The following is a 220,094-nucleotide window of genomic DNA, read 5'->3' as shown; positions in this document are numbered from 1 at the left end:
GCATGTGAGAAAGTAATGTGCATTTGCTTTTGACTGATAGGATATGTTTGAATGTCTATTCTAAAATAGTATGTTGAAAATACAGACTACTTTCTGAAGATATCTGAATAATTTTCCTATTTAATATTAATGCCTTTTTGCTTTTCACTTCATAAAATGATAAAAATAATTTTATGAACGGAAATATGAGGCATGTCCAGAAAGTATCCAGCCATTGTGAACATAATGAGAATGGTTACATGGCTGGATACTTTCCGGACAGCTCTCATATAGTGGATTAGGACATGGATTTTGAGTGAGACAGAGCTGGGATCTGATTCTGGTTCCACTCTCTACCAGGTTTGTGTCCTTGGGCCAGGACAAGTTATTTACCTCTTCTAGGTCTGTTTCTTCAAATGGGAAATGGGAATAATATTAGTGTTTACCTCATCAGGTGTTTGATTAAGAGGATTAAATAACCTAGCACATGTAAATGCTTAGCACTGAGCTCCCCATAACAAAGATGTTCAGAGAGTTACCTGTTACTATGTTGGAACATTCCATCTTTGGAGTTCTTTCAGCATAAAACAAAGGTATTGTCATTATTGTTCTTTTTGTCCATCATGTTATAAACATTAAGTTTAACTCTTCCTTAATCAATCCCATAAAATCTTCCAAAAGACCCTCCCACATGTGGCAGGGAGAGAAGTTTCTTTCCGATTCTGTGCTTTTCTGTTTCTTTCTATCTTTAATGGCCATTCCACAGTTTGACCCAGATTTTGAAGCAGTTGCATTCCTGGATACACAGAATCCAGGAAACCAGCTCAGGCTTTCTGGTGTAGCTGCTATTTTCCATCTCCTCCCAACTCTATGGGCTATATTCTCTGATTTTTTTCAAACACCACTAGATAAATTACACAAGAGCAGAGACCTTACAAGTCTTATATATCCCCTAAATATGCAAGACATCCCCAATACTTAGAACTGTGTCTAGCATGCAGTTGATACACACAGTAATAACTATTTGTTGAATTAATTAGTTAATACATTAGACTTTCCAGCTATGTATTTGGGGCCTGGTGGAGCTGCACGAGCATAGATCCATGTGCACCCACCATTGCCAGTGTGTATTAACGCTAATTTGTTTTCTTGATTCAGGGGAAGGGGTCTGGAGTGAAAAAAGACTCATTTGTGTTAGTGTTTGGTTTGAGCTATTTTGACTTTTTCCCTTTACTTTTTATCTCAAGGTTATAGCAACATGGTATGTCAATATACTGTGGGTCAGATCACTCTCTCCTGTTTGCATGTTTGGAAAATAAAGACTGTTGAAATAGTCATGTTAAACAGTACAGAGATGGCAAACAAAGAGAATTTTTTTTGTTTTTACTGGGGCGGAAGGGGGCGATTTTAAGTGCTTGTAACACTCAGCCTAACCCCAACGCTGTCATTGTGACTTGTAAACCTATAGAAGAGTTGTTGCCACTTAATGTAACAAAGAAAAGGGACAGAGGTAGAACTAGAGCTTTCTCTCTGTGTTTTCCCGGAGGAAAACACTAATTTCATCAAAGCAAGGACACTGTCAATGAGAGCAGTTAGCAGGAAAGAAGAGAAAACGTAACTCTGCTCCTGTCCTGGGCCTGATTTCGAATCAGCCGTGTACTCAGGGTCCCAGTAGCCAGCGAGGCTGCAGGGCCGGTGCTCCCCCATGCACTCCTGCCTGGCCCTGACTTACTGGAGGCAGGTCTGTAAGTTCTCCTTGGGGGTGGTGGAGTCCAGGTCTTTGCAGGCTGCTTTGTAGACCCCACCTTCTTCCCAACCGGGGGATCCCAAGATCTCTGCTCAGGGAAGAGGGGGAAGGCTCCACCAAATGCTTCAATTCAGCTTTGCCACTAGACACAAAACACACAAAAAGCCCAAATTAACAAATTTTATTTCACACCCCTCGCCCCTCCCACAAAAAAATTGTCAAGCAAGCAAACTCACTGGGACCCCCAAAGAAGTGGAAGAATGTCAGTGATGCTGAAAAGGGAACCTGACCTAGACAATCTCTACCTCTTTAAAACACATTCCTTCACATGTGAACCCTAAACATCACAGTTCTGAGGCTGCTATAGTCTTGGGTTGTGTTTTTTAAGCTTTTTAATTTTTTTTCCGCGCCCTCCTACTGCCCCCACTGCTTTTTAAATTTTTAATTAAAAATTTTTTTTACCGCCATCAGAAGAAGAGAATGTCTTGGGGTTTATAAAGTAGGTTTCAAAGCTACAAAAAGGGTTCATTTTTGCCAAGACAAAATAAAATGGAGCTCCAAATGAGAGATGAGATTAAAATATTTTCTTTTCCTAGCAGCTTCAGAGGACTAACTTCATTTGTTTAAATATTAGAAAGGAAAAAAAATATTAGCAAGGTAGCTCAAGTATTGAAAGGAGCATGAACTTTGGTGTAGGAGAGATCCAGGTTTCATACCAAAGATTCCATCTGAAATATACAAAAGAAGTGAAAAAATTAGAAAAATTAACACTCTGTTGATACCAGTGCAGTAATTGATTCAGGCAAGGATCATCAATGGTTGTTAAAACCACTGGAAGAAAGGAGAGAAAAAAATTATAATGGAAAAGGGCACCTCTACAATGTAGAAATATGGCAATTACCACCTTAACCGAGTGATCAAAGTTTTCATCACCGATAACGGGACAAACTGACATCATTGTCTCCAGATATGATACAATGCAAATACACACCATCACCTGTGTAGTATTTTTGGCAAAAATATTTGGCCTGAATCTAATCATAAAGACATAATTAGGTAAATTCAGATTACAGGGATACTCTACAAAGCACTGGCCTGGACTCTTCAAAATTGTCCAAATCGTAAAACAATAAAAATGTTAGTGGCACAATTGAGGAAATTTAAGTATAGTATATCACTGGGTAAGTATCTTGGGAGTACAAATGGCATTATATTTGCAGGAGAGAATGTCTTATTGGTGAAGCTAGGTGATATCAGCGTTCTTCACACTTTCTTCCAGCTTTTCTGTAAGTTCGGAAATTTTAAGTTAAAAGTTGAGAGAAGAAAAAGAAAAATTTAGATTTATTAACTGCATAAAATGAAAGGCCTAAGTTTTACTCAGGCCTAAGACCATGCTGCCTTAATAAACCTGATGATATTGATGAATGTGGGTCATCATGCAGGGAATGCAAGGCGAAAGCTGCCCGGCCCTCCTTCAACACCAAGACAGAACCTGTCTTCTAGAATAGCAACGATGGAACAGGTGTGTCAGGTCATACTGTGAACGTGTACCACCCATGCAGACATGACGATGAATATTTTTTAATATACTTTTGTGTCTTTCCAAATAGTCCGGTTTCTTAACTGGATTTAAAATCTTTCCCGTGTTCATCCATAATGCACATTTCCCTCTGCTTTTTTTACTAGCTGTCCGACTTCAACTTTGAGTGAACTCTCTCCTTTTGTAATGGCTTGGGGTTTAAAGAGAGCAAAGTTCAATTTTTATCATCCCTAACTGGGAATTGTCAAATTTAAAGCCTTCCAATCTGCAAGATGTTTGGACCTAAATAGAGATTTGTGCATCAGCTTATACTTACCTAATTCAGATTTTATCTGCCTTTTGTATATCTGACCCTCAAATGTGTTTTGAAATCATCTGGAATTTATCAGAATTTTCCCATGTTTTCTTGAAGCAAAACACTTAACTGTGTCACCGGCAAACTTTCGCAGCTAACTGTCGTTTTGCTCTCCCAGGCCTTGCAGCTGCAAGGAAAAGCTCCTATTGGCCGACGTGCCTGCACCAGGCAGCCTCCCACAGGCTACCGTGGAGATTGTCTGTCTTTTGGAAAGGCTGCTTCTATCTTGTTTTATCATGGAGCCAGAGGAGCCAGAGATAGAACTGCGATTGTGACAGTGGCTGTGATGGATTGGTGCTTCGGCCACCAAGGAGGGAGGAAGAAACTAAGAAAACAGGAAGAGAGAAACAGTGGGGGTGTCTGGGGAGAGAGGTGGAGAAAAGATGGAGAGGAAAGAAGGACAACAAGAGAGGAGTCGGAACATAGAGGAAAACATTCCTGAAGCCAAAAACAGCATCTTGCGTCACTCACAGATCCAAAGCCTGGGTCTGGACAGAGTTGATTTGGGGACAGAGGAACGATGGAAGCCTTGGGCCGTTCATGTGCATTTTACAAAAGATGTTTGTAGGGAGGACAGAAGGGGAATAAATAGAGGAAAAGGACAAAAAGGCAGAAGGAAAAAGAAGCAGCTCTCAGTATCCTGAAACATCCTCATATTATGCTTGTTTTAAAAATTGCTTTTAGGGAGAAACATTTAAGTTCTTTTAAACAGGAAATGTATATTCATTTAGTTTCTTCTCTTGGCATTTTTGAAAAAGGACAAGAAACTAAGCACACTTTGGATCCAGTTATACTCATGTAAAAGGCAGAAAGGAAGGAGGAATGGGGAGGACGCATTGCTGAAGCCTTCCACAGTTCTCATGATTATTCCCATTTTACAGCTGATGAACGTAGGTTCTGAGATGTCACCTAAGGAAAGTGACACAGTTAATAAGTGTCAAATCCCAGTTTTGAACCTAGAAATGCTTTGACTCTGAATTTTATAATTTTTATTTTTCTCCATTAGATCAGCATTTGGATCTGTGGTTTAAAATATGTATACATATACCTGAAAATTTACCATGGAGCATACCAAAGCATGTAGGGCTGAGCTCCAACCAAGGACATACTAGGAATGGGGGTGATGCTGCAATACACAATGTAGACATTATCAGAACTGTTGGTTCTACTCCCAGTTATATATTTAAAAAAGAACTGAGTAAAGAGATTCCTTGCTATTTCTTTTTTAAAAACTGGACCAAAAGAGAGAGCTAAAATCAAAGTTTTGTTTCTGTGCATTGATATAAAAATCCCAGAATATCTGTCTAAAGCATTGCTCTGAATAGTTTTCTATTTTTCAGTGCTTCGTGCGTGGGCTCTTGCCCTCGATGTGGAATGGACTAAAACGGTTGTCATATGCAAAGTTCCTGACTAAGATGAGGAGCAGCCTGGTACAACAGAAAGAAACTAGGGCTGTAATGACCTCGAGTAAATTTAAACCTCTCATAATCTTGGTGGTGTTCTCAGCAAAATGTGGAGGTTGGACTGGATTTTCTAAGACTCCTTCTGTCTCTAAGATTTCATGACTTAAAATAAATTCCAAGGAGCAAAAATACCTGTGTGGCCAGATTGCCTGTCCCTAAGATGATTTTATCCATTAGAATATGGTCAGGTCTACTAGTGTGGCCCTCTATCTGGTACAAGCAATGGGCACATCACAAGCCCTGCACGCTGTGATGTGGCCAGCTAGATTTTTGTTGGAGAGATTTCACTCAGTGTTCCTCCAAGGAGGCCTCATTTTGCACCTAGCAGAACACAAAAAGGCGGTAACTGGGAGCCAGCATCTACCAGCTAATTAGTTAGCAGCCTGTAGTAACAAATTGGTGATCTCAGCCCAGCTCCCGTTGTGTGTGTCATAAAATAATTAAAACTTGTCAACAAACACAGCAGACGCCAAAATGGCCCAGGAATAAAGGAACACAAAACCGAATCCCTCTTCTTTCTCAGCTTCTTGAAAAGGGATGCAAAGCTGGGAAGGAACTGGTAACATCTGTAGGTGTGGAGCTCATGGTGTCGATGGAGAGGAGAGATGAGAATTCAATGAGGACCTGGTGTGGCAGGGAGCTCAAAGCCAAATCCCCACCCGCCGGCCGGCGAGGCAGGGGGAACCTCTCTAAACCAGTTTCTGATTGCTCAGGAAACAAAGTCCTTTTTATGTGTTTTCCAAGTAATGTTAAAAATATCAGAAGCCTCAATTTTCTGTATATTTTGATACATATAGGAAAGCAAAGTGAACTAAGGGTGGTACAAATAATTTGGTTCATTCCCTCAGCTTCGCCCAGTCTCTGCTCAAAGGGCCCCTCCTCACAGACCTTCCCTCATCAATCTCTCCCTCTCCATCCCTTTCTCCAGCTTCACTGTTCCTTATGACCTTATTACCACTTGACTGTATTCTGCATACTCTTGGCTTATTTGTTTACTATGTGTCTTCCCAATTAGAATAACAGCTTCATGAAGGCAAAGGCTTTGCTTTGTTCACTGCTGCATCCCAGAGCCAAGAAGAAATCCTGGCTTGTAGAAGATGCTTAGGAAGCATTGCTGAATGAATAAACGAATTAATTAATTAATTAATTAATTAATTAATTCATGAGGCCGCTGCTTATCCCAGTCGCTAGTTTATACACATCATTTTGCTGTAAAACCTAGCTCCTCAGGCCTTCCCTTGGAAATTTGTGATAGTTTGGTATCTTAAACTTCTCCAGACCTCCCCTCCAGGAAAATTCATACCAAAACAATCACACTTGGATGATCTTCCAGGTTAGCTCACCCAGCTATTAAACTGTACTGTAAATATATATGCATTATATGTAGATACGTGGGAGAAATGTGCTGAAATGACCTGTAGCTGGGATTATTTTGGCCTTGCTATGTCAGCACATGACACACTGCCACATGCCTCCGTGTTAAATAGAGGAAGACACAAGGTCACAGACTAACCGCCCGGGAGTCTGGCAAGAACTTCCGCCTCTGAGAGAAAGCTCTGATGGGCACCTTTTTAATCCACTGGGGATGCCCACTTTTAAAGTAGTTCATGCTCACAATGATCGATCTAATGTAATAGATCTTTCACTTGGCCTGTGGTTTTATGTATATCTACATAATCAAAGGTTTTATCTTCTTCATCTGATCTTTCCCCCTAGATAATATTTTCCCTTAATTCTGCAGAAAAGTCAAATACAGATATTAACATTTTTGCTTGGGGAAATTTGGCTATGCAAACTCACGCTCCCATTGTATTTCCATACAGATGATATTGTAATCTTTTCTGAAATAGGAAAATTGATAAACTAAGTGCATCCTTATCAGGAGCTTGGTAATGTACTATAAACATCACCTACTAATGGCAGGTTGATGGCATCATTTTTATATACAAAGGCCCACACTTTCTTTTCTCATCGACAACCCAGATATCCTGTCCTTGTTTTTATTTTTATTTTTTTAAAGAGGCACAATAGGATGTTTGTGGGACTTTTGCGTTACATTGTCCCAGTACATAAGCCCTTCCATTTCTTCCTCTCAATCCACATAAAGTAAATTGACATAAAAGATAAAAGCTAGTCTTGAGTATGGCACCTTTATCTAATAGACAAATGCACTAAAAAGAATGTGGGGCAACAGCAGTGAACAGCCCATAACAATAACCCAACTGGAAAATCACATAGCCAGAAAGGACCTTAGAGATCAGCCAGTCCAAGCGTGTCATTTCACAGAAAAAGAGTCATCCAATTGCAACATTAACCTAAAATTTAATAAGGCTGTTATGACCGATTATCTTTCTGCTATATCTGCGTTTAGCACTAGGTGTTGCTATACTGCTATTTATAGACTAGCTTTTCTTTGATATGCAAGAAGACCTTAACCTCCTAATTTGAGTTCTATTCTGCAAATGCTGAGTTTCTTAAATCATACTCTGCTAGTATATTGTAAGTTATATGGAACTAGCTTCATTTAAAAGGGACAGGTATGACCTATTTAATCCACTGAGACAGCCACCCAGCAAAGAAGTGATCAATACATGCATGCTAGGGAAAGGCTACTCCAAAGTTAAATTTTTTGAATTGTCCTAATTCAAATATTTACTTAAACTCTGTTTTTGTATTATGTGCAATACAAGGGGAATGACATTGTTAGCTGTGTGTTTCCTGGAACTGGCTGTCTGCTACAAGGCCACAGATAAAGTTTGTTTATAGAAAAACAAAATATGGAAAAAAAAGTTTAGCACTATTTTATTTGGGGTTTAATACTCCCACACACACTGAGTGGGAGAAAGGACAGCCTTCCAGAACCTTTCTTTTCCCATGGTAACAGAGGACGGAAATGCTTTAACCCCATCTAGTGACGGATGAGTCATTGCTTAGATTAGTTCAGTTGTTCAAAGTTTGAGTGATAATACCAAAGGGAGAAACAGGTCATGCCTCAAGAAATTTATAGTTTAGGAAGAGGGCCAATTTTAAATTCACTGTTAAGTTTTAAAGAGTAAAAAGTGTGATTCCTCACTGTCACTATTTGGTTCTTTAAATCTGGTATAAGCTCAGCATAAATATTCAAATTCTACAAGTGTTATAATTACCTAATGCTGAATCTAAAATCTGCTGGATATATGTAACAAAACAATGTCTACTGTATTGTTGCTAAACATGTTTTTCAGTTTTGATTATTTAACTGTAGCTATTTATAATAACAATAATCAGGTAATGATGCTAATAACAGTTTTAGGTTTTTAGCAGAAAGAAAAATGGAAGACTGAAGCCCAGAGTGGCAGCCTCTTCATCACCTTGTGGAGCTTAGAGTAATGTTTGAGCAGAGTTAGCAGCTAGAATCCGTAATAGAAACACTTCATTCCAGTTCTAAAGACAGTATAGCTTTGACCTCAGGCTGAAAGAACAAAGTACATGCCTGAAATTTGACTTTCTTACAAAATGTTCTCAGCTTTCTTCCTAGCACAAACACAACCCTTCTTTTCTAAAGATTCAAGTTCCTTTATATCCTTTGAGGATAAAACTATGCTTTGTGGGTTTTATACCATATTCACTTAGGATATACATATTTTTTAATTTTTTAATTTTTTTAGAGACAGAGTCTCACTCCGTCGCCCAAGCTAGAGTGCAGTGGCACCATCACAGCTCACTATAACCACAAATTCCTGAGCTCAGGTGATCCTCCTGCCTCAGCCTCCTGAGTACACACCACCACATTCAGCTAATTAAAAAAAAATTTTTTTTTTTAAAGATGGCTCATTATGTTGCCCAGGCTGGTCTTGGCCTCAAGGGATTCTCTGGCCTCAGCATCCCAAAGTGCTAGGGTTACAGGTGTGAACCACCACACCTGGCCCCACTTAGGAGATTTAAAAACAAGGTAAACTGTACATTTTCTCCCACTTTTTTCTTCACAGAAGATTCTCCTTTTTCTGCTCCTCAGAACCTCAATGATAATATAAAGTACTATCCACTATTATTTTTGCATTTCTTATATTACACTTTATATCAAAGCTGGGCAACTTTTCAAAAGTGATAGCTCAAAATCCTGATCCATGTTCTTATAAACCTGAGGTAGGTGTTATGGGTCAAGTGAATTGTCTATTTCCTCTAGAAGGAAGAAGGGAAGAATTTTTGTAAGAATTCATTTTGGAAATAAGTGTTTAGTAAAAGGTAGGCAAGAGAGAAACAATGTGGTCAACACTGAAGAAGTTTCTGCCGTTTTCAGTCAAACCCACTTCTACGTAGACCATTTATGGTACATCTATGGGCAGGTGTGCAAGAACTAAGAAATAGGAAGAGCTATGGAAATAGACTTATCATTTACACATGCACAGACCTGCATTCATAAACTGCCAAATACCCTTTGTTTTGCGTAATACTCAACTGACCAAAATTATAAAATATACTTTCTAACGTCACGTACTAATCTTTTCCATTCCTTTCTACCCTCCAAGCTGGATTCATTTCCATAATTCCAAAGAGGTGAATATGGGTCCTACTCTTGTTTAAAAACTACTTCCAGCATAGTTTAACAACTCTTATTTTTCAAGTTTATTCCAAGATTGAGACAAAAGCTCTCTACCATAAACAAAATAAAAACCAAATTCCTACACTTTTGCCTCATTTCATGTTTTATTATTCTATGTTTCCTAATAGTACATTTTGTAAACATTGAAATGGGAACATGTTCTGTGTAACAGAGATAAGGCTCTGCACATTTGACACAAGTTGGGATCCCCAGAAGATATCCATTTCAGGCCACATACAATTCACCTTTTTTCCTCTTCCTTGATGTAAAAAAAAAAAAACCAAAAAACTGAAAAACATTACAAAACCCTACTATATGCATTTTAGGGTCAATGACAAATTAAGGGCTTTTAATACCCACAGCAGGGTCAGAGCTGGCCTGGCTGAAGGCTGAGGATTGCTTGCTGACATACAGATGTGATATCCACAAGTCAGAGAATATAGCGTGAGAGCAGACCATGTTATTACAAGGTACTACTAAAAAGTATATGAAAGTCTAGCATTATCAAAGTGCTAAAAATTTTTGCTTATGACCAGCTAAGCCCACACACACTGTGAAGAATTCGTTTTATGTGTTTATATTAATAATAACAACAAAACGTTCTCCAAAAATCTGCTTAAGTTTTCCTTGTTAATTGCAGGCTAGAGAAGACAATAGTTTTGTGTGTGTGTGTGTATGTGTGTGTGTGTGTAAGACATTTCAAAGAGTATATACAGGTCTGTCAAAGAAGTATTTACAACATAGATTTAGTTACATTTTTTTGAAAAACATAATTATTTCAGATAGGTAAATCTTGTGCTCTATTTTCTTAGAACAATTTGCAAAATTTTTTTGGTGTACTTGTGATGAGCAAAAGCCTTCCTTTTTAATATCCACATTAGAGTAACTTTGGAAGGAAAACTCGGTAGGTTCTCTCTAATGTAAACATAGTGTGTGTAAACAGTAGGCACTCCTAAAGCAGAGGGGGGGTGTTACTTTTATCAGCATTTCCTCATGAGGGATCATATAGGAATATGTTCTTTGAAGTACATACACCAGTTTTCTGATTTTTTTTGAAAGAGTTCAAAACACATGAAAACTCTGGTTCTCTAAGTCACATCATTTTCTCCGACTTTATTCTGTAACTTTATTCTGCCTGCAGGATTGCAGGACTCTGTCCCAGCTCAGAAGTTCCAGGAGAATGTCCGGGTGTCCCTCGGGAGCCTGCTCTTCCGGTAGTGCAGGCTCCCACACTCATTTCCTCCAGCTGTCTCTAGGTGGCCCTGTGCCCTGCGCCTTCCAGCTGTCGAGGTGATTCCTCGCTGTCGCCCGTGGCAGATGGTCACAGTGTGGTCCAGCCCATTATCTTGACTCTCCTTCCTTGGGAGGATTTTTCGCCTCTGGAGACTCAGGAGACTCCAGACAAATACAGCTGGTCTGGAATCCCCTTAGGCTTGTCTGAATTTGTAACAGTTTAGGCCTTATATAAAGATTAGGGCTATCATTATTAATCAGTCACCAACTACATTGTGCTTAGCACTATTTGACACCATAGAAAGATAGGCAGGAAAGAGGGTGGGAAGGAAGGAATCTAGGAGGAAAGAAAGGAAGAAAGAAATAGAGAAGAAAGAAAAGAACTAGAAATGAAAATCCTAAAAGGTACATATTTCCTGCCTATAAGGAGCTTATTAACTACTTGATTATATTAGGTCATTAAGTATGAAAAGTCCAATTTTGAATCAAAAGTGTAGTTTATTATATCTCAAACAAGAAGCATTATACTTAATCAAAGTATGCATCGAAACTATTCACACAGTTTTGCCAACTTAATGGTAGCTTGTTTATGTTAGCAGTGAAAAGCCTGGAGAGCAAGTGGCAATGAAATTGCAAATTGTTTTCCATTGAATATTTTTCTTGCAAGAAATGGTGCAAGGCCTGGAAGAAGTGGTAGTCAGTTGGTGCAAGGTCTGGTGAATAAGGTAGATGACAGAGAGTTTCCAAGTCCAGCCTGTGTAGTTTGAGCAGCATTGTTTGTGTGACCTGTGGTTGAGCGTCGTCTTGCAAGAGGATTGGCCTGTCTCTGTTGACTAATCTCGGCTTCTTAATCACCAGCATCCTCATCATTTCTTCCAACTGGTTGCAGTAGACATCTGCTGTAATCTATTGACCCAGGTTTCATAAAGCTATAGTGGGTAATACCAGTGCTGGACCACCAAACAGACACCATTAGCTTTTTTTGATGAATATTTGATTTTGGACTGTGTTTCAGCACATTGTCTTTATCCAATGATTGTGAAAAATGCTTGTGATTGTCCAAAAGAATCAATTTTTCATCACACGTAACAATACGGTGTAGAAATTGTTCACCTTTATGTCGTGACAGCGAAGAAAGGCATGCTTTGAGATGATTTCTCTTCTTTGTCTTCTTTTTTGTTTTTTATGAAGGGAGGCAGTGAGGAGGTCACCCTGGGTAGAGTGCAGTGGCATCATTATAGCTCACTGCAACCTCAAATTCCTGGGCTCAAGCAATCCTCCTGCCTCAGCCTCCTGAGTAGCTGGGACTACAGGCACCTGCCACGATGCCCAGCTAATTTTTCTATTTTCAGTAGAGACTGGGTCTCACTCTTGCTCAGGCTGGTCTCAAATTCCTAAACTCAAGAAATCCTCCAGCTTCAACTTCCCAGAGTGCTAGGATTATAGGCATGAGCCACCATGCCTGGCCAAGACGATGTCTCTTCTGACGCTACTTTAATTCATGCAGATATTCAACTATCCAGCTTCTTTACCTTGCCCATTTGTTTAAATGTTCCAATATTGTTCAGATAGTAACATCAAACCTTGCTGCTAATTCACACATAGGTTGAGATGGACTTGCTTCCACTACAGCTTTTAGCTCATCATTGTCCATCTTGGTCCCAGGTCACCTACATGGTTCATTTTCAAGATTAAAATCACCAGAACAGAACTTCTCAAACCATCAAAGTACTGTGTGTTCATTAGCCACATCCTTCCCAAACACTTTGTGGATATTTCGAGCTGTCTGTGCTGCATTGGTTCCATGATGTAACTGATATATGAAAATAACACGAGTTTTTGACTTATCCATGGTTTCACAAAAATTGCTATAAAAATATTTGAAAGATAATCGCAAGCTAAATGGGCATTTGAAAGACTGAAGATGTACCTTCACAATAAAAATCAAACAAGAAGTGTCAAAGTGACACGTCAGAGATACCAGTTGTCAAACTTAGTACTTAAGGAAATCAGACATTTCATACTTAATAACCTAACAATAACTCATAGTTAAATACTTTGCAAATTTCATAATGAGATGACTAAACCAGCGAGCATATCTAGAGGTCATCTTAAAAACTTCTGGCAAGCAGTCAATCAATAGTAATCAATCCAGCCAGCAAACTCCTTACAGATGTCATCGCAAGAAATGCTTTCTCCTTCCAGGACCAAATCCAAGTTCATGGTTTAGCAAATGAAAGTAGAAAACCTCTTCTATACATCAGTCTCAAATTTAATTGTGGCCGAGACTTCAGAAAAAAGCTTAGCTCTAACAATTTTTTAAAGTCCTTACAAGATATTTTTTCAAAATACCCTCACAAAGGAGGAAGTTACAAGTTAGGGAAATTGCACAAAGCATCTACTTTTTAGTGGATCTAAGTATCGGGTCCGGAGAAGTATATGGAGTCCAAAAACACCATCAGCCATAGCACTGCTCCATTGACACTGAGGAATGTCTGCAAAACTCTCTGGAATGAGGCACCTCTCCTCCCCCAGCTTCCCCACCCTACACACCCAATGCAATTGGCCCAATAAAGGCACATACATGCAGGTTATAAATCTTGTCATTTAGTCAGAGCTTGGGGGAATATTACTTACATTGTTCCAGGTGTGACAGTCTTATTAATACTGTCTATCATCACAGCAGCATTGTTGTGTGCAGGTCCTGAGCTTGCAGCCAGCTAAAGTTCTCAGGTCTTTCATTGTATTAAGTCATGTTAAACCAGTTATCTCCTGTCCCATGTCTGCGGAGTTGACGCATGGAGTCCCAAGGCAATTCACTAAAGGCGTTACTCCAGGTTGATATTCACACATCAGAATCACTTTTTGGATATATTTATTCAATTGATTTATGTTCCACATAATAAAAGAAGCAGAAATACCATGTATGTGTATTCTCTTGATTTACCAGTCTAGCAGGTCTATCCGAATATCATACCAACTTTGTTTATGATAACTAGTTACTAGGGAACTCTTGCTGGCTCGTTGCAATTCTTCATCTTAGAAAAATAATAGCATTCATGAATAGTTTCCTGTTTACAAAAGTAATGTGTCTCTGTAGACAAGTTTTTAAAACAAATGCTTAAAGAAGAAAACTAAAGCCAAGTGGACTCTCATCTCCTGTCACTGTGAACATTTGGTTCATTTCTTTGCAGCTTATTTCCCATCTTCAATCCTCCCTGCTCCACAGCCACCCGACTCCTCCCACACACACCCTACGGGATCCCCTCAACGGGTCACTCCATGCTTTCCCCTCCCCCAGCTCAAACACGGACAGAATATGGGTACAACAAAACCAGAAATACAGTGAGAGAATTTTGAGCTTTAAGGTCAAAACTGTAAGACTGATTTTATTTTATTTTATTTTTAATTTTTATTTTATTTATTTATTTTGAGATAGCGTCTCACTCTGTTGCCCTGAGTAGAGTGTTGTGGCACCAGCCTAGCTCACAGCAACCTCAAACTCCTGGGCTTAAGTGATCCTCCTGCCTCAGCCTCCCAAGTAGCTGGGACTATAGGTACGTGCCATGATGCTGGCTAATTTTTCTATTTTTAGTAGAGAGGGGGTCTCACTCTTGCTCAGGCTGGTCTTGAACTCCTGACCCCAAGGCATCCTCCCACCTCGGCCTCCCAGAGTGCTAGGGTTACAGGTGTGAGCCACCGCACCTGGCCTAGTAAGACTGATTTTAAAATGGAAAAGCTTGCATATGTACTCGTAGAGTGACTATTCTTGAAATCAGGTTGGAGGTTAAGGAAGTGGGAGGAACAGACTTTGAGTTATCACACCCAGGAGCAGACCAAGATCAGGAGAACATAGCCTCAGCCAGTCGAAGTACCATCCATCATTGCTACCAGGAAGCCACGTGGTGCCAAGTCAGTGCCCAGGTGCCTCAGTGATGTCCAGTGGAAGTCACCAGCCAATATTAGACAGTAAATTGTCTTGTATTTTACTCTTCTGTGGCCAAGGCTTTGCCGCACTTGACACAGCCCTCTCTTCAATATCCCCAAGTAACTATCATAGGAGGAGATGTCAACTTTAGTTCGAAGCTCTACCTGCACTGAATGAATTTGAGGCCCAAGTAAAATCACTGCCATCTCCCCTCCAAGGTGGGTATAGTGAGGAGTCCCTATGTCTTTGCCAATCTGAGGCTCTGGCGATGTAGCTGCCTTTTCTTTGCCAAAGTGAGATGCTGCCACCACCCCCAGAGGTGGAAACCTACCGAAGCCCTTCTCACCCATCCTGCCAAGTCTCCACCCCCAAAGATCAAACTCTCCCACTGTTCTGTCCTGATGCTTTCAGACCTGCCAGTGCCTGGCAGCTCAACGTCTGCTCAGTCAGCATCTAGTTAGATTGCTCTTTCAACTCCTATACAGCTTTTCCTCCTCAGGCACACACAAGATCCACCACAGTGTCTTTCTTAAATTAGACACACGGGATCCTGAAGGCACTTAGTGGTGTGCCAGAGGGACTCAATGCCCCAGCATCCGGGACACCCACACTGCATCTTTTGGAGCATCAGTTTCATGTAAAGATAGGAGAGGAGGAACATTAGCTTTATATTAAAAGAATTAAGGATGTACTGCAAATTAGAATGCAAAATGTGACTTAAAAACAGAGATGAAAGCTTAAAAGCAATTAGATTGCACTGCATTCCCAAACCACACCCCTACCTTTAACACCCATTGGGGCATGTGCTTGCTGTCCTTGATCCTCCAAAGCACTTGGGATGAAAAGTCTTTCTCCTGCTGCATCCAGAACTGTTGCGAAGTTCAGGTCCACTTACCTGTCTCCTCCTTACTTTGGGACATCTTCTCACTCAAGGGTCCCAGAGTCCTTCCCGGGGAGCCCCTCCTGTCCCATCCATCTTGTCCCCTGTGAGTCTGCTGAACATGTCAGTCATACCTAAACCCCAAATGTGGGTGTGGTGCAAATATTTTTCCTCAATGGCTATTTTTGTCCATTTAATTCAGTGGACACAGAGATTATTAGGAAGAAAGGTTCTGCTTAATTTTACACAATTCTCAGCACTAGGACAATCAGGTTTTGTATCCTGATTTGTATTTATTTATTTATTTTTGAGACAGGGTCTCCCTCTGTCACCCAGGCTGGAGTGCAGTGGCCTCATCATACTTCACTGCAGCCTCCAACTCCTGGGCTCAAGTGATCCTCCTGCCTCAGCCACCCCAGTAGCTGTGCACCACAGCATGTGGCTAATTTTTAAAATTATTTTTGTGGAGATAATGTCTTGCTATGTTGCCCAGGCTAGTCTCAAACTCCTGGCCTCAAGCAATCCTCCCACCTCAGCCACCCAAAGTGCTTGGATTACAGGTGTGAGACACTGCACCTAGCCTGCATCCTGATTTTTTTTTTTCTTTTTCATCCAAGTCTTGGATGTACCCTGGTTTTTAAATTCAAGTTTAAATTTTGATTATTTTTTCACATTAGTAACTATCATTCAAAAACATTATTTTAATAATTTCACAGTATTTTATCATTTAGTTACACCATAATTTACATAAACATGATTATAAGATTTCTATTTTTGTAATTATAAATAATACTGTAATTAATTTTTTATTCTTAATTTTTTTTTATAAATTACAATTGTTACCTTTGGATAAAAATCCTACAGTTAGGATTTCTAGGTCACAGGATAAGAAAACATTTGAATATATGGATGTGTACTGCCAAGTTGTCCTGAGAAAAATTTAAACCCTTCTCGACAGTAAATGTGCCTGTCTGAATTCACCCACTCCATGCTCACTGATATAGATATTATCACTAAAAGTGAAAAAAAGTCTTTAGGTTTAATACATAAAAAAAGATTTTATTATGCTTCATTTTATGTGTTTTTAAACTGCCAGTGAGATATTTATTTATTTGTTTGCCATTTTATTTTTTTCTTTTGCAAGCTGGCTGTTTGTGTAGCTCGTTTTTCAGTTTGTTTTCTTTTATTAATATGTGACTCCAAATTACAAGCAAATCTTTTTTCCAATAGTTGAGAAATAATCTCTTAAGAGGTCATATTTCTCAAAGTCGTTGAAAAGCCTTACTAATTCTTCCATGAAATTGAAAAAATATACATATTTTATATAAAAATATATACATATAGGACTAACTCATGTCTTAACTGCCAATGGAATTCCTATTGTAGGAACTTTTCCACCAAAATTATGAAATCCTAATAAACCCTGGGGCTCTATGTGGCTCAGTTTACACAATCATGGTCAAAAAATTACAGTCCAACAACCACCAATGGTCATTTAAAAAGATTTTTTGATATTTATATATCACAACCACCATAAAACAGGATCCAATTCATACCCCCAGCAACACAGCTCAAGCCCTTTTGTGCCGCCACGTTTGATTTTCTTGGCCCCACATTGTAACACTGTCCCTCCGTCTCACTTTTCCTACAGAAATTTTTCTTCCTCTCTCTTTCTCACTCTCTACTAGAACTGTATACTGTAGATGAGCTTAGCTTCTGAGTCCTCTTGTTCTTTATATTAATATTTGCCTCTCCTGCCCAGTTCCTTCCTTTCAGTTCTCCTGACTTTGGATTAAAAAACACAAACAAAAACAAAGAACACAAGAGTAAGCAAGTTGATTAGGCACATTCACACCTTGATCAATGTTGTTCTTGCAACATTTGGAACGTTTGACAAAGCGCACCACAGCCTTCTAGCACCCGCAGGCCTCTGACACGGCCAGGAACCATAGTGCATCCTGCATGGAAATAACTCCACACAGCTCCAGAGAGATATGAACACTTCAAGCCAATTAACTCGCACCTTGCCGCTCATCCTTGCTATCCTCAGCCAGCTCCCCAAATGCAGGTGCGTCAGTCATCCATCCTCTCCTGTGCTTTGTGTTTTGTCCCCTCTGATGCATCAGCTCCCAATGCTAACTTACCTCTGGAGGCTTCTCGCTGAGTTCTTTTGCCCTCCAAACAAACTTCTCATCCTGAACCTCTTGCAGAACAATACCATGCGTCTTGCATGCCTGCAGTGCTACTCTATTCCCTGCAGCTTGCCGGAAGGATGCCACTGTGGGATGCAGCAGTGCTGGGAACAATCTTCAGATCACCAAAGCTTACCCCTCTTTTGGCCAACAACACTTTGAAACGATTTCATCTTCAGTTTCAAAATGCTGGGGTCTTTCTGTTTATGAGTTTGTGTTACGTCCAAAAGTTATAAAGTAAAAAAAAAAAAAAAAAAAAGGCAGCACTTAATAAATATTTGTTAAATTAATGGAAACATTATTTCTGTGGGCCAGTTGTAGATATTCACATAATACATAAAAGAAGCTCACTTCTGTCAAGTGTCTATGAGGACAGTGAAGGGCAGTCTGTAAAAATGTTAAGAATAAATTGGCTTGGGTGGGACCCAGATCCCTAATGCCAAGCACAATCAGCATGCCAAGGCAGGGCCTAGAGTATGAGGAAAGTGGGCTGGGAGGTTCCTTTGGTGGCTGAAGAGGAAAAGACCCTCTACCTCCAGAATGGCGAGGTGGCTGAAGAGGAAAAGACCCTCTACCTCCAGAATGGCGAAGGATCAGACCACAGGCACTTCAGGCAGGGCTTCTGGCTTCATATGTCACTCACCCAACAGAGGGATTAAGAACCTTGTGCGAGCCACCTCAAGCACCCCAAGCTTCCACCTTGGAGTCCATGCATTTTCCTGCTGTCTGCTCATCTCTTGGGACACGTAGGAAAACTGTCGTAAGTTATTCTTTCTTTCTTGAGGGTTCCTTAAGACCCACTACACAAAGTGAACTACTTGTCCCTCCCCAACTCCTTCTTTCTCTTCTTAGGGTAAATAGAGGTAGGGCTCTGCTTTTAGTTTTTAAGGAGCTTTGGTAAGGAAACTGGTTGATAAAGAGGAAGCAATAAGTAAATTTTATTAGAAATTTAAGTTTCAGGCTTAAGACACCCACTCATTCTTCCATTCCTCACTGTATGTCTGTTCTGGTGCATTATCCCTTATTTCAAACTGTGGCCCAATACCTGAATTCTGCCTCTCCTTTTATCCCCTTAAATGGGCTCCCTGTCTTGATTGTTTCCTTGTCTTTTGCTTTTGCTTCTGCCCTTGGTGCTATCTCAGAGATCAAACTGGGCTTCCAGCTCTGCAGTACTTGGAATAGTCCCACCCCAGCCCTTGGGTGGGTGAGTTCCCTGAGCCCCCATTGTGAGCTCCTGCTTCATCAGGAGAGTGCTGGAATAATACCATGTAGTCTGGAGGCAGTGTGGGAAGACTTCTAAGTTCACACTGTGTTTCCCAGGGACTACCTACCCTTCTATCCTTATGTAAAACTCCTGCTCCCTTGAGGTTTCTGCCACCCCAGCACATCACAATCTTTTGCCCATTCTCATTTTTAATTCTTGACCTCCAGGTTAATATTCCAGTTTGAGTATGGGCTTTAGAGCAGGGCTTACAATCTGACTCACAATGCCAACTCTCATCATTATCTTTAGTGCTTTCAGCACCCATGTGGATGACCCATCAAATGCCCCAGCCTCATAGTTTTTTGACTTCTGCAGCTCCAACCAGTTTAAAGCCCCCTTTGACTCTAGCCCCTACTCTCATGGCCCACATTTATCTGTGACCAGCTGGACTGGCCAGTTGCACTGTGAAGCAGTGCCGCAGAGCATAAAGAAAGGAGCCGGGGGTCACAGTCTGATAAACAGCAAAACCTCAAGTCTAGAGGATTAAGTATAAGGGCAAGAATACAGACAGCAAGTAAACTATGAAATAAGTTATGATCATATTTTATAGATCCAGGGTAATGAGCTCCAGGACAATGGGATAGATGCATTCACACATACACACGCAACCTCAGGGAGTTTACAGACCCAGATTAAAGACAGCTATCTTGAGGGCAAATGTCCATATTCAGTAGCAAGTATACGAGGCCCTTTGGTTACAGCTCTGCTCAACCTCTCCCCCACCTCGTCCCCAGCCCCCACCCCTCATATCCTTCACAAATGTTATTTTGATTCAATTGAAGTTCCCTGAACGCACTATACTACTTCTTGATCTTTTTCTTCTGCTTTCTCCCCATCTTTCATACTTAGCATTTCCTTCCATCAGTAGGCTGTCCCTCTCTGCACTCCACTGCACCTATTTCCTGTCTCCAGTAGCACTGACCTCTAACACAGCATGGTAGTTGTTCATGTTAAAATCAGAGTCCTCCACTGGAATGTAAGCCCCTTGTGGAGTATGGGTCATATTTTCTTATCATTGTATCACCAAAACCATGCCCAGCATTTGGTATATGTTAGGTGTTCAATAAATTGTGGCTGAATAAACTTAATTGGTACATATTATCTACAGTTACATTTTCCTTCTTTTTGAAAACTTGAACATCAGATTTTAATTTCCAGTCTTCTGGTGACTTTCATCTTCTCTATGACGCCTCGAATATTACCAAGCACAGGTTCTGCAACTGCAGCGACAATGTATTTACTGTCCTAGAATTCTCCATGTCAAACATCTTGTTTAGGACCAGAACTTACTCAGAGAAGCTGAGTTCTCTTCCTATCTGATTCTTCACTTATCTTAAACCTTGTGGCTGTTTTCAATTTTTTAGCTTAAACATTATTCCCTTGATAAAGACAAGGCTAAAATGACAATTAAGTACTTCTGCTTTCCCTCTGCCCTATCTGACCCAGCAATGGTTCCATCTCTTCTTCCTCTTATTTCTTGCTCCAGCTATAGCTTTGTAAAATAGTACTTTAAATTTGAACTTAGTCCTTGTCGTAAGTCTTCTCTTATCCCAAGCTTCCATCTTTCTAATAAAATTCTTATTCTTTTGAATGTATCCTTGCTTTTGAGTCCTTCTTTCCATCTTTTCTATTTGTGCTTTAAAAGACCAGGAAACTCCAAGAGCCTTCCTTGAAAAGTCTCTTGCTATGCAAGCCTGTCAAATTTCTTTAAATGTTTTTGGAAATGTCCTTTTCTAATGTTCAGAGTTTGTATGTGAGTAGGTTCAGGGTTCCCCTTTTTGGCTGTTGTAAATGCTAAGATAAAAATAGACACTTTCTGCCAAGATTCTTCTCATTCCTATCTTAACAACCAGTTCTTCCTTGTGGATCAGAATTAAATCCAGAATTGCAGATATCTCCATTGCAAGGAAGTTATGAGCAAGACAAATCAAAAATTTGTTGTACACGTTTCTTTCACCAGAATGAGACTAGCAGGGCATGTTGTCACTCTGTCCTGCTTGTGGGCCATGGTTTGAACATTATCCAGAGTTTCTAGCTAGCCAGGTAATTTATAATTTACTTCTAAAGCAATAGTTTCCTCTTTATCTTTCTCTCCCTTTACCCTCATCCACTCCCTGTACTCCCTACAAGTATATGGCTTATTAATAGTGAGTTCAAGATTTAGCCTTTCCAGTCTCTTTCTTCCTTTGAACAGATTTAACTCATTCATTGTTGTCTTCAGTATTTATATCCAAAATTTTGGTGATACATATGCAATTTGTATGCAACTACAATTAACATTGCTTGTTATCTACATGCTGTAATTGGTGTACAGTTGAATCACATGGAGACAAGCACAAAGGCAAAAATAAAAGAAAATAAATAAGCATATTCCTCATTTACATCTAGTAAGCCTGCAACATTCATTGAAAAAGTCCATGTCTTTTAAATGCTATCTAATTTTTTTAAGTTCTAGATTTTTTGACAAATTTATGAAAAGATATTTTTTGGTTTCTATATATTATATACCAAATCAACCTATTTTCACTGGGTTTAAGCCTATAGAAATTATTTTATAGTAGCCAAAATACTAGATTTAATGTAAGATGTTCTTTGATTAGAATTTATTTCTGTTTGTTACCTGTAAAATCAGAATTTCTAGGAGCAAATATTAAACTGTACAACTCAAATTAAAAAGCTGGTCTCACAATTCCCCACAGAGTAGAGAAAAAATATTAAATTTTTACTTATTTTTATTTTTAAAAATAAGAAAGAAATTAAGTTAATGAAACATTTTGATGAACACAGGCGCCCTCCTTTAAGCTTTTCTTGCTGAAGTAAAAATAATTAAAATGTACGAAAAACAATAAGATAACCAAACATCAGCAAATAATTTTGGAAGACGCACAAATCACGTTGTAGAAGAATTTGTAATAAGAAACAAATATCAGAACAAACTACTCAATGTAGGACACTTACTATACTGCTGGAGGAAAGAATGGATGTTTCTGTAATGTCTGGGCTTACGGTGATTCTGCCTTAATTAAATACTAGAAGTAATTTCTATGTCTCACTTAAGCAGTGACAGTCAGCAGAGGCTGCACTGCGCCCTTGGAACATATTGGAAATGGGGGCATTTTTGGTCAGCACAGTGACTGGGGGATACTTATTGGCATTTAGTGGGTAGAGGTCAGGGATGCTAGAGTCTGGGTAAGCATGGCGTGGTTTTGCACAATGAAGAATTGTCCCTCATCCTGCGCAGCTTCCAAAGGTCTTACCAAACATTCACGTAAGTAAAAACTCTTCTAATTTTCTGAGCTTAGAACCTAACTCCATTTTACATATAAACCTGAAATATTCTTTGCACACTTTTCATATACTACATTTGGGGGCAAGGAAAAATTGTACTTTGTCTGTAACTTTGCTAAGAGTTGCTTACCACAAACTCTTGATCACTCAGCAATCATGAACTGATTGTTCATAACTTGCCTGGCAGCAAAACTAGACCTCAATTGATTTGAGAGTATTTGGAAAATCGTGTCACAGACAGCAACATTTTTATCAGTCTATAGTTGTAACTGCCACATTTAAATGTTAATGTGAAGAAATGGTGTTGACTCTTCCTATTCAAAATGTGGTCCATGGACCAGAGCATTGGAATCAGTTTCGAGCTCACTAGAAATGTCCTACTCTAGACCTATGAAATCAGAATCCACATTTTAACAAGATCCACAGTGACTTGTATGCACATCAAACTTTGAGAAGCAATGGTATAGATAATAATTAGGAGAAAATTGTTATACTTCTTAAAAATATATTCATCATAGATAATACAAACACCTGACCCCTATATTATGTCTTCTAGTGTGGTTTGTTTGAGAATTTTACATATTGAGAAATATTCTATTTAATTATAGTTTACTTTCTCTTATTTCTCCTTTATTATTAGTAGTACATTTTAGAAATTTTTTGAAATTATGAATTAATTTTATTTCAAGATAATAAAGGAGATATTATAACAATAAAAAGGGTGTATTTCTCTGACAGGGTTGAGAGCTACTGAATAAAGGAAAGATATATTGAATGGAGAAAATTATGTTCCCATTTCATACCATTTATATAATAAAAACAATGTTTTATGGAAAAACTATGTAAGTGCTGATATAACAGCTGCCTTAGCTGGAATAAAACCTGAATTCTGGGATAAGAATACAAGGATAACTCCAAAAATAAATTTATTCACAGCTTTTATTAAAACCAAAAAGCTCTTGCAGCAAAGATATTGAAGCTAAAGTTGCAAAAATTGTTACAAGATTTCATGGATATAGTTGATGATTAATTTTAAGTGTCAACTTGAATGGGGTAAGGGATGCCTGGATAGCTGGCAAAACATTATTTCTGGGTATGTTTGTAAGGGTGTTTCTGGAAGAGGAGCATCTGAATCTATAGACTGAGTAAAGAAGATCACCCTTACCAATTTGGTTGGGTCCAAAAAGAACAAAAAGGCAGAGGAAGTGTGAATTGCTCTCTCTGTTTAAGCTGAGACATCCATCTTCTGCCCCCAGACATCTAACTAGGCAAGCCCTGGAACTTGGACTTGGACTTATTTCATTGGCTCCCCTGGTTCTTCAGCCTTCAGGCTTGGACTAGAACGACACCCCCAGCTTTCCTGGATCTCTGGCTTTCAGACAGCAGATCATGGGACTTCTCAGTCACCATGACTGTGCAAGCCAATTCCTCATAGTAAGTTCCTATTTTATGTATCTATATACATGCTTTTGGTTCTGTTTCTCTGTAGAAACCTAACTAATATACATAGATAATATTATAAAATTCAGGCCTTTAAAGTGTAGTAGACTGTTCACTGTTCTTTGTAGAGATGATGAATGATCACGAAAACATTTTATATCATGGACAAGATCACCAGTTACATCATTGCAGAGTACGTTTCAAAGTTGTCAAATTTAAAAGAACTACAAATTCTTATTTTATAAAAGTACTAGTGTTCCACATTCTTTCTTTTCTATGGTAACAAGTGCCTTTCAATTTTATGGTAGTAAAGCAGAATTTTAAAAAAAATCAACACTGTCCCTTCAAAATAAAAGTGTCACTTTAATGATAAGCACGATAGTTTCTGCTTTTGAAGGCAACTTAAGTCGTGGTGAGAGCATTCTGAAAGCAGGGCTTTGGAAGTGCTTCCTTCTTAACTGACTTCTGAAAATACATATCATCTATAAAAACTCTCATATCTGCTCCTTTTAAAATGTTTAGAAATAGACATTTCTAATTTGGTTAAAAAGTCTTCCCCAAAATGACTCTCAAATGGGTTTTAAATCTACTTGTTAAATACAATTGTTAAAAATATAAAAATGCAACACCTCTCATTAGTTGGCAAAAAATATCAATTTCTAAGATATTGGGTGAATTGGTTGTGGTGGAAAAGTCTTTTTAAAGTGTTCTTGGCTTGTGTGCAGAGTCTATTCAACTTTGTTTTAATTCAAGTCCATGATCTCCTATCATAATTCTAAAATACAAAATCTCTGAAAACCAAATTTTGTTCATGACTCACTTGGCAGCAAAACGTGATCTGAATTGATTTGAAGCTATCTGCAGACTTGGTTTTTCCCATGCAATGTGCCTATTCACATCTTTTTTGCTGCAGAAATATGAGAGTGTTTAATTGGGAGGTTCTGCCTCAGACTTTGTCAGGGGTATTACAGAACATATGCTATATGAATTGTATAAAGTTCCCAAATCCATAAAATTTTGAATATCATATATTTATCTGATCCTAAGTTTTGGAGCTATGGACCTGTGCAAATTTCTAGCAGTGAATATAAGATGAAGAAAGAATTGCAGTGTTCTTGAAGACATGCAAGGGTCTTTTTCACTGTATTTTAATATTAAGGATCTATAATTCTGAAATTTGTTCCCTGATTTTTTGTTATGATGAGGATAGAAGAGTCACATTTTTGGGCAGAGGATCTGTAATTCAGGGTCAGCCTATATAAGTCAAACAGATTATCTCACTAAGAAAACCCAAAAAGTGTATACACACACACACACACACACACACACACACACACACACACACACACACACATTTCTTTTTCTCCATTTTATTCTGACAAGAGAGTTCTGACTCTTGGGAACACTGTGAGCTCAACTGAAACTGAGAGATTTCTGAGACGTATTTTTGCTTTACCTACGGTGTGGGGAAAGGGTGCCTTGACTGGCGTTACAAAGTAGCCTAAGGCATAAATTCGAAAGTGCACCTTTAATGCAACAGAGTGTACAAGTGTGAAAAACTGATACCAGCAACAGGTTAGTGTGAGTGTTCATGGGATGACTTTTCTACTGGAAAATGAAAAATGATGCAGGGAGATGAAAATGTTTTCCAAACCCCTAGGCTATTAGCAAATGTTTGAAAAAAAAAAAAAACCTTCCGTAATTCTCTGGAGGTTCTAAACCATTGGAAAGCACACAGGCAAGGATCCAAGTGGCTCTCACCCTGGGAAGTTTTACCATTTGTATTATCATTTTAAAAAGACCTTTATAGCAAGTCTTTCTATTTCTATCCTTTTATTTTAAATAAAAACATTTGCTGATATAACCAACACAACTTTCTAAATTTAAACTGGGAGAGTGGCAAACCAAATAAATATTTGTGCAAACATTTTATTTGGAAAATGTAGAGAGGGCTAATAGATAAATAGGCTAAGAAATAGAGTCTGAAGCTAGATGATTTCGGACTAAAGGTATAATATTGGATTTCAACCAGCATTGCACTTATGAACTAGAAAGCTCAATTAGTTGTATATTTATTTAGGTGAAGGCCGAGGCACAACTTGATGGGAAAGAAAATTTGTCTTTAATTTTGGAATGGGAATATGCATAGTACAGGAATTGGTCTAATGGAAGTAGAATTGAGTCCTACAGGGCAAAACTGCAATAGCTCAAACTTACATTTCATAAACAAATAGAACAGTTGTTTAGCTGAAGTTTAAAAATGCAACAGTAATGTAACCAATTGGGTCCCACAGATGCCTTCACTAATCCATCTCCCCATGAGTTTTATGTCATCAAGGAATAACTAATGCCCTTGCCAAATAAGGATCATGTTGGGTATTTAGTTTTCCTTCATAGATACCAAAATACATCCAGAATATTAGCACTTTCAGAACCTCCATGATGATCACTCTAGTCCATCCTTGCTTGGACCATTGCTTTATTTTCATGCTTCATCCTCACTCACATACAATCAATTCTCCATACAGTAGTCCTGAAACAAAAGTCAGATTATGTCACTCTTCTTCCCAAAGCTTTTCATATCAGTTAATCTAAAATTCAACTCCTTGCCCTTAGAAACTTTCTCCCACCACCCCTCTGACTCCATATTCTATCATTGTTCCCCTGGTGCACAGCGCTCTATTCACCCTTGCCTCCTCGCTGGTATGTGAACATACCACACATGCCTACCTCATGGCCCCTGTACATCTGAGTTCCTCTGCCTGGATGCTCTTTCCCCAGACATCTGCGAGGCTTGCTCCTTTTATTCTGCTCCAATGTCACCTTCTCTGTCAATCTCCCATCCCCATCCTGGAAGCCCTGTTTTTTACATTATTCTGCTTTATATTTCTTCATAAGACTCATCACCTCCTGACATATTTTACATCTCTTCCACTTCAGAAAAGCAGGGGCTTCATCTGTTTTGTACACACAGCATCCTCAGCTACTAAAATAATACCAGCAATGTGGGGGCTTTCATGAATGTATGAATGAATGAATGCTTACACTTTAAAGTTGATAATACATTAATATAGTTGGATAAAATACTTCAGCTTTGAAAAATATGTTCAGTTTTTCTTTATTTTGGGCTCCTAGAGCCATTACTTTCTTGAGATCATTTTTTGTTGTGAAGTTTATGGATTGTTTTGGAAACTGAATTCAGTTGCTTTTGTAGTTATTTTAATAGAATTGTAGCAACCAACTGGCATATGATTGTATTATTTGGAACAAATATTCATTTTTAAATGTCTTTTTGCATGTTTGCTTGTTTAGTCATTATGCTAGTTTATACAAATGTGCAAATCCATGAAAATGAATACAATTCTAAAAGGTATGTAAATATTGAAAATACAGAGATATTTTAAATGTCATTTGATAGGAGCAGTTGAGTCTCCTTGGGCTTGTTGGATATGAAAAAGCTTCACAGAGACTGGCCAGGGGTAACTGAGAAGACTCATCTCTGTTGCAGTTGGGCTGTAGGCATCAGTGTGGGTTCTTTTTAGTCACATGGTGGACAGCCCACAAGATGACCGTTGCTGGGAGAAATGATGAAACATTTGAATGGTCCACAGGAAGCCAAAATGAAGATACAGAGACACAATACTTCTGAATGCTTTGCAATATCCACTCTCTTTCTCATTCTTTCTGGTCTTAGCCACTGTCCCTTTTGTTTGTTTGTTTGTTTGTTTGTTTAATTTCGAGCCTCACTAACTACACTGCTCTCATCTTTCACTCTGCCACCGTCATGGTGGCTGAAGTGACTTACGTCAGCAGGTGATTGAGGATAAAATATCTGGCTCTATACTTCCTGTCTCCAGAGAAACACGCGTGCAGTGGCTAATTAATTAACAATAATTAGATGTTTGTGAATGAATGAATGAAAAGAATGGCTGCTCATCAGGGGACTGTCAGGTGGACTGAAGGACACAGGAGTCACGCCCACTATGTCAGTGAGGGTTATTGGGGACAAACAATGAGTGCAGACTCTTGCTTTCTGAAGGAAAAGGGCGCCAGGGCCTCACAGAATCAAGGCAAGGCAGGTGAACAGCAGGAACCATGTAAGTGCCAAAAGAATTTCTAAAAAACCAGGAAGCAGGAAACAGTCTCTGGGTGGTCATCCTGGTCAGGGCAAAGCTGTGCTGGGACTGCCTGTCTCTGCTCAGTGAGCCCAACCCCAAACATCACCAGCTCCCTCGCTCCTGCAGATTCAGTCCACCTGGCCCATGGGGTGAGTGGGATGGTAGTGGGAAGATAGGGGAAGGATCTGCCCTTTGTATTAGAAGTTGCTGCCCAAAATTGCCTCTTGCCAGGACTGTACCCATTTGGGGAGAGATAATTTTCTATAAGAAAATAGAACTGTCAAAAAAGATGATATATGCTGGTATCCCAAAATAACCTAGGTGACCTGGATGGCAGCGTACATATAAAATGCACCATAAGGGAAATCTGGTGGAGCACCATTGGTATGTAAATTTTATAGAATAGTGCTATTTCTGTTGAAAGCATTATTGCAAATTAACAAAAAGAGTAATAATTTGCCATAAGAAAAAAAGGGCAATGGACATAAATAGATCATTCTCAGTAAATGGTATAAATAGTCAATGAAAAAATAATACTCAGCTTTACCAATTATCAAAGAAATGCTGAATAATATATGATTTTGATCCTTGACATTTTCAAGTTATAAAAAATACAACATTTAATACTGGAAGGTATTTTTGCAGCATCACACAGAGCCTTAAAAATGTTTATAAATGTTGATCCAGCATTTCTACTTTTAGGAATCTATCCTAAGAATTTAGAGATCTCAACAAAGATGACATATCCACAGTGTTCATTCCAGCATAATATGTAAACTGCAAAAATAGTCTGGAAATATCCTAAAAGCCATCAATAGATAAATGATTGTAATATTCTTCAACCATTAAAATTTATATTTTAAAGGAAATTTAATGATAGTAAAAAATACTCAATTTATAAATATTCAGTGAGATAAGCAGGATTTTAAACTATCTGTATAGCGTAGTGTTAATTTTGTAACAACCCTTGATACATAGAAAAAAACAAAAACGAAATATGTGGGAATCAGGTGATTTTACTTAGATTTTTTGTGTGTGTCCTCTAAAGCTTTGTATTTTTGTAAAATGTAAATTTAAAAACCATTAAAAGAACATATATTAGTTTATATTCAGAAGAAAAGATAAAACTTAAAAGGATTTAGAATACCACTTTGATAAAAAAAGTCAAATGAATATTGAGATGAATATATAGCAGAACCTCTTAGTTATTTTTTCTTGACATCTCTGAAGGTATGAAAAATTTGGAAAAAACAATAACAAAATCTCTCAGGAAAGTAGAAATATTATATACAAAGTTATCCTACTTCTAAAACTTACGTTTGGCAGTCCATACCTTAAATTTACCTCTAAACACCATATGGCATTTTTCTATCTTATTTCTCTGTCTCAGGTAAGCAGATATTCAGTTATTGTGAGGGCACTTGAATAATTTTATTTCTAACTATAGTTAATAGAAAGATCTATTGTTTTGGGCTAGTGCCAAATGTTTTAATAATGACACTCAAGAATTAGGGATGCAATTTTATAGCTTGCTGCTTCTCAACCAAAAGCGTTATGATTTCTAAAGGCAAGCTTGGAAGAGTGCAGTTACTTCTGCGCATAATACTTATCAAATCATCTGTGACTAATAAAACTTGAGAAAGAGGGGAGGAAAAAGGGTATTCAGCCTTTCAGTAACATGCTTGTCTTAAACTTGCCAAACTCCTCTTAGGCAATACTCTGTTTGCTCAGAGGGCCATGTGTTTAATTGTAAAAATCTGTCAGTATGATAGGATTCAAAAGACATCAATCATTTCTGTCAACAAGGAAAGAGTGATGGCTGTGTGACTCTTCTACCATTAGGAAAAGATGTGCTCAAGAGAGAAAAATGCAGTCTAGGGAGGGCTGAGCAACTATAGGTTACAGGAAAACTGAGTTCCAGACTATAATTTCACCCCCTCCCCTATTTTGGGCTGGAATATTATATTTTTCATTTCATGTAATGCCATGTGTGCCGTAAGACATTATGTAACACGGTCAGTCTCGGCTGTGTAATATCCACTAAATGCTTTAAAGAGGCTGACGTTATTGGCAGTTTGGTGTATGGGGAGGCCATTGCTTCCTTTGGCTTCGGCAGGATGCAATACTGTGTAATGAGGTTGAAATTGGCCTATATTCAAAATTATATTCCAAAAAGGCTGCTACTCAAGCCACATGACAACTAGTTCTCTTTTTCTTAAGATTTTATTCTAAGTGGACTAAAAAGGGCAAAATTGCTGTTTGGACAGTTCCATGGGTGGAATGGGAATTTTCCATGTTTTACTCCCAATTTATCCTTTTATATTAGATTTCTGACTTATACTTAATTTTAGAGACATCAAGACACAAATTCCCGTCTCCTTCGATTTAAGCTGTGTGACCTTAGGCTGGGTACCTCACTATTCCGAGCCTCCGTTTCCTTACCTGTAAATTGGTAATAAAACTACCTTAGGGAGGTGCAAGAAGGCTTATAGATGACGTCAACAATGCTTCTATTTTTTTAATTATGTCACCTCAGGCAAGTTATTTCACCTTTTGATTTGCTGTTTCCCTCCTTGTAAATTGGCCCAGTCGCGGCCCCTACCTGCAGTAGCCGAGAATTAGATACCACCGGCAAAGTTCCTAGAAGGGTGCCTGGGCACTTGGCGGCTCCAGAGTACTGCATAACGATAATGCCAGCGAACATTCCCCGGGGTGGCGCGGTTGAGTGTAAGAGAGAGTAAGAAACCCGGGCCGGGAGAGGCCCGCCGCAGGGTGCTGCACGGCGGGGGCGCCCAGCTGCGCCGCGACGCCCCGGGACCGGCACCGCCTCGCCCCACCCCTGCCAAGCCAGGGCGAATCCGGGCGGCGAGTTCCGGGCAGCCGCGCGGCGCGGAGTCCCCCTCCGGCTCTCCCTCCCTTCCTCCTCCGAGCCTCCAGCTGTGCCAGCTGCTCCCGAGCCCCGAGAGCCGCCGCGATCGCCCAGGTGCGAGCGCCCCCCTTGCCCTGCAGGTAGGAGCCGCGCGGAGCCGGGCTCGCCGAGCTGCCGCGGGGGCCGGGTTTCCGCGGCTCTCGCCCTCGGTCCCTCCTCCCGCCAGCCCCGGGCAGCTGGCCGCTCCCCGCCCAGTTTGGACGGGACTTTAGCAGCTGCGTCGGCGGCCGCTTCCCTGGCGATCCCCGGGGGCTCCCTGTGCTCGCCTCCGCGCCGGCTCCTGCGGTCAGCGCAAACAACTTGGGCGCGCACTCTCGCCGAGGCGGCTACCGGAGCGCAGAGCGCGCCGGCGCTAGGCGGAGGTTGGGGGCGTCCTCGGCTGGGTGCACCCTCGCACCCCGCCGCTGCGGGCCCCCAGTGCAGTGTGTCTAGTGCCCCCGGGTCACCTCGCGCGCCCTCAGTTCACGTCCGCTGTAGATGACTGGGGTGGCGGGCGCGATGGGACCGGCATCCCGCACCAATCAGGAAGTGCTGTGTTCCAGGGCTTAGAGCCCAGCCGGCCGCAGCACCGTCCTGGGCGTGTGGCCACACAGCTGCCAGCCCAGGCCCCCGCGAGGTGATGGGATGACGCCGAGGTGGGGAGAGAGGGCCCGGGGGCTAGGAGCGGGGCGTGTGTTGAGGCACTTGTTCTTCTCACTCCGGTCCAAGGTATTTGGGACCTAGGTCTCAACTCCAGGAGTGCGGTCCTCTAAGCCTTCCGCAAGACTTTGTGATGCCCTTCAGAACCGCCCTTTTAGACTCAGTGCTGAGCTACTGCCACGCCTACGTTTGCTCTTCCTAATCTGGGATTATTGCCTTCTCTACTTCCTCTATGTAGCACTAAATGCAAGTAGATTCCTAAGGACCACAACACTTTCTGCCTTTGATCATCCCTAGGTCTCTACTCAGAATGGGGAATTCTGTTAAATTTATCAGCCAGGCCCGCCAGTTTCATTTAAGATAACCATTTGTGGACCTCCAAGGGCCTCTGGGAGACTAGGTACCCAGAGACCTTTGAGGTATGTTAAATGGGTTAATTAATGGTAGTGCAAAGAAAACTTGAATGAAAAGAATCCGCAGTTTGAACTGTTAACAAACACCACATTTACACACTGCCTATTTGAGTTAGAATCTCTTTCAGTATTAAATCTTTTGTGACACAGGTACAAGTGAATTTGTACACAGCCTTTAAGTGCTGTTTGTGGACCTTTTAACTAATTGTGTAAGCTCTCATCTGTTTTTTCAAGAACCAGTACAATTAATAATCCATATAAAAAGTGCGAGTACTAAGGCTTTGAGGAAGAAGTATCTTTACCACGTTTGTCTCTGATGTTGGAATATGTACGTACCATGGTAAGTGCTGTACAACGCTTATTTAGGTTTGTTGCTTCATTTATAGCTAGGTAGTGGAGAACCCTGCTTCTTGGAAGTTGTCTGATTACTTAGTGTGTGTTTCTTAATTAAAAATTATAGTCATAAAATTCATTTACCTTTAACTCTTACAAGATTTTATAAAAAGTTTATTTCACTTTTATTGTGATAAAATACACACAACATAAAATTTACCATCTTAGCCATTTTTCAATGTATCTGTAGCAGCATTAAATACATTCACATCATTGTCCTACCATCACCACCGTCCAGCCACAAAATTCTTTCCATCTTTCTTACAGGGTTTTAATAACATTTTAAAGATAATGATTGTGTGGTAGGCTTTAGTTTTCTCACTAAGCAAGGTGTGAGTTCCTTTTCCAGAGCTTTAGAGAAATGCACTTTTAAAGAGGAGAGGTAAAAAGCCATAGCCAGACAGTTCTGTAAATCTTATCTCCATGAAGAAAGGTCTAATATAGTACTATTTGAGGATGAGCTTGTGAGCTTAAATTTGTATGTAAGGGTATTGTGAGGTTTACCTATCAAGAGGAAGGAACAGGTAAGGGAGTTATTGCTGTTTATCATTTCCTTCCCTGAATATCCAACAGAAAAATACAATATTTTGTCTCCTTTAGCATACAGTAGTACCTATTTATTATAAATTATGCTTGTGCTCAGGTTGTGGTGGTGCCTTTTTAGCAATTAAAAGCAGTTTTGATCAAGCTAGCTGCTGGTTGTAGCAATTTCTTGTCCATCCCAAGTGTTTCCTAGAGACTGATGCCAGAGGACCCCGCGCTTAAGATATGGCTCTTTAAACTTGCAGATAGGCTGAGTCATTGTGTTCACAAGAAAAGCTGTAGCTGTGCAAGGCCTGGTTTTTACGTTTATGATCCTTTAAGTCTTCGCACCACAAAATAAAATTTATTTGCTAGGGTGTGGTTAGAAGTTGTTGCAGGGTTAAAATGAGGAACGTGTAAACCTAAATTTCCCATAAGCCTGTGTCATTTCTGATTACAAAGGGAATCATACAAATCGAATCTTATGCTTCAGTGGGAACACATTCCAATGTGTTAGTTTCCCTAAATTCACAGTGTGTGTGAAATCTGGATCCCAGATGTTTTAGTGCTGGGTTATTAAACAACAGTGTGTGTTATGTAAGTGTTTCATACTGTCACAGTTTTTTTTTTCTTTCTGTTTTGAAACTTTCTTAATTTTTAAATTTATTGAACAAACGTTACAGTGACAGAATAAAATGACTTATTGCTTTAATAAACACTTACATGGTGCTTACTTTGTGCCAGGCACTAGTCTAAGCATTTTATAAACATGAACTCATTTTATCCTTAAAACATATAAAGTAGGTAATCTTATTATGCCCATTGTATAGATGAGATGAGGCAAGTTGAAGCACAGTGAGATCACACAACTAGTCCGTGGCAGAACTGGGTTTCCACCCCAGGCAGCCTGCACCAGGAGTTTTGGCATTGCTGTCTATCCAGAAAAACATAACCTTCAATTCCATCCCCCAAACAGATGAACTTTTCCCAGGTTTTTTTGTAACCATTTTGTTCTTATTCTTAGGGATAAGTAATTTGACATAATTGCAAGCAGAGTGCAACTCAGTAAGTTCAACTCTATCAGTTCAATTCCTTTATTTCCCAGAAGTTAAGGTGGAGCGTGGTTATGTCCAGTGGTGGGAGAGCTGGGCCAGCGTCCTGGAGACCCTCTGCTGGGCCAGGCCTTAACTCTTGATTGGAGGAGGTTGGGCCAGGGATCCTGGGAGGCTCTGGGGAGGCCTGGGCTGTATCAGGGAGGAGGCGGGCAGTATTTGCCAGTCAGGAGGGAAGCACTTCAATATTTTAATAATTGTTATGACCACACTGCAGCAATTCTGCTAAATAAGAGCCCAGGTTCTGGGCGACTCTGGGCCACAGGATGTCTTGCTTCCTAGAGCTCCAGAATCCTGGATTCCTTCCCCAGTTACTGCTAATGCCTGTGACCCTGGGCACCCCTTTGGATGAGGGGAATATTTATCCTGTACTCAATCATTGTTTGACCTTTTGGATCTAGAGTTGGGAACCTTTTGAAAGCCACTGACGCACAAAAGAAAATCAGCCAAAAGCTACATGAAAATAAAAATAACTTTGTTTAATCAATTCTTTTGTTGAGAGAGAGAGAGAGGGAAGGAGGAGGAGTGAGGAGAGGGGGAGGAGGAAGGAAGAGAGACTTCTCAGGGCATAAATTTATGAACTATATATTAAGAACAGGAAAATAAGTGTTCGGAATTTAACAGTGATTGTTTTCAAAGTAGCTTTTACAGAAAATACATTTGGATGAAGGAGAATAGGAATAAACATGGGAAAAGGAAAGTGGTGAGAAACAAATGCAGAGCGCAGGCATTGGCAGAGGGCCACGGGTGTGGAAGACAAGGTGCGAAAACCTTTGTCAGTCCTTTGTAATAAGCCTTAGTGTCAGTGTGTCTCTGGACAATGCCTTCAAAATGTCAAAAGCAGTTGGAAAGGGCCTTTCCTTTGGTTTATCTTGAAGTGATCTTAATGTTGTTTAAACCGTGGCTAATTAACAAGGCAAATAAGATACAAGGGAGCTCTTACCCCCTGCTTGGGATCTTCATAACAATCCAGTCTGGTTTGGTTTATGCCACTTTTTTGTGGGTGTGCTTTATATATAGTATGATATGAGATCACTGGATTTGCAATTGTTTTGTTTATTATCTGTCTTCCCTGGGAGAGGACAAGATCCTTGAGGTCACAGACTGTGTTTTGTCATTGTTGTGTCTCTAGTGTCCAGTGTAGTACACAATGGATGTGAGCTGAATGAAAGGGTGCATTGCATGGATGAAGGGGGTTGCTGTGATTCATTTTACTCAAATATATAGGTATTTCCTGAAAAGAATTTTTAATGGTCAGTGTTTTACTTATTTTTTGTTATGCTGTGCCATTTAACTATTCTTAAAAATAAATTCATAGATGTGGTATGGACAGTCTGTGGCATTTTGGATTGGCAGCTGTACACATTGACCTTTTTCTACAGTGTTTCCCACCCAAGTTCTGATGAAGGAGTCCTTTAAAATAAAGAGATTGAGGAGGTAGCGATGGGTTGGGATTGGGGTTCTATGGCTTGGAGCAGAAAAGCAATTCCAGATGTGTGAGGCAGTGGCAGTGGTGGTATGAGAAGTGGAAAATTTAATCAAAGGGGCTAAGAATAGAAAAAAATAAATTAAAGATGATATTTTAGATATTGCTTTTAAAGTTTCACCATTATTCCTGCTTTGGAAGAAAAATAGGTAAGCTAAGGTAAGGTAAGAGTACAGGATTTGGGGAAGAAGTATATTTTTGGTACTAACATCACTGTGATGTCAAAAATATTTTTTAAAAGGCAGGAGGAGTGTGTTGGAAATACAGCCAGAATCCTACTATCCCAAGGGAAAAAAACTACCTGTCAGGATATCGTAGATGGTAATCATTTTAAGGCTAGGAACATGGAGCAAAGGCTCTCAGCCTAACCTCCTCTCCAACCGCAGTTCCACCCCCAAAACTGCTACTGCCTTGGCTTGAAATGCAGAGTAGTGGGCCAGGGACTGAGCAAGCCAAGTCTGTGAGGCTTGTAAAGGGTCAGCTGGGCTCCTCGCAAGGTCCTCACTGGGAAGAATAATGACCACGGCCTCTGCCTAACAACCAGGGAGCTTGCGTTCAGGTCCCGAGGGCTCTAGCACTGCATGGCAAGGAACATAATCCTTCTATGGCTTCATTTCCCCACCTGCAAAATGGAGATGAAATAGTAGTACCTATCTCACAGGATTGTTGTAAAGACTGAAGAAAGTAATGCCTGTAAAGTGTCTGGCATAGAGCCTGGAACATGGAAATGACACAACAAATGTTAGGGTCCCTTCTTTCACTCCCCTCTCTTCTCCACCCCAAATCCAGCAGGAGTGACATCCACAAAAATCAAGCAAACTGGATCTAGTGCTAGAGTAGGTATCAAGATGTAGCTCTATGGGAATACGGAGAAAGGGGAAATTAATTTTGTGTGGGAGAAATTCTTGAGTGCGAATGGAATTCCATGAGACCCTGGTGAAGGGGAGCAGTGGGAAGACTTCTGGAGACAGAGCTGGTTACAGCCAGAGACAGTGAGCCGTATGCCTGTAATAGTTACACTTGCAGGATATGTGTTTTGATGTTAGCCAGAAAATTTGATTTTTCTTAATTCGTAAGTACGCCATAGCGTTTAATAGGAGAATCATGATCATCACTCTTTATCAATGGTGTTTATATAGAGGTACATTTAAAAGATGCATTTAGACTTAAGAAGCACTAAGGTGTACTCTCAAGGTAAGAGTGAACTAGCTCATGCTATGTTGGAAAAAACACTCCTCCTGCTGCATTCTTTAGCCTCACATTAAATAAGAGGAGGGTATCCTGGCACTGTTAGCTTTATAGGGATGTGGGTAATGTATATGTGCATGAATTGCGGATAGGAGTGTATACTGCTAATACCTTAGACCACCAGTTTCCACTTTTATTAAACAAAATTGTGGTTACTGTTGCCCTTTCCTACCCCTAAGAGCCGTTTTTTCTGAATGAGCTCTTCTGTGAAATTCCAGTTTGTTCTTGACCATTCCTAGATCAGCACAGCAAGCAGCTGCTTCAGTCATCGCCCCTCCCTGCCCACCTGCTGGCAGCAGTTGGCCTCAGCTGAGACCCTGGGATCCTAGGAGCGGATGTGAATGCCCTGCTGTACCTTTAGTACAGGGAACAGACGACTAAGACCCAGAAAGGGGAAAGGAAAGGAAAGACAGCAAACTGTTTTTTTAAAACTTTTGCCAGCGGTGTGCTAAAACTGGCTTATGTTGAGAGCTGATTTTTGCATTTTGAGAATATTGTGAACTGGTCATTGAACACACTGTTATTAAAAATTAAATTATCTAAAGTTTAGATTTTAAACTTACATTAAATAAATTATATTAGAAACAAAGTTAATAAATGCCCAAATCTATCACTTACTATTTTACCAAATTTACTGCTATCTAGGATCTTTTTGTTATTTTTGTCTATTGTTTCTGTATGGGGAAAATACTAAAACTACTACACATCTCTTCCCAAACTGGATCTTCTAGAAATGTCCTGTTGGTAGCTTGGAATTGGCCATGGTGGGAATATTTACACCATGGAAATTGGCAAACACTACAGTTAGGGCTTCTCCTCCACTCCTAGCTTGTTGTTAAGCGTTTATCAGCACACCCTGGCTTTGCCCACGTGGGACATTGGAGCTTCTCCACCCTCTCCTTCTTTCCCATTGTGACGAATGAGATGTTTCCAATGCTTTTCTTTAAAGTGTCACAATGGTTCTGAATTTGGGGATGTGGTTGGGGGGAAAGGAATATACTTAGCTATGCAATGTTCTTATCTCTCTTTTCCTATTAGGTGGTACAGTTATGATTGGGACCAAAAGTTTTAGATCTCACCTGCACTCAGTTTAATCCTTGATTTTATTCTTTGTGTAGAGATAGGAGTCTTCCTCCCCCCACCCCCACCCCAAAGAGTTTGCCCACCCTCCTTCCCCAACACAGTAGTTCTAAGGTCTGGCTAAATAAAACCACCTGGGAACTTATTAAAATACAGATTCCCAGGTTCCACCACATACCTATTAAATGAGGATTCTTGGGGGGTGAAACTCAAAGTAGTGTTTTGTAAGCTGTCTTGGGATTTTGATGATCACTCTGTGTTCCAGCTTGGCCCCTCCCATGGGCTCTTGCAGCCCAGCCCTGTCACCTGTGTATCTTGCTCAGCATCAGGTTAGCTGGGCTACTGGAACCTGGTCACATTGCATAGTAGCCTTGATGTTTATGTTCGGACTCAAATTCTGACCCTGTGAAATTTAGTATTCAGAGGCTTCTCTTTGCTCCATTAGCCTGTCATTCATCCCAGGGCCTGATTTCCCTGTGCTCAGTTCTTTTGGAGCCTAGATTCCTACCTATGTAGACTAGCGGGAGAGCCAGGTGTGTTAGGTTTTATTTCCATTTTAGCATCTGCATGACTTTGAAAAAACTTGGTTCTCATCTTTCTGAACTACAGTTGCCCATCTCCTGGGATTGTCAGGACAGTTCTGTTTCTGGAACACACCAAGCTCGGTCCATCTTAGGGCCTTTGCATCGTACTGCTACCTTTACCTGGAGTACCCTTCTCTTAAGTTTTTGCATGGCTTGCCTTTTTTTTTTTTTTTTTTTTTTTGGTCATTTGGATCAATGACAAAATGCTCAAGTGTTACCTCTTTGGAAAGGTTTTCCCTGACCATTGAAATATGCCTCCCCTCACAGTCCACATTACTCTGCCTGCTGCCTCATCCTGTCCCAGCCTGTCACCTAGGGGTATTTTCATGCCAGCACTTACTACAGTGATCTGTAGTTCTTCTTCCTGTCTTATTTTCTCTATCGGGTTTTCTACACAAGAATACAAGCTTCGTAAGAGTGAGAACTTGCCTGATACCTTGCAGGTGCTCACTAACTACTTGTTAAATGACTACAAATCACTACATAAGTATATGATATTAGCGTGAACCCTGGGTTCTCAAGCGATTCATCTGTTTTTCTAATTGTTCTTTTCTGACCTCACAGATGTGTGTTTATGACAGTGATTCATTGCTGAGATATTACTGTACTTTGGAACGAGTATTGCTGTCAACTGACAAGAAATAAAATCTGTAGATTCCTATGTGAATGCCACCTTTTATTTTGAGGGAGTTAATGAGGACTTGTTTTAGTTGCACCTATTTGTTATGTGAGTGAATAATCTGGGATGGAATGGATTGATCAAATATAAAAGTAATATAAAATAAACATCATTGATTTTGGGAAACTCCTGCTTCCTTTCTTTTTTGAGTTCTACCAAAGGTGGTTTTTGGCGGGGTATTGGGGGCTCTAGGAGAGTGAATCACTTTGTAAGGCATCAGGAGGTCAGAAATGCATGTTGGAGACATTTGTCCTGTCTGATCTCACTAGAAGACATGGGGTAGATTTGACTAATGGTAAAGTAATTTTTGTAGATCTCTTGCCAACAAGGTCAGTAAGGTTGGCAGTGAGAGGCTTCATCATGTATTTGTGCAATATATTGTCACTGCTCATGCTGGTGTTGCAGAATTGGATTGAGCACAGAGGTTTTTGGTGCCATCAGGGTGCTCAGCATGTGCTAGTGAGTCTAAGATGTGGTTCCAGCTACTTACAATCTAGTGCAGTCATCCAAAGGCAGGACTGAACTGTACAGCAGAATCCCGCTCGGCCACCTGAAATGGGCTGGTATTTTGTAATGAAAGTATGCTCTATTAAGAGTTTTCCTTGGTAGTGATTTTCAAACTGCTCTGTTTCAGGGGCAGTGCTATGGTCTGAATGTTTATGTCCCTCCCGAATTCATATGTTGAAATTCTCACTCCCAACGTGATGGTATTAGGAGGTGAGGCCTTTGGGAGGTGATTGGGCCATGCTGGCTCTACCCTCATGGATGGAATTAGTGCCCTTAGATTAATAAAACAGGCTGGACAGAGACTCCTGGCTCTTTCCACCATGTGAGGTTACAACGAAAAGACAGCCATGTAGGAAGTGGGTTCTTACCAGACACCAAATCCGTTGGCACGTTAATGCAGGATTTCCCAGACTCTAGAACTATGATAAATGAATGTCTGTTGTTTATAAACCACTCAGTCTATGGGATTTTAGCCTGAATGGATTAAGATAGGTGGGCTAGGATTGGATTAGGGATTGGGGCCAGGGATGTAGAGAGTGGAATTCTGGAGCATCTCCAAACTCCACATTGAATCAGAACATCTCATTAAAAAAATACTATTATATATTTGCATTTTAAAAATTATCTGCTTTAATTTTATAGAAAAGTTGGCAAGATAGTACAGAGAGTTCCCAAGGGGTACACGGTTTCCTCTATTAACATCTTACATTGCTATATGGTACATTTGTTACAATTAATAAACAAATATTGATGCACTGTTAATTAAAATCCATACTGTATTCAGATTTCCTTAGTTTTCCTCAAATGTCCGTGTCCTATTACAGTATCCCATCCAGGATACCACACTGCGTTTAGTAGTCACGTCTTCTCCGGCTTCTCTTGTTATCGTGGTTTCTCAGCCATTCCTTGTTTTTGATGACCATGACAGTTTTGAGTAGTAGTGGCTAGGTATTTTGTAGAATGTCCCTCAACTGGGATTTTTATAATGTTTTCCTCATAACTAGATTGGGATTATAGGTTTGGGAAGGAAGTTCACAGAGATAAAATACTGTTTTCACATCATATCAAGGGTACATACATATTGTCAACATGACTTATCACTGATAATGTTGACCTTGATCGCCTGACTGAGGTAGTTTATTATTTTTTTCTGTTGTGAAGTTACTTCCTGGTGCACCCTGGCCTCTCAACACTGTATTGTTTGGAAGGAAGTCACTATGCACAGCCCACACTTTTGAAATGGGTAGTTATACTCCACCTCCCAGAGAGAAGAGTAGTTACACAAATTATTTGGAATTCTTCTGCATGAGAGATTTATCTATTCATTAATGTATTAATTCCATTACTTATTTATATCAGTGTGGATTCATGGATATTTATCTTATACTTTAGGTTGTAATACAGTATCATTTTATTCATTTATATTTGGCTTTTTAAGGATTTTTATTTGAACAAAAAATTTTGCTGTTTAAAAATGTTAGAAAACTATTGTTCTATGTATTTATCTTTTGCTACTTTTTTCCCCTTTTTACTTTAAATATCCTATTTATTTATTCATTGGGGGCAATAAAAAGAAAATTACCATTTAGATTTTACATTTTTCTTTTCTTTATTTTTTGCAGGTGTCAAGTTAAAATGTAGGTATTTGTTTTTTGAAGCAGAAATGTAAAGGCATTTTTTCCTCTATTGCATTCTAAGTTTGCATTCAGTACTTTAAATTATTTCTGGGATCACCTATAGAGAGATTTATAGTTATTCGTCTTCTCAAAACCTCTTAGGAAGTTTACTAACATACAGGGCTTAGAAATAATTTTTGGCCTTTTCTTCAGATTTTCTTTAAATATGCAGAAACTTTGAAAATGCTACTCAATGTGTTCTACTTTTTCTTACTGCTGAAAGAATGATAGATTTGCTATAGGAACCCCCAAATCAGCATTCCATGCTTTCAGTTTTGTAAAACAAATTTGTTTTGTGGAATTTTTTTCTACTAAAGAATACAATTAAATAAATTTTATGCAAACTTATGTTTCACCTCTTTTTAAAGCATCTAAAAGTATAACATATAGTAGTACATCCTTAAATGCTTATTGACCTGGCTTAAAATATAAGGAAAATGTCATAAAAGATTTTATTCTTTACTTCTCTTAATATTATAGATTTTCTTTTGTATTTCATTAATTTTGTTCAAAAAACCAAAACGGACAAACACAGAAAGACTTCAGAAAGCGTAGTTGCAGGCAAGTCCCTTTTTTTAAAAAAGGAAATTTGTGGGCAGACAGTTTTACCCAGAGAACAGATAATATGGCCAAAGAGGCCAGAAGGATGCTCACAAATCAGGTGTTGGTCAGTGGCTTGGTGTGTGGTGGGCGGTATGCAGCCTTTGTGCTCCAATGCCTCACTGAAGACTCAGTCAGTCCTCCTAATAAAGAGTGTGAGGCCCATCCCAGCATGGCCAAGTTCACCTGGGCCTGGGTGTGGGTCAGTTCTCTGGAGAGTCAGGTAACATGCCCAGAGCTTGGCCTTGGGTCCTAGTTGGACAGACCTGAAGAGTTTTCTGTTGTAATCAAATAAAGGATAACAGTGTTAATTTAGAACATGTTGAGAGTCATTGTTGTAATTCGTGGTAATTAAGCACAAGTTAAACATAAAGGATAAGCACTTCATATAATTGACTGTAATTAGAATTATTTTAACACAACCAAAGCAAAAATCACTTCTTGTTCTTTCTCTCTTTCCTGTGTCAAACCAAATGCCTATATTGAAAGTGTCTCCTGATTCCATCTAGAATTTATTTCTCAGGTTATTTGTTTATTCACTAAGTCATAGGCCCTTAATATTATGACTTCTATACAGCAAAGGTTTACTTATAGCCTGATTTACTAGGGCCAAGGACTCAAGAGTCTGTGAAATTTGTCTATAATTTAAAATTGACCATGTGTTCAATGAGTAGGAATGACTAGAAACTATGAATATAGTTTAACTTGGTACACGACCAAGCTGGGCCTGGGCCTAGGAGAGAGAGAACATTGCTGCAGATAAGGCCTGGCCTTCATTTGGCTTTGTGGTCCTCCTGCCTACAGCCCAGAGCTGATGTGGAGCAAGTGAGTTGTCACAGCCCCACGGTAGAAAGGTCTCTAGATCCATTGCTCAAGGCTGTAAAAATGGGTTTAGAATTACTTTAGTAGAGAATGGTGATTGTAATTCACTGAGCACTCCTCCCTCATCATTTAGCTCTGTATTGCATCCCACAGCATTTTAATCAGTCTTCTTTGATCCTGTCCAACCCACTTTCCTAGCATTGCTGATTGTACTTTAGCACAATCTTTCTTAAGTATGAGTGAGTGTCACCTGGATTCAGTGGCCTAAGAACTTTTTCCTTCCCTTTAATGCTTCTTTAGAGTTCACATTTCAAGGGTCAATGATACTAATCCTTATCTATCGTTTTACAATGAGTCACAGGAAAATGAGTTTGGAAATTATTGTCACATGACAGCCATCATGAAACTTATAAGGGAAAATGGTATTTAGCAAGTAATAAGCCTCTTACAAATTCTAAAGATTGAAGGAAAAAGAAAAAAACTCTCAAAGAATTTAGCCAACTTTAGTTAGTTTTAAATAGGAAGCCCAAAATAAATAAGTGATAAATTTAAAAATCTTATTCACATCGGTACATGTCAGCTTTTTTCACATTATTAATATATTTGCGTATACTTTGGTCAAAAGCTGCTACTTAACAAATATGCATTCAAAAGAAAGATGTCCATAATATGGTATAGTATATTTTTAAAAAGATGACCTTCTAAGTTTGCCTCTGAAACCATCCTGGGAGCATAATTTACTGTTTTATTGAATCCTGTGAGAAGTTTGAACACAAATTCAGTGGCTAATCAATCTTTAGTTCCTCTAGGGTCTCTCCTTTTAGACAAAAAGGACATCTCTTAGTAAGCCTTTCAGCCAGCTCAACCAATTCGTCCTTTTGAAGTCATGGGTTGAAAATGACCTGATTTGTTAATTGTATAATCTGCCACTATAAGGTAATTTAAATGCATTTTCTATTCCAGATAGCTGTTTATGCATACATTCAAATAGTTTGAATTCACTATTAGAAACTGTGGACATGCTGAAAAGAACCGTAGTCTGGTCGTCCGGGTAACCCGAGTTCCGGTTTGGCTCTGCAACTAACTTAGCGTGACCCTGGGCAATTTATTTCAGGAAATTCCACTAGTGCTCTTGTCTGTTTCAGGGCCTGCCTCTGGAGCTGGAGATGAATTAACTTTAATACTGGTCACTGCTCTCCAGAGATTTACAGTCTAGTGCAGTGGTTCTCACACTCCACTGTGCACCAGGAACGCCTGGAGGGCTCCTCAGTACAGAGTGCTGGGCCTCACCCTGGAGCTTCTAATTCAGTAGGTTGGGGCTGGGCAGAGGATTCGCATTTCTAACTGGCTCCCAGATAATGCTGATGCTGCTGGTTTGGGGACTACAATTTGAGAACCACTGATCTGATGGCTTAGCTGACACATGAGTAAACACAATTCAAAGATTAAATGCTGTGAAATAAGTGCAAGTATCATGCAGTGGGAAACAGGGTGTGGAGAAGTGGGGCAAAAGATGAATGAACAACTGGAGATCGGAGAAGGCCTGATGGAAGAGGGAGAGGTTAAGTGGGATCTTGAGGAGTGGATAAAGCCTTGACAGGTGGGGCATTTGGGGGATGCAGTCTCCTGCTGGGAGGGAGTGTGCAGAAGGCCTGTGGGAGTGGGGGTGTAGTCTAGCATGGGGAGTGTAGGGTTGGAGGGGAATAAGGAAAAATCAGGAACAGATTTGAGCAAGAGAGAGCTGGAAAGTTAAACTAACATGTTATTGGGTTTTGGACTTGGCAGCAAGGGAAGAACGATCAGAGCCATGCTTAAAGAAGGGCAGCCCTGGCTTTATGGTGAATGGTGTGGGAAGGGAACAAGTGATTTCAGAAGAACCACTTAGGAATTACTGGGGCAGCTCAACCCAGAAGCAGGGGTGGGCTGAAGAAGAGCATGGAGGTGGGAAGGTACACTTGTATGATGCATCTGCAGCAGAAGCCACAGATTTGGTAGTTGATTGGTTCCTGGGGGTGAGGGAGAAGGAAGAGTAAAGGAGGATTGAGGATTTAGGATCTGAATTGTTGGGGAAGAGTGGTGGTGGTGGCCGGATCCCTTGGGGGAAATGGGTTGGATAAGAAAACAAACCTCCTGGGGTCTTGGTTTCTTTAGAAGGAAACTGGACACTAGATGCTCTTAAAGGTTTCTGTTTGTGTGATTGTAATCAATGGTTTGAGGGTTGTTGGTTATCTGAAATATTACATAGTTATAAAAAAGTCAATGGCTTATATATAACAGGCACTCATAAATCTGTTGATTGGTTGATCCATGTTAATCATTAGCTCTGAAATATTTACATCTGCAAATAGCTTTCTTTTTGAGCTCTTCATTTTGCTTATGGTTTTCTTAGTGTATTGACTTACTCTTCCTCCCATTTTATGTACTAAGAATATCAACATTTTTTGGATATGTGTTCTAAGTATATATTTTAAATAAGTATAGCAGATATTTTAAACACTTCTTTGGCTGTTTCTTACATCATAATAATCATACCATGTTATGGAGATATTTGTACACAACCCTATCTTTCCCACTGGATTATAAACTCCTTTGGGGCAAGGAACATGTCCTACTCATTTTTGTCTTTCTCATTGTACTCATCATAAATACTTGTAAAAAGTGGCCAGCTAATATTTGAGGGATTGGATTGAATCATTGAGTAAAAGCAAATTACTATCTGTTCTTTAGAGAGACAAAATGTCTCTGACAATAAAGAGTAATAATTTGAAGGGAAATGAAAGTACATGTATCCTGGGAGGTAGAAAGAGGAATCACGTTTAATTCAGTAGACTCTCAGGACTAGAATAGAGATAATCATGGACACTTTGGGGACCAGAATCAGAATCCCATAAAAAGTAAGATAGTGTTCAGCTCTTTCCTAATTTAGCCATTGAAAACCTTGGGCCAGGCCTTTCTACTCCGGTCCTCAGGTTCCTCCTTTGTGAGATTGAAGTTGTAGTAAAGTACAGATTTTTAGAACTCTCTGAATACACTTTTGGGAAGAATTCCAAGCAGAGGGAACAGTATGAGCAAAGTATCAGAGGTGGTTAGGAGGATATGTGTTCTTTGTGACCAAGTGTACAAGCTAAGAAATTAAGCAGGAGAGGCCTTGTTTCAGAGGGCTGTGTAAGCTAAGGAACTTGGATCCTATCTTACAGTGATAGGGAGTGTCTTGTGCAGAGACTTGTGCCAGGTGGTGTAACTGGGAATACCATCCAGGGAGCCGGGGTGAAAGACTAGGGAGAGTTAAAGAGGGAAGAAGGCAAAGCAAGAAGGCATCGTTGGGGTGGCCATTGCTGTAGACAACCGATTGCTTGATTCCAAGGGTTGTCTGAGAAGTTTTATGAAATCCTTCTCAGCATAGGTCACCTAGAGAAAAAAGAGAGAAGCTTTTATCAATGTTTCTCATCTCCCATTGATTAAAGGTGGCCCCACTTCTGGGTTGCATGTGTCTGACTGCCAGGTGGGTTACCATGGGTGACACATGAAGCAGCAACAGAGGAGTCTAAGGGAGAGAGGCCCTGTCAGGTTGCACTTGTGTGAAGCTGACTGGATTATTTGTGGAACTGGCTGCTGTAGCAATGCAGAAATAAGAGGTGAGCTGGAGAGGGTTTGAAGCTTTGCATAAAAGAAGGCCAATACAGGGAGCTATTGAGAGATTTTAAACAAAAAAACACCTAATCCGTTAAATAATGATGCGCTGGTAAGTGTTTAACAACCAGAAAAGTGTGTGTGTGTGTGTACATGTATACATATATCTATTATAAATTTTACTGATATAAAAATGTGTAGCACACAATTTACAAATAATAATGAAATATACAATACTCTTTATCATAAAGTCCACATAGCTAATTGATTCGGACAGGTTTCTGTTAGTTTTTGCTGAACTCTTACATCCATAGCCAACCTATGGTTGCCATTGATGAAAGAGGGTATTGATGTTTTCCTTTTACATTATTGTCTAAGATGAAAGTGAAGCAAAAAAGGTGTACCCCAGAATTTTACTTGTTCATTAAACATCTTCTTTATGAATTGGATAGCTATTTTAATACTAGAAGAATGTCTCAATTTTTTTGTTTTGTTTTGTTCAGTGTAACTACTGCAAGTACCATACATTTTATTAACATTTTATCCATCACTTTCTTAAGCCTAGACAATCAATGAAACAGATATCAACCTGTGATTTATAGTGTTTCTCAATTTCAGTGTGAAAATACTCCCATGATGGACAATTTCAAGTTTTGGGAAATTGGGAAGAGGTGTGCAGTAGCATAACATTATATAGTATTTCCACATACAGTAATCCTTTCTTATCCAAGGGGGATACATTCCAGGACCCCCAGGAGCTGCCTGAAACCTCAATAGTACTGAACCCTATATGCGCATGTTTTTTCATTTACATACAAACTGTGATAAATTTTATCAATTAGTTACAAGAAGAGATTAACAATAATAATAAAATAGAGCAATTATAACAATATACCATAATAAAAGTTATGTGAATGTGTTCTCTCTCAATCTCAAAATATCTTTTTGTACTGTATTCATCCTTCTTCTTCTTGTGATGATAAAATGTCTGTGTGATGTCATGAAGTGAGGTGAACGACCTAGGCATTGTGATATAAATGGGAAATTCCAGAAATAAGCAATTCAGGAGTTTTAAATTGTGTTACTGTTTTGAGTAGCATGATGAAATCTTGCTCTGTCTTGTTCTGTCCCGCCTGGTGGTCCTTAGTCACTCAGTAGCCGCCTTGGTTATCAGATCGACTGTCGTGATATCACAGTGCTTGTGTTCAAGTAAACCTTATTTTATTTAATAATGTCCCCAAAGTGTAAGAATAGTGATGTAATATTTTCAGACCACAGTTGACTACAAGAAACTGAAACCTCGGAAAATGATATCTCAGATATTGCTGGACTACTCTAAAGATAAAATAGACATAAGTAACCTCAAGAACATAGATATTAGTAAAACGTAGTAAAGCAATAAATAAGCAATACATTTTGAGTATATACTACCTTTGAATTGAGTATAATTTATTTCATTGAGCTTATATGATTTAATTTTTAATAATTTCTACATTTAACAACTGACTCACAAAATTCCTGAAAATGTACCAGTCAGCTCTGAAGAGCCTGTATCAGCCAGCCCAGGACACTACTGGAGTTATATTTTTAGAAGGTCCCTTTGGTATCTATCTGTAGAAATATTTTGAAGTGGGGAAAGAATACTTGAGCCAGAGCTATAGTAGGAGCGAAAATAGGAGACAGACGTAAGTAATGTCTTCAGACTCTGCCAGCGTGAGAGTGCAAATGAAGTCAGGTTAACCGAGATCCTGCAACTTTCACTGGTTTGTGTTCCCACCTGGATATGTAGGACCTTTAATAAAAGTCTTCTCCAGGTATCCTTAGTGATATCTTGGGGACGTCTCACATGTGTTTTCAGAGCCCAACTCCCTTGGCTGTCTTTTGCTTTGGCTTCCTTGTTGATGACTGTGGACCAAAAGGCTTTGTGGGTGAGGCCCCAGCCCAGCCATAGCTAGTGTCCTCCTGGAGAATGGGATTTGTGCCGAGGAAGTCACGTGCCAGGCCTTGTTTTCCCAAGGTTGTGAATCTGGATGCTGGGACTTGCTGTGTGCCCTGCAGAAATGTCTCTGGCTTTCTTTGTCACCAGGAGCCTGAAGTTGCTGAGTCTGTTTTTCCATGACTCACGGAGGCAAGGGGAGAGACAGCCCTCTCCACTTTTTCCTGCAGCTACTGGCTGCAGTGGCCTCAGCCATTCTGGGGCTGGGCAGGGAAACGGCCCCTCTTCCCTCTCCTAGCTTGCGCCCTGGAAGCTCAGAAAGACTTTTCTGTCTGAAAGCCCCCGGTGCCCTTGCTTAGCGGGTGCAGTTGAATGCCTGAAGGCAGGAGCCCCCTCATCCATCTGCACTCCCAGAGTGTAAGAATCTCATTTTGGAGCCATCCAGCCTCCACTGCTGTTAGTAGATGAAATAAAGTGGAGTGGATGAAATGATGGGAGTGGCCTGGGTGCATGGCGGAGCCAGTAACGGAAGTACAGAATATGGGGGTTGGGGCATATGTGGCTATGGGACATGGACAGAGGATGGAATTGGGAGGTGGGGTAAAGAAGCTTGATCATGTTCCGATTTGCACTTGATAAAATAGTGTTCAGTGGTCCTGGGCATTTGGGAGAAAGAGAAGAAAGGAACGGTGGCATTGGGAGTAGTGGAGTCAAGTAATAGATACGAGACTCCCCTCCCCAGGAGGATGAAGAATGAGAAGAGACTTAGTTGACAGGTAGACTAGGTAGAGTTCAGAACCCCAAGGAACACCAGGGTTCTAGGGATGGTGCTGGGAAAAGGAGCCCAGAACCAGAGAGGAATGTTCAGGAAACTCTGAAAGGAAGGAAATGGCACAAACAAAGGGGCTGAGGCACAAGGACTGATTGCAGTGCAGCTCCTACTGTGACCAGTTTGACCCATTGTGTTTATGCTCACAGTTTCCCAAGTTTATCTATTCAGGGTTATGATTATGTTAACCTCACCTCCCTTCCTCCCTCTAAAACAAGGAGTTAAAACACTTAGCAGTATCATGAATGACCCAGGGTCAGAAAGACATCCGACACTTTTGTACCATGTCAATACCTGGATTCAGCCTTTTATAGTCAGTGTGAGGAGAAAACAAATTGACTTGAGACTGAAGGTATGGGAAATGTCAGCTCTTTCCTGTTTGATATTTCTCGCTGTGTTTTCCATATGAATCACTTCATTTTCCCCTTGGTCACGGGCCTGATATTTGTTCCCCCCACACTTGTCAGCTGCCCAGTGTGTCAGGCAGCTTTTCACTGTGACACAGAGACACAATAGAGCTCAAGCTGGCAAGGTTGCTGCCAAAAGCGTGTGTCACTCTTGGTGGTTATGTTCACAAGCATCCAGAAAGCCCAGCGCTGCTGAACTGAATTATGGGCTATAAAATGACCGTGAGTTTGCATTCAGCAAAAAATATACCCCAGACATGTTCAAGGCTTGTTGGTTTGGGTAAAATTAGATGACTCCAACATGAAAAGACAGAGCCTATCTAAAGAGATAGTGAGGTTTTTTTTTTTTTTCAGCACAAATCTGTCGAATAAGTGGATTTGGATGTAACCACAGGCTTGCCATACAAAATTCTATTCCGTGGGAATTAAAGTTCATGGCTTTGTGAAGGCATTTATTGCAGGCTGTGAAAACTTTTCTCATATCCTTCTGCCAAAGCACAGAAGCATGGAGAAATAAGGATGGGCTTTGACTGTGGTTGTTTGTCTCCTCTAATACTTTTAAACACTTAATGTGTCCCCACGCACAAAGCAGTGAAATTAGATATAGCTATTCCTGATAATGTAACAACTTAGATGTAGAAGGCTACTACTGCTAAGGGAATAGGAAAATAGAATCATTCTTATGTCAGTTAGGAATTCTGTTTTGCTATTGATACAAGTATGAGAGACCCCCAGAGAGTGGCTTTATTTCTCATGTAAAAACAGTCCGGAAGTCAGCTGAGAGCTGGCATTGTGGCCCCAGGAATCATTTGCCTCTCTAGGGCTCTGCAGTCTGCCATCTCCAGGGTGTGGCCCTCGCCTGAGATGGCTGCTACAGCTCCCAATGTCATGTTTACATTACAGGCGGAGAACGGAGGAAGAGGGGAAGAAGGCTGTGCCACCTCTCTTTGTGGGACCTGCCTCATAATTCCAACACTCCCACTCACATCTCATTGGCCAGAGCTTAGTCACCTAGCCACACCTCACTGCAGGTGTATTTACTTCATTCCACATCTCTAAATTATAATAAATCTCATTTTTTGAAAAAATTAACTCACAATCTTCCCTTTTCTTGGCCATTATTGCAAGAGATTGGGAGAGAGCTAGTGCTAGAGTGAGATTCTTTGGTGTCTTTCTGGATGATTCCAGGCTAGGAGGTCTTCCTCTGTGTCCTCCCAACAGTACTAACTGTAACATCATGAACCAGTCAGGGTTACGAGAAAGGCAGAATTAGTAGGTTATGTGTATTAAGGGATTTATTACCAGGAATTGGCTTACTCAGTTGCAGGGCTGGCTAAGAGCCTGGAATCCACAGGGCAAGCAGTCAGGCCGGAAAACCACGAGCACACTGGAACCCCAAGAGTAGGAGCTGAAGCGTGGAGTGTCTGAATTCAGAGAGGGCATAAGCTCTCTTTTAAAGCACTTTCAGCTGATTTCAACAGTCCTACTCAGGGTAATCTCCCTTTTGACTAATTAAAGCCAGCCGATTAGATACCTTACATCTGCAGAAGCCTTTCACAGCAGCACTAGATTAGTATTTCATGGAATAACTAGGTCAGGTGTGTGTGTGCTGCCTCCCTTCTTCACTCCAGCTCTCAGGAGAACATAGCCCTTGTAGCTGACCCAACTGGAAACACACAACAAAGGGAATTCTGGGCAATGTAGTTCAGCCCAGCCTAGTCGACTCACCACACACTGTTGTTTAGTTGTCATGTAGAGAGAGACATGGGTAGAAACAAGTCAGTATTTCTTCATTCTGATATCTGGTAGAAGTGGATGATGCTATCATTATTGGCTAAAATGAGGATCTGGTATTAGCTGTGCATCTTACTTATTTTTCTGCTTTGTTCTCCGTTTATCATAGATAGTTAAGATTTTACTTTTGGTGTTTTCATTATGTAAGTGAAGAGTTTTGAGGATCAACAGCCATTATGAACTCATCACAATTAACAGTACTTAAAATCTGCTTCTAAAACTAATGGAAAGATGTCCAAGTTTTTAATAGCACAAATTTTTTTTCTCATTTGTACCTTTGTTGTCTTCTGGATAGAGAAATACTAATGGACCTTTTCTTTCTTTATTAAATCAATAATAACTTCTATAATTAAAGCAAAAACCAGTAGCATTGCAAATCTGGTTTTACTGATGAGACTCAAATGCTCATTAATCTTTTATTGAAAGAGCTCTCTGTAGTCTGTTTTAAAAAAATTATAACTTTATTGAGATATAATTCACATACCATAAACGTTGCTGTTTTAGAGTATACAATTCAGTGGTTTTTAGTATATTCACAAAATTGATCACCACTACCTAATTGTAGGACTTCTACATTCTTTCATATTAAATGTACATGTGGGTGTTTTAAGACAAGTGAAGAATTTGAAAAACTCAATCCTGTTGTCTCAGATTTAAATTCACTTGAAAACAGAAATTGGTGACTTTTGGTAAGGGTAGAGTTGCAAACATTTGACCTTAATTTTGTGAGAATACATACAGGGCCTTTGTTACAGGATTTTATATCATGTTTAAGTATATTCTTCCTTCAGATGTAATTCACAATCAGGGCTTTTCTTCGTTTGTTCAGCAAGTATTTATTGGACCTTTATTTTGTGCCAGGCACTGGCAGTCCAAGTCAAGCGAGACTTTCTCAGAAACCTTGCGATCAGGTGGGTGGAGAGATTGGTAAAGCCACTGGCCTTTCTAATGCCACGTTGACTGTATACTCGGGAGGCACGAAGCCACCAGGAGTTAGCACACACTGTGCCAGGATCCCGTATCTGTGGATTTTCAGGAGGGAAATGACTGCATCGGTAAAAGAGATGCTGAGAACACATTTGAACATTCCATGAGAGACCCAGGTTTTCTTGGGGGTTGCTTTTATAGCAGATAATGGGAGACATTGCAAAGCTCTGGAAGTGGACGTGGATCCTACAAAGTGCAGTGACTGTCACTGCAATATAGTGAAACTTGAACTGAAGGGTTCCAACTGCCGCGCAGTTTGCAGCTTCATGTCTCCGCTTCAGTGTCACCGTCTTTGACCACGTATCTGAAATGGAATCCTGTCCTGCTGCATCATTGTGCTCTACTTTCTGTGTTTTCTGAGCTCTGATATATATATTTGCACATTTTGTTATTGCAGCTCCCGGTCTCCCACCAACCCCGTTAAAGTGAAGGTCCCGCCAGAGCAGACGTTTTGTTTTGTTTGCTGCACTCTCTCAACTACAATGTCTAGTGCAGTGTCTGGCACGTTGTCCCGTGCATGAATGAGGGTGCTAGAAAAGGTGAAAATTACAGAATTCTGTTTATATGGTCCCCTTATGCAAGCAGTAATTAATTTTCACAATAAGTACTCCAGATCTTTAGGTGTGTATTTATTTGTGGAGGATATTGGGTGAGTCTGGTTTCTCATTGCAAAACAACAGACTGAAATTTGAGTCCATCTTACCTTTTCTGTTCTTAAACCTCAGTATGAAGCTGAAAATAGCAGGGAATGTGCTCATTGGCCCGATTTAAAATGGATGGTTTCCAGCCTCAATTAGACTGTAAGCTTCATGGGAGCAAAGGAATTGTCTGTTCACTTTTGCGTTTGCAGAGTCTAGAACATTACCTGGCACACAGAGGGCAGCAAATAAACTTCCACACACCTCACTCTCTCTTTCTCTTTCTCTCTCCCTCTCCTCTTATTCCCTCTCTCTCAACCTTTCTTCTTTCTTCTCAAAGAAAACAAGCCACAGGACTGAACTCCCTCAGCATCCCCTCAGCCTCCAAACATTTCCATCTGCCCTTTGTCTTCTCTGTCTTAGACCTCTTGAAAGTTCTTCTATATGTGTTTTTCTTTCTTTTATGGGACTTCCTGTGGAACCCTCCCACTTTTAGACATGAAGCCATTTAATCACTTTTAAATAGTTCCCTTCGGCTTACAGAATGCCCCAGTCTCTCCCAATGCCCAGACCTCCGCTGGCTTTCCTTCCTTTTTTGGTCAGCCTGTTTGAAAGAGATTCCAGGGCCTGTGGTCTCCTGGTGTATGTCAAAGCTCTCTTCCTCCCTCCTCTAGCCCCCTTGAAACTGCCCCAGGCAGATCCCCATGGGCTCTGAAGTAGCCACCCCCGTGGTCTTACCTGAGTGTCCAGCTACTCCACTGCCCATCCCCATGCTCTCAAGGTTGGTGCCATGACACACACCCCATTTGGCTTTCCACACATCTGGCCAACACCTCCTTGCTTAAGACATGTGGTCTTTGACCTTCCTGCCTCCCTGCCCCACCCTGCCCCCACACCGCTGCTCGGCTGGTTACTAAATCTTTCGCGGTGCCTCCTTCCCAATGCTGCTGTTGCCACTGCTCAGGTGGGCGCTCACCTCGGCAGCACTGCTGCTTCTGTACCTCCAGCTTTGCTGAGTGATCTTTCTGAAACACAGGTTAGGTTATATTATTCTACAGCTTAAATCCTCCTACGTTCCCCATCACCTAAGACTGGATCTAAGACTACCTAGGATGGCATTCAAACCCCTTCTCAAGGTGGCTGACTTGCAATTTTCAACCTTATTTTCAGCCTCCCAATATACATAATCACATCCTCCCCCTATCTCTATCTCTATCTCTATCTCTATCTCTATCTCTATCTCTATCTCTATCTCTGTCTCTCTGCAGGGTTTTCAGTGCCAAAACATGCCATGTGCTCTCTTGCTTGGGGGTCTTTGAATAGGATGCCCTTCCCTCCCTGTCTGCTTATGGATAGAAACATCCCATACCTTGGTGGAGTCTGCCCTGGCCACCGTTTTCCCTGTGTGCTGAATCATCTCTGTTCCCCTCCACGTTTGCACAGCTCTGTTTGTGCACAGTGTACTTCTGTTGCTCGGGCCATGCAGACTGCCTTCTCCATGGGTTTGCCAGCCTTTTGAGGACAGCGTCTGTCTTATTCATTCTTGAATCCTCAGTGCCTAGCAGAGTGCATTGTATATGGTAGGTATTCAGTAGATGTTGGAGTAAAAGAATCAAATTCAAATAAACAGTTTCATTAGCACCTTCAAACTAACCTGTCTAATGACAGCAGAGAATTTAAGCTCAAACAAGTCATCAGAGTTGGCAGTCAAAGTGCTATATATAGATAGAACTTAATAAACGCTCTTCTTTGTCTTCTTAAGCCATCCATGACGGTGGTGTGTTTTTATAAATGTGGAGAACCACAGGCAGATGGGTCAGAATGCTTTTGTCCAGGAATAAACTGAGTTTCATCATCATCTTGATAGTACTTTCCTGGGTCAATTTTTAGAACAATTCAACAAATGTATAACAAAAGTTTGTTATTTTGTGTGGTTTTTTGTTTGTTTGTTTGTTGTTGTTGTTGTATTGCCTGTTGGTTTTGGGTTTTGTTTGGGAAGCTAATAGAGAGACAGGCTGTTAGCAAGCCGAGGCAAACTGCTTGGTTTATTGAAATACTAACTGAGTGGATTCAGTTATATGAGTTACATGAGTAACTCATGAGTTATTCAGTTACATGAAGAATCCCGTGTATTAAGGAAAAATTCATCCCTCCCACCTGTGTGATGTTATTTCCCTCTGAACCTGGCCTGGTTTTCTCAGCAGTTGGTAAACTGATAATCCTGTGTCTCACTGTATCACCCATCTCAGCAGTGCACAGGCCCGCAAATCCTCCTTTCAGTCCTTCCAAAAAGAAAATGCAGATGCACTAACAAACACAAAGTTTCATTTTGTTCTTGAGGCTGACAATCATAATAGTTTTTTAAAAATGTTTTTCTTCCTTTTTTTTTTTTTAAAAAAAAAAGTCAGTTCTAGTATTATCTAAATTTCATTAAATTATCAGGAAAAAAATATTTTCTTTTCCCAAATGAGAATCCAGGGATAGCACACTTGCTGCTCCATAGGAAGTATCTGACGTTTAGCTCGTATCAATCTTCCTTGTTTCTACCTTCCTCCTGCCAAAACACACATATACACACCACACATGAACATTAACAAGGGAGAAGTGGCCTTAATTTTATTTTCTGGGGATGGAGACATCTAAATGAGTTAAAACATATGCAAATATATTGTAGCTTCCTTTCCCAGTGGTGGATAAATCCATAACATTTTCTCTTAGGTTAATAATATGGTCATTGGGTTTTTCTTGGGTTCTGCATTTTGTACAACCTGTACCACCAGCTCTTGCAGTGTAAGAGAAGCATCAGCCACTTGGGGGCACCCAGGTATTTATTTGATGAAAAAAATAAAAAAGAAATTGCCAAGGGAAAGGAATTTGATCTCAAAAAGAAGGGAGAAAATACTCAGGGCAGATAGTCTAGTCCAGCATAACTGATCCTGAAAGCAGGCCTGTGTCAAAAAGAGATGACCATGTCTTACGGACGTGAGCGAAACCCTGGCCATGTCCCTGTGAGTGGGTACTTCTCACAGGCATGCAGCCTCCGAGACCTCAGAGGAGGCCAGAGGTGGAAAAGCAGAATAGGCAGTAGTAATTGGCAAGAGAGGTCAGCTATAAGCTTCCCCAGGGCAGTGACCATGTCTGTTTTACTCTCTGTTGTATGCTGGGTGCCTAGCAATCTGCTGAAGAGACATGCACTCAATAATATTGTTTAATGAATGGCCAAGTGGATAAATTGCGTGAATGTATGCGGCATCCAACAAGGAATGAGTGGACAGACACTGGAAGGTTTAAAGAGATGGTAACCTATCAATGAAGGGAGTTAGTTAGCATGAGGCATAGCTACAAGGCATTGCATGTATTGAAAGGTATATTTGATTGGATAGTGTTTGCATGAGAGATAAAAATTGTAGGGGAATTCCCATGTTACCTATTCAAGTTGAAATTTTGTCAGATTGAGATACTTTATTATATCTATTATTTATGGTATGTGTGAAGACTTGTTGATTTGTAATTTGAGTGAGTAATCAGACAACACCAAGCTCAAACAACATGGAAGCTCAAATTACAAATTTTATGGTACCATCTTGTACACATTTAGGATTATAATGTTGCTTGAGGCCTAAGAAATTCTGAAATGCTGTTTGAATCCTCAAATAATAATTCAATTATGTTAAAAATATTATTAGTGTTGCTAATTCTTTATCCTATTTTGTAATGCCTTAGATTAGAATAATTCTAATCCAATTAACTAATTTTCATTTTAATACTTTGGATATGCAAGTAACTGCTTAGGCAGCTGAGTTGCTGCGTTTACTCCCAATGCTGAGTAGACAGGATTCTGTAATGCAGAATTGGTCTGACCAGCTGTTTCCAGATGGACTCAGGGTGGGCTGCTCCTGAGTTCAGAAAGACAAGCTTACTGGGTCTTTTCTTCAGCTTTGTAGACTCAGAAATTTACTTTTCTTAATTCAGCCAGGGATGAATGAACCCTATACATTTGCTTAAAATCAAATTCATTGGGGATTGTTAATGACCAGTATAACATTTTATTTGTCCTCAGAAATTATAATTTCCAAGTAGTCTGGGATTGTTTATTGGTGGTAAAATATTCTTTTACCAGGAAAATCTGCCATAAAACTACATTAAGGTCACAAGATGGCTTGGAGAGAACAGAGCAGAATAAAGGGAGGCTAGTGGTCTTAATCCTAAAGTACCATTTCCAACTTGGAAATTCAATCCCAGAAGCATTTATTGAGTGCCTGCTGCATGTAAAGGAAAAGAAGCTGGCAGTTATTGACCCCTTTCTATGTGTTGAACACTGTGCCTAGTGCTTTGACACTCTTGTTTTTTTATATGCTTGTTGCATTTAATTTCATTTAATGGATAAATTACCATTGAGAGTGTAGGGCTGAAAGAAGCAGCCTCTGCCCTAAAAGACATTCTAGACCTGTGCTGTCCACTAGCCACAGGAGGCTATTGGGCAATTGAAATGTGCTCTGAGTGTAAAATACACACTGGATTTCTAAGACTTGGTACAAAAGAAATGTAAAATATCTCACTAATAGTCTTTGTATAGGTCACATGTTGAAATTACATAGTATTTTGGATAGATTAGGTTAAAATATCACTAAAACTATTTTCACCTGTTTCATTTTACTTGTTAATATGGCTACTAGAAAATTTAAAATTACATATGTGGCTCACATTTGTAACTCAGGCTGAATTCTGTTGGACAGTACTGCTATAGAGGTGAGATATAAACATGAATTGCTAGGATCTATGTTCTCTTCCAACCTTAGGATGAGTATTTAAATTGGGGTAATAAATGTTTTGAAGGATAATTTGTGGAGGTTCTTAGTATTAGACACAAAACTGAGGTTAATATAGGTGCACCTAACATGGCATTTAATTTTTCCTTATGATTCCCTCTAGAATATGTCCTTGTATTGTCAATAGCTGTTTGCTGACTGTAATATGCCAGGCACTATGTGAGGCAGCCAGTACAAAGATAAATCATATGGAGTTTCAGATTCAAATATTAGATGATTATCTCTAGGGGAGGACATTGTATAGGCATCTAGTAGGTATGATGCCAGATGCAAAGTTATAGATGGCTTACGTGTCACAGGTAAAGAGGTTTGGTGGTTCTGGAGGAGTGTAGCCACTGGCTTGGCATGTGTGTCTGAGCTGGAGCCTGAAGGAAAATAGAATGTCCGTGGACAGAGACTGTGCCGTGGGATGGGGGCTGGGGAGAGACTACCTGGGGGAGGGAGCTGCAAGAACAAAAGCCCCGAGGTGAGACAAGTGGGTCTTTAGGAGGAAAAAGGGGTAATTCATTTGGGATAAGATGCGTGTGGTGGCAAATAGTTAGGGATTGGACTTTAATAGTGGAAGACGTGCGAGGGAATCTGGACTTTTTCCTGAGTACTTAAATGCCATTGAAAGTGTGGTACCTTAAAATGATTTCTTGACTTCTCAATTAGGACTCCTTCTAAAATTCTGGATGCCTGAAAGAATGCTGGTGTCTTTTTTTCTTTCTGACAGTGAGGTGTCTTAGTGCTTAACTGTTTTTTTAAAAAAATAAATTCTCCTGAAATAGTACTTTGAGTCTAGTTTTTCTCGGATCTTCCAAATGTGATTATTTATTTTGTTCCAAGTAGCAACATGTTCTCTTTAGGAGTGAGACATATAAGATACAAAGAGATGTACTGAGACAAGAGGATAAATTTTTCTCTTGTAGCCAATTTGTGAAGATATGTGAAAAATCACACTAGCTCTTTATGTCTTATATTTACCAGTCCATGAAAAAAAATCGCTTCTATAGAAATTATTTTTAAGAACATGAAGGCAGATAATGCCCTTGGGTCTTGAAAAGGCCAAATTGTACATGAATTGTCCAGAGAGAATTATAGAGGCTGGAAGTCCTGAAAATGCGGGCTAGCATCACAGTTAAGAGGGTGGACTTAGAGGTCAGACATCTGGGTTCAAATCCCATCTCTATCATCCACTAATTGTTCTCTTCCTTCTTCTAATAACCCCACATCAACAATTTTGCCCCCAATCCTTTGACTCTGCCATCTTTTTACTTCCCATCAATGCCCCGAGGAGTCTGACTTTCCCCTTTACTCACCTTATATTCGTGGTCCCTTGTGATCACTGTTTGCCTCTCTCCTCTCTCTGTCCTACTCTCCTGCGAACCCCACTCCTGGTTAAATCAGGCTTATACAGGTGTAACTCTGCACTTTCCCCCAAATTGCTAAGCATGCCTGGAACACACACACACACACACACACGCACACAATTCTGATGACATTAAATTGATGATCACTCTACCTCCCCCACCTCCACTGACACTAGCACTCTTTGGCAACCCTACCACATTCCATAGTAAACTCAGTCTCTCGCTCTCCTAGGTGACTATTTCACACCGTTGCCTCTTTCTTCAAACCTCTAGCATCCCCTCCCAGACTCTCAGCTACAGATATTGCTGCTTATTTCACTGGGAAACTAGAAGCAGTCGAGAAAACTGCCTCATCTCCCCTCTAGTAAGTCCTCCCACATCCACTCATCATTCTATTCCCATCTCCTGCTCTTTACCGTGGACAAACTGTGTGTTCCCTTGGTTGAGTCCATCCCACCCCAGTGCACCCCATCTGCTGCTCTTGCCTGTTTAGAGCTCTGCTTCCTCAGTTTCCATCCACTAGCTTTATTAAAGTTCCTCTTTTTACTGGATCCTTCTCATTTTTCAGACATTTTATATCTTCCCTCTTTAAAAATACCCCCACCCCTTAATCTTTTATCTCCTCCTAGATTTGCCTCATATCTCCGTTCCTTCTTAAAACAAAAACTCTTTGAACAAGTTGTCTGTTCTCACTGTCTCCAATTCCTTTCTGCACACTCTCCCCCAACAGCATCTAGTTAGGAACATTTCAAACATGCAGGAAAGTTGAAAGAGTTTCAAAGTGAACACCCACAGACCCCCACCTGGATTCTACAATTATGTTTTGCTTTATTGCTTGGACACATTTCTTGTCATTCTTTCACCCCTCCATCCTTTCATCAACCCATCTTATGTTTTAGATTCATTTGAAAGTAAGTTGCAGGCATTAGCACACTCCTAAACATTTCAGTGTACAGTTATTAATTTGGTTCAATATTTGTTTATAGTTCTCTTTTGAAGTAAAATTTATACACATTGGAAAGCACAAATCTTAAATGTATCATTGAATTCTGCCCAGTGCATGTACCACTTCTGCCATCCAAACCCTGGTCAAGGTACAGAACATGACCATTGCTATAGAAAGTTCCTTCTTGCCCCTTCCCAATCAATCTCCAGCCTACTCTCCCATGCCCTGCCATAGGCAATCACTGTTTTGACTTTTTCCCACTATATATTATTTTTGCCTTTCTAGAAGTTTATCAAAATTGAATCATAAGTATGTACTCTTTTGTGTAGGCTTCTTTCACTCAGCATAATGTTTTTGAGATTCATTCATATCATGTGTATCAACAATTCATTCCTTTCAATTGCTGAGTATTATTCCACTATTGACTATACATCATTTTTCTATTGATGAATACCTGGGTTGTTTCCAGGTTTTGGCTATTAAGAATAAACTTTCCATGAACAAGCACAAAAGTCTTTTTGTGGATATGTTTTCTTTTGGGTAAATACTTAAGGGATGAAATTACTGGGTTGTAGGGTAGGTGTGTGTTTAGTTTTGTAAGAAACTGTTAGAGCTTTTTAAAAAATGGTTGTAGTTTTACACTCTCACCAACAGTGTGTGAGAATTGAGCTTGTTCTGCGTCCTTGCCAGAATTTGGGTTTGACAGTCTTTTGAATGCTTACCCATTCTGGTGGGGATGTAGAAGTATCTCATTTTGTTTTTTATTTTAATTTCCCTCATGAATAGTAACACTGAGCACTTTTTCATGTACTCATTGATCACTAGTTTATCATCCTTTGTGAACTTTCCAGTCAGATCTTTTGCTTACTTTTTACTGAATTGTAGGCATTCATGATATATCCTAGATATCAGTCCTTTGTCAGGTATAAAATTTGCATATATTTTCTCCCAGGCTGTGGCTTACGTATTCATTTTTTTAATGGTGTCTTTTGGTGAACAGAATTTTTTTTTTTTTTTGAGACAGGGTCTTGCTGTGCCTCGAGTGCAGTGCGTCATCATATCTGACTTCAACTTCAAACTTCTAAGCTCAACGGTCCTCTTGCCCCACCCTTCCAAGTAGCTGGGACTTGTCATGTGCCACCATGCCTGGCTAATTTTTCTATTTTTTTGTAGAGATGGGATCTCGCTCTTGCCCAGGCTGGTCTCAAACTCTGGCCTTAAGTGATCATCCCACCTTAGCCTCCCCATGTGCTAGGATTACAGGTGTGAGCCACCGTACCCAGCTGAGTAGAAATTTTTAACTTTGATTAAGTCTAATTTTCCTTTATTGCTTTCTATACCATATCTAAAAGCTTTATAGTTTTAGCTTTTACATTTATGTGTATGATTTATCTCAATTAATTTTGTTTATGATATGAGGTCAGGGTTGAGATTTATTTATTTTTACCATATAGATATTTAGCTGTTTCAGCAACACTTGTTGAAAAGCCTTTTCTTTCTCTATCGGGTTTCTGTGTCACCTTTGTGAAAATCAAATAAATGTGTAAGTGTAGGTCTATTTCTGAGCTCTATTCTGTCGCATTGATCTATTTGTTGATCCTATACTGGTACCACCCTGTTTTGATTACTGTAGACTTACCATGAAGTCTTGAACTCAGGGACTATAAGTCCTTCAACTTTGGTTTTATTTTTTACAGTTGCTTTGGCTATTCTAAGTTCTTTGTATTTCTACACACATTTTAGAATGAGCTTGTCAATATCTATGAAAACGCTTAGTGAGATAATAATTGGGATTGTGTTGAATATTAGAGAAATTTGTGGAGAACAATTTAACAATAGTCTTTTAATCCATGAACATGTTATATCCACTTATTTAGGTCTTTAATTTCTTTCAGCAATGCCTTCTAGTCACATTCTCATTTGAACCCACTTTTTTTAGGCTTTTGTGTCTACAATTCCCCTGAACCCACTCCTTAGGTCACCAGTGACCTCCATGTTTCTGTATCCAGTGGTCAGTTCTCAGTCTTCCTCTTTCTGTATCTCTCAGCTCCTTTGACATAACTGATCACTGTCTCCTTGAAGCACTTTGTTCAACTGGCTTCTGTGTCACCATGTTCTCCTGGCTTTCCTCCCACCTCATTGGCAGCTCCTTTTTGGCCTCCTTTGCTGGATCCTTCTCTTCTTCTCTATATGTAAATATTGGAGAGCCCTGAGCCTCAGTCCTCAGACATCTCTCCTTTACCCACCATCAGTCAGTCTTGTGGTGAAAATGTGTTATTTAAACCCAACTACCATGTTTAAAGCCATCTGACTCCCAATTTTGTATCCCAGTCCTAAAACCCAGACTTATGTACCCAAAACCCAGACTGAAATATCCAACTTCCTACTGCTCTTCATTTGGTTATCTCAAAGTTCTCTCAAACTTAACTCACCCAAAATGTGCTCTTGATTTGCCCCTAACACTTACTGCTTCTCCTCACTCCCCACCACCCACCATGTTCCTCAGCTCAGTAATTGGACTTTTCTCCCTGATGCTCACACACCAATCTTAGCATCTTCCTTGACACCTCTCTTTCTTTTACGCTCAGCATCACAACCCCCATCAGAAAATCTTGTTGGCTCTATCTTCATGGTCTATCTGAGATCTGACTACTTCTCACCATCATCATCTCCCCCCTGGACTACCATGATGTTCTCCTAAGCAGTCTGCTTCCTCTCTGTCTATTCTTTACCTACCCAACTGAGTAATCTTATAAAATGTCATGCTGTTTCACTTCCCTGCTTAAAACCTTCCAGGGCCTTCCCATGATATTTAGGAGAAAAAAGGGGGCAATGGTTTACAAAGCCTTACAAGATCAGACCTCCCTGTCCTCTCTTACTACATCCTCTACTGTTGCCCTTTCTTTTACAACACTCTGATTACCCTGGCCTTTTTGTTGTTCTTGAACATGTCAAGTTTGTTTAGGCCTCTGGGCCTTTGCAGTTTCTGTTTCTTCTGCCTGGAACCTTTTCCTCAGATAATTACATGGCTTGCTACCTTACTTCATTCAGTTCTCTGCTGAAGTGTCATCTGCCCAGAAAGGCCTCTCTGACCACCCTGTCTAAGGAGTGTGCCACCTCCCCCTCCCATCACTCTCCAGTCCCTTGCTCTGCTTGGGGTTTCTTCACAGAACTTAGCATTATCTGGTTTTATATTTATTTGTTTTAATTTTTGATAGTTCATCCTCTAATAGAATATAAGCTCCCTGAAGATAGGGACTTTCTGCTTTGCATCATTAATACTGATAGCCATGCCTGTCACATAGTAGATGCTCGATAAATAAATATTGACTGAATGACCTTGGGCAATTTAAACTTTCTGGCTACATTTTTATCATTTGAGAAATGGGGAAAATAATGTTACTTACCTCATAGAGCAGATATGAATGTCACCTAAGATGTTGGGTGTAATAAGATATTATGGCAATAGTGTTGTTGTTATAATTATCATTAAGTAATATAAATGATTTAAATCTCTTATAATCAATCAACAAATATGTATATATATATATATACACACACACATACATATTAATGCTATGTAAGGTGGAATCTGTCTGTTTTATGCTTTTTACAATGGTTGATTTAGAGGCATAATTAGTGACCCATAGTTATTGATAACTAGGTCGGAAGAAGTAGATATAAGTACATGAAAAGTTAAATTCCATAACCAATCCAGACAAAATAGAAAAAAAGTCACAAGGCATAATTAGTTGTCTGATGAATTAGCTGCTGCTGATTATGATTGCTGTAGGTGTTCAGTGATTTCTTTTAAGTTGTGGGGATTTGAACCCTGTGCTGTCAGGGGGTCAGGGGGAAGGGCACCACTGGGGATTAGGGCACAAACCCAAAGAGGAGGACGAGCCAGGCAGTTAGAAGAATGAATGAACCAGTTTGGCTGGAAGGAGAGGTCTTGTGAGAAGGCAGTTTGAGAGCAATGCAAAGAAAACAAGGTAGGAACTAAAGCAAGTGGCTTCAGGCTAACCAAGCCAGGGCAACAGGAAGCCCTTCCTTACACAGATTGGGTAAGCAAGGAAGGAAGTGCTTCTGGGCAATTAGGAAAGAAGGTGAATTATCAAAGTCTTGCTGCTGCGGTTGAGTCCCCTCTTCCCCGACAGTGCAGGTGGCCTGGTGTGCAGTGGTTGGATGTGCTCTATCCAGAGACGGGTAGCAGCAGGAGGGCCGGCCCTTCTGTTGCTGGAGCCCACAAACCAATTTTGAACTCTCTTTTTACCCACAAGAATTCTCACTCTACTTTTTAGATGACTGACTAGAAGGCGAATGACAACGTATACTATGGCTTCCTATTGAAAAAAAGAAAGAAAGAAAAGAATAGGGAAACTTGGAAAGTAAAGATCCATCAAGGAACATAATAACTTACATTTTAACATGGATATTAAGAAATAGCTTGTTTTTCAACAAAATATCCTGTATTGTGTCAGAGTAGTCATATAAAGCCACGTTCTCATTATTGTATAAAAGGAAGCTTGCATTCTGTGGGTGAGGCCAAAGTAGTCTGTGAACTGATAAGGTTATTAAAAAAGATTGTTGTCTAGTCAACCTTGAGATAAAATTTGCTTGAAATTATACAGTTTTGTGTAAAATTACAGTAACCTAAAAGGGTGCCAGCGCAAGTACCTTAGGTTTTTTTATTATTGAGTTACAAAATGTTGTGACATTTTAGAGGATTAGAATAGATTTCAAAGCAATTTGTAGTAATTAAGAAAATGACCCTGTAAAAGTAAGAAAAGCAAAATAAAACAAAATAAAGCGAAATCTAGACAGGAGCCATGACAGATGTCCCAGAATAGGGAATAGATGTGAAGACAATGAGTGCGTTGTCATTACTGCAGCCCTGGCAACACGCGTCACAGATTAAATAATGAATGCCAGTTGGTGGCACAGAGAGGAGAGGACAGAGAGCCCATTGTTTCGGCTCATCCATCTAATTTCAAACTAATTGTTTAAGTAAAGGTTTCTGTTTTGGTTATAGCCAATGGAAAATTAAACAGCTGAAATACTGTAAGTCTTATAATTCACCCTGGATCACCAATCAGAACTAAATAAAAGAGCTTTGAGCAAAGAAACAAATTAAATTGTTAGCTTTGCCCGGAAATGGAAGCCTCAAGAGAAACACGACTCAGTCGTTTGCTTCTGCACCCACTGTGCCTTCCTCTCCCGGTCGGGTTCTAGCTGGGGTGGTGTGAGGGAGAGGCTCTTCATCGCACTCTTCTGTGCCCATGACCACAGCTCCATAGAGTGGGTGACAGATGCCACCATCCACCCCGAGGCTGGCACAGTGCTGGGGCCCAGGAACTGCTGTCTTCTTAGATGGTAGCTTCTGCTGAGTTCAAGGCAGGTTTGGTTTGCCTGCGTTTTCCTACTCAGGGTTAACTGTGATGAGCCAATGAGCTAATGAGCAGGAAAGCACTTTACTTACACAAATGAGAGATTACTACTTTTATTATTTTAGGGTGTGGATCATGTGTTGGAAAAAACACAAAATCAGAAGTCCTGGGTTTGCATCCTGGATCTGAATGCTGGCTTCATCTCATACTAGGGTCCCCCTTTTTGAAATGCCATTTTTAAGGGTCTACCTATGGCTTGTATTTCTCCCTTTTACGTCAGATGTTCCTTACTTTTTTTGTGTGCCATGGGGACCTCTTTGACATTCTAATGAAGCTAAAGAATCATTCTACAGAATAATGTTTACCACATAAAATTAAATGCATAAAATTAAAATGCATAGGATTATAAAGGAAACCAATTATACTGACATAAAGTTGTCAACATACTAAGTAAATATGTAATATCGTAATACATGCCCTTTATTAAAATGCATTACTTACCTATACCTAGTGGTGGGTCTAATAATTTCAAAGTCTGTAATTTCAAAGTAGTGATGAGTGAATTGACACTTTGCAATAACTATAATGTGATATGAAAATATATTTTACTTTTCTATTAAGGAGAAGTCACAGGAAGGGCTAATTTTACTGTGGATTTTTGGCCTACATTTCTAATAGAAAGAAATGATAAACTTCAGTGGGAGGTTAGTAGAAATAAAAATGAATTTTTTTTCTACCCACATCCTGAATTCTGTCTGATATTTTCAGAACCTCTTGCCTTAAAACTTCATCCTTGGCTCGTATGCCGTGCCTCCCCCAGGGGCAAGCTCTGCACCCCACTGGCCCCCAGCTGCACCTGCCCTTTCTGTGCCGGTGACTCTGAGACGTGCACCTCCCCTCTCGGAGGACCGGAGCACCAGGCCTGCATCTCCTGGGGCTTCTGGACATGCACCCTGGATGGCCCACAGGACCTCAAACCCAGGCTCCCAAAGCAAACTCCTTGGCTTGGCCATCCCACCCCACCCTCTCCTACCAGCCTGCTCTTCCTCCTTGTTCTCTAGCTCTGTGAATGGCACCAACAACCACCACTCAGCTCAGCCCCAGGGAGCGAGTGGGCATGCTGCTGCCAGGGCTACGATACCAGTCTCCTTGTTAAAGCTTGTGAAATTGTGAACTTGTACATTTTAAAGCACTGGTCTGTCCTTCCCTTTACCTGCAAGGTCTTCTAATTGTTTTCTTACTCAACAAGGCCTAGTTCCTCCCACTTACCTTTTCAATCTACACATCTGGTCATTTTCTGGTTAAAAATCCCTTGACTGTGATTCTTTGTCTCCATCATGTGACATCAGAGGACTCCTTTCTTCACAGCATTTTTTTCCTGCCAGTCCTTCAGTCTCACCAAGCTCCCTAGAAGCAGTCCCTCCCAGTCCCCTCCTCAACTCCCCCTTGGGGGCTGAGCAAGTGCCTGGGGACCCCCTCCCTCCCATATCACCCTCAGGTCTCAGTTCTGTGGCCGCTTCTCTGGAAGGCCTTCCTGAGGACTGTTCCCAGTGCAGTCCTTGTCCATTTACCCACCTCCCTTGCATTTGTCCAGGGTCTGGCAGGGTTTCACAAGCAGTACGCACTCAGGAAGACAATTATTAAAATATATAGTTAGGAGCACTGACTTGGGTTCTAATCTCAGTTCCACCTCTAACTGTGAGATCTTGGCAAGGTACTTACCCTTTGGATACCTCCATTTGTTCGTCTGTAAAACTGATATAATAATAGGATGGTGAGGTTTAAATGAGTTAATACTTATAAAGCATTTTAGAACCAAGCTTGGCACAAAGTAAGAGCTTAAATAATAGCTATCCTTATTTGTTTTAGTTTTAGTGTGGTTGGGCTCATTCAAACCTCAATCCTACTATACTTTTATTTTTGCTGGGATTTTATTAAAGAGGTGGTCACTTTATTAAAGACTGTAGTGTAATTTGGGGCCCAGTATTTAACTGTTCTTCATCTTCATTGAGGTTAATATCAGATACTGGTATTAGCAGAATTGATTTATATGAGACTAAAGGAAATAATTTTTGACAGAAAGAGTAGAGAAATCCTGGGGATACAGATTTTTAACAGAATGATGGAGACATAGTCCCATAGCAGTTTATCTAGCTGAGTTAGGGATTTATCTATATTTCTTCCATTTAAAAGATTGTGTTGATTTCACAGGAATATTTCTTGCAGCTCTTTGAGCAGAGGAGAGATCAGTATTATTTATCAGAGGATTTCCCTGGGCATATATGTTTGTAAACCAGATCCTCATAAAAGAGAGGGTTTTGAATATAATTACATTTTTTGCATGAGCATTTTCTTATCTTCTAAAAATATTACACTCTGTAGGGGAAAAAAATTTTAATGATCCTGAATCACACATGACTTTTGATCCTTCTCTCTCTCTCTCTCTTTTCTTCCAACATCAAAGTACTATTTCCTCCTGAGGCTTGTTCTAGTCTCCCGACCTTCTCTTGGTCTCGCCAGCAGGTGGAGTACTAGCTCCTTTTTAAGTCATCAGCTCTGCACCTCAGGGCCAACTTTCTCTCCGAGGGGATTGTCTTACCCGCCCCCCCCCCCGCCCCCAACCGCCTCCGCCTTGTTCTAAAGGGCCCCCAGGAGATGCTGTTGAGCCCTGACCTCAGAGTTGGGGGGGGTGTAAGGTGACTGTCACATCTGAAATAGTCTCTAGGGTGTACGTGGCTGACCTTCTTGAAACAATCAATGGCTTATGTTTCATAGGTTTTGAGTAACTTGAATTTTACCAGAAATACACGTAAATCTGTTTGGCAACAAGTGAATCAAGTTTTTCTTGCCGTATTTGGTCTAGTCTTATGGTTTAGAAGAAACAATAATTGAAGTTAGGAAACCTTGACTATTATGTTAAAATAGGTTTTATTTATAGTAGAAATCAAGGAATCAAATCACTAGAATTGAAACTGTTGCTGGAGTTGAAAACTAGGGGAAAATTATGTTTACTGTAAACACACTGTGTTAGAAAGCTGAGCATAGATTCTTCTTCTTTCTTAAGCTGGAACATTATTGACTGTGTTTTTAAGATTTAACTGCCTTAAGAAAATTTTCAATTACATTTTTCTAGAATGAAAAGTAAATTTAAATTTCTTACTTTGAAATCATAGTGAGTGATATCAAGTTCTATTTTATTTATTTTATTTTGCTTTTAGACATTTATTTTATTGTGTATTGAGGAAAAGGAATAGGAGGCAAATGCCTGCTACATGGCAAGAACATACATTTAGCTATGCTTTGCAACTTTTTATCTTCTAGGCTAGCAGTAATGACATTTAAAACAATAATTTTTGGTATGTCATGCTCCACAATGCACATGTATGTTATGGCCATCAAACATGTAAACATCAAGATATTTGGAGGAGTCTGATTATTTAAGTTCCATTTTAAAAGGCAACAAAAAGATCCATTTTTCAAAGATACATCTTAGGTTATAAATGTATTCTAAATGTGGGTGCTGAAACTGAATTATAAGAATGCTTTTAAGATTTACAGACACCAGATCAGAATCAGAAGTTAGAAGATTCTTTGACAAAGTTTCCTTTTGAACATGTATTAATTTCTGGACTTCAGTGATTGTTGAGGTTTTAAGCTTATTTAATGCTATTAAAAAATCTGAGAATAGTGATAGTATGTAAGTTTGATTCTCAGAAACAACAACTTTATATGTCCCTCTTATGCAATGTGAAATTACAGTGCTATATGTTCCATAACTACCGCCCAGCTTGGAGGATATAAAAGTCATTTCATGGCCCTAATGGACAGCAGACTGTATTCCCCTTGTTTAAGAATAAATCAGTCTCTTTAACACAGTATCTGAGGAAAAAGAAGGTAATGAGAGTTCTCTTTGTCTGAGTTTCTGCTACAGTTTTCGGGTTTTCCTGGGCAGCAAAAATGAAGCCTGAAGCCTTAGCTCATTCTGTACGTGGGTTTCAGTTCTCACAGCAGCCTAGTGTCTATTTAACATATGGGGAGTGGTTTCAAGTTCATTACTGAAGCTTATAGGCTAAAGTGCTTTGTGGGCTCGGCTACGACTTAAGTTGCCTTTAGGGAGTTGCCAAAACCGGGCTTGGGAACAGGACGGCTTTCCCTGTTTATGTGGGTTCTTAGGGTAGTCAGTTTTTTCCCCCTCTCAGCTATCAGCTGCTTTGGAGGTTAGTTCATAGTAAAGATTCCTTCTTTAAAATAATATGGAGCAACTACTTACATGGGGACACCAGGTTAGTAAATAACATTTTGAACTTTCTGCTGCATGTGTCAGGTTTTCTTTCTGTGTTCATGGGAGATGATTTGACAGGCAGGATAGCAGTTTTGCTGCTGCTGCATTCTTTTAGAAAATAATGTGAGTTTGTTGATCCCACGAAGGTTTGGGGCTTTATGTTTCTCCTTATAATATATGCATTGTTTGATAGTATTAAATGCAAATGGAAGCCAAGAAGAAATGACATATATGTGTTGGATTTGCAGTCTAGAACTTTGTACTCATTTGTAAGCATTTCAGTTCCTTTTTTTGTAATTATTTTGTGTCCTTCCATTAAATCTTCTAGGTGTAACTGTGATTTTATACTCAGTTGGTTTTATGTTTTTGAACATTAAGCAGCAGTGTGTCACGCTCCAGCTAGCGATGTCGTTCCTCACCACACTTGTCTGGTGCACGGTTTTCCCTTGGGCCTACTCCATGGAATTACAATGAAGCAGAATATCATTTTAATTTTCTCTTTGAAAAGTCTGGCACTTTTCTAGAATGCCTCAATTGATTTGGGCAGAGTGTGCAGGTAGAGTAAGTCCAGTTGAAATCCTTTGTCAATTGTCACTGTTTTTATTCTTAAATGACTCTTCGGAATGTGAGATTATCCTAGGAGTAAATAACTGTAAAAATGGGGTGTGACTTGTAAAACATAGAAGTATTGTTAATAGTAATTAAGAAATTAAGTCAATAAAATTAAGTACCAGGAAAATATCTTCCTTAATCTCATTAATTTAAAGATCTAGAAAGCAATTTTACCTTTGTTAATCTGCACAAAAGCAGTCTGGCGTGAAATTGTTCCGTAAGAGTAGTTCACTTTCATGATGTCTTAAAGTTTGCAACCCTTTATGAATGACAGCTTCTTTTGTTTTTGTGTTATTTTAAGTATGCTTTGGTTCAGGGTAATGTGCTAATGTTTTAAAATATGCTAATATGCTTCTCTTATTGCCATTTTATTCCCCTCTTTTATCATCCCTCTGGGAAATTTAATGTATCAGAAAGGGTCTGTTCTTTCATGTTCTCTGTTTTAAAAAAATTAAGGGAGAAGGGAGATAGAAATAGGTATTTAAAAAAATCTTGAGGTGATATGCTAAAGTTTAAGGATCCCATTTGCCACCTATGCTGAGGTTGAAGTTGTAAAGTTATGTCTGCATGGCATTTCAGGGTTACAAACTGACTGTCTTTTATATCCCTATGACACAATTGCACAGCTATATTATTGCCCCTGCCTCCTCCGCAGATATTTTCTTTAACAGCAAATCCATTAGGTCATTTTAGCTTTCCAAAAAGTACAAAGATTACTATGACTTTACTATGCTTTATATATATGTTATATGTATATACACACACACAATTGCACATACAAACTATTATGCAATTATTAATTATTAAATGCTATTAATTTAAATTTTAAGGAGAAACTTTTGTCAACCTGTTTGAAGCTGCCTGATGATTTTAAAGAGAAGTGTTAAGACATTTTACTCATTGATTACTTGTTTGTGCTTAATGGGTATGGGTTAAAGTCTTTAAAAAGCTTACACAAAACTAATTTGTATCTTATAGATCTCAGTTTCTGTGTTCCCAAGTGCTTCATAGCCTTTTCTTCTAGAGATGATAACAAAGCAAAATACTACTGATTAGAAACAGAAATAAACAATGTGACAAAGGACAGGATAAGAGGGAAACTCCCTAAAATCCAGATTTTGGGGTCTTCCCAGAGCATATACACATTAAAATAAGTTTTCTCCAAAAGTGAGGAGAAAAAAATCAAGGATTGTAAGGTGTTCAAAATCTTTAAACTTGGAATAAAGTCTCTAAGCAAATCTTAGGTTATTCGTGATTTCAGGTATGGAACACACATTGCAGTTCTTGTTCTCGTCTTGCTGGACTGGTTTGGTTTTGTTACATCTCTGCCTTTTGGCTAAAATCAAGTAGAGACAGGCATATTTCCTATTCCTTGCCACCTAAGTTGATCTTTGTGCTGACTAATTTTTATTCAACATGCTTTCTTGTTGATATCCAAAGTGCTCTAGATGTCTTAAGCATCTCAGACAGTTTATGAACCTAGCCCGTGACCCAATAGCATGTGATACCAATTAATCTCACTAATTTAAAGATCTAGAGAGCAATTTTACCTTTGTTAATCTGCCACTGAAGCAGTCCGGCATGAAATTGTCCCGTAAGAGTAGTTCAATTTCATGATGTCTTAAAGTTTGCAACGCTTTATGAGTGGTAACTTCTTCTGCTTTTATGTTATTTTAAGTATGCTTTAGTTTTTAAAATGAATCTGAGTTTCAAAGTTGGAGACAAAGCCTTGGGTAAACTTTTTCCACTCGAATTGGCTCACTCCCGAAATATTGGAAAAATTGAATGGCATTAGCAGATCAAGACTCTGAGGAAAGAAGTGAATAACTAAAAGTATTAATAGTTGCAATATTAGAGATGGGTTTTCTGACTGCTGAGCCTTGATAGATTTTCACCTGATCCTCAAGTTCCATTCACAGCCCAGATCACTCCCTATTCCCACTCATTGTCTTCACCTTTGCAGCACATGGTTTGGGAGGTGTAGGCTCTTGCTCTGCAGTTCATGGCCTTGTCAGACTCATGCAGTGACTACAGTGAACAGTGCCACACCTGCCTGTTCCATGCCTCCTGGTTCTTGCCCTTCATCCTGCCCGCTCATGGTGCAGGTGTGTGTGGGCCTTGTGCTTCTGTATGAGAAAGTGCAGGAGATTCTGATGCTACCCACCCTCAAAATTCACTATTTTAATAATGACAGTAAATACTAACTTCCCAGAGGGATTACAGAAGCTGAGGACAGATTATACTCCTGGAGTTTATTTGACCTCCCCAGTTCTGTTTCATTCTGAGGAACCCAATTTAAGTTTGACCTGCAATTTCTTGGAGGACGGGGTGGTAGTAGGAGTCATAGTAGGAGTAGTAGAGTAGTGGTAAAAGTTATAATAAAAAATACTCAAAAGGCATTTCTGAAGTGCAATTGCTGTTCTAAGTCTCCTGTTTAATCCTTACAGCAACCCTAAGAAGTCAACTGTCTTTATTATCCTCATTTTACAGTTGAGGAAACCGTCCCAGAAAGGTTAAGTAAGTTGACCCAAGTTAGAGAAACTAGTAAGTAGCAGTGACAGTATTGTGCCTCAGGGGCTGTGGTGGGGAACAACTGGTAAATTAATATTTTCAGATAATATAGTACAATATTTATTATCAAGAAGCAACTATATAACTCCTGACATCCATGCTACTCTTCATATCAAAGATGCTCTGTTAACCTATTGCCAACCAGCAAGGCAAGCCATTTGTGTCCTTTTGCTATTGGGAGGGGGTGGAAGGCTTGTTCTCTGCTTTCTTACCTGTCCTGCTGGTGACCGATGGCAAGAACCTGGTGACTACTGGCAAGTACTAAAGGTTGCCCCTGGTTGGTAAATGAGACCAGTGGTGACCAGTCTACATGGAGAATAAGCCCACTGCTTAAGCTCATCTTGGAACTCTTGAACTTTTTAAGGCTAAAATAATAAAGCCACTAAAGCTAAGAATTTGGACATTCTGATTGTTTAGTTTTAGTTTGGCCTGTATGAGTGGCCTCTTTATTCCTGTTCAGAATGACTTCCTGCTGATAATCAAAGCTCTGGTTATTTTGTCAGTCTTGTAGGCTTTCTGAAACTTAGTGGAAAGCCAACATTATGAGACATGTATTTCCTTTAAAAACATAAATGTACATTTCAAAAATGTTGGGCCAATAACTTACACTAGATTTGGCTAAAATTTAAACGTGACAAATAAGCTTGGAATCTTTAAAAATATATAACAATGTAGCCTAGATAGATTAAGGAGCTAAGCTATAACAAAAAAAAAGGAAAGAAGAAACCAAACAATAAAAATTCTCATCTTTGGATGGGGAAGAACTTTCTCTTCCCCAAATCAATACAGAAAATCACAAAAGGAAAAGGTCAATAGATTTTAATTTTCTAGGTAGAGGTGTAAAAGCTTTTAATACAAAAATGTTCATTGAAGCATTATTTATTACCTTGAAAAGTTGGAAATAATGAAAACATACAGTAGAAGAAGAAAACTGCATGATGGGCCATTATAATTTTATTTATGAATAAATTATAATAGGAGGAAATGGTGATGATGCATCTTTTTTTTTTTTTTTTCCCCCCCAGAGACTGAGTCTCACTCTATTGCCTAGGCTGGAGTGTAGTGCTGTGATCATAGCTCACTGCAGCTTTGAACTCCTGGCCTCAAGCAATCCTCCTGCCTTGGCCTCCCAAAGTGCTGGGATTATAGGTGTGAGCCATCATGCCCAACCTATGATGATAGATCTTTAAGTTAAAATACTGGATATTAAACAATTTGTACATCACATACCTGAATGTGCTTAAAATATATCTATCCATGTATGTGTTATACTTAGGGAGACGACAGAAAGCATGATCCCCTTAATTTAACAGAGGTCTAGGGGTTATTTTGAAGGTGGGATTTCTGATGGTTTATATTTTCTTATTATACTTTTCTACATATTGGTATTTTTAAACATGATCATTTTTAGAAAAAATAAAAGAAAATATTCATGGAGAAAAAAATGAGAACAAGATAGACCAAAATTTAATAGTAGACTTACATTATTCATAATCTATTTAAGGTAGTGGCTCTAAGAATGGTTTTAATTTCCAAAAATTTTTTGTAAGTTTAAGGTTTCCTTTAATAAGAATTCATTATTTTATAACAAAGATTAGAATAGATTAGGAGTGACAGGTTAGAGTTGAGGCAAGATCAATTTTTATAAAGGACAGGATAATTTTACTTTGGAGAACGATTATTTTGCTGCACTTATACATTATGTTAGGAAACTGGCCTTTTTATTTGTCTGCATCAGGCTTAAAATTTTAGTTAGATGTTATAGCTAATCAAATTATAAGGTATATAATTTATTTAACAAGGGATATGGGAGGAAGCTCACTTAAATACTTGAAACGTCAGTACAGGAAAGATACTTTGAGGGATTTTCAATGTATCCAGATGTCTGGATAACACTTTTTTGGTCAAAAAGCAGTTGACGATATGTAAAAAGGGACAAGTCAACATACTAAGACAATCATTAGAAGAGATGATTTGACTGGAATAGTGAAGATGAAAGAAAACCTTGGAGTAGCTGATTTCCATCTTCCTCCTCCTCATTTTATAGATGAAGTCACTGAAGCCCAGAGTAATTGAGTCCCCAAGGCCACAAGGTTCTGGTAGACTTGATTGGAGCCTTTTGGGGTCTTTTGATTCCCCCACCGATGCTCTTTATAATATCCTATTCTGCCCATTTTAACACATTTTAGTGAGGATGAATGAAATTATATTTCCATTTATCTTAGGTTGGTAAAAATTAAAAGCTAATACCATTCAGCACTTGCCTAATGATGTTTGAGAAAGAGGCAGAAGGCTGATTCCTGCTTCCAAGGAAAACCTCCCAACTTCCCATGCATGGCCATTGTTCTCACCACTGTTGTCTGAACACTCTGTCCTTGGGTACAGGTTTACTTAACACACATCTGGTTTCCATGTTTGTTCTGCAAGGCAGAAGCCACATGGAGCGACTAGAGAACACTTGATACTGAGCCCCGGAGATCATTTTTTAGCAGCTTTATTGATATTATATAATTTACAGATCATAAAGTTAACCTTTTTAAAGTGTACAATTCAATATTTTTAGTCATGTGACCATCACTATAATCCATTTTTTGAATGTTTTCATCTTTCCAAAAAGAAACTTTATACCCACTCTCCCTTCCCACTTCTTTTCCTTCCCCCAGCCCTAAGCAGCCCTTGTTTTACTTTCCACCTCTCTAGATTCACCCATTCTGAACATCACATATGAGTGGAAATAGAATCATACAATAAGCGAGAATCCTGGAAATTTTAATTTGACGCTCAAAGACCACTTAGGCAAACATGACCTGGTTCCTGTGTAGCCCCCTCTTCCCAACAGCTTCCTGAAGTGTAAGATTAAGACCAAACAAACTCAGTCAGTGTTGCCACCTATTTTATTAGATTAAATGATTTGTTTTTGTCTTCTGGAGTCCCTAATTTTTTAACTATTTAATGTTAAAAAAAAAGGAATGTATGGCCATTAAGACTGCTATAGGCTATATTGAAAAATTGTTGGGTTAGACCACTGATTATTAGTTGCGACTTTGAGCAAATTACTTGACTTCTGTAAGACTCAATTTCCTTATCTGTAAAATGGAGATGATAATAGTACTTACGTTAGAGGGTTCTTGTAAAAATTAAATGAAATAATGTATATAAAAGGCCTACCACAGTGCCTGATGCATTATGTGTTGAATGAATGTTAGCTATTGTTGTTATGTGTCATTGAAGATAACCATAGAATGTTATTTTATTTAATTTTTTATGAGTTTATTTATGCTCTGCTAAAGATTTGAATTGGCTTTTAAGAATATTTGCATACCACTAAACATATACACATACCTACACACACAGAGGAATAAAATATTAAAACCCGGGATCAGGAATGATAGCGTTAGTAGAAATATAATATTAGTGGAAATCATAACAGTAGTAATACTGGCCAATATTTACATGGCAGGTTTTTAATAAACATTTCTTTTAGTGTCTATCCTTGTGAGTTGAGGCCATAGTGACAAATCAGAAATGGGTGGAGACCACAAATGAGAGCCCCAGGCTGAGAGGAACCTTTGATTGTCTTTAGTCCACCCTCACACCTGTGCATAAGACTTTGCCACAGATGACAACCGGGTGTGATGTGGCATTGGAACTCAGAGTGAAGGGTGAGTTCACCATCTCACAATATGTACAGGTACCATTTGTACATATTGTAAGCACTTAGTATTAGCTAAGTTAGAATTAGAACCCAAACTAACTCCAAAACTGTATAATTAGGATGTGAAATTGCCTACTCTAGGCAACCAGTTTCCTTGTTAACAGTTCTGTTTTATAGAATGTCCTTACACATGTTAAACTGAAATGTACACTTTTGAAGGCCCCCAAACCCCCACCCCAACAATCACAGTAGCTTCTACGTAGAGAACCAAACACCTAATTAGACAGTCCTTCAGATATCTGAAAACAGTTATCATGGCCCTCACTTTCTTGCTCAAACATCCAGTGTCACATTTATTGTTCTTTAGATACTCCAACCCACTGTACCTCTTCATTTTTCCTGGAATAGGCTTTCCATTCAGGTGTTCTCAGTGAACTTTTAAGTGGTCTTCAAGATTTCTTTTCAATGTGCCCCACCAGCGACAAACTTCCCCCAATTCCCAGATTGAGCAGCTACTCCTCTGGGTTCCTGCTACTCTTCAGTTCATACTCTGAGAATTTGCTGTGTCCTCCCCTGGACTGTGAGCCCCTGAGGATGTGCTCTGTTTACCTCTGTGCTCCTAAACCCCATCCCAGCACCTGACACATGGTAACCGCTCAAAAAAGTGGAAGAGAGAATGTTGATCTTACTTTTTGTAGATACCTAACTATGTCTGATTTTAGAGAGGCAGAAACTATAAGAAGTGTTTTTGGATACCAACTGTGTAGGCAAACCTTGATTAACTGAGAGCTGAAGCAGATAAAAAGCCTATGGCTTCTCCGAGACCAAAAGTAAACATCATCTGGGGGGAATAAGATTGTGAAGATCTTTCATTTGGTTTTTGCATCATTTATTTTGGCTTGTAATTGAAAAAGTGCCCACTAATATCCTGATGTAAGTAAAGTGCTTGTCTGTTGGGCATGGTTGATACCTGCCACCTTTGCTAAATTTAGATTAAATGATTGTAACATTTGACAATGTGGTTGAATGACAAAGTTCACAGTAAACTTATTACCATTGTTCAAATAAATGCTGATAAGAAGATACAGTCCGAAGTTATGCTTCTGTTTTAATCTGAGACCTTAGCAGTTTTTCATGGAGTATGTATAGAGATTTTTCTTTTAAAGCATGGACAGACGGTTAATTTAAGAAAAAGTATATTAACTGGGACAACAAAGGAGCCAACCTACATCTGAAGGAAAGAATGTGGATCTCACCAAGGATTTGCTGTAATTCAGAAAAACTGGTCCACATCTTGAATGGATTTATTAGGGGCCCAACTGGAACATTCTACATGGAATGAGCCCAGGTACTGGTGGTGTTATCTGGGAGGCTCAGGACTCACCACGTGCCTACTCTGAGAGCTGGACTAAATACCTCCCCACTCTGTGGATATTAAGAAACACTGCTTCTTGACCCCGGAGTTTGAATTTGCCAGTCTTCTCCATCCATCACGAGTCTTTGCCTCCCATCTTCATTGTTACAACACCAGAAACCTCAGTAAAGCCATCTTCTTCGCCTTCCTTTTCACTGCTCTGTTTTTGCTCTGGCAGAGGCCTGGGGAGCACTTCTGCTCTGAGTAGTCCCCAGAGGTCTGGCTGAGATCTGATAGAGGAAGAGCCAGGTGTGGAATTTTGCAGTTGCAGGGTGTGTATTCTGAGACCAAGAAGGAGGCTGTTCTGGAGAGTGTTGTTGGGGGTGACCCAGGGGCTGATGGAGCACTTCTTGTTTTAGGAAGCTCTGCATTTCCAAAGACCTTTTTTTATTTCAGCATATTATGGGGGTCCTGGATAGAGCTGGAACCCATTGTACTAAGTGAAGTATCTCAAGAATGGAAAAATAAGTGTCACATGTACTCTCCAAAGATGTTTTTTACTGTTGGATGACCCAGTGTGTTAGAAAGTTCTCCTTTATGCTGAAGTGACGTGGGCCTCTCTAGAATATCCAATCCTGTGTTCCAGCTCTATCCTTTGGAGCTATGGAGGAAGTATCTCCTTACACCCATAGGTCTTGGTATGTTTGAAAGGCCTCTCGGTTTTGTTGGGCCTAGAAGCTCCAGATTTATTCAGCCATTTCTCAGAGTATCCTGATTTTCAGACTCTTCTTCAACCCAGTCCCTATTCTCTGACCATCTGTGGTTTGCGCTTGTTGTTGTTCTGTGGTCTTCAGACTGAACACAGTGCTCCAAACGTAGACTCAACAGTAGGCTGCGGTTATTAGCTACTGTCCTGAGATACCACTTTTCTGATAATGTAGCCTGAGAATTTATCAGATATTAATACTAATATTAACATGTGCCCTTTTTTTTTTAACAGTTTTCAAGGCAATGTATCAAAGTGCCTTATATATGTTATGCCATTTCATTTTCACAACAGTGCTATGGTTGGCACTACTAATGTATTTCCTTGATTCTAGGACACTATTAATGATAAGATACACCATTAACTAAAGTTGAACTTTTTAGGGAAAAATAGAGCAAGGAAAATTCCATCACATTAAATGTAGATGTAAAATGCAATAGTCATGCCAATTTCAGAAAAGTTAAAATATGTGTGTGCTGGGCAAAGGGGGACAGAAAGCACTTCTTATAATCAAAGAAATATGCTATCTCCATTTCCTAGATGAGAAAACCAAGACTTAAGGAATTTGTGTGATTGCCACAGTATAGGATTCAGAGCCAGCTCTAACTGTAGCACATGCTCCAGCCACTCGCTGTGCTCCCTCCCAAGTAGCCCTGATGTGATGTTGGCTGACCCCAAATTCCCAGGGCTTTCGCATAAGAAGAGCTGCCAGTCTAGGTAACCACCAGCCTTTGCTTGTGTGTGTGTTTAAGTGTAGATGTACACATTTATCCTGTAAATTTTGTCTTTTTTGTTTAGCAGTGAACAACTTTGTGTATGTTTCTATCTCCATATTTTTAAAGTGTGACACCAGTTCAAAAGTATAAATGTTTTTGTGGCTCTGCAAACCTACTACTAAATTTTGCATGAGAATGGTGTATCCATGAACAATGCCATCAGAAATGAGGTTGGTTTAGCATAATTGTTACTAGTTTTTAATACGATCCGTTACTGGTCTCATGTGGACTGGGAATTTGAGTCTGTTGTGGGAAGCTCATGCATGTGACTCTCTCCTGGGATTCCTCAGGCCCCTGCAAGTCCCCATCCTAGGCTGACTCAGCCCTGTGGCTTCCCAGCCAGTACTCCTTTGGTAGTTAATATGTGACTCCAGGTTATAGTGGCCTCTGGCCTTTGCTTTGAGTCAGACCCCTTGGGCCTGAAATGCCTTAAACTTTGCCCTGCTTCCCACTTCTGGCTTTGAGCACACTCACTTCCTTCATTTTCCTTTATTGTAAACCCCTGGGTCACTTGCTGCAGTTTGTAGAAAATCTCTGAAACCAGAGGATGATTCATGACAGCTACAGAATAAGAGTGTTGAGAATTAAAAACAATTCTTTTCATAGTTTGTTCCATGGTTGTTGAAGGAGGGATGTCTTGCAAACTTTTTAGCAGATACCTGGGTGATTAATTAGCAAGAAATCTATTCTAATTGTTCTAGTTCTCCCTCGATGAAGACTCGGAGAGTGACAGTAGAAAGTGCTAAGAATGTGTCATTCAAGGCTTTAAGGAAAAGAAACTGCCTAGTAGATTTCAAATGACAAAAAGTATAAAACTCAAAGAAGACAAAGAATTTTAAACTGTATGCTGTGTCATTCTCTTAGTTCTGGGAAATTTAGGGTTGGAAATAGGAAACAAATGTAATATATTTTTCATTTTTAAAATGGGAATAAAGAAAAAAGTCAAATATACATCTTACCTTCTACTAAGGCTGCTTTGGGTTATGCATGGCTTTTACAGGTAGAGTTATCAGGGTTTTATAACTCTATTCAAACAGGTAAGAAATATTGAGCAAAATGAACTCCGTCAGATGCTTCCTTAGATTCTAATAGTCCAACATAACTCATATCTCTTGTGAGAGGGATGGCTACTGTCCTGCACTTCTCAGCCAAACATGTAGGCCACTTTCTGTCTGAAAAATGTGTGCCACTTAAACGAAAACCATAAACTTTACTGAAAAAACTCAAGTTTAAGTTCAAGTTTAAGTTAACTTTAGTGTTGTATGTGCTCGAAAAATGTGTAAATATGTAAAAGAATAAAGCAACCTTGAAAAGAAGTAATTCCTGAATTCTGAAGGAAGATGGTGATATCATACAGATGTTGAGTTTTATCAATCCATAGGGCAGCTCTCCTCTGATGATTCAGGGCCAAAGACTTAATATATTTTTATTTGCTACATGATAAAGACATGGGTTTGGAAATTTTAGAAGGGGGTGGAACCATCGGCACACTCCCTATAGATTCAGTTATTGCCTCTCTCATCAGTTATCTGGGGATCTTAACAGGTGCTTTATAAATATTCTTATGTCCACTATCCAGGAGATGGAAAGTCCTGATACAGCCATAGAAAGCTGGCTTTGTCCTCTCTGAGTAGGACCCTTCTGTCATATTTTCTTTCTCAGATTTTCTTTCCTGTCATAAAGGAAATGCATCATTTTGGAGGTAGTAAACCAGTATCTTTCAAGCTGATGTGCATGTGAGTCACCTGGATAGCTGGGTTTCTGGAGTGTGGTCAAGAGTCTGCATTTCCAGTGAGCGCCTGGATGATACCTGTGCTGCTGGTCCATGGGCCACCCTTGGAGTAGCAGGGCTCTCTAAGTTTCTACTGTTAACGCATCTGTCAGGCAGACAGGTGGTGGAAAAAGGTGAGCAATAAATAAAACAAACATGAAATGGAGGAGCCTCGAATGCTCATTGATCCCTGTGATTACTTTGGCCAGTTTCCAGTCAAGTTCAGATAGGCAGCAGTGCACATTGATTAAGAACTTGGGCCCTGCAGTCCTCTTCCTGCCACCCAGCTGCTGAGTCACATGGGCACGCTACTCACCTCTCTGAACCTCAGGTTCCGAATTTGTGACGCGCTAGTAACATGAAAACCTGCTTGACAGGTTATTGTCATGATTAAATGATATAATGAATATAAAATGCTTAGTGCTTGCTAAATATTAGCTATCATTAGTAATAATCTAGGAAGCATTTATTGAACACCTGCTGCATGCCTAGCGTATTAAGGTAGGTATGTAAATATTAAAAGCCATCGGCCGGGCGCAGTGGCTCACGCCTGTAATCCTAGCACTCTGGGAGGCCGAGGCGGGTGGATTGCTCAAGGTCAGGAGCTTGAGACCAGCCTGAGCAAGAGCGAGACCCCGTCTCTATTAAAAATAGAAAGAAATTATCTGGCCACCTAAAAATATATAGAGAAAAAATTAGCCGGGCATGGTGGCGCATGCCTGTAGTCCCAGCTACTGGGGAGGCTGAGGCAGTAGGATCGCTTAAGCCCAGGAGTCTGAGGTTGCTGTGAGCTAGGCTGACGCCACGGCACTCACTCTAGCCTGGGCAACAAAGCGAGACTCTGTCTCAAAAAAAAAAAAAAAGATTAAAAGCCATCTCTTTAATTTCAGTGCATATTTAACTGGTTTATTTGGGAGTCCTCAGAGTCGAGATAAGGTCTAAAACTATTGACTCCAAGGCCAGAGGCCTTTCTGCCTAGTTCTGTTTACATGCTTATTGGCTATTTCTTACGCCAAGTAGACACATTAAAGCAAACCTGGTTTTGGCTTTAAGTGAAACCCATGCACTGAGTCATAGTAGGTTTAACATGTTTTAACTTTTAAAACTGAGTGACTTATATTTGGTTCCTTCTGTTCCAGTGGGTTATCTCTGCGAATGGAAATTAAAGGGCAAGTTTTCATTTTGCTTTGTTTCTTTATCAGCTGAACTGTTTTGCTTGAGCATCTGGAACTGAGCGATATCAAACAGGCACAATCCATTTCTACTCTGGCAGATGAAATTCTTAGCATATACTTGCCTTCTTCTTTTGGTATCTATCTTTTAAAGTGATTTTAAAATGATTCTGTCTTTGCACAAACTAACTTGTTTTTCTAATAAGAGACTGAAATATGTGCACCTTGCCTCTTTCCAACCATCAGCCAGCACAAAGGCATGTGTGCCTTCAAAAAGCTGGATATTCCTGCTTTGTAATCCACCTTAGGTGCCTTTCTTTGGAACCTTGTCTTGAAAAAGAAATGATCACTGATCCAGAATTTCTCTTTTATTTATCTAATTGTTTTTTCTAGTTATTGAGACTCACATGCTTTTTCTGAACTTAACAATAGTTCTTTGTGATACATACTTTTGTAATGTTTTAAAAAGACACTAGTCTGGGAGAAACTCTCCCAGTGTGACTTTTGTAATTAACTCCCTGAGCAAGGTCTTCAGAAAGTGGAAACAGTGGAATTAAAGTAATATTCAATGTAGACATTGACAGATTGCTTTCTTTAAGTGTTTCGACAATGTCTTTTTCCTTGTTCTTTTTTATTATAAGTAGCAATTTGTCCATTTTTGTTGCAAGAAATGTAAAAATGATTTTTGCTTCTGGTTATTCCTTTGTAGGATCAAGGAAAATTACCTGCTCTTCCTTTAAATATTAATATATGTTGATTTATTTTTATAAATCTGCTATTCTTCCTATGCCTTTGTTGATATTTTTTCTTTTCGTTTCTTTTCTTTTCTTTTTTTTTTTTGTGACAGGGTCTCACTTTGTTGCCTGGGGTAGAGTGCAGTGGTGTCATCACAGCTCACTGCAACTTCTAACTACTGGCCTCAAGCGATCCTCCTGCCTCAGCCCCCCGAGTAGTTGGGATTATAGACATGGGCCACCCTACTAAGCTAATTTTTGCATTTTTTGTAGAGACAGGGTCTCACTATGTTGACCAGGCTGGTCTCATGAATTCCTGGCCTCAAGTGATCCTCCGGCCTTGGCCTCCTAAAGTGCTGGGATTACAGGCATGAGCCACTGTTCCCTGCCTGCTTTTGCTGATTTTTTAAAGACAACTCTATTAGGATAAAATTCACCCATTTAAAGTGAACAATTCACTGGTTTTTGGTATATTGACAGAGTTGTCCTTGCAGATTTTTGCTAGCATGTTTTTCTCTTCTCTTTCTACTGTGTATGCCTAAGTCCCTCCATATTACCATTGCTTTAATGAATTTTGCTACTACTTATAGTTTTGGGCACATATAGGTAACATAACAATTGATTTTTAAAAACTACTAATTTAAGGCACTTCCTGATTACGTCGTGGCTTTTTATTAACTTTATATCAATGCCAGTTGAACAATGAATGAATAATCTATAAATGATGCCCATGTGTTATGAAGCCTGGCGTGTTCTTCATCACTTCTCCTATCTTTTCTTCCCCCAAAACTTCAACCTCCACACACATCCAGGTTAGCTTGTTTACCTTAAATATTGAGTTGTTTCTCAAATGTGACAGAACTGAACTCTGATGGTTCCGTTAAGGCATTACTTCACTCAGCTGAAACTCATCTGGAAATCATCATTCACTGTAGCAACTGTATAAGGAGAGAAGAACTGGTTTTCTATTTAGCCGAGTATCTTTATATTTGTGAGAGAACACTATTCTTTAGCTGTACAAGCAAATGAAAGTGATGTTATTTATCCTACAAAATCCTATTTTGGGCAGCCCAAACTTATTTTAACTAAAAACTTTAGCTCTAGTATCAGAGAATCAAGACCACTCTGGGGGGAGGTAAAGTCTAAATGTCTTAACATCACTTGTCTTGTGCTCTATGTTAGGTACATTGCACCTTTTTTTTTTTTTGTTTGTTTGTTTTCTCAAACGTGTCTTGGTTATGGAGATGAAATATAGTGGTCAGATGGACAAGACATTTAGAATTTGGCAGAATTTATTAATTGATTGGATAAAGGGAATTAAGGAAAGAGAATTACTAAAGATGAGTTCCAGGATTCTGATTTATGCAGCTGGGTAGATGATATTTCCAATTTATTCAGGAAGGAATCATAGGAAGAGGAAATGTTTTGTGGTTAGAAGATGATGAATTCTGCTTTGAGCATATTAAGTTGAGATTATTTATGGGGTCACCCGATGGGGACGTTCATAGGCAGTTAGATTTATAGGTCTGAAGCTCAGGAAAAAGAACACAGTTGGAAACAGTCCCTGAGAGCCCAGTAGACACTAGTGGCCGGCAATACAGAGATGGCCTCTGTCCGTAGGGGGCTCCCAGTCTTCCAAGGGAGACAGAGGCCAAGTGGAAAGGAATGTACTCAATGGTAGTGTCATGTGGGAGCCATAGAAGCACCAAGGAAAGCAAACATCAGCATGTATTAATATTTTAACCATTAGAGTGGATGAGATCTCCCTGAGAAGTGTGTAGAAAAAGGCTAATTCTAGGACCCTGATTATTAGCACATATATGTTGAGCACAAGGAGAACAGCATCAAAGAAGACTCCATCTCAATCAGCAGAGAGGGAGGAGGAAAACTAGAAGAGTATAGGAACGTGGAAGCCAAGGGAAGAGGCGCTTAAGAAGGACAGAGTCAAGAATTGTGCCACAGAAAGAGTAAGTGAGGTAAAAATGGGAAGGTGTCCTTCAGATTTTGAAATGTGCAGGTGGATATGAACTTTGATGAGGGCTGTTTGGTGGAGTGTGGAGGTGGAGGCCAGTGACAGCAGGCTGAAGAGCGAGGGAGGAGTGATGAAATAGGAACAGTAGACGACTTTCTTAGGAAGCTGGCCTTGGAAGGGGGGAGAGAGACATTGCAGGAAAGTCCTGTAAATGCCAGTCTGTGCAGTCAAGTGCTTTTCTCCAGCCATGTTTAGCAGCCTTGGGGTAGACACCAAGAAGGCAGATAGTTGGATTGGCTCATGATTGAATTTTTCCAGATGACTACAACAGAAGGACCATGGGACATATAAATGGAGATTTTGGGCAAGAGAAGAGAGTGTTGGACCATGCACTCAGCCAGATGGGCAGGGGCATGAGGTGTAGAAGGGGCTGACAGAGACTTAACAGCTTGTTGGAGATACAGTGGTTGCTGGGTATCAAGGGCGTTCTTGGATGAAAGTTGCCTACACAGCTGTCCGCCAGATAGCATGGTGACTTCTTAGTTTTAATAACGAGTGAGTTACAGGGCAGATCTCTGACCATTTTGTCATACCCCTACATTTGAGATGTTTTGCAGGCTTGCGGGCACTATGTAACACCACTAATATTCATGTTCATTCATCACACCAGAGGGGAATGGAAGAGATATCTCTATCATTCTGGCTGTATTATCTCCTTTTCTAGCTTTATTTCTTTTGTTAAAATTAACCAGAATTGACTTATGTTCATTCTAATAAGTAGTTTAGTTAGGCACAAGATTAGGCAAGAGGACTGGTTTCCAAATACCAGGTTTTGATGAGGACAGTTTACAGAGAATTGTATACCTCTGAATACAAAGGCAGTGGAGAAACCAGGGAACATGAAGCTCAGGGGTCAGGATTTGAGTCTCAGACCTACCATGTACACATTATGACCTTAATCATTTTGAGTCATTGCTTCTTCAGATGAAAAGAGGGTTAAAAATAATACTGTTTGCTCTATAGGATTAGTAGGAAAATTCAATGAGATGTATACATAAAAAATGCTTGGTAATCAGAAAGCATTATGCACACGTTGTTTTCTGTTCTGCCCAAATTGTGAGCCATTCTAATTCTTATTCATGTTCCTGCATTCCTCATTTGGTCCACACACAATGACTGAGGGCCCAGTAGACCAGAGTGACTGAGGATGTAGAGATGGCCTCTCCCTGAGAAGTGAACTCAGAGAACTCAGAGTCTTCCAGAGGAGACAGAGGCCAAGTGGAAACGAATACACTCAATGGACTTGCTTGGATGTCACAGAAGCGCTGAGAAAAGGCATATGAACCAGGCTGGGGTGTCAGGGGAGGAGGCTCCCTGGAGGTGGTGTCACCTGAGAAGAGTCTGAATAGACCATAAGAGTCAATCAGTGAAAGAAGAGGGTTGGAGGAAGGTGAAGCTGCAGACGTAGCAAGCAGCCTTCGAAAGGCCGAGTGGTTGGAGGGTGTGGAGCATGTCTGGTTCAGTCCAGCTGAGCAGGGAAACATAATACCTTCAAAAGCTTGACTATGAGTCACAGTGAGAGAGAAGTGACAGGTAGAAGGGAACATACGTGTAATCGAGATGCTTGAGAATGTTTTAAGTGGTGAAGGGGGAAAGCCACAGGAGCAGGAAAAGTCGAGGGAGTTGATTGAAAGGGTAATGAGAGGAGGGTCAGAAACAAGCACAGGAGGGAGACAGGAGGGGCAGAGGAGGGGCCTCTCCCAAGGTCTTGGTGGGGAAGGAGCCAAATACACAAATAAGGTGAGGGATATTGAAAGAGTTTCACTTTTAACCTTCTTATTCAGGGTGAAGTGAAATGCATAAGGTCATTTTATATCCCCAGTGCCTAGCATGGTGCTTAGCACCTAGTGGGTGCACAGTAAAATCGGTTGAGTGAGTTACCATCATCCTGAGAGGCTCTTGAGAAGCCCGGCAAAGCAGAGCTACTGGAAAGCAAGATGGCTTGTTGGTGGGCTGGTGCACACTGACTCCTTCCAGTTCCTCAAAGCCTGCCTTTCAACTTGCCATTTCTTGTTAACATTGATGCAACCCGTGTGCTTCTGACCTTCGGGAATGTCACAGGAGGCAGGTCTCTTGAAAATAGCTCTGTTCTTTAACACCATGCATGGAAAAGGCGGTTTCTTGAGCAAGAACCAAACTGAGTTCTTTCCAAGCAAGGCTGGCAGCCTGTCCACACCCACTAAGTCTAAGCTGTCTGGGTGCAGCTTAGACAAGAGCAGTTTATCCTGCCTGTCTGGTTGTCTTTGTTACACATTTTGAGCAGGGTTCAAAGCTGCATTATATGGAAAGAATTCAGCCCTGAAACAAACTTGTATAGGCAGGCAGAGGGCAAATGAGTAGCGGGTTCTAGTGTTGCCTCTGCTTTGTCTGTGTGGCTCTGGGCCTCTGTCTTGTGAGTGCATTGAAGGGTTTTGGTTGGACCACATGAATGCCTAGATCATTATGTGTACTCGGCGTTAGTGACAGGGCTTTGTATCCATTGGTTTCCTCAGTCTTACCCCGTGTTTGCCACTAAATACATGAGCCATATAGGTTTATTGAATTAAATTGCATTAATTTCTATTCCTTCTAACACACACACCCACATACCCACACAGATGCACATAAAGTAAAATAATGCTCACTGATTATGTAATTCTATTCTTTAATTTATTTTTTCTCAACAAATACTAAAGATATGAGATAGAACAGACTAGATTTCTTTAAGAGACTGGGAGAATCTTAAAGCTTCTGAAGTGTAGGGTAGGAAGAGTTAGGAGACCTGTGCAGGCTCAGAGAAAGTAGGCTGGGATCACATAGCAATGTTTGTTATGGGGATGGAACTGGGACATCTGGACACAGGTTCGATTTATTGTTATTCTGGGTTCTCAAGGAGCTCACAACTAGCTCAGTAGGAGGGAAAGAGCTGTAAACAGACACATGTCAGATTTGTATGAGGGAGACCAAAGGAATGACAAACCATCAAGTCCTCTTTGTACTCCTTGCTAATCATTTGCTAATTGCATTCTCTGCCCACCCTCCCTCCACAGAGGTTACCACTCTTCTGAAGTTGTTGTATACCCTTTCATTAATTGCTTTTTATGTAATACTTCTATATCTGTTTATCCATAGACAACATGCAGGATTGCTCTTTGTTTTTTAATCTTAAACAAAAACTTCAAGCTGGCTTTTTTTTTTTTTTTGCCAAACTTTGTGTTGAGACTTATTCATGTTGATACATGTAGTTCTGATGGATTTGTTTTCTCTGCTGTATAGAATTTCATTAAGAAAATATCAGTCATTTGTCCATTCTCTGATAGATGGATATTTTCAGTTGTCCAGCTTCCTTTATGGTGAACAGTGCTTTAGTGCCCATTTGAGTATGTCTTTTTATACCCCCATGGGGAAGGTGTTTTGTGAATATACTTAGATGAAGAATTGCTGGGTGGTGGGTTCTGCCATTTTCAAGTTCATGAGATGTCACGAAATTGCCTTCTCAGTGGTTTATTTCCATTCATACTCCTCCTAGCAGTGCATGAGAGTTCCATTTCCTCACCAAAATATTGTCACTTCAGACTTGCAAAAACTTTACCAATCCAATGGATATAAAATGGCATGTCATTGTTGTTTCAGTATGACTTCCCTGATTACTGGAAATGGTGAGCATGTTGAAAGTGTTATTGGCAATTTAGAATTGATCTTCTGTGAGCTGTCTATTATACCCCTGGCCTATTTTCTATTGTATTTTTGGATCTTTTTCTTATATTTACAAAAGTTCTTTATATATTCTACTTATGTCTTCTCCCAATCTGTGCTTCTTTACATTTTTTCTTGTTTAATTTTGCCATTTGTCGAATAGAAGTTTTAAACTTCAGTGTAGTTGAATTTATCAGCTTTTCCTTTATGGTTTGTAGTTTTTATGTCATGTTAATATTCCTTCCTGACTCTCAGGTCTTAAGGACATTCTTCATGTTTTATTTCAAATGTTTAAAATTTTGTTATTCACATTTAGGTCTTTAATACTAAAAAAAATTTGTTCACATTTAGGACTGTAATATGGAAACTATTCTTATGGGAACTGTAAGGTGGAGAGCTACTTTTATTTTATATTTCTTTATGAATTTCCAGTAATCTCAATATCATTTATTAAAGAGTCCCTTCTTCCCCACTAATTTTTTCATGCCACTCTGTCATATACCAAGAACCCAATATTTGCATGGGTTTGTTTGGGGGGGGGTCTCTGTTTGGTTCTGTTTGTCTGTCTATTTCTGTCCCAATACTGTACAATTTTAATTTCTCCAGGTATATAATAATTCTGGATCTATCTGAAATGGCAAGTCTTATTTGCTTATTCTTATAATTTTTCTGTTGTGAATTTTAAGATCATTGTCAAGTTCTATGAGAAATTCTTTGCAATTTGAATTAGTAGATTAGTTTGGGGAAAAGCAACATTTATTTGTTCATTCAATACCACATTTACTGAGCTTTTAGGATGCTGTTTTACTGTTGTGTGGCCTCCATTTATTACTAATGAGAAAATTAGTGGTCACTAGTACAGTTCTCCTAAATGCAGTAAGTTATTTTTCTCTGGCTGTTTTTTTTTTTCCTTTATATGTCAGCAGCTTGACTTTGATGTACCTAGGTGTGATTTTCTTTTGTATTTATTCCTACTTGGGATTCATCGAACTCCTTCAATCTCTAAATTTATTTCTTTCACCAAATTTGATGAATTTTTTGGCCATTATCTCATCAAACATTTTTTTTTCTGCCCCATTTTCTCTCTACCTTGTCCTTCTGGGATTCAAATTATATGTATGTTAGGTTTCTAAAAATATATTATTACATAGGCCACTAAGGCTCTGTTCATTTTTTAAAAATCTCTTCCCCTTCTGTTTGTTCTTCAGATTGGATAATTTCTATTGGTCTATCTTCAAGCTCACTGACTCTTTCTTCTGTCATTGCCATTCTGCCCATCTAGCAATTTTTTTCCTTTTTCTGGTGGGATTTTCTATTTATTTATTCATCAAAAACATATTGTCCTTTAGATTCTTAAGCATTATTATAATAGTTGTTTTAAAATCCTTGTCAGCTAATTTCAAAATGTTAGGGTCAGTTTCCATTTCAGAATGGATTATATTTTTTTTGTTTCTTCTATGTCTAATCATTTTAGGTAGCATTGTGACTGATATGTTGCAGAGACTCTGTATTCAGTTATGTTTCTTTCAAGAGTTTTTTTTTTTTCTTAAAGCAGGTATTTAACTTACCTGGATTCAAACTCTAAACTCTGTCTCTCTCATGGTGGGCAGCAGCCAAAATATCTGTTAAAGTCATTTTAGTACTAGCTGAGTTGCTTTGTAATGTACCCCTATGCCTACGTAATTCAAGGTTCAGCCAATGCAGAATTTGGAGCTCCCCCTCTACAGCTTACTCCCTTCCAGGACTTCTGACCTCACTTTTCAGCTGCTATGATTGCTGTGAAGTTTGTTCTTTGGTTCTTCAAGCTAGTAAGACTATGTATGGATTTTTTTATCTGAGTTTTAGTCACCCAAGTTGGCATGGTCTGGGGCCAGTCCTTAGACAAAAACTATGTCATTTATGTCTCCAAATGTAGATTGCCCTCTAGTTTCTGCTTGATTTTGTTTGTTCTTCAAGCAGTTATTTTTTATATTTTGTCCATAATCTACAGTTGTTATCTGTGAGATGGCTGATCTAATAGGAGCTTCTCCTCTATTACTGAAAGCCAGAAGTTATGATTGTGGATAACTTTTATATAAAGTTTTTCACTTTTGATGTTACCACAATTCCATGTAGTTTCTTCCCACGGCTGCTGGGTATGGTTCTTTTACCTTCCTTTAAATAGTGTAAGGCCGGGCATGGTGGCTCAAGCCTGTAATCCTACCACTTTGTGAGGCCAAGGCAGGAGGATCCCTTGAGGCCAGGAGTTTGAGACCAGCCTGAGCAAAAGTGAAACCCCTCCATCTCTACAAAAAAAAAAAAAGACAAATTAGCTGGGAGTGGGTGTGGTGGCATGTGCCTGTAGACCCAGCTGCTTGGAAGGTTAAGGCAGGAGAATAACTGGAGCCCAGAAATTTGAAGTTATTGTGAGCTAGGATGACACCACTTCACTCTAGCCCAGGCAACAGAGAGAGAGATCCTGTCTCAAAACAGAAAAAAAAAAATTAAATAAATAAATAGTGTAGCTCTTTGAGGCTCTAGGTTTTGGGTAGAAGTTTCACTTCGGGGTCCTGCCTTCCATAGTCCTAGGGTTATATCTCCTAACAGTCATGTTGGGGAACAGAACTGTAATCACAGACCTTTAAGATCAAAACCCTTTGGGCCCGTGCAGCTTCAATTCCAGTGTACTCATCAGACTTTAATTTGTTTCTTCATTCTTGGATACTGCGGGTTTTCCATCATATTGTTTTTATTGCTGCTGCCACTGCTGTTATTCTTGAGTAAATATTTTCTAAAAACGACTACAATTCATTCAGCAATTCTATGTTATTTTCAGTTAAAAGGGAGTATATATATTAGCCTAATCTATTTTGTTTCCAGAAGTCTGCGGCTGTGTTTTCTATAGTGGACAACATCAGACCATCCCCAGGATCTAACTCTTGCTGCTAGTTCCTGTGCTTAGAAGGGAAGTGATTCTGGTATATGAACTTTGGACAGAGGTCTTATTTATGACTTTTTAAATAGCTGGAGGCATAGGAGCAACTAACATTATTTTAGTATCTAGTATAGCCCAAGCGCCAAGCCACTCAATATTACTTTCATTTTAGGCATTAGGAGACTGAGACTCAGAGAGTTGTAAATAACTTGTTTTAGCATAAGGAGAATCAGATTTCAAGTTATTTCACTCAAAATCACATATCTACCATGGTAGTATACTGCTTCAACAAACATTTTTTGTAATTATAAAGATGGGAAAAAAATTGACATTGTGCTATGTCTACCAGCAGTTGTGTCAACATTTGAGAGCTAACTAGCACTGGACCAAGTTTAGAGGAGATCACACATGTGTGTTTGCCAGATTCATTCTTCGCATAGGTGAAATACATGGGTTATCGCTGAAAACACTCCCTGTACTGCCAAAACTCACACTAACAGAGGCTGTTTGCCCGTTGCTTTGGAGGCAAGGAAAAGAAAGGAATGCATGAATATTCTATTCTCGGACATAAAGAAATTTAGTATTTATTTAACATCGAACATGTTTAGAAGTCTGACCACAGTTTTTAGCAATATTAACCACCTTTCTTTTTATAAAGAAGAATTTTCCCTTTAAGAGCCTTCTTAATTTAATCCAGTGATTGTTCAAAGTATCTCACTCACACCTAATAAACTTATTAACAGGCTTTGAAATTAGGAATGGCTGTTTCATGTTTTCTCTGCAAATACAGATGTTTATAATGTGCATTGTCATTAATAGAGGAAGGAATAAATCTACTTAGATGTTGGCTCAGATAGACACCTAAATGCCCTTGGCAATTGGGCTGGGTTTTTATCTTCTGGGTGGGGTCGCTTAGACTGTGCTGTTTTTTCCCAACATTTAGTGATGCTGAGAGAGGAGTTTTTCTTATAATATTGCAAAGTGCTAATTAAGATATTTTTATTTTCAGTTTTTAGATGAGGAAGCTGAACACTAACTACAGTGATTTTGCCCAGGTTAGTCAAGGCAAAAATAGGAGCAAATTAGATAGTTGACTCCCATCAGATGGTTGTGAGATTGAGCAAGTCATTTAACCTGCCTGTGCCTTCAGTTTCCTTGCCTATAAAAAGGGGGTAATAATACCAGCTACTTCATAGGTCTGTTGTAAGGACGGATTGAGTTAATGCATGCAAAGCACCTGGGTCACTGTCTGGCACATAGTAAGAAAGATGCAAATTTACTTTATGTTGTTACTATTAACTTCAACACAAAATGGATTTCTGCAGGAGGCAGGATGATTCAGTAAAAAAACAAACTAACAAAAAAACTGTGAGCTTTGGAATCCTGTTCCAACTCCATCCTAGCCCAAGTTTCCTGCATAGAGCCTGAGCGAAGGTTGCATGGTAGCTTTACCGGGAGCAGCAAAAGTGAGAGGTGAAGAGAAGAGAGGCAGGAAGAACGCAAGGCGGTGGGTTGCCTGGCTGGCCACAGCTTCACAAGAAAAGCAGCCTGTTGCTCCGTCCCGTAGGGCATCTTCCAGATAGGCTGTGTGTGGTACCAGTGTGCTCAGCACAGTCAGGGCGAGGAAGAGAGGGGAGAGGCATGCATCTGCCAGCAACTTAGCTAGCCCCAGTCTCACAGGTCGTGTGACTTGGTTCCCTGTGCTCTCCCTACAACTCCCCACACCCCCAACACACACGGCTCCTGAGGGAGCGAGATCACAGGCTCCCAGCGCAGCAGGCAGGATGAGCCAGTGCCTTTGAGGGTCTGGGCGGAGGTGAGTGCAGTCAGCCTGCCTTGAAGGCTGCCCTGAGGCCCTGCCCTCATCCCGGAGGAGGCTGAGAGGCTGAGATGGCTGGTGATGACAGAAGAGATGAGAGTGACGGTGACAGGGATCTCCTTGAGCAGAAGCCAGGGAGGCAGGTGGGACGAAGTGCACCTGGGGGGTCCACACACTGGGACCTGTCCTACCAGTCACAACTATGCAGCCTCCATCAGCTCCTGTGGCCCCATAGCCTCGATTCTAAAAAGAGATTGTTGGGAGGACTAGAAGTAAAACATGTTATGTGCTTTTCAGTGTAGGCACTCAATAAATGACAGATAATATTTTCCTAACCACCAATACTTGAAATAGATGTCAATTTCCCCTAATACTTGTATTTGCTTCTAGAAACAAAGTTTGAATTCAAAGATATGACTAATATAGACTAAAAGAAGCTGGTACCACTGCAAAGAGTATAATATTTAAATTTAGGACGTATCAAAGGACATGACTAAGAAAACTCATGCCAGAGAACAGATGCCTTGGATGTTTTTAAGAGGCCATACCAGGAGGTCAAAGGATTTAGGGAAAATCAAGAGAATCAGGAAATGATTTTCATGCTAAAAAGATGTGACTTATATCCTAATTCAGCATTGGGTAACGAAACAGCTGTCTGCAAGGTGATCTTCTCTGGAAACAATGACATCTTGTGGAATTTATTTGTTGCTCCATGTCAGAAAGCAGCCCTGGTTTTCTTGGGTTAATATGAAAAGTGGCTGTGAGGGATCATTAGCAGAAGTATCCTAATAGCATACTAATACTATACCAGTTGACAAGATTAGCTAATGGCAGAGATTACGGAAATTTTAGGAACCATGTAAACATTTTGCTTTATGTCACTGTAGATTTGGTTTTTAGCTTTCAACTCCTGTTCTGCGGGCACAGTGAGTCCAGATTTTTAGCAGCAATCTGGATACCTCAAAGAGAAAAGCAGCTTTAATGTTAGGCCACATGGAGGGTTTGATAAGAAAGCAGGAGAGAAGGATAAGTAAGTAGAAGACTGCTGGGCTCTGAGGGTCTCGAGATCAGACCGGTGAGGCGCTCAGAGGGAAGACAGTGTTTGGGAAGAAAACTTCTGTGTCTTAGAACCACAGACATAATGGCAGGCTGGACTCACAGGCTATGGACAGTAAGAGGGGCTGTGTGATTGCACATCATGGTAGTTCCTTCTCTTGGCACAGGTGCAGGTGGAAGACAGAGGCAGAACAGGTGTGTGGCTCTAGGGTCTGCCAGAGCTGGGCTGAGAGCTGGCTTGCTGACTTTCTGACTGTCGCCTGGCACAGACTGTCTCATTATCTGTAAGGTGGGAGCAATGGTAGTGCCTCCTCATGAAGTTGTTGTGAGGATTACTTGATAGGGTGCATGAAAAGCTCTCACCCAAAGCCTGGTACACAGGAAGAGTCGGTAGCAGCTTGCTGAGAGCTGTGATTACATCAGCAGCCTGTTTCTTACGTGTTGCAAACCTCTCACGGGGTTCCCTCAACCAGAAGCTTTTACACTTGAGAGTATCTGTGGTGTATGAGGGAAATAGTACTTCTGTGTGGCATTCACCGGATAACCTGGAGCTGGCAGGTTTCTCTGTGGACAGCTCACTGATTAAGTCACTTCGTCAACAAATATTTGTCGAGCAGGTGCTCAGCTAGGTGCTCAGCACACCAGCACTTATTGGAGCTCAGTGGACATGGCTTCTTAACCTAAGGGTCTTGAGGGGACATCCATAAACCTATGAAAATGTATTCAAAATGCCATTTGTGAGCTCATGTTCATTTTTTTCTGGGGTTGTGGGTTCATAGGTTTCATCAAAGTCACAAAGGGGGCTGGACCCCAAAGCGAGCAGGAGCCACTGTAGTGGAAACAAGTGGACAATATTATGAAGGTGCAAAGTAAGAATTGCACAGCTAGTTGGGGAGAGCAGGTGGGCTGAGGCCAGGGAGACTTGCAAGGAAAAGGAAGAGCATTAACTGGACCTGACTGGTTAATGCCTTCTGTGATTCTTTTTGCAGGGGAAGGCTTACTGGTTTCTACAATTAGTAGTATAATCCAGAAATATCAGGATTGGTTGAATGGGAGAGACCCATTCTTAGAGTAGCCTCACCAGAAAGTCAGCTTCTAGATGGTATGTTAATCTTGATGAAAGGCAGGATACTTCCTAGTCTGTCAGCCCTGAAAAATACTGAAATAAAAGAAATTCTGAGATTATTTTTCAGGGGTTACCTTTTAACAGAATTAAAGGTGATACTAGCAACCAAAATTATCTTTGCCTGTAGATATATATTGATTACATTTGCTTCTCACAACATCCTGAGGGAGGAAACATGGCACTATTTCCATTTTGCACCTGGCTGGCACTTGCCCAGGATACACTGAGGATAGAATGGTCGTGGGTCATCTGACCTTTCCCTTACACCACTGACATTTAATTTTCTGTCCAAGGTACATAATAGGCCCTCCATTGATAATTGTGGAAATGATGTTCTTTTTTAAAAAATTCAAAGATCAAAGTAAACATCAAGAGGATTTTTTTTAATATATTTTCCCAAAATGTATAGTCTGGAATGCAAAATATGGTAATACACATTTACTTCATTCAAAGTCAGCTAAACTCAAAAAATATTTATCTAAGGCTCACTATATCATTAAGGGATTGAGTTTAGTACTTGAATACACATTTATGATTTTTGTGTTTCAGGGAGCAAGTCAGTTCCAGATAAATAATTGGCATATGATGTGTCTTGAAGGGTTATAGATTATGGATCCTCTAATTGCATCATAATGAAAAATGAGAAAAGATCTCTCAATGACTCAGTTTGGTTTTAAACAATGTAATCATAATTCATTTCACATCCATATATTATGATACGATTTTTGGCTCAGGAATCCATGGCATTTATTTCTCTTGGTAAGTACAAATAGCATATAGAAAAAAATGAAGGAACTTTGCATATTATGTTAGAAAGGAAGCAGGAAGTAAATCACAATTGTTTTCACAGAATGAATGTTGGTTTTTGTTGTTGCTGTTGTTCCTTTTTAAATTGTTTTACTTTAAGAATACATAAAGTAAGGAGTAAAAGTCTCCCAGTGACCATCCCTCCTCCCACACCATCCCACCTCTGGTTTGTTAAATAGCTGGACTTTGAAGTCAGACCAACGAAAGTTGATCACCAGCTCCATCTCTTCCCGGCCGTGTAGTCCTGAGCAAGTTTCCTACCTTCTCTAAGCTATTCATCTTAAAAATGTGGGTTACAATGGGACTCGGCTCCTAAGGTTATTATGAAGATTAAATGAGAACATGAAATTAACCTCTTTATACAGTGCCTGGCATATAACATATATTTAGCAAATATTAGCTAATGTTAATATTTAATAACAATAATTATAGCTGATAATATTATGTATTTTGGATAAGGCACTGTTTATGTATTTGCTATCTAAAAAGGAAAATATCTGCTTCTCTTTGATGTTCTACTTCCCAATCTTGTCGAAAATGGAGATCAGAAGAAAACTCTAGATGTCTCTGATTTCATCACTGAATAACTAGAGGTCATTAAATGTTCCCTGCAAAGATTTTTAATTCTAGTATTCAAAATCAGAAAAAAAAACTCTTATTTTCTTCCCAGATACAGATGCAAACTGAAATAAAACACAGCTGCTCTTATCTCTCCATGGCACCATCTCTTCATGGTACCGAGAGAGATAATGATCTTGCAGTGTAATTTCATAAGGAGGTAACAAAAATCAATTACATTATCTCAAGCGTAAACACTGCAGGCCTTATCCCAGCCCTCGGTAAGATACGCTGTAACTGTGGCAGCTGCTCACTCCCATTATAGATTATTTTAGATGAAAGAAAACATTGACTTAAAAATGAAGATCTGACAATGTAGTTGGTCTTACAGCTTGATACTCGAGAATGAAACCAGCAATACAATTGTTGGATGAAAAGTCGGCACAAAACAGCCAGGGATGCAAGTGAAGGTAGAGATGGACAAATCACTTGATTTCGTTTTCTATAATTAAATGGTAAAGTCTTCACAAAAATATGAACAAATCTGCAAACCCTTTGGGTCTATGAAGTTTCATGTGATCTTATACAATTTTATGAACCATAAAAAAAGGCTAAGAAGAAATTCAGGACCCTATTGAGATATGTTGTTTTCATAATTGTAATAACTATGTGATTAATAGGATCCCTTCCAAGGTATGCTGATTAGATAATTAAGGTGATTAAATCTTTTGTTATTACAGAACCTAAACTTTATATAAAAGATTAATTTAAATCTATAGGCATACAAGCCTATCAAATAAAATTAATAATTATGAACCTCTATAACCAAGTCCATAAGATTTTAGAGCCAGACAAAAATCTGCTTTATAAACTCCACACTGATGCAAGTTGAGTGACCCTGGATAAGTTACTTAGCTAAATCTCTCAGAATAATCAAACCTACCAGATAGGGTCATGGTGAGCACTAAATAACATAACGGTACTAAAATTGTATTTAGCACATAACGAACACTTGATAATAAATGATAAGAATATGTCTTTGTTTCTTTTCTCACTCTTCCTTAAGTTTAACACAAGTTAACGTAGTTCTTTTCTCTCTCTCTGAAATAAGATATTTATTTAAGCTTGATCCACTGGCTCTGTGCTATTTATCCCAATTTGTCTTACAATGTTTAGGTTGGTCTCTGTATATCTTAAAATTAACACACGTTTTTAACATTAGCACTTTGTCCAAAAGGAAGGTCATTTCAAGTAACCCTTGTTTTTCTTCACTAACCTGAGAAGGTTGGCAAGGTTAACCATAAGTCTATTTAATCAATAAAAAAATACCTAAAGTCTTTAAAAATTAACAAGCAGCAATGATATAATTTCTTACTTGTTTTTCCTTGTCTCATTTCCTCTAAATTTTTCATTACCTTATATTTTAAATAAAGCAAAATCTGACTCATGGTTGGCATCTAGTAAGTGTTTGTTGAATAAGAGGAAAAGAAATAAATATTTCAATTGTGACCAGTCAATGGCTCCTCCATGGAGTCTGAAAAGAGACCTTAATTAAATTACCCAGGTTAGAAAAACATTCTGCTACCTGCTTTTCTTACTCAAATTTAAAATTATTTGGATTAATTTCTTGGGATACGGGAAGAGTTAAAGAAACTAAATTATAAGGGTAGGCTGAAAAATTTTATGGCATCTTTTATCTACAGTTAAGATTTTAGTGTTAAAGGGACCTTAAAGATGAAATGGCGCAAACTCCTTAATTTACAGATGAGGAAACCAAGACCTTGGGAGTTTACATGGCTTCACCCTGTGGTGTCTGAGCTGCAGGACTCCATTTCTTTGCATTAGAGTTAGCTCCTGACGGGTCTTGCCCCAGGGTACTTGTTAATCTTAACACTTCTGTCTATTCCAGGGTACTTATGTATCTACAAAAAATAGGCAGCAAGATAAAGCCTATGGTTGAGAACAATGGCCTTTGGGTCAGAGAAACCTAAATTCAAATCCTTTCTCCACCACTTACTAACTGTATGACCTTGTACAGCTGCGGTCCCCAACCTCCAGGCCACAGATGGGTATCAATCCATGGCCTGTTAGGACGTGGGCCACACAGCAGGAGGTGAGGAGTGAAGGTGAGCAGCGAGGTAAGCTTCATCTGTATTTACAGCTGCTCCCGATTGCTGGCATCACCGCCTGAGCTCCGCCTCCTGTCACATCACTGGTGGCATTAGATTCTCTTAGGAGCACAAACCCCACTGTGCATGGGAGGGATCTAGGTTGCGCATTCCATGTAAGAATATAAAGCCTGATGATCTGAGGTAGAGCCGAGGCAGTGATCCTCGCACTGGGGAGTAGCTGCAAATACAGATTATCATTAGCAGAGAGGTTGACTGCACAGAGACCATAATAAATTGCTTGCAGACTCATATCAAAACTCTATCAGTGAGTGGCAAGTGACAAGCCGCATCTGGTGGCAGGCTTTATAGTGGCAAGTCAGCTGATGTACTGCAGTTGTACAGCTGCATCTGGTGGCAGGCTTTAAGTCAGAATCCGACACTTATTTTAGTCCATGCATGGCCCGCCCATTATTTTATTGACGACTTCCACCCACGCCTCTTTCCTGCACTGTGCACTTGTCTCAGTCACAGTTTTGGTAAGCCCACAAGCTAACCTTAAAAAAATGAGTAAAAAACAAACGTCGCTTGAGAGCTTCTTTGAAAAGGGGGAAAGACCCAATGATGAGACAGCAGAAGACTCTAAGACTGCCAACAAAATGAAAGCTACATTTAAAAGAAAATATCAAGAGTCATACTTAAATTACAGGTTCATTCCAACAGGTGATTCACATTCTCTAAGCCCGCTTTTTATAATATGTGATGGCCAACCGTCCAATGAAGCCATGAAACCTTTAAAACTGCTTTGCCACGTGGAAACCAAGAACCCTGCATTAAAATACAAGTCTTTCAAGTTTTTCAAAAGGAAGAAGGTGAACACAAAGAACAGAAGCAATTATTGAAGGTCACGACTTCATCAACTGTGCCTGCACTGAGACGTTATGCGTAGTGGCTAAGTGCATTGCTGAAGCTAAGAAGCCTTTTCCTGCTGGTGAAGAGTAGGTCCTGCCTGCTGCTAAGGACATTTGCCGTGAACTTTTAGGACAGGCTGCAGTTCAAAAGGTGGCACATGTTCCCCTTTCCACTAGTACCATGACTAGACGAATTGATGAAATAGAGGATATTGAGGCACAATTGTTACAGAGGATTAATGAGTCACTGTGGTACACAATCCAGGTTGACGAGTCTACCAGTGTTGACAACAAGGCAACAATGCTTGCTTTTGTGCAATATACGTATATCTGGCCAGCCAGGACTGGCCTCCTTCACTTCTATCTTTGAATTTTCAAACGAGATCTTTTCCTGCCAGATATAGGACAGGTTTTAGAGACCTGTTGAGTTATAGTAAGGGCTGTCCGCGTTTGCCTAAGCCTCTTTCTTAGTTAGCATTTCCCTCCTAGCCACCTAGCTTTTCCATAGCACCTGTGGGAGAGAACCCAGCTAAGTGTTACCCCTCAGCATATTCCCTTCTCAGGAAGCTCAAGACCTGGGAAGAGGCCAGGGATGAACTTGGGGTTCCCTCACCCACATCCGGTGCTCCTTAATCACAGGGTCCCACCCGCCTCACTTGTCTTCACATTTTCGTCCATTGCATCTCACACATGGTGGACGCTCAGTAAATATTTGTGTTTGTAGTCATAAATGAACATGTGCCGAAGAGTTACTGGTCTGAAAGTCCTTTTGTTTTACAGCCTTGTTGTAACAGAGAGATTATTTCTACATCAGGCAATACAGACTTTTCATCCAACTCTGATGACAGTGTGCAAAGCTTAAATCTCAGTATTTTACATGAAAAATAAAATCTATATGAATTCTTCTGCCCTGGGTACTGATGTGCAACGACTTGTGTTATTAAATGTCAGTATGAAATAGAACCAGTTTTCTTTAAAAAAGGTGAGAAGTATAATTCTAGCACCTCAGGTATCTTTCAGAACAGGTATATTAATCATTTTCCTTTTAAGACATGTACGTCAGGATACTTCATGTAAAGTCGTGGCCGAAATCTCATATCTCAAAGAGGTAATATAATATACAGTTTGCTTGGAATATTATCTACAGAGAAAATGTAGAAAGGTTATGCTGTCATAAAAATATTTCTAAATCTGCATGTTGAGATACGTGAAATATCCTAATTTTCTTTAGGAAATATTTAGAGTTGCTTATTTTACATGATATTTTGTCTTTATCTCTATTTATTACAGGTAAGAATCAATTTCTTTCTCTGAATAAGCATTCCCAAACTAATCTCCCTTGAATCTCTCCTCAGTTATCCAAGTTAAAAAAATTGGATGAGAGAAATGTTGACATTTATTCACTATGGTGTTTCTTTTCCTTTCTTGTTTGTTCAATTAAGTGCTTTATTTCATTTTAATTTACAAGCTAGGAATCCTTTAAATGTTGAACAGGAACATCAATTAAAAGATTGTTTGGGCTGGGCATGGTGGCTCATGCCTGTAATCCTGGCACTTTGGGAGGCTGAGGCAGGAGGATTGCTTGAGGCCGGGAGTTCAAAATCAGCTTGAGCAAGAGTGAGACGCTGTCTCTATGAAAAATAGAAAAATTACCCAGGCAGGTGTCACACGCTTGTAGTCCAAGCTACTTGGGAGGCGGAGGCAGGAGGATGGCTTGAGCCCAGGAGTTTGAGGTTGCAGTGAACTATTATGATGCCACTGCACTCTAGCCTGGGTGACAGAGCAAGACCATGTCTTAAAAAAAAGAAAAAAAAAAGATTATTTGGGATAACTGAGGCTCATCCAGAGCTAGTTGACTTGCTTCCATCTGCTGTACCTAAGCCTAGATTCAAATTGGGTAGCAGGGTTTTATTTGACCAAAATAAAAAGCCTTTGTAACCCTTTTCTTCTTTCCTAGTCCCTCTGCTTTTACTCTATCAAAAGCTAACATGTCGCTGAAAAACGAGCCAAGGGTAAATACCTCTACACTGCAGAAAATCGCTGCTGACATGAGTAATCTGATAGAAAATCTGGACACGCGGGAACTCCACTTTGAGGGACAGGAGGTGGAATACGATGTGTCTCCTGGTGATCCCAAGACACAGGAAGGTAAAAATTGATGATCTGAGGAGGAAGAAAACAGTTCATTGGGGTTGGTTGGCAGAGCACAAATTTGAAATAACCAGCAAATGATTGGTATTCCTTGTAGGTATCATATCATAACATTGGGGTGAGAGAGTTTTATAAGAGGCTTACTTGTTTTAACACATTATGATTCTTAAAAGAATGCCTCTAAAAGGCAAGTTATGCTAATATTATATATTGCGATAACTTTATTTACTTATTTTTTAGTGTATATCCCTTTCTCTGCTATTTATAACACTCAAGGATTTAAGGAGCCTAACATACAGACGTATCTCTCTGGCTGTCCAATAAAAGCACAAGTTCTGGAAGTGGAACGCTTCACATCTACAACAAGGGTCAGCGTTTATGGACTCCCTTTTCATTTGTCAGTATATGTGGATTAGCACATTGCCTCCATTTTCCTTCTTCCTAGCTATGACCATATTTTTAGGTTTCTGTTTGTTTTTCTATCACTTCTAAGTCCTTATCACCTCCCGAGTTTTGCTTCCTTCCCATTTTATCTTTATTCTCATACTCCTCTTCTTCCATTCTGGACAATACTCTTCCTTTTTAAAAGACATTTAAGGCAACTTATCAGTTTAATAAGTTGCAAAGTGCCTCTCCTAATCCTCTTCTCTCCCCAATTTTCTGTTTCATTGGGATTCTTGAGGCATGTTCATTCCACCTAGAATGACAGGTATAAATCAAAGTTTAGCATTGCTAATGCTTGTTTAGCAAGAAAATATTAGTGCTACCTGACTCTTAAAAGAAAAAAAAAAAAGTCAAGATGCTGGATTGGCCAGTGCTGTTACCCAAAAGTACTGCTGAGAGAATTCTGCTGGCATACTCTGCCTCTGTGACTTGTTCCTAGAACGCCAGCCTTTAGTCCTCATTCAAACGTTTTTTTCATCGGACACTGAAAAGGCATTAGAGTAGAATGTCTTCAACAGGCACAGCTATGCCCTTTGAAATGGCCTGGAGTCGGAGAAGCTATTGGGTAGTTATGTTTGCTCAGTTCCTGCCTGGATTTTGTACTTGTCAAGTCTGGAGGAGGGAATGTTGCTGCAGGGTGGTGGCCTTTGTCCTTTCAGGTTAAGCTCTAACCCTGGTTGAGTAAGGCCACTATTGGCTGCTGCCTCAGCCAGTAATAATAATAACCTCCTGTCAGGGGCAGGCTTTGCCTTCCCTTCCTCCTTGCCATCTGGAGGGTGGCTCGTGCTGCCCTGTTTTCTTGACAGTTTTGCCGGATACTCTGTCCTGACCTACCTGTACGTGCACTGACTCCCAGTTACTCCCACGGCGGTGTCCAGCCTTTGCCTTAGGCTTTTCTTATGAGTTGTGTCATGTCTCCCTGATACACCACTGAGCACAACCCAGCCTGAAAGTTCTCTCAGATCGCCTTTGTCTTCTTACTCTGCCTACCAACTTTTAGACTGAGAGGCAGTAACATGTGGGGTTAAATGCACAGACTCTAGAGCCAGACTGCATGGTTTAATTCCTGTCTTTGCTTTGTGATCTTGAGGAAGTTATTCAATCTCTCTGTTTCTCAGTTTCCTCATCCGAATAATGGGTATAGTAGTGCTTATCTTATAGGTTTGTTATGAGGATTTAATAATAATATATAGTATTATATTATACAAGTATGCCATGTATACTCATTACTACGGCACATTTCTCCACCTACCCTTCCTGAACACAGTGGTGCCTCGGGGTAGCGGGGCAAGACTGGACCTTGAAGTGTGTTTCAGAAGTGGAAGGGGAGGAGGCATGTCATGCCATTTTTGAAGGACAAAAGGGCCAATATAGTGTTCCCAGCATCCATTACCTCCTGCCTCTCTGTCACCCCCACCAATTGCCTGTCCACTCCTTGTATTTGTGAACTAGACCCCTGAAGGCTAGTTAGGGTCTTCACTCATTGTCTCTTTTACCTGGCTTCTGGTTTCAGGTGTGTGTGTGTGTGTGTGTGTGTGTGTGTGTGTGTGTGTATTAGAGGGATAGGATTTGTAGTAGTTTGTCTATGATGTGATTCAAAGTTTGTCTTATGTAATTTATCAGGTGAACATTTAAGAGAATATTATTTATGTAATCAGTTGTTTTTGAAAAAAAATTGCTTAAGTACTTACATGAAATAAGTAAGCTAGACTTAAGTATACTTCCATGTTACTTATTAATTAACTGTTGTTCATTGAGAGCTTTGGAATTTTTGTTGTTATCTAAAATACCAATGATTTTTATTTATCACTGTAGGTACCGAGTGTCAATCTTTATACTATTGAATTAACACATGGGGAATTTAAATGGCAAGTTAAGAGGAAATTCAAGCACTTTGAAGAATTTCACAGAGAGCTACTTAAGTACAAAGCCTTTATCCGAATCCCCATTCCCACCAGAAGGTAACCGTTTCAGAATTAATTATAAAGTTATCCTGGTATACAAGTTGGATGGAAAGTGTATTTCATTCATATTATAGTCTAACTAGTCCATTGTTGGTAGATATTTTTAATTAAATAAGGTCTTTTAAAAATAAGCCATATCATGAAAGATATTACAAGAATCACAGTCCAAGAATAATCTAATAAATGTTTGCTTTGTGTGTGTGTTTTAGACACACATTTAGAAGACAAAATGTTAAAGGGGAGGAGCCCCGAGAGATGCCCAGTTTGCCCCGTTCATCTGAAAACCAGATTAGAGAAGAACAATTCTTTGGTAGAAGGGTAAGTCCTTTCACTGTTCTGTTGTTTTCAACATAATTTTGCAGCACTGTATGCAGCGCTGTAGAAACACATCATCCACCGAGGGGTGGAGTCGGTCTGGCTGCAACTTCTTTCACTCGCTGGTCAATCACCCAGCCTGGTTTAGTTTTTCTGGAACTACTCAGACATCCCCTTCCTCCCTAAGCCATGGAGAGGCTGCATTTGTCCAGAAGAGGAAGAGTGTTCTTAGAGCTTAGGTTATGAAGAAGCTGCCCGCCTTGCAGGAACCTCCCCAGGCTGGTTGTGAGTCAAAGATTGAACTCATCGTTGTGAGTTTTGAGATCTACCTTTTAAAATCATATGTTTCCATACATTTTGTAGTAACTCGTTGTAAATATATGTAAAAGCTCATTCCTAAACTGTGGGTGGGGCAGTTTGGGTCTGAGAAGGGCGGGATGGAGTACGGACCTACGCAGCACCAGGACGGAAGGCACAGGGGGAGGGACACTCTGCCCTCTCTGCTTCAGTGACTGGCCCTGCCCAGGGTGGAGGATTTTCTTTTTTTCACTAGAAAATTAACAAGTAATCTGTTAATTTCTGTCAGCTCTGTTTTGTAATCTGAAACTTCTATATTTCAGACAGGATGTTGGATTTTTCCTTTGTGATTGTCATATTGTTTAAAATCTTTTCAGGAGTCTGGACCAAATATTTTCCAAGGTACTCAGACATACAAAATGATAGAGTTTTGGGTTACTGTGTGCACGTGTGTGAATTCAACTGAAAATAACTATGGCTGTTAACACTTAGAGATTCGACAAAAAGATGCTGGATTTTGTATCATGGTCAATATGATTGACATATGTTGCTCTACAGGCCCAAGCCTCATTTCTCCCCTCCGAATACACACACACACACACACACACACACACACACACACACACACATTTTTACATATTTAAAATTCAGTACATTTTACTAGAAAATTTTTTTCTTTTAACCTCTCCCCTTTTTTCCTGAAAAGCTGTTTAAAGTGTATCCTTCAGTAAATTTAATGTTAGAGTAGAAAAAAATAAAAATTTTTGGTAAAATCAACAAATGCTTTAAAACTACCTACTTTGGGCAAGTCTTGTTCTAATAGCTATGGAGGATTAAAAGAATATGTAGCTCAGGGCTGGTCAGCAGTTCATAGAAGACCTAAGCATGTAGAAAGTTAAATAGCAAGAAGAGATTTAAATAATAGTTCAAGAGAACTTTGGAAATCACACCTTAAGGTATTCAGGATTCCTTTTCCAGTGATTATATTAATCAATAATTGAATAACTTACAGAAGTTAAGATGAAATGATGATCTCATTATTGTCACTGCTGTTTTGTTTTTTAATGAATATGACCCTGTTAACCATGACCTAAAATATTTGCATTACAGAAACAGCTGGAAGATTACTTGACAAAGATACTAAAAATGCCCATGTACAGAAACTATCATGCCACAGTAAGTACTAGTGAGTGACTTAACTTTGAAGTAATTTGTAATGTAGTAAATTGACAGCTAAATTTTAGATCTTTTTTTTAACACAAGTGCTTGTATCCACATCTACATTATTCCTTGAATTAAAATAAATTAAATGAATACAAGATTGATTTGACAGCAAGGATTCAGTCTACGGTGATATGATGCTATTTTAAAAATTTTGAATAGAACTTAATATGTCTATAACGGTAGATTTAAATCAGCTTGAAATGCTACCATACGCTAGATTATCTAGAAATCAACGCTCTTCTCTCCTCAGGCTTCTAGAATAATCCCAAAAAGCATTTCTAGCTCCAAAGAACAAATGTTGAGCAGTAAGTGATGAAAACAGTTGGGCAGAGTTGAATGCCCAGAGATTATATGGCACAGGACGGTTGCCATCTGATTGGCCTGTGATGCCTTGTCTTTTTTTTCTTTTCTTTTTTTTTTTTTTTGAGACAGGGTCTTGCTCTGTTGCCTGGGGCTGGAGTGCCGAGGCATCATCACAGCTCACTGCAACCTCAAATTCCTGGGCTCCAGCCATCCTCCTAAGGCCTGTCTTTTCATGTGAAAGTGAGAAGCATGGGAAAAGCTGGGGAAATGAAAAACTTTTGAGAAATCTGAGAAGAGAGAAAAGAGGTGGTGGGGCTTAGAAGAGCCACAGAGATTAAGCTTGGGAGGCACACAGCGGGCAAGCAGGCGGGAGTGGATTTTGCAGTGTCAGCAAACAATGAGCTCTGCCCTCTTAGAGGCCCTTGAACGGTGGCGGGGCACATTTTTAAAGGATTAGTCTTCAATTATCCAGAGGTCTGTATAACTGAGAATACACTAGATTATTATATTTAAGTCTGCATATATATAACCTGTGTTGCCGTGGGGTTGTATGTATGCATACAATGTATGTGCAGAACTCAAGAGCTGCTGCAGTTGTGATTTGACCTCTAACGTAGAGAATGGCACCACATGAACACATAAACAGAAAGAGGGAAGACCTCAGTGTACCTTGGAGAGAAAGGGAGGGTGTCCTGGCTCTGCAGCTGCCCTCCTGCTGCCCTCCTGCTGTGTATTATTTGGAGGCTGGTTCCCTTCACACACAGCTGACCTGGGTCCAGCCACCGCCTGCCTTCCGCAGCAGCTTGGCTGGAATGTTAGGTGGACTTGGACGAGCTTCTGTGGCTTTGTGATCCTAGAAAAGAGTTTTCTCAGAAAAATAGGAATCTGAGTTCAACCAGAGGATCTCAAGAGAAGGATGATAGGAGGGGTTTCTACCCTTCTATTAATGGGACACGGGAACTCACAGGGAACTCGTATCATATCATTGAAATACTATAATGAATAAGGATTTTACTGCTATTGTTTCTAAAACTGCTGCCTCCTGTTGTGTTCTCTGAAATCCGGTATGCTGTTTTCTTTAATAGGGAATTATTTAAATGTGTTCTAGTACCCATATGCAATAATTTTCCTTTTCTTTTACTTTTCTGCCTTCCTGTGCCTTTACTTTTACTATTTCTTTTGGCTTTACTTGGTGAGTTCACTCTTCTGTTTCCATGTATGTTACTACATTTTGGATTCTAATGTTGACTAAAGAATGTTTACATTGCTAAAATGTTCATTTTAATTACTTTTCCAGTCATAAAAATCTTTTCAAAGTGAAGCCATATTGTATTTAGAAATCCCTGAGTCCCTCATAGACATTTCCTTTGGACAGGAAAGCCTCACTGGCAACTGGCTGAATAGATTTTCCTCCTCATTTTCGATGCCTACCGAGATTATTCTCTCCAGCGCTGAATTCTCCAAATAAGTCAAGCATAGGGTACAATTTGACATATACTATTTCTCTAACATTATTTTCCTTTCACACTAAATGTAACCTGACCTCATATTTGTGAAATTAGATTGGCATCTATGTATTTTCTTTAATAATTGTGAGAACTATTAAAAATCCCATCTGCAAAAAGCACATTAAAAGGCTATTTTTACATATACACATATAATACCTTTATACTTTATAAGTATAAAACGAACCTATTTTAAATTCATTCTGGTCCTTAAACAGATAGAATCATTGATCACAGGTCAAGGGCCTGGACAGATATGTCCTTAATTTCTATGGGACCATCCAGATCTGTACTTGGAATATGTACTTTTACCAAATGGCTCAGGTGATTCTTATCATCAGGAGAGTTCGAGAATTAAACTAAAATGTTATGGTCAGCTTAGAAATGTCTTGGTAAAGTTGGACCACTTTAAGAAGTAGAGATAGATTTATTATTACAATATTTGTATAATAGGATTTTCTCAAAAGGAATTGGGTTTAGACTTCAAAGCATTGACTATTTTTTTTAAATGGCTTTTAAAAGGCATTGTTCCTCTCACTTTTATATAGTCATTGGTTTGTACCCAGACAACTACCTTTTCTTCCAGGATTATGAGGACTTCCGTTTTTAATTCCTTTTATTCCTTCTTGTGAGAGTATCCAGGTGTTTTAGTGTATTGAGCATCAGTTTCCTCAGCGATTATTGGTAATTCATTCAGTTTTCTTTGCTCATTTGTAAAATTGGGACAAATGTATTTCACCTTTTCTCTAAGCATAAATATATAAAAAACATATAGCAATATCTGAGTTGTACTACAACATAAAAAAAATCTCAAACAGGAATTCCTTTTGTGTTCTGAAATTGTATTAGTGGTGGCTGCAGTGAAGAGCCCACTAGCTAGGCATTTTAATTAGTAACTGGAAAATGTTTATCTTCCAGGGAATTAAAAGAAAGAGGAATAAGGAATAGAAAATATACTTTTTTCTTACTTAAGATTAAAATCTAGAAATGGAACAAAATGCACAATTTCCAAGAGAAGGGCCCTAAACTGATGGGATCATATCCCTAACTTGAAGTAAATAATTTAACTCCCTCCTATGACTCAGATTCCTTATTTCCAAAATGGTGATTAGCTTGAAATCTTAATACAAATCCCACAGATCAATAATACTGGATTAACCTCACTCTTGTTTTGTAGGATGAGTAACTTTAACAGAGGAAAGAGTAGGTAGAAAGAATAAAGATCCACACAGTGTTTCCATTCCAGCAGAGAAAAGCTGTAGGGAGTGACCTTGGACCTTTGTCCAGCCTCCCAGTTTCCTCCATAGATTAGATACCTTCTTGGTTCCCTGCCTTTCCTGGAATACCAGAGTCCACCTTCCACCTTCACTACAACGGAATTGCCCAACCCAATACTATTGTCTTCCTCATTGGAAGATAATTTGGATAATTTCCAACTTGGCCACTCACTTGAATTTTAGCTACCTGAGAAGTAAAAGGAGCCTTTGAAAGTCACTGTCCCTTTATAATACAAAGATGAGTGGAAGGGCAGTGTGTATAGGATTGCCAAGTAATTGCTAGGGTTTGGTGTTATGGCCAGAGTTTGTTGCTTGTCTCTTGGTATGGCAACTTTTTTGCTTCTCTATTTCTCTTAACTTTTTTAACATCCAATTTGTAAGTCACATTATAATTTTTTACTTGAGACCACTTTCCACCTAGTGCCAAGAACATTATTGAATTGCATTTTTCACAAATTCCTTTGCCGAAAAACAAAGACGAAAAGGTATTTGATTAGCACAGTACTCAAGACATAATGGAATAAGCCTTATGAAATACTCTTAAATTGATCTTTAAATTCTTATTCCTGAGAATCACCTCCCCAAATGGAGAATGGAACTCTTATCACTGAGAAGTTTGGACAACACGATCTTTGTTAAATTTCAGACTTTTAAATTGGTTTTTCCTCTCAGTTATCTTTGACACATTTACTTTCAATTTGATGAATTTGTTTTAGAACAATGTTTATTGCCAGAGATTTTTGTTTTCTATAATAGGGCTAGTTCCTTCTTGAAATCTCTCTTTAGTCAAACTTTACTAAGACATTAGGATAAGTTAAATTTCATATTAATGTACAATTTTTAATTTTCTATATTACTAGTGCATGATTTTTTATATAGATGAAATTCTCTACACTTAGCAATTTTGTTATGATATTCTAAAGTTACAATTTCTGAATGATTTCAGAGACTATTTCTGTTGTCAACTATTTGATGATAAGAGCTATGTGAATAAGAAAATACCCAGATATTAGATAAGTGGTTTCCTTGATTTTTGCTTTCATTTCCTATTCTTCCCCAATTGTTCTGTGACTTTGCATAAATTATTTACACCTCTGTAGTAGTTTCTTCAAATGTTAACTAGGATTGACATTATCTGTCTGCTCCCTAGAGATAAAATGAGAAGCTATGGTTTAGCGTTTTAAAACATTTTGGATTCTATAGCTGACAGTCTGAGCATCATTTCTAATAACTCATGGGTTACTACATTTTCCGATTAGAAAGGATTTTAGCAAATCAGATAAAAAATGCATGGTACTGAATGAATCATCATGTTTTATATAAGAAATGAAATTTAAAGACCCTGACTTTTAAAATCCTTATTTTAAAAAATGCCTTGTGAAAATATGTTTGATTTAGGAATTTTAAATATATTTAAGTCCTTTTGAATTTTAAAAACTTACTTTCTGCAAGTAACCCTAAGAAAAGAAAGAAATGCAAGCATTTAATTGAATCTCCCAAGGACTGACAGCTCTGAGATATTTGTAATGTTTTTACAAGTTTAATATAATATTAGATGTAGCCAATCAAATATAAAACTTTGAAGGAAAACATTCCCATTTACAAGCCTGGATCAAATGTCCTTTCCTCTGTGATGTCATGTCAGCTAGGAAATGGTCACTGTCCCACTACTCTATAACTCTAGAACTACTTTCACATGTACCTGGTGTGGTTCTTCCCACATACCTTTGTTGAGGCGGAGTGTTTTCCATGTTCAGTCTCCCCTCTGTCTGCTTCCTGAGGCTGGGAGAATATCCTTTTTGTCTTTGTTTTTCTGTCAAGGCTGTTACTGACATAGTGTAGGAACCATTGGAAGATCCGAACTTATTGAGGGCTGCTCTAAAAAAAAATCCGTATATTGGGAACAATATAGTGTTTAGCTGTTTCAAAGATTGTTGAGGTAAATCCCCTGCATATGCTAAGCATTACATAATGTTGATTTTTTTTTTTTTTACCTCTATGCCCTCACTAGTTAGAATATTCAAGGAATTTAATTTGAGTAAGATAAATGTTAAATATCTTTTCAGTTTTACAGCTTACCTTTGAGGTACTGACTTTGGTCTAACTTCAGACTGAATCTATCCCTTGTTAGTTATATCATCTTGGATAATTTACTTAACTTCTCTAAACCAGGGATTGGCAAATTAGGGCCCATGGACCAGAGCTAGCCCATTGCCTGTTTTTGTGTGCTCTGTAAGCTAAGAACAGTTTTTATATTTTTAAGTGGTTGAAAAATCAAAGTAAGAATAATATTTTCTGATACATGAAAATTAGGATATATTCATATTTTCTATCTATAAATACGGTTTTGTTGGAGCTTAGCCACACTCATGGCTGCTTTCATGCTATAATGGCAGGGTTGAGTAGTTGCAACAGAGACTGTATGGCCTACAAAGCCCAAAATATTTACAGTCTAACCCTTTGCAGAAAAAAACTTGCCTACTCCTGCTCTAAACCTCAGTTTCCTCTTCTGTACAATAAGTAAAATAGCACGTGCTTCAAAGGGGTTTGTGATAATGCATGAAAAATGCTTAACACAGTGCCAATACCTAATAAGCGCTCAGTAAATATAGCCATAGCTGTTGTTATTATAAGATTTATAGTTTTTTATCTTCTAGTAATTTATACAGTGAAGGTGGACCTAATATTCTCTTCATTTTCAACTCATTAAAAAGAATTCTTCTGGTTACACTTGTTCAAAGGTCTCCCCAGTCTCTTTTCAGCCTGCATGGCTGCTTAGTTTTCCATTACTCTTGTTCATATTATTCACTGTAGCCCAACTGTACATCCTATTGCCTTCTTAGACCTTCTGTTCTATTCCTCCTTTCATCTCCATTTCCACATGCCCAAGTTCAGTCCATCTTCCAGAACCTGCACCGATGTCACTCCCTCCTTGAATTCTTTTACTATTTGTGTGTACACTATGCCACACAACCCCCTCCCCTCAGAACAAAAACAGACACAAAAGAATATTGGGAATAAACTCTCTCTATCCACAACATTCTTAGGGCACACATCACTTTCTTTGATATCTTAATTATTTATATACTTCTAATATGCACTCTTTCAGGGCAATACCGTTATTATTGGTAAGTGTAGACTGTAGAGTATGCCAAATAATGTTAACATGTAACAGTACCTAATAGACTATTTTATGCATATATTTTATTTTTTTGCTTTCTCAAGTTGGATTTTTTTCCTCTTTTCAGACAGAATTCCTTGATATCAGCCAGCTGTCTTTTATCCGTGATTTGGGACCAAAGGGCATGTAAGTTCCAAGAAACCTTTAAAGAGAAATGTGAAAAGCTGATCAGCATTAGCATGTGATTTGGCGGCATGCCATGGTGATGGGTCCTCCCTGGCTTTACTGCCGGCTTCTTTTCTCCCCAGTAGAGTTAGAGCAACTGAGCAGATCTGTTCATACAAAATAGAGCATCTTCTGCAATAAACAATGGTAGCAACTACTTCACCGTCTTTCTTGTGGGCTTACAGCACAGATTCCTTCTAACTCAATACCCATAGCAAGTGTGGTACGTGGGAGAATGCATTAACAATTGAATATATAAAATCTCTCTTCTAATCACTTACGAAAATTGTTTGTCACTCATTTTGATGACCATTTAAAAATAATACTATGTAAAATATATGTTGAGTAACCAGATGGAAATATACTTAATAATTATTTTCCTTCACAGTATTAGAGCTTGATAATATAAAGAGCTCAACTTTTACAATTTTGTTCTTTTTGTTCTTTAAGAGCATTGTTAGTAGTTATTTCAAAAAAAAATTTCTTTTGTTTAGCCATTGTTATTGCTTTTCCTTGTCACATCTTTCGAAATCAAGATTTTACGACCTTCAAGGCCAGTAGCTTTGTTCCACTTCCTCTGGCGTGGCTCAGTTGCTAGAACTCTATGTGAAGGGATGCAGCAATGCCCCGCCATGGACTCAACAGCAGCTGAACCATGCCCATGCAGACATTTGGAAGGGCATGGGGTCTTTTTCAGGTTGCCATAGTGACTGGAGGGAACACAGCATTTAGAGCCATGAGCCAGGATGCTTAAGGTCCTGCATTGTTCACAACAGAATTATGCTGCCCCAAATGCCAAAAAAGCTATTTCTGACCAAGATATTTTAAGACTAATTGCTAGAGTACCCAGACTAATAGATATGACACTAAGTTAGCTGAGGGTGAAGGAGGAGATTGTGGGGAGAAAAGTCATGCGAGAATGAGACGGTTTATTTAGTCACAAATTGTGAGGCTGTACAAGCAAAGTGAGAGTTGGAAATTTGAAGATGATAGGTTAATTTGATGTCTCTTTCAGAGAAGGTATGATAATGAAAAGATCCGGGGGACACAGAATACCAGGTTTGAATTGCTGTGGCCAGGGAAGAGCCTGCTACAGGTGGTCAAAAAGGTAGGACTTAATGAGTTTGTGTGTTTGTTTGTTTTGATAAACTGGGTATTTGGGAGAGTTTTACATACCAGTTCTAAGTTATAAATCCTCTGAAATCCATGGTGAGCAAATTTTTAATTATATTTTAAAATCTAAGTCCCATTATTCGTTTAAATATTCTGTCTAAGACTGGACTTGTAGGCAGAGAGTACAGATTATTTACATAAAACCCAGTGGACATAGAACTCAAAAATTGATCAGCCAAAAAAGATGTACAAATGGCCAATAAGCATATAAAAAGATACTCAACATCACTAGTCATTAGGAAAATGTAAATCAAATCCACAGTAAGATAGAATTTTACACCTATTAGGATGGCTATAATAAAAAAGATGGACAATAACAAACGTTGGACATTGGAACCTCAGATATTGCTGGGGAAATATAAAATGGTGTAGCCACTTTGGAAAACTGTCTGGCAGTTCTTTCAAATGTTAAACATGAAGTTACCATATGTCCCAGCAATTCTACTCCTAGGTACTCATCCAGGAGAATTGAAAAAAATATGTCCACACCAAAATTGTCCGTAGCAGCATTATTCATAATAGCCCCCCCGCAAAAGGAAACAACTAAACAGCTAAAATGTTCATCAATTGATGAATGGATAAACAAAATGTGTTACTTCCATACTGTGGAATATTATTCATCCATAAAAAGGAATGAAGACTACTGATGGGTGGGGCTTCTTTTTGGAGTGATGAAAGTGTTCTGAAATTAGACGGTAGTGATGGTTGTACATCTCTGTGAATATGCTAAAAACCATTGGATTGTATACTTGTAAAAGTAAGTTTTATGGTATGTGAATTATATCTGAATAAAAATTTAAAATTTAAATTAAAAAGGGAATGAAGTACTGTTATGTGCTACAACATGGATAACCTTTGAAAACATTATGATAAGCCAGAAAAAAGTCAGGTACAAAAAGCCATATATTATATGATTCCATTTATATTAAATGTCCATAATAGACAAATCTGTAGAACACAGGTAGATAAGGGGTTTCCAGGGGCTAAGAGGAGGTTTCTTTTTGTTAATTTAATTCTGCTAATGGGCATGGGATTTCTTTTTGGGGTGATGAAAATATTCTGGAATTAGATAGTGGTAATGGTTATACAACTTTATGAATATACTAAAAACCAGTGAACACACTTAAAAAAACTAAAAAACAACTAAAATTGGACAGACTTCAGGGATAATTTTAGAGTTACATTTGTGAAAAATGTATATCATGGTAAGTGTGATATAGACAGGAAACTTTATTTTATAACTTATGTCTTAACCAACTGAAGCTTCCTTAAGGAGTAGTATTCTCATCTGATCCTTATGTATGTCCTCCAAGTCTTGTACACAATAGACGATAACTATTTGTTACAATAATAATGTACTGGGATTTGGAAAAACTATTAAAACACTATTAACAAATAAGATATAAATACTTTATATCTATATATAATATTTTGCACAACTTTAAGATAAGTGAGTTTATGTGTAAAAATGGAATTGACCTATGTATATATTAAAAATATATAAAATTAATAGTGGGATCTACCATTAAACATACTGATGTAAAATATGCTACCATTCCATGTCTCAAGAGCTTGAAAAGAAATATGCTACCAACAAAAATACCATTAAGTTGGGCTTTTACTGTGTGGACTTTGAAAGGATAGAAGAAATTACAAGGAAAAGATCAGAAGATTAAGCTCAAGGAAATGAAAATTTTTATTACAAAAAACAATTTTACTAAAATAAAAAGGAAAATGACATAGTAGAAGAAGTATTTGCTTTCAAATAAACTTCTCTAACTTTTATAAACTCTGGGTATAAGGAACATCACAGGAAATCCAGAGAGTCCCACTTGAGACATCTTCTCACCACAAATTGTACAGAGCCAGAGAATACCCAGACCAAATGCCAAGCAGGGAGAGGATGGAATACAAGCCAACCTGCTCCTGCCACTGGTTCTTGCCACACGGTGCCTCTCTTGAGGCTGGTCGTCCCAGCCCACTGGGGCCCTGGCGCAGATTCCTTCTGACCACCGCTCCCCAGTCATTAACTGCCCAAGGTAGCTGCAATGTGCCAACCACAGCGTTTCAGACTTTAAGCACCTGTGGTTCTTTGACCAAAGACTCTCTGGGCTGCCAAAGCCCTCCTGCATGTGTACAGAGCAGCCTTGAAGTGTCAACAACCCCAGGACAGCAGCCCTCAGCCAAGAGCTGACAGGAGCTCAGCTCCCTCAGTTGAGACGATTCTGCAGCATGTTCGGCACTATCTCCCAGAGCTCCCCAGCTGGCTTATAGCCCAGTTGCCTATAATAAAATGCGTGAAAAAACTCCATTTGTGGATCCCTTCCTTGCTTTTTATTCCTGTCTTTCTTCTGATCCCTACTGGTGCTTCTTGGCACCATGTCCCTATTAAGATTCTTTATAAACTACCTTATACACATACTTCCTTATCTGAGAGTTTATTCTGGGACAACCCAACCTAAGGCATCTACTCAAGGAATGGAAGCCTTGGTCTGGTTCATTCAGACATTTATTGTCTAATGTATGCCAGGTTGCATTCCAGGTACTGTAAAGACAGTCCTTGCCCTCATGGAATACTATTAGAGGGGAAAGGCAGGCACTAAGCAGACAAGCAATGTAAGTTATTAAATTCAGGTAGCAATAAAAGCTTTGAAGAAAAAAATGGAATCATAAGGGATATGGGATTGGAGAGGGTGACTTGGCTCCAGAGGTCAAGGAAAGGCCTCTCTGAAGGAACTGACTTTAGAGTCTAACCTCTATAAGCAGGAGCAGTCAGGAAAGATGGGGGGAAAACTTTGTTACATAAAAGAAATATGCCTCCTCTTTTTTTAACTTTGGATTAAATCATGGTTCAACAGGATAATCTAAAAAGATATGATCCTCCCTGGAATGAAATGTGTCAGCATTTTAAATTGTGTAAATCTTTCTGTGAAGATTAAAGCCTTGGTTGGTTCTATATGACAAGTATTTTCTGAATCACATTTGTGGGATTTAAAGTATCAGAAATCACATATAGATGATAACATATAGCTGACAAAATTAGTATAGGAAGTTTCTCACCATAGACAACTATTGTATTAATGTCTAAATGGGAGTTACTTTTAAAGGTGAAGCCTGTTCATAACTCCATTTTTCTTCTTTTGTTCCCATAAAAAACATTCTGGTCATTTTTTAATTTATTCTATTTTGACAAATTGAGATAAGGGAAACAGGGTGATTAAATTTTCAATCAAGTCTCATGATGACCTTATCTCAGAGATGAGTAAAAAGAAGGAAAAAGAAAATCAGACACACAGAGGAAACATTTCTTCCTAAATGTAAAACATCTGCTGAAACAGCACATTTATTGATAAAATTCTCTGTACCTGGTAGTGGGCTAGATGTTAAGTTTCTCATCTCAAATAATGTCTTAAAAGAAAAAGGTGTATAGATGTTAAGAAATAAATCTAACATTTACTTTACTGAACTATGAGCTATACGAAAAATTAAAATTTTTAGATAGTGGCAGTGTCTAAATGGTTTCATTTACCCTCTGAGACTGATTGGTGCAACCACTATTTGGGTGGCATGGTGGCTTTGCCTGAAGACTTGCTCTGGGCTGCTAGATTATTCTAGGTACTGGGCAGATAGTGGTGGACATGACAGCCACATTTCCTGTTCCCATGGATCTTACCCTCTAATGCAGGAGACAGACAATAAACAAGCAGACAAATAAATACTTCCAGATGTGCTACAAAGAAGCTAAAGCGGACAACATGATGGAGTAAAGTTGGGGTGGGGAACGGTCGAGGATCTGGAAGAAAGAGTTTCTAAGTAGAAGACCAACAAATGTAGAGCCCCAAAGAACAAGCTTGGCAAATCTGAAGAACAGTCAGACCAACATGGTGGGAGAGAACAGCAGAAGATGAGTCTAGGAAGGGGAGGGCTGGTTCAAGTGGGCCCATCTGCATTTTAATGCCATGGCAAGTAGTAGCACAAGCAGGAAGCATCTTGTTAGAACAGACCATAATCTCACATGGTTTATAAAAAGGGTAGTCATAATAGTTCACATTTATCGGGGCCAGGCACTGTGCTAGGCAATGTATGTGAATCATCTCAGTTAATCCTTTACAATCCTTTACATATCAATGGGACATTGCTGTCATGTTCTCATGTTATATGTCCCGTATTATTCTCATGGTATAGATTTAGACATCAGGCTCAATTTCCCAAATACGCACAAGCATGAGAGTGCCAGAGCTGGAATTGGAGCCCAGGGAGGCTGACTTGACAGGGGGATGCTTGATCCCTGTGCAGCTGATGCTGACTCTCAGAACACTGGTTGACAGATTCCTTTCTTGATACATATCTTCCTGTTAAAGAAAAAAAAAAACTATTGACAAAAGAGAGAAAGGGAAGAAATCAGAGGAATTTTCATGAATGGCATAATTAAGAAGAGCTTTAAGTAAAGGCCAGGGGTCAATTTACCCCTATAGCTAATGACTATTAAAAGGACAACTCCAAAACACTAATGAAATAAATTGAAGAGAACACAAACAAGTGGAAAGACATCATATGCTTATGGATTGGAAGAATTTATGTTGTTAAAATGACCATACCATCCAAAGCAATCTGCAATTCAATGCAATCCCTGTCAAAATACCAATGACATTTTTCATAGAAATAGAAAAACACCCCTAAAATTTGTGTGGAACCACAAAAGACCCTCAATAGCCAAAGCTATCCTGAGAAAAAATACCAAAGCTGGAGGCATCACACTGCCTGATTTCAAAATATGCTACTAATCTGTAGTAAACAAAATAGCATAGTATTGGCATAAAAACAAAAACATAGACCAATGGAACAAAACATAGAACCCAGAATTAAATCCATGCATTTACAGCCAACTCATATTTGACAAAGGAGCCAAGAACATACATTGGGGAAAAGACATTCTTTTCAATATCTAGCTAGGAAAACTAGATATCCATTTGCAGAAGAATAAAACTAGACCCCTGTCTGTCAACATATACATAAATCTACTCAAAATAGATTACAGACTTAATAATAAAACCCAAAGCTATAAAACTGCTAGAAGAAACATAGAGTAGATGCTTCAGGACATTGGTCTAGGCAGGAATTTTATGGCTAAGGCTTCAAAAGTACAGGCAACAAAAACAAAAATAGAAAAATGGGACTATCTTAAACTAAAAAGTTTTTGAACAGCAAAGGAAACAATCAACAAAGTGAAGAGACAACCTGTAGAACAGAAGAAAATATTTGCAAATTATTCATCCAACAAGAGACTGATATCCAAAATATGCAGGGAACTCAAACAACAGCAAAAAACAAATAATCCCATTAAAAAGTGGGCAAAGGATCTGAATAGAGATTTTTGAAAAGGACATACAAATGGCCAACAGGTATATAAAAAAATGCTCAACATCACCAATCATCAGGGAAATTCAAATCAAAACCACAATGAGATATCATCTCACCCCAGTTAGAATGGCTATTATCAAAAAGATAATAAATAACAAATGCTGGTTAGGATGCAGAGAAAAGGGAGGTCTTGTACACTGTTGATGGGAGTGTAAACTAGTTCAGCCATTATAGAAAATGGTATGGAAGTTTCTCAGAGAAGTAAAACTGGAACTATTATCATATCATCCAGCAATCCCACCACTGGGTATTTATTAAAAGGAAAGGAAGTTGGTATATCAAAGTGATAGCTGCACCCCCCTGTTTACTGCAGCACTATTCACAATAACCAAGAGATGGAATCAACCTAAGTGTCTATCAATGGATGAATGTATAAAGAAAATATAGTGTATATACACAATGGAATATTATTCAGCCATAAAAAGAATGAGATCCTGACATTTGCAGCAACATGTGTGGGACCGGAGATCATTATGTTAAGTGAAAAGCCAAGCACAGAAAGACAAATATCACATGATCTCATTCATTTGTAGATTTATCATAGATTTATTTTAAATACTGAGTTCCCATGCTATATTTACAATATTACTTAATTTATATTCAAGTGTTCCAACCTTACTATTCCATAATATGGAAACACGTAGAGTGCTTTACTTTGGCGTGTGCTATTATGCCCATTATTACTTTATTTAGTTATCGATTGACTCATTTGATCGCTATACAATTGCAGGTAAATATGAATACATGGTGTTATGTGCAGCATGATAAAGTTACCATTTGCATTCACTTTAAATGGATCCTATCTCTGTTCTCTTGCTCTTGTCATTGTCAGCGTCATGCCTGTCATCTATAATACATCCTTACTAATCAAAGTGTGGCCCTTGCATAGCCATCACCTATGAGCTTGTTAGAAATGCAGTCTCAGGCCCACCCTACTGAATCAGAATCTACATTTTGACAAGATCCCCAGGTGATGTATGTGCACATTAAAGTGTGAGCATAGCTATCGTGTATCATTGCGGCAAATTGTTAACCTACCACACTCTGTCCCTCTTTCTTGTGGTACCTTTTTTTCTAAAACATAGTTCCAATACCATTTTTGTCCTATTGCCTATCCAGGTGTTTTAACGAAAACACCTTGGTGTTTTCGTTAAAAGCACAGATTATCAGACCGTTTCAAAGGATCTAGGGTGGGGCTTGGGAATCTGTTATTTTTAAGAAGCATCTCAAGAGTTTCTGACTATTAGGCAAGCTTAGGAAACACTGGTTCCATGATATGAAATCAGCCTCCTTTGCATGGCTTTCAGACCCTCTCAGCATGGCCTTTGCCCATTTCCCCCTCTCTCTTACTCCCTGAGCCCTTAGCCACACCAAACTGTTCTCTCAACACATGCAGCATTTCCACACCTTAGTTCCTGTGCCAACTCTTCCCTCCATGTGGGATAGACACCTTGTCCCTCCTCTGCTTTGGGCTCTAATTGTTGGGCTCCTTCAGACACCACCTCTTCAGGAGAATGCCACCAGTTCATCCTTTCAGGAGTAAAGACTCCCTCTTCCTTGCACCCACCACTTTTTGCTTTTCTCTTTTAGTATTTGTCCTCTTCAGCATAGAATTACTGTTTAGTGTCCTCACTAGCCTTATAAGCTCCTTTGAAAACGTAATTCCATGTCTAATTTGTCTTTGTGCTATTCCCAAGTTTACCCTAACTCTCAGCTTATCACTGTACATTTCCATTATGAAGCTCTTAAGTATGTATTAAATTGAATGGAAAATGCTTTTAAGAGATGTTCATGTCCAGTTAAAGGTCCTTAAATCCACAAAAATTTTGAAATGAACAGCAGGACATGTGGAATATTGGATGCTAACTGGATTTTTAAAAAATTTTTTATTGATACATAATAATTGTACATAAGGGTGGTGGGAAGGGGTAATGAAGAGGTGTTGGTGAAGGAGTAATTCTGCTAACTGGATTTTTTAAAGGGAGATTTTACTTACCAGTAGACTTATTTGCCTCTTGCATAATAGTTTATGTTAGCAAACATCAGCCCATTCCATTGTTCCAACAGCCGAGGGGCTCCTTTTATACATCCTGCGAGCACTACTTGCCGGTACCAGAGACATTCTTCTAGGTGTTGCCATTAGTGTTTAAAGAGCTACTGAATTATTTTGAATTGTTTGGTGCCAGTATGTCTTAGAAACACATAAAAGAAAAGTTTTGGTTTGTTTTTTTCATAGTGATTTTTAAAAAATAAATCCCCTATGTAAAAAGTGAATTTATGTCTACGATCTGCTAGAGTGATTACTTAAGACTTGTCATTATAATTAGGTCATTTGTTTCAGTTATTCAATACAATTTTAAAAGTACTTCTTGCTTTCTTACAGATGGTTAATAGTGAAAGATTCCTTTTTACTGTATATGAAACCAGACAGCGGTGCTATTGCCTTCGTCCTACTGGTAGATAAAGAATTCAGAATTAAGGTGGGGAGGAAGGACACAGAAATAAAATATGGACTCCGAATTGATAACCTTTCAAGGTAGATATTTCAAATATTCAAAAAGGATGTCTACAAAAATCTCTTAAAAACAAAGTTTTTCTCTAAACCTTAAGTAAAGAGGTAAAATAATTGAAATGCTAGAAAATTGTAATTTAGAACTCACCCTCAATCAAAAGTGATGAAACTACTTTTTTCCTCTATAAATTTTTAAGAATAGAAGAGCCTATGTGCAACAGAGTCGGAATAAACAATCCCATGTGTAGATGGATGCCTACCTTAACGAAATTACTACTCGATTTGCTGAGTTACCAAACAGATAAATTAGAGTGGCAGTTTGCATTTAAAAAAAATAAAATACAATTTTATCTTATAAATCAGTACCCTTTAATTGACAAAACACTTAAAAAGTGATTTGATTTACAAAAATTCTTTTTACATACACATTGAAGAAAGATATCTTAAAAGAATACTCATGTACATTTTTTATAGATATTTTTAATCTATAATTTTTTTAGTGAGTAATGTGTGTGTTTTGACATATATGTTTCTCTCTGGAAGATTGTATGTGTGTGTGTGTATCTCTCTCTCTCTCTCTCTCTCTCTCTCTATATATATATATATATATATGCATTTGCCTCTACATAGTTCACCCTTATGTACATGAACAAATATACATTTCTCTTTTTACATAGTTACATATATATATTCCTACTAATGTGTGTGTGTGTGTGTGTTGTAAAAAGATGCTGAACTTCCTAACATTCTCTGAGAGTAGAACGTTCAGGATTGTTATTGGAAATGCAATGGCACTGCCATTAAACCCTCCTCCTGGTACTGCATTCCTATTTTCCAGCAAGCCACACAAGTCAGGCCACACTTCACGTTGGTCTCTGTCACAGTTCCTTCATTGGCCACCTTCTCTGCATTTCCCACCCTCACTCACTTGTGCGCCATTGCCAAATGAATCCATTCAAATCCACGTTTCACCAGCATCCTTCCTGACATAAGTGCTCCCTGTCATTTTATCAAATAAGCCCACATTTCTCCATTTGTAATTTAAGGGCATTTATTTCTTTACCTTTATTTTCAAACCCTCCCTAATGCAGCCTTACTCGTTCCATAGAGGCAGCTCTCTCTACCATCTCTTTATGTATTTTTTTTTTCTTGCCTCTTCCCCTTTACTCTTCCTATCTTCATGTTTGGAATGTTCTTTTTTTTCTCTTTGACTCTGATTCATATCCTGTGGTAGAGCCTCTGCTTGTCATTATCTCCTCCACAGAGTCTTCTTCTCAAAACTGATTTTCAGAGGCGTTTCCACTCAGTCGAAGTAGTGTTTGCAAGATGGTTCAAGCCCAGGCCCCTTCCGTGCCCTCTTGCCTCAGCCCCAGAAATTCGTGCATCCTTCACCATACCAGATGGGGGACACACTTCCCCTCTGAGCTCCAACATGTCTCATCTCCCCTGTGCAGCATCAGCTTTGCACAAAGGCCAGCATCCATCTCTGACATATAGAGGAAAACAGTTTGGACATCCCTAATCTTTATAAATGATTATTTTAGAATCTGGGGACACAGCCCCTTCCCTGCTTTCTCAACAGGATCATTGTAAGTGTCTTCGAAAAAGCAAACTCTCCTCACCCGCAGTCCTCTTCTTATCTTGGTGTGGAGTAGATTTCTGCACACATGGCAGGGATACAGCTGGCTCCGACACCCCATTTTGCTTTGAACTTCAACTGTGGATAACTTATTTTCCCCTGTTGGTGGTAGTCACCAATTCTGATGTTGAGCATCAAGAAAACTTTCTGTAATCTACTAATCTACTGAGTTTTTTTTTTCAGGATTTGTAAATCTGTAACAGTTTAGGATAGTTTAGTCATCAGTGACAGAAAAATCCAGTGCAAACTGGCTTATACCAAAGAGAGTGAATCAGCCACGTTGGGCATGGCTGATTCTGATGCTCAAGCTATGTCATTGAGACATGTTCCCTGCCATTCTCAGCCCTGTCCTCTGTGGATCTGCTCTGTCCTCAGACTCGTCCCTCGTGGCAGCAAGATGGCTGCCTCCCACACTCACACCAAATTCAGTGGAAGGGAGAGTTTCTTCCTGGTATTTCTGAACAAGTCCTTGGATTCACTCTCACTCATTGGGGGGAATTGGCTTACGCACTCATGCCCGAACCACTTTCTGGCATGGGGGATGGAATATGCCATTTTGCTTAGCTTTGGTGGACTCAGAGAAGGGAAGGGATGACTCTATTAAAGCACAATCAGGATGATATTTCTGGAAGCCAAGGGAATGCACACTAGACAGCACAAGGGGAAATGTCCTCTGGAGGAGCAAACAACTCTCTAACACTTAGAAGTAGGACCTTGCCATACACCTCTGCCATTGTCTTCCTTGTGCCTGGCACAGCTCTAGGGCTGTAATAAGTACCTTTATGCATGTTTGCATGAGTGAGTGAGTGAATAGGTAATTTGAACATTTATTTTTGTTATATTGAATATTTTTAGAAATCCTGCCAAAACTTTTTAGAAGCCTGCTCTTTTGATATTCTTTGCCTAAATTTTTCAATTTGTGTTTGCTACACTACAAAATAAAATAGGGAGCATTTAATCCTTAAATTTGTTTTGGGAGATAGGACACAGAGTGACCATTCTTTTCCACATTTTGCTTTTCTTTAAAGGACACTTATTTTAAAATGCAACAGCTATAGGCATGCTCGGTGGTGGGCAGGGGCTATAGAAGAATTCATCCAGAAACACGGCACCAACTTTCTCAAAGATCATCGATTTGGGTCGTATGCTGCTATCCAAGAGAACATTTTAGCTAAATGGTAAGATATTTTTGCTCTAAACCTGTTAAGGTAGTCATAGCATCTAATATTATAGTGGTCTAAATTCACCTGGAATCAATTTTCAAAACTGTGAAAAGATACTATGCATTATACTTAACAAGAACCTTTATTATTGAGGCAGTTATGGTACTACCTGATCATAGATTAGTTTTCCAAGTTTATTTTTATTTCCACAGTGAGCCTAACTAGCTTTGCATTTTGAAGTTTGATTTTTAAAGCTAACTTCATACGTTTTCTTAATGATGCAAATGGAAGGTTTATTTAAGTTATTAGCCATAATTTTAGGAAAAAGCATTTACTTACTAGATATTTCTTTTAAATATAATCATGCTTGGCAAGTTTTTCTACCCATGGATTGGAAACTGGTCTGTTTTCATTCTCAGAAGAAAAACTGTGTGTGAGTTCAACAGGATAGGAGAATTCATCAGGCCCCTGTGACGATAGGTTCAACTAATTTCTTGTTCTCTAAGCATAGAAGAATCAGTACATCTGTCTAGTTACTGCCTTTCCTAGGTAGCAGAGAGAAGGTGTTATTTTCAATCCTTGTTTACCAGTTACATAAAGTAACTGGTTTTTTACAGACTCTAGGCAGTGGCTTCCACGTTCTGCTTTACCATAGGATATGTTTCTTTTCTTTTTCTTTGTGAAAAAAAATGCAACAACAAATTTGTCTTTCAGGTATGTTAATGCCAAAGGATATTTTGAAGATGTGGCAAATGCGATGGAGGAGGCAGAAGAGGAGATTTTTATCACAGATTGGTGGTTAGTATTTGCCCATGGGAATTCTGTCTGGAGTCTGTATGTTTACAAACGTACAATCATGTAGTGTTGTTCAAGAATCATGCAGTATTAAAACCAGCAGTACCTATGGGTGGTTTAGCCAAAATCTCAACCAATTAACTAATAGCCTTCAATGAAAAGCCCTTTCAAAAAACTTGACCTCCAAATATATTCTTAAAATATTTAGCTTGGGCCGGGTGTGGTGGCTCACGCCTGTTATCCTAGCACTCTGGGAGGCCGAGGCAGGTGGATCGCTTGAGGTCAGGAGTTCGAGACCAGCCTGAGCAAGAGTGAGACCCCCGTCTCTACTAAAAATAGAAAGAAATAATTTGGACCGCTAAAAATATATATAGAAAAAATTAACCGGGCATGGTGGCACATGCCTGTAGTCCCAGCTACTCGGGAGGCTGAGGCAGTAGGATCGCTTAAACCCAGGAGTTTGAGGTTGCTATGAGCTAGGCTGATACCACGGCACTCACTCTAGTCCGGGCAACACAGCGAGACTCTGTCTCCAAAAAAAAAAAAAAAAAAAATTTAGCTTGAACAGTTTTTTTTTTTTGCCCTTGAATTTGGAAGCAGACATCTAAATATTCATTTTAGTAAAGGTTATGCTGCAATGCAAATATAGTTGTACAGGTAACGGAAAATAATCTTCCTTGGGTATCTTTTTCTCATTTAGATATGTCCGTCACCTAGTGAATATACTTCTTCTGAATTGTCCCTTTGATCTTGAAATAGTCCCATTTGCCTTTTACTATTAAAATGCCCTCTGTAAAGAGTAGGCCTGGTCAACTCTTCTAGAGATACATCAGGTTTCAATTTCTGACCCCCTTAAAAAACATCCATGAGAGTTATGATGCTTATTAAAGTTACTGGAAGTCTTGTACCTAAAATTAATTTAGCTCTCGGGAAATTTTAATCCTGGAGTTGGTGTAGGCTTTGTAGTCTTACTTCAGTTCCAATTACCCATCTGCTTGGACAGTTAAAACCCACTGCAGATGCTAACATTGGCTACAATGGAAATGAAAATCTCTAAAATGTGCTTTCCTTCTAGGAATGCAGTTGCCTGAAATGCCCCTACTTTTTCCTGTCCTGTTTCCTTCCACAGTTTATATACCATATATATAAACTGTGAATAGATCATCATAATTCTCTTTTAATTCTAGATTTTGGAGGCAGGGGATAGTAATAGGAATATGAACCTATCTTCTTCCACTGTTTTGTTTCACTGATATGGAAATCTGTAATTCTAGGACATGCTTACTTGATCTTGGCAAAATGGACATTTTTAGCCAGATAATTATTTGTTGGGGGCAGGGGGGAGGCTTCCTGTGCATTGTATAGGATGTTTAGCAGCATCTCTGGCCTTTACCCATTAGATGCCAGTAACAAGCTCCCAATGTGACAACCAAAATGTCTTCAGACATTGCCAGATGTCCCCTGGTTGGAGCTGGGGTTGGGGACCAAATCTCTCTTGGTTGAGAATCACTGATCTGGAGTCAATAGATAAAGTACGTGGTTGTCAGCATGCTCCTATTTGTGGAGGAGCTTAATCCTGGTCTTTATACTCTTGACAAATTTTATCATTTCAGTCAGTTACCAGGAAGAAAAAAGTTTCGTACTTAGGAGCTATTTCTGTGGGTACATATTTTGTAAACACTTATGAGAATAAATTCGGGCTTAATGTAGTATTATATTCTTTTAAAATTATTTCTGAAAGTTTGGTGAAGACATGAGAGAAGCTAAAAATAGTTTTTCCATTGAGCCCATATTTTCATGCTTTATGCAAGAAAATAATACCTCTTTTCAAGGTTCTGAACACTAAAATAGGGACTGTCATTTAAAGAGCTGCAGAGATGGAACTCTGAATGTTTTCTCTCCTACTTTCAGCAAGAGAATTAATCAGGCAGGGGGTTATTTCTTTTCCATGACTGAGCTAGGATAACATCTTATTACAACACACCCTTTGAAATAAAGCCTTCAGAGTAAGTTCCCTCATAACAAGTGAAGAAAATTCTTGTCATGCAGAGACAAAAGTGCAAAAGGGAGTATTCAGAAACTTAACCAAACCCTGTTAAGATCTGACAGTGTGAGGCTGTCTACCACAGCTTCTGTACTGAGTCTGTATGTTAAATGTGTCCGAAATAAACAGGATTAATAAAACAGAAGAATAAAGAAGAAAAACAATGAGCAGAGGTATTTAAAAGAGGGAGTTTGTAAAGGGAAGAAAAACAGAAGAGACAAAGGTTGGTTTGGAGACAAAAATTATAAAGAAAAAAATCATCATTGTATTATTGACTGGCTCACAAGCACACAATTCTAGGTGAAAGCATACATCTTGTAAATGTATTTAAGTTGGTTTTAAATGCAACTTTAAGTTGATTTTAATGTTATTAGTGTTTTTCAAATGGGGGGCGTTGAGCCTCTTTAGTAATTATTTATTACAATAATTTTGTGGGTTTTGGCCAGCATTTATTTTTAAGACTGACATAGGATAGAAAAGAGAAGGGAAGGGAAGAGAAAGGAAGGGTGCAATGTAAGCATGAGTAAGGGTTACTAGCTTTCAAAACCTTTATTTCAGTGATAGATAGATAGATAGGCAGGGCGTTGGTTTGGGTGTATAATGTATTTCTTTCTGTGTGTCATGGCCCAAAAAGTTTGAAAGCCACTGACTTTCAAAAATTTGAAAAAATTTTTTTGTAACAGACCAGAGAGTAAATATTTTAAACTTTTCAAGTCATGAATTGTCTCCTAGAAACATTCTTTGTTTTGTTGCAACCCTTTAAAAATATAAAAACCAGTCTTAGCTAACAGATTCTACTAAACAGTCTATGGGCAAAATTTCGCTTGTGAACTATAGTTTGCTGGCACTTAACTTAGAATGTAGATTTAATTTACTGCATTTTATCAATGCTAAGAGATAAATGTGTGTGTGACTTTTTAAGAAACTGCCAATGGGTTTTCCAAAGTTGTTGTACCATTTTACATTCCCACCAGCAATGTATGAGAGTTATAATTCTTCCACATAATTGCTAGCACTTGGTATTGTGAGTCTTCATTCCAGAGGGTATACAGCAGTATATTTCATTATGATTTTAATTTGTATCAGCAGCATCTTTCCATATTGAGTATATTTTCATACGGCATTTGGACATTTGTCTAACTTTTTTGGACATATATGCTCAAATCTTTTCCCTCTTTTCTTCATTGGATTGTTTGTCCTCTTACTCAGTTGTGAGAGATCTTTTTACATTCTAGTTAAAGTATTTGTTCCATTTCATTTGGGTCCCCATGATTTCTATCAAGAAATTCTCTGTCACTTGAATGACTGTTCCCCTATAAGTAATGTGTTATTTTCTTCTGAGTGCTTTCCGTATTATTCCTCTGTCTTGTCAGTTATGATGTTTGGGTTTATCCTGTTTGGATCTCTAAGCTTCCTGAGTTCATAGTTTTATATCTTTTGCCAAATTTGAGAAATTCTCAGCCATTATTTCTTCAGACATGTTTTCCTGAACTTTCCTCTTTCTCTTTTCCTTCTGAGTCTCCAATAACACAAATAGTGTCTTTTAGTATTGTCTCCCAGTCTCGGAGGCTCTGTTTCTTTTTTTCCAACCTTTTTTCTCTTTGTGTTCAGATTGGATAATTTCTATTTATCTTCCTTCAAATTCATTGACTCTTTCCTTTGTCATTTCCATCCTGGTATTGAACCTATCCAGTGAGATTTGTTTGTTTTTCTTTTCAGTTTTTTTTTTTTTTTTTTTGGTATTTGTGTGTTTTTACTTTGAAAATTTCAGTTTGGTTCTTCTTTATATCTTTTACTTCTTTCATGGTACTTTCTGTCTTTCCATTTATTTCAAGAGTGTGCACCCTTATTTTGGGGGGGCATTTTAATAATATCTAATAATTATTTGAAGTAGATAATTCTAAATATTCATGTCATCTTGCATTGTCATCTGTCGGTTCTCTTTTCCATGCGAGATGAGATTTTTCTGGTTCTTTGTGTACCAAGTACTTTTGAATTATATTCTAGGAAATTTTAATATTATGTTATAAGAGTCTGAGTCTTGTTTAAATCCTATGGAAAATATTGAAATTTTTGTTTCAAAAATAGCAGGCAGTTTACCCGTTTAAGGTCAGGCAGAAAGTTCCAACCAGCCTTCTGTGGGTAGTGTTTTAATGTCAGTTTCAGTTTTTTTTAAAGCCTTCACAGTGCTATTCAGATCTGTCTCATAGCTGTGCCACCTAGTGGCCAATCTGGGACATAAGTGGTGTTCTATTTCTTAGTTCAGTTCTCAACCTGTTTAATGTGATGTTTAGGATCAAATCCAGCTTCGAAATGAGCCAGCAGATCATAAATAACTTTATGAGATTGCTTTCCCGAGCTCCTCCCTCTCCTTTCTAGTTTCCTGTGGTTTCCTTCTTTAGTCTTCTAGCTGGAACAGTGAGTTTTATTTATTCCGCTCTGCCACATGCTTTCTGTGTGGGCAACCATGTCCACAGCCAAGCCATGGGTATTTACATCACTCTCTTGGGAATCACAGCACTTCCAACTGGAGAGGAAAGCTCCTCTCAATTGTTCTTGGCAATGTTTTGTACTTTTTTGTGTATAGGTCTTACACATATTTTGTTAATTTATCACTGAATACCTTATATTTTTTGTTATTATTGTAAATGACATTTTTAAAATTCATTTTCCAGTTGTATATTGCAATTATACAGAACTAGCAATGCAATTGATTTTTGTGTATTGATTCTATATCTTGTGACCTTGCTAACTTCACTTATGAGTGCTAATAGCTTTTTGTGGATTCCTTAGGATCCCTATAGATGATCACGCAATCTAGGAATAAAGACAGTTTTACTTCTCCCTTTCTAATATGTATTCCTTATATTTTATTTTCTTTCCTTATTGCATTAGCTAGTATCACCAGTAAAATGTTAAACGGAAGTGATGAGAATGGACATTCATGCCTTATTTTCAATCTTAGAAGGCAAGCATTCAGTTTTTTCCATTATGTATGATGTTAGAGGTAGGTTTTTTACAGATGCCCTTTAATACACTTTGGGAATTTGTTTCTATTTATAATTTGTTGAGAGTTTTTTTATTGTGAATGGGTATTGAATTTTATCAATTTTTTTCTGCATTTAGTGAAATGATCATTCTTCTCCTTTTTAGTTAATGTGGTGAATTACACTGATTGATTTTCTACTTTTAAACCAACCTTATTTTCCTAGGATAACCCCACTTGATTATGATCTAGTATCCTTTTTATAAGCTACTGAGTTTTTGGTAAAGATTTTTTACTTCTATGATCATAAAGGATATTGTTCTGTAGCTTTCTTTTTTTGCATTGTCTTTGTTCGGTTTTGGTATCACAATAATGCTGGCCTCATTTAATGATAAAGTAAGTGTTCCCTCTTCTTTTGTTTCCTGAAAGAATTTTGATAGGATTGACATTATTTCTTCCTTAAATATTTGATAAAATTCACCTTATTAAATTGTCAGAGTCTGTAGTTTTCCCTGTGGCAAAGTTTTAACTTATGAATTCAATTTTTTAGTAGATATAGGGTCAGACAGACCCTATATGTAATAATTTCTTTTTATTTTCATTTTGGAAACATTTTATTCAAGACATTTGTTCATTTCATCTAAAGTATCATAAATATTGTCCTAAAGTTATTTAAAATATTCCTTATTATCCATTTAATATCATTTTAGTGTCTATAGGCCCTACAGTAATTTCCTGTCTTTTACTAATATTTTCATTGTTCTTTTTGTTTTTCTTAGTCTTACTAGAAGTTTACCAATTTTATTGATATTTCAAAGAGCTAACTTCTGGTTTCATTGAATTTTTCTGTTGTTTTTCTGTTTTATATTTCATTGATTTCCACTCTTGTCTTTATTATTCCCTTTCTTTTTACTTTGGGTTTAATTTGTTCTTCTTTTTCTATCTTTTTAAGATGGAAGCTCTGGTCATTAATTTTAAATATTTTTATCTTTTTCTTATGAGCACTTAAAGTCATAAAATCTTCTAAGTAGTACATTTATTTAGATGTACATTTTAACATCTCTGAAATCAAGATGCATCTTATGCTTAATAACATCTTACAGTTCTAATTCCCATAATTTTTTCTTTCTTGGTTGTATATGCAAAAATGATGCCTCTTATAATCATTGGTGTCCTAGACTCAGTGAAATGTTCTTTTGCACTTTATCTAATAATTGCTTAGTAAAAATCCTGACATAATCATGCTTGGTAAGTTATAGTTGCTTTCTCCTTGCCATGTGGCCATTGTTTATGCTTTGTTTATAGCATGAATATCAGTTTTGTTTATCAGTCATTATCCTCAAAATTGAGGGCTCCTTGAGAATTATCTTAAAATTCTACAAAATATCTAGTAGAATGCTCTGCATACATTGTACACAAGGCTTGTAGATTAAACACAATAAATGATGAAAAAGACTTAATTGCACAATATTGTATCAACAGTACCCCCAAAACTGAGGCTCTCTGAGTTTATGATTGATGTGCATATCAAAAAATTTTAAGTGTGTATATGTTGTTGGATATCTCCCACCTTGAGTGAATTAGCAGTGCACAATGATACACTTTTCTACTTAAAACAGACCTCTTTTTAATTGTTCTTTGAACTTTTCCTATCAATTGCTGTGTTTTATTTGTTTGTTTAGACATAGATTATCTTTGAGTTTGTTTCCTACTCTAAATTAAATAAGCAAGTATCTACACTGTACACACTCCTCCATTTGTCTGTTTCCTTATTTATGTTACCCAATATGTGTTTCCGTTAGAAACCTAATCTCTGCGTTTTTATTTTTTTAAACTGAATTAAATAGAGCATAAAAATGATTTCTTTTAATCTCTTTAGCTCCTTAAAACCCTGTTGTTTTCACATGCTAGAGGACTTCCTGGCAAGGTGGTGTTCCAGTCTAGAATCCTATAAGGCTTTAATCCTTACACAGTCTACTTCTCCTCCCCCAGGTATAGCAGATCAGCAGAGGAAGGTTTTTTTTACTGTTCATTTTTCTTCATTAAAGGGAAATTACGTCACAGATAGATTTAACTCAGACACTGACTTTAGAAGCCAATCCTAGGGGGAAAAGTGACTTCACTGTACTCTTAGCTGCCTTATGGAACTACTAAAAGTAGAAGAGCCCAGGAGTTCATTCTTGCACTGGAAAAATTTTATATGTCAGCATACCTTCCTTCTTCCCTGCTCAGAAAGCCCCAAGTTCCCATGGACATGGCTCCTTGGTATAGGAAGTCAGCATGTATGTGTATCAGTTAGAATGCTTTCAGTTTGGAGTAACAGAATGCTCAACTGAGAGGGCTTAAACACGGAGGATTTGTTTGTCTCATTTAATGAAAAATACAAAGTTAGGCAATCCTAAGGTTGGTGGAGTGATCTAGTGATTCTGGGCTATGGTTTTCTCCTTAGAATTTCAATATTGCTGCACCTCTCTAAGCATCATGCTCTCATATATCGTCCATCCTAAAGCTGGAAGTATGGCAGGGCTTTCTCCTTGGGAGTGTGTGTGTGTGTGTGTGTGTGTGTGTGTGTGTTTCATCAAGGAGGAATAGCTTTCCCATTAATCTCATGTGTACCTCCTCATGTATATCATTGTCCAGAATTGTGTCACATCACACTCTATTTGCACAGGAGAAAGCAAATATGTAGAATATTCAGACTCTGTAGTGGGAGGTGGGCTCTGACAGCAAGGACGAGAAGATGGAGAAGGGCTATTGAGTGGGCACTCAGCAGAATCTGCATGTGTGTATATGAGTGCGTGTGTGGGTGGGGGAAAGAGAGACAGACAGAGAAAGAGAGGAGAAACCGAGATTGACTTTTTGTATGGATATACACTGTTTCCCATATGAAGTTGTACTTGGATCTGTAGCAAAACTTTGAATGACCCACCACAGTGAAGAGTAGAGGATGGGAACAGCATTTGGGAAAAAAATGCCTTTGCTTCCTATGACACAATCAGAACTTTATATGCTGTTTTAGTTACTTGAAATCTTGGTTTTGTGATTTCAGGCTGAGTCCAGAAATCTTCCTGAAACGCCCAGTGGTTGAAGGAAATCGTTGGAGGTTGGACTGCATTCTTAAACGAAAAGCAGTATGTACTTTCCCAACAAATGCTAATATAATTTTTAAAATATTCATTGCCTCTGAAATACCTTTTCTTCTTGAAGCCATTTTGAAAAGAAACTTTTTATCTTAGAGTTAGACAAAAAGTAGGATGAGTAATGTTTTCCAGTTCATTTGGTTCTATTTTTTTCTATTACTTTTGAATGATAAATATTTTAGCTTAATTCACAGCATGGATTATGTTAGCATCTCTAATTTTTGTTTCTTAATCAGTTATGGGCAGTTAACTTTATAGGCAAAAAAGTTGTAATAAAATTTCATCAGTGAATAATAAAGGATAAAATTAAACGTAGCATTTCATTTTATTCATTATTTTGTCATTTAAGCAAAAGACAAAGTCATCTGGAGAATGGTTTCAGTCATATGGGGCCAAGCTGGTACAGAAGAATATCAAAGAGGGGTGGATAGTAACAATTGGTGGTGTTTGGGTTCCAGTTTTCAGAAAGTTCATGGTAATAATGTGGAACTGTTTCCTGTGCAGTTGACCCTGTACATTCTGGGTGAGCATTGAGTGTGCTTTTTTAATTATAAAAAGTAAATAACTGAGCAATATAGGCTCACCAGTGACTACATTCATATTTCTAGTGATTTTTCCTAATGTAATGGACCCTCAAACAAATTAAATTAGGTTAAATTAGAAATAGATCTAGATTTATTATTTAGCAGGTCCAAATTAGGCAGTGCTAAACTTTTTACTATTAGTATTATTTGAAACTATCTTAACCTTTTTTTAATTCTATCATTAAACATGCTAGCAGAACTTGTAGATCCTGAATAATTGGGAATAGTAGCATTTTTCTATTTCTCACATCTTCACTCATTTCTTCTTTCCTATCCTCTATATTCTACTACACTTTTCCCCACTCACTTTCCCATTCTTTTTCAATGTTTTTGTCCCATGCCTTTACTTTAGGATTTCTAGGGGTGGCCATAGACATACTCAGACCCCCCTGCTAATATTGAGGGCAAAAGAAGTTGATAACCTTTATCATTTTGAACAGCATCACTTTGACAGATAGTATAATATGTTGTATCAATAGAATTCCAGTTATAAAATTGGAAATTCTGATTTTGAAAACATTATTTATATATTCATTAGATAATTCAGTACATGGTGATTAATACTATCTCTTATGGGCCAAGTACTACATTAATCCCTAAGGATGCCGCAGTGAATAGGATTCCAGCTCAGCCCACGGAGAGCCTGCTGAAAGACTCATGTCCTGGGCTCAGTCCTAACCTTGCCAAACTTCTTTCTACCTATTGAATGGGCTATAACTTTCTCCATGTTTCTCTCTGTGAAATGGTACCTTTTCCATTTTCCCTCAAGATTCCATTTTAGTAAGTTTTTCCAGCCTTGCCTAGCAATCTTCACTCATACTAGTAAACTCTCTCCTTACAGTACTTAGTCAATACTTCACTGTTTTAGGTTTCAGTCAAAATGTGCTTATTGAATGTCTACTATGTGCAGGGCATTTGCCTAATCATATGAGGATGTATGTAAATAAAAGCCATGATTCTTAAGTGGAAGGAGCTTAAAAGTCGACACAAGTATCAACTGGGTACAGTGGCAGTGCCACAACTCAAAGGCAGGAGAGCACTGGGAAGGTCTGGTCGGGGAGCCCCTCACAACATGAGGGGCGTAGGACATTTAGGATGGGCAAACATTTTTAAAAGGGAAGGAAGAAATTTCTAGGTGTGGTAAATGTTATGAGGAAACAGGAAGATGACAAGGTTGATCACACCTGCGTGTGAGCATAGGCAGGACTGGGGATCAAGTTGGAGCAGCTGGTTGCAGCTAGGATGTGGGGGCTTTATGAGTCAAGCCAGTGGTTTGATCTTTAGGGCAGACAGTGGGGAAATACCGTGGCAGGGGGGGTCTGGTGAAGGAGGGATGACCTGATCAAAATGGTGCATTGGGAAGTTGAATCTGATAGTGAGAACGGGTGGAAGAACTCAGATTTGCAAAGCTAAATTTTGGATCACTTGAGTGTGAGTTGTCTACAGGTCATATAAGTAAACTTGAGAATGCTAGTAAACGCATAAGCAGGGCTCAGTAGGTATAGGAAGATCCTGCAGGATATCCCACCTCTTGTTAGCTGTGTTTGTCTCCTGCTGGCGTATCTATCTGGTGTGCCTTTTCTATCACTAGTGTGGCTTCTCTTTGCCTTTATGGTCCATGATCCCTGGTGAGGTCCCTGATGAACACCGTGGCCAAGTAGACATTACTGCCTGGTGACAGTGCTTCGTTTCCATTTCATCCACTTCCTGAAGCTTGTCATTTTTAAGTTGTGGGTAATGATTTTTAAAATTTCCTGAAGAAATAGTAATACTATTAAAGATTAATTTATTGGTGGTACATTTAGCGGAATTGCTATTCCTTAATCTCACTACACCATATTATTACTTTGGTCATAAATTTCTTAACACTCAGACCATTCCAAATTGACATTTCATATGCACATAAACACTGCATCACATAAATAATTTAGTTTCTGAAAGCCATGCACTAGCTTCGCAAAGTATGAGATTGAAACATAGATTGATTAAAATGAATGGTTTCTTTTCCCTTCTGATTGTGCAGATTTTTTGAGAGGAGTTTAGGAAGCATCTCTGCCTCATTGCCAACATAGAGGCATACATAATGGCTGTTTCTTAAGAAAAAATACAATATTTTGTTACTCTGGTAATAACTATGTTGATATTTTCCTGTTTCTTTGACCTTCTGATATGTGATGTCACTATTTAAAATAATAAGCCAGTTTTGAGAGGCAGATTGTTTGCAATTCAAAGAAGTCAGCATCCCAGGGTTTTCCACAGTTCTGCGCTTATTACACTAGGAGGTGAGGTTAGTTGCATCATAGTTATGATAACCGTATCCTTGCACCCTAATTGTGTATATTTCAACCCTGGAAATATGTGATATTTCTTATGAGATTTACACTGAAAGAATCTTCAAATGCAGTAATCTGGAGACTAACAGAAAAAGGTTTAGGTCCTCAGGGGGATTTGCCTTAATGTTGATTTCTTTCCATCCTGGACCACAAGCCATACGCTAGAGTTGCAGTTGATGACCAGTAAGAGGGAAAGATATCCAGGTTTGAGAAACAAGAAAAATAATCACATCTCTACACATAAAATCAAACAGAATCTTATCAAAATGGTGGGCTAGAATGGCTTTCAGGGAAGAGGAGAAAGTATCTTCAACCTTTCAGGAATGTGCTTTAAACAAAATTAGTATTAAAAAAAAGGCAGATGAGCTTTTTTTTTTTTTTTCTTGACAGGGTGTTGCTCTGTCTCCCCGGCTAGAGTGCAATGGCATCATCATAGCTCACTGCAACCTTAAACTCCTGGGCTTGAGTGATTCTCCTGCCTCAGTCTCCTAAGTAGCTAGTACAGGCGTGTGCCAGGCACAATGGGCTAACTTTTCTATTATTTGTAGAGACAGAGTCTCACTCTTGCTCAGGGTGGTCTCAAACTCCCAGCCCCAAGCGATCCTCGGCCTCCCATAGTGCGAGGATTGTAGGAATGAGCTACCACACCCTGTGCACAAGAGCTTTAGTGCTCTTATTTTAGTGCCTGATTTTAAATGGTAAGGATACTATTTCTTTTTATCTTTTACTTTTAATTTTCCTAATTTATTACACCCTCTGGGGAAGCCCTTGGCAAGTGATAAAATTAGTGATTACACTCGGGGGCGGAAGGTGAGGGGTGAGCTATCCTCAGGCAGTGGACAGACTTGGCTGCATTTAGAAAATATTTTGACCACGCTACTTGAAACAATCAGAGAAAAACCTGGCTAAGAAACAAAGTCTCCTTGATTTCCACTGCAAAAAAAATTTATTTTCCATTATCTTCTGATGTATTTTGTATGTCTAAGGCAACCAAAAATTCCTACCATTGATAGTGTTAGGTCTGCTCTACTTGATGGGAAACTAATTAGAAAAGAGGACAGAACTTCATCTTTTGAAACTCATGTTTCATGAAGCTTACTGTCTGGAACCTTTGGGTCAGTTGAGTTGAACAGAGATAAGAATCATGGCATTGCACAGTCAACTCCAGGCTATCTGTTTTCCTACTTCTCCTACTGATATTTTACTTCCCTTTCTCTAAGAAAAAAGTAATTTTCCCAGAGACACTAGAAGGCATTAGTAAAACATGGAATGTTTCAAAAGTATATTTTTAAAATTACAGAATTAACATTGGTCCTTCTTTTTTTTAATTTGGCTTTCATTTTGCAGAAATATTTCCCACATTTTATATAAAACTGGGCTATTGCAACCTGGCAAATGCCCTCATTCCTAAGGAATGATTTTCCTTTGCTCTTTATAGTTAGAGTTTACAATAGGGTTATAATACCTTGACCGAAAGAAGAGAAATTTATTGTTTCATTATCACAGAAATCTTGTCATTAATTATTTATTGTGGTATAAGTAAATACCTGTAAACCACATAAAAATGAACTTTTTATATTTAATTACTTCCTTATTAATCATTTGTATTTAAACTAAAAAGACTTAAAAGTCTCTACCCTATTTCCTATAAAGTTAATTTATTTCAATGAGAAAAGACATAGCATAGAGGAATATGTCCGGTATTAATAAGTGGAGAGTAATAATATAATCCATTAGTGTTAACATCGCTATTATTTCAAAAATCCATTAGTTATGCAAGTGAATGAAAAACTGTAGGATTCAGGCCAAGTTCCTAATTTGCAACTACTAGCCTTTGTGAGTAACAATGTCTTAAGCCTAAGAAGCAGAATTTCATCCATTTAAAACAAATGAATCATGATAAAAGATGTCAGGTGTAATGTTCTATAATTTAGGTTGAAATTTTAGGATTTACATTTTGTATCCTATCTTTTAATGGGAGGCTGTTTTTTTGTAACTATTATACAGTGCTGAATCCTAAAATATTCAGATAACAAAATAGATCTGAACCATAGAGGCAAAAAATAAAAGAATCTTCTATAATAGTTTTCCTTTAGAGCTCTCCATCAGTGGTTCATTTTAGAGTACTCACTGGCCAGACCATTAAAATTAATCTTTTCACTCCTCGCTTACACTTTCTTATTTCTTTACTCAAAGCTGTACTTACATACTTGATTGCAATAGTAGTGGCATAATCATAAAAAGTAATACAGTTCAAAGGCCAGCTGTTAACCAGAGAAGTAGAATGACATATAAATTCTTTTTGATCCCATATTATTCAGACAAGAATGAGTTTTCTCCACCTGCTCAAATCCCCTGAATGCACACCAGAATGTAAATCTTGTGTGTCCCTCCAAAAATGTATACATTTTTCAGATATTACTAACCCCAAGAAAGACAGTGTTAGTGTTTTGAAGTGATGTTTTATTGTAAGGATTTTAAAAGCCAAAACATGCTTGTTAGTATTAGCAGAACAGTATCGGGAAACTACAAGTGTGTTTGGTTTGCTCCAATATCTTATATCCTGTGATCTAGATTCTAAAACCTAAAAATATTAACCCCTATGTTATTTCACATTGTATAGAAATTACAAAATTTTTCAGTTTAACCCCGTAAGAGTTCTTAAATTTTGATTCAGATTTCCATTATGAACAATGAGTAATTACCATGGATTATTAGTTTAAACTGTAACTAAAATACTCTTTGTCATTTTAGTTTATTGGATATACATGCATCTGTTATATCTAGAAACTATTATGAAAAAATTCTTGCCTTTAATCCCTAGAATATTAAATGTCTAGGTATACTTTAGATACATAATCCAATATATATGCTGTATATTTCAGAATGCTTTCAGAGCTGCTGGGTAAAATGAATGCAAATTAAAATGGTTCAATCTGCACAGAAATACTGAGGATTCACACTAAAAATTAAAAAAGCAATCCACAGAGTGGGGGTAAATAAGACAGTTTCCTAGAGGAAATATGCTCTGAACTGTGTGTTGGTATGCTGGGGGGATCCATATGAGTGAGCAGGGAGCAGGGGAGGAGCATTCTGTGTGGGACAGTTTAGTGAAGGCTAAGAGCCTGTCACCAACCAGAGCTAGTATGGAAAATATTAGTGCTTTTCTATACTACCAGCTACTGGACATTGTCATTTTGATGATTAATACTAATAATGTTTTTTGTATAGCATGTGAGAGTCTGCCAGGTACTTTTGATTTAATTGGACCCCATTAAATGGGTCACAATGGCCTTGTCTATTTTCTTTTAGGTCCATTGTCTGAGGCTGGATCAATGTTAATTTGTGTGTCCATTTTATACTGCTAAAACTCAGGGATTTTTGAATATTAGACAAGCTTACTTTTGACTAGTCCTTTCACTAGTGAAACAGGCATTAATGATCTCATTTTGGGTTAAGAGGATGAACCAGCACATTCATCTTTGAAAATTAAGAAATGTTTTTTTTCCACTTAAATAATTTTTTTTTCAATAAAGAAAAATTCCATGAACAATTCCCCCTGAAACATTTAAAGGATATTTAGCATAATTTACTGCATCAAAGTTTCTCATCACTGTTATTTCAACTAATTGAGATATAATATGAGTAAACACACAAAAAAAACCTCTAATCCTGTAACATGAATCTGGTCAAAACTTTCCTCAATGACAAGTGTCAGGGAATGTTCAAAGTTGTAAGACTATCAGACACTTTTAGTGACTGAGATTACAATTTCAACATTCTGGATCTACAGTTAGCCAAATATTGACTCTCTTTCTTGGTATGACAAGTTGTAAGAATGAAAGAGAGGTAAATTTTTATTTTTGATATTTGTGTTTCAGCACCCACTTATGTGTCCCCTCCTTATATGGCCTTTTTAATCAAATACTTTATTATACTTGTTTATAAAGGCAAGTTAGAAAGTACAATGCAGAGAAAGGAAAAAGAAAATGAAAATCATAGCTTCCTTCCAGAGATACTCATTTCTCCATGTGTTTTCCTCATGACAGCAACAAGGGGTGAGGATCTTCATCATGCTCTACAAGGAGGTGGAACTTGCTCTAGGAATCAATAGCGAATACAGCAAGAGGACCTTAATGCGTCTGCACCCCAACATAAAGGTACTCGGGTTAATCCTTGTGACCAGTGTTTTTTCTTTATTATTCTGCAGGACTTTTTCAGATATGTTTTGCTCTGACAGTGGTAAGCTATAGAATTCCCTAATGTATGTTTGAGTAAATAGCATTGAGTCCTCAAAAATAAAACACAATATACTTTCTTATACTCCCTACATTGATGGGAGTCACATTTTTGTTTCTCTGACCCTGATAATTGAAAGTGACAGTTTAGCCAAGAACATACTTTTTGCAGTTGTTTTAATATTCAAGAGCCCTATCGAGTTCTCACACTCTTCATTAGGATTATCCTGGAACCTCTTAGATGTGATCTCCCTGTGACATCCCCTCATCACTGATAGCAGCAAGAGATCTCTTCTAGGATTTAAAGTGCTTTATTATTATTATTTTTTTAGAGTTCAATAGAACCTAGTGTAAAATATTAATGAAGTAAATAAACATGATACGCAATTTTAAAAAGCTTTGCTATTTTATCAGAGACCTAAAACTTATCAATAGATATCACCCAATCATTGAGATAGAAGACTTAATGAACTAATAAATCTCCAGCAAACTTAAAATATATAACAATTATGTATTTCACTTGATTAAAAAAATGAAAGTGTTTTTCCTCCAGAGAATGAGTTATTGAATTGTATAATTTCTAAACATTATTCATTCACCAAATTTCTATCAAGCACCTACTAAGGATGTAATTTTGTGACATCCACAACCAAAAGGGGTGAGGATGGAGCTGTTAAAGGAGCGGAGTTTTTGTATGTTATTGAAGTTAAGCTGGCGTAAGTTTGAATTGGAGTGTTACAACTTTAGGATGTTAAATGTAATCCGCATGGTATCCACAAAGAAAATAGCTATAGAGTATACACAAAAGGAAATGAGAAAGGAATTTAAATATTTCACTACAAAAAAATCAAAAGAGACAGTAGTACAGGAAATTAGGGACCAAAAAAGCTATAAGGCTTATAGAAAACAAATAGCAAAATGATAGAAGTAAGTTCTTTCCTATCAATAATTACTTTAAATGTAAATGGAATGAACTCTCTAAGCAAAAGAGGGAGACTGGTAGAATGGATTTATAAAAACATGATCCCACTATGTGGTATCTACAAGAGACTCACCCTAGATGCAGAGTCACAAATAGGTTGAAAATGAAAGACGGAAAGGGTATTCCATACAAATAGTAACCAAAAGAGTAGGGGTGGCTAAACTAATATCAGACAAAGTAAATTTTAAGTCAAAAAAAATTACAAGAGACAAAGAAGGACATTATATATTAATAAAAGGTTATATACAGCAAGAAGATATAAAATTACAAACATTTTTGTACCTAGTAAGAGACCACCAAAATATATGAAGCAAAAGTGACAGAATTGAAGGGATAAAAAGCTAGTTCTACAACAGCAGTTGGAGACTCCAACACCCCACTCTCAATACTGGCTAGAACAACCAGACAGAAGGTAAGTAAGGAAATAGAGAATTTGAACGACAGAGTAAACAAACTAGATCCAATGGATGTACGCAGGACGCCCTACCCAGTGATAACAGAATACACATTCTTCTCAAGTGCACATGGGACATTTTCCAGGAAAGACCATCTGTTAGGCCATAAAATAAGTTCTAATAGATTTTAAAAGGTAGATATCATATACAACATCTGTTTGACCGCAACAGGATGAAGGTAAAAATCAATAACAGAAAAAAAACTAGAAAACTCACAAATTTGTGGAAATTAAATAACACACTGTTAAACAACGGATCTAAGAGAAATCACAAAGGAAATAGAAAATACTTAGAGACAAACGAAAATGAAATAATGTACCAAAACTTAGCATACAGCAAAAGCAGTGCGAAGGGGGACATTTATAGGTATAAATAACTTTACAACTTAAGGAACTAGAAAAAGAAGAACAGACTAAACCCAAAACTAGCACAAGGAAGGAAATCAAGGTTAGAGCAGAAGTAAACAAAATGGAGAAATAGAAAATCAATAAAACCAAAAGTTGGTTCTTCAAAAAGATCAACAATTGACAAGCCTTTAGCTAGATGGATGGACTAAGGAAACAAAAGACTCAGTTTACTAAAATCAGGAATGAAAGTGGGGACAATTGCTACCAATTCTACAGAAATAAAAAGGATCCTAAGAGATTACTATAAACAATTGTGCACCAACAAATCGGATAACCTAGATGAAATATTCAAATACCTAGAAACATGAAACCTACCAAGACTAAACCATGAAGAGATATAAAATCTAAATACACTTACAAGTAAGGAGATTGATAAGTAATCAAAAATCTCCCATAAAAGAAAAGTCCAAAACCTGATGACTTCACCAGTTAATTCTACTGACCATTTAAAGGAGAACTAACACCAATGCTTCTCAGACTTTAAAAACTGAAAAGGAAGAAAGACTCTCTAACTCATTAAGTGTATTCTTAAAAATAGTTAAGGTGGTAAGTTATGTTATGTGTATTCTACCACAATTTAAAAAAAGTGTTATTTTTTTAAAAAAAAGCGGTTGCCAAAGTTTTTGTAATCTTTCTACTTAAGGGCATGTGACAGAATAGGTCAGACTAGGGTCATTTAGAGAATTTCTGTTTAAATGCAGGAGATTACTAGCTTCTCAAAGTACCTTTTATATAGAGAGCTGCCAAAATATTTATATGCCTATATTTGTATGCTTAGTATTTCAACCCAATGGCTGCCAAAATATCAATATAATTTATTAAAAATTTCTTACAGGTAAATTTTGGTTAAATATTTTTAAAGTTTTTCTTAAAAAAAAAATACCAAATATAACATAATCCTTATAGGAGGAAGAGGGAACCAGCTATCAGATTGAGCTGACTTCTATCTACTGTGTCGCTACACTTCAGGCTAAGTGGCAGCTACCCCCCCAAATACAGTGTCTGGGAAGGGGTCTTAAAAAGTAAACAGGGGTCTCCCTGTGCTAAATACTGAGAATGAAATTAGAAGTTTGGGGTATTTTCTTTGGTGTAGACATTGCACATTTTGGTATTTGAGTTGTAGAAAAATGCATTCAGGAAGAAAGCAGACCTATTTTATTATGAGAGGAAAGGCCTTTTCAAAGCATATTACAGTGGGTTTTTTTCCTCCTCAAGGTGATGAGGCACCCGGATCATGTGTCGTCCAGCGTCTATCTGTGGGCTCATCATGAGAAGCTCGTTATTATCGACCAATCAGTGGCTTTTGTGGGAGGGATTGACCTGGCATATGGAAGGTGGGACGACAATGAGCACAGACTCACAGACGTGGGCAGCGTGAAGCGAGTCACTTCGGGACCATCTCTGGGTTCCCTCCCAGTAAGTAAACTTCACCTCTATGGGACTGCATAGAATGAACATAATTTGTATAAGTATGTGTTAATAGCATGACTGATAGATTAATTGAATAAGCGGTGGCATCTTCCTGGAGGGGTAAAGAACATGGAGTCAAAGGTGAGACAGACCTGGTGTCTAATACCAGCCTCACCACCTAGCTAGCTGCAGCTCAGCATGGCTTAATCTGTTTCTTCTAAGAAGAGAAAACGGATTCAACAGGGTGTTTGCTATCACATACTCAGCTCCTTTGTTTTCCATCTAAGTTAAAGAGTTTCTATTTGGAAAAACGTTCATAACAAAAACGTGTAGCAATCAAGATTCAGGTTACATAACAGTAAAAAGCCTTCTTAAAAGTAGTTTCCAGGGTTTTTGGAGACTTTCAACTTAAAGACACGAAAAATCAGCATAGGTCAGTGTGGGGTCTTTTAGGGAGAATTCTATTTAAGCAAAAAGTGAACAACTTTTCAAAGTACCTTTTAAATTAAGAGCTTGCCAAAATATCTATATGTGTATATCAGTCTGCTTGCTGCCAAAATATAAATACACTTATTAAAAATTTTAATGGTCCATCTTCTTTACTGCTGGATATATTGGTGACTTTTCTGGGAAAATAGCAATTTATTAATAGTAGGTAATAAGGAAAATGATCAACAAAAGAAACATTGTTCACTTGATGTTTATCAGAGGAAGACGTTCAGGAGCTCAATAGTGACTGTAACTCATGTAATTGTATTTGAGATAAAAAGGTTAATTGGAATAAAATTTTAATAATTTGGCCTACTGAAAGGACCACAGTGCAACTCCTGGTATTCCTCTGGTAGTGCTTTAATAGCTCACAAGAATTCACCGTTTTCCCATAGCTGACCTCGGACATTATTGCATGTCTGTTATAGAGTCTCCATCATTTGTAAACTTTATACCTCAGCTCTACTTGAATTTCAGAACCACATTGCAGCATATCTTATGCAGTGTCCTTTTTAAAAAAAAATAATTTTCTCAGGCTGCAACAACACAGTCTATGGAATCCTTACACCACAAAGACAAAAATGAACCTGGTAAAAATCTGCCCATCCTGAACAGTGTTGATGATATGGATTCCAGACTGAAAGGAGTGGGAAAGCCAAGGAGGTTCTCCAAATTTAGCCTCTACAGGCAGCTCTACAAGCACCACCTGCACGACGCAGATAGCATCAGCAGCATTGAAAGCACCTCCAGTAAGTCATGGTCTTTGCCAGAATTTACCTCAGCTACACTCTGTTCCTCCATAGCCAGACACTACATACCTGGTTTTAAAATCTCTTTTTCTATAACGGAGTAGAATGAGCAATGTTGAAAGGTCGCTGTATCATCCTATTCAATATCATGCCATTTATGGCTTTGTTTGCCTCATTTTAGAACAGATTTATTGTTTTACTCACACAAAATAGTCATAACAAGCACAATTCATGCTTCTGTTGGTAGCAGAATGACTAAGGGTTTCTAAAATATGCCAAGCTGTAAAGGAAAAAGAAAGGTATTAGATGTACTTTATAAACTTTTCTTAGAAGAAATTTCATTTCTCTTCCTATCCAGAAATACATCAAGCTTATATCATCAAACATAAGATTTTCTACATCTTATAAATTTACCAGTCTTTTAAAATCTGTCTTAAAGCTCTACAACTTTCTGTTGCACAGAATCTTATGACTGATTTTATAGCTCTGCCTGGTTGTAAAAATGATCAAGCTTGCTTTTCAGTTTAGAAAACTTGATATATATATGTACATATTTCTTGGTAAAAAAAAAAGAACTTCTCAATTTCTCCAGGTTATTTTAATCACTATAGAAGTCATCAGAATTTAATCCATGGTTTAAAACCGCACTTCAAACTCTTTCGCCCTTCCAGTGAGTCTGAGCAGGGGCTCACTAGACCCACCGTTGGTAAGTGCTGTGTGAAGTGGCAGAACCTCCTTAGGCTTGAGCTCTTGTTGCATTGTGTGCTGCATGGGCATAGTGAGTGTGTTTCTGGACTGGCTTTGTGTTTGCACAGTTTTCATGCCACGTACGTTATTGAGAGCCTGCTCTGTGCAAAGTATTGGGTAGTACACAAGATCCCTACTTCCTAAGAACCCACACTCCAGCAGTGAAGATAAAACATACCTGGTAACTGAACAGTGCATGGCACACGCAATTCAGTAGTGCTGTGCAGGTTCTGCGGAAGGTGGGAGGACTTCCTCTGAGACAATCCAGAAAGACTCTTTGAGGAAGGACATTAGGTCTGGAAGTAATTTGATTGGAGTAGGTGAGGATAGGAAAACATTGCAGGTGAAGGAGATGAGTCGAGTAAAGGTGCTGGATTGGGAAGGCACCAACTGCTTTTTCATATTAGAAAATACATCATCCAGCTAAGACACAGTTTTTGATGTAAGACTAGGAAGATATATTATACAGTAGTCACGCTGGGGAGTTGGACCTTTATTTGGTTAAAAATCTAGAAGGCCTTTGAATGGTGGTGTCATGCATGCTCTGTGAATTTTCAGAAATTATAATCTGATAGCCTTTTGTAAGAAAAACCAGGTACTTGAGGAGTGAATTAATTAGAGCCCAAATTGTGGTGGTGGGAATTAAGAAGGATTTGGCAACTGATCAGATACAGGAATATGTAATCATCATAATAAACAACTATAGTAAAATTATAAGCTAACGTTTACCAGGTGCAGACTCTGCCTATCGTTGCCCGAGCACTTGCAGTGCCTGATAGTAATATTATCTCCTTTTTACACATGAGGAAACTCAGGGTTAGAGATAATAAGTGACTTGCCCAATGACGTTCCCACTCTTCAGTCTCCCAGTGTTCATAACTCAGATTTGTGATTTAGGAGAAATACAGATTACTGTAGCGTGACCTTTTGGCTAGAAGCCAAGGCCAAGTTTCTCATGTACTGTTTAGGAGATGAGGGAGTTAGAGCCCAACTGATGTGCATGGATGTGAGTCATTTGTGGCTAATAGGTGCTAATAAACCTGATAAATAAAGCTGGACCTTGAGGAGTGGTTCCCAGAATTCTTTAGTCTAGGGACCCTGTGTTTTCAAAAGTTCATTAATTAATACATATAATAAACTAAATCTCTAATGTAATTGTTACATAAATCTGTATTTTGTAAATATAACAACACTGATATACATTTAAACTGGAAAACATGTATGAGGAGACGTTTTATTTATTGAGAACACAGCTAGTACTTGCTACATATGTGGATTCAGGGACAACTCCCGGTGATTCCTGTGCTCAATGGAGCTTCACCGTCCTGGGAACTAGGAAACCTCTGGGAAGTCCAGGCAGCCAGGTGAAGGTGCACGCAGTTGCAGACATTAAAGGTAAAGGGTTATAAACAGGTCCAGATGGTGCCTTGTCATTCCAGTGTGTGGCTTTGCTGCTTTAGAATTGAAATTAAGAATGAAATGGAGGAATGAGGTTGCCAACCCATAAAGCTGAGGGGTTTGAATTATGGCTGAGTGTTAGTGTTGCTGACAATAGGATTGGGCACAAGTGGAAAAGATGTGAGTCAGGTGCTGAATACACTAAGTAACTCAGGCCAACATCAGGCTCAGAAGGGTGATACACAGTGATCAGAGGTCACGGACGTGTATGGTTGATGGAAAGTATCCTTGACATCTATTCACAATCCCCTCACTAATAAACTGTATACATGTCTAGTGCAGCCTTGTTAGAGAGAGAGACAGAGAACAGCCTAAATGTCAATGAGTAGGGGAATGGTGAGGAACACAATGAATGGTGAATCCCTCTGATAGAATTGGGCAACCATTAAAATCTGTAACTAGGGATACAAAAATAAATGTAAAAGATTCATTTATTTAAGTATTTATTGAGCTCCTGTAATATGCCAATCACTATTCTAGGTGCTAGAGATGTAGCAAACAAAATGGATGAAATGCAGGTAACTAGTTGTGGGGTAGGGATGGGAACTGCATACACAAACAGAAGGTCAAACGCAATATACCCTGTGGTGATAAATATCATGGAGAACAACAGATCAGGATCAGGGAGGAAGGCAGAGGGGAAGAGTTACTATTTTATAAAGGATGGTCAGAGGATGCTTCTCTAATGGAGTGAGTTTTCAACAGAGATTAAAGGAAAAGAGAATAAGAAACTGTCTGGGGGAGGGCGTTGCAGACAGAAGGACTAACAAGTGTAAAGGGCCATGAGGCAGGAGGGCTGTGTGTTCCACAAATGCGGCTGCAGCGGGGTGGGCTGGAGGAGAGTGACAGAGCAAACTCAGGGAGGTGGGCCTGGGGGACTATGTGAGGTCTTGTGGACATTGTAAGAATGTTGGCTGTGAGTGACATAGAAGTCATCAGATGGTCTTGAGCAAAGGGAAGACCGGGTCTGACTTACATGTCAACAGGATCATTCTTCAGAGCAGACCAGGGTGGCAAATAGTGACCCTGCAGGTACTGAACATATTTTGAGGGTCACACTGACTGCATTTGCCGATGCCCCAGATATGGGATGTGAAAGAAGGAGAAGACTCCAAGTCTTTGGCCCCACAGGAAAGGTGGAATTTCCATGAGCTAAAATGGGAAGGCTGCAGGAAGAACAAGGACAGATCAGGAGTTTGAGGGTGATTACCACTGTCAAAACATGCACCTGAGAGAGGCTGGCAAAGGACGCTAAATGATGCTGCGTTAGGAAGATGGAACTTGAGGTGATTTATTTTTTTTCCATTTTGTTGGTACTGTTTTCGTATTGCTTTTATAATCAAACATAAATACAAATTTAATTTTTTAATATAAAAGTTAATTTACTTGAAAAGCCAAATGATGGCAGGGACCTTCTAGAGCAGTGCTTTCCAGAGTCTACTCCTTGGCCCCCAGAGTTTCTAGAAGGCTCTGAGGACATCAAAGCAGGTGGACTGCAGGATTCGCCCACTGCTGCCGGTACCTGCTCCAACCAGAACAATCCTGTTTGTATCTGCTTTGTATACTTGTAGTTCCTTGGGAATTTGTTTTGGAAAAAAGTGTAAGGTTCTACTAAAAATAATGAAAGCAGTTTAAAGAGCAAGGCTCTACATTTAATTCATGTCATGACTTAAACTCATGTTGCCTTGTAAAACTTGAAGCCCAAATCAAGCACGGAGTAACTCTTCATTAGAAATCTAAGACTGAATATTACTTTGAGCTAATGACTTCCTTTTCCTGTGAATGTGAACAGGGTTAGCCTCTCTGCAATGTCTGCTTCACTTGACTGCAAAAGACCATGTGGAACTGGGCTCCTAATAAACCTTCTTGGAGTTACACAGAAATCAGTGCAGAGTGTGCATACTAGATCACTGTAGGTTTCTAAGGAGAAAAACTGCACTGAACATGTGGTTAGTAACCATGGTAGATTTTTTTAATATATATTTTAATTCAAAATCATTCAGCCATCATCAAAACATTTTTTTTCTTTTCAGAATTACGTAGGAAGAGGGAGAATTTTGGACTGACATTGCTTTTGGTACTATCTATTTTAAAAGGGTTGAATTTTACTCCTCTTATATTCAGCAACTGTATGCTGATCTTTTCCTTTTAAGCAATTTAAATAGATAAGTTAGGGAAAAATTATTTTTGCAATTTAGTTGAGGCAGGTTTTTTAAATTTGAATATGTAATCATAAGGGATAAGCAATTAGTAAGTTAAGCCATTTCTAATCCCTGTTCTCAGGGATGCAGTGTATGGGACTCATTTTGTGTTGTCAGAAATCTTATTATCTAACAAGTGAACATAAGTTTTAAATATTTTGCAAAGCTAGTACCCTAGTAATCCATCAAGGGAAGACACTGCTGCTGCCAAGAGTCATCAGCGAAGCCTCCCCACAGATAGAATACAGGTTCATAAAACCTTATGCACAATTCCAATATCCAAAAAGTTTTGAAAACCAAAAAGTTTTTTTTAATACAACTCATTGAGGACCTGTATTAGAACTGGACTTGAACATAAGTAGAAATTCAGCAGGTAGAGACTAAGAAGGGAGAAAAACAGATATTTCGGGTGGATGTTATATCTTAAGGCACAGATAGAGGAAATGCCAAAAGTATTTATTTCAGCACCTCAGACCTGAGTGTGGAATGTGGTGAGTACACAGAGGTCTACGATCTCTTATACAAAGTCGTTGGAATCAGATGCACTTCTGGATTTTAGAAAGGTAGTACGAGACCCAAACCCCATATTATGCTATGCTCCCAGCAGGGTCCAGGAAACACCTGGAATGTAAGCAAACCATTTATATTTGTGCAACACCAAGTGAGATCAATAAAGATAATCAATAATCTCTTGTCAGTTCAGGTCAAGTTTTGCTAACACATGAGCTATGAAAAAAGGTTTGGATTTTCAGAGCTTTTGGAGTTTTGGAATTGTGTTTGTTAAGGGTTAGTTAATTGTGTAGATCAAGCTTGTAGGGTATATCCATACCAATTTATGGAGGGCCTTGAAAGTCAGGCTGAGACATTGCACCTCATCTACTAAATGTTGGAGAATCCCCTGGGAGTTGGGGTTTAAGGGTGAGGTTTTACAAAGGTTGCACTAGAGACCCAGGGAGTCTGACCGGCTTGTGCCAGTGGGCCCAAGAATGAAGGGAATGGGAGAAACTTTCTCTAAAAGAAGAATAAGCAGAACTTCAGTATGATTTGGGTAGTGGTGCTGGGGAGGTGGGTGGAGAAGTCAGTGCAGAAGGGAGGGGCCAAAGGTGGTGCAGAGGTTTGAGCTTGGGTGACTGTAAGTGGAAAGCAGAAATCTCAAGGAGGGACTTGATTTTGTGGGGATGATAATGATTTTCGGATTAGATGTGATTTTAAAATCCTGGTGGGACAGCTAGGTAAACAATGTCAAGGGAGGCACTGGATGTGACTGCAGATCTGGGGCCCCAAATAAGCCAGGCCTAGAGGTATACATTTAGGGATTGTGTTAGAGTGTGAAATAGTCTATTAACAGGCCACCTTTCTGATTGTATAAAGGCAGGAGAAAGAGGAAACCTTGTTAGTGTGGAGGGGCTAGGAAGGAGGAACAAGAAGGGTAGTCTGGAGAAATGGTTAGAAGATCGGAACCTTGGAAGCCAAGAGAGGAGAAAAGAAGGAGGACATGGCAAGGCCACAAGACACTGGGCAAGGAGTGGGAGGACACCCTTGTCATAAACTTTAGCAGCCAAAATCTGGGCCCCTGAAAGAGGAGGATGCAGAAAATTGGCATAACAAACCTGTGCGAAAAGACAAGGCAGATGCAATTATGAAATCATATGGGAGCCAGATACAGCCTAACGAGAGCCTCTCGGATCCGAATTGCAGAGGCCAAAAGTCCTCTGGACCTACTCACAGGTGCTCATGCAATGCTGAGCACCCATCGCAGGAGCTAGTATTTGGCTCTGTTGCCTTAACAGTTAATTTGTTCTGAAGAGGACCCTGATTTATTTGGAAGAGTTGTTAGGGCATGGCTAAAAACAAAAAATAATTTGAATGATGAGCTGGTTGAATTTAATTAGTACCAAGATAATTTTCTGACACCAAGAATTTGCTTTATTCTCTTTTCCTTGTCATAACCAGTCATTGGGTGAAAGTTAATTTTTAAACAAGTGTAGGTGTGTTTATGTAAAGCCTTAGCTTAGAGTTTCTCAATTGATGAAAACAAATTTTATATATATATTTTTTCTTAATTTGGAATTTGACCCATTATTTATCTCATTTTTTTGTTCTTTTTCTCACTTTCTTTTATTTTTTTTCTTTTAACAAACTGCCATGCTTACTATAGAGAGCCTACAGGTGAACAAACAGACCCACCTGTACTTTGGTCTTTCAGTCTTACACAGCAGGAAAATAATCACTGGGAGAAGTCAACAGATGTCTGTTTTTAACATTATTTAATTTTGCTAATCTTTGGCACGTTAAGCCATTTTTCTTTTAGAGAAAATTTCAATAACCTTTGAAAGGTTAGTTGTTCAGTCTGAGGTAGAATATTAGCATCATGTGTGATCATTGCATAAAAACATTTGTTCTGCAAATGTTTATCGATTGATTTGATGCCAGGAGCTACACCAGGCAGTGGGGGGATACAGTCCCCTCTCCTGGGGATGTTATAGACTAATGGGGGTGGGGGGCATCCTTACACAGCTGCATCCCAGAGTCAGAGGCGTTGGGGTGTGCAGTTGCTAATGGGACGACAGCAGTGCTAGTGACTGCCTGTCCCTACAGGGATCTGGGAGGTCTCTCTAGGGCAGGTGGTAGCTAATGTGGCTCTTGGAGGATAATGAGGAGATTAGGCCAAGAGGGAGCAAGAGCATTCCAGGCAGAAGGAGTGACATGCCAACTGCATGGAGGCATGACAGAGCAGGCCTGTCATAAAACAGTGAAAATGTACAATGCATGGGGCTGGGGTTGGGTTTGTTTGGAAAAACAAAACCCAGAAAGATGGATTGGTGCCAGTTTGGGAAGTGCCTTCTATGCATACTAAGCCCCTAGGACTTGAACCTCCTATAGGCAGTAGGTGATCCTAGAAGGCTCTTAAGTAATGAGTTTGCATTTTACAAAGACAGTTCTGGGACAGTGTTGTGGGAGGGGGGATCAACGCAGTCCTCTCACTGGCTACTGCAAGCAGTACCATTCATTCTTTCAACAAATGTTTTGCATCCAATGTCTACTTGTTAAGCGCCTGTTTTGTGCCAAGTGCTGCCTTTGTGATTTGTAGTTGTGCTGTTTTCCCACTTCATTGTCTTTATAGTCAGCTTATTCTCTAAACTTAAAAATTATTTTAGTCAAAGTATTTACCCTTAAGTAAAATGGTCTTGGCAAATTCTTTGTGAAATGCTACAGTAGATTGCTGCTTTTGCACCTATATCATAAGCTTCTGCCTGTTGTTATAATTTTTATGAATGCCATTTACAATGAGGGGAATATAGAATGTTTGAGCCCAAAAGATCTTAGCTGTTATCTAGGCCAAATTCTTCCTTTTACACATAAGCAATTTCTGACCCAGAAAGTTAAAGCTCTGTGTCACTTAGCTAGTTAATTCCAGAGCTGGAACCTGGAACCTGTCTGTAAATTTGAGGTTCTTGCCTTATGAGATGTAAAAGACAAAAATTATGATAGCATTGGGTATGCATCATACTGGCTTAGGAAAGAGAAGTGGCATGACATCTTTCTTGCCTCTGCATCTCAGGTTTCTCCACCCTCACCTGGCTTTACTGCTCTCTCATAGTCCTGTCTCATGAGTCCTTTATTCACAGTTAACCCTGTGATTGGTTCTCCCAGGGATCTGGTAGGTGGTGAGAATAAGCTGCTCAACTGCCTGAGAAGGTTAAATTTCATTGTCTAATGAGAAACCTTGTTATGTCCCCAACCACCTACTAAAAATAAACTTATGAGAGTTGTAAAACCTTTTTAGCCCTAACCTCTATTAGAACGGACGGATGCTGCCCTAGTTATGAGTCATAAGAAGTTAAGAAGTTTTTAGATGTTTAATAAACGAGAGTTGAGCCCTGCTCTCTGGGGCCCGCCTGAACCACAGTCTCTGAGGGGGTCTTGCTGCATTCACAGACACGGGCTCCATCCGCAGCTTACAGACAGGTGTGGGAGAGCTACATGGGGAGACCAGATTCTGGCATGGAAAGGACTACTGCAATTTTGTCTTCAAAGACTGGGTTCAACTTGATAAGCCTTTTGCTGGTGAGTATGATGGTGGTGGGGTACTGGTTGTATTTTGTCTTTTGCTTTTGAGCATCTCAACAAGTATGCATGTATATGATCTAAATGCCTTTTGTTTTACTTTGTTTTTATTTTTGAAAATTTTGGAGACATGATTTAGTTATTAGTCATAAACTTAAGGACTTTTCCTTGTAAGTTACAATAAGAAAAGAACACAAAATAGAGCTGACCTGTCTGAAACCTCCAGGTTTCCTATAGGCATATTTGGGGGGTAATAATTTATAATTCTCCAAGCCATGGTAGCCTTCCTTTGATCATCTTATTTTCTGCTTATCATCTCCATTCTCCAGCATTAAAAGGGCATATTTCCAGATTATTACTGTGCTTACTATGTCTAAGAGAAGATAGAGATTGCACTGCCTGCCACTGTTTCAACAGGATAAGAAATCTATATATATAATATCAAGTACATAGCCTTAGATAATTTGTACTAACTCACACCTTGCTTTGTCTACTGATTATCTAACACTAAGTGACAGGGAAATGTATTTGAGGCGGGTGCCTGGGAGACTATATAAGTGTTGTTCTACCCAAGTTAAGAAATATACACCTGCTAGGGATTAACATGTTTCCTGTTATGTATCATAGTTGGAGCCAGAGGGCCACTGTCCCCAGCACAGAAGTTAACGGCTGATCCCTGCCTGGTACATCTGGGCAGATTTCATTGACAGGTACTCTACTCCCCGGATGCCTTGGCATGATATTGCCTCTGCGGTCCACGGGAAGGCAGCGCGTGACGTGGCACGCCACTTCATCCAGCGCTGGAACTTCACAAAGGTACTTGGATGTTGCCGTCCTGATTCAGTCCACATGAAGAGAGCGAGGTCTACCAGAGAAGTCCAGAGGGGTGGAAGAAGGGGCTGCTGTGCCCACAGCTATGCCACCATCTGCTGTTGTGGGCATCGTCGTCAGGGTGGCTGGGCCTCTAAACGAAAACGGACACATTCCTGGACTTTCACATTACAGACAATTCAGAGTACAAAGGGATAGATATCAGGGCCTATCGTTTTAATCCTTTTAACATCTTGGACTCTTAGTGTTGATTAAGCATTTAGTGGCCTGGGCTCAGCAGTCAAGCGGAGGGCTATTACAGGGAGCCTGGTTTAGAGGAGAGGGCTCAAGCCTTAAAGTTCCTCCCAGTCCTGGAATTGCTCTGGATTCTTATTGGTCCAGGATTTGAGAGTTGGTTCTGAGCAAAGCAAACAGTAAAGGAAGATGGAGCCATTTTTCTTTTCTCCAGATTGTGTCCTCATTACTAGTCAGAACTTAACCTAACTTAACTAACGTTCCTAGTTGAGTAAATATCATCCGGGTATTGTTAAGGCTCCATTTTATTTATTTGAAATGACTATGAGGCATTTTCCCCCTGATAATTTGGAAAATGGTTTAGTTTGATCAACAATTTAGAGTTTCACTTTATTTGTCATTCTCATAAACAGTATAAAGATTTAGCAGAAGCTCTAATGGAAATATTTTTAACAAAAATTTAGGGGAGATAGATGAATAAAAGGGATGTTACTTTTAACCTACTGTATTGGCAAAGATAAAGAAAACTTCTATATTTACGGTTGGGTTTGGGGATTTTTGTGATCTTCCTGGGAAGATAAATTGGTACAACACCAGTAAGTTTTTTTAAAAGAATGCAACCTTTGATCCAGAAAAACATTTCCAGGTATTCAAGCTAAAGAAGTAATCCAATAAGGTAACTTATTTTTATATTGTTTCTAATAATTCAAGTGAAATTAGAAATAACTAAAGTGTTCATTAATAGGAATTTATTAAATAAATGATTCTTTTATACCATTTTACTATGAAGTTATTAAAAACAATGATGTAGTGCTATATTGATGTGGCAATATATCTACAATATAGCAAAAATTAGTTTATAAAACAATAATCCCATATTTGTAATTTTATGCCTCTATAACCATAGATTATCTTTAATCCTTCTTTACTAATGTAGAATAATATACACTTGCTAAAAGCTAAAAGAAGGAAATATGGGAAAAAGAAAACAAATATAAATAATCTATAGCCCTTCACTTAGAAACATCCACTGTTAACAATTTTCTTATTCTTTTTCAAATGAACAAAATTTCTTTTTCTTTTTTTGAGACAGAGTCTCATTCTATCACCCCGGCTAGAATGCAGTGGCATCATCATAGCTCACTGCAACCTCAAGCCCCTGACCTCAAGTGATCTTCCTGCCTCGGCCTCCGAGAGTGCTAGGATTACAGGCGTGAGCCACCGTGCCCGGCCCCGAATTTCTCTTATAATCACAAAATAGGGAAGAATGGATTTCTTTTCTCATTTGAATTTTTTTTTTTTAAGATTAGCCAAGTGCAGTAATGAGGAGCAGGGAAAGTACAAGGACAAGGAGTTCAATCTGTAACTGACTGTGAACAATCAAGTGAGATAACGCACTACTTTCGGACCAGCCTCGTTTGAATTTTTTATCTTTTTCTTTATTTTAGATTATGAAATCAAAATATCGGTCCCTTTCTTATCCCTTTCTGCTTCCAAAGTCTCAAACAACAGCCCATGACTTGAGATATCAGGTGCCTGGATCTGTCCACGCTAATGTACAGGTAAGTCTGGCTTTTCTTTTTGACAAAGTGCCACTGGGTCAAATTACTCTTATTGGACTAAGTGCCTATTACATTGGCTTCAGGTTTTTCAGTGACAACTTTTCCAAAGCAAATCTGGATGGACCTTTTAGAATTCAGTATTATATTTGCTGTGTTAATTGGATTCAAATCACTCTCTTCAAAAAACTCTTTTGTAAATATAATAAATTCACATCCTCAGAAAATGCCATAGCCAAGGAAAGGCTATTCCTCTAATTCCTTCTGAAGTGACCCTGGCAACATGATACCCAGTAAACTTGGGCCTGATACTGCTTAAGCACCAGGAATGTGGCTGAACCTTAGCAGCTAAGAAGCTAGTTATAGTTCAGTCTAATTTTAGTTCCTAATTAACCAAATGCCTTTTAGAGGCTCTTTTAATGGAATAAGGAATTTATTTAATAGAGTCACAAAATTTTACCACATCCAGTTTAACCATCTCAAACTACAAAAAAGAACACTCAAACCCGGTGGGGCTCTGAGGCTTATCCAGGTAGTTATCAATAGAGTTAGAGCTTGAAATTCTAGTCTAGCCTAGTGTTACCCAATCTGCTCCCTTTACCAACTACAGTTCAAGTATCTTGAGGATGGATGAACTTTGGCATTGCTTTTTGTTCAGAGTCATCACTCTCAGCGTCGAAAGCATTGTGTAAATGAAGATCCAGGAGTCTGCTACTGTTGCATGTCACCAATATGGACTTATGTAATGCAGACATGGACCTTAGTGAATGTAATTACATAAATGAAGTGCTTACATCAGTTGCTTTGCACTATGTGCAAGTAGAGGTGTGCATATATAAGAAATACAGACATTCCAGACCATAGATCAAATAATAGAACATTTAAAAAAGAGTGATAAACCAAGAGAAGTACCGTAGCAAATATTTAGTCATCCCAGACTAAGAAGAAAACTAATTTAAACTTGGAGGCACAGATAGCTATGATTTATGTGTAAGTTGATAAATATTTTATGAACCTGTTTAATTTTATTCCACATGGAGGAGGAAAAATTACCCATGCTAAAAGATAAAATAAGAATCTTGGTATTAGAAAAATATTAATAGGAGAATTTAAGATTTGAATTTGCATTAAAATTGATGTGGTAGTCAAGTTATCAATGTTAGCTGATGTTAATTAAGTATCTGTTGAAAACATATTGCAGGGAATTGTGTATTTTTATGATTGATGAAAGATGTTTCAGCCTAGTGCTGCATATGCATATATTTCCTACGCCACTGCTGGTAAAGCCAGGACTTACATATTCTCATCCTGCTTCTCTGGTAAGGCAGATAGATGCTCTATAAAATCCTTCTTTTCATTCATCTTCTCCGGGTCACTGGATGTCATGTCAGAGATGGAACTAGATCAGATGATCTCTTCTGATAAACTCCTGTGTTCATCCCTGATATATTCAGGTGGCCTAGACTCAGGAATCTACAAAGCCAATTTATTTAAAAGGACATTTATACCAAGACTCATTCATTCATTCAGCCAACATGTTTATTAAGTGCCATCTGTTTGCACAGTGAAGCCATCAAAGCACATTTGGGTGCTGAGGGGGCAGGCAGAAAAGGAGTTCTCTGCCCCTGGAAACTTAGTTAACTGGGGAGAGAAAGCTGTGATATTGAATAGTTCAGTTACTAGGGCCAGGTGTGGTCTCTGACTCAATGCCAGTTTGAAGGTATGGACCCCCACGCTGTGAGAGCTTGGCAAACTGGAGTGACAGATCTGGGTGTACACTCTAAGGAAGAATCTCACCTGCTCAGAAGACAGGAGGATCAACTGCAGCAAACCATGTGCTCTGGGAGAGGTGGTCCATGAGGTTAGATGGCAGAAGGCCAGATGGGGATGCCCGGAGTGCTAGCCAGGTGAATTTGGGCCTAGGCCTGGTCTTTTTTATGAAAACTAACCTAGGACAGAGTTTTCCAAATTGGATTTTGCCTGTGAAATACTGATAACTATTCCACAAAAAAGATTTCTATGGACCAATAAGTTTTTGCAAAGTTCTTTGATACAGGACTGCTTAGTGTTTTTGTTATGCTAATGAGTACTATAAAAGCAGTAGGAGGGGATGTGGTGTGACCATTTCCCAGGCATATTTGACAGAGGCTCTCTCATTTTATTTCTTCTCTTCTGCTTCCATCTCTCTGAACAAACATTTTGGGACCAAAAGCGTACACACATGAAGAACTTCTTAGACTAGAGAGAGAATGAGAGCAAGGGGACGAATGAAGAGGCTGTGATAGTGATGCCGGCTCAGAGCTAAGGCCGACACTAGAAGTGAAAGGCAGGGACAAATAGGAGGGATTTTTGAGGAAAGAGACAAAGCAGCATAGTGACTAGAAACTGACTGGAAATTCGGGCAGAGGAAAGAGTGTAAAGATAATTAGTTCCGTGTCACTGATGGAGTGTCCAGAGAAGCACAGGACCTGTAGCGTGACTGCCGGGTCAGAACCCTAACTGACACCACAAAGGAACTCAGCTCCTATAGTACATCCAGTTCTGGGTATATACATTTTGCAGCATGAAAATGTGTATCATAAAGAACCTGAAAGTGTCTCTAGGCAGAGCTTCTGGAAAAATAGGAAAATTGTCCAGCTAAATATAATAAAATACATTCTAAAACTCTCATGTCAGCAAAGCACAATGTGGTGTGTGTGGTACGAAGACTCTATACAACATGTGGCCTCAGTCATTTCCCTTCCCTGAGCTTCATCCCCTCATCTGAAAGGTTTGTGTTGGTGTGAATCAGATCTGAGGTCCCTTCAGTATTTAAAGGGAAGTTTTGCACTCAGTATTTTAATAAATGAAGTGTTATTAACGTTGTAAGTATCAATTACCTCTTAGGCCTATTAATATAATTATAATCCCTCAAAAAATAAAACTCAAATGTCCACCACAGATACACCTCTGAATTTTTTAAGTAGTTATTATGATATTTATTACTAAATGGAAATAGAAGCCATTCCTCAGAATTTGTGCCTTGATAATCAAGCTTATTTCTGTGGATCTTTGAGAGCAAGGAAAAACATCTAAGTAAATTAAAACATAATAGCTACATTTAGTCATATGGCAATGATAAGACAAAAATTAGAAGGCAGGGTAAGAGTTAAGAAAATAGGACATCATAGATGAACACTTAAATTCCAAGGGTGTAAGATTATAATTTCTTTTATCCCTCTGGTACTCAAAACCTAATATTTCTATAATTAACTTTTTATCATCTCAGTTCATAAAGTAAAATCTACCTCCAGACTGACTGAGGTTAAGGCTACGAGGTAGGGATTGAGTTGCACACTTTCAGGAGCCAACGTTCGTTGCCCACATTAGGCCGTAGCTTAGCTTTAGGACCCTCCCGTGTCTAGGCCCCTTCAAGACCTTTACCTAATTTTGTATTTGTAAATTTATATTTCTTTTTCTTGAAAAAGGCCTCCCTAAATTTTAAAAGTGTCACTCCCAGCAAACCCTGGAGCCCTGCTCATTTTCAGTAGATGTTTTTCAGAAATGCTGAAATAACTCTAGTTGTGAAAACAGTGGATGCAGCCAGGAAACACATCTTTTTGAAGACAGAAAAGTCTGAGATGGCTAGAAGCTTTTTTTACAAAAAAATTACTCTGCTGCATTTCTTCTTTTCTGTAAAGTTTTGACCATAGTATTGTTTTAATTTCTTATTATTTACTAGCTCTAAGTATTATTTCTGTTGTTCCAGACTGTATGCCATGAATGTATGGTGCTTAGAGGGTGAGAGTAGTAATCCAGTCCAATCTCTGGTTTTCAAAAAAATCCAAAAGTGCTTAAATGATTGTTATACACTCAGCTGAGAAATTTAATAAAATTCTTCCTTAGACTTATTGTTCTTTAATGTTGATTTTAACATAGTTTTTTAAAGCAGTGTTAAGAGATACATGTATTTTTTTATTTACCTTTTATTAATACATAATATTTGTATACATTTATGGGGTACATATGATATTTGTTACATGCATAGATCCAGTCAGGGTATTTGGGGTACCCATGACCTTAAGTATTTATCATTTCTGTGTGTTGGGAACATTCAGGGTTCTCTTTTCTAGCTATTTTGAAATATATAATACATTGTTGTCAACTATAGTCACCCTACTCTACTATCAAACATTAGAACTTATTCCTTCTATTTAACTGGATGTTTGTACCCATTAACCAACCTCTCTGTATCGCCTGCCCCCACCCACACACCCTTCCCAGCCTCTGGTATCTATCATTCTACTCTCTATTTCCATGAGATCAACTTTTTTTATCTTCCACATATGAGTGAGAACAAGATTTTAACATAGTTTTTAACATAGTTTATTATTCATAACATAACTTAGAGGTCATGGCTTATTTAATTGTAAAGGAGCAATACAATACAGCAATTAAAAGGTAGATTCTAGAGCTAGACTGTGTTATAAAACCCCAGCTCTGCTACATACTGGCTGTGTAACCTTGCGAAAATTACTTCACTTCTCAATATGTGTTTCATTCATCTATAAAACAAGGATAATAATAGTATCTGCCTCACAGGATTGTGGTGATGGTTAAATAAACTAATACATGCAAAGCATTTAGAAGAGTACACTAGTTTGTGTTCTGCCAAAAACAGCCTTCAAGTTTTCCCTAGTGTTTCAAAAGTTTGCAACAAAGAAGTTGACATTTATCTGGGGAGGTCACCAGGCTTGTTCTAGATAAAAATTTTTATACCACATATTTATTGAAATGGAGAGAGAAGGCATTTGACATAATAAAGTACATAATAGATAAAATTCAAGTTATTCTTTCATCTGCAGAATTTTTTAATATGAATTCATGGAGCAGACACAGCTGGTAATTCCACAGCCAGCCAGGGAGAGGGGAGCCAGGCAGAATGGGTGCCTGCTCTCACCAGCACAAATTGCTGCTTCTGAAAAAGTCATCCAGACCTGAGAGCTGACTTCAGCAGCTTCTACTGTACTTTTAAAATAATCTTGGCTGTTTCCCCTCAAAGCTGGGCATTCTCAGAAGCCTGCCAAGAGCACTCAGAGAAGACACGGCAGGAAAAAGCTGGAGTAAGAGAGGAAGTGGGAGAGGTGGTTGTGAAACTGCGGAGTGTATAAAGGAACTTGTTTTCTCTCTCATAAGAATAAACTAGGTTTCCAAATGCTCTCATTGCCATTTAAGATGCATTACCAAGTCAGAGGTTATTTGACATGTCTATTAAGGTGAAAGAAAATGCCTGATGCCATGTCAGCATCAACATGGAATCAATACGTGGGAACAATCCTTATTATTAAATTGGGTAGCTTATAGTAGGCACCATTCCTTAGACAATCATGCTGAGAATTCCTGCCTATACTGAGAAAAATAACTCCACTGGAATCATGTCTTCAATCCTGTATATATGAAAGGAAGGAAAGGAGAGAGGGAAGAAGGAAAAAAGAAGAAGAGAAAATTTATGACCAAATGTAAATGGCATCCAAATTATACTACTGGAAAAATTTGTCCTGACACTTGGGATAAATGTCCAAATGGGACTCCAAAGGATCTATTAGATTTAAAAGGAGAGAAAAATGTTTTGACTGCAGAACAGTGTGAGAGAATAAAGTAAGTAGGTGGGGGGGGGAAGGAATCCACTTTACTCATTTCCGTGGAAGTGACTTACCATGGGAGGTGTTTTCCACGTAGGACCAGGTCTTCATGCACTAACAGTTGTATGAGTGTTACCACGGTCCTGGCTGGAGGAAGCTGATATGGCACTTACTCTGTGCCCAGCACTGCGCTAAGCTGTTTGTGGATTATCTCATTTATATTCACCAGTCTATGAGCTGTGCAGCCCCAGTTTTTTACAGATGAGGAAAGCAAGACTTTGAGAGGGTAAAATAACAGTAAGTGGTGGGGATGAGACACAACTCTAAGCAGCTGGGCTTCAGCAACCGAAGTGGTAACTATAACTATGGAGGCAGTTTTCAGTTAGACCAGGATGGTTGTAACTACTCAGGCTCTGACAAAGCTGCAAGTCGTGTTTGATTTTTGGTATCATCTTCTGTTGCCACAGCCCCAGATCCCCTTTTGCTTCTTTCTGGCTCCCAAGAGCCCCCAAGTCTACCAGTTTTTCTTTCTCCTTAAGTACTTGTCTTCAAAAATTTTCTTTCTCTCCTTCAGCCTCAAGCACTTCTCCCTTTTGTCTAGGCAAAAGGATCATCCTGTGTGAATAACTGCACACTGTGGTATGAATGGCTGACGCTCAACTACAGAAAAGTGGTTATTGAAGAAAGAGCTTGGTAGGATGAGGCAGATTCCTGAACTAGGTCAATTTCATAATGTTCCTTGCCTGCTGTTCTCTTCAATACAAACTGGAAGAGTATGGCCCAACAATCTGAGTACTTCCCTTCTCTCCCCAACCCACATGTGAGCATCTGTACAGATGCCAGCCTCTGCTTCAGGGGCATATAAAAAAGTGCTTTTGTCCTAAACAGTCTTTATTCCATGATCGACTTGGAATCTTAGAGAAATAACAAGGAATTAATATACATGCTGAATTTATAGGGAATAAAAGCATTGCGATAAAAGAAAGGAAAGGAACTTGGGACAAATACTAAGAAAGTTCTGAAAGTTCCTCTTCAGTAAGATATTTCTGTTATTTAATCCATCAATATAACTTCAACCCCTAGTATGGAAGGGGATTAGGACTTGTGGTTAAAGAGGCAGCTATATTTTAAGTTAAAAAATAGGACACAGTACAAAGGAAAATGACTGGTCCAAGTTACAATTTTGAGGCTAAACCATAAAATCAGAAATATGCCATTTTTTTATACTTTAAAATTATGTATTCAAAGTTGAGGTTTGAAAAGTATGGGTTAGATTTGAATCCCAGCACATTTGGGACAGTAAGATAAGCCACTTTTTGGTATGCGAGGAAGGAGTTTAAGGCTTATCTCAGTCACATTGGTTTAAAACAGAAATGCAAGACTAGTTGGTCAGGTCAGTGAAGAAAAAGAAGAGAGTAAATCTTAATATTTAAAACAAAAAAGTCAATCAAAGTGTGTTTGACTTGTTTGACTATTGATAAAACTTTCTAGACCATCAAGCATTCAAAGCAGTTCAGTTGATTTTTACGCAACCTCAGGGTTGCATGGTTCAAGAGTGCAGACAGAGCAAGAAGGAAATTCATATTTTCAGTTTACCCTGTGGTGATAGGGAATTTTAACTAATTAGAGTAATAGTGAATAATAATCCCAATTGGGTTTTTTTTTCTGTGTTGCTTAAAAGATATGTTTCAAGTTTAGCCAAAAATAATGCCTTTTTAAAATTAAATGAGTTTCATTGTGAGTAAAGGATATGGGTTTGGACTCAGACAGTGGGACGGATGATGCTGACGCCCCCAGGAGGTGGCCCCCCTCCTTACAGGCATCGGGGAGGCCCCTCCACTTTTACTTATGCTGTTCCACAGGCTGATACATAAAATGGTCTTCTTTTGGCTTTCAGTCTTGCTTATTTTAAACATTTAAATGCTTCCAGAAAGGGAAATGTTTATTATTGTCCTTCACAGGGAAAATGTCAAATCCATGACCTTCACGCTTCTGGTTTCATGTAGCCACTGGTAATCAACCTCAGATTCCTTCCCCAGTCTGCCAGGTTCCAAGAATCCTCCTCAACATGGCTGCCCAGGAAGCCACTCTGAATCTATTGGACGTGACATGCGAGTCAACACCTGCTTGACACTCCTAATTTATGTCTTATGTGAATGAGTTTATTGAATCTTTGAATCAGAGCACATTTCGAGAGTGAGAAAGGGAAGGAACTATAAGGGTTTTGGATTTGAGGGAAAGACCCATATTACCACTAAGGGTGGTTTATAAACTGCCTATAACTTTACAGAGGTAGACATACCATGGAGGAAATATCTAGTACTAAGTGCCACTTACCATTGTTAGCACTTTGTGTTTGTTATGCCATTTCTTCTTCGCAGCAACTTTGGGGGAGGGGGGCAGAGAGAGAAAGAGAAAGAGAGTAAGAGCAAGAGAGAGGGGTTTTCAGTACTCCGTGATGTTAAAATGACTTTTCCAAAGTGAAAGAGCTAGTAAATGCAGAGTTATACCACAGATCTCCAGGGTTGCTATCTTTCCAGTATACTCAGCAATTATATACATTGTTTCCAGGTTATATAGAATTAGATCAGGATGCGTGGTTTGTGGCATAAAATCTTCTCCAGCTGACTTGCATTTTCAGAGCCCTGCTCCTTAGCAACAAAACTCAACATTAATTTGAATGGACTAAGAATTCAAAATTCTATTTGTTCAACCTTTGTTATTTCTACTGATGAATGATAATGTAGTTCCTTAGAGATGATGTAAAATCAAGATATTTTTCCAGTATGGATCATATTTATCTAAATTTCCCTTGTGAGTATTCTGTGATATTTAACTATTCGTGTTCATGATTAAATTTTGAAATATCATTGCACATATTCATCTGGTAAAATCAAATAAAATGCTTTGAGGGGAGATACTTTGTAATAAAGTATCTGGATAAAGAAATAACATAATTGAGAATGGCACAATGAATGATTTTTAGTAAGTACTAGGTTAGAATTTCAGTAGCGTTACTGATGCAATTTTAAACTTATTGATTAGAGCAAGAATTTTACATGACCTTTTTTATATAGCAGACATAGAACTGATTATGTATTGGATTACTTTGTATATTCATAATAAGTGTGGGGCGATTGTTTTTGTTTTCAATTTCAGTTGACCTGATTAGGGACAGTTTCAACATTCATTTCAAATTAGGACTAGCAAATCTATTCCTACAGTGATTCTTCTGTGATGTCATGTTATTGTTTAAGGACCTACTGTATGCCAACATCATACTGCAGTACTAGTTAGATTACCAAAAAAAAAAATGACACCGAATGGTTGCCCAGTGTTGGGAAAGTCTTCCTTCCACCTCCTCTAGTCCTCACTCCCTTGCTCAGCCATGGTCTGCTCTGACATGACCCGCCACAGTTCAATGAATCCCCTCCCTAATGCTCTCATTAATTATAACATATACACAATGCTTAACAGGTGCCAGGCCTCCTGCTACACATTTCACAGTAATTTATTTAATTGTCTCTACAGCCCTGTAAAGTAGAACTCTGGTTTATAGAACAAAAATCTGAGGCAACAAAGAGGTTAAGAAACGTGACCATGATCAACATCCAGTAGGTAGTTGAGCTCAGCTTTGAACCAAGGCAGTCCTGCTCTGCATCTGTGTCTTTAACCTGTCTTCAGGTGTCTGAGCTAGAAACTCGTGCAATCCAAGTGCAGTGGGTGAATGTCTCAATGGAGGGATACAGTACAAGTACCGAGAAAGGAGAAAATCTGACAAATCCTCCAAAGAATAAACAGAATCAGATGTGAGACTGGATATAGACCCTGGGAAAAGAGGCATACCAAAGAGCCCCCAAAGGTGACTTCCTTTAAAGACTGATAAAATGATGGTACATCCCTCACCCATGGGGTATTTGAGATGGGGAATGGCTTAGGGAAAACAGTCATGAGCTCAGCTTTGATCCATTTAATCTGAGGTGATGGGGTCAACTCCAAATTGACTGGTATGACACACAGATGTGATGAAATGGCAAAACAGTGTGGCATGGTGAATAGACATAGGATATGGAATGAGAAGAGACAAATTCAAAGTCTGATGCCTATGTTAGTATCCCGTGACACCATGCAAGTTACTTCACTTCTCTGAGCCTCAGTTTTCTTTCTTACGATTAGTTTCCTACTGTTGTCACCATGAGAAAGTTTAAGTTAAAGAGACACGCCAAGGAACAGATAGCTAATTAAAGGCAGAATCAAGATTACATGCCTAAATGAACTATTTTTTAAGAATGTATTGGTCAGAACAATATCTATTGGGGAGAAAAAGAATAATCACATTATTAAGTCAGAGCTAGGATGACAATACCACATAGTCCAAACCAGGACACTTTTCAGAGTGGAAGTACTATTAATAAATACATCAGAACAACAGGCATTCTGGTGTAATTGTGGGACTGTCATAGGAAAAGAATACAAATGGTCACCCTACTCATAGCCACCAGAAGAGTTAGTTTTAAAATATTCCTTGTAGAAACCACACCCAGTGGTTTCCAATTTTGAATGAAAATAATCCTGGTGGAAGAGGGTATATTCAGGATGTGCTTTCCAGCTGGGCTACTTCCTTGTGGACTATGTCCAAGGACAAGTTCCTTTCCCACCTCTTCCTCAGCAGCATTCCCCACTCCCCTACTCTCCCTTGGCTCACACATCACACTAAAGCCACTGTAATCATTCAGTTGTGTCTGGAAGAAAAAGAGTGACTTCATTGCATTAAGATGTCTGGTGTTATCTCCATTGTCTTATGTTTGTTCATTTCTGATTGCTGCCTTGCAGTTGCTCCGTTCTGCTGCTGACTGGTCTGCTGGTATAAAGTACCATGAAGAGTCCATCCACAACGCTTACATCCATGTGATAGAGAACAGCAAGCACTATATCTATATTGAAGTAAGTCCTACTCGCATAAATTCATGTGAGAAACTGCCTTCCCATATATATCACACTGAGACCGCAGGGTCCCTAAACTCAGGACCTGCCATATTAATAAGCATATGCTGAGATGTAAAGAGTGCTGCAGAAGTGCTGATTCATTCATGTCACCTGAATTGTGACCTCCCCAGCATACCTGAAATTTGCTCTGCATTGTCTTTAACTCGACTACAATGAGAGTTTCCCAAATCCTTGCTATTAAAATGCAACTCATTGTAATATTATTAGCCAGAAATACCTCAATATGTATGCTTAAGTTTTGATTTGGCTTGAGTTGGAGAGTTTAACACATTAACTGCCATGTGAGTTGTATTTAACTCATGACAGTTTTGAGCCTAGGGCCTTGTGAAGCACATGTAACTCACATGTCTCTTCACCTTGGGAACCACACGAACTAATGTTCAAGTTGCGTATAACTCATGCACAGAAAACAATAAAAAATAACAAATTTTTCATTAAATTAGAAAGGATCATTTTATTTTCAAAGTTTTTCTTCTATTTTCGTAATGAAACACCACAGTCCCAGGGAAAACTTTTTTTTTCTAGTGTGGCGGTTAATGCGTTAAGTGTGAGGTATGTGCTATTTCAGGAGAGCACACACAGGAGTAAGTTACTAAAATAGAGACCACTGGATGACTCTGATTTGGGGATGGTAGAGTAGGGAGAGTGCAGGGAAAAAAACATGGAAAAGGAACCAGGCATGGTGGCACACGCATCTATAGTCTTAGCTACTGAAGAGCCCAGCAGTTCAAGGCTGCAGTGTTCAAGCTTGGGTGACAAAGGGAGACCCCTTTTCTAGGAAGGAAGGGAGGGAGGGAGGAAGGGAGGGAGGAAGGAAAAGGAAGAATGTGAGAACATTAAAGGCAGGTACCACCATCTTCAATCCTGTGTGAACTACTGTTCATGATAAAGCTTTTTCAGATCCCAGAGTTTGTGTTCAGAGCATATGAAAAAATCTGGGGACACTGAATTTAATTTGGGAACTTAAATTATGCTTCAAAGCAGATATAAAAATAGTTCAGAGCACTCGGAAAACCCTGAGAAAATAAAAGTCACAATAATGGAAAAAATAAATCAGAGCACGTATCCTTTCTATATTCTAGTCTTTTCTTTCCCATTGAATTATGAAACATGTATAGGGGAGATGGGTTAGCTGGGGAAAATCATTCTAGTACTATTTTCCTTGCCCCAAGTCCTGGCCCTCTCCCTCTCTAAGCAGTGACAATTCGTTGAATTGAAGCTTTGTTTATTTCATGGGCCTGGAGCAAGAAGGTTAATTAAAAATATTAGCAGGCTCAATGCAATATAGTCTCCCGGATGGGATCATGCAATAGGTATAGGATATTAGTGAAAAATTAGTGAACTCTGCATAAAGTCTGGAGTTTAGTAATACTATTAGTATTATTTATTTTGACAATTATACCATAGTAATGTAAGATGTTAAGGCTGTCTCCCCCATTACCCAGAATCATTTTGCTTTATCTCTTTTTAGTAGCATTAATATCAGCTTTTCTTTTTAATGTGATCATAATATTATATGAGGACAGTAATGCCACGTCAGTACACATGGTTGGGGTCATAGACTTGGTTGACACCCCTCTAGCCAATGTAAATGTTCAGCATTCACCTCATTCTTCCAAAAAAGGAGAAGTAAAGGACAGTCTGTGTTTGCAGATGCTGAGTAATGCTAAGCTTCTTTGTAGTATGAATTCAGAAAAATAATCATGGTTTGGTTACCACTGAGATTTTGATTGTTTGATGCCCTAAGGAGAAACAGATTCTCAAATGAGTTTCTGCACTGTCTTCTTGTAAGTTTGTGTCTGGAGGCATTTTACAGATTTATGCACTGACATGTAAAAACTTGCATAATCATAAAAATGGTAATGCTGCAAAGGGAAATGATACTCATATTTTGAGTTATTGTTTATATATCCCTTTACCTTGAGATAATTAGCAAATATTACTTGTGCCGATTGTCCTTATAAATCACAGATGTATTAATATTGTAGCAATCTGTATTCCATTTGAACACATAATATTTATAATATCCATACCAATTTCTAACATTCCTTTATGCAGCAACAAAATCTTTTACACCATTATGACAATGTTGTACCTGGTTTTCTATTAATAGTAGCAGTTTTTGAAGAATTAATCATAGATACATGATTCTCTAAGTACTGCTACTATTCATGTATCTGTAAAACATTCTTTGAAACAGTTACTAGACATAGGTACATGAATAGCAGCAGTACTTAGAGGAAACAATAAAAATATTTCTTTTTCTATTTTATTGGTTTATATATATTATAACCATGCACAAAAGACCACATATTGTACAATTTCACTTATGTGAATGCCCACATTTATGATACATATATGTGCAACATACAAAAGAGATTTGAGGCTACTTAAAATTGAAATTCAGAGATAATAATAAGAGATCCAAACAAAAATGACAAGTATAAAGCACATACTAGGAAATAATGGAGAAAGGGTGTAGAAAATTAGACCAGGCTTCTGCCATCTACCCTGTTAAAAAAGAAAACTTAGCATGAGATAGAATGTTTGCCAATATAGAATTTTTAATCATAAGTATTTATACAATGTGTGAATCTAAACAAACGTAATTTCCCTCTTGATTAAATTTAGAATGTTCCTAAGCATTCTAAGAATGTCATTCTACAAGGAATTCCCATAGTGAAATAATAGTGTAGCCTCCCACTTGACTAAGACATTATAAGTGATATGACCTGGAAATGCACAAGACCCAGAGTGAGATACAGCTGCTCTTATTCTGGCATTTATTTTCCTGACATGATTTCAGTGATCTGAACATGTTTGCTGTGTGAAACATTTTTTAAAAATATCAATGTATTTTTTATTTATCACATTTTCCTTATATATGTGATACTGAGAAAAAACTTACGTGATTGTCCAATTTATTTCTCATAGAACCAGTTTTTCATAAGCTGTGCTGATGACAAAGTCGTGTTCAACAAGGTAGGCGATGCCATCGCCCAGAGGATCCTGAAGGCTCACAGGTAACGTTTTTGGCCCTTGGTTAGGAGTTGTTGGGGCAAATGCTCTTGTATTTACTACTAAAATGACTTTTGAAAGCCCATTTTTAAAGTGCTGCCACTTCCTAGCAGGGTTGAATTTGGTTCAGCCAGCAGTATGTTATTGATTCCTTTAATTTGAGTCAGTTACTGAGAATTTTTGAGTCCCTTTTTGAGGGAATTTAAATTCTTCCAGGGCACAATCATTTTTTCCTGGCCAGTCTCTTTCCCATGCATGAGGTTTATGATTTGATTTACTTAATGGCAGACAGTGAACTGTGTTCACTTGAAAAACAAAGTGAAACAGATATAATATTTTGCTGTGGGTTATATTTAAATTCTTGTTACCATCTGTCTTATTTCTTCAGCTCGTGGGATTATTTCTTAAATAACAGTTTTATTGAGATTGAATTCACATACTATACAATCCATCCACTTAAACTGTACAATTCAATGATTTTTTAGTATATTCACAGAGTTGCATAACCATCACCTAATCAATTTTCAAATATTTTCGTCACCCTAGAAAGAACCCTGTCATTACCCCTTCCCTCCTTCCCTTAGCCCCTGGAAACCACTAATATACTTTCTTTTTCTATAGATTTGCTTAGTGTGGATATTTCATATACATGAAATCATGTAATATGTGGTATTTTAGGACTGGCTTCTTTCACTTAGCATAATGTTCTCAAGGTTCAGCTATGTTATAACATGTATCAGTATTTCTTTCCTTTTTTTATTACCAGATAATATTCCATTATATGGATATACCACATTTTATTTATCCGTTCATCAGTTGGTGGACATTTGGGTTGCTTCCACTTTTTTGGCTATCATGAATAATGTGGCTATAAAACTTCTGTACTAGTTTTTCTGCAGACGTATGTTTTCATGTTTTTAGGGGTAGAATTACCAGTAACTCCATGTTTAACGTTTTGAGGAATTGCCAGACTGTCTTCCAAAGTGGATATACCATTTTACAGTCCCACAGTGTATATGTCCTCCAATTTCCATGTATCATTGCCAATTCTTATTATTATTGCTTTCTTTGATTATAGTCAACATAGTAGGTCTTAAATGGTATCTCACTGTGGTTTTGATTTCAATTTCCCTATTGAGCATCTTTTTGTGTGCTTATTATCTATGGAGAAATGTCTATTCAAATCCCTTGCTGGTTTGTTCATTGGGTTCTTTGACTTTTTATTGTTGAATTGTAAGAGTTCTTTACATACTCTGGATGCAAGTCTCATATCATATATAAGATTTGAAAATATTTTTCCTATTCAGTGGGTTGTCTTTTAACTTTCTTGATGATATCATTTGAAACAAAGGTTTTTTATTTTGATAAAATATAATTTATTTATTTTTTTAATTACTTATGCTTTTGGTATCATATCTGAAAAACTACTGATTAATCCAGGATTATGAAGATTTATGCTCTAAGAATTTTATAGTTTTATCTCTCATACTTAGGTCTTTGATAGATTTTGTTGCTTTTTGTATATGATGTGAGTTAGGGGCCCAACTTCATTCCTTTGCATGTGGATATAGAGTCATCTTAGCATCATTTATTAAAAAGACTATTCTTTCCCCATAGAATTGCCTTAGCACCTTTTTATGGCTGTAAAAGTAGCAAAATATACAAAGAAACAAGAGCATTATGTTTCATTATTTTAAGTCACTGAACACACAGAGTGAAGAATAAATATATACACATTTGGGAATTAAAACATTTTTCAACATCCAGTGTCATGTGGTATTTTGATGTCTTTCACATATGTGGGGATTTTTAGACTTAAGGACATTTTATAACAGTAACTATCAGCATTTTGTATGATTCATAGTTTATACCTACATTATCTCACTGAATCTTCACAACTTCATAGTTTATACCTACATTATCTCAATGAATCTTCACAACTACTCTTGAATGTAGGTCAAGTAGTTGTTATTATTATTGTTGTTGCTGTCCTCATTTTTAGAATTTAAAACTGAGATCTAAGAGGTTATGTGACTTGTCTAGGCCACTAACAGAAATGGGAAAAAACAGCTTTGAGCCTAAATATTTGGATTTTTGACCCAGTGCCTCCCTCACACCACGTGACTCCAATTCACTGATGGGTAGAATTAAAGACTTATTCAGCATTTCCCCAGGTTGAGGCAAGTGTGTTGGGCCTTCCTCTGCTGACCAGTCTTTGGATTCAGGCTGACCCCCGGGAAAGAGAATGACCTTGAGTGAGGCAGGTCCCTCTGGCCTGTAGAGGGCAATACCTGGAGAAGGACTTCACTGTGAGTGAGTCATCGGCAGCCAACACTCTCAGCAGCTACGAGGACGGCTGTCTTGACCCTGTGATAATGGGCTCTAGCAGCACACCATACCATCCACCACACTCTTCAGGGTGTACAGTGGGTCTCACCCTTGACTACACATCAAAATCACTGTTGGACCTTTAAAAAAATTACAGAGAGCTTGACTCAGCTCCAGGCTTACTGGATTATAATTTCCTGGATGGCGCCCAGGCACCTGTATTTTATAGTGCTCCACAGCTGACTCCAGGGCACAGCCAAAATTGCTTAATTCTCATCTAGAACGGTGTATGTATATGGCCATAAATATTAATGGTGGTTTGTGATTTTACAAGTGACTTTTATCCTTTGCATGCTCATATCTTTTTTAAATTTCAAAATATTGATATTAAGGGAGTACAAATGTTTTTGTTACATGGATACCTTGTATAATGCTTGAGTTGGGGCACTTAGTGTGCCCATCACAAGGATAGTGTTCATTATACCTGATAGGTAAGTTTTTATCCCTCACTCCCCTCCTAACCTCCCCACTTCTTGGTTTCCAATGTCCTTTTACATCTCTTTGTACCCGTATGTGCCCATAATTTAGCTCCCACTTATTAGTGAGAACATGTGCTGTTTGTTTTCCCATTCCTGAGATACTTTACTTAGGATAAGTGAAGTTCCATCCAAATTGCTGCAAAAGACATTATTTCATTCCTTTTTATGGCTGAGTAGTACTACATATACCACACTTTTTTATCCACTCTTGAGTTGATAGGCACTTAGGTTGATTTCTCATCTTTGCAATTGTGAATTGTGCTGCAATAAACATTCAAGTACAGGTGTCCTTTTTGTAAAATGACTTCTTTTCCTTTGGGTAGATACCCAGTAGTGGGATTGCTGGACTGAATGGTAATTCTACATTTATTTCTTTGAGGAATCTCCGTACTGTTTTCCATAGTGGTTGTACTAATTTGCACTCCCACCAAAGGTGTATAAGCATTCCTCTCTCTCTGCATCTACACCAGCATCTATTGTTTTTTGACTTTTTAATAATAACAATTCTGATAGGGGGTAAGGTGGTATTTCATTGTGGCTTTAATTTGCATTTCCCTGATGATTAGTGATATTGAGCATTTTTTCATATGTTTGTTGGCCATTTGTATATCTTCTTTTGAAAAGCTTCCATTGGTGTCTTTGCCTACTTTTTAATGGGGTTGTTTGTTTTTTTCTTGCTGATTTGTTTGCATTCTTTGTAGAGTCTGGATATTAGCCCTTTATCAGATATACAGGTTGCGAATATTTTCTCCCATTCTGTGGGTTGTCTATTCACTCTGTTGATTATTTCCTTTGTTGTGCAGAAGCTTTTTAATTTAATTAAGTTCCATTTATATAATTTTGCTATTGGTGTAATTACCTTTGGGGTCTTAGTCATAAATTCTTTGCCTAAACCAATGTCTAAAAGAGTTTTTCCTATGTTTTCTTCTAGAATTTTTATGATTTTTTGCCTTAAATTTAAGTTTTTTGTCCATCTTGAATTAATTTTTGTGTATGGCAAGAGAAAGGAATCCTGTTTCATTCTCCTGCATGTAGCTATCCAATTTTCCTGGTACCATTTATTGAATAGGGCTTTCTTTCTCTAGTGTATGTTGTTGTCTTCTTTGTCAAAGATCAGTTGGTTATAGGTAAATGGGTTTATTTCAGGGTTCTGTACTTTGTTTCCATTGGTCTATGTCTCTAGTTTTATACCAGTACCATGCTGTTTTGGTTACTACAGCCTTGTAATATAATTTTAAGTCCAGTAATGTGATGCCTCCAGATTTGTTCTTTCTGCTTGAGATTGCTTTGGCTGTTAAGGCTCTTTTTTGGTTCCAAATGAAGCTTAGAAATATTTTTCTAGATCTGTGAAATATGACATTGGTATTTTGAGAGGGATTGCTTTGAATCTGCAAATCACTTTGAGCAGTATGAACATTCTAACAGTGTTGATTTTACCAACCCATCAGTGTTTTGTAGCTCTCCTTGTAGAGATCTTGCACCTACTTGGTTAAGTATATTCTTAGGTATTTTATTTTCTTTGTAGCTCTTGTAAATGTTACTGAGTCTTTGATTTGATTCTCAGTTTGATTGTTTTTAGTATATAGAAATCCTACTGATTTATGTACATTGATTTTGTAATCTGAGACTTTGCTGGATTTATTTATCAATTCTAGGAGTTTTTTGGAGGAATTTTGGGGATTTTCTAAATACAAGATAATATCATCAGCAAACAGGGCTAGTTTGACCTTCTCTTTCCCAATTTGGATACCCTTTATTTCTTTCTATTGCCTGATTGGCTAGGACTTCCATTACTATGTTGAATAGAAGTGGGGACAATGGGCATCCTTGTCTTCTTCCAGTTCTTAGAAGCAATGCTTTCAACTTTTTCCTATTCGGTATGATGTTGGCTGTGAGTTTGTCATATATGGCTTTTATAATTTTGAGGTATGTTCCTTCTGTGCCTAGTTTGTTAAGGGTTTTAATCATGAAAGCATGCTGGATTTTATCAAATGCTTTTCGGCAGTAATTGAGATGATCATGTGGTCTTTGTTTTTGCTTCTGTTTATATGGTGAATCATGTTTATTGATTTGCATATGTTGAACAATCCCTGCATCCTTGAGAGGAAACCCACTTGATCATGGTGAATTCTCTCTTTGATGTGCTGTTGAATTTGGTTTGCCAGTATTTTCATGAGGATTTTTGTATCTATGTTCATAAGGGATTTGGGTCTATAGTTTTTGTTGTTGTGTCCTTTCCTGGCTTTGATATCAAGGTGATTCTGGCGTCACAGAATGAGTTAAAGGGGATTTCCTTCTTCTTGATGTTATGGAATAATTCTGTAGGATAGGTGGCAGTTCTTTGTAGGTCTGGTAGAATTCAACTGTGAATTCATCTGGTCTGGGCCTTTTTTTGTTGGGATTTTTTTTTTAATTACTGTTTCAATCTTGCTTCTCATTATTGCTTTGTTCAGGATTTTTATTTCTTTCTGACTTCATATCTTTTTTAAGGAAATCACCATAGGATCTATTTCTGAGATGACTTAAAAACAGTCTTGTTTACAGCTAAACATACATGTACACAGAGAGATTTCTCAAATCCTTGCCAGTCTCCCAATTCTATGGGGTAATTTATGTCTAATTTACAAAATTTTGTCTGATTTACAAACTTACATTATCTTCCTGTCAAATCCTCCATTTTCATTTATGTAGTTGTATCTACTTTATAAAGCACATTTGGCAAAAGAGAAAAATAATTTTTTATGAAATTTAAGTAAGTTACAGAAATATATTAAGTTGACAAATGAGCTCTTTGGGCTGAGCAGTGAATCATGAGCTTTGGAGCTGGGATCAGTTCATACATGGAATAGGATGAATCTCAACTTCACCTATCCCAGTTATTAGTTCCCTATAGTGCATGGCTTAATAAGTACCTATGAGATTTGTTTTTAATGTGTTTGGGAGCCTGAAAGATATTTTTCTTTACCATATTAATATTAAAATAAGGAATATATAAATATATTTTTAATTAAAACATTTCAATTTATAGCACAAATTTAATTCTGAAACAGTTGATTTGAATATCATACTTCTTTTTAACCTTACTTACATTTACAGTGAGTAGCATATTTCCAGATGGTGAATATCCTGGAAATGCTATAACAATTTAAAAATCTGGACTTCTTCTAAAAATCATACAATCATAGCATTTTCTGGCTGAAAGGAACTTCAAGATATTTTCTGATTGAACATTCCCCGGTGAGCCTATGAACTGCTTCTGAAAGGAGAAAGGATCTGTGATAAAAGAGTATGGTGAGGTAGCACCTGTGGAAGATTGCATCTCATGCTTGGAGGTTCACAAGGCACATTAAAGACTCTGGCAATTTCAAGCTTACTTTGTAGAAAATGGGTAATGAGGCCACCACATTTCAAATTAACTGTGTGTCATTTAGCTCTGCTCTCTCAATAGTTTCACTTTTTTTGACAGTCACATTTCAAAGTGGTACATACATCACATGTTCAGACTTTTATTGGATACGCACATCCTGAAAACATATTTTATGTTTTCCCCTTCTTTGCATGTACTCATCTCCTATGTTAATTGCAGCTATAAAATATATCTTCACTTAATTTCAAATCTGTGAGCTTGTGTTCCCAGGCAAGATAAAAGGCTGAGTTAAAAAGCTCATTTTGTGGTTGCCTGTAGGGGGCACTTCCTTTTCACTAATTTGGGGTCATATGTCATACCCAAGCTAACCCATATCTTCCTTCATAGATTTCTCTGCTCTCTCCCTTCTGAGACTCAGAACTTCCCTGCCAAAGTCACATTCTTAGCAACAAGTATAATTTGGCTGTTGGAGAAAAAAGAATAGAACACAGCACAAAGCAGATGGAGGGAAATTACAGCAGTCGGCAGGACAGACCAAAGAACATGGGCTCTCTTCCAGGCCCCACCCCACCCCTGGAGGGATCTGAGTCTACACGGCCAACTCCCTCAACTGGGCTGTCTTTATTTTTCCACCAGCACTGGAGTCCGGCCTCACACCAATTCCCCTGAGCAATTTTTCTGTTGCCTTTACTTTCTCCTCTAGTTCCTTCTCAGAAGCTATAATTCCTTACAGAAACAGGCTTTTACAAGTCCTCCGTTTTCTGATCCATGACCTAGAGCCTCAGACAGATGTTCATCCTGTTCTGAACTCAACAGCAGCCAAGGGAATCACTGCAGAAAACAAAATCTCTGCTCTAACGAGTAAAACTGTCTCAGAGTTGAGACCAGCTCCTAACCCACTTGAAACTTATCTTTGACAATGTGAACATAATAGATCAGGGAGGAAAAAACCACAATCCGTAGTCTAAAACTGACTGTTTTATACCATGTTTGAATAAGCTGAAAGATAAAATAGGACCAACAGATTCAGGTAGAAAATTTAAAAAACTGTTTGCCATGAATGAATGGTTTCTGAAGATGATCTCAGGTCTTTGCTTATGGAAACTGGACATGCATCATTTTTCTGCCTTGGTAGAAAGTCAGAAAGTGAGAAAGTACATTTTTTTACGCACTATTGTCACCAAAAAGTTGACACATATAATGAAAATAGGCAGTTGACTTAGTGTCTGTGGGTTTTAATATTAAACTACATTGAAAAATATACTACTAAATTACATTAAAAACAGCACAATTTTGTAAATTGCTCATGCTTCTTATCACTGTAGAAGAGCTACAGTTTGACCATAAGTGGGTGGTACGGGGACTACCCTGCTGGGAAATCTGAAATTGATGTCTGGAGATGTGGGTCTCTGCAGCTTTGTTATCCACAGATATGTGACCTTCTGAGCTCATGAGTTTGCTTTTCTGACACTCTGTTTCATCACTATCAAGGAGAATATAATAACTGCCCTACCTAGCTCATACGGATATATGTGAATGCAGTTTGTAAATTGTAAATCACCTGTCCATATAAGAAATTATTATAGCATTTCCAGGATGTTTATCATCTGGAAATATGCTACTCACTGTAAATGTAAGCAAGGTTTAAAAAGAACTACAATATTCAAATCAACTGTTTCAGAATTAATTTTTGTGCTATAAATGGAAATGTTTTAATTAAAAATATATTTATATGTTCCTTATTTTAAATTACTAGATGGCTACTGCTGGATAAGAAACCTTGCTTTGGTTTCTTACCACTGGCTCTTGTGCATCCTGTGACAGGGACAGGCACATGATAAAAACACTGCTGTCTAGAGATGTCCTGCCAAAAACCTATAGCTGACTCCTCCTAGGAATCAAATTGTAGATCCCCTATTATTGATCTGATAACCATCTCCCCCCAAAATAGAAAATAAAATAAATGATATTCTGAGTTCAGTGTTATTTTGTTTTGTTTTAATTTTTAGCACTATTTACTTTGTTGTTCTTTGAAGATATACAAGCTTTCTAATTGAAATCACTGGTTGTTAATCAAATAAAAATGTTACCAGATAGTTTTTGAGTCTTTCCACATAATAGGTGCTTCACCTGTGTTACTTCATTCAATCTTCATATCAATCTTATGGGGTTGGATGCATAATTACCCCATTCTACAGATAAGGCAGCTGAGACCTAGTGAGGTTAAATAGGTTAGCCAAGTCATATGGCTATTGATGGGTGAAACTGGGGCTCAAACCGTGTCTTTAGGACTTCAACATGTGTTTTTCACCTGTAGGATACAAAGCTTCCCTCGCTCCAAGGGAAGTAGAAATTTTCTAATGCTAAGCCTCCTAGAAATCTATGAATGATATTTTACTTTAAAATTTAGAAAATCAGGTGAATGTTTTTTTTTTTTAAATAATTGCTTAATAGATAAAAATTTCTTAGGTTTCAAGAAAAAAAATCTATGTATCCTATAATCACCATATCCTATAATTTTATACCAAGCTGAAAAGACATGCTGGGCATATTTCAGAAGCGTTGTCTTAAAGAAATTTAAACTTCAGTTATAATAAAAAGAATAAAAAACCTTTTAACTAAGTATGCCAATTACTGGTTTCACATTTTTTCTTACGGGGATAACTTCCAAGCTCTATAAAATTCCTAGAGAAGAGGTTACATTGGGCCACAGATGACAACAGATCATGGCAAGATAACTTTTGATTTAGATCATTTAATTGCTTTTAATCTGTTCCAAAAATTGTATAAATGGTAATCTCAGCGGAGACAGAAATGTAAAGATTAACACAGGGCAGGGGCCAGCAATCATCTTGAGCTTGAGCATGTGTGCTGGCAGAGAGAGGAAGGGAAAGAGAGATTCAGAAAGAAAAATGAGAGTGAAACTGGCTAGGTTTTATATGATCTTATTTGGGGGCCACTAAGGGATATATATCTCTGCTAAAGGTTATCAAGTCCAGGATGAAGTCTGAGTCAAACATGCGGGGCTAACCGTCAGCACTCTCACATTTGAAAGCTAGCTATTTTCAAAAGCTAACCAGTGAAAACATTATATGTATGTTTCTACAGCATATATAATATGTCATAATCTATAAAGTCACACAAATAATAATTTGGTGCTAAATAGAGCCAGCATTTCTAGTGGACTAGCAATATAGATAGGGAAACTGAAGCCCTAAAACATCTGCATTTAAAAGATTTGCCAAACACAAAATAAAAAGGGTTATGTCCCAAACCGCTAAGAAGCTACAGATCCAATTCCAACACAATTGATACCACCACAGGATAAAGTTCTCTTTATATACACACAAAAAACCCCACTAAGCCCTAACCACAATTCTTATTTCTGACAGTATTCACTGCTGCAAAATCTACAATGAGAAGATTTATAGCAGCTCTTGAAGTTTATGGTAATGAAATATGACCCATAAATCTTAAATTCTCAAAAAATAAAGTGTCGTGTAATGAGAGAAGCACGTTGAGCTTCTTTGAGACCGTACAGATCCTGAGGCCCAGTCGTGAGTGGACTGTGCTTCTCCTAACTGCCCTCCATGCTGCGGAGGGACTGAGGGGTGAAGGAGGCAGGGGCTTGCAGGAAAGAAGAACGAGAAGAGGGTTGCAGGGGCACGTCACCACTATGACCCATCTACGTGGTGAATTAGTTCTCTGCTTTTAAACGTACAAGCAGCGTTAAAAATACTAATTTTAAAAAGCCCACACTCTCAGCACCCCAACAAATTCACTCTTTTTATTTTTATATTTCCTTTTTTGACCAAGTATATATTTCTCTTTTCTTTTGAACTGTGACTTATTTTCTTTTCCTGTAACTCACCTGAATTTCTGGCTCAAGTCTCACTTCCACACAATAGGAGGAAATTTAGTTTAGGCACTTCCTGATAAATGTGGCCAAATTCAGTGATTTCTCATTATTTCTTCTTGGTATTCAAGGTCCTTACCTCCCCTCCTTCCACATCCCCATCCTTGGGCTAGATACTAAAGGGCCCTGTATCTTTGGAAAGGGGCTTCCAGATCTTAGTATTGCTTTCCTCAGCCTGTTCAGCCATTTGCTTAATGTAACTTGGGGACGTAAGACCTCCTTTCAGACTTGCCTCTCTGCCATTTCTCCTGTGTTCCTGCCACAAGCATGTGCTGCTGGACTATACCCTCCATGTTTCTCTGGGGTTCACCTGGAGGCAAGGCTCAGACCTTCATGGCTCTCATAGCCTCACATTTGAAGGAGAGTGGGATCTTCCTTATTTTCCCTGGAATTCTGCTTGAGGCCAAAGGACAGAGTCCCTGCACTGAGTCTTGCTCTTATTTCTTTACACTCCTGCCTCAGTTTAGAGAATCTCTCTCTAGTTGTCCGAATCTAAGAAGTTGACATCTTTGTGCCCTGGTTCCTTTGTGAGGGGGCCACCCAAGGAGTAATGCCTGCTTCATATGCCCAAGCACAGCATGGGGGATGTTAACACATTTAAGGGGAAAATGATTTAATATTTCATAGTATCAGCCTGTTACATTTGTATTGTCTTATAATTGTAACTTTGCATTGGGGCCATTTTAACACAGTACCAGAAGTATTTTGCAACTGAGCCATCATAGTGGTCCTTCTCGGTAGTTGTAAAATGCTCATTCCATTGAATGGCTATAATATAATTTAGTTAACCATCCCTCTATTATTGGATATTTGTTTCCAATTTTTAACTATTATACATAGGACTGCATAAGAGTTAGTGAATTTTTTTTTTTTTGAGACAGAGTCTCACTTTGTTGCCCAAAGTTATGATCCTAAAAGCAAGATCGTAAATAATTTTGTGCATTAGGGGCTTAGGTTCCTACCCTAAGCCGACTGCTATCATTTGCACAGCCCCAGTGGGATGAGGACTCAGTGTTTCAGAAGGAGATTAGAATCCCCAGCAGCTGGGACTATTGTCTTCTCTGGGTTGGATCAAGGAGGCAGATCGGACATACTGTCCCATAGAATTTTCTCTTTATTGGCTTACATTCAACCAAAACATTATGGTTTGAAATTCCAGAGCCCTTTTTTCTACAGCAGTAAAAAATCTAAAGAGTTTCTGCTAGTTTGCTGAACACAGTTTAAAATTTTCATCATTCAGGAAATTTATGAACTACTGCATTGCAAAATAGCAGAGTCCTTGATATGGAACTGAAAGTTCTAAAAACAAGAAAATATGAATATTCCTACAAACTAAAATTTGCAAGAATGTTTTATAAGATTTTTATAGGACATTTCTCAACATCCCACATATGAGATCTCCATTTTGTAGTCATTTTCACTTCAAAAAAACACAGAGAGAAATGGAACCATCTCTTACAAACATCAAAAAGATTTGGTGTTCAAGACTAGCAATACCACTTCTAAGATTTTTCCAACAAATGTAAAAGATGACTTATGTGAGTCAGCATAAATATCAAAATAGTTAATTCAAAATAGCAAAAAAATTGGAAACAATTTAAATGCCTATCAATAAAGAACTGGTTTCAATATTAAGGTGCAGACATATGGTAGAATACTATGCCCCTGTTGTTGAAAAATAAGTAAGTCTTTATGTTTTGATGTGGAAGGATTTCCAAGATACCCTGTTAAATGATAAAAATAATGTTCAGAAAAATGTTCATAGTGTCTTAACATTTGTGTAGGAGGAAAGAATATCTATATATGCTTATAAATTCATAGATTATTTCTATAAGAACATCGAAGAAACTGGTAACAGGAGTTGTGCTCAGGGAGGGGAAACAGGGCCTGGGGACAAAGGAGTGAAAGAGAATTTTTTTTACCATATAATCTTCTAATTCTTAAATTTTTTACTATAAGCATATGTTACCCATTAGAAAATAATTTATTTGGCAGTTCCTCAAAATACTAAATGTAAAATAACCATATGACCCAGTGATTCCATTCCTGAGTATATACCCAAAAGAACTGAAAACAGGGAGTCCAGCAGATATAATTCATTGATATTGATAGCATTATTATTACATTATGATAAGTATTATATTATAGTAATAGTAATAATTACTATTATCATGATAGCCAAAAGGTGGAAACAACCCACGTGCACATGAACAGATGAATAAAATGGAAAATTTTGTATTATATATTTTACCACAATAAAAAAATTCAAATAAAATGTAAACTAAAGAAAAAAGTCCTGTGCAGCTTCCCCTCTTCTCCAGCAACATTCTTCCAACGTGACCCCATACTCCCAAAACAAATAGTACCGAATGCATGGTGTGTGCAAGGGTCCTCTATTGGGCACTGCTAAAACAGACAGACTTGTGGACAGATGGCCTGTGTTTCAAAGGAGCTTATCACATAGGCTAGGCAGCAGACAGAGGTAAATCAGAAACAGTGCGGAACAGACGTTCTGGCCGTGAGCTATGAGTGCAGAGGTGGGAGTAAACCAAGTCTGACTGGAAGATCCAGGATGGCTGGACAGAGGAAGTAGCCTTGAAGGTGACCTGAGAGACGTGGGATTCATTCGAGGCTCAGAGAGCTGATGAGCCAAGCTGCACTGGTCTGGAGGTGAACCTCTGCACAAAGGACAGCGATAGTCAGTCTCCTGCTGCTGATGTGTGCGTAGGTGAGGATCGCTCCGTAAGATGACTCTGGAAAGGGAGTTGAGGCCAAATGCTGTCAATTTTTAAGTGTCCGGGCTTTTAAATGCTGGCTATGGGAAAATAGCTTAGCTATTCTTTCTGTTCTTTTCCACTATCTTATTTACCATTTAGAGATGTAAGCCTTTTACCCTTATCAAGCAGCAACCTTTAACAGTTTACATGTTTTTATTGTTTTCTTTCCAACTCAAACTATGTTTGCCATCTAGTGATTAATCCATGTCATTACAACGACCTACTTAAAATTCCTTGTTTCTTAGCACTGCAGCCAAACTCGCAGTCCTCCAAGTTTCCATTCCTTTGGCAGTCGCTTCTGCCCTGAACTTCATTTTCCACATGCTGTTATATGTACATTGACATGCAGAGACATCAGTAATAAAAATCTGATCCCTCAGAGAGTAGTAATAATATTCACATGAAAAAAATTTAGCTGTTTAGCAGAAAATGAGTTTTAAAAACTAAGTGTTAGGAAAAGTTTAAGTAGGTTTAGACTTAAAAATTAGCTAGTTCCGGAGGCTGAGGCAGTAGGATCGCTTAAGCCCAGGAGTTTGAGGTTGCTGTGAGCTAGGCTGACGCCACGGCACTCACTCTAGCCCGGGCAACCAAGTGAGACTCTGTCTCAAAAAAAAAAAAAAAAAAAATTAAGTAGTAGCAACACCTTTGTGTGAGTATACACCACGCAGATACACTGGCAAGATTTGCTAACCACAGTGGATAGCACATTCATTTCCAGGCTTTTTCTTCTTCCTGTGTGTCTTATAAATGGAGACAAAGACTTTAATGTTTCTGACTCCAAATAACCGGTACCTATTAGAACATAATTCTTCAAATTTCTGAATATCCGAATGCAGGTCAAAGTGGAGAGCTGTATTTTCTTCTCCCGTTGTTATATCATTAGGTAGAATTCCTTTTCCTTCAAAGATTGCCATTAATCAATTGGGAGAGTGGACCATGAAATAATGTGTTATATGTGCAAGGGATTTAAAAATAAACATTAGTCCCTCAGAATTCTTAAAGAGCCAAGGGTAATATTTTACAGCTGAAACCTCATAATTATAATACATAATTTTGGAAAATATACCGGATCTAGTATGTCCTTTTGCCTGTGAGATCTAGGCTGTGGGAACTCATTTGCTCAACAATTATTAACTGAATGCACACTATTTGCCAGACTGATTTTGGTACTGTGGATATAACTTGTTACACATGTTGTATATATGTAACTATTATGATACTGTCTTTTTAAAAAACTTTGTTATAATCTCCCTCCCCTTTCCATGAGATCCAAGCAAGGGTTCCTTACACTGAATTTTGCCCTACAAAGGATTATGCTATAGAAAGTTAATGAGTAAAGTTCCTGCTTTACTGTCAAGTTCGGCTTATTGTTCAGGCTATGAATTGATAGCCCAGATAACAGCTTCTGGCCTCCAATCCAACAGCACCCTCCCCCTGCCCCAAGCCCTGAAATGTCATAGAATGTATTATAGGAAGCCATTCACTCAGTCTCTAAAACTGTGTGAACCTCTTGGCTGTCGTTTTAAACTAATGCTTTATCATTTTTTGGTGAATTTCTCTGCATCTGAATGTTTTAGGGAAAGCAAGAAATATCGGGTGTATGTTGTGATACCACTTCTGCCAGGGTTTGAAGGGGACATTTCAACCGGTGGAGGAAATGCTCTACAGGCAATAATGCACTTCAACTACAGGTACCAAAATTCTAAATTGTCTGTTTTGAGCTTTCAATCAGTCATGCACATAAGCGGGTGAAGGGAACGGCAATGTTTCTTCACATCCATTCAGGTGGAGTGTTGAACAATTGAACATCTTTTATTTTACCCCCAAATCTTGTCCTGTTTCCTAGTTGATAAAATTCAAATAAAGCCTAAAATTATAAAATGGTGGGCCTAGTACACATGGCAAATACAAAACATAAAAACTAAAATAGTAGTCTGCCTTTATGTTCATTGTCTATTTATGTATACGTATTTAATATAATGTTGATTTTAAATTATCTTTAAGTGGTTAAATAGTTACTGAGCTTTACATATTCTTTGCAGTAAGTAGAGAAAAGAAAAAAATTAAATGCCTAAAATGGTATGATTTGCATCTGTTTGGTTATGATGGTTTAGACAGCAAGTCCTCCAACAAGGTTGGTAATGATAGCCTCTGTTAGTAAATGAAGCATGAAGAGTCTTTCCTGTCTCCTGGCATTTTCATTCTTTCTTCACTACCACATCTTTGTTAAGATTTTAAAGAAAATCCTGTGCTTGATATTTTAAGAAGCCGAGTTCTCATATTCAATAAAAAAAGGCACACTTGGGTTCCCCTGAGGTTTCAGATGGGGCCAGTGGAGCACTGTGAAGAGGGCTGGGAGGTACCAGCAGGGCAGCGGGGGGAGAGTAGCAGCGTGGAAAGGCACAGAAAGGCACTGGAAAGGGAACAGACGCAAAGAAGTGAGTGGGCAAGGCCTGGGCATGAATCCAGCTCCCAGGTAGAAGCTCTAGGTCCTGAGATGTAAGAGAGCCCAACTCAGTAACACACTCTCAGTAAGTCAGGGCAAAGACTAGAACCTGGATGTTTTCTTTTAATATCTCTTGTTTTTCTGAATGGCCTGTAGTTTCTCACCTTTCTAATCACATCCTTTTGAAAGGTGGGAGAGGAAAAATGAGACCTTACAAAAAAATGCTCTGTGTGCAAAGCAGATAAGGGTTCACGGCCTCGGTCAAATTGGGGGTGGCAGCTTAGATGCCCTCCTGCTTGGGACCCCTTGTCAAAAATACCCCCTGTAGAATCTGTGCACAGTTTGAGTGCACCACTGTGGTGGAATTTTTTATTTTAATCCTCTTGTTTCTCACCAACTTTTCAAGTTTGTATTCGTCTATCTGCCAGGGTTTCAAGTAAAGTTTTTTTTTTGTTTCCTCTAGAATAATTTTGCCTAGTTACAGTATGAGAGAACTTTAAGTGTGCTTTGGTCGAAGATTTGCCCATTTCTAATGTTATCTGATTTATAACATGACAAACAAAGCCTTCTAAGTATTTAAGGCACTGACATGATGTTTAAATGAATTGTATTCACGTCATTTGCCATTCTAATATTAATTTTGGAATATTGTCAATTGTAATTATCTTCTATGACTATTTTCTTGAGTTTGAACCAGCTGAATGAAATACCATGTTTGGCTTTTGTTCAGCAACCAAAACTATAACCTTTTATTATGCAAAAACATCTCTATTTGCTGGCATCATCTTTAATAATATCAGCATTTCCCAGGCATAACTATATTTTTTGTTACTTTTATAGAGCAAGCACATGGAACATAGAATTTTTGGTTTTGTCAGGCTTTATAATTCATTAACTATTATCAAAGTCTTAAGAAACAAAATCATTAGCAGAGTGAGTTCAGGCTGTATTTTTCACTTTTAAGGTGTTTTGCTGACTTTACAGAGACAGCCCATTATAATAGTTTAATTCCTAAATTATTCTGCTAAGTGTTTGCCCTTTTTACCTCTGAAAGCAGTGTGATTCTGAAAGTATTCTTATCTACTGACACATTCTAAATTTATCTTTGCTGTCACCAAATTTTGTAAGAGGGAAAGTTCATTCATAACCTATCTTTTTTTCTAATAGCTTCTCCTTCTGAAATATAACATCAATTTTATAACTTTTCCATTTATCCATCTCAAAACAACTATCTTCTCCCATCAGTAACATTACAAAAGTGATATTCATATAATTTTCTTTTAGCTTTTAAAAATATATGTAACATCTCATAGAAGTACTTGTTCTGTTTTTACTTGTCTCGGGATTAAACCTAGAGAGATAATTATTTCTTTCCATATTTTCAGAACCATGTGCAGAGGAGAAAATTCCATCCTTGGACAGTTAAAAACAGAGCGTAAGTAACTGCTTTTTTTTTCCTCACATGGTTGTTTTTCAGTATGAATGTGAGGTATCCGTAATCATTAATGTTTTCAATGTGATTATAGAATTCTGCTCATAAAAGGTACCCCACAAAATAATCAGCTGAGATAAAGTATTTATTCTCATTAAGTTGCCCAAACTAATGTTCAAATGAATACACCAAGAATTGAGATGTACATATAGGTCGTAAAAAATTAGTGTCTTCATAATTTTTATTTATTTTTTATTGTTTATTTATAACAATTCTGTTGCTTATAACTGAGATTTGGAAAGCATTTAACAGAGACCCTGCATGTGTATTCTCCACTGATCCTGTACCATAATGCTGGAGAGTAGGCAGGACAGGTGTCATCCCTGCTTTAAAGATGAGGAAAGAAATGCCATGTGGTCACAGGTATTTATGTGGCTTCCTATATATGCAGAAATTCCAGAGTTCTTACAACACTTTTTTATATTTAGGGAAGAAAGCCTATCACCCAGTTACTTTGCTGCCACCCACATTTGACTAACCTTTAAGAGTTTTGTACTAGAAGTAGATCGGGAAGAAAAAACAACAGAAATATTTTTCACTTCCATAGTTCTTCATACTTTTCAAATGGAAATTTCTCAGATATCTTCTTAACTGATCCTCCTGCCTAAGTCTTGGCTACAGTATATTGTAACTACAGGGTTACTTCTCTATATCTCCCTGAGTTAACTGAGTTTAGCAAATAGTAGGTGCTCAATAATGGTCTATAATCCTGTGCGGTAGGTACAAACTAACCTGGAGTCAGAACCCAAGTTGAATGACTTCCAGTTCAAATTGGATCCAGATTATGAAAACTTGGACAGCTACACTAAAAAGACTAGATTTTACCTAGAACACAAGAGGAGGCTGGTGGAAGCCTCTGAGCCCCTGGAGTGAACTCATCAAAATGGTGTTTATATGAAGATTCACTTACTCTCCGTAAGCAGGGTGGAGAGAGGCTCATGGCAGGCAAGAGATAATGGTGCATTGGTAATGGAAAAGGAGGATCATGTGTGGATCAGACTGTGAAGGAAGACTCTGAGGGGGTGTGGGAGCAGGAGAGTAAGAGAAGTGTCAGATGATTCTAAGAGTTTCAACCCAAGTGACCAAGAGAATGGAGCTCCTCAAAGAGTTCTGGAGAAGCCAGAAGGAGCCGTCATAATCACATGATGCCATGTGATATGGCCTTCAGGTATAATATAAACCTCAACTGAATTTTTTGAAGAAATATTTTGTTTTATACTGGTAGCCCCCTAAATGGGGTACACTGGATAATGTATTGAAATCTGGGGAGAAAATATTAGACCTTCCAAGTATGTATATTTTTAACTTAAAAAATAAGGAATTCGGTCATCAGCAGGAATGGCAGTGTAAAGATCTCTAAAAATACACCCCTCCATAAAAGCAACAAAAATATTGGCAAAAATTATCAAAATCAACATTTTCAGTTTTCAATTTTCAGTTGATTCTGGAAATTAACCGAAGATTTGTAAGAATCCAAGGAGTTAATTCAAGAAAAGCAACTGAATCTCAGTAAGAACAGCAGGCTTTGTGGCATTTTAACTTGCCATAGATCCACACGCCCTTCTCCTCAACTCCGTAATAGTCTTAAAAACCAAGAACTGCTCACTCATGGTGAAAATCAGACACCCAGCAGCGCCTAGCCATCGGAGAAAGCAGAATAGGCTGGAAGCTCCCATCCCCTGGCAATTCTCAGAGTATTATCATTATTTGACTGGGTCTGGCAATTCTCTTTAAACCACCATTCAAAGAACTAGTATTTATTTCACCTGACTCAGAACTTGCTTAGTATAAATAGCCTTTTACCTGGGCATTTATCAAAAACAATCAACAGCAACAATTATTTAACATCACAGCTGCCTGAGGCGGTGATAACAGTTGAGCAAACAAGAAGCTGACTAAAAAACTTAAAAGGAAAAGCTGGGGAAAGAGAATCATAGGGGCCATTAGAAAGCTCCAACATATTCCTGGGAATGTAAAAGGCTATGGGTGAGCGTAGGGCTGTGTGTATGCCCAGGACTATGCACATGCTCAGGAAAAACTTGAGAAGGCCCCAAGCTCACACCTCTGGCTGACCTTGAGGCATTGTGCAAGCAGAAAGTGAAGCCTAAGGCAGAATTATAAACTGCATGCCTGAGCATTTTTAAGGCAGGCTCCGCTCCCCACACACAGAAACTCAGTAAAAGTGTGAGAGACTCATTTGCTCCAGGCATTGAAGAAATCATATAAAATAGGTCTCTGGCCACAATGGTATGAAATTATAACAAAAGGAAATTTTGGAAATTTACAAATAGCTAAAAATTAAACAACACACTTCTAATCATAGAATCAAAGAAAATACTTCAAAGGACAGTAGAAAATATTTGAGATGGATGAAAATGAAAACATCATATCAAAATTTATGAGAGACAGCTAAAGCAATGCTTAGAGGGAAATTTATAGCTATAAACATTTATATTAAAAAAGAAGAAAGATCTCAAATCAATAACCTAACCTTAAATCTTAAGAAACTAGAAAAAGAAGAGCAAACTAAACCCAAAGCAAGCATAATGAAAGAAATAATGTAGATTGAAGGGGAAAAAAATGAGATAATAGAAAAACAACAGGGAAAATCGGAGGAACCATCACGACCCAAATGAGGTTTTATCCAGGAATGCGTGATTGGTTTAACGTCTGAAAAATCAATCAATGTCATGCACCATGTTAATAGAATAAAGGACAAAAAACATACATGATCATCTCAGTAGCCACAGAAAAAGCATTTGACAAGATCCAAAACCTTTCATGATTAAAAAAAACCTTCAACAAACCAGGGATAGTTTATGAGGTTCTCAACCTCATAAAAGTCATCTACAAATAACCCACAGCTAATACATCTTAATGATGAAAGACTGAAGGTTTTCCCTCCTATGATCAGTGACAAGATGAGAATGTCCACTCTCAACATTGTACTAGAGGTTTTAGCCAGGACAATTGGGCAAGAAAAATAAATTTTTAAAAAATTGGAGGAGGAAAGGGAGGAGTAAAACTATCTCTATTTACAATTGACATGATATTGTACATGGAAAATTCTAAGGAATTCATACACACAATTAGAGATAATAAATCAGTCTAGCAATATTGCAGAATAGAATATTCATATACAAAAATCAGTTCATTTTTATACACTAGCAATGAATAAGCTAAAGATGAAATTAAGAAAACAATTTACAATGGCTTCAGAAAGAATAAAATACTTAGGAATAAATTTCACAAAAGTAGTGTAAAATTTGTATGTGGAAAATTACAAAATATCATTGAAATAAATTAAGGCAAAGTTAAAGAAATGGAAGGATATTCTATGTTAAGGGATTGGAAGACTTAACATTGTTAAGATGGCAATATTTCCCAAATTGATCTATAGATTCAACACAATCCCTATCATAATCTCAACAGCCTTTTTTGCGGAAATTGACAAGATAATCCTAAAATTCATGTGGAATTTCAAGCATTTCCAAAACAATCTTGAATGAGAAGAACAAATTGGAGGACTTACACTCCTGACTTCAAAACTTGCAACAAACCTACAATAACAGATCAGTGGAGTAGCATTGAGAATCCAGAAAGAACCCTTATGACTACGGTCAATTGGATTTCAGCAAAAATGCCATGACAATTCAATGGAGAAAGAAATCTTTCAACAAATGGTTCTGGATAGAACTAGAAATCCACATGGAAAACAAAACTGAACCCCTACCTCATACCATATACAAAAATTAACTCAACATAGATCAAAAGCCTTAATGGAAGAGCTAAAACTATAAATCTCCTAGAATAAAACATAGGAATAAATCATTGTGACCTTGGAGGATTAAGCAGTGGTTTCTTGGTTTTTATATCAAAGGCCCAAGCAAACATATAAAAAATAGATAAATTGGATTTCATCAAACATGAAAGATTTTGTGCTTCAATTAACATAACTAAGAAAGTGAAAAAAAAACACAGAATAGGAGAAAATGTTTGCAAATCATTTATATAATGAGACTAGTATCCAGAATATATAAATAATTCTTACAATTCAATAATAAAAAGAAAAATAACCCAATTAAAAAAATGGACTAAAGATCAAATTAGACATTTTTCCAAAGATACCCAAATGGCCAATAAACACATGAAAAAAACAGTCAACATCACCAGTCATGGGAAAATTCAAATCAAAACCACAATGAGATACAACTTCACACCTTCACATTCACCAGGATGGCTATAATAATAATAATATAAAGTATTGGCAAGGATATGAAAATAGTGGAACCGCATATATCACTGTTGGGAATGCAAAATGGTACAGCTTCTTTGGAAAAACAGTTTGGTAGTTCCTCAAAAGTTAAACAAAGCTATCCTGTAACTCAGCAATTCTACTCTTTGGTGTATACTCAGGAGTATTAAAAAACATATGCCCACACAAAAACTTGTACATGAATGTTCATAGCAGCATTATTCAGAACAGCCAAAAAATAGAAACAACCCAGTGTTATTAACTGATGAATATATAAACAAAATGTGGCATATCCATACAGTGGAGTATTATTTAGCTATAAAAAGGAATGTACTGATACATGCCACAACATGCATGAACCTTGAAAACATTACATTAAGTTAAAGAAACCAGGCACAAAAGGCCATATATTGTCTGATTCCATTTTTATGAAATGCCTTTAGTAGGAAAATTTGTAGAGCTAGTAAGGATTAGTGGTTGCTAGGGTCTGGAGGAGTGGAATGGGGAGTGACGGTTGAGTATGGGATTTCTTTGGGGGTGATAAAATGTTTTAAAATTAGGTAGTGGTGACGGTTATACAGCTTTATGAATATAACATTTTTAAAAACCTATTGAATTGTAAAGGAAAGAATTTTATGCTAAAATTTAAAAATTTTAAGAATTTTTAAATTATTTGGAAGTTTTAAAAATAATGACAAACTTTTAGTACATGTATATAATTTTAATATATATATATATATATATACACACATGCACATACACATTGATGTTGTGTGTTCAGTAATTTTCTACTGATGGTCTGCTCAATCTATAAAACTTCAGAAAACCACTTTAAACATAAGACATGTACATCACCAATAACAAATGCTTCCAAAAGCTGTATCTAATTTTATCCAGGACAGAGGAGATTACCATATTATTCTCTCTATCTATATTTTCTAATGGGTTAAAATGAAGATGACAGTGAATGAGTATGTCTATAAAAGACATATCGATAAAACAAAATTGGGGAAGTCATTCAGTGCTGGCAGTGCCTTGTAAAAATGTAAAGGTGAGGTTATAGGAGAAGAAAAAGTCAAAACAAGCTTATTATTTAGTTTCTTAACAGTAAAAAAGTCCTGAGCTTGATACAAAGCATTTCCTTTGGCTCTGGACTCTGTTCCAAGCCTTTGCCTATTCAGGGGAAAAAAAGTAGATTTTAATGCAAGAAGTAATTTCAGTGTTAAGCCCATTTATGAAAAGATTTCCAAGTACCCTGGGAACAAGTCAAAATAAGGCATCTCAGTGGGGAAAATGTTCACATTCTAAACATGGAGAGAACAGATTAATTACATAATGCCCTTTCCTGAAGTACAAGGTTGTATTGTTTTGTTTTTGTATAAGTAGTGGGTTTTAAATACATCAACTAACTAATCTCTAATTGGATAGAAAAATATAGTTCTCTACTGTTTTAATTATTTAGAATAACAAAACTGCTGCAATGAATATGTTAAAATTCCTGAAAAGAAAAATAGCAGCTATTAATGTATAATTATCTGATACTCCAGTCGTCAGAGATTTAATGTTTAAAGCATTTCTTTATCGTTTTTACAATTTTTGTGAATTATAGCATTTTAGCAACCAATTTAGTATAATTTAAGATAAGGGCCACAGGCCTTTAATCAGGATTAGGAATGTACATACACAAAGTGTTACAAGTTTTCAAGTAACAACTGTAAAAATCTTGATGTCCTTCTACAAAATCTCGTTATCAACATTGAGTCTATTGTACTGAATTTCTCTTCTTCTGAGGTACACGTACACCAGTGCTCACAACAGATATGTCCTGGGACCTGTGTAAATCTCCTGATTCTCAAAATACCTCCATGACATATAATTGGAACTCTCTCTGCTACTTGCCCATCTATTGTTTTATATTTTTTTTTATTTCAGGAAATTATGGGGGTACAAACATTTTGGTTACATGTTATGACTTTGCCACATCCCAATCATGATTTGAGACGTGCCCTTTCCCCCACTACAATGGTCACTGCGTCCATTCATTGTGAGTTTACCCACCCCCGACCCCCTACCCCTAAAGAATATTACTACTGTGTGAGCCCCTTAGTGTTGATCAGTCATTGCCAATTTGATGGTGAGTACATGTGGTGCCTATTCTTGCATTCTTGTGATACCTCACTTCAGAGGATGAGCTCAAGCTCTATCCAGGAGAATATAAGAGGTGCTAGATCACCATCGTTTCTTATGATAGAGTAGTATTCCATTGTATACATATACCATATTTTATTAACTCACTCACGGACTGATGGGCACTAGGGTTGTTTCCACATCTTTGCAATTGTGAATTGTGCTGCCATAAACATTCGAGTGCAGATGTCTTTGTTATACAATGACTTTTGTTCCTTCAGGTAGATGCCCAATAGTGCTATTGCTGGATCAAATGGTAGTTCTATTTATAGGTCTTTGAGGTATCTCCAAATTCTTTTCCACAGAGGTTGCACTAATTTGCAGTCCCACAAGCAGTGTTAAGAGTGTTCCTATCTCTCCATATCCTCGCCAGCATTTGTTGCTTTGGGATTTTTTTTTATTTCAGCATATTATTGGGGTACAAAAGTTTAGGTTATGTATATTGCCCATGCCCCCCCACCCCCACCCCCGAGTCAGAGCTTCAAGTGTGTCCATTCCTGCTTTGGGATTTTTTGATACAGGCCAATTTACCGGAGTTAGGTGATATCTCATTGTGGTTTTGATTTGCATTTCCCTGATGATTAGAGATGTTGAGCATTTTTTTATATGTTTTCTGGCCATTATTCTGTCTTCTTTTGAAAAGTTTCTGTTCATGTCCTTCGCCCATTTATTGATGGGGTTGTTTGATTTTTGCTTGTTGATTTTTTTGAGTTCTAGATAGATTCTTGTTATCAGCCCTTTATCATATGTGTAGAGAGCAAATATTTTCTCCCATTCTGTAGGTCGTCTCTTCGCTTAATGATAGTTTCCTTGGCTGTACAGAAGTTTTTTAACTTGATGAGTTCCCATTTATTTATTGTTTTATATTAATGCTTGTATACACTCCTGGCTTTCCCACATTTTCTTTAAAAAGCACTTGTTTCCCCAGAATATCCTCAACATAAATTAACATCACCAACTTTGCACCAATTACATGTTGAGCTAGTTTTCTTCACAGAATAAAGTACTGGCCAAAATATAATATTTTCTTAATTTGCTTTTTCTTCTTTCCATGTAAAGCACGTGGTGGATTTTTTCATGTCATAAATGGGTACCCGCATTGCATTTGACAGACCACACTTGTGAATTCATCTGAAATGTTCACTTTCTGGCTAGGAACCATTATCATCTTTCTTTCACATCTGTTGCTGGTACTAACTGTTAGTTTTCTTCCCAAGGCCATTTTTCACAAAGACATAAAGATTGTATCACTTCATAAGAGTTACTGCATAGCCAAGGATGAGTGGGAAGTAGGTATGGACAGAGCGGCCCTCTGACTAACACACCTCAATTTGACATATCCAAATTAAAGTATATTCTACAGAGTAACTGAATAGATTTAGGTTATGCATTTTGGGCAGGAATATCAAAAAACTGATGTTGTGTTCGTCTTAGTATATCCTATCAGGAGGAATATGATGTTGGTTTGTTAATATTACTGGTTATATTAACTTGGATCCACTTGGCAAAGGTGATGTCTGCTGGAGTTCCTCACTGTAAAGCTTCTATTTTCCCTTTGTAATTAATAAGTATTTTGTTGGAAAACACTTTGAGTCTATATAAATATCCTGCTTCTTATCAAGGGGGATGAGGTGTATATTTAGGATAAATTTGTAGAATGGGATTGCTGAGTTAAGAGGTGAACACATAGGGAGCTTTGTTAGATTTTGCCAAATTACCCTCTAAAAAATTTATATTAATTTACATTTTCATCACCAATGTATGAGAGAGCCTACTTCAACCCAATCTCACTAACAGAGTATATGTTGTCCTACTGTTTATATTTACTATTTTGCCAGTCTCATAGGTAAGAAGTCATTTCTCAGTGTAGTTTTAATTTGCATTTTATTATTATAAGGATGAATATCTTTTCAAATGTATCTTTTGTGTGTGTGAATTGTCTGTTTATGTCTTTTGCCCATTTTTCTATCAAGCTATTTATCTCTTCTTCCCTTCAATTATTGAGTTCTTTATATGTTAGGACTCTTATTACCTTTTTATCTGTGATATATACCACAAATACTTTCACCTAGTTTGTCTTTTGCCTTTTGCTTTTGTTTACAGTGTTTTGTGTCATGCAAACATATTGTTTTTGTTTTAATCTAGCCAATATTATCAATCTTTTCTATTATTGCTTCTGGATAGCTACAAAGTCTTCCCTACATTTGGAGTATACAGAAATTCACCTTATTTCCTTCCAACACTTGTCTGTTGTCATAAGCATTGATTTCTATCTCTGATCCATTTGGAGTTTATTCTTGGTAAAGTTCTTGGAGTTTTGTCTTTGTCAAGTGTTGATGCAATTGTACTAGCATTTTTTATTTAAAAGTCCTTGTCCTAGCCATTTCAGATGCTGTCTTTATTATATACAAAATTTCTATATGTACTTGAGTCTCTTTTGGGACTTTCCATTCCATTCTCTGGCTTACCTATCTATGTATGTGCCATATCTGCAATGCTTTAATTTTACAGACTTTATAATGTGTACTAATATCTGATAGGGCTAATGCCCCCTCATAACTTTTCTTTTCCATTTTTTCCTAGTTATTCTTGCTTATTTATTTTTCCATATGAACTATAATATCACTATGGAGTATAACTCTATAAAACCTTGTTGGTATTTTTACTGAGATCACATTAAATTTATAAATTAACCTGGGAAGAGTTGACATCTTTTTAATGTTGAATTGTTCTATCCCAGAACAAGAGATTTCTTTCCATTTGTTCAAGTCTATTCTTGTATCTTGATAGTGTTTTAAATGTTTCTTTATAAAAGTTTTGCACATATACTATTTTTTTTTTTTTTTTTTGAGACAGAGTCTCACTCTGTTGCCCGGGCTAGAGTGAGTGCCGTGGCATGAGCCTAGCTCACAGCAACCTCAAACTCCTGGACTCAAGCGATCCTTCTGCCTCAGCCTCCTGAGTAGCTGGGACTACAGGCATGTGCCACCATGCCCGGCTAATTTTTTTCTATATATATTTTTAGCTGTCCATATAATTTCTTTCTATTTTTAGTAGAGACGGGGTCTCGCTCATGCTCAGGCTGGTCTCGAACTCCTGAGCTCAAACAATCCGCCCGCCTCGGCCTCCCAGAGGGCTAGGATTACAGGCGTGAGCCACCGCGCCCGGCCACATATACTATTAAGTTTAAGCATTTTATCTTCTTAGTTGCCATTGTAATGGGGCTTTGTCTGTTCTTATATTCTCTAAGTGGTTATTGTTTGTGTGTTTTAAGGCTATTGATTTCTATATGTTAATTTATATCCTGTTACTGTACTTAATTCTTTTATTATTTGATATAATTTTATCATTGATTCTCCAGGTATGCTATCACAGTATTTGTAAATGGAGGTGGTTTCACTTACATAATTTCTCTTGTCTAACTGTATTGCCTGATACCTCCAAGGCAATATTAAGTAGTATTGAAGATATTATATACATGCACACACATATACATATATCACACACATATATAATACGTGTATTATATATTTTAAGCATGTATTCATCATTTCCTAGTTTCTTCATTGCTTTTATCAGGAATGAATACTGAATTGTGTCAAAAGTTCTTTAGCGTCTGTTGAGATAATCATATGATTTTTCTCCTTAGATTGGTCAATATGATGTCTTATAATAGATTTCCTCATATTGAGCAGACTTGCACCTGGAATGCATCTCACTTGATCATGACATATTATTTTTATTAATGTATATTACTAATCTTAAATCTACAAATACCAAAGGTCTTTGGCAGTGTCATTCAAAAACAATATCCCTTAGGGCACTTATCAAATTGATTTCTGCTAAGTCAGAATTCTGGGAAGGGTCGCAGGAATCTGCCTTTAACAAGTCCCATAGAGGTGGTCTTTATGCACACTGAGAACCACTGGTCTACTCTATTCAGTGTGAATTTTTAATGGGAAATTACTGCAGAACCTGTTTACTTTAGTACTGGGTTTGCTCCATGATTCCTTTAAAAAGCTGCTTTGTGTCTTAAAATTACAGATTCTAGATCAAGAACCAGCTGTAGGAAAGTAGATGATATGAAGAAATTAAAACCTAAAAAAAGTATCTGCTACTTTATTTATCCATTGATCCATTCACTCATTTATTCAACTTTTTTTAGCACTATGCAAGGATGAGGATACCAAGATGTGTAAGACATAGTTCCTGTACAACAGTAGGAGAAATCAAGAATTACATAAATATTTGTAAAATATTAGGCATTATATTAGAAATATTTTCCAGGAATTTTGTGCGCTTGCAGGATTTAATAGAGGAAATGGATCAGAAAAGATTTTTAAAAGGAGGTACTGCTTTAGATGAAGCATCTTTCCAATATAACATTAACAAATGGGGGCCGGGCGCGGTGGCTCACGCCTGTAATCCTACCACTCTGGGAGGCTGAGGCGGGTGGATTGCTCGAGGTCAAGAGTTCGAGACTAGCCTCAGCAAGAGGGAGACCCCGTCTCTACTAAAAATAGAAAGAAATTATCTGGCCAACTAAAAAATCTATATAGAAAAAATCAGCCTGGCATGGTGGCGCATGCCTGTAGTCCCAGCTACTCGGGAGGCTGAGGCAGAAGGATCGCTTAAGCCCAGGAGTTTGAGGTTGCTGTGAGCTAGGCTGACGCCACGGCACTCACTCTAGCCCAGGCAACACAGCGAGACTCTCTCTTAAAAAAAAAAAAAAATGGGGGAAGAAATGTATTGCAAAAATCTCATTTACATGAAACATTTTAGAAATGCATCTCTTACACATGATGTGTCAGTACACCAGCATATCAACTCTTGTTAAACAGAACTATATAAGATCACTCACCTATATAAGGGAAGAGTTTAAAAGGAGGAATCTCTGTATATAACCTGTGAATGAATTTCTTTCCAAGATATCCAAATTTAATAGAAACATTGAATAACATCAATAGCAAAATAGAAAACATCAGTAATAAATGGAAACTTCAGCAAATGGAACATGAAATACCATTGCTTTTATTAGTATGCTTCAAATTCTCTTAAAGAAAAAAAAAGATATATACTCTCTCTCCATTAGAATTTGTGATGGTTTGGTTCCACTCCATTTATTCCTAGTATCAGACTTTGCTTGTCTGGGACAACTGCTGTGTGGGCATGGGACCGTAAAATCCTGTGACTAACACTCACTCCAGGGTAATGATTTTGGATTGGCTTGGTATGGAATACTTTTCTTCTCATCATACAAGTGCCCCTTACATGATGAGATGAGAGGGCAATATTTGAAAGTACAAACCTGGTACTGCATGCTCTGAATAAAATTCTCCTAAGTCAAATGTAGTAAGGATTCTTTCATTCCCTAATTTTAATAATCTAGAAGGAAGAGGGGTTTTTAATTGCCAACATTTTTATTTACTCAAAGTCGGTACAATTTACTGCTGCTTAGGACTGAATGTGCTACAAATTGTGCATGCATCAGGTGGCTCTGGCACACACCTTGCATCTGAATTAAACTTGAGCAGGTGTCAACTAAGATAGAAGCAAGTGTCATGCTGAAGTCTTGGTTTATCCATTCCGGCTCAGCTTTAACCATCACTCCACAGTTACCCACCAAATCATTAAAATAAAATGTTCATATTTGAATACCTTTTGGGATTTCCTTGGCAAAGAGAAGACAGAAAGCACTTTAATATGATTTTTTTTAAAATGTATAGCCATCCAGATTAACAATATAAAATTTGGATAGCAAAAATATATCCTGGGTGAATTCTGAAATAGAAAAAAACATATACATAATATACAATTTATTCTGGATAGCCTGTTTAAGTAGTATATTTGTTTTGAACAAACAATGAAATTTAATGTGCCTTTATTGAGGTTGGCCATATTAATTTTAGTAATTTCTTTATTAATTTACAGTTGGTAATCAGTGGATAAATTACATATCATTCTGTGGTCTCAGAACACATGCAGAACTTGAAGGAAACCTTGTCACTGAACTTATCTACGTCCACAGCAAGTTGTTAATTGCTGATGACAACACAGTTATTATTGGTAAGTATAGTATATAGTCCATAATTGTATTCCTTGCCAGCTGACTCACCCCATGCAAAAATCTGTGCTGCCATTCCTCCCAAGCTTCCTTTGCAGCTGAGAGAGACAATAACACAGTATCTAAACCCCTTCTAAAGCAATCATTTCTCTTACTTCATTTCTATCCTGTTATTACCTATGAAGAAGCAGAGGGACAGAGCAATTAAATGGACTCTGCACATCACAGGATCTACAGGCAGTGAGTTAACCCAGCACTCCAATGATTTGCTTGATCTCAGCAATTCTTTCTTGTGCCTTTATTTTTATTTTGAATCCAAGCAGCTAGGTTTCAGGGATTGGGGAGGGGATAGCAACGGGAAGGGAAAGTGTGTCATAAGCAAGTACCTTGTAATTTGTATGTATTCATACCATGTCCACCTAACCACCTAACCATTACCACAAACCTGAAGTTGTGCAGAAGTCAAATCAGAAGGATATTAACATATACTGCCTCTGTGCTGACCATTATTTTTCCTAACATCTGTGTTTTGGTTGTCATTAATCAGGATGTAGAGCAGTCCAGCTTTGTTGATACGTGTGTGGTTGAGAGAATCGTGTATTAATGATAAAATGCAGCTCTGTACAAGGTCTGCAGTTTTTTTCTTGTTAAGGGTTACAGTAGATTTCTCCAAAGCCTCTCCCCACTGACAGATTCAGGAGAGAGTTACTGGTTTTACATTCTACCCAGATTAGATTAACTTGGCCGACAAGGTGGATGTTCAGCTTCATTCTCTTATACACATGGAAAGCTTCATATTTCCATCATTGAATCATTTTGCATTCCAATATTATGTAAAATGAACATTAGAAGGCCAAGATGAAAAACAGAGTATTAATAACCAGCCAGATATATGAGGTAACCAGGGTGGGGGCATATTACCCAGAGATAGGATGTGTCCCACTGTTGGGAATTCTGCTCATCTGTTTTAAATAAAATGTAGTTTCTCTGCTATCTTAAGATACTTTTGTATTCTTTAAGAAACTAAATGTTATGGAGTATTTTGAATTTTTTGGCAATAAATATGATCTCTATCGTCCACTGAGAAAAGAAAAAAAATCTCATATCTGGGAGTGATGAGATTGCCTTATCTGGAATGTGATTTTAAAAAAAAGGAAAAGTAATTCTGAAGCCAGAAGATGTATAGACCACAGTATGGTGAAAGAGAAAAGCACACCCCCCCCCCCACACACACACATATTCTTTTAATACTTGAATAGGGCATTTAAGAAAACTATCTTGTTCTTTGATCTTTTTCTCTATAGGGATTGAAGCTCTTTAGGGCTTCAGTGTACAAGGTATCTCTTATTTCCCCAGGCTTCTCTGGCCTTGCTGTTCAAAAGCCAACCTCAGAATATTTTTATGTTAAATTTGGCAATGACAGTAGGAAAGAAAAAATATTGATGCTTGCTGAAATGGAAAAATAAACAAACAAAGCCAAGTAAAATTCAGTTGGTCTCTTCAACAAGATTTCAGAACTCAAAGTCAAAATTGACAGATGTAAATATTTGCCTTTGAAAGGTCATTTTGACTTTCAGCCTGCTTTACATAAAGTATAAATGCAAAGTAGTTTTCAGCAACAGAGCTAACAGTTAAATAGGTTAGTTCAGCTTTTTAATTGACTTATTTTCTAGAAAGAACTCTGAACCCTCAAAGGCTAGTTTATTTAGGCTAGCAATAATTGATCAATTGGACACACTATTCATATCCACTCTCTTGAAACTGGAGAGGTGGCCCTGGGAGTGTGAAGAGGTCTTACTTGCTAGTACTAAGAGGCTATATTTCTCTTTTCTTTTTTGTTCCCTTCTCCAAGGGCAATGTGCCTTAAAGAATAGATTTCTCCCAAGGAAAAATACAAAGATTCTTTTGTTCTTTTTATCTCTGTGGAAACTCTAAAAGTAAGCAGGTTTAGTGTCGCTTCCCTGACACATCCACCTTGTTTAAGTTCATAACACAGAGAACAAAGCTTAACATTCTCAGAGAGGAGTTTGAGTAGTTAGGCAGAGAATATTTTTACAGGTGTTAAAGGAGGTTAACGTAACCTGTGACTAATTTTTCTAACATGGCAAACTTATGCCCAAATTATTCAGTAATTGACATGAGAAAAATGACTAATTGTTCATCCTCATGTTTTTCCTCATGAGGAAATATTTGTTTTCTGACACTGAAGATCTCTTTTGTGGATGGATAGCTTTAATTACCTGTTGCCCTGGTTAATCTGGCTGGTCATGAAATCTGTGACCAAATTCAGTTTTTTAACTCATCTTAATTTTAGCACTTAACCAAACTAACATTTATTTGCTGTCCTAGACAAAGAAAAACTATACTTTAAAAAAAATTATAGTCTATCCTGTTGACTAAGTGAAACAGTTGTTTTCAGTGTTCACTAATCCACAGCAAAGCACAGCAGGGGGATGCAAAACATGAATAAAACAGTGCCACTGCCCTCCCAGAGCCCGTGGGCTGCAGTAGCGGCAGCTACTCCTTCCACCTGACCCCAGAAACATTGGGATGGATATTGTGAAACCTGAGCAAGAAGGTCCCCAGGCAATCAGTGAGGGTGTGTGGATGGGGAAACCACGTAGAGGTCATGAATAGCAGTATTTAAAGGGCAGGCTTGAGTGTGGCATGTGAAGGTCTATAGTTGAAAGGCTGCCCCAGTAAAGAGGGATTGTGTTTATTCTAAAAAGCTCTGGTCCTGTGGGTCTCAACTCCGGCTCCTGGGGAGCTTTACAGGTATATGTATATCATTTAGTGGGAAGTTTCTTCATGTCTGCAAACTTACTTTTAATTGGATCAAAACAAAAAGATAAAGTAATGATAGATACAGAAACAGAGCAGTATACCAATGCCTACTTCCAGAAATTCCAGAAATCCTGATCTAATTGGTCTGGTTTTGGACCTGGACACTGGGTGATTTTTGTTTTTGTTATGAATTTTGAAAGCGTCCTAGGTAATGCTAGTGTGTAGTCAGAGCTGAGAACTTCTGTTCTGGAGGCACAGGGAACACAGCAAGTGGAAATTACAGAGTAGACTAGTGGACTCAATAGAAGAGTTTCCTTTAAAACAGGTAGAGTTGGTACGTTAGTTTTCTATTACCGTTGTAACAAATGACCACAAACTTAGTGGCTTACAAAAATACAAATTTATTGTCGGACACTTCTGTAGATTGCAAGTTCACCATGGGTCTTACTGGGCCAAAATCGGGGTGTCAGCAGGGCTGACACATTCTTTCCTAGGGTCCCTCAGGGAGAGTCCGTTTCCTCGCCTTTTCCAGCTTCCAGAGGCTGCACACATCCCTTGGCTCATGGCCCCTTCCTGTATCGTTAAAGTCAGTAACATTGCATCTCTCTGAAAATTCCCTAAAGTCTTAGCCCACTCTTCTGTACTCACATCCCCCTCTGACCCCCTTCACTTGTAAGGATCCTTGTGACTATATTGGGCCCACCTGGATAATCCAGGATAACCATCCTATTTTAAGATTAACTGATTAGCGACCTTAATTCCACATGCAGCCTCCATCCCCCCCTCCCCATGTAACATACCATATTCATAGGTTTCAGAGTTTAGGACACAGACATCTTTGGAGGCTATTATTCTGCTTACCACAGGAGGATTCACAATTTCTTAAACAAGACACACCAAAAGAGTACAAACCGCAAAGGAAAAGAAAGATAAATCTAACTATTAAAACTCAGAACTTTATTCATTAAAAGATACCATAAAGAGAATAAAAAGATAAACCACAAACTGAACGAAGATATTTGCAACACATTTAATACTCAGAATACATAAAGAACTCCTATAAATCAGTAAGAAAAGACAAATATCCAAAGAAAAATGGGCAAAGCAATTGTATGGAAACTTCACCAAAGAGAACATACCCAAGGCCCATAAACATGTGAAAAAATGTTCATTCTCATTAATATAACAATTAGACAAATAAGAGTTTTTAAAAATACCAGACTGGCAAAAATTGAAAAGTTGGGCAATGTAAGTATTGGCAAGGCTGTGGAACAATAGACTCCCCTCCACTGCTGGTGGGAGTATAAGTTGGAAACCACTTTGGAGAACATTCTGGCCTTACCTAGTAAAATAGCAGTCTACTCCTGCATGCAGAGCCAAGGCAAACTCTCACATGTATATACCAAGAAACAAATACACAAGTATATAGAGCAGAAATGTGCACCACAGCAAAACTCTGGAAGCAACCCAAACATCCATCAATAGTAGAATGAATAAAGAAATCCCTGGTGTATTTATTCAAGGAAAATGAATGTGTTACAATTATGCATAGATAAATCCCAAAGACATAATATTGAATGAAAAACTCTCAAAAGATTATATGCTATATTATTCCGTTTATATAAATTAAAAAGTCAGAAGCAAATTATTTTTTGTTTAGGAAAACATGCAGAGAATGGTGAACACAAAATTCAACACCAAGTCTCCCTCTGGGTTAGGAAATGGTTTGCATGGGAAGGTGCTAGAGGCCTTCTGGGATGTGGTAATACTGTCTTCAGCCTGAATTCATCATATAAATTCAGTGATGTTTATTTTATTATTGTCAAAATCGTGCATATATGTTTTTATACACTCTTTTGTGTTTTGCTATATTTCACAATTTTTAAAAAGTTTCCTAATAGCAGACTCAGAATAGGTCATTTTCTAAAAACTAAGTGGTTTTAAATGATCAAACCACTTTTTGCAAATTGTATTGTGCAGTTACCATAAAAATTAATATGTGAATACAATACATATTGGTTGTAAACAATTTAAACTCTAAGGATGTATATAGAGTAAAAGGTCAAAGTGCCCCTCATTTTCCTCTCTCTGTTCACTGGCAGGCACCTACACTGTTAACAGTTCAGTGTGTATCTTTCTAGATCTCTTGCTCTCTCATCTTCCTCATATGTTATATGAAAATAGGGTAATACTATAGCTGCTGTTCTGAATTTGATTTTCAGAATACAGGAACATTTAACAACAAGAATGGAGGTAGCATTTATATCCATCAATATCTCATTGTCCGTATCTCATTTATTCAATTCATCTAAAATATTTTCATCCCTTTCTTCACACTCCTATTAAATAGTAGCCAGCTCACTTATCCAATGTGGCTGAGAGTTAGTGCTCTGGGTAACTCCCGATTGGCCTTTAAAGAATGAGAATTACCCTCTCTCTAAGAATTCCAGCTCAGAATGCCAAGAATGCCAGGAATGTATTCCTCCCCTCCGGAGTGTGGGGGCCCACTGTGGTGGGAGGGGCTAGGGGCCCCTGTGTGTGTGTGTGTGTGTGTGTGTGTGTGTGTGTGTGTGTGTGTGTCTGTAGGAGGCTTTCTTACTCCAGGCGAGCTCACTTGCCTAGTTCTCCTGATGGTGAACAGAGCAGCCACGTCTGCCCAATCCAGCAGCTCCCGCCTGACAGCGGCCTCTGCTGGAGCCAGGGGACAGTGAAGTCCTAAAGCAGCATGATGGGAACTTTATCCTTTGAGTTCTCACAGTGCACATATGGGGTGATTTAGCCAGACTTCTTTGATGCAAATGCTACATTCCAGCAAATTGTTCCTTCCTATGGCACTGTTCTCTGCTGCAGATATTATAGAGTTAATAAGTATGTGATCATAATGCCAGTAATTAACATTTGTAGAGCAGTTTATAGATCAGTAAGTGTTTTCATATGGTCTTTCTTATTTGCCAGAACAACCCTACAAGGTCTATATTATTATCTCATTTTATAAAAGATTATATTAAAGCTGAGAAAGATTAAGTGAATTGCCCAGATTAACACTAGGCCAACAGTCAAGCCCAAAGATATAGCTGCAAATTTTATAGCATAACCAAAATGTAAGTGTATGTGTAAAGGATGATTTGCTAACAAAACAAAGCATTTCAAAGGTTCCCACCTTACAGCACTCCAATAGCGCTCCCACATTTCTGTAGGGTGAGCTTTCCTCTCTCTGTCACCCAGGGTCACCATGAGGCACCATTCACATCCATAGTCATCATAGATTTGTATATTAACTATATGATAATATCCTGGCAAATGGCAGTAAGGTCTCTTCCAGAAAGGGCAGGTTTTTCTTATGCAGAAAATCTCGCCACTTGGGCTGACACAGGGCTGCCATCACCTCACAGCTCTGGCTGCCCAAGTGACACGGGGCTGCCAGTGTGCCTGTCCAACCTGACCCCTCTGCTCCAGGTCTGCACAAGCAGCAGAGTGTTGCGACTAGGGCAAGAGGAGCAAGAAGAAAAGAGTCAGGCCCCTTCTGTAGTTTGTAGGACGCCTGGAGGATTCAAAGCGTGAAGCCTCACTGATTAATACAGAAAACTTGATGGGGTTTCTGAATACACAGCAGAGGACTGCAGACAGCACACTTTAAACTAATAGCAAAATATTTGCCCTTCACATGTGAAAGTCAACATTCTCGCCTCATTTGGATTTAAAAATAGAATGGAGAGAAGTTGATACAGAAGCTATTGGCATGCCACACAAGTGAATCAAGAGGGTGGAAAGCCCAAAGCCACAAATGACAATCTGTATTTGAGATTATGCTCTATTGATTGTGAAGGTACTCTTGGGTTTTGACATTCATAATTATATGACTATGAGTTAAAATCTGCAGGGAATCTGATTCTTAACTGTAAAAGCAAAGCCATCATCTCTACTGAACTGGTAAACATGCCTTTTTTCTTTAAGTGCTGGATGATTATATCAGAATCCTTTGCACCACAAGGTAGAAAATTCAACTAAAAGTGTGTAAAACAATAAGGAAAATATATAATTTCACATAACAGAAGGTCAGAAAGTGCAAGGGTCGAAGACCCTTCTTTCTGCTCTGCCATCTTCAGCTTGTCTGTTTGTCCCCTAGTGGTTGCAAAATGGCTGCAAAAGTTCCTGAAATCATGTCATCAAACCCCTCAAGCCAAAATATCCAAAGGCTGGGAGAGACAGCATTCATTTCTTGTGTTCCTTTATACAAAGGGGAAAAACTTTCTCAGGAGCCACTAGAAGAGTTCCCTTCATGTCACATTCACTAGAACCACATCAAGTGCCTATTCTTAAGTCAGTCACTGGGAAAAATAACAAAATTGCGGTGGCTGGCTTAGACTGATGGAGATTCACCCTTGGGTTAGGGAGGCCCCACCTCCCTAAAGCACATCTTTCTTAGATAACCTGAACAAAATTAGGGTTTTGTTAGCAAGGAAGAACTGAGGGGAGGGGTCAATCAATGGTGTCTGCCACAATAAGAAGGTTGTTTAGTTTCACTGTTTTCTCCTTGTAGGTTCTGCCAACATAAATGATCGAAGCCTGCTGGGAAAGCGTGACAGTGAAATGGCTGTCATTGTGCAGGATACAGAGACGGTCCCTTCAGTAATGGATGGAGAAGAGTACCAAGCTGGCCGGTTCGCCCAAGGACTTCGGCTACAGTGCTTTAGGTCAGCCCTTCAAAGCTGTGCCTCTTTGACGGAGTTCAACTGCCACAGGCACCGGGACCAGCCCTGCCCCCTGGCCCTTAGACACATGCCATCCAGGTTCTTCCTTGTCTAAAACAGTGTCCCCCTGAATATATGATATATGCCACCAGTAGTATGTGAAATAACTTTGAGTGGTACATGAACATTTTTAATAGCTTTTTATTATTTTTAGGTGCAATAGAAAACACTAGCGTTTTAAATATATTAATTGCTTTAGGACCAGACCAGGTCAAACCATCTAGTGTCCATATAAGTTTTAAAAATGAATCCAGTCTTAAAAAATCAAATAATTCCAGTAACAGAAGAATATAATAAAAATTATTAAAGGAGTATGCCAGTGACTACTGGTATCAAATTTAAATGAAGGAACTTCTGTTCTCAGGTTTAAGATGACTGCAGATGTGGAAGATCCCTGATCTTTGGCAAGAAGATGTGAGTTTTAAACAAATCTGTGGTCAAGCAGAGAGCACACTGACCTAGGAAGCTGGTCTCATTTAGGCTGCGTGACCCTAAATGAGTCCTTCATTCAATAAAGTGTTATTTAGTTCTTTCTAGGGCTGGGCTCTGATTGTCCCCAGCCCCTATTGTCTATTCTCAACAGTCAGAGTGATCCTTCTAGAACCTTCTAGATCATGGCACACTCCTCTGCTCACTACTGTCCAGTGTCTTCTTATCTCACAAGTAAACATGGAACAAGTAAAATCCTTGTTCCTAACATAACCTCCTCTCCTCTCCCTCTTTCTCTTGCTCACTGCATACACACTGATCTCCCCACTGTCTGTGGAACACGCTGACCACTCTCCCACTGCTAGGCCATTGCAGGAAGCCCACGATTTTATGATTCTAGAACTATGTGTGCCATGATGTGATTTCAGTGTGGCCTCTATAGTGAGATGCAGCAAGTGGCCCTGGTATAGTTAGAGGCAGTGCATTATGCTATTTGGGGAAGGGCACTGCACTGCAGCACTGTTATTTTGATCCTTTATGTGTTAATGATCCACGTTGGAAATGGACTCACTTGCAGATAGGCACATAATAAGCACTTTACTCCCTGCAAATGTGGAGGCCATTTCCCTCATTCCTACCAGTCCAGATTCTGGCTTCTGAGACCAACATAAGCTTCAGTTCTAGAGACATTCATTCTGTTCTCTGTGCCCAAGAAGCTCGGCAAATCCATCCCTCAAAACTGTCAATACCTTCTAACAACTTTTATTGCTTTATTTACTGCCTTTGTTATTAATTGTTTTGCCATTAAGAATATTTTCAAACCACTGATATTTCAATAAGCTTCTAATGTTAATTTGTTTCATTTAGCAGGGGAGAATGTAAAATTAGTACCCTGCTAATCAGCCCATTGATTGCCTACTGCAGAATATATAAGGAAACAAATATTTCCTGTTGTAAGCTGGAAATATATGTCATGTATCTTTTCAGTTTCCTGAGAACTTAAGTATTCTCTTTAAAATGGTGGGCTTCTATATAACTTTTTAAACGTATAACAATTATAGAGGCAGAGGGTTCTGATTCAAACACATTTTTGTTGTAGAAATTTGGCAAATGCAGAAAACCAGTAAGATTATATTCACCTGTAATAACACCACCCAGTGCTAACAATTTAAACATTTGATACATATTATTCCACTTTCTTCTATACATATATATTAATACACTGTATTTCTTTTTAAAAAAACAAAATTAGAATCTCACAGGTCTACAATGTTTTTTATTTAAATAATGTTACACATGTTTTTCCATGTCATTAATTATTCTTCTATATGTTAATGGCTATATCCTATTTCATTGTGTGTATATGCCATAATTCCTTTAGCTAATACCTCATTGTTTGGCAAATTTTTTTGCTGATATAAAAAAATAAGTATGTTTGTAAATACCATCTTGTTCACCTTATTAATTGTTTCCTTAGACTAAGGAAGCTTCCTTTGCTCTCTAACTTATTACGTCACTAACAATGTTTTAGAGGATTTATTCCTTCTATCTTTACTGAGTTCTACTATTTTATTTAATCTTTCCCATTTGTTGGATTTCAAGTGGAATTTCATTATTTTAATATGCATTTTTAGGGTTTTTTTTTAAGAATGTGTTTATTAGCTCTGTGTAATTGTTCATTTGTAAATGGGGTGGGGAACCTACGACCTTAAGGCCACATGTGGCCTTCTAGGTCCTTAAGTGCAGCCTTTTAACTGAATCCATATTTTACAGAACAAATCCTTCTATTAAAAAGGATGCAGCAGAGAAAGACGAAGGTTTTCTGCTTCTTTTGGTGTTTAAAAAAGAACAACCTTGAAATCAGGAGGCCGCGGGTCCCCCACCCCCTTTACCCAGTATGTTGGAATGTTTAACTTTCTTTTAATGATTTATAAGTGCTTTAAATATGTAGGATGCTCATTCCTTTGTCACATGTGTTGCAAATTTGTTTTGTCATTTGTCTTTTAATCATATTTAGAGTAATTTGGGGAAATATTTCAGTTCTTACTAATCAAATCTGTTTATTCTTTGTTTTTCTCTTCTTTTCTTGTATGTTTAGAATAGCTTCCCCAATATAAAATCAAACATTTACTTATATTTTCTTCTAGTATTTGTTTGATTTTACTTTTTGCATTTAACATCTGCAGTTTATTTTAATGTAAGAAATGAAGTAGGGGCTGTAACTTTTTTTCCCCAACTAACGGGCTGATCCAGACCTGTATGACGTGCGGTAGGGTTCTTCGCCTGTCCAGTCTGCAGAACCTCTTCGTTATGCACTGAACTGCCATAGGTGCTGACCCACCTTTAGTCTCTCTGTTCTGCCATATGGAAAGTCTGTGTGCATGCACACCAGTGTGATGCTATTTTAATTACAGTGGCTGTGCATTTTAATACTACTTTTTGCCATACTGCTTCCCCATATTAGTATTCTTTTTCAGAATAATCTTGGCTATTCATAAATATTAATTCTTCCACATGAACTTTTAATTGTTTACTCAAGTTCTCTCAAATCTTAATTAGATTTTTTATTGGGATTATGGCAGATTTGTAGATTAATATAAAAAGAATTTACATCTTTATAGTATTGAGTCATCCTGTTGAAGAAAAGGTATGCACTTCAATTTATTCAATTATTTTATTGTTCTTCAAAAAAGCTTTGGTCTTCATTATTGAGGGGGAGGAGGTTGTTCTTCAGTAAATCATCCCTTTTTTTTTTCTTTTATGCTGATCTTATACATTTCATGCTAACTTTATTCTTAGGTACTTTATTTTTCCTGGCAATTTTCAAACTGTCTGAAAGAGGCAGTTGTTCTTAAACAATTATTTTCACTTTGCCCCAGTGGCAAACACAGATAATGTATTTAAAAGCACATAAAAACCTTGTGTCAATTGTAGCCTCTTTTTGTTAAGAAATGTTCCCAAAGATAAATGTTATGGCTTAGAACACAGCCATTTTCTCAGCTGAAAAAATGCAGCTTCAATCCATTTTCCATCTGGGCTATTTCTGAGTAGAAATAGAGAGACACATCTCAATGTGAAATCAATTCTAAATCGAGACAGAATCAACCATCAGAGTACTGTACTGAATGTCACAGCTATGAGCTGATGAGTTCAAGTCCTGGAAAATTATCCAAACTTTACAGCTATAACCATCACTCAACAGAAACCATTATCTATACAAGTAGAGCTCAGAATCATTCAAAGTGATAGATATGAGGAATGGAAAGACCAGAAATAATTTTTTGCGGTTTTCCTATGTCCCACTTTTTGAATGAATAAACAAAAATATTAAATAATTGCCATTATACACATCAACATAAAATCAAACTAGTTTTCTCTCAAACTTTAATCCTTAAAAGAATACCCAAAGTACTTCACCTTATATTTACTGTGCAATTTAATATAAATTTCTTATAATTAAAATACTGATGGGGAAAATAATTTGTTGCTAAGTATTGCCTGTTATAGGCTTATTTAAATACTTTTTCTACAAACAAGCCCTTTAACTGATATCTTGGTGGACACATTGACTCACCTCTTGTTCTAATTTAAAAGACAAGTCGCAAAAAAACCCTTTTTTGCCTAATTTTCAGCACCTTAGACCTGGCCCAAATCAAAGGTATTATTATAATTGACTTATTGTCATCACTTGCACTATCTTTCATATTTGGAGCAATAACATTTTGCTTTCGGTCTTAATTAGCAGCCAGCATCTATGTGCAATCATCATCCTTTAAATCTTTTTTTAAAAGTTATTTGCATATAGTCTAAAGGAGGTATTATTTGAAGTAGAAATAGAATTTTGAGGTTAAAAAACTCAAGAATCCTAGTTAGCCCATGGTACCAGACCCATTTAAAAAATTTTTTCTTATGTAGTAGAAAAAGTACAGACTAAAACTAAAATGAGTTGCCATTTTATCTCTGTCAAATTGAGCTTTTTAAAGAGTTGATAATGTTGGAGATGACTGGGAGAGCAAGCATGGTTAATACTGTTGTATTGGTACAGCCTTTCTTGGAGTAATTTTTCATATTCTTCAATCCAAGAATTTTAATTCTAGAATTTCTCCTAATGAAATAATCATAGAAATTCATAAAATATTATATATGATGAATAAGTTCTGTTCATTGCTCATAATAATGAAAAATTGGAAACCACCCAAAAGTCCATAATAAAATAATTGGTTAAATAAACTTTACGTGATGGGAAACTCTGCAGCCATTAAGAATGATGATGTAAATTTACTTATGTTTATTTAAATAGAAACGAAGAGGGCCATGATGTGATGCTGTCCGGTTGTTAAATCCAATGACCAGTGCTAACCTGAATTTGATACAGTTCTCCTTGACATGCTTCCTTGTAGGTTTCAGGATACCACACCCCGGCTTCTCCCCAGCCTTGCTGGTTACTCCTCCTCTCCCCTGCAGCTGGTGTACACCTGATCCTCTTTTCCATCTATACTCACTCCTTGGTGAAATCAGTGAGAACCGTATGGCTTTATGAGCATATGGATGAGGACAATTCTCAGATTTATATCTCTAACCGAGCCTTCTCTCCCAGCCCCAGATCCGCTCATCCAACTGCGTGCTCAGCATTGCCGCTTGGATCTTTAATAGAAGGCTCAGCAGGCTCAGAACTGAATTTCTGGTCTTCTCCCACAAACCAGCTCTCCCCACAGAATTCCCCATCTCAGCTAATGGTGACTACAACTGTACCTTCTTCTAGTTGCTCATGACAGAAACCTTTCAGTCACCTTGGATGCCTCACTTTTTATCACAGCCTACATTCACTCTACCAGTAAAACCTGTTGGCTCTGTCTGCACATCCCCTGCCGCACAGGCCTGAGCCACCATGGTGTCTCACACAGATGACTGCAGTAGCGGCTCACTGGCCTCACTGTTTCAACCCACCTCCCCACCCAGTCTATTCGCAATATAGCAGCCGCTATTTTAGTTTATAAGTCAGATCCTGCCATTCCTCTGCCCTGATGTCCACAGTGAGTCTCCATTTCACTCAGTAAAAGCCAAAGCCCTTGCAAGGCCTGTTTTCCCACTGCTTTTTCCAGTATGCACAGGCCTTTGCGGTATTCTTTGAACCCATCAGTTATGTGAGAAAAAAGCTTTGGACTCCAAGTTCAAGGTCAATTACTAGTGTGTCTCCAAACTTTAGTTTCTCATCTATACAAGGGGAATCATCTGTCTCGCCTACCTCACAGGATAAAGGTAGAAGTGCTTTTTAAATCTAAAGGCTTCTACAAGTACAAGGGTTATTATAATTTTCAAATATCACTTCTAAAACATGTCTTGCTTTGCTTGAGAATGTTTTGTTATGTCTAGTCCGCTGTTTGCATATGATCAATTCAGACAACATCTAGTACGTGGCCTCTTCTACGGCAGGCATGAGGATATGGGGGTATGAGGGTAGCCATGTCATGGTCTCTTGAAGAATTTGCATTCTAGAAGTGGGAGGTGGACCTATTAAAAACCAAAAGTGTGTAAAATATTGTAGGTGCTTTGATAAAAACAAAGCATCTATAACATATAGTAGGGAACAAAGAAAGAATGTTCAGATCTCCCAAGATTAACTGGGAGGGATGAGGAGAGGGAGCCATGAAAAGTACTATCGAGCTGATCTTCTACTGAATCCTGAAAGATAGCAGGTGGGATTAGGTAAACAGGTGGTGAAGAAGAATTCTCTCTGACCACTCCTGACTCATGCCCCTAAAGCACACCCCATGAATTATTTATCGTGACTGTAATTAATTCCATTTGTGGGTGATTACTTACTCATTTTTGGTCTCACCCATCAAATTTAACTCTAGCCAGAGAGACACCATGTCTGTCTTATTCATTCTGTACCCTGGAGTTCAGCATAGTGCTTGGCCCAAGGAAAGAGAAGGGGAAGGAAGGGAGAGGGAAGATAGGGGAGAGAAAGAATGAGAGAAAGAAGGAAGGAAAAGAAGGAAGGAAGAAAAGAAGACCATGTCCTGGTTAGGAGCACAGGATTGGGAGTCAGTTGGTCCTGGTTGGAGTCCCAGATCTACCACTTAGCAGCTGTGTGACCTTGAACATGTTATTTAATCTCTGTGCCTTAGTTCCCTTATCCATAAAATGAAGACAATAATAGTTGCTTTTTCAGAGTTGTTGAGGATTTAAGGACATAGTCCTTGGAAAGTGCTTATGTTTTGAGTATTAGTCCTATCTCCAAGGTTCTGACCACCTTAGGCCAAACTACAGGATGCTCTTAGGACAAAATTAAGGTCTTTCTTTCTCTCTGTCCAACATTTAAAACATTCAAGCATCAAAGCAACTTCGGTTGTTTTGTTTTGCAACTTAGGAGATATGTGTGTGTGTGTGTGTGTGTGTGTGTGTGTGTGTGTAGCCTGCAACAAAATGCTTTATCTTGGTTACTCAATCTGAAGGACACTTGTGTTTCAGGGTTGTCCTTGGCTATCTTTCTGACCCAAGTGAGGACATTCAGGATCCAGTGAGTGACAAATTCTTCAAGGAGGTGTGGGTTTCAACAGCAGCTCGAAATGCTACAATTTATGATAAGGTAAGGCTCACATATTTCCTCCCCCCTTTTTATTGAATCTCATCACAAAAAAATAAGAAATTTTTATTATTTCTGCATATTATTGATATAGAATATTCTTAATGAACATCAAAAATCAATACATTTCCAGGTTGTAGTAAAATACCTGTTTGTAGACACTGAAAAACAAAGTCAAAGAGCGTCATGGACTTTGGTGTAGGAGAGGCTTTAGTGTCATGCTTGTCTCTCATCTGAGCAGAAATCCCTCATGAACATCCTCAGCATGTACTCACCCAGCCTTTGTACATGTCTAGTGGCAAAAGGAAGAGAAGATGATGGGATCAAAAAATGAATCAGCTGAACCCAGCTCGCCCAGTTGCTGGTCTTATAACCTGTGTATAGTGACTTGACTTTCTGAGTCTCCCTTTCCTCACCTATAAATTGGAAGGGATATCGCTAGGGTGGTTATGAGGATAAAGAGTAGTCTACTAAATGTATTTAACACATAGTACAGAATAAACACTATTCGTTCTTATGATGAAGTGTATTAATAATGAGACTTGTCCTTTGTTGGATAGCTCTAATTTTAGAAAGATGTTTTAAAACCAGTTCCATTTGATGCATATCAGATGCATCTCCTGTGAAATCTGTGCATTGGTTACGATAAAGAATGTGCAAGAGTTAAGAGATGTCTAACAGTGGAGCAGGTTACCTCAAGAGGTAGCCAGTTTCCCATCATGGAAAATATTCAAGCTGAGATTCGTTGACCATCTGTGAGAAATTGGGCAAGAGTGTGTTGTTCTTCATGACTTCCAGAGCCCCTTCCATGACTTCATCGTTCTTCATGAAACATGACTACTATCTACATGGCCTTATTTCATACTGAAGACTCAAGGCTATGGTCAAATAGGTCATTTGCATAGAGTCTTTAAAATGTAATTTTACAAACGCAGTGCACAATCTTGTTTGAGTCCTGGGTTGGTGGGAAACATCTATAAAAGACATTTGGGGATAATAGGATAAATCTGAATATGGACCATAACTTAAATGACATGGAATTAATTTCCTTAAATGTGAAAATACTATTGTGATTATATAGGCACATGTCCTTATTCTTAAGAAATAAATGCTTTAGTATTCAGGGATCGAGTGTTATGTCTAAAACTCATTTTCAATCAGAAAATTGTGTTATATATTAACAACTGATAACTCTAAATAAAGGTACAGATATGCACATCTTTCAAAAAAAGTTAGGGAAAATATAATATGCAATTTTCTTCTTAGACCAAAACTTCCAGTAAAATTCAGGGGTGATTATTACCCAAAAAATTAACCTTAATGTGGGGTAACATCAGTGAAATTCCTTACCACTAGCAGGACTTTATCCTGAAGTTAATGACTTGTATAGAGCAAATATTAGGTTCTAGCTATGAGTTTTTTAATGGAAACAAATCTGCCTATTTGTGGTATATAAAATGACCAATTCTTCAATCAGGTCTGTGCTGTAACACAAAACGAACAATATGTGTTTCATAAAACAAAAGTCTTGTCTGTTGAAATCATTGTTTTCCATTAAGGTCTTTTGGAGGTTTCTTTTAAATCTACCACTTGCTTTTCTATTTATGTTCTAATCAGGTGTTCCGGTGCCTTCCAAATGATGAAGTACACAATTTAATTCAGCTGAGAGACTTTATAAGTAAGCCCATATTAGCTAAGGAAGATCCCATTAGAGCGGAGGAGGAACTAAGAAAGATCCGTGGGTTCTTGGTACAATTCCCCTTCTATTTCTTGTCTGAAGAAAGCCTACTGCCTTCTGTTGGAACCAAAGAAGCCATAGTGCCCACGGAGGTTTGGACTTAAGAGTTTTACTCATTTGCAGCTCAAAGACTTCCACCCTGAAGACCACACTGCACACAGTGACTTCCCGGGGACATCACAGCCAAAGCCAGGCCTGATGCACTCCCATATGCAACCCACGGACCCTTTGGAATGACTGGGAAGGGCTGCAGTCATACTGAGGACACTGAACATCAGCAAGGCCGTATAAATCCTTCCGCCTAACCTGATGAAGGAGGGGCTGCAGTCTTATTGGTAGCAGGTACTCAACAACTTAAAACACACACTCAGATTCCATGATGTATGCCAAAATCCATTTCCTCTGTGACAATAATTTACCCATAACTGTGACCCAGGTTGGCAAAAGTTGCCTGAACCTCCTTATTCTTCTCTGAACTTCATTTATGCAGCCAGGTCTGCTGGACCTGCTCTCATCTTGTAGTCCATACAGGCATTGTTTATTACTAGAAGCTATTGTGATTCTTCAAGGTTACATGGAATGCCCCTGCCCATCTGATGCTACAGTGGTGTTCACCCAACCAAGGACTTATTCATTATTCCTTTTCAGTCACTGTACTGATAGAACAGACTTTAGTCTATGCAGCAGCCTGTGTTAGGCACTTCTGATAACGTTGACACCGTATCTTGACACCACAGAGCAACAGGAAGGAATTAAATTCCAATATTAAGGCGTAGATTTATTTCACTTTGCTCCCAAAGGCACTGACAAGATGTGTCCTTTTGATTAGACCCACCTGATCAAATTTGAAAGCATGCACAGGATATTTGATTACACAGCAACCAGATAACACTTAGAGCATGCGACCTCAGAAACCTCCCAGGTGTCAGTGGGGATCTGATCCAGATAAGAAAAGAAGATTCTTTCCAGTCCTATAAAATCTCTTGTCATCCTCAGCTGCTGGATTGATTGAAATTTCAGTGTCTACATTTCAAAATCAAACCAGTGAATATAATTTGTCTTTCAAGAGACTCAGAAGCTTCACAACTCCTACCAAGTTAATAAGCATGAGTCTAACCTTGTTTGACATTCAGCTCTCCTGCTATGTTATCTTCTTTAAGAAAAATTAATTGATTGTAAAATGTGCTACTTTGCTTGCATTATTAAATACACATTAACATTCCACCAAAGCATCCAAAGAAGTTAAGATACTTACTAATTTACATTGTCCTAGTCTGTGAATTGTTCCGAAAACATGTTTTCCCTCTTCAGATGTTAGCATACCCTTTAGTAGACCAAAGTTCTAATGTTGCTAAACAGAAGTACTGGCACAGCCTGAAGAGCTAATGTGGGTTCCAAAAGGCCTGTGCCCATAGAACATGGTGCAGGTGCAATAATTACACATGTATACGGATTAGCCGGACAGACTCTCATTTGGGTTGTTCTTCAAAGAAGCCAACACTCCTTTCCTGCTTTCATGGAGCTAATACTCCAGTCAGAAAGGTTAAACAAGAGCACAAAATCAGTGATACGGGTTAGTAAAAGAGAGAAATGGTGTCACATTCAGGAGAGGATTTCACAGCTAGGGAACATTTCACAAATGAGGTGGGATTTGGGAAACAGCAATGGAAATGAATATTTTTATGAGTAAATAACTTCTTATATGGCTAAAGATGGTAAAATGACTTCATTCTGTAGCAATTGTAATTAAGACATTTGCTATTTATAAAAGAAGTTTAGATTGGCATGTGAGATATTGAGTGTGTGTGGAATACCTAAGGATTTCTTCTATTTTATTTTAAAATATTTTTTAAACCTTAGAACAGTTAACAAACTGACTCTAGATTTTGTGCAAAATGTTCCCATAAAACTGTGAAAAATAAAAGCCTGAAAGGACCATTTCCCTTAATGAGTCATTTAATCCAACCCCTCCCCATTTTATAGATAAGAAAACCGAGGCTCAGACTGGATGAAGGACTCACTTAAATCCACTCAATATAGGTGGTAGAACTGAGACTAGCAAAATTGCTGCAATCTGTTGTTAGCCTCTCTTCATCATTGTCCTAAAATGAGGATGTGCGGTAGGCAGATTTCAGACAGGATATCTCTAAGCTATTTTGAACCCTATGATATTATGTATTTGTATGTTTTTCTGTCTCCCCCTACTAGAATGTAAGCTCCATGGGGCAGGGACTTTACTGTATTTTGTAAAGTGTATCCCCAGAGCCTGGAACAGTGGCTGGCACATAACAGATGTCAATAATGTTTGTGAAATGAAGAAACAAGGTGGAGGAGAGAGCTAATGAAATGAAAAACTTAAGTCTCAGACAAAAGAAATTTTACTGCTGGTTTCTATGGCAAGTTCCTTTTCTGTTGCATTTTCTCAAAGGTAATATCCTCATCTATAAAGAGGCAATAAAATTTACTTGGAGGGATTTTTAGAAAAGTCAATGAAATAATTGCCTCTTTTGCTGTAGCAGTTTACATAGTGCAGCACTCTGCAAAAATCGCATGGAATATGGCCATGAGGTGAGGAGACGTGAAGGATTCTCTTCACCCCTGCTACAGAGGGTGGCAGGCAACCGAAAAGGCTCAAGTATCACATATCGTGGAAGTTAAAGAGAGCAATGATGGCTGTGAAAAAAATATTTTGTCAGACACTTTTGAAAGGACACATTCAGTCTTTATCTTACTAGACGTCTCTGAAGCTTCCTTGCCTTCTAGCTCACTGATCACCTTTTACAATCATCGTGGGGTCCCCTGTCTCCCTTTCATTTCTGTCGGTTCTGGCTTGTGCTCCCATCTCACTCTATCCAACGCCCAGGTGACCCCCATGGTGTCACTGCCATCTGCAGCTCACCTATAGCACAGATCCTCTCCTGAACTCCAAACACACACCTGAGGATCACATATCTCCACTAGCTTTTCCCGCGTGCCCCTCAGACTCAGCAGCACAGCCTAGCCAGGATGGTGGCATCACAGCGCTCCCTGCCAGCCCCCAGCAACGCCCCCACAGGGCTCTTTCTGCTGCTCCCCATCTTAGGAAACGGCCCCACCATCCACCAACTGCCAAACTGGAAAATAATTATCCTTCTTGATTCCTGTCTTTCTCTCACTCTCTCCATCTCATTAGCCCCAAGTCTATCAATGCCACTACCTCAATGTCTCCCAGTTGCTTTCACTTATTTTCCCTCCCAGTGCTACTTCCTAGTTCACCTTGTTCACTGTCACCTCATCTGGATTAACTAGTCTAACGCTCAAGTTCGGTCCTTCCAACATCCATTCACTGCAGTCAGACGTAATGTTTAAATGTAAATCTGGTCACGTCTCCTCCAGCTTAAATTCCTTTAAGAGACTTTGTTTTTAGGTTAAAGCTCTAATAAGGTTTTACAAAGCATTTTATAGACTGGTCTTTCCTAAACTCTTGAGTGGAATCACTCCCAGATACCCCTCTTCTTTGGAGCAATACTCAATTTGGCTCTTCCGTATCCCTTGCCTTTGGCTTCCCCAGAGACTAATTTCTCTGCTAAGAAGCTTTCTTTGACCTCCCCAAGTCTGGCTTAGTGCCATGGCCCCCTGGGTGCCTCCACTACGTGCTGTACTTTTCATGGCATTCCCATACCGGAGATGATGCCTGCCAAAGTAACACCCTGGGCTGTAAGCAGTAGGAGGGCATGAACCACGACGTCCTGTGCATTGGGGCACCCCCGGGACCTAATATACCCCAGACATATCAGATGCATGATAGTTGGTGGAGAAAATGAATAAATCTGAAAAAAAACATGGTGAAAAAAGAGAAAGATAGCAGATTGCTGGGCACCTGCCAAGATCTAGGAAGAATAGAAGTATTTAGACTTGTCACTGCATGAGCGAGAAAGGCCAAACTTAAATTGGCCTTGAAAAGGAGGAGACCTATAGGGGAGCTGTCTACCATAGCAACTTCATTCTCAGCCAGTCTCTCACGTGGTCAAGGGCAATCAGCAAGAAGTTAGGCAACTGGGGACCTGTGCTGACTGCATGGGTTTTATGCCTTGTTCCATCACTAGGGAATTGGGAAGGGGGGTGGCAGACCTGGAGGGGAGGGAAAAGTTGTGGGCCAGTAAAGGAAAAATTTTGTTTTTACACATCTCTGCATTTGACTATACTGTGCCTGATATGTTTTGTTTGGGT

At 38.4% G+C, this 220,094-nt stretch overlaps 1 protein-coding gene across 2 annotated transcripts; it reads left to right on the top strand.

Annotated features, from left to right (window-relative positions):
- The first annotated feature begins 101,954 nt into the window (after positions 1–101,954).
- Positions 101,955–218,239, top strand: PLD1 (phospholipase D1). Of its 2 annotated transcripts, XM_045539663.1 has the most exons (26): positions 101,955–102,281; positions 102,525–102,652; positions 104,544–104,689; positions 104,902–105,010; positions 106,415–106,480; positions 112,862–112,920; positions 113,975–114,067; positions 121,937–122,089; positions 124,733–124,882; positions 125,582–125,665; positions 133,742–133,823; positions 140,799–140,909; positions 144,047–144,247; positions 145,266–145,479; positions 146,072–146,185; positions 153,825–153,953; positions 154,651–154,769; positions 156,467–156,580; positions 167,032–167,142; positions 170,140–170,228; positions 184,728–184,841; positions 186,982–187,031; positions 199,462–199,596; positions 206,919–207,072; positions 214,033–214,150; positions 215,765–218,239. In XM_045539663.1, exons 1-26 carry the CDS (start codon positions 102,122–102,124, stop codon positions 215,987–215,989), a joined length of 3,228 nt encoding a protein of 1,075 aa, XP_045395619.1. In that variant the 5' UTR covers positions 101,955–102,121; the 3' UTR covers positions 215,990–218,239. The 2 variants fall into 2 exon arrangements, with proteins under 2 accessions (XP_045395619.1, XP_045395620.1); XM_045539664.1 differs by lacking the exon at positions 146,072–146,185 and having other exon boundaries at positions 102,095–102,281.
- Positions 218,240–220,094: the final 1,855 nt, after the last annotated feature.

This window comes from Lemur catta, chromosome 1, assembly GCF_020740605.2.
Source record: "Lemur catta isolate mLemCat1 chromosome 1, mLemCat1.pri, whole genome shotgun sequence".
NCBI lineage: Eukaryota > Metazoa > Chordata > Mammalia > Primates > Lemuridae > Lemur > Lemur catta.
Note: the sequence above shows the minus strand (reverse complement) of the source record. Positions and strands in the feature narration are given on the sequence as shown.

Bases quoted from the DNA above. Each gene is read 5' to 3' on its own strand.
- PLD1 (XM_045539663.1), top strand. From the start codon at position 102,122: ATGTCGCTGAAAAACGAGCCAAGGGTAAATACCTCTACACTGCAGAAA. The intron at 112,921-113,974 runs GTAAGTTCCAAG...TGTCTCTTTCAG, and splicing joins GATTTGGGACCAAAGGGCAT to AGAAGGTATGATAATGAAAA. The intron at 133,824-140,798 runs GTATGTACTTTC...TCCTCATGACAG, and splicing joins GCATTCTTAAACGAAAAGCA to CAACAAGGGGTGAGGATCTT.